Genomic DNA, 288,358 nt, shown 5'->3' with positions numbered 1-288,358 from the left:
GCATAAAATCAGATACAGTTGTAAATGTAGACTAATAAAAGACATTTTATTTTACGCATAGCGGACCATCTCATGGGAGCTGCCATTTTGAGATCACATGACCAGTTGAATACTACTCGCTTTTATCTCTGTAACATCTCTGTTTTTGTTTGTGGTAAAAAAATAGTTGGTGACTGCAAATAGTGCATTTTTTTCAATGGAATTGGCCTCATGCTCTCATGGCAATTTGTAATTATTTTATGTTTTGGTGAATTGGTGGCTAATTCATTCATACAGTCTCCTTCATACACTTTCGTTAAAATCTGCTTACAGAGGTCCACCTTCATGCTTTTTCTAAAAATGAAATAAGTTGTTCATACAAAAACCTCATAAAATAGTTACATTTTCTTATGAGAGCAGGTTGAAATTGGTAACCTAATTGGAAATTTCTTTTGCATGATATTACATCCACACCACTAGGTGTCAGTATAAGTCTAAGATGTATGTCATATTGCTCAGTGCAACAAATACCAAAAAAAAAAAAAAAAAATGCTATCGCCTTAAAGAAAAAGTGCATTTCTGTGAAAGGTCTTCCACAAATATAGAAATGGTCACATACAGCGAGAGATGTTTGAATAAGCAAAGCTTATGATTTGTGAGGAAACCAACAACTTCCGGTCGTAGATCTAGAAGAGATGTAACTTCCATGAGTCCACTGGGAGATGGGCGTCCAGACGTTGCTTTATGTTCAATAAGGCCACAGAACAGTGCGTGCTGATCTGATGAATGGTGGCCGCTGAGCTGTGCAGTCTGGTGGCAGTGGGGGGGATATTCCAACCTTCCAGAATCTTCTCAGGGAAGCCAGATCAATAGAGAGACACACAGATGGCTGGGGTTGTTCCTGCTCAGTGAGATTTGGAAAAAGTCTTGAGGAAGGATTAGAGTTGCTTCTGCTATTCCAGGGAAGGGCCAGACTAAAATCAGGTCAGAGGAGGTAAACAAGGAGACAGGAAAGATTTGTCAAAGTCTAAGAGTGACCTGACCTGTCTACTGGGCTCACACTTTGAGAAGTTCCTCAGGTGCCAACAAATATATAAACTTGGGGATCAGCTGGCATACAGTATTTTGTCAGAATGTCTTACAGATGAATAGTTGATATTAGTTCATAGTTAATACTGCAAATGATGCAACTTAGATTCAAACTTGGCTCTGTTTAGTGAACATTTCTGCAAAACTGTAAAACATACTGTACTGTACATACAATTCACGTAGTTTCCAGTTAAAATTAATACTAGTGGCAATAAAACACAAACAACTTTTATTCCTATTCACACAAATTGATTACAGGGGCATTGATTAATAAAGGCTTATTTTCACATGGTTCCATGCACAATATGTTGCACAACTATGTTATGACCTCAAAACAGTTTTACTATAGTGCGCGATTTATAAACTAATACATTTTGATGTTTGTATCACATATCCAGCTCCATATGTGTGGCTTTTCTAACATAGTAAACTTGCTCAGTAGCTCACCTGGTACAGCACTGCACTTGTGATGTGGAGCGTTTGGGAATGAGTCCCTGTTAGGGTTTAGTGTAGATGGTACGTTATTTTCAAATGCAACAGAGCTTTAAACTTTTAGCGCCACTCACCGGACATTTCACTTTGAAAGTGTTGTGAAACATGCAAGAAGCAATGTAATGATCATTTTGCATTAAGTTCTCCACAGGCACATTTTTGTCAAGTTAGCCTGAATTAAAATAATGCCTACTTGTAACAAGAAACCAACAAGTTAATGCTGCCAATGGAGTTTTCATTTAATCAATACACTATAATATGTTTATAAACACTTTATTATATTATATTATATTATATTATATTATATTATATTATATTATAGTCACAAATTCAACCATGCCATCAGCACCAGACCCTGCAACTCTGCCCACTCATTCACTTTCACCCAAATACTAACCTAGATCAAAAACTAAAATGTACACACTCATTAAAGGGATAGTTCACCCAAAAATGAAAATTATCCCATGATTTACTCAAGCCATCCTAGGTGTATATGACTATCTTCTTTCAGACGATCACAATCTGAGATATATTTAAAAATATCCTTAGTCCTCCAACAAGGTTTATAAGGGTTGTGAATGGGGGGCCGTGTTTTAAAACAACAACAACAACAAAAATGCATCCATCCATAATCAAAGTAATCCATATGACTACAGAGGGTTAATAAAGGCGTTCTGAAGTGAAGAGATGCATATTTGTGAGAAAAATATTCATATTTAAAACTTTATAAATTCAAATAACTTGCTTCTGGCGGACAACCGTACGCATACTTCGCAAGTTGATTTGGGCGGAAGAGTATTCTTTGACCCGACGCAATGACAAACACAGAGGCACAGAGAAAAGAGCAAAACAAAACACCAGTCACGAATTACAAGTCTAAAACGAGAAATTTTAAAGAGAAATGTTGGAAGATTTTGATATAAGAGAAGAGGAGCTCGGGCTTTATTTGTTTGAACCGTGAGGGGCATCTAAACTTACAATCCTCCTACATCCTGTGTCATACATTGCGTAAGGGGGTTACTCATTTGGCGCAAATCGACTTGCGAAGTATGTTTACAGTCATCCGCCAGAAGATACAAAGTTTTAAATATGGATATTTTTTTTACAAAAACGCATCCCTTCTCTTCAGAAGGCCTTTATTATCCCTCTGGAGCTGTATGGATTACTTTGAATTATGGATGGATGCATTTTTGTTGTTTTAAAACGTGGCCCCCCCATTCACAACCATTATAAACCTTGGAGGACTAAGGACATTTTTAAATATATCTCCAATTGTGTTCTTCTGAAAGAAGATAGTGATATACAGTGGGTACGGAAAGTATTCAGACCCCCTTAAATTTTTCACTCTGTTATATTGCAGCCATTTGCTACAATCATTTAAGTTCATTTTTTTTCCTCATTAATGTACACACAGCACCCCATATTGACAGAAAAACACAGAATTGTTGACATTTTTGCAGATTTATTAAAGAAAAACTGAAACATCACATGGTCCTAAGTATTCAGACCCTTTGCTCAGTATTTAGTAGAAGCACCCTTTTGATCTAATACAGCCATGCGTATTTTTGGGAAAGATGCAACAAGTTTTTCACACCTGGATTTGGGGATCCTCTGCCATTCCTCCTTGCAGATCCTCTCCAGTTCTGTCAGGTTGGATGGTAAATGTTGGTGGACAGCCATTTTTAGGTCTCTCCAGAGATGCTCAATTGGGTTTAAGTCAGGTCTCTGGCTGGGCCATTCAAGAACAGTCACGGAGTTGTTGTGAAGCCACTCCTTCGTTATTTTAACTGTGTGCTTAGGGTCATTGTCTTGTTGGAAGGTAAACCTTCGGCCCAGTCTGAGGTCCTGAGCCTTCTGGAGAAGGTTCTCGTCCAGGATATTCCTGTACTTGGCTGCATTCATATTTCCCTCGATTGCAACCAGTCGTCCTGTCCCTGCAGCTGAAAAACACCCCCACAGCATGATGCTGCCACCACCATGCCTCACTATTAGGACTGTATTGGACAGGTGATGAGCAGTGCCTGGTTTTCTCCACACATACCGCTTAGAATTAAGGCCAAAAAGTTTATCTTGGTCTCATCAGACCAGAGAATCTTATTTCTCACCATCTTGGAGTCCTTCTGGTGTTTTTTAGCAAACTCCATGCAGGCTTTCATGTGTCTTGCACTGAGGAGAGGCTTCTGTTCGGCCACTCTGCCATAAAGCCCCGACTGGTGGAGGGCTGCAGTGATGGTTGACTTTCTACAACTTCCTCCCATCTCCCGACTGCATCTCTGGAGCTCAGCCACAGTGATCTTTGGGTTCTTCTTTACCCCTCTCACCAAGGCTCTTCTCCCCCGATAGCTCAGTTTGGCCGGATGGCCAGCTCTAGGAAGGGTTCTGGTCATCCCAAACATCTTCCATTTAAGGATTATGGAGGCCACTGTGCTCTTAGGAACCTTAAGTGCTGCAGACATTTTTTTGTAACCTTGCCCAGATCTGTGCCTTGCCACAATTCTGTCTCTGAGCTCTTCAGGCAGTTCGTTTGACCTCATGATTCTCATTTGCTCTGACATGCACTGTGAGCTGTAAGGTCTTATATAGACAGGTGTGTGGCTTTCCTAATCAAGTCCAATCAGTATAATCAAACACAGCTGGACTCAAATGAAGGTGTAGAACCATCTCAAGGATGATCAGAAGAAATGGACAGCACCTGAGTTAAATATATGAGTGTCACAGCAAAGGGTCTGAATACTTAGGAGCATGTGATATTTCAGTTTTTCTTTTTTAATAAATCTGCAAAAATTTCAACAATTCTGTGTTTTTCTGTCAATATGGGGTGCTGTGTGTACATTAATGAGGAAAAAATGAACTTAAATGAGTTTAGCAAATGGCTGCAATATAACAAAGAGTGAAAAATTTAAGGGGGTCTGAATACTTTCCGTACCCACTGTACACCTAGGATGGCTTGAGGGTGAGTAAATCATGGGATAATTTTCATTTTTGGGTGAACTATCCCATAGTATTCCTCGGTTTGTTTGGTCTCATTATTCACTACCTGTGTATGGACTTTACCTGACTCCCTCTCCATCTGCCTTCATCACGGCATCATCTCCTCAAGTCGTCAGGTACCTGCAATACCAAGAAGTCTGCTATATTGCCTGCTGTCTGCTTGCTCTGTTCAATAAACATCCATTTCCTGCATTCCTGTTGTCTGCCCCTCTGTTACAGGACTATTAATGACGTTATAGGTCAAGTGCTCCAAAGATAGATTTAAACATTTAAATAGCTGGCCTCAAATTTATTGGAAATTACAGCAAAACCTGCTGGTGGAGCATAAACAACCACCATTCTCTAACATGGAAGAATCCATCATATGAAGGAAAATGATTATTGCCAGAGGCCACATAAAGATGCAATAATAATGTTTTTTTACTCAAGAGAGATGCTTTTAGCAGTCTCTTTGCTGTTCTAAAAATTAAGTATAGGGCACTGTGCAAATGACCATCAAGGGAGGTATGAGGAATATAGCATATAGTCTTTTTGTTGTTGTCTTGATACACTATGGTCTAACAGTGGCAGTGTATATTTCCCCTAGGAAGCCTTTCATAGCAAGTCTAGTTCAGCAGCCATCCTATCCCTTCTCCCCAGTGCAATGTTTTGATGCTCAGACTGGTAGAGGTGAGCTCAGGTTAAGTCGCTGCTGTCCAAGTCAGTACGTTATCCTGCGTGGAAAACTGCGTCTCTTCACGCATGCGGTGTGAGAGTCACGGTTGGGGATGTGAACCTTGCTTAGCATCAAGCCTGACCCCTCGTTGAGAATGTCATTGTGTTTCAGAAGTGCTATGGGTTAATGAGTCCTTCAGGCAGGTGGTTCAGTCTGTCTCTTGGATTATGCGCTCTGTTGAGCCCATCACTGACACAAGACCCCTGTGACTGCAGGGGTGGAGGTGGCTTCAGGACAGGAGTGTAGATGAAGCTTCTGGGGTTAATGGACATTAAAGGGTTAAGATCTAATGGAGACATGCATATTATCTGAGGTTCCGATATAAAACATATGTAAGGAATGACTGACAACGGACAGTTGAATTATTAGAAAATAATACACACTCAAGGTTATGCAGCCACAATGCGAAGTGGAAAAATAATGCACACAAGGTATTTTAAAGATTTTGAAGTCATATTTTAAAGATTTTTGCATCATTTATAAAACATTAATAGACATTAGTAAGCCATTTATAAATACAAATGCTTTTTTCTTGATTTATAAGCACATCTATAATGTGTTTAATAATTGTCTTTTCATACTTTATTAATGATCAATTCATCATTTCTAAATTATGTATTACATAATTCTAAATAATAAGATGCATAAATGTACATTTAAATAGTTTATTAATCATTTACTTACACTTTCTAAATGATCTTATGAACCACATACAACTTCTAAATAACTGGTTTGTAAATAATGTAATACATAATTTAGAAATTATAAATTGATTATTAATAAAGTATGAAAATACAATTATTAAACACATTATAGATATGCTCATACATCAAGAACAAAGCATTTATAGGTGTATTGATAAACTGCTTACTAATGTCTTTTAATGCTTTATAAATGATGAATTGACTATTTACTAATGCTTAACTAATGCTTCATAGCGTGCAGTTATTATAAAGTGTTACCAAGTCGTTTTATTATGAGAAAGAATGTCAGGAAAAATGAATTTCATTGATGTCACTCGGAGTAATCAAAATAAAGGGACCATTTTGGAGTCATGTGATCATGTGACAGGATGTGACATCATTCATACACCTGCAAAGGACCACATGGTCATGAAGCAAAGTAACTAACTCTCTTTAACTATTTGAAAAAGTCATGTTTGCACTTGCGCATATGTCCCGAAACATCAGGTCATTCGGTACAACCACTATAAACATGGAAAAATGTTGTAATATTAGTAAATATAAAATGTTTGATTGTCCTTTTGCAGGCCTTCAGCCTATTAGCATTGTTTGAAAATATTGTCATTCGGTATAACCAAAAGTGTCATTCGGTAAAACTGAAACTTTGGTTAAACCAAATGACATTTTTGGTGACATATTTTGTCTATCTTGTAAAAAATGACAAAAACAGTGTTAATTGATTATTAAAAAAAAAAAAAAAACATATAATCTCATTGTTAACACTTTAAAAAAAAATCTTCAAAATTAATTATATCTCCATTGTGATAAACCTTATTCGTCAATGACCCATATAATTCAGTGGCCCGCAGTCAATTATTCAGCTTAAATACGGTTATCATGCCTCAAGAGATTGTTCAGATGTTTCATTTCAAGACGTGTCAGATTATTCTGCTTAAAATGCTCTTGTGTGTAGGACTAATTTCTTATGTAATTTCGTAGGGTAAATCAAGGAAAGAGTTTGTCATTTTTATTCTATTGTTTGTTATATTTATTTGCTTGGTCAGTATCTTTGTGTGTTTTGGTTCCTTTGCCGTATAGGCTGTAAGGACCTTTGAAATAACTGAAATAATATGGCAAAGTGATATGGAACTGTAATGCAGTCAAGACCTGCCTGGAACTACTTTAGCAATGTGTTTACTGTAAAATATGACATGTATTCAACTTGAGGCGGCACTGCGCAGACCAATCAGTGTATGACATCAAAGTACCGCAACAGCGATTTGAAAGCATATGCCGTCTGCTCTCTAATCACTCTTGCGGTATACAGATTGGTCTGCGCTGCGCCGCTTCAAGTTGAAAACAAAACGAATTTAAGTGTCGAACACTTAAAAAATAAGTTCAAGGTTCTTTCTTTGTCACATATGTATTACATACATGTGATGTAATGTAGTGAAATGTTTTTTCTTTGTTCCTCATCCCACAGTGCAACAACAAATAGAACATCATATTATGGACACACCACATAATAAAAAATAGAATATAGAATACAATGAATATAATAAACTCAAACTAACAAAAAATGTGTGAATAAATAGATAAATAAATATAGTAGGGGAAAGAATAGAGCAAAGATTTTTATGAAAAATATACAAAACTATACAATATATACATTTCGTACAGTGTGGAAATTATTATTCCCCCCCCCCCCCCCCCCAATGCATTGTTTGTTCTGTGAGGTAGGAATTTCAATAATAATCTCAATAATAAAATAAAAATACAATTATTTTATTTTTATTTTATTTTTGATTTTAATTTTTTTTATTTATCTGTACTAAAATATCTCCTATATACGGAAGAGGATTAGGGCCAAGCAATAATAAAAAAATAAAGCCATCTCGAGATTAAAGTTGTTAAATTTTGAGAAAAAACGTAATAAAATTTCGAGAAAAAAGTCGAAATAAAATGTTGAGGATAAACTCGTTAAATTACGAGAAAAAAGTTGTTAAATTACGAGAACAAATTCATTAAATTATGAGAAAAATGTCGTAAATTTCGAGAAAAAAGTCGAGATAAAATGTTGAGAATAAACTCATTAAATTATGAGAATAAAGTCATTAAATTACGAGAAAAAAGTTGTTAAATTATGAGAACAAATTCGTAATTTAACGAATTTGTTTTCGTAATTTAACGACTTTTTTCTCATAATTTAATGACTTTATTCTCAACATTTTTTCTCTACTTTTTTTTCTCGAAATTTAACAACTTTAATCTCGAGATGGTTTTATTTTTTTATTATTGCTTGGCCCTAATCCTCTTCCGTACCTATATCTATATCTCCTAAATAATTATTTGTGATTTTTCCTGTTAATTATATTATCATGGAGACACAAATGGTAGAATTTCCCAAAAACGTCTTACACTAGTTGTCTCTGAACAATCAAAATGAGCTCTATTTATAAGCAAAACTCTTCCATCTCTGCCGATAAAAGGAAATGTTTGGTGAACATACAGCCCTGAACTTTCTCTCAAACCAGCATAATGTGTTCAGAGCAGCAGTGGCCAGTCAAAGTCACCAGTGCAAAGGTCAACACCCACATCTCTGCTGTTAGCTCTGGAGCATGACAGTCACCTTTCAGTAGGTATCAAGGTGATGTTTGATGCGCAAACATGACCACAAAACTAAGCTAAAGGTGACAATGAGTCAGAATAGCTTGTTTGGAACTATTTCTAAGAGCTCTTGGAACACACCAGGTCATAACTACAAACTCTTGCTCAAACGTATGAATTAAATGCATACAGAAAAATAATATTAACCTCTGCTGAAGAGCGTAGGTTGATTCCTCTTGTTTGACACATAAACAGCAGTTTGAGAACCTCATTCACTGACTGTTGGTGTCAAGACAAACAACTGTTGTATACACAACTGAAGTGGCTTTTTAAACACTAAATCCTCTGTTATTCCTTTTAAATGTTAAGGTAACCGCTTAAAGTATGACATTTTGCATTAAGCCATTGAATAACATTTAATTCATGCTTGTGCTATATGCTTTAGGGCCCTTTTTTTAACGATCTAAGCTCATGGTCTAAAGCGCATGGCGCAAGTGCACTTAGGGCTTGTCCGGATCCATTTTTGCTAGTTTAACGACAGGAAAAATGGCCGGCGTGCCAAGTGCATGGTCTAAAAGGGTTGTCCCTAAGCCAGTTGTGTTCTTGCCATGGCGGATTCGCTATTTACATGGCAGAATTTGCAAGCGGAAAAACGGAACGCTTCTCTAGCGAGGAAACGGATCTGTTCATGCGCGAGGTTAAAACGCGCTAGCAGACCATCTACGGGACAAGCCGGATTCCATCAAAGCCTTTTTATCGTTATGCACACAATAATAATCTTTTACATTGTAATCCATTTATTTTTAATATTTGGCATGTTTGTGTGCTGTTGCATGACCCTGTGTGTGTAATAAGCAGAGTCTAGGCGCATATTACTAACACGCTCTTTAACGGCATTGACTTCAGACCAGGTTTCAGTTGGTCAATGGTGCAGTCTATTTCAGTTGCCTCAAAATAGCAACACGCCAACAACGCACCCAAAAACACCTCGTTTTCAGACCAGCACGCCCATGGGCTCACAAATGGCCGCAAGTGCATTTTCTATTAAAACAACGTGGCCCAGGACGTGAAAATTATATCTGCGGCAGGCTGAAACTAGCAAAAAAACACTTAGCTGCCTTAATTCTTCTTGACATAGATTCAACAAGGTACTGGAAACATTCCTCAGAGATTTTGATGCATATTGACATGATAGCATCACACAGGTTCTGAAGATTTGTCGGCTGCACATCCATGATGTGAATCTCCCGTTCCACCACATCCCAAAGATGCTCTATTGGATTGAGATTGGGTGACTGTGGAGGCCATTTGAATATAGTGAACTCATTGTCATGATAAAGAAACCAGTTTGAGATCATTTGATCTTTGTGAAATGGGTCATAAAGGGATGGAAATGGTCAGTAATACTCAGGTAGGCTGTGGTGTTTAACGATACTTATTTGGTTCTAAGGAGCCTAAAGTGTGCCAAGAAAATATCCTCCTCACCAGTAGTCTGAACTGATGATACAAGGCAGGATAAATTTGTTTACACCAAATTCTGACCCTACCATCTGAATGTCACAGCAGAAATTGAGACTTATCCACCAGGCAATGTTTTTCCAATCTTCTATTGTTCAATTTTGGTGAGCCAGTTCAACGTATTGTGCATTCAGAGATGCTCTACTGCAGACCTCGATTGTAACAAGTGGTTATTTGAGTTACTGTTGCCTTTCTATCATCTCAAACCAGTCTGGCCATTCTCTGACCTCTGGCATCAACAAGGCATTTTTGCTCACAGAACTGCTGCTAATTGGATATTTTCGGACCATTCTCTGTAAACCCTAGAAATGGTTGTGTGTGAAAATCCCATTAAATCAGCAGTTTCTGAAATACTCAGAGCAGCCTGTCTGGCACCAACAACCATGCCACATTTAAAGTCACTTAAATCACCTTTCTTCCCCATTCTGATGCTCAGTTTGAAATTCATCAGATCATCTTGACCAAGTGAGAGTTTAAACGGTGCCCACTTATTGTATTTTGTAACTTATTTTCTGATATTACTTTCTCAAGAATGCTTGCAAGGATCAGTGAAAGGCACAGCCATTGCCTGGGGTTCACATCTAAAGGTCAGAGGTCTGACATTTCTCCCTGTCCATCACTATCAACAAATGAGTTTCATTATGTTGTGACTCAAATGAGTCACATGTCATCAGCCCAGGGCTGCATTTCTCAAAAGCATAGTGAGTGAAGTTGATAATAGAGACCATTGGTGGGAATGGTTGTCCTTCAGCTTACAATGCTTTTCAGAAATGCAGCCCAGGAAAGTTCAAGAGCTCCTTTAGAGATGCATGTTGAATTTTTCAGTTTGGTTCTACTTAATCTCAGTTTTCAAATCAGGTTCAAGTCAAGTTTCACAGTTACTTGTTGTTGCTACAGCAGTTTATTTATTGGTTTAAATAAAAAAACAGAGATACAGCATTCCATGAATAACAGAATACAAAACAGGCCCTGAAAATGTTTTTCTTTTTCAAGAAATGGTTAAAGAAAACATATTAACTTTCAGAAAATGCTGATTATCAACCTTGGGAGTTCGAATTATATACTGTATTGTATGAGCTGTTTTAGTTTGCCATCCAGTTATCCAAATTTATATACCTGTTTAAAACACAGATTTTTGTACTTTTATTATTTTATAGCAATAAACATGAAAGGGTTAGTTCACCCAAAAACGAAAATTCTGTCATTAATTACTCACCCTCATGTTGTTCCAAACCTGAAAGACCTTCGTTCATCTTCGGGACACAAATTAAGATATTTTTTGATGAAATCCGAGAGGTATATGACTCGTCAGCAATATAACCACTACTGTCAAGGTCCAGAAAGGAACTAAAGACATTGTTAACGTGACTGCAGTGGTTCAACCGTAATGTTATGAAGCGACGAGAACACTTTTTGTGCGCAAGAACGAAACAAAAATTCAACAATATCTTCACTTCTGTTTCATTCTCGTATGCTGTTTACGTTCAGCACTTCCAGGTTCTACGTCAGAACGACGGCTCAGTATCGGCAGATGCTGTTTACGTCAGCAGCACAATGCATGTCGTAGAACATGCGTCTGACGTAGAACCTGGAAGCGCTGGACGTAAACAGCGTAAGAGAATGACATTATATATGAGGGTGAGTAATTAATGACAGAATTTAAATTCAGAAGGTATTTAGGGTTAAGGGTCCAATTCTCACTATTAACTAGTTGCTAATTGGCATGTGTATTACTAGGATTTTGGCTGTTTATTAGTACTTATAAAGCACATATTAATGCTTAATGCCTTATTCTGCATGACCATATTCTACATCCCTTAATCCCGCCCAAAACCTAAACTTAACAACTACTTTACTAACTATTAATAAGCAGTAATTAGGAGTTTATTGAAGCAAAAATTGTAGTTAATAGTTAATAATGAGAATTGGACCCTAATTAAATTAATATTGGATAATAATATAACATATTTTTTATTAAAAATTATATTAAGAAAATAATATCATTTTTATGGATTTATTGGTTCATTTTATGTTACATAATAGTATATCTAAGCTATCTAGAAGTTCTCACACTGCCACCAGCAACAATTAAAAGTAAACATGAGATTTGTGCCTGTAATGCTTAAAAGAAATTTTGAAACATCAAAGTGTGCCGTGTTCATGGAAAGTGCCATCCAATGCACCACTGATAGACCATCGCCTTTGGGTATGTGAATGCTGGTACAAACAGTTTTAGAAACTATTGAGAAATGGGTTTAACACATGGCAGATTTTACATGTGTTCCCGCTGAAGATCATGTCTCAATGAGCTTTAGCAGTGAGTCATGTGTCAGTGTCTCTGTACGGTGTGGCGGTTCTGGCCCTGTCTTCAGTGCTGCAGGGCAAGAACATATTCAGCTGGATTATTCACCAGCACTTCAAACGGCGTTCCATCACTAAGCTCCTGCTTTGTTTAATAAGCTATCTCTGCACTAACAAAATGCTAATTATTTATGCTTTTTCGAAAGCAAGCATATTTTTTCTCTTTTTTGATGGTGGTGGAGGGAGGGAGGGGGGATTACATAAATAAGCTATTTCTAAAAGGTTGACGAATTAGAATTAGTGTTTGGCAGAGCGAGTGAGGCATACCAGCTTGTAGCGTGGACAGGGCTTTGTAGGTGGCCCATCTGAAGTAATGAATTCCAAGCGAGAGGCTTTCAGGTGGCATTACGGTGGTTTGAGGTTTGCCCTGCAGATAGCTGCACAGCATGGCAGAAAATATTCAATTATGCCTCTAATGTTCATGAATGCTTATCAAAAGATGTTTGTCTCAGGTCAAGAGGTGACGAACAGTCAGAATAATTCGTTTCACAACTCATTCTTAATAACGATATTCCCAGCTAACAAAAATATGTTTTAAGAACATTTTACTAATGTTACCATTAAATTATAAAATCATTCTGAATGTTCTCTGAACGTTCAAACCACAAAAGTTTTTTAAATCTTTGAAAGTGTTTTTATACATAGTTCAGTCATGAAACCCTAGAGGGCGCAGGCTGATGGGTCCCTAACGCAAGCTGATGATAATTACAGTGTTAACTACTGGCACAAGATGATTGGTCCATGTCACATCTGCAGCCAATGAGCTTGTTGCTCACATATTTAAATGGCTCTAAAACCCTCCACCTTCCCCAGCTCCACCTGTATAGATCTGCTCAGGGTTATTGATATATGATATTTGTGCAGCAGCAATATGTCTTACTCGCAGCAGCGTATCAGCTTATGTATTGGCAGTAGCAAGTTCCTGTACTTGCTCTGCAGCAGCAGCAATAATCAGCAGCAGCAATAATCTACAACAACAGCAATAATCTACAGCAGCAGCAGCAGCATAGCAGATTTACTCCGCCAAGACCAAATACATTAACATTGTCATAATCCAGCATGTCCTGATATTGCTGAGTTAGATGCGTTAATGGGTCAACATATTTTGTTGATCCTGGAACAACATTCCAGTCAACATTCTTGTCAGTGCCACAGTTCCTCAACAGACTGTCCATACCGGCGTGATGAATACAATCCTCAACTGGACACGACCACAACGCAGCCCTGAAGTATCAGCAGAGATCGAGTCAACTGGATCATCCACTGTGAAGGCCTCATCGACACGACAGCCAGTAGCACAGTTCCTCAACAGACCGTCCATACCGGCGTGATGAATACGATCCTCAACTGGATGGAACCGAAATATATACTTTGATTGTTGCGATCCTATCAGACTTATGATAGCAACCTGATTGTAACAAAGCACTGTTCGCCAGAGGAGAACTGGCCCCCCGACTAAGCCTGGTTTCTCCCAAGGTTTTTTTTTCTCCATTTTAACAACTATCTGCCACTTGTTTGCCACCTGATGTCACCTGATGGAGTTTGGGTTCCTTGCCGCTGTTGCCTTTGGCTTGCTTAGTTGGGGACACTTGACATTTGATATTCAATAGTATTCTTGACATTTATTCAACAGTGCTTTGATCTGCCTGCATTGACACTATTATTTAAGAGCTGCTGTGCAGCCAAATTATGTACCAGTTATCAATGTAAAGCTGCTTTGACACAATCTGCATTGTAAAAAGCGCTATATAAATAAAGGTGACTTGACTTGACTTGACTTGAAAATTTAGTCTTAACCCTATTCCTACCCCTAAACCTAACCCTACCCATAAGTTATCCCAAAAATCAGAGGGAAATGATAGATGAATAAAACTGATGTAGAAGCACCAATTCATGATTTTAAGCCTAAAGTTGACATAATCTGTAAACTTGTCCCTCAAGTCTGATTGGTTGATTTGAATGTTGTTCCAGGATCAACAAAAATGTTGACCCAGGAACATGTTGAACTCAGCAAAATCAGGTTATGCATCATATCCATTACCATTCTAAAAATCTTCCGAGAGTTGTCATGATTGAAATTTAAATTTGGTTATGCAAACGTTAAGAGAATTCCATTTTTTTTATTTTGCAAACATTATGGTAATGTAACTTTTTTAAAATGTTCTCTGTAACAAGTAGTAACATTTAGAAATGATAGACTAATGTCCAAATAAAACATTTCAGGAAAAAAAAAAAGTTTTATGAATTTATAACATATATGCATAAATAATATTTTTATGTTCTGAGAACATTAATAAAGACCAGATAATTCTGATAAATGTTCCTCTATTAAAGTTAAGCTTAAGAGAGTTAAGTTTGAGAACTTTAGCCAAAATTCAAGAATGATCCCTGTTAGCTGGGTTCATGGTATTTACCTGGTACTTCATGGTACATTTTGGTTCATTTTTATTTGTGTTACCTTTCCACAACAAAAAAAGTCAGTTTAAATGTAAATTAGTAACTTTTTCAATGTTTGAACTTTGTTCTTGCAAGTATTTTTCCACTTTTTGAATTTTCAAAATACAAAATGTTTTTAACATTGATAACACCAATGACAAAAATTTAATAGGCAAGTGTTTTTAATTACTATACTACCATAATACTATTTAAAAATATATATCCACACTTGTTAGACCTTGTAACTAAACAAAATGAGCAAATCATGTGGTTGAACCATTTCATATTTAGGCTATAAAATAATGACACTTATATGGAGTTTCTTAATTGATTTTTTTCGTGACTGAAATGTCAAGTGAATTGCTTGTTACTATATTTTGAGAATGACCCACTCACACAAAAGTAAAAAAAAAAAAAAATAAATAAATAAATCCCCATGTAGGGTCAATACTTGATTTTAAATGGCCCATGACAAAACAATAAGTATGGGCCCCAGGTCTCATATGGCGCTTTTCCACTGCATGGTATGGTTTGGTACGGCTCACTTTTTGGCGCTTTTCCACTGCATGGGACGGCTCGGTACAGAACATACTAAACTGCAGTGGAAAAGCAAACCGAAAGTAAGCGAGCCGAGCCATGCGAACCGAGATGAGCCGAGTCGCGCCAATACTCTCACCAGCGTTTAAACATATAATGTGGCCTCCTCAACACAGGTACCGGGACAACATTTCCAGTTTGTCGCCCCTGACAACAGCCTCAAATATAATGTCCATTACAAGGCAACAAAGCATGTCGGTCAAAGTAGTAAAAGGTACATTTTGCACACAGTTCACATACACTCCAGCAGTTTAAGGGGCGAGCGGGATGCGTCTCATTCCACGGCCCCTCAGATCTTCTTAGTGTCAGCGAGAGCACACGCTCAGTGAAATAAATGGGACATCTCGTGACGATTGCACTAATTCTGTGAGATTCCTTTCGCACTAGAAGCCTCTGTGTATCCCTTTGTAGATGAAAGGCTTCTACTTTTTCTGTCAATGGCCTCGAGCGATGTGAATTAAACATTGATTTTATCGGAAGTTTAGTGGCTGCGGCCGTGCGGAGCGCTGATTCACCCGTGCGCTTGAGCAGACGGAATCTGTTGGAGGAATGAGTGGAATGAAGAGATGAGCTAGGAGAGAGCGGAGCGCAGTGTACGGTATTAAAAAAAGAGCAATTAAGAGAGGAAGAGGACAAAGTTGTAGCATTTTTCCTGTAATGTTTGTTCTTGGAGGTTCAGTCAGACTGCAACAAAAGCATTTCCTCTCCCGCTTCTGACATTGGAGCAAAACTGTGGTTATATTTTTGGTTGTGTTGGATTGAGAAATTCCTGCCTCAAAGCATTTATTAGAAAGCCAACATCCTCACTATTTACACTCATATGTAAAGCTCAGGATGCAGTGTATAGTACAGAGAATAATCTGACCTACTTAATCACTTTGAGAAATTCTTAGACTTATTTATATGTAATATAACAATGAGAATAAAGTCAAGGGGATAACTGCTTTGATGCGCATTCTCTTTTGTCCTACCCCATTTTTTTCTCTTGCTCTCTAGAGTTTGTTGTCTGCCCTGAGGATATGAAAGATAAAAGTGTAGAACTCTCAGGGGAATTTGACTGTATATGTGCCCTCTACTTTCCCTTAATGTAACTGTCCAATTCACATAGTCCCTACGCAGTGTACACGGCTCCCTACACACTGAGCAGGGGATATCTGTAGAAGTTCACTTAACAAAATTTGTTTGTGTGCAGTTTCTTCAAACACAGACTTGAAACAGTTGAGCAGATTAGGGGTTTTGTATGGGAAAAAAAAGTAAAAAAAAAAAACATATATGAAAATATGGTGTATATGTTAATGGAAGCAAGCTAGTAAGAGCTGTGTGTGTAAACCTCACTTCCCTGGCCTCAAGAGGCACAGTAGTAACTGATGCTAGAGGCTGCAGTTTTTAGCGTCCTTGTTAGTACGCCCGCCTCCCATGCCAGAGACCCGGGTTCAAGGCCCACACATAGCGGGGCGAGTAGGACCCAAGGGGTTACATTTGGTGCCGTGACCCAGATGGGAGTGAGGTTTAGGGGGTAAGTGAAATGGAAGCAAGCTAGTAAGAGCTGTGCATGTAAACCTCACTTTCCTGGCCTCAAAAGTCATGCTAGAGGTTGCGGCCTTGAGCGCCCTTGTTAGCACGCCCGCTTCCCATGCTGGAGATGCCGGTTCGAATCCCGCTCAGAGTGGGTCGAGTAAGACCAGTTACATATGTATACGGAGCGCATAAAGGGACATGGTTATGGTCAAAAAAATGAGATGATAGGAAAAACAAATCAATCGCTCGCAAATATTTTGTGATGGAAATAACATGACATATTTTAGTGCTTTTGCAAGTGAATGCTACGGAGCCCCTAAAGGGACATGGTGGCGGAAAAAAGTATAAAATGGGAGGTAATATATTAAGTCAATGCCTTTGCGTTCTCTCGCAAATGTTTCCACTGAGAAACACTGCGTTTGCTCGCAATACATTTTGCAAATACACTTTGTGTTAGTTTACAAAACCTTTTGATCTCTTTGTGAAGTTTCTCGGCGGAACACAAACGTTTTTGTGAGGGAATACAAAGTTTCTTGGGGGAACACAAAACATTTGCGAAGGAGAACGAGAGCAAGCAAAAGCATTGACAAATAATTTCATATTTTTTTCCTTCACCACGTCCCTTTAGGGGCTCCGTAGAATACAAAGTTTCTCGGGGGGAAAAGATACTTTTGCTAGAGAAAAAAGTATTGAAATGTATATATGTGTTTTCCTAACTTTTATGTGGTGCATGGTCATGATAATTAAAGATTAAAGATATTTTGAAGAAAAACAGTGCCATTACAAAGTTTGGGGTCAGTAAGATTTTTTTTTTTTTTTTGGAAAGAAATGTATACTATTATTCATTAAGGATGCATTGAATTGATGAAAAGTGACAGTAAAAGCCATTATAATGTAACAAAAGATTTCTATTTCAAATGAATGTTGTTCTTTTAAACTTTCTATTCATCAAAGAACCTTGAAAAAATGTATCACAAAAAAAATGAAGCAGCACAACTGTTTTTAACATTGATAATCAGAAATATTTCTTGAGCAGCATATTAGAATGATTTCTAAAGGATCATGTGACACTGAAGGCTGGAGTAATGATGCAGAAAATTCAGCTTTGATCACAGAAATATATATAAATGTTTGGATTGATTGGTTAGAAGTATAACATGTAAGCTGTTCTTATAAGCAACACTATTAAGTTCTGTCAGTGTTCACTGTGCTAAAACTGACAGGGAATTTAAAGCATAAATAATAAAAATTGAACAGAAAATGTATGTGACTGATAATGGAATCAATCTTGCGGAAGATCAGGACATTTACAGGGCAGAGAAGAGACTGAGAGCTCAGGGTTCCTGTCCTTTCTATTTTTTGCTCGATTTTCACATCGCTCATTCTCTCACTCACTATGGCTTCCCTCATGTTACCCGCTCATAATGTTGGTCTTGTCAGCTGCTGTTTCCTTGTCCCAGAGCAGCCCCCATAAAGGAGCCATCATGCACCTCTGGCCTATGAATAGTGGCAAAAGCCTCATCTGGGTCAGACTCACTCTGCAGAGAGACTAAATAATTAAATCCTTGTTTTCTCTTCTTTTTCCTCTTATTCTCGATCTTTCTCTCTTGCTACCAGATCAACCCTCCCCTCATCTTGTTCTCTTTGTCAAAGGGTAATAACTAAAATGAGTCATGTAATGGAAGAAAAAAACAGAAGCGTAACGTGCCGTTCAAATAGGAAGCTAAGTTTGGAGCTGTTACATAAGCTGTCACTGCTTGGTGTAGACAAATGAGAGAGGCGAGGTAAAGAGAAAGATGGTGAGACATGAGCGGAGGACAAGGAAGAGCTAAGGAAGCTGCTGAATGATGATGAGCGGGGTGTACAAACTATCGCAAAATGCTTCCAACATACTTCACACTTCAGTAGAGTGGTCTGAGACATTATAAGTGGAGGAGATGAGCCACTTGAATGGGAGAAATGGTAATGCTTAATAATGACAACTACATAATTTGTCATGCCTTCCTATTAAAAAAGCCAATTTCCTGTTTGTTTATTATAGAACATGAATGCGCATTAGTTGAACCAGCCTGAAAAATACAGTTTTATTCAACCCCGGCTATTGGGAAAACATACCTGTGGAGCCATTTATGCAAAATGACATTACGTTGCTTCTTACATGTTTCGCGACACATTCAAAGTGAAATGTCCAGTGAGTGATGCCAAAAGTACATTTGGTTTTACCCTAAACAGATGAATGTGAATCCGGTAATGTTTTAATATATTGGTTGTTATAAGTATCAGGGCAGTTCAGAAATTAAATGTCCAGTGAGTGACACTAAAAGTATGTTCATTTGCAGCGTTATATTATGTTAGTATTTGTAAGAATCAGGGCAGTTCAGAAATTAAATGTCCAGTTAAAAGGTTAATGCTTTTAACATTTGAAAATAATGTACCACCTACATTAAAACCTAGCCGGAAGTGTTAACAAAAGTAAATATGACATGAAAAACACATTTGTCGAAGCAACCATGCCAATTTAGCTGCTTCTACATGTTTTTGAGCTCTTTAATCGTGACTCGTGTTTTACAGGACTAGTATTTAAATGCTCCATACTGAGGGTATGTTTACACAACAACAATATGCCAAGTTTTTCCTTCGAGTTTCCTGCGTACAGAAAACACCATTGTCAAAATGATCCATTCAAATGGATCTGTGAAAATGACTAAAAACGCTGTATTCTGCTGGCAGGCCATTAGATGGCGATGAAACACTATAGACCAGGGGTGTCAAACAAACAGCCCGTGGGCCGAATACAGCCCACAAAGGTGTCCAATCCGGCCCGGAGGATGATTTGAACTATAATAATAAAAAAAAATTAAAAAATAGAGATGCATTAGTCCACACTGGTCATAAATCGTTTTTTACTTTTATTTTGGTCGATCTTTATTCCGGGCTTACATTTACTAAGTTTGTAAACAGGACGTTAACACAGGCACACGCTGAATATGGACACAAAGAGGAAAACAGATGCGCCAGCAGAGAATGCAGACCATGCACAAGCTCACTGTTCGCGAAAAATAGGAAGAATAATATAAATATTAAATTGGGGTTGATATAAATGTATCTCTGAAGAGAACTGTCTTCAGAAAAGTTCTGATGGCTATTCCTCTTATCTCCGTATAAAGTAGGCCTAGTATTAGCCTATTTATCGATGCAGTGCTGCTTTGTGTATAGCAGTAACCATGGAAATGTGATATCACTGCTTTTCAATAAACGCCACCTACTGTCAGAGAGTGAACTTGCAATTTTTCTGTATAGGTGCATATTTTTTGAGATGGTCCTCACTGCAGAACTCAAGATCCAGGGGGTGGGGTTCGATCTAGATCCAACTCCTCCCACTTTACATATCCCTAAACCTACCCGTCTCCGCCCTCTGGATCTAAACCTACCCATCTCCACCCCCTGGATCTGGATCCAACACCTCCCAGTTTACATATCCCTAAACCTACCCGTCTCCGCCCCCTGGATCTAAACCTACCCATCTCCACCCCCTGGATCTGGATCCAACTCCTCCCACTTTACATATCCCTAAACCTACCCGTCTCCGCCCCCTGGATCTAAACCTACCCATCTCCACCCCCTGGATCTGGATCTGGATCCAACACCTCCCAGTTTACATATCCCTAAACCTACCCGTCTCTGCCCCCTGGATCTAAACCTACCCATCTCCACCCCCTGGATCTGGATCCAACACCTCCCAGTTTACATATCCCTAAACCTACCTGTCTCCGCCCCCTGGATCTAAACCTACCCATCTCCATCCCCTGGATCTGGATCCAACTCCTCCCACTTTACATATCCCTAAACCTACCCGTCTCCACCCCCTGGATCTAAACCTACCCATCTCCACCCCCTGGATCTGGATCCAACTCCTCCCACTTTACATTTGTATGAAAAGGAATAAAAGCTTGTTGGTGTTTTACTGCCACTAGTGTTCATTTCATTTGGAACCCACAGTGATTTGTATATATAAGTATGTTTTTGGAGCTTTGCCGGAATGTAGGTAGAGATGTTTTCCCTAAAAGCCTACATTGTTGTTGTTGGTTTTTTTTTGCATGATATATGTGTGATGTTATTTAAATGTAATCTTGACCTGCAGTTGTGGTGATTTTGTGTTTTTTGAAAATAGCTGCCTGAGAGCATTATCAATATTGCTGCTGAGTGAATATATTTGCATTAAAGGGACTTTGCCATAGTTCAACTGTTTTCCAAAGAGTGTTTCAGTGAATAGTGATGTGCTGGGAGGGTTTCTTTTTAAAAAGTAGATTATTTAGTTAACTGCTGCTAATTATTAGTATGCTATTATAATTGTACTTAGTTTAAACTTAGCCTATTTGTTGGAGTTTCAAGCTCTAACCCTAATTGAGATTCATTCAAAAACTGTCATTGTTTTTGTACAAGAAAAAGTATGGCTGTGGTTAAATGATATGTATTTTACCATTGTATTTAACAAAAAATGGCTCCTTTCAGTGCAGCTACTTTGTTGAAGCTTGTAATGTAGCTAATTTTTCAAAAGAGTAGCTTGTCTGCAGTTCAACTACTCTAAATTATGAGTAGCTTGTAGTTTGCTACAGCTATAAAGTAGCTTCCCAAACTGTGGATGGGTGGCAGAGAGAATCCACTTTGGAAGAGCTGAGTTTGAAGGGACAAATGGAAAAAGAAGAGAGGGGGAGAGAGAAAGAAAGAGAAAGGGAAAGGCTTACCTTCTCACACAGGGAGGCTTTCATTAAACACAGTCATCTTTGGTAATAAGCACTTGAAGACTGATCTCTCCCATTGCTTCCCTCAGGTGCTGCATTACCATAATGGATTCTCACTGCAGCACGGTATTAAAGCGTGGAGGCATATTCCAAACTCAACGCAAATGCAACTTGTAATGCACATTATCCCAGCTCAACACATTAGATGTCATTACTAGAGCTGGAGCAGACAGCATTTCGTCATTATCTGCTGAAGTGTTCCACAGGGAAGTGGAAAGTGAAGGAAAAGCACAAATAATTCTGGAATAGGCTGTTTTTTCTCCATTCAAAGTTTGTTAATGACTTTGTAAACAAGATGATTATTAATTAATGATAAAGATAGAACTATAATGCTCTCATTTACCTAACTGCACTACAATTAGAAGATGCTCAAATTAAACAAATTATTAAACAAGTTACGTTATTGACTACCACAAACACATAACAGGTGGTTAATTGCAATATTTTACTTGGATAGCCCAATGAAAAATGAAAAAAATAGACACGTCATATATATATATATATATATATATATATATATATATATATATATATATATATATATATATATATATATACTTGCCATTTCTTTGGAATTGTTTGTGGAAATTTACTAGCAATTTCTGAGTGACGCACCCCCACCCCCACCCATTTTTCTCAGTGTGAAAGTATGTTCTTTATTCTTGGTCACTGTAACTAGTGGGAACTAAAATTGCCTGTTCATATACATCAGTAAAATGGTAAAATGGTCAGTAAAATGCAACAGAAAGTTATAGCAGGCAATTGACCCTTCGCCGGGAGTTTGATTGACAAACGATCTAACCAATCAGAAAAAGTGACATCGCCAACTACTGGCCAGGCATGAATAATACAGCATTTTAGTCGTTTTCGCCATTCCTTGTGAACGGGGATTGTTTTGACAAACTTGCGCCACATTGTACACATTGTCGCCTTGAAATGGTGCTCTGGGTTTCTCCACTGGTCAAAAATGTGACCACTGGTATATTTACTGTATATAGTGATCATGATTTATTTAAAAACAGAAAAATACCAAAATGTAAATATTCCAATGTATCAAATACTCAGCTGGAATTAAACAACTCTTGTCATGTGACTGTTTACAAAATGTTCACATGCAAAATGTTAACTTCAAATTCAAAACCAAATTTTGGTCACAAATGTTACCAGTGACATTAAAGGGACAGTTCACCCAAAAATGGAAATTATCCCGTGATTTACTCACCTTCAAGCCATCCTAGGTGTATATGACTATCTCCTTTCAGATGAAAACAATCGAAGATGTATTTAAAAATATCCTTAGTCCTGTGTTTTGAAGCCATAAATAATGCATCCATCCATCATAAAAGTAATCCATACGACTCCAGTGGGTTAATAAAGGTCTTCTGAAGCGAAGTGATGCGTTTAAAACTTTATAAATTCAAATAAATAGCTTCCGGCGGATGACCGTACGCAGAATGCGCAAGTTGATTTGTGGCGGAAGAGTATCCTTTGACCTGACGCACAACGTAATGACGAATGCTTTGGCGCAGAGGATAGAGCAAAACAAATCATCGGTCATGAATCATTAGGCTTGAGGGTGAGTAAATCATTTTTCACTTTTGGGTGAACTACTCCTTTAAATGCATTAATTTACCATCCATCACTGATGAGTTCTGACACATGTAGAAGTTGCAAAGCTATTTGAGCCGCCACTATATGTTGCCAGAGGTCTTTGGGTTGTCATAGCATGAGTAGTCATGTGCGGGTGCGCGTGTTTGTGTGTGTGTGTGTGTGTGTGTGTGTGCATGTACATGACTAAAAATGTTAAGGTTTGCAGAGTTAATTCCCAAGCAGAGCCTTTAAATGACTCATAATGCTGATATAAGGACACTTGCTGTGCTCTTCATGAATAAGAAAAACAATAAAGTGCAGAGAAATGTTCCAGAGAAAGAAAATACAACAAAAAAGCACAAGCTAACTATATATGGATATGAATATTTGATCATTTATCTAAGCATGCAAAAGAAGGCAATCTCTTATTTTAGCAAGGCAGACAGGGTTTCCTAAAGAGAGGAATGGATAATTCATCACATTTAAGAAAATACAGAGAAAGACTCAGAACAGGAGCAGAAAGAAGAACTAAGAGCAAAGAAGGGCTATAGAAAGTCATTTTTCAATATTAACTTGACACTGAAATTGTCATAACACTCATATAGTGACTTGATGTAAAATGTTATTACAGCCAATCTCAATTAACACAACAGACTCAGAGCATCCACCTGCCTCAATAACACACTTTCTACTGGGACTGTGTCGGCACTGGGAATTATGGCTACATCGAGCGCTCCATCTTTCCTGTGACAGTTTTATGAAAGATTCATGACACTGGTAACACAGCGTAAGCTCCTCTTTCAGGCCTTTAGTCCCGAGGCTCCAGCAGTGGAAAGAGGCAGAATTTGTTCTACAACACCAGTGCAAGCAGAACTGCACTGCTGGAAAAAGTAACACGTTGCACAATTTGCATGCCTTATATTTACAATAATGGAATTATTTCATACAATAACATGATTTTATACATCTATATATAAATGTACAGTGCTCTAAAAGCTGAAATATATCATTTATATATTATATATAGCTCAAATAGCTCACAATTATCTTAAAATATCTCCTCCTATTCAAGCTTAATATGTAGAGATGTTCTGGTTTGATTTTTGTAAAGTGTAAGCACTGTTGCTGTGATGCTATCAAAACATTGCTCTGTTTGCCTGAGTGCCTGACACTGTAACAGTGATGTGAGTTTGGGGGCAGGGCTATTTCTTTGTCTGACCAATGGCAGATGGTGGGGGCGTGTTCTGGAAACCTGTTTGAAAACAAATTTTTTTTTTGTTGGCAATACCATTTGGTGACTATTGTCAATAACAAAATGATTATCACATCATGACTGACGATTAATTAATACTTTTTGTTCAACAAGGACGCATTATCAAAAGTGACAGTAAAGAAATGTTTTATATATATATATATATATATATATATATATATATATATATATATATATTATTTACATTATTTAAATATTTACATGGAAACGTTAAGCAGCTCAGTTGTTTTTAACATTGATAATAATAAGAAATGGTTCGTGAAAATTCAGTTTTGCATCACAGGAATAAATTACATTTTAAAGGATATTCAAATAGAGAACTGTTATTTTAAATAATAATTTAATCATTTAATGTAATAATATTTCACAATATTAATGCTTTTACTGTATTTATATATCAAATAAATGAAGCCTTTGTGAGCATATAAATCTTTTAATAGAAAAAATCTTACAGACCCTAAATTTTTGAACTGTAGTGTTTATATATGCTTTTAGAATGATCACTATTTCTTTTAGGGTTTTTAATTTTTTAATAACCTTTCATCCTTTTGTAGATGGCTTAAATGGTGAGTTAATTTGAGGTCAAAACTGCATGTAATCATCAAGGAATTACAATAATTTTCTATAGAAGTGTGTTGTTATGAAATTCTATTAAAGGTGCCCAAGAACGTTCTTTCACAAAATGTAATATAAGTCTATGGTGTCTCCTGAATGTGTCTGAGAAGTTTCAGCTCAAAATACCCCATAGATTTTTTTAAATTAATTTTTTTAACTGCCTATTTTGGGGCATCATTAACAATGCACTGATTTACACTCGGCGCCACCCCCTTAAATCGTGGGCTCCCTGCCACACCAGCTGTCGACTATATTACAGCGCATTTACAAAGTTCACACAGCTAATATAACCCTCAAATGGATCTTTACAAGATGTTCGTCATGCATGCTGCATGCATGCTTCGAATTATGTGAGTAAAGTATTTATTTGGATGTTAAAGTTTTATTCTGAGTGAATTTGAGGCTGTCCTCCGTGGCTAACGGCTATTGCTACACTGTTGGAGAGATTTATAAAGAATGAAGTTGTGTTTATGCATTATACAGACTGCAAGTGTTTAAAAAATGAAAAATAGCGTCGGCTCTTGTCTCCGTGAATACAGTAAGAAACAATGGTAACTTTAACCTCATTTAACAGTACATTAGCAACATGCTAACGAAACTTTTAGAAAGACAATTTACAAATATCAGTAAAAATATCATGCTATCATGGATTATGTCAGTTATTATTGCTCCATCTGCCATTTTTCGCTGTTGTTCTTGCTTACTTAGTCTGATGATTCGGCTGTGTGCAGCTCCAGACGTTAACTGGCTGCCCTTGTGTAATGCCTTTTATAATGTTGGGAACATCATGGGCATGGCATTATGCAAATATTGGGGCGTTCACCCCGACTGTTACGTAACAGTCGGTGTTATGTTGAGATTCGCCTGTTCTTCGGAGGTCATTTAAACAAATGAGATTTATATAAGAAGGAGGAAACAATGGGGTTTGAGACTCACTGTATGTCTTTTCCATGTACTGAACTCTTGTTATTTAACTATGCCAAGGTAAATTCAATTTTTGAATCAAGGGCACCTTTAAATAGTTTTAGATAAGTTTTAAGTAGCATGTGTTGTCACTGATGCCACAAAACGTTAATTAAATGGTTCATCCTGGAGTCAAACCTCAGACCGCAAGCCAAGCCACCTTTATCTCACTCAAGGATTATGAATATTTTTACTTTCTGTCTCCCCGTCCCCAAACAATCGAGCCCTATGCTCTTGATATTAAGAATTCAGTTCAAAATGACTTGGCACCTAAAGTTAAGTGCAGAGAAACGAGTGGAGACAGATGACACATTGAAAAGTTTAATAGAAATCTTTTGAGACATCTTGTTGTTGTTGTCATGCAAATGTACGCCATACTGCTAGTAAATAAAACAGATTGAAGAAAAGCACAAAACAGGAGAATGTGTGCGTGTGCCCATGCCGATGTCCGTAGGCAAGACTCCAGGCAACATGCCCCGTTTGGCGTGATGCAGGAGAACGGCACCGAGACGCGCCCCCTAAGACCTTCTCTCACTTTTTCAAATCTTCAAATTCCTTTCTTTGTGTTTCAATCAGTCATACCATCATCGCTGTACCTGGGAGAGGAGCCACGTTCTTACCTTTTATTGTACCTTTGTGCCTCATCTGTCAAAAAGTATCGCTCTTTCCTTGAGGTTTGAGGAAAGCTGAATCGTGATTTGACAACTATTGTTATGTTTATTTGTTTACTTGTGAATGGAGCGAGCGTTTGCATAGTCGTATTTCTGTTATCTTTTTTAGTTTTTTTTTTTGTTTGTTTATTTCACTTTCTTTTTTTGGTAACCAGCCTACAAGTAACTCAGTTTTGGGTGGATCCGATGTCGAAGAACATTTGACAAGCATTATTTTGTGCGCCAAAGCGTTTATATTTAAATAATGAACATGTGAATGCAACAAATCCACATTTTTGAAAGTTTTTTGACCGGCTCAAGTCGGCAGTATCTGAAACTAATGCTACAATAGTACGAAATGTGAATGCATTATAATCTCAGGCCTGTAACAGGAAATGTGATGGTTAATTGTATATTTCAAAAGCCTTAATTGCTTTAATTCCCTGTAATTAATCAGTAATTGCAGCAGGAGTGCTTTTCACAGCTTAGCTTGAGATGCACAGACCTTTCCAATATGGAAAAGCATGAATATAGATGAGAAGAGGCAGAGAGGCAGACCACAGGAGCTATATGAATATTCTATATTTAGGAGTTTAAAAGCTGAAACTCACCAATATGTGGTCCTATTTATCATTTATGTATTCATTTATGATGCAAATGCATAACTTAATGGTTCAAACTGTGTTGGCCAGGCTGGGTGCCTTGCAGTTAATGTTTTGTTGAGGCTATAAATGAGCTAAACTCTATACCTCCCCAACTTTTTCGCCATTTTTCTCTTGAGACATTCAGTGTGGGGAACACCTGGTAGGTTGGTCCCTGTCCGCCCTCCCATGTTGAAAACCCACAGCTCCTACCTACAGCCCCCTGCTGGGTTCCACGGTATAATTTGAGGTTCCATCACTGTGGCAGATGTTGAGTAATTGCTGTTCTAAAAATGGCAGTAGCGCAGCCCATCTGCCCAGAGGAGACACCTGGAGAAGCGCGGCACGCTTAGCTCCTGAGTGGGAGACTTGAGGACTTGTTGCTGCGAGGAGCGCTGTGTTGATTCCCCAGATTGCCGTCTGTGCAACTTCAGTTTACAAAGGCCAGAAATATACTACTCAAGTGCAGAAAACACACAAATGCAACAAAGTTCACTTTAAAATGAAAATTACCCCATTATTTACTCACCCTCAAGCCATCCTAGGTGTATATGACTTTATTTTTTCAGATGAATACAATCGGAGTTATATTAATAATCACCCTGATGCTCCCAGGCTTTATAATGGCAGTGCATGGAAGCCACCTGTTTGAAACTCTAGAAAGTGCATCAGTCCATCATAAACATACTCCACACGGCTCCAGGGGTTAATAAAGGCCTTCTGAAGCAAAGCGATGCACTTGCGTGAGAAAAATATCCATATTTAACACGTTATAAAGTAAAATAACTAGCTTCCGCCAGACCGCCTTCTGTATTCAACTTATGAAGAAAGTGTAAAGCCTCTCGCATTTCAAAACGCTTACGCTACATCCGTTTCACCGTTTCACTCAAATAATGAAAGTTCATTGTACTTAATAGAAAAAAAGTTGCATGAACTCAAAATTTCATTGTAGTAAGCTGAACTTAATATGATTGAGTTAAGCTGCAGCAGATTTCTAATTCCCAGCATGCTTTGCATCAGACCATATAAATAACTGTTGAAATGAAGTGTTATTTTGTGTGTTTTTGCACAAGATTAACATATGGAGATATAAGTTAATGTTTAATGTTGTGTGTTTTGACTTGGTTTGTGTTTGTGTTTTGACTTGGTTTGTGCCAAATTGGGTGGTATTACCATGCATTTTAAGGTTATGTTGGGATTCAGGGGGGTTCTGTTATGTTAGTTTTGTAGGGTTACCACTGTGGTGAAGAGTAGAGCCTGTGGTTAGGTTGAGGATGAGCTGCAAAACATTTAAGACCACATATGTTGCAAGTATGTAATGACTCTCTGATAATGTCTCTCTGATAGTTATAATAGCATGTGTTATTTGCTATGTAACATTTAACCAAGATCTGAATGTGATGTTTATGTAAATTAACTGTATGTAATTAACATTATGATGAGTTGGGAAAGGGATGCTGGTGACGGGATTGTTAGTGAGAGACACCTGTGCACCACACTGGCCTTGAACTGCTTGTTCCATGGCTCTGAGCCCCGCCCCACTTGTCACAAAATTTTAAGTTCTACCAACTTTAAAAAAACGAGTTAGTTTACTTAAATGTTTTGAGGTAATAAGCTTCCTCAAATGTTTTGAGTATTCTGAACTTATTGGGTTTTACAGTGTTGAATACGGAAGACGGTCTGGCAGAAGCTAGTTATTTTGTTAAATGTGTGTTCAATATGGATATTTTTCTCACACAAATGAATCACTTCACTTCAGAAGGCCTTTATCAACCCCCCAGAGCCATGTGGAGTATGTTTATGATGGATGAATGCACTTTTTTGAGCTTCAAATGTACTTTTTTGGTTTCTGTGCACTGCCATTATAAAGCTTGGGACCATCAGGGTGATTATTAATATAACTCTGATTATGTTCGTCTGAAAGAAGAAAGTCATATACACTTAGGATGGCTTGAGGGTGAGTAAATCATGGGGTAATTTTCATTTTAAAGTGAACCAAATCTTTAAATGCTCAGTGTAACATGCAGAGACAACTATAAGTGAACCATAAAAAAGTAACTATAAGTAAACCATCTCATAAAAAACACAAATGCTGTAGGAGCCATAGGCTTGTGGGCTGCACTCTGACATATGGTGCACCTGAGTGTGACTTCAAGCTGGAGGTCCTTTCCCTATACTCGTCCAGTGTACTGGCCAAATATAATTTGATAAAGTTAAAACTGGTGTTTTCAAAACATTTGTGACCTGTGCTGGCAAAATGAGCAGGAATGCACACGGGCTAATTTCGAGCTACAGGCAAAACAAGTGAAAAATGTAAATTTTGGTTGAAATTGAGGACACAAAATGAGTTCATTAAGCCTTCGCCTAGCGATCCCAATGCTCCAAATAGCAATTAAACATCTTAAAGTATCTTTATTTGTACGCTTTCTGAGAGGAGTACCTTTCCTTTGATCATGAAAAATGCCATTTTTCTCTGCTTGCTTCTGGACGAATGGTGCTTCCCCTCAGCACAAGTTTGGTATCGTTTTAAAGCGCAGCATTCCAACTTTGTAAATATTCATAGAAAATTGTTGATGTTATGAGTCTGAACCAATAAAATGTGATTTTCAAACTCACACTGATGTAAAGAACTCTTACTCACGCTGACTGACAGATCTGAAGTGCGAGCACAAAGATGCCTCAGACAGCGCGCGATCCCGATATAGCCTACACATATACACAGAATTACAGTATTTCAAAAAATCTGTCTTGGTGAGTATTCACGCAAACATTATCTGTTATGTCTTAAGTTAACATTTGGTTGACTGTTGGGGAAAAACTTCTGATGTGTAACAAATTAGATCCGTGTGATACCTTAATATATAGGCTGTCTGTTTCATTAATGTTAATCAAACAATTGTGGAATCATGAAAAAAAAAAAAAAAAAAAATTTTTTCCCTATATATATGGGTTTTGACTTGGTTTGTGCCAAATTTGATGGTATTACCATGGATTTTAAGGCATGGTTGCTAGGTGATTTTGTTTTGGAACCTTCAGAAAACTTTAACTTGATTTCTTGAAATTGACTTTGCTGACTCTATCGACTTCAAACAGACTTTTTTGTCAAATTCCAACAAATCATACATCATTTTGAAGGTTTTTTTTAATAGATAATGTGAGAATAACAATAAATCATTTTTGAAAATTTGCTCATTGCGACTCATTTTGCCATCACGGGTCACATTTCTCTGTTTCACCCAACTAATAGTGTGAGTTGGGCCGGGACTATTTAATTTAAATAATTAATTTAATGAGTCGATACATCATCAGTCCTTCTTCCAAAATGTGTTTTGTCATGCCCTGATTCATAGTCAATGTGATTTCACTAAGTACAACATGTTCCTGGATCAACATTTCAATCAGCCAATTGGATTTGAGCGACAAGTTTACAGTTTGTCAAGTTTAGGCTTACAACCAGGGTTAGGTGCTTCTACATCAGTGTTATTCATCTATTATTTCCCTCTGATTTTAGGGAAAAGTTATGGGTAGGGTTAGGTTTAAGGGTAGGATTAGGACAACATTTTCGGACAGTAATGTTGTTCCAGGATCAACAAAATACATGTCTTATTTGGCAAAATCACATTGACCCCTGATTCATTATAGTAAGCTTATTTTAAGTGTTTATATTTTAGACCTAGCGGGATAGTTTTTGCGGGAAATTGCGTACATATGTCACTCGTCCGTTCATGTCTCATCGTATCGGTAAATAGAGAAAAGTTGCTCCAGCTACTCTGACTCATGTCTGGTGTGGGAGTGGCAGAGGATATTTGTCACAACGAGCGAGAAAGATTGACATGGAGCACGCTAAATCTCCAACCTCCAGGGAATCACCCATTTTAAACAAACGCAGAACAGAGGAGAGTCTGCTGGAAAAAGAGAACACGACAGAGCTTGTAATAAAACCAGAATCAACATTGGCTTGGCTTTTCAGAAATGGTGTTTTTATTACTCAACAGGTGAGTAAGGTATTTTATTGAACAGATAAATTGCCATATGTATATGTATATGTATATGTATATACGAACAGAGTTCATTGTAAAGTGTTTTATATTGTGACGGGTCATTTCATTGTGGTTGTTGTAGTGCTGTGCTGGAATTTATTTTCAAGGAAGTACTGTGTCTATTCATGTGTATAGCTACAGTAACGTCTTCAGCTAGTCAGCTTAAAATCCTTTCCATCTAAAATGGTTATATCTCTAAAGCCTAGTAGTGAATGTTTTATAAGCTTGCTTGATAACCATATTCATCTGCACAGTCACGCAGAGCCAACACACAATCAAAACAACGTTCTTCCGCAAAATGCATGCAGTTATGTATTTAACAGCTAGAGGGGCAAAAGTTACATATTGTACTTTTAAGTCCTATATGCTCACCAAGGCTGCATTGACTTGATAAAAAAAAAATACAGTAAAAAAAAACACATTGTGAATGTACAATTTTGCATTGTAATAATATTTCACAATATTACTTTTTTATACTGCATTTCTGACCAAATAAATGCAGCCTTGGTTAGCATAAAAGACTTTAATTCCAAATCCTAATCATTCCAAACTTTTGACTGGAAGTGTAGATCTTTTCAATATTTCCACCTATTCACATGCACACATTCACATGAATGGTAATCAGATATTTTGACCTTTGAAACAAATGAAAGGTAAAAGCATGAAGCAAATAAATACACTGCCTTTCTTATTTGACATAAAGGTCTATTCCATGGGCATTTCATCAGCATCTGCATTATTCAACGCTTTAGTGCCTAATATGAATTCTCAGTGTACTTCCCAGGGTTTAAAACAGAGATAATGTGCATTAACATTTAGTCAGTTCCTGGTGCTTATACAAGGTAATATTTTGTAAGTTGATAAATGTATATTGCTCAAAGGCTTACGTATGTTTCTAATATCATATAAATATTCAATTACAAGTGTAAAATTAGATTTTTTTTTTGAAAAAAAAAAAGAAAAAAAAAAAAAAAGTCAGTGGTGCTTGACCAAAACCTGCTGCTACAGTGTAGTGCAGTCTACCTTAGGTGTTGCAATGCAGTTGTTAGGGTGTTCTGGCTGGTAGCTAGGATGTTTGCTGGAGTATTCTGGGCAATCGTAAATCTGATCTTTTAGAAAAGTTATAGGACACCTTTCCTCAACGATTTGCAGTATCATTCATGTCCATAGTTAAGACAAATTAGTTTAATACTTCTTGAACAAACCTCTCACCCTAAATGTAAGCTCTAGCGCTCCAGCTTGTCCACGGAAGAACTGCATGTCATTGTGTGTGGCTATCTGTGTGCGGGCTCTAGTTTCCAGGGGGATCCCTGTCCCATTACTTTTCTAACAGGAGAATCCCTCCCACATAAAACACCCCCACTCTCAGCTAATCCAGCATCTTTCCTCCGGAGCTCCATGTTCATCCCTTCATCCAGTGTGCTCTCCTCTCATTAATTCCCTATTAACACCCACCCCTATCCACCCACACTCCTCCAACTTCAGTACCGAATTTCAAGAATACTCTTATTCTGCTTTTCTAAGTTCAGTGATTGTGTAAGACTTGCTTCATTTCGTTGTGTATTCCGCTCCACATGAAAAGACACTCTTTCAATGTCATTTTATCGCAGCTGTCTGTAGTGCGTTAAAAACGATCCTCTTGTGTTAGGCCAACGCTGTCTCTGTCCTTTGTTTCTGGGTTTCCCGTAGCAGCAGGCGCCAAGCAGATTTATATCAAGCACTCGCACATGTGGAAAGCCCTTCTCAAAGGAATGATCTTCCTTGGAATGATCAAATCTGATCCGATGAATTATTAAGCTTATAAAACATCCTGTAAATCTGTTGTAATGAGATCAAAAGCGCAAGCTTCTGTAATCATGCCTCAAGAACACAAAAGCATAATCCGCAACACAACGGGGTCATGTATTTTGTATCCGCCGAGATGCCGTTTAGCCATGAAAGATGCGGCTTGCATGCTTTGCATGTTCTTATGCATGTGTGCATTGTTTGCAAATCTGTGTTCTAATGCTCACTCACGCTAAAGAAATCTCCGGCGAATCAATACAGGGGCACAGTGGCTCCTAGACAGAGGAGAGCTTTAAGGATAATTATGGATTAAGCCTATGAGCCGCTTTCAATATCAAAACTTTTTTTCCCTGCCCTACTTAGAGAACGGCTGTCAGTAATCGAAGTCAGTCAACCAGAGAGCCATTACCAATTCACAAGGGTTGGCGAGAATTGAATTATGCTGTTGAATTGATTCCGCAATCCCTCTGAAAAGAAGCAGTTTGACAACATAACGACAACAAGGTCGTATTTACACCAGAGATCGACATCTTTTAACATCCTGTGACTCTTCGCTCTAGTGCCGTCGATGCGATCTTGCTTTGGCTCAGTATCAGGAAACGGGCATGGTGGCTCGGTTCAGAGTTGGTGAGATGAAGTGGGTATGAAAATCAAGCTTTGTTTTATGCCTCAGCAGCATGAAATGAGCTGCTATTTATACCGCGGCTCAATTGTGCGCTCGCGCTTGCCTGAGACAGGTTGGAAAAGGTCAGATGTGGCAATTATGCAGGTGTGGTTTGAATAGAAGTGCGGGGCTGGTGATTGGAGGCTCGCGCGCTGTTGGGGAGGTTGAAAGCAGAATTTGCAGGAACTGCGAGCGGACGGCGAAATGGCAAACATCTTGAGCGTGATGAATGCTCATATTTTTACACTAGAAGGAGGAGATGTATAAGTGTTTCGTGATTAGGGAAGGGCATTGTATTGTTATGCAGAGAGCTCCGGCACAATGGTATCGATTAGTGTGGAGTAAACTGAGTTTAGAGAAACAAATCACAGTTGCAATCCTCAAACGCTCCATGCACTCTCAAATTACCAGGGCGCGCATACACACACACACTCGCACTACACTGAGCAGGTGATAATGAGCCATGGAATCCTGTGCATGTGTCTGAACACACACACACTAAAAATCACTGTAAAGAATGAATTGTAACTGCTGATAGTCGTGTTTTTTTTTGTTTTGTTTTTTTTGTCTCCATCATTCTATTTGCTCATTTGATGCTAACATTATTAACACTGTAAAAATATATATTGGTGCAACTAGTAAATTTATATTTGTATCTTAAAATATACTGATAACCACCATAGTGTATACAGGTACACAAGTATACAGGTGGTACAATAGAAAGCCACATGATGAATTAGTTCATTGTAAGTGGTCTGTCCATAAAACATGGTCAATAACTATATATAGACGGTGCACAGAGTCACATACGATCTTAAAACATCATCAGAGTAACACGCATAATACTAAAATAATGCAATTAACATTAAATAATAGAAAATAAAACAAACTCCCTAATGTACGTAACTGATAACAAAAATAAGAAGAAAATTATTTATATAAAATATAATCATATATGTCACAGAGGGACTTCTGGGAATGTCCTTTTACGGTTTTTCACTTATATGTTAATTCATAGTTTTTACTTGCAACAATCATAAATTTGACAGTATTTTTCAGTAAAATTACAAATAATGCACAGTTCAGCCATTTACAATTTTTCAGGTATGTTTAACCCTCTACCGCACGCATTTTGATAAATCTATAGAAAAAAATATTTGACTCTTTTTCTTTTCTTAGAATGGCTTAACTTGAAGTGCTGTAAAAAAAAAAAAAAAAAAAAAAAATTGGAAAAAAATATTATTTTAAGGTACTTTATGATATGTTGCCATATGGCAACAACGTACAGTAGTGGAAATAACTTAGAATAAGTGTAAGTATATATAGTCAGTGTTGGGGGTAACGCATTACAAGTAACTTGAGTTCGTAATCAGATTACTTTTTCAAGGAACTAGTAAAGTAACGCATTACTTTTTCAATTTACAACAAAATATCTAAGTTACTTTTTCAAATAAGTAACGCAAGTTACTTTTTCACATTTATTGACTGACATGTTGACCCCATGTTGAGAGGAATACAGTGCAGAGATATTGTGTGTGCTGTGTAAGCAATGATGGTTATTGTAGTTCTAGCTAAATTGAACATGCATTTACTCATCTCACTTGCACGAAATATTCATATTCCTCAAAATATAAAAACAGTGAAATGCAATCTCAGAATTTTGCAAACCTGTAATAATTAACTATATTAAATTACACAAATATACTTTATGTATTTAATCTCAATTATTAACCAATGTCTTTGCTGCTGACCTTCAATTCAACCATACTAATAAGCAAAAAATACTTTAGATTAGATTTAGAAATAAGAACTAGAACTTCCTTCTCCTGAATCTTATTCTTCTTAAATCCAGAACGGCAGCACATCTGAAAGATTTGTTTGAGCTGCGCCCTCTACTGTAAGGTGTAAATATGCTTTTCCTTCAGCCTAAGGCTTATTGATTTCACTTTTGGTGTGAAAGGGCCTTTTTGCCAAAAATAGAATGTTTTTGTTGTTATTAAAAAACAAACAAACAAGCAAGCCCAGCCCTGGTGAGAAAAAGTAACGCAAAAGTAAAGTAACGCATTACTTTTCATAAAAAGTAACGAAGTAACGCAATTAGTTACTTTTTTAGGGAGTAACGCAATATTGTAATGCATTACTTTTAAAAGTAACTTTCCCCAACACTGTATATAGTTAATATTTTTCCTCAGAAACGTTGTTTGTATTGAATCAATTGGTGCTATTATAAGCTTTATAAACAACATATATATATATTATAAGCTAGATAAGACCCTTATTCCTCGTCTGGTATCGTTTAAAGCCCTTTGAAGCTGCACTGAAACTGCAATTTTGACCTTCAACCGTCTGGAGGCCATTGAAGTCGATTATAAGGAGAATAATCCTGGAATGTTTTCATCAAAAACCTTAATTTCTTTTCGACTGACGAAAGAAAGACATGAACATCTTGGATGACATGGGGGTGAGTAAATTACCAGGAACAATTTTATTTAACTTAATCCTTTAAGATGTTTAGCAAGTTTGTGCTCAAGATGGCCACTGATTGACTGCTGTCAGCCACCTCCATGTCATCTCCCATCAGTCTTAATGCTCTACGTGACACCAAAGTCCCATCCCCTTCACTCCTCAAGAGTCCGTACACTTCGGTCTGTCTCGCTAAGCAGCGCTTGTCATCTGACCAGTGAACGAGACAGTCATTCATTGTTCACTAATTACCTCTCCACTTCTGTAACATGTCGCATATGTGCTGTACTATATATAAACTTGCTCACAAGGGGTTCAAGGCAAAATAACTACTTTCGACAATGCTGAATGGCAGTACTGTGGCTTGTCATTCTGCTGTAATAATTCTGATTGTCGGAGTGTGGCACTGATCCACCCATTGTATAGAGGAGCCTGACACTCATAATCACATAGTCTCAGCTAGTATAAAGGCATGACAGGCCCATGATGTCATTGTTTCCAAGGCAACACTTATTTGAAGAGTCCTTAATAAGTCCTAGAAAATGTTAATTAGTCATGGTCATGAACTTGACATAAGATTTTGAAGGCTGATGACTGACTTAACATTGTTGTGAAGCACAACATCAATCCTCTTGAGTCTACATTTACTTGACACTTTTATCCCAAATGTGTTACAGTAGACTTATTACAAGGGGCAGCCTGGGGTTAATTGCCTTGCCCAAGGGCACATTGGTGATAGATCATCAAGATTTGAACCTACAACCTTTCAGTTACCAACCTAGATCTTTATAGTCTACACCAACCCTAAATATTGGTTATTATGAATGATAGGGCCTATTTGGTATTTCATATGTTATAGTTTATTTATTTTACTTTTAACACCTATTCCTTAGCATCAAAAGCCACAAAAGTTATTGGTAAAGGCAAAGTTGATCCCTTATGTATTGTACATTTGTTTTTATCCAAAGTGACTTACATTGCATTCAACTAAGTATTTTTTGTTCAGTTTATCCAATCCCTTGGAATCGAACCCATGACCTTTGCATTATTAGCACTATGTTTAACTGTTTGAGCTACAGGAATCCTACTAGCCTGATGTCGGTGAGATTCTTTCACCCATTTTATAGAAGTTGACTTTTTTGTTGAAGTTGAAGTTTTTGAAAGTGCAACAGCATTTACAGTTTTTCTGGAAATCAGTCTATAGCCCTATTGGGATAGGACTACCCAGAGGACATTAGAGAAATTTGTGTTTCACAGGCATACTTTGTGATTCGAATCCCATCCGAATCTGCCAAGTCTTTGGACTTTTTCACACTTAAGCTCTGTAAAAATTCCAGAGCAGATTACCTCTTGTTTTTTGGCTAACTCACTGGCCCTCTGAGAAATCTAATCCTGTACATAAGCGAATATCTGTGATAGTCGATATTATATTATCACAGTGCTTCTTCTCGTGTTTTTTGACTAACCTGAACATTAATTGTGCTGTATCTTTCAATATGGACTGCATCCCATGAAAAGTAATAGAATAAAATTAATTAAGAAAAGCCAAATCACAGAAACTTCAAAGACTTCTATAAACTCGTGTGAAGTTTATTTAAATACAGAGTCATGAAACTCTGCTGAGCAGCCGGCTGCTTTGGCAAGTCGTTCTGTTTGTTCTATTGACAAACCTATTTATTACCACCGAACCAGCTCAACTCAGTGCAGAGACCATGGGAATTTTCCTAGCCCTCCTCCTTCCCCAGCACCACTTGCCTAGATCAGCTAGGGGGTTCTTCCTACTTTACTTGCAGCAGCTCATGCTCTATTCACTGTATTTATGTGCATGTTTTGGCACTAGCCTTCTCTCATGCCAGCAGATATATTCCGCCAAGACAAAGCGTATGTACATCCCATTCTTATCAATAAAATGCTGTTTAATTCTATTCAGAGAGTTGTCATGATTGTAATAAGGTTTTTAAATAGGGCTGCACAATATATAGATTTAGCATGTGTGCGTCCACGTCTCTGAGAGTATCTTCTTAAACACAGTTGTTTATGGCTTAAGTGAAGGTAAACAATTGATAAAGAAAACCAAACTCCCACCTGTGTAATAAACACATGTTAGTCCCATATGAATTGGTATAAAATCACAGACACTTGGTGATAGGACTTTAGAAATCTAGTTCTGTCTGAATAAGGCTTATGAATGGCTCATTTATAGTCATCTCTGCATATTAAACTGGGATAGGAGAAGGTATATTAACATCGTAAAAAAATTTCACACTTCAGCTTTAAGAATCTGTGAGAGTGATGGGTAATGAGTGATGACGATGGAGGTTTATGGATCTCAGGTGTTGAGGAACACTCAATGCAATTAAGAGGAAAGTTATTGTGCTGCATAAACATTTTCATACCTGCATCCAGAGGCCCTGAATGAGTCACACAAATAAACGCTGAGACGGAGAGAAAAGTGGATGTACATGAGGAAGACTGCCAGTTGACATCACTATGAGGGATTCCTAGACTACTAAACTTAAGTTGGTCAGACAAAGACAATGTGGAAAAATAGAAGAGGAAAATGGACTGGGAGAGGAACATAAAGGTCAGACTGAGAGGAAAGAGGAGGGTGATGTCTATGATGACTGGTCTTGACTTTTAGAGAAGGTAGAAATGATGTTGATGGAACACAGCCAAGACAAAATTACCATGACGTTCCATTAACCGCTACTCCGTCATTATTTACTCACTCTCATGTCGTCCCGAACCTGTATGGTCTTCTTTCTGAAACATAAAAGGAGTTATTTTCTAGAACACCCTGGCTGCTCTTTTCCATACAATGAAATTAAATAGGGACTGATGCAATTGAGATCCAAAAAATAATCACATCACACCAGGTTTGACATCAGTAGCTATGTTTACATGCACATAAATAAGTCGGACTGAAAAACATTTGTGTAAACAGCAATCAATCTGGTTGAGCTTGATCAGACTGGAATTTCGATTGAATTGAAAGGGGTGATGTAGACCTGAAATAATCTGGTCAAGAGGAAAAAAATAAGAATGTGAATGCTTAACTCAGACTTCTCAGTCGGATTAAAAATACCTTGCACACATCCACAATGCTGTGATGTGTATGTTTACATGTGTTTTACATCATACTAACCTGCATATGTTGATTTACATCTCACGTCTTGGACGTGAGTGGAGGAGACTGAATATTTCCTAAATTTTAGTGATGTCCCATGCCGATCTCAAGGATCAGAATCGGGGTCCATTAAGCATTTTTTAAATGATTGGTATCAGCTATCCTAAGCCCAATACTTTATTTTACGTTACCTGTCAAGGTGTTAGTTCTCACATGTCTCATCGCAGTTGTCTTTGACGTTTAACCCTTTGGGCCCTATTTTAATAATCTAAGCGCATGGTCTAAAGTGCACTTAGGGCGTGTCCGAATCCACTTCTGCTAGTTTAACGATGAGAAAAATGGTCTGCGCGCCCGCCGCATGGTCTAAAAGGGTTGTCCTTATTCTCTTAATAAGTAATGGGTGTGTTTTGGGTGTAATGTGCAATAAACCAATCAGAGTCTCAGCTCCCATTCCCTTTAAAAATTATGCTCGCGCCATGGCGGATTCACTATTTATATGTCAGAATTCAACGGACATCTATGGGACAAGCTGGATTCCACCAAAGAATTGTTATCTTTATGCACACAATACTAATCTTTTACATTGTAATCCTTTTATTTTTAATATTTGACGTTTGTGTACTGTTGCGCATCCCTGTGTGTGTAATAAGCAGAGTGTACGTGCATTGTGCACTCACCTATAAATGCATATTACTAACGCGCTCTTTAAGTAACAAAAAATATATATATTGCGGCATTGACTTTAGACTAAGTTTCAGTTGGTCAATGGCGCAGTCTATTTCAGTTGCTTCAAAATAGCAACACGCCAACAATGCGCCTGAACACACTTCATTTTCAGACCAGCATGCCCATGGGCGTGAAATTCGAGCATGCAGCCATTTGACTGCGTCGTTATGTCATATCTGTTTACATGAAGGAGGAGTCCCAGCTAGTAGGCTATATGGCATTTATAGCCTTTTCTCACAGCAGCTGGAATGATTAAACTTATCATTTTGATGGCGGATTGTAATCCAGAAAGGTCAAAATGACAATCATTAGTGACAACTGGAGATTCACCCGTAGTCAAAATCAAAAGACGGCGGACTGCGGAGTGGCTACAGAAATTGAAATCTACAGGTAACGCTAATATAAACTAAATACACATAGTCACGCAATGCTGATGTTATTAACATTAACAGTTTGAGAACAAAGTATAACAATAATAATAATTTGCACTTGGAGATTTAATCTCCATTGGTGGCATGATTTATTGTAATGCTTTTTTTCTCAGTTGGTCAGAACAAAATGGCAGACATATTACTTACTTGTTCAGATGACATTTTCTGGTGAAAATTTTTATTTTGGTCATACTTCCAAGCTGTAGAATCTGTGATTCCGAAGTACATTATCCACACCGGTGTGGTGACTGACAGCAAACATTAGATTCATCCACGCTGAGAAGCCGTGCCGATGCACAACCCAACTAAAGATAAGGTTACACTTTATTTTACAGTGCCGTAGTTACATTGTAATGAGTCAAATAAGTACTGAGAACTATTAATTAACTACATGTACTTACTGTAGGGTAAATTTGGGTTAGGGTTTGATTTAGGGTTAGTTACTTGTAATTATGCATAATTTAATGTTATTACTATAGTAAGTACATGAAGTAACGTGTAACTACGGCACTGTAAAATAAAGTGTTACCAAAGATAATAATTCCGCAAATAACTGCAATTGCAGGTTTCAAACAGAGATGGCGACAAAGAGGCAAAACTTACATAATGCAGCTTTAAATAGAAAAGAAAATCATAATTTTATAGAAAAACTACTTTTTTGGCCATTTTCTATTGTGGTATTGCCATATGGCACCATTTCCCTAAGTACCTCCCCAAAAAATCTTTTTTGATTTGTGTGATTGAAGCTATTTCATGTAATAAAAACTTATTTTTAGTAAATAACAATTTAAATGTTGGCCTTTTTATCACACATAGCTATTGTAGGGCTTAATAAAATTGGATAAATTGGAGTATAGTGCACGACTTGTATTGACACTATTTATGGTGCTTTTTTGTCATTCTTGGAGCTCGACAGCCCCAGTCCCCATTCACTTTCACTGAATGGAAAAGTGGCCAGAAAAACTCCTTTTGAGTTCCATAGAGGAATTTCCTGTGTCCCAACTAGCGTGCATGATACCAAGGTCATGGGTTCAGTTCCCAGGGAATACATGAGCTGGTGTACCTTGTATGCAATACAAGTTTCTTTGGATAAAAGTGTCTGCCAAATGGGTACATTTAGTCTGTCAACATCAGGATGAATAAATGATTCATTTAATCTTTCATTTTCAGTTTTTATTTAATAAGATATTCCTTTAATCTGCTTTTTAAACCCATTTCTTTTGAATACACTATCAAGTAGAATAATTGTAACATCCTCAAAGCAGAAACTGCAGATTAAATAAAGACCAAAGTCTTTGTAATGACATACAGCAGGACCAAAGTGTGATTCATAGTGAATTCACTGACCATATAAACGTTCCCAGTGAATTCTGGCCGTGCACCAGTTTCAGTGAGAGCTTGATGTTTTATTAAGAGAAGTCTGCTGGCTTCCCATGCATACAGCTAATCAACAACATAAGACCTCTCTCTGGCACATATGTCCTCTGCTCTCCCCTGTATGAAGCTGCTGAGGTAAGAAGATCGAGTTTTCCACTTAGTGGAGCACAAGGGCTCCCACCCCTTTTCCCACAGTCATATCAGTGGTGTGTGTGTGTGTGTTTGTGGATGTACCTCTGTGCACCTTTAAAGACGCAGGAGCTAAAAGCACAATTTATAAACAGGTGTTTTATGTGTGTGAGAGAGCATGCAGTCAGCAGCAGCAGTACACATCTACGTGAACAAGTGGTCAGCACAAGGAAATAAGAAATAAATACTAATGTTATTTCCCACCAAATTATTAAATTTGCCTGGTGGGAAGCAGCAGGGGACGGCAAGATGAAACGCAAATGGGCTTCGTTATTTCAAACCAGGCCGATTCTGCCTTGATTTTCAGACCCTGGTGTTTCCTTCTTCAGTAGGCCCTTTGTGAGGATGTCATTTATTTCATACTGGGTTCGGATGGAATAGTTATACGTTTGCTAGCGGCTATACCCTATTAGCATAATTTCTCTTGAAATGGTTCTGAAATTGCAGTGGAAATGACAAGTTGTGCACTCCTTGCTCTTGTATTCGCATTGTCTGCAATGTTGGAAAAAAAAAATGTGTGTGTAACTAAAGGGTACTAATACAGTGAAAATTGTGATTTTGGAACTGTGCTAATGACAGTACTGCGGCGCTCTGATGCCTCGCACACCTAATTCCTTCACAGGACGCAGCGGTTTGCTCAGCCGCCCTGCTCATTATGAAATACCTCCTGGTGCTTCAAACCAGCTTCACAAACTGACACACACATAGTGTCACTTCTCTGATTCTCTCTGTTTAACACAATACTCTGTTAGAACCTTATACAGCGCTGCATTCGCTTTTGTCTATACGGCCTGAATCAGGTGTTTTTGACAGTGAAAAATGGAAGAGGTTTATCTCTCACTGCCGTTGTCTAGTTAGACTAAATGCAAACTTCCTCTATTTCTTGTACTCGGGGTGTCTCACACAGGAAACGTGTTTTAGACTGTGTGTATCTCCTTTCTTTCCTTTGCTTTCATCAGGTGAGATGCTTCCAGCACATCTGACATGAAGCCCGAAGTACTTTTGAATAACTAGAAGAACTCACTTCCTCACTTAAGAATGTTGACAAAGAGGAATCACTTTGACAACGACGACCACTCCTTAAGCAGTGCTGCGCAGTTCAGCCAAAAATGAAAATTCTGTCATCATTTACTCACCCTTATGTTGTTCCAAACCTGTATGAGTTTTTTCTTCTGTTAAACATAAAAGAAGATATTTTGAAGAATGTTGGTAACCAGACGGTATTTTTTTTTTTCTACTATGGAAGTCAATGGCTACCGTCAACTGTGTGATTACCAGCATTCTTCAAAATATCTTTCTTTTAGTTCAACAGAAGAAAAAACTCATACAGGTTTGGAACAACTTGAGGGTGATCCAAGATGTTCATGTCTTTCTTTCTTCAGTCGAAAAGAAATTAAAGGGGGGGTATCACACACAGTTTCTGCCAATCTCATGTTAATCTTGAGTACCTATAGAGTAGTAGTGCATCCATCATATCTCCAAAAAGTCTTTAGTTTTATCATATTTCTAAAAGATACATACGCTGTACCGAGTCTTTCTGAAAACAGCCGAGCGCCTGGAGGCGTGCCGTGTGAGCGGAGCTAAAGAGTGACGAGCTGTCACGAGCATGCACAGCTTTTGCGTAGCGATCGTCTGCAAGCAATCAATGGTCAGCTAAACAAATGTATTTAAACACACACAATACACCATTATCCCTGGATAACTTTTGAATCACTATAATGAATATAGCATATAGTGAATGATGAATTTATGAATTCACTACCTTCATATTGTTTACATTATAAGCACTTAGGCATCTATTGCCAACAAAACAGACATTTGAAGCAGTTTTTTAGTCACCACCTGCGGTTCCAACTCATGAACGGGATCATTATTGCTTTGAGCACTCCATCTTTCAGTTTCAAACGATCTGTAAATCCAGTGTAGAACTGGGCCTTGTTTATTAAACCATAAGCGCCGATCCTGAGGGCTCGAGCAGCCACGGAAAAACACACAATATTCTCCATTCATTTTAACCAATGAAAAAGTGATACTATCAGTTTCTATGGTTATTCTAATAACAAATATCGAGAGCGCATCAATGTAATGCATGAGCACAAAACTCTCAGCTCCACTTAACGCTAGGATCTTTGGGAAGCAAGGTTATCTTTCCCTCACAACCAAAAACACACTTCTTTGGTGACCTGGGCAGCGCTACCGCCGCCGCCAGCCGAACACGCATTGATGGGCGTGCTCTTGCTCTCTCTCTGGTCGACGTGTGTGCGCACGCCCTTCCGGGAGAAGTGCCCGTACAAGGAATTCTGACCTTTATGACGTCACACAGCCCCATACTTGAAAAAAAGGCCACAAAGTTTATGAGTATTTGGAAGAGTATTGCACAGAAATACTCCATCATACATCCAACTCATGTTTTGAAACTTTGGCCAAACTCTTTAACAGTTTAAAGAAGTCAGAATACATGAAATAGCATTATACCCCCCCTTTAAGATTTTCTCCATATAGTGGACTTTAACAGTTACCAACAGGTTGAAGGTCCAAATTGCAGTTTTTATGCAGCTTCAAAGGGCTCTACATGATCCCAGACGACGTTTTCTAAAAAATTATATTCTTTTTAACCACAAATGTTCGTCTTGCACTGCTCTGCGATCCGCCACGTATTATGTAATCACGTTGGAAAGGTGACGCGTGACGTAGGCGGAAGTACCACGGTAGGGCAAATCACTCCATCTAATTTTCTCCTCCAACTTCAAAATTGTCTGACACATTTCAATCAGTCTTTGCACATTTGCTTTGTAGACATTGGATCTGTACACTTTCACCTACGTCACGTGTGACCTTTCCAATGTGATTACATCATGCATGGCGCATCGCATCGCAGTACAAGATGAGCTTTTGTGGTTAAAAAGTATATACAATTTTTTTTTTTTTAAAGAAAATGAACAATCGTTTCTCTAGACAAGACCCTTATTCCTCGGCTGGGATCGTGTAGAGCCCTTTGAAGCTGCATTGAAACTGCAATTTGGAATTTCAACCCGTTGGTAGCTGTTGAAGTCCACTATGGAGAAAAATCCAGGAATGTTTTCCTCAAAAAACGTAATTTCTTTTCGACTGAAGAAAGAAAGACATAAACATCTTAGATAACATGGGGGTGAGGAAAATTTAATTCTGAAGTCAAATAATCCTTTAAGGGAACATTCCATTTCATAATTTTGTAAACATTATGCCAACATTACTTTTGAATGTTCTTTGAAAATTCTGAAACAAGTAGTAACATTTAAAAAATGTTAGATAAATGTCCAACTAAAACATTTCAGAATAAAACTTTAATGAACAAAGTATAAATAACGTTTTTGTGCTAACGTTCTGAGAACATTATGAAAGAACAGATAACTTTGAACAACCATTCCGTTAACATTACTGGAAGAACGTTTTTCCATAACTTTGCCAGAACATTAGCCAAAGTTCCGAGAATGTTCCCTGTCAGCTGGTTACATCTCAGCCCTGTCTTCACGATGAGTCCTTGAATGTCATCAGAACTGTTTAGTCTCAAGAAGTTACTAAAAAGAACAACGTTAACAAGCCTTACGTTCACAGATATTCAGCTGTCCGATGAAACATTGTCCTGTCCACCGATGGCAGGTGCAGATGTGTGGAGCATTTAACGTGTTCTCGCCATTTCTGCCACAATGCCTTCCACTACTGCATTGTTCTCACATCCCTCTATATTTAGGGCAGACTGATCATTTTGGACAACATCTCAAAATGAGTCACCGCAAAATGAGTCTTTATTTATTTTTTTATGTCTTTATTTTTTGTTCCCCCACCCCCTGTCCTCATTATTTCTGCAGACTTTGCACTATCAAAGCAGAACAAAAGAATGTATGCTTCAGTAATCACTTGTCACCCTTTCATTTCCTATCATTCTGTGTCAAGAGTGAGATTTTGAACAAATAAAGAAGTTGGTTTAATCTTCGGGGACCAAGAGAAAACTTTCATTAGAGATATGAGCGCAAAGACTTCTTTTCGTTTTTCATTCTTCCCAAACATTAAAGCAGACAGACATTATAATCCAATTAACCAAAAGGATGGAAAGAAAAAGGCAACATTAGATTCATTAAAGAAAAGAAAATCAACTGTAATCACCGCAGAGCCGTTCCTAACTGATGGCACGCTTGCAGTTTCACAGATCCAATACAAAACTTGCATTTGCCGTAATTAATTTGGAAGCTTTCTGATAAGTGGCATTGACAAGGAGATTATTGGTTCAAATGAGAACAATTTCTGCTCGTGTTCGTGATGCTGGCGCAAAGTTGATGAGGAGGCAAGGGAAATACATTCTTATTTTCAGACTCCTTTGAGAAATGAAATATTGTTTTTTAGCCAACAATAAAGATCATCAGATGAGAGGATAAAGTAATTACTGCTGTTTTAATTCTCCTTTAAATTAAACGGCATTTTCATAACACACTGCCTCAAAGGAGACATTTTTTATAGGCACCGAAGGAAAGGGAAATTAAACGATTCATAATTAGAGTTAAGATGTTTATTTTGCAAGAACAAAACTTTGCCATTATAATTTGCTTGATATTTATTTAGTTGGCTGGAAAGACATGCTCTGAACTTTGCAATCGGTGTTGAACGCGAAAACAGCCAAATACTGACCTTGGTAATGTGACTTCGTACATTAGTCTTTGCAATGTGCCGAAATCTTTTATGACGATGCGCTTACATTAGTATCAGAGCGATTGAATCGTGTCTATTATTGTGAAATGTGGACCGCTCAAGGTCTGTTTAAGCTCTCCAAATCACTCTCATCCTCAACAGCATTAGTGCCATTATTTATAATACTCTTAAACAACTTTAGGCATTGGTGCTTTTTTCCGTAGTGGCCGTAATTTGATTATTTTAATGATCTCATTCCACACTGGGGACTCTTGGTCCCCCGAGGGAAAGTCACGCTCCAATGAGTCGCTCAAATGTTTTATCAGGCCAAAGATAGTCATGTGCTAGATGGTGATGAGTGGCTCTCTGTGGACATTGCCTTATTGTACCCCTTCCCAAAGTGTCTTATAATAACACATTTAAGTTAATTTAATATATTGGCATGAAAACACTTTGTCATCTTGCAAAGCTGCATTATGGTGTCTTATAAGTCAAGAGCCAAAGGGATGATAACTTCTTATGTTGTATGAATTATGATCGTAGAAAGACTTTTGCTTAAAATGAGCTTTGTAGCTCATAAATTATGACTCCTGTATACATTTCTTACAAAACTTACATTTTAATTACTTTTTTTTTTTAAAGGTCCCGTTTTTCGTGGTTTTTTGAAGCTTTGATTGTGTTTATAGTGTGCAATATAACATGTGTTCATGTTTCGCGTGTAAAAAAACACAGTATTGTTCACATAATTTACTTATCTATATACCGCTGTTTCCACTGTCATAAAAACGGGCTGATGACTTCCTTGTTCTATGAAGTCCCTCCTTCAGAAATACGTAACGAGTTCTGATTGTGCCAGCGGTTCCTGTGTTGTGATTCGACAGCAGCTTAGCGAACCTTGCCCGGAAAGGTCACGCCTCTTACCATAACGTGGAGATGCATGCGCTTGTGTTATTGTAAACACGTCTTTAATATTACCCTATCAATTTGAGCCGGAATCAGACCCGGTGATTGGACTGCGGGATGAAAATAACAGCGTTTCGACGACATGGCGACAAACACACTCTACAAACGCAACTCTTGTGTATTCCTGTGGGCGGAGGTTAGTCAAAAAACTGTTTTAGTGACGTCATTAAAGAAGGAAGTAGAGGGATGTAGTCCAAACTGGCCGTTCGATGTAGGCGACTTCTGTTAAATAAAATATCTCGCTTGGCATTGAACTTTGAGCTTTAAAATTTTACAGATTTTATTTATACTCTAACAACAACATTACACACTAACTAATGTTTGAAACATGGGATCACGAAGAACGGGACCTTTAATGGGTGAAATGGAGCATATATTGATGGAAAATCAATCCAGCATAGTGTTATAATATTCAGTGCTCAATAGTAACTGATTTTATGTCATTCGGATTATGTAATTAAATTCCAAAAATTAAGTACTTGGGTCTACTGCTTATATACGTTCAGAAGGTCTTCAGGATTTGTGAAGTCAAATGAAAACTTATTGCTGGATTTACAGAAATCATTTCACTTTTAAGAACTGTTTTCTCAGCATTGCAACATTGCATATCTAATCAGCTCCAGACAAACACATTAATTATTATTTGAATTATCACTCAGTGAGTAATTTAACCGTCTTTGGAAGGCTTTTGTCTTTAATTCACGTCATTTCATATTTACATGCAATGCAGGGATTCCCCAAATTTTTTGTCAGCATAAACTCTTTGCCCTAATATATTTACTTGGAAGAACCCCCTGAGATTTTAAGTTAATAACTCAAGTCAGTAATAAAATGAAGTCAATGAAAATATAAATTAATTAAGTTCACGGTTCTTTCATGTCGATTAATGGTCACATGACATGCAGGTAAACAAATAAAACATTTTTTAAGTGTTTTGTTTTGATTGTTTTTATTTAAAAATTATTTTATGATTTAAATACTTAATAGCTTCATTAAACTCACAAACTCATGCAGTTCCATCACGAACTCTAGTCTGGGAAACCCTGACGTAATTTAATATTTAATGCATTTCATGTTATTGATAACAAAGAATGGAATATATTTTCTTTCTCTTTATATTTTTCAATATCAATATGGTACAAGATTTTCCTATTCAAATCAATGTGATAAATGACTTGTGTCAAAGGTAATCTAAAAGTAGTCAGATTATATTACTTTAAAAGTGTAATGTAATGTTTCGTCATATAAATTGGATGCAATAACTGACTACAATTTGTAAGTAATCTACCCAGCACTAGTTAACTAAAACTAAAACCATAAGACATTTTTGTTACTTGAAATAAAATCATTAACTGAAACTAAATAAAAAATATATATACACTATACTGCCAAAAGTATTGGGACACCTCTCCAAATCATTGAATTCAGGCGTTTCAAGAATCAAGAAAATCAAGCACCTAGGCATGCAGACTGCTTCTGCAAATATTTGTGAAAGAATGGGTTGCACTCAAGAGTTCAGTGAATTCAAGTGTGGTACCGTGATAGGTTGACACCTGTGCAATAAGTCCATTCATGAAATTTCCTCACTACTAAATATTCCACGGTCAACTGTTTATTATAACAAAGTGGAAGCAATTGGGAACAACAGCAACTAAGCCACGAAGTGGTAGGCCACGTAAAATCAAAGAGCGTTGTCAATGCATGCTGAGGCTCACAGTGCGCAGAAGTTGCCAACTTTCTTCAGTCAATAGCTACAGACCTCCAAACTTTGTGTGGCCTTCAGATAAGCTCAAGAACAGTGCGTAGAGAGCTTCATGGAATGGGTTTCCGTGGCCAAGCAGCTGCATCCAAGCCTTACATCACCAAGTGCAATGCAAAGCGTCGGATGCAGTGGTGTAAAGCTCGCTGCCACTGGACTCTAGAGCAGTAGAGACGTGTTCTCTGGATACAATTTAAATGAGACAGCAATACGGTATGACAACATTATGTGAATCTTGAGTTTTGAGGAAAAGCCATGTAATACTTCGGGATGAATCACACCAACTTTATGGTGAATATGAGTTGTTACCATCTGGTCAAAGGTATAGGGTACCGCTATTACAGACTGCCTGTGCACAAAGACCTTTTATATCCTCCAGTATAGCTCTGTTAAATAAATTTGAACAAATTTTGTAATATCACAGTTGTCATTTTATATCTATGGCAGTTGAGAGGGATGTTGTTGTCCGATGTTGGTTGTACTTGAAATGCGTTGTAATCTGTTGATGTTTGTTTGTATTTGTCAACTGTTGTTAGTGATGACTGAAGGGTGCCACAGACACAAAAAGAATTTCTGAAAGGACAATAAACTAAACTAACTTGATAAAACTAAAATAAAATTTAAGAAAAACTATATAGGCATATTTAAAAAGAAATTAATAAAATGACAAAAACACACAACAAAGTTACTAAAACTTTAATTAAAAATGAAAACAGAAATAATAAAAATGAAAACTAATTCAAAATATTAACAACAACAAAAAAATAGGCTCTCCATGATACTAAAATAATACTGCTATGAATCCTTGAACACTGTTTAAAAGAATGCACCTTCCATTTGCCATTTCATAGTTATGGTAAGACTTTGATTCTTTAGTATGGAAAATATTCATACAATGATGTGTCACAACTTTTCAATAGCAGTGTACTTTGGGTTTGAATAGTTAATTATGAATTATTAGACATTGTGAACATGGAGTTACAGTACTGTCTCTGTTAGTTTGATCACCTCAAATTGTAATAATGCAAAAAATTAAAAGAATAATTTGTCCAGTTCTGACCCTATATTATATTATTAAATAAGAGTAGAATTTAAAGTAAATTAGGAATGCATGAATAATGATGAATCCAGGAGGAAACTGCCTTGTGTGGTTGGTCTGTGTTCCTCAGAGAGAGGTTAATGAGGGTGTGAGAAGATGAATTATCTAACATGCGTTTTGCAAGTTGGCTCTACTTGAAAGTGGGTGATGTGTCTCCTGATTTCACCTTCCTCCTTCTCCAGTTGTTTGAAACTTAATAGACAGAAAGATGTGGTTGTCTTTGCCTTCCCACAGATGTTTGACTAGTAACTTCTGTTTGACCTGTGCGCTATAGAGGTTCAGAATCAAATATGACTGCTGTTTTGCTAACTTGGCCAATGAATAATACCATATCTTTTCAACCACACAACCTTCTTCGAAAATAAATATGAACAAACACAGACATTAGAGCTGCATAAAACTTAATGGTAACACTTTAATTTGATGGTCTGCTTTAAACATTCTGTTGACTTTAAATAACTTTGCACCTACATGTTGACTAACTCTCATTATTAGTAGAGTATTAGTAGACTGTCTGCTTAAATATCTGCTAACACTTTATTTTGATGCTCCCCAACAGACATTCTACTGACTATAAGTAACTTTGCAACTACATGTCAACTTATTCTAACACTACCGGGCTACTAATAGACTACTGATACTCTAATGAGAGATAGTTAAAGGGTTATTTACGGTGGCCCAGTAGTGCACAACACAACGAAATTAAAACAGCAAACATAAGTTCACAACACAATGAAATCGAGCCACAACACAACGGAATAAAGCCACAACACAAAGAAATAAAGCCACAACACAACAGAATAAAGCCACAACACAAAGAAATAAAGCCACAACACAACGGAATAAAGCCACAACACAAAGAAATAAAGCCACAACACAACAGAATAAAGCCACAACACAAAGAAATAAAGCCACAACACAACAGAATAAAGCCACAACACAACGAAATAAAGCCACAACACAACGGAATAAAGCCACAACACAACGGAATAAAGCCACAACACAACAGAATAAAGCCACAACACAACGAAATCAAGCCACAACACAACGGAATAAAGCCACAACACAACAGAATAAAGCCACAACACAACGGAATAAAGCCACAACACAACGGAATAAAGCCACAACACAACGGAATAAAGCCACAACACAACGGAATAAAGCCACAACACAACGGAATAAAACCACAACACAACGGAATAAAGCCACAACACAACGAAATAAAGCCACAACACAACGAAATAAAGCCACAACACAAAGAAATAAAGCCACAACACAATGGAATAAAGCCACAACACAACGGAATAAAGCCACAACACAAAGAAATAAAGCCACAACACAACAGAATAAAGCCACAACACAACGGAATAAAGCCACAACACAACGGAAATGCTCCCGACCACTAGGGGGCTCTCAGAGCTCGTTAATATTAGTATTCCTTGTCAATGTTCTATAAAGTCGACAGTCTTACAAAGATATCAATACCATGATTAGTATGTAAACGTTGTATAGCTATCGACATGAAATATTAATTCAAAATCACTTGAGTGCACAATAGCTTCATATTTATACCTGTGAATGATTTGACGCGATACCACGGATGAAGGGAACGTCTGACAATTCCACCAAGTGGTTAAAATGTATAATTTGTATTCATTACAATGACTTTGTTTAACATTTAAAAACAGACATGTTCAGACATGTTCAGCTTGTTACTTCCTGTTGGTAAGACTGACAAGCTTTTTAATTTGAACATGTCTGTTTTAAAATGTTAAAAGTAATTTTAATGAATACAAATTATACATTTTAACCACTTGGTGGAATTGTCAGACGTTCCCTTCATCCGTGGTAGCGCGTCAAATCATTCACAGGTATAAATATGAAACTATTGTGCACTTAAGTGATTTTGAATTAATATTTCATTTCATTTCGATATACAGTGGTTATATACTGTTAAAACTAATCGTGGTATTCATATCACTGGCGACTCTATAAAACATTGGCAAGGAATACTAATATTAACGAGCTCTGAGAGCCCCCTAGTGGTCGGGAGCATTTCCGTTGTGTTGTGGCTTTATTTCGTTGTGTTGTGGCTTTATTCCGTTGTGTTGTGGCTTTATTCCGTTGTGTTGTGGCTTTATTTCGTTGTGTTGTGGCTTTATTCCGTTGTGTTGTGGCTTTATTCCGTTGTGTTGTGGCTTTATTCCGTTGTGTTGTGGCTTTATTTCGTTGTGTTGTGGCTTCATTTCGTTGTGTTGTGGCTTCATTTCGTTGTGTTGTGGCTTCATTTCGTTGTGTTGTGGCTTTATTCCGTTGTGTTGTGGCTTTATTCCGTTGTGTTGTGGCTTTATTCCGTTGTGTTGTGGCTTTATTCGTTGTGTTGTGGCTTTATTCCGTTGTGTTGTGGCTTTATTCCGTTGTGTTGTGGCTTTATTTCGTTGTGTTGTGGCTTTATTCCGTTGTGTTGTGGCTTTATTCCGTTGTGTTGTGGCTTGATTTCGTTGTGTTGTGGCTCGATTTTGTTGTGTTGTGAACTTATGTTTGCTTTTTTAATTTCGTTGTGTTGTGCACTACTGGGCCACCGTAGTTATTTCCCCCAAAAATTAAAATAATGTCATGTATTACTCACCCTGATGTGGTTCTACACCTGTAAGACCTTTGTTCATCTTCGGAACACAAATTAAGATATTTTTTGATGAAATCCGATGGCTCAGTGAGGCCTCTATTGCCAGCAATGTCACTGAATCTCTCAAGATCCAGAAAGGTTCTCAAAACATGTTTTAAACTTTTCAACAATATTTAGTGATGGCATATTCAAAACACTGCTTTGAAGCTTTACGAATGTTTTGTTTCGAATCAGTTATTCGTATCAAACTGCCAAACTGCTGAAATCACGTGACTTTGCAGCTCCGAACCACTGATTCGAAACAAAAGATTCATAAAGCTTCGAAGCAGTCTTTTATAATCGCCCATCACTAGATATTGTTGAAAAGTCATGTTTTTTGTTTTTTTGGTGCACAAAAAGTATTCTCACTTTATAATATTAAGGTAGAACCACTGTAGTCACATGAACTGTTTTAAATATGTTTTTAGCACCTTTCTGGATTTTGAGAGGTTCGGTGACATTGCTGGCAATAGAGGCCTCACTGATCCATCGGATTTCATCAAAAATATCTTAATTTGTTTTCCAAAGATGAACAAAGGTTTTACGGGTGCAGAACAACATGAAGGTGAGTAATAAATGGCATAATTTTCATTTTTGGGTGAACTAACTCTTTAACATGTGGGTGCAATGTTAGAATGTCTAAAGGGAACATCAAAGTAAAGTGTAACCAACTTTAGTTGTCATGACAATCAGTGTGTGATACATTGTTTCCTGTAATTGTAATTAATTAGAAATATATACGCTTCGGTGACCCATTAAACAAGTGTGTAAACACATTGTTTTATAGTATATGCCATTTCAGATGCAGCTTCTCTGCCACCTTTGCACAACCTCGGAAAGAAAGATGTGGTTCTCAGATGCGGCTGGAACACTAGTTAATGTGTCCAAAACAGCAGCAGGAAGCAGTTCTTCGAAACACAGCATCCAGCCCGAGGCTTTCCACACTCAACACAACACTAATGTTTCCCTTCATCCTCATGTCCTCACTTAACACATTCACCCCAGTATCTCAGCTCACCTGATGACTCATTGGTTTCAGAGCCATCAGGCCTTTAAGTCATTTATGAAAACAACATCTTCTGTATTCAGGGTTGCAAAGGTCTCATACAGCACTCCAAAATCCCCACAAAATCACTTTCAGGCCCCATATTCCTTCTGAGATGGTGACAACGCAGTTGATAAACAAACATTTTTCCCTCCAGAACTTTACCTTCATAATCTCATCCATTTACAATGTAATTTACAGCTAAATCTAGTCGGTGAAACAGTAATTGTTTTGTATTGGATTTTAATGAGTGCGAGGTGAACCCAGACACCTCTGTACGCTGTAACCGTCTCTTATGACAGACGACTGAAAGAGAGAGTTATCAGTGCGCATTTCCATTTCACCGCCGATTCAAAGAGCACTATAAAGGGCACGAGCCGTGGCTGACGATACCAGTGTTCATGTCACTGTGTTATTAACTAGTTATCAAAGGCTTTTGCCTCACCTTTCCCGCGGATCAATGACGGTGCAATTAAAAGGTACTTTTCATGAAGCGATCTTAATTATAAGTGCTGCAGCTGAAGTCATAAACTCGCTCTTTGTAACTTTCCTCCTGTTCTCCTGTCACTCCAGGGTGAGCTCTCCTCCTTAAATTATTCATGAGTAGTAGCATGTTAGGATTATACTCGTTAAAAAGTAATGAGGTACCGCGATAATAAAAGGTTGTCTTGTATTGTTTTACTAAGTGTCTTTCACCAGCGGAGGTAGTTGCTCGCCTGCGGCTCTTATGAAAGGGATTTTGACTCTTGGCAGGGAAAGAAAGGAAAACCAGTAGAGTGCCGTGAAAACCCGAAACGTGCATCCCAACAGCTGCAGAGGCACACAGCTGTTGAAACAGAGAAGCTAAAAGCTGTCTTGAGCCGTTTGCCTTTTTTCCTCTTTGAACTGAGAGATGATCTGAGGAGCTTATGCAAAGGCCTGAGAAACTGATGGAAGCGCAGAACGTCTTTGCTTTCGTTATGAAGCGATTTGAGCGCCGATTGCATGTGGAGTTGACGGTGTTGCTTCCTCTCATGTGACCTGTCTTCTAGTGTACTGAGTTACTGTGGTTTCAACAGCAGCAACTTTGAAAGTAACAAAAAAAAAAAAATGTTACCAAAAGGAATTGATGGTGCAAAATGTCTTTTTCATTCCTGTCCATGGCATAGGGTTCCTAGCTACATATTTCACATATCACCTTTAGTTGTCACTTTACCATATATATGAACAAGAACACACTCATAGCCATGCGATATGACTGTATATCAGCACGGCTGTGATTCGGCCGTAGGCACGAGGCCGCAGGTAATCACAGTGTGCTGATATACAGCCATATTGCATGGCTATGAGTGTGATATTGCGTTTATACAACAGTAGTGTGTAAATGAATAAGAACAACAACAGAATGTCTTTAAAAACCCTCTTTTGTGAGGAACTACTTCCTTCCACCACAGATTCAAATCTCAAGTTGACAGTTTAACAGTCGCTTGAGTCGTTTCATTGAAACTCACTGTAATATGTAGAGTATTATGAGAGAGAGATTGCCTGAGCGAGTGTATTACCTGCATCTAACTGATATTCTTCAGTTCAATCTTATATTCATAATCACAAAATCAGTTTGATTGTCTGCTTGTCTTTGTCCTTTTAACATTTAAGACATTCCCATGACAGATCTAGTCAATGCATTTGTCAGTTGCGTCTCGTAAGATGTTGTTTAAAGTAAAAACAACGTCCTTGTTTCCTTGTTTCAATCCATTTCAATATAAAAGTCTTTGCGACTTTACTCACTCACTCATAATGACTGTCTTTGCACTATCTAATGGCATATTAAAGGGATAGTTCACCAAAAAATGAAAATTTGATGTTTATCTGCTTACCCCCAGCGCATCCAAGATGTAGGTGACTTTGTTTCTTCAGTAGAACACAAATAATGATTTTTAACTCCAATCGTTGCCGTCTGTCAATCAAATAATGCTAGTGGATGGGAACTTCTACTATAAGAGTAAATAAAACTTGCATAGACAAGTCCAAATTAAACCCTGCGGATCGTGACGACACACTGATGTCCTAAGGCACGAAATGATCGGTTTGTGCGATAAACCGAACAGTATTTATATCATTTTTTAACTCTAATACAGCACTATGTCCAACCGCGTTCAGCATTCGCTTAGTGATGTCTGATCGCGCTCTGACAGCGGCAGTGATGTCTCGCGCATAGACTTCAATGAGAGCGAGACATCACTGCCGCTGTCAGAGCGTGATCAGACCTTACTAACGAGTGCTGAACGCGGTTGGACAATTTTATTCATTTTCATGACTATTCTAAGCCTGAAAATCATACACATTTCCATACATAGACTGTACTGTTAGGTTGCATTTTCTTGCTTTCTGTGTGCCTTTGTTTCCTATGTTCACGCTTTTCATTTGCTGTCATGGGCTGTGTCCAAAATTGCCCCCTATAGGCTTGAATAGGGCACTATTGGAGGGGACAGCCACTTGTAGTGGTGTCTAAAACCATAGTGGACGTTATCGAGTGCACTTATTCAATCCCATAATGCAATGCAATAACGAGTGTACAACTAATGTACGCTCAATGGCTAAAGAAGATATCTCACCAGAAGATGGCGCCCGCAGCTGAGTCATCCATCTATTCATCCATTTTCCAAACCGTTGGTCCAATGTGGGTATAGCATAATATCAAACAGGTATAAATTCCTTTTCGATTAATACATTGTTTAATTAAGGTTTATACATGCTAGTTTCCATGACAGAGTTAAATCTTTTCATCTTACTACTAGAGATGCCAGTTTGCTAAGTTTCAAATGACTATGTTAGTGGAGAAATGTAGGGAATATTGAATGAGGGTATAGGGGGCGATTTCAAACACGGCTAACTATGGTTACTTGTTAGCTGATTGATTAGCCCCCACAAATGCCGTGTTTTCCTCCTCAGTTACCCTGTGTATTTATAGCTCATAAAAATAATTTTGTTGTTATCATTTAATATATTTAGCTTGATTTACCAATATTAATTTTTATGTTACCATTTTAGGACCATTTTAGATGTTACCATTTTAGGTCAAATTATATTAGTATATTAATCTAAAAATACATTCTCGAATTCTGTTCATTTTTAAAATGAGCTTTTCATTAAATTGTTATACTAATACTATAATTTGCAATGAATTGATGAATAACTGATTTTATATTAAGTTAGAAAGTAAAATAATTCTCACACATTGTGGATTTATTTTATGAGGACCATTGACTGGAAAATGGTTAGAGAGAGGGAGTAGAAGAATAGGTTCAGGACATAACCTAGGTCAGATTCAGGAAAGATTTCAGAAAGTGAGGTTAACTTACCATCACATGTACCTTGAACCCTTGAATAATTAACCCAAACCTTGCTTACCCGGGTATGTCGCATAACCCGCCTTGTGTTGAGACCAGCAGCATATGAAATTTCTACTTGCCGAATAGAGCTTTTAAAGTCTAAAACACACACTTTAATACTGAGTATTCTCTAGAACCATAAATAATGATGTTATTTTTAGATATCCAATCAAAAAAAAAAAAAAAATCTTCACATATGTATCATTCCAATTCCCTAACATTTTCCAAATGTGCCGTGACTCATCTATGATTGCTCTGTCTATTTCGAACATTTCATTTGACTCATCGGATGCTTTGCACATGTAAAATTGGGCACCAAGGAGCTTAGAGTGAATCTAGAGTTGCTTCAATTATGAAATGCAAAAACAGCTTTGTAATAAAGTTTTTTTTTTGATGAAACTGAATCACATCTGAGGTGCTGAAAAGTATGATTCAGTTTTCTTGTGGACACTTCACGTGTTTAAATGTCAGCGAGAGGCTCCGAGGCTGTTTGCGCGTAGTCAGTTTTGGCAGAATGCAGGATATTTTTAGGAGATAGAAGGTGCTCCCAAATGTCCCCCCTAACGAGTATTCAACACCTCACACACTAATTAAGTATTAATTACTCCCAGATGGTACACTTAACCCCCGCTCTATTTCTGGTTCTCTGCGGATGACTAGGGAATACTGTGACGTAGGGGAATTTTCTCGTAATGCTAACCTCTTGCTGTGAAGGGATAACTATAGCAATCAAAAATAGATCGCTCCATTATCTCGCCTGATTAAATCCTGTGGCTGATTGCAAGTCTCTCCATTGTTGTGATATTATACACATTCTAGTTTATGTCAATTTGATTGTATGCAGGCATGACTCTGATAGTAATTTACTGATAATATAGCAGTAATATTACTATGATATCATTACTATCCTAATTTGATATCATTTTGAATTGATTTCATATTCTTATTGCCATTATCCTTTTATGAACCTGAAAATTACATTATAATAAATGCTTTTACCAGTAGTTTGATTCTTAATGTTCTAAATAAATAAATAAATAAATAAAAATAAAATAATCATCTTGTTTTGTCCATAGATGACTCATTATAATTTAGAAAACAATTCAGAAGTCTCAGAAGAATATAAAAAGTCTGGCTTGAAGCATTATCATCCATCCATCCATCCATCCACACACACACACACACACACACACACACACACACACACACACACACACACACACACACACACAAAGGGTGTTGGATGAGATATGCAATCAGATTAGAGTTAATCCTGCTTTAGGATTTATGTATGAGCAATAATATTATTGATGATTGCCTTAACTTGTTTGTCAACCCTCAGAACTGACGCAAAAAAAAAAAAAAACCTAAAACAACTAAATGTAAAACTTGTGAAGCATAAATAATGACAGGTAATCATCCTTCATGTCTGAACATCATGGTTGTCCTTTCATTCTGAGTGTCTGATCAATGTTTTGGCTGAAAATAGATTCATCAAAACCCTCTCTTAATTAAGATCTTACAAGCGATGCTAGTTCTTACTCACTGGCTCTTTCTGTTTGTGCTTATTCAAATTTGTAATTAAAATTATATAGTGAGGCTAATTGGCAGGGGATGAATTTATTGATAGTGTGCACATTTAAAGCGCTGATGTACACTCTTTTGAGAGCTCTGTTTAGCTGCCCTGTTTCTTTAACCTACATGTGATGACAAGGCCACATGGAGAATAGTAGCCTATTGGAATAAAGATTTAAAGTTAACGTAAAATAAAGGCTGCATTCATATTCCTGGATCTCCAGTAATACTGCTTACCACTAGGAAATTAAAACTGCACATTATAATTTTTTTTTTTTTTTTTTGCAACATTATCAGTTGCGAATCAAGTCTCCATAGCACTTGGCTGTTTGTGTGATGCATGGAGTTGCTGCTTATGTACAGCATTCCAAATCAGTCACTTGACAGTTTGGATGCCTTCTTGGAAGCAGCTGCCTATATAGGCAGTAGACCACATTCCACATGTCCACATCCAAACCCACACATGCAGGCAAACACACATGCAAACGCCAACATCTATACATGCACCTGCACTGCAAACTCCCAGTGCTTCAGACCTGTCAACAGGGAGAGTGGAAACTGTTAGACAAGGTTCAATACAAGAAACAACAGGTTTAGACTGAGAGAGATTCCGTAGCACTGGCAGGCTGGACATACAGTAATTGCCTTTAAGTGTCAATAATGGTGTGTATCAGGTAGAGCTCAGACAGCAGTGCAGAGGAAATGGCTTGTGCAAAGTCACATATATGATAGAGAGAAGAGGAAGAAAAAGACTACAATTAAGTAATTGCAAATATTTATTAGAAGTTTATTTTGTTAACTTTCAGGAGCACCAAGCATAGAATGCCTTCAAAGCATCCAAATCATTTTTATTGTGATTTATTACATTGAACTTTCTTTTTAAAGCTTGATTTTATTTTAATTAATTATTTTAATTTAATTAATTTTGTCGTTATTTCATTACAGCAGAGAAAGATGGATGAAATCAGAAATGAAGCATGGCAAATTTGAACTCACATCATCCAGATGAGCACCACAACTCACTCTGTCATAACATGTGGACTAACCGCTAGGCTATGAACTCTCTCAGTGAGGATCATCTTCATCATCATCACCATCGTAATCAACACCACTGTTATCACCAGCATCATTACACTGTCACCATCATGATCGCCATCACTGGTCATCACTGACATAATCAGTATCATCACCACCACTATAATCACCCAAAAAAAAACAAAAAAACACCACCACCAGCATCAACACCACCACCACTCCACTCTCATTACCCACAACTGAGATACCCCTGAGCAAGGCACCTAACTGTAGCAAAAATGGCTATATGTCACGTCAATTTCACTATCATCATATTCACTTTTATTACCATCATAATCACCACCACTGTTTATCATCATCACTATCATGCTCACCACTATCATGAAAGCAGTGGGCTTTGACCAGCTTCGTCATCACCACCACTTCACGTCATCATTATTTTCAACACCAGTGAAAGATGAACAAACTGCCGCATGACCAAATTTGAATTCCAATTATCCACATGAGCACCTTGAATCAAGCATATGGATTAACATCAAAGCAATTTTCCTGTAACACTGATTTGTAAAGTGAGCTTTTCATTTCTTTTCTTCCCCATTAACACACTGAAAAACACTAAACTCTGTAGTACCAACAGAGCCTTTGCTTCTTCTCCTTGATTTTCTCTCTCCCTTCCCTCCCTCTCCCTCTTCTCACTGCACGAAGAATGAACTCGCTCTGCGAGGAAAAGCAGCAGGTTAAGCTGGAGGCTCGCCTTGGGAAAGTGAAAGTATCCTCTCTTTGATGTGAGATTCCCATCTAGTCTATCTCTTTCTCTCTTTTCCCCTTGCCTTCCCTCTTGTATATTTCCTACATTCCATCTGTGATTTACTGTAATATTATTTTTTGCTCACTGAGATTCCTGCTCCAAGATTATACTCGAAGCAGTTTTTTGTTTTAACCGATATTTTAAATATGTATATTCCAGTCTAGATAGATAGATAGATTTAAATTATATTGAATAAATTCATCATAATATACAGTATGTTGCACAAATCAAGATTGGCAGCTGACTATGCTTTGAGACAATACTTCTGATGCCACGAAACAATGAAGATGGAGTTATAGATGAGATGCCTAAAATTAGCTGCTGGAATATTGTCCCTCCATTGTTTCAGTTCTGTCTGCGGCTGTCCACCACTTTCACAGACTGAAGACAGCAAGCTGTCCCAGAGAAATAGACATTGTTCAATGTGTCAGTGAGTTTTCACTGTCTGGTTTTTCAAGGCTTCAGATGATGGGATATGGATGGGACTATTGAAAAGCGGCTTAAAAGTGTTTTGTGTCTGGATGAGTACTTGGTAATTATACCATCTGTTTTATTAAACCCTTGTTAAAGATCTGGTGTTGTTAACAGTGCGTGTTGGGTAGAATGTGTAATACAGCATTGTAATGAATAATGTACTACAGCAGTAGCTGTAGCGACTGATGTGTTAATGTGGGTTTCAGTGTAGTGGAACAGCCTTGGGCCAGCTGTAGTAGGATAGTCAATTCCTACCTTATGACCAATGACATCTAGGCTTTATTTGTGGATCTAGATGGATTTTTTCTCAGCTCTCCTCTTCAAAGAGCGTTAGATCTACTTTATAGTGTGTGTAGTGGTGTAAATTAAAGTGAAGACAATTCATGATAACACACTTTGGAGCATTTTTTTTTTTTTTTTTTACAAAATTAAAGGATTAGTTCAATTTCAAATAAAAATTAGCCCAAGCTTTACTCACCCTCAAGCCATCCTAGGTGTATCTGACTTTCTTCTTTCTGATGAAAATAGTCAGAGAAATATTAATAAATCGCAAGCTTTGAGTATGAGCTGAAGAAAGTGCCTCCATCCACTTCAGCCATCATAAAGGAGTACTCCACACGACACCGGGGGGGTTAATAAAGGCGTTCTAAAGCGAAGCAATACGTTTTTGTAAAAAACAATATCCATCTTTAACAAGTTATGAAGTAAAATATCTAGCTTCCGCCAGACCGCCTTCCATATTCATGTTACGAAGAAAGTGTAAACTGGCATCACGTCAGTTACACTTCTTCCGTAAGTTTAATAGGGAAGGTGTAGGACGTAGCATAAGCTAGAGTCCTGCACGGGTCCATTTTTGGAGACCCGCCCCCCCGCCTATACCCGCAAAGTTCAGCGCCAGATCCGACCCGTCACCCGTGATAATATCAAAATTAAATCCGCACCCACCCAGACCCGTTAATATTTGGCCCGTTACCCGATCCGTGCCCGCGATAAATCACACACGCTAAAATCATTCCAATTAAAGTGCTTTATTTTTTATCTCGCACCTCTCTCAACATCACAACAGCGTCATGAATGGGCTAATGAAACGATTTGTTTTGCGCCATTCAAGTAGCCTACCATCGGCACCTAAATATTAGTGAGAGAAGACGTGAAGACGTGAGCTTAAGAGAAGACGTGCCCAGCTTCCGGCTATCAAACGCCAAAACTTTATGGCATGTTTTGCAAGCCGCAATGCCACTTATGATGTTATTTTCCTGATCTCGTATTACACCACACTTTCTCCACACATCCGATTTTGCCTTTAAAGACTCGTTGTCAACAATTTTATATACTCTACTCGCCAACTTTACTTTTACTTCATCCATAGCTACTCCTGCAACGCTCGCTCCAACTAGGCTTCGAGAAGCATCAACAAAAGTTGCACTGTCGCAGTGGTGGTGCGGTGATGGGTCAAATGTCATATCGTTGTTGCGTATGTGTAATGGTAATTTAGACATATAAATATTGCGTATATTTTTCATCTGCGCTACTACCCGCCCGCAAGAAATTAATTATCCGCCCGCATCCCCGCCCGTGAATTTTAGGACACAATCCACCCGTTTTAGCCACTTTTATGACCCATTGCAGGACTCTAGCGTAAGCTTTGTGAACTGCAAGTGTTTTACACTTTCTTCGTATGTTGAATATGGAAGGTGGTCTGACGGAAGCTAGATATTTTACTTCATAACTTGTTTTAAATATGGATTTTTTTTTTTTTTACACAAATGCATCGCTTCGCTTTAGAAGGACTTTATTATCCCACCAGAGCACACGTTTATGATGGATGGAAGTGGATGGTGGATACTCATTGGTCCCATTCACTGCCATTATAAAGCTTGGATGCATCAGGATATTTATTAATATTTCTCCAATTATGTTCATCAGAAAGAAGAAAGTCATATACACCTAGAATGGCTTGAGGTTGAGTAAAGCTTGGGCTAATTTTCATTTAAAAGTGAACTAATCCTTTAAGTGTTACTTCTGTTCATCAAGGCTGTCACATCATCACAGTCATCATCACTATAGTTTTCAAATCATAATCAACACTGTTATCACAAACATCATCACATTGTCACCATCATGATCACCACTGCTGTTCATCATGTCATCTATAGCATTAATCACCATCATCATCACAATTATCAGCACCAGTCATCTTCACTTTTATTACCATCATATTCACCACTGTTATCACCATAACATCACCATCATGTTCACCACTATCCCTGCTTTGACCAGTTTCGTCTTTATCATCACCAGTTATCATCACCATCACTTCTGTAATCACAATCATCACCACTTTAAAGGTGCCATCGAACGTTTTTTTACAAGATGTAATATAAGTCTAAGGTGTCCCCTGAATGTCTCTGTGAAGTTTCAGTTCAAAATACCCCATAGATTTTTTTTTTTTATTAATTTTTTTAACTGCCTATTTTGGGACATAATTAGAAATGCGCCAATTCAGGTTGCGGCCCCTTTAAATCTCATGCTCCCAGCCCACGGAGCTCGCGCTTGCCTTAAACAGTGCATAAACAAAGTTTACACAGCTAATATAACCCTCAAAATGGATCTTTACAAAGTGTTCGTCATGCATACTGCATGCATGCGTCGGATTATGTGAGTATTGTATTTATTTGGATGTTTACGTTTCATTTTGAATGAATTTGAGGCTGTGATCCGTGGCTAACGGCTAATGCTACACTGTTGGAGAGATTTATAAAGAATGAAGTTGTGTTTATGAATTATACAGATTGCAAGTGTTTAATAATGAAAATAACGACGGCTCTTGTCTCTGTGAATACAATAAGAAACAATGGTAACTTTAACCACATTTAACAGTACGTTAGCAACATGCTAACGAAACATTTAGAAAGACAATTTACAAATATCACTAAAAGTATCATGTTATCATGGATCATGTCAGTTATTATTGCTCCATCTGCCATTTTTCGCTATTGTTCTTGCTTGCTTACCTAGTCTGATGATTCAGCTGTGCACAGATCCTGGCTGCCCTTGTGTAATTCCTCAATCATGGGCTGGCATATGCAAATATTGGGGTCGTACATATTAATGATCCCGACTGTTACGTAACAGTCTGTGTTATGTTGAGATTCGCCTGTTCTTCAGAGGTCTTTTAAACAAATGAGATTTACATAAGAAGGAGGAAACAATGGAGTTTGAGACTCACTGTATGTCATTTCCATGTACTGAACTCTTGTTATTCAACTATGCCAAGATAAATTCAATTTTTAATTCTAGGGCACCTTTAAATCACCACAACTGTTATCAACAACTTTATTTTCATCACCACCATTGCTATCATCATTATCATCACTGTTATGCAGTAACTATCATAATCACCACCACTGCTATCACTAGCTCCATTTTTTCCATCACCATCTTCATCATGGCAGACAGTGAGAAAAGCACAAATCATGTACAAAAAATTAAAAAAGAACTGTTTTAAAGCAGAAAGACAGAAAACATTTCGCCCAGCAGGCTAAGACAATGCAGTGGCTGAGGAAGGCATCTTGGCCTCAGTATGAGTGTGCTGCCGCTCTCTCCACTCTCATTTGGATAAACATCTCCGCAGGGTAGAGGACAGCAGCGCCGGCGCTCATCCCCATCCCTCACGCTCCTCCTGTCGCAATCAGGTTGCATGAGTATCAAACCCCCCTCAGCTCACAGCCATGTTAATGTAATTCCTTCCACCAATCCTCTCCATGGACAGCTCTGTGTGTTTATCCGTGTGTGTGTGTGTGTTTATATGTGTGAGTGATGGGGTGGGGGCAAGACTGTGTGTTTGGTTATAAGTAATGTGACTTGTGCTATCAGACCCTGCTCTCTCTCTTTCTCTCTTTCATATAATTAAATTATGAACCCTGGGGTCTCACCATCTCCCATGACTCCCGTGACTGGAGCCCATGGGACACTGGCAGGGCCATGTCACAGAAAAGTGTATATGTGGAGGGGGGCATAAATTCTCGCTCACTTGCCGCCGTGCTGGGCTGTCACCTCAGATCACTCACTGGCATCTCCCGTGAGTCCATGTGCAACCAGCAACCTGACAACAAGCGCAAAATGTGCAGCTCAAGAGGTAAAGCTTGCTGAAACAGAAACATGGCTGAAGACATTCTGCTGGAAAAGATGGGGGAGATCGGGTAAAAGAGGTGAAACATGGGCTCTGGAAATTGTTCTCTCTTGACTTCAGGAATTAAGGGGTGGGATATGGATTAAAAACCATACAGTTTAACCCTCTCATCATCACAACTTGATCCTGGAAAACCTTCCTCTATATTACTTTGCATAGACTAACATGTTTGGCTCATATCAAAAAAAAATGTGTTTTATATCCTAATACTATAGGAAAACATGCTAAAGTTCCACAAAGAACATTTTATAGTTCTTTAGAAATCCATCTAAATACTGGTACTTTAAACAACCTAGAAAGCACAATGCTGATCTAAAGAATGTATAATGTAAGATCAAGAACTTTTTAAACTCCACAGAACCGTATACAACAAACTCATGAACTCAACCCATACAATAAAAACTTTTCTTGATAAGTTTTTTTTGAAGAAGCTCGTGAAGCTGGTGTAGTGAGTAGCGCTAACAATGGCAAGTCTTGGGTTTAATTCCCAGGAAATGAATGAACTGTTACAATGTACAGTTGAGCTTGAAAGTTCACATACCCCTTGCCGAAGCTGCAAAAATGTTAATTGTTTTAACAAAATAAGAAGGATCATAAAAATTGCATGTTATTTTTTATTTAGTAGTGTCCTGAATAAGCTATTGCACGTAACAGATGTTCACAAATGGTCCACAAGACAAAAAAAAAAAAAAAGAAGCTGAATTTATAAAAATGACTCAGTTCAAAAGTTTACATACCCTTGATTCTTAATACTGTGTGTGGTTACCTATATGATCCATGACTGTTTGTTTGTTTTTGTGATGGTTGTTCATGAGTCCCTTGTTTGTCCTGAGCAGTTAAACTGAGCTCTGTTCTTCAGAAAAATCCTCCAGGTCCTGCAAATTCTTTGATTTTCCAGCATCTTTTTTATATTGCAGTGACTCTGAGGTCCATCTTTTCACACGTTTCACACTTTTCACCATCTTTTTGTCTTCTGGGAAACATGTAAGCATCTTCTGTAGCTTCTGAAGAGCAGAACTAAATGAAAAAATATGATCTTTAAACAAATTAAGAAAAACTTGCACATCATCTTCTTGTTAAAAAGTTTTCACTTCCGACTCTTAATGCATTGTGTTTCCTTCTGGAGCATCAGTGAATGTTTGAACCTTTTTTAATAGTTTTTGAGTGTTTTTAATAGTCTTAGTTGTCATCAGTGTGAAAAGATGGATCTCAAAATCATACAGTCATTGTTGGAAAGGGTTCAAATATGCAGAAAATGCTGGAAAACCAAATAATTTGTAGGACCTGAAGGATTTTTCTGAAGAACAGAGTTCAGTTTAACTGCTCAGGACAAACAAGAGACTCAAGAACAACCATCTCAAAAACAAACAAACAGTTGTGGATCATCCAGGTAATGTCACAGTATTAAGAATCAAGGGTATGTAAACTTTTGAACTGGGTCATTTTTATAAATTCAGCAATTTTTTTATTTTTATTTTTTTGTCTTGTGGACTATATGTGAACATTTGTTATGTGAAATAGCTTATTCAGGACAGTACTAAATAAAAAATAACATGCAATTTTTATGATCCTTCTTATTTTGTTAAAACGATAAACATTTTTGCAGATTATGCAAGGGGCATGTAAACTTTAGCGCTCAACTGTATACTTTGAGTGCAATATACGTGACTTTGAATAATAGACTTACACGTTTAAAAAGGTTCCAAAGGGTTTTTTTGTAACAATGCCATAGAAGATCCAGTTTTGGTTTCTCAAAGAACTGGACAGTTCATAAAAGACTCATATTTTTTCTTAGTATGAAGAATATTTTAATAATCAAAAGAACCTTTTTTCACTATGTAGAACCTTGTGGAAAGATTCTATGGATTCTTCATGGAAGATATGCATGTAAAGTATCTATAAGCCATTACCAGGGCTTGACATTAACTTTTTTTGCTCACCAGCCACAGTTACTAGCCACAATTTTGACATTGATACCATGGGGAGAAACTGCCATATAGATATTTTAAATATTGGCAGCAGGTATATTAGGCTGCTGTCACTTTAAGACCTGACACACGGATCAATTATTATGTTATTATATTATTATTATATTATATATTAATGTATTATGTTAGTACTGAGGTGGCTTTAAAATCTGCGGGAGTGAGTAAAATTATGCCTAATACACGCAATCCCACACTGAAATTCAAGCCTTGTAACAGCAACAATATTCATCCGCAGCAAATGAAACGAGTAAGTGAGGGAACAACTGTGTGTGTCAACTACCTTCGGAGAGATAAGAAAGCGAGAAAGAGCAGGTGGTATTTTGTATCTGTTCTGCGGAAAATGAGTATTGGAAGCATTTCAGATATACTTCAATATCAATATGTATCGAAAAATCTATGTTTTTGACAAAAATGTATACATTACATATACATTTCAACCCACCAAGGTGGATAGTAAGATTGACTGCGTTACACACCACTACTGAAATCCACCCACAAAAAATCTTCAAAAACATCTTAACCCTTAAACAGGAAATATAACATAATCTTTAGTCTCTTTTAGGAGATTTTCACCCAATACTGTAATCATTTATAGTTGGGTCTGTTTTGAGTAGGCTTTGTGGGTCACATGACTTGGTTCAAGTTTTCTGTGATAATTTAGTCAAACTTAACTAAAAACAATGCAGTTGCCTATATAGTACATTCTGACTTTGTGAAAGTAAATAGGTAACACTTTATTTCAATAGTCCACTTGCTAACTACAAGTAAATACTGTACATGTCAACTACCAGTCATCAGAGTATTAGTAGACTATCTGCTTAATATTTGCCAACACTTTATTTTGATGCTCCCCAACAGACATTCTGTTGACTTTGTAACTGTATGTCAACTTTGGCCCTGCCCCAAATGGCACACTTCATAGCACTTTCGGTCTTGTGGACTTGCAATGACTGCCACGTGCGCATGTCCGTTAAGTCCATGAGACTGTAGGGCAGGGATGGGCAACTTCAGTCCTGGAGGGCCACTGCCCAGCAGAGTTTAGCTCCAACCCTAATCAAACACACCTGAACCAGCTAATCAAGGTCTTTAGGATTAGTAGAAAGTTATAGGCAAGTGAGTTTTCATCAGGGATGGAGATAAACTCTGCAGGACACTGACCCTCCAGGACCGGAGTTGCCCATCCCTGCTGTAGGGTGTCCCATTTGTCAATTTTAGGTTTCAGAAGGGTGCTCGCGAGCGCCACCTTTGCGGTCGATATGCGTCCTCGATGCTCACTTTCGCCGAGCCCGCACTGGTGCGAGCTCCACGGCAGACATCTTCCCGACAGTCAAAGCAGCATTACGTCAAGAAAGTGCGAACTCGTAGGAAGACTGCAAGTGTTTAGGGTGCCATTTGGGACAGGGCCTTAGTCTACTAACCCGATCCCTAACACCTAACCTAACAGTCTACCAAAACTCTAATGAGTTGGTTGACATGTACATGTAGTTGCAAATTAATGAGAGTTAGCTGACATGTAGTTGCAAAGTTAGTTGTAGTTAGTAGAATGTCTAAAGTGGACTTTGGACTTTAGCTTGTTAGTGTTCCATTGTACTGCCCCTGGTACACATAGCCTACCTTTCAAAAGAGACCAACACCATGCATATACTCCAAATGGTTCAAGAACAGCATGCAATTTACAATGGGTATGCCTATTTAAGGTGTTTTAGGCAAATTTGACAGGAATGCTAAGGGATTAGTGTAACCATTAAGTGTGCTTGATTAGGGCTGGAGCTAAACTCTGCAGGACGGTAAACCTCAAGAGTAAACCTGAAGATGAGACCGTGTAAAAAGTACAAGGAATTTAGGTTCCTAATTTGTAGGACACTTTGCGACACGTCATACTTGCAACATATTTTACATAGACAGGATAAGAAGTATGGATGGATAAGTCCAGATAATATAAAAAAGTGAAATATTATTTTTTGCAAATCTTGCCTATTTAAGAGTTAAACACACATCTTTTAGCATTTGATCAACTAACGATGGAAAAATTCCTATTACTTTTTCATGGATCGAGTTCAAAGAATGCAGACAACATCATATAAATGCAGAACTAGAGTGCATGATGTAAGATGCCATAATTAATACGCGTCAAAGATACATGCATATTTTAAACCTTAAAGCCGGCATCAGCATAATACCCTGCATGACAAATGAGCACATGCAACATAATGAAGCAACATTTAAGATCATAACAGTCCATATCAGTAAGACCCAACAGCTTCTCCAGCAGGTGAAAAGAAAGTTTAATTGTGTCTGTATAAACCAGACATGAGCAGGAGAACAAAGGTATGAAAAAAAAAGTAGTGCACTCTGTAATTTCTCCTGACATTGTTCCCTCACAAACATGAATAAGGCAATTGAACTCAGGCCTCTAATCTCATACATATTGAGTAACAAGCGCTCTCCGCAGATGCATGTAATTGATGCAGCGATTACGGTAGTTCAGCTGCCCTCGCCTGCACCGCTGAAGCGGAACCGACAGTAGGCTGGGGGAGAGGTTCTGGACGCTTACTGACGGCTCATAAACGCAAGTCTTTTTGTGATGGCATGATAGAGGACAAGTTACAATGAAACTCAAGTATGTGTGCTTTTGTGTTAAATCAATAAAACATGTACGTCTTTCCCTCAAGCTCTACAGAATAACTCCTGGAAAGGATGAAAATTTCAGGGTTTCCATTCACTTCAGTCATGTTGAACATTGTGGTGCCAGAATCTGGAGCTTTTTACTTGAAAAATACCAGTGGGTGACTTATTTCAAGCAAGCCGTGTGCTTTGAAGAGCAAAAGAATAATGGAGCCCATTGAGTTTGTGTTTGGAGGAATGTAATGTGACTGATGATCTTGTGTAGAGCATTCCGACACCAAGTCAATATCGCGCTCCTGTTTCCGTGCCTTGGAGTAGTTACCTCTGGGTTTCCACGGCAACTAAGCGCAAAGGACAGGGAGATGAGACGGGCTTTAGTGAGCCAGTCCCTCAGGACAAAAGGTTCACACAAGAAATGTCTTCATTCCACCCTGACTGCTTTCCATTCAGTCAGTCAAGGAACGGAGAGAGCTGCGAGTGTCGGAATGTAATTCCGCCAAATGTAGATCGTTTTTTTGATCGTCGTCTAACAGAGGTTAATGTTAGCACTACACTTTGAAGTCAAATCAAGTCACTAATGATAAAAGGCTCAACATACTTCCCCTGGCTAGAAATCACAGAGATGTCAAAGAATAAAGGCTCGACGGCAACTTTTTAACAAACAACATAATTAATTCGTACAAAGGCACGTTTACTGTGTTCCCAGCGATCAAGTTATGGTGATTTTTCTAGAGAGGCCACTGCCCCTGAGGTCCAAGCATATTAATTGGGTTATCCTTTGGGTCATATCAGTGCAGAGCATCATTATCGTGCCTGAGAAGAAGAGGAGCTGTGAGCTAAGATAAACATTAACCCCAGCTGCTGGCCCAGCACTAAACGAGATACTACTCTTTACTAATTAAACCATCACAATATATGAGGACACAGCAAGACTATGGAGGTGGTAAGAATGAGAGGATGGATGTCATTGACAGCTCTTGGTCTATTCTATAAATGTCACAGGGATTGTAATCAGATGTAAAATGTTGAATGTGTACATACTTGAACAACTGAAACCTGTACCTGCTTCAACACTGTAAAATATTCTGTTGTGAACTGAAAAAAAACATTTCTGCAAAATGTTGCCATTTTCGCGACACTTTCAAAGTGAAATGTGTGCTAAAAAAGTTTTCAGTTTCATCTGAAATAGATGAACATGAATCTATAAACGTTTTATTAACTTTGATGTTGCGCATCGCAGAAATTCAAAATCAAATGTCAGTGGCGCTAAAAGGTTAATGCTCTATTGCGTTTGAAAATAACGTATCACCTACACTAAACCTTAAACCTACTGATAGTGTTAACAAAGGCCCTGTTTACACCTGGTATTAAGATGCGTTTTTGTCAGACAGATCTCAAGTGGACAACGCTAAATACAGGTGTAAACAGGGTCTAAAACTTTTTGAGCTTGTCCACTTTCAACCACTTCCAGAGGTAGTCAAAAACGCATTAGACCGGATTGCTTTCTTAGTGTAGACACTCATGTGATCGAATGTGTTCGAACCATCAAATTTAAAAAAAAAATGGACGACGCACCTTCGCTCTCTTCAATTAAAGTAAGTGAAGTTGCCAGTGTGCCAATATGCCACTGACATAATAAGTCTCGAGTCATCAGAACATCAAACTTTTAGCCCGAGTCTGTGCAGTAGTGAGTGCGAAGTGGAGCCACAATATCAAGGTCCCACCCACACTTTTGACGTGTAATTTGACTGTTAGTTTGTCTCACGTTCCATTACATTACATAGAGAGGGCGGGGTTTATGACCTATACTGCATCCAGCCACCTGGGGGGCGAACGAGACGCTTTGGCTTCACTTTTAAGGACTCGTGTGGCACGCTTGGTTCGAACAGCCGCAAAAGACCGCATTCTCTCCGCCTACTGACTTAATGCATAAACATTTTGGGAAGCGCGCTTAACCAAATGGGATTTAAACTTTGTCGGCTGAAGACCTAAGTTTGGTTTGAAGACGAAAAACGTACTAAGCTACTGAACAAGTTTACTACATCAGACAAGCCATACATATAGAGCTGGATATGTGATACAAATGTCAAAATTTAGTTTACAAATCATGCACTATGGTAAAACTGTTTTGAGGTCATAACAGTTTTGTGCAACAAACCGTGTGAAAATAAGTCTTTATCAATCGATAATCTGCCTCTGTAATCATAATTTTGTGTGAAAAAAAATAAAAGTTGTTGCTGCCTCTAGTGTGTTCATTTCAGCTGGAAACTGCAGTGAATTTCATGTATTGGTATATGTGTTTTGAGTTTTGCAAAAATGTAGAGGTATATCTTTTTCAATGAGCCTGTGTTGTGAATTACAGATATTTCTTATATTATGCACTATATATTCACAATATAGAGACAAAAATGACAACACATTTTTCCTGTAGCTAGTAGTAGTTCATGGCGTAAGCACCACCAGGCTTGATTCTCAGGGAGTTCATGAACTAATAAAATGTATACCTTGAATGTTATACAAGTTGTGTTGGATAAAAGCATTGGCCAATTGCATAAAAATACAACATAGCCTTGAGGGTTTTGATTTTACAACATATTAAAATAATAATAATAATTTATAAATAGTAATAATTAAAAAAAATATTAAATCTAGTAAATTAAGTCTAATTTTTGCCTATATAGGTGATATAAGAACAGGTGTTTTGCATCATTGCTATTTTAGCACAACTGGACTGCTATGTTAATCAGCATTTAGGAGTATGGCTATGCATTTTATAAGCCTTTTTATATGACATTTAAATGTATTACTGAAGCTAGAAGCATTTATTTCCAGAGCACGCAAAAGCAGCCATGTGCTCTGCTTTATTTAGCACTTACAGGTGTTATCAGTAACATCTGTGAAAGGCTAGTAACACACATGGAGACCCACGTTATTTTATATTATTAAACATGCATCTGGAGACCATCGTGAGGTTCCCCACAATTAGCACACCCACCCAGAAACATGATCAGTTGTATCAGTGCAACACCTGCATTATTGTGATAAAGCAGCTTCTCAAGCAGATATGCTTGGTTACTTTGGTCATTTAATCTCATTGATTTGCTCTGTTAATTTTCCATGGCAAAATGTATTCAGTTATGGCATTGGTGCAACACATTTAGTAGGGATCATTACACCATGAATAGCAATGAACAGTCTAAAATGGCAAATGAAAAACTAAAACTTCAAAACATGCCCTCTTACCAATAGGGGGTGCTCTTTCTACTAACACACAACACAAGGCACTTTACCCTCAATGCAGCACAGGTGGCTTGACATATAATTTAATGCCTAAATCAGAAGATACTGGTATAGAACCATCTTATTTGCCTTTAATTCAAACTATTACATAAGAAACTGGGATTATGGCCTCAGTTTAGAAGTAACAGAAAACTGTGCCCAAAACCAGAGAGGAGAGTCTCACCCAGCATGAGACTTTGTCACTAACACCCAGTCTGTCCAACACAATCCCCGCTTCTGCTTAAACTACACAAGTCATGATTAATTTCACAGCTTGTTACCATGCTCCTAGGGCAGAAATGACATTGTAGAAATTTTACATTGTGCTACAATTAAAGGAAAGACAGAAATAGGACGGAATGAGTAATTTAATAGATCATTGACAGCAGAAAATAAGTCATTAAAAGCATCCAATTTATATAACCTCATAAAAAACACTTTCTGGCTATTAACAGAGATGCTTTGCTTGAGAGCTACCAATCACCATCTGAGTGTTCATCATAACCAGTAGTGCAGGAAAAAAAAGGGGGGGGGATAATGTTTGCACAACCTTGATGCTGACACCACTAACCAAACCAATGACAGACAGACAGATAGATAGATAGATAGATAGATAGATAGATAGATAGATAGATAGATAGATAGATAGATAGATAGATAGATAGATAGATAGATAGATAGATAGATAGACTCAGCAATAGATAGATAGACTCAGCAATAGACAGATAGATAGATAGATAGATAGATAGATAGATAGATAGATAGATAGATAGATAGATAGATAGACTCAGCAATAGACAGATAGATAGATAGACTCAGCAATAGACGAATGGATAGATAGATAGATAGATAGATAGATAGATAGACTCAGCAATAGATAGATAGACTCAGCAATAGACGAATAGATAGATAGATAGATAGATAGATAGATAGATAGATAGATAGATAGATAGACTCAGCAATAGATAGATAGACTCAGCAATTGACGAATAGATAGATAGACTCAGCAACAGACAGATAGATAGATAGATAGACTCAGCAATAGATAGACTCAGCAATAGACGAATAGATAGATAGATAGATAGATAGATAGATAGATAGACTCAGCAATAGATGGATAGATAGATAGATAGATAGATAGATAGACTCAGCAATAGATAGATAGACTCAGCAATAGACGAATAGATAGATAGATAGATAGATAGATAGATAGATAGATAGATAGATAGATAGATAAATAGACTCAGCAATAGATAGATAGACGCAGCAATAGACGAATCGATAGATAGATAGATAGATAGACTCAGCAACAGACAGATAGATAGATAGATAGATAGATAGATAGATAGATAGATAGACTCAGCGATAGATAGATAGATAGATAGATAGATAGATAGATAGACTCAGCGATAGATAGATAGATAGATAGATAGATAGATAGATAGATAGATAGATAGATAGATAGATAGATAGATAGATAGACTCAGCAATAGATGGATAGATAGATAGATAGATAGATAGATAGATAGATAGACTCAGCAACAGATAGATAGATAGATAGATAGATAGATAGATAGATAGATAGATAGATAGATAGATAGATAGATAGATAGACTCAGCTATAGACAGATAGATAGATAGACAGACAGGCAGATGTATATTAAAGTATGTACTCAGCATTTTGAATGTACACTGTCACATTTAACCCACACACTCTCACTATCACAGTATTTTAGGTAATCCATGTACAAACGTACTCAAACTTTCCCCAGGTAGGTGTGTTTTGCCACTTTCCCTCCGCAGTACTGGACTGACAGCTATATGGTACACAAGATTAGCTGTTCATTGTGGGCGACATGTGAATTGTTTGTATACATAAAACCAAAATACACAGCACATTGTTTTAGATGTGGGATTTCTGGTGGACAGTGACTCATGGGTTGACCTTTTCAGAACGATGTGGGACTATGAAACTACAGTGTCGACATGGGGTAAACTCTGCGTGAACGCTAATGACATAGTCTACCGCTGATATATAAATGACTTGCCTGTTGGACGTTTCAATTATTTTTAAAAACATCTTCATTTTATTGCGTATTGTACACATAATGTGAGAAATACCAAGTCCACGACTTTGCTTCATACATCTGTACTTTCCTTAGTCATAGCTCATAAATCTCTCTAACACAAAGTCCCTTTGTATCAAGCTGATGAATTATTGACAACACCGTTTTTTTTTCGCCCGTCTTCTTCTTCTTCAATATTTCAAATGCTATACTCCCTTTTATTTGGCTGTTCTCTGCTCGGTGTTTTTAAATAGGAACAAAGACATGGAGGAGCTCACACTTGCTGGGTTGCTGTTCACGTTCACAGGAAAATGATGCAAAAGAAAGACTTTTATCAGAACCTATCAATCAATAAACCGATAAAAGACAATGATCCATTTATGTGTGAGTGTTTCATTCTTGACGTATAAGGTATAAGGTGTAGTTCTCGTAAGCTTTCTGCTGATAGAGTCTCGGAGATGTGAGGAACATCAATAGTATAGTATAAAAGATGCACCTTGACGTTTTACTTAGAGAGTTGTGTGTGTGCAGATCCAGGAGGAAAATTTATTCCGACAGAAATAAGGCATATCGTCAACTTTCTTTGCAAAACTCATGGCTGTCACGGGTAAGTTCAAAACACACCGCTATTGCTTCTCCCATTTTTCCCCCCTTTAACTTTCAAGATCAGATCTCGTTTGGTATGTATAGCTGCGCTTTTAAACTCGGGTTTGTAACCAATGTGGAACAAGAACCCGAGGCACTAGCTGGTCTTGCTTTTAACAAGTTCCTCAACCATGTCACCTTTCCCCAACTCAAAAAATAATGATGACTTGCGTGTTGCATGTTGCCATTTCATTTTTGTACTTTGCAATATGTAAATCTTCCGTTTCTGCATGACTCACTTTTGTGATATGCACTTGACATTTATTTATTTATAATTAAATATTACATTTTATGCTGATTCCTCCTCCTCATATGTTCCCTGCCCAAAGGTCAACACCTACAAAGTAACTGTGTTAAGGTATAGTGTCACATATCAAAACATCTTCATCTGACATGCTGCAGTATCTGATGTCTGATTCTAAATCTGTATTGAGTTTATAAATGGTATTAGGATCTTCCTGTCAGAAGTTGAGGTGTTAAAGCTTGAGAAGAAAAACAGTCGCTCACCCTTTCCAGAGAAGTCTCTATGAAAACAAATTATGCCCTGCGTGTTTTGTTGCGTTTATCATATTTGGTGTTATAACACCTGAGGTCATACTACAATCTATGTCCGCTATCTGCAAGTTTCCTTGTGTTTCATTTTAATATTACTTCTCGCAGTCCTCTCTTGCTCTTTGTTTTGTCTGAGTTTTAAAGTGAGTCAGATGATGTTTGTCTGCATTAATCTCTCATCCTTTTGTAAACATCAAAAATCCGCTTTGGAGCTTCATCTAACGCGAGTTAGCAGCAAGTAATAGCATGCATTTAAAAAAAAAATCACAGGAGGAGATGAAATAAAAGAGGTCATTTGAAGTGTCTGCCTAACTTCAGCATGAGAAATCAGGTCTCAGAAAAACTGTTCAGTCTGCATCACTTTTGAGCTTCTTTTAAAGAACTTACAAGATTATTTATTTCTTTAAAGGAGAGCAGGGTAAAGCTAAAAAAAAATAATGCATCTGAGTCATGTGGGTCTCAAATACAGCAAGTCAAAACACCACTATTAAGCAGATTAAATATTGAACTTTGATGAATAACTCATCCTGCATGTTTATGCTATGGACATGAATGAGATGTACCAGGGTTCCAGACAAAAACAAAACAAAAAAACAATGAGCCATTGATTCTTGTAAGAAAAAAAAAAAAATAATAATAATAATAATAGGCACCAAATTATTTTTTAAGTGCCACATATGAATGTTTTAAATTTTTCAGTCATCCTGTCATTTTCCCTCCTTTTATATCATCAGAATTTTCATCCATCTTGTGTAGTTCTAGCTGACTAACAGGTTTATAGACATTGAAAGGCTTTTCTGAGGAAACTTTACGATATTGTTTACAAGCTGTTTTACTGGCATCTTTATGCGGTTGAAACACTGAGGCCTTGTCCACACTAATACGTTTTTAAAACACCTCTTCTTCTCTCCGTTTTGGCCTTTCGTCCACACTGAGCGGCTGTTTACACGACACCGTTTTCAACTAAAAACGTAAAACTTTTAATGCGTTTTGGTTGTTTATTTACACAACAGTGGCGTCTTGCAAACGTTTGAAAACGTTTTTCAAAGTGCAAGTTTTTGAAAACGGTTTATGTGTAAACAACAAAAACGCGAAACTTTGGAAACGATGACGTCATGCGCATGCGTATTACATGTTCAGTCTATGGCGTTTCATCGCTAATGCAGAATACAGCTTCTTTAGTCGTTTTCACAGATCCGTGTGAATGGGGATCGTTTTGACAATGGTGTCGTCTGTAAGCAGAAAACTCAAAGGAAAAACTTCTCCTTTTTAAGCATATTGTTGTCTTGTAAACGTACCCTGAGACAGTTTTTTTTTTCAAGGAAAATTTAGCTTTTTAAAAACGCTCTCTAAAGTGGATAAATTTGAAAACGCTGATGTAGTGTGGATGGCGAAAACTGAGGTATTTGAAAACGATGACGCATGTTTAGTAATGTGGCGCATATTGTACCCATAGATATCTATAGTTATACTCAGGGCCGGTTCTAGACATTTGGAGGCCCTAGGCAAACTTTATGTTGGAGGCCCCCTGCTCCACACCCCTCCTAATAAAACAAATATTATTACTCCTTACCTTTTTATTTGACATCTGTTATTAACATTTTTATATTTTTATATAGCTAATATATATACAGCTTTGGAAAAAATTAAGAGACCACTCCAAGTTCAGAAATCAATGTTAAGTGGTCTCTTAATTTTTTCCATAGCTGTATATATATATATATATATATATATATATATATATATATATATATATATATATATATATATATATATAGTTTTATTTACTATATAATATAGTTTTATTTTTTAGGTAATCTCTCTCTTTTTTTTTTTTGGTAGTAATTTGTTCAGTAATTTATTTACAGTAGCCTAACACATGCCTTAATCATTTTTTTGGACAGGATTTTTCCCTCCTTTTGAACCAATTTAAACTATATTATCATATGTATTGCAATGCAATACTTAAAATATGCACTATACACTCTTAAAAATAAAGGTTCCAAAAGGGAGTTTTTACAGTGATGTAGAGCTTAGATTCTCTGTCTGCCCGAGCCCGAGCCCGGACCCGACCCGACCCGCCGGGTCGGGCCGATATTTCACGCCACCGTCCTCGGGCCGGGTCGGGCCCTCTCGTCCACTTGCACTTGCAGTCTCGCACGCGTGACGCATCACACCTGCTGTGCGTGCTGTAGCATACTATTTAGTAGCTTAAATGCAACATGGAGCTTGAAGAAGCAAAGAAAAAATTAAAACAGGAGAATTAACTTTGAGCAAGTTTGGTGGAAAATCGGAGGTATAGAAACATTTTAAACTAGTCGTGGGGAGTGACGACATATGTGTTGGCTTTGTCTCGTGCATTAGCTAAATGCAGCACGCTGCTCGCCTATGACAGCAAAAAAACGGGGACTTCTGAATAAACAAACAACGCAATTTACATGCTTCTTCCTTGTCGTATTATTCATTAAGATAATAATTAATAAATGCACGCACAATTATGAACTTGATAAATGTTACAGATATGTTTTACTATGCACAAACAAATGCCTTTCAACTTACATGTGCAAAATTCAGAATTAAATGAATGTGCTGCAATTTGTACAAAAAGAGAGTCTGTAGTAGCCTACGTATTTTAGCCATTAAATAAGCACATTTAGTTTCAAGTTTGTTAAGGGATTTTTTGAAGAAAGATTTTCTTTAAAGTGAATTTCGTTTAGTATAAATTGTATCTTAATTTTAATACATTTTTTCATTAACCAATTGCCTGGATTTAATACATAAAAAGCAATATAGCAGACAATATAATAATGACATGGAGGCGCCGGCGCACCGCGGTCACACTTACACCATTTGAAACTCGTAACACACGCTGTCACCGAATTTACAAATGCACATCTTGCTTGTTGCTCACACGCATATTATGTTGAAATAAAAATATGTTGAAGTAACATTATTAATAAAAATTAATCTTTAAGAATATTTGATTGAATGCTGAATGTTGTGCTTGTTCAATTTAATAAAATTAAAACTTTAATTATGATAATTAAAATAATTGAATATTTAATATTGAGTGGCCAATTTTTGCTCATTTATTAATAGTATTTATATATAATATACTGCGCAGCTCCCCCCTGTAGCCTTAATGATCTAGCACACCAGCACCTGCGTTAAAAAAAAATCTGGCGCCGCCCCTGGTTATAACGGCCCACATATTAAAAACGGTCGGGTTTAAATCGGGCTCGGGCTCATAATTACAGTGAACGTGTCGGACCGGGCCGGGCTCGGACACAACGTGCTCGGGCTTGGGTAGGGTCGGGCTTGATTTGTTGGGCCCGATCAAAGCTCTACGGTGATGCCATAAAAGAACCACTTTTGGTTCCCCAAAGAACCTTTCAGTTAATGGTAGTGCACTCTAAAAATGCTGGGTTTAAAAAAAAAAAAAGTTGGGTTGAAAAGGGACAAAGCCAGCAATTGGGGTGTTTTTAACTCAACTATTGTTTAAAAATGACTGTATTGCTTGCTTAAAATGAACCCAAAGTATCCTGGAAATTAACAGTTATTTATATGTTTAATAAATGAACATTTATTAAAATATATGTTTAATAAATGAACATTTATTAACAAGTTTAATGAATAATAATTAAACAATAAACATTTTGCTTATTAATAAATGTTCACCTTTTGATTGTTATTGTTGCCTCTAGTAATTATGTCTGATTTTTAATTTCAGACCTATTTTTGGTTCATTTTAAGACAGCCATATAGTCATTTTTAAACAGCTGGGTAAAAAAAAAAAAAAAAAAAAAAAAAAACTGCCCAGCACCTTGGGCAAACATTTAACCCAACCACTAGGTTTGTCCATTTTCAACCCAGCATTTTTTTTTAGAGTGTGGAACCATTTTTTTTTTTTTTACTTAGTGTGAAGAACATTCTAAAACAATGTAATGGAACTTTTTCACAAACCTACACAACCTACACAAATCTACACAAATCAACTATATCGTAAAAGTGAAAGTGACAAACTTAAGCATAAATACTTAATTAGGCCTACTTTATAAAATTGTACGTTGATTTTTCAATAAATATAACAACAATATTTATGTTTTGAAAACTGAAAGTATGTAGCATTGCGGTATAATGTAAACAGCAGAATTTAAAAGGTACAGACAGTTGAGATACTGTTTTCGAACATTAAAAAAGTAGCCTACTCTAGTGCTCTAATAGCATACTCTAGCTCTTTTTTTTTACTTTGAATACGAACTTTGCTTTTACTTAAGTATATATTCCGCTCCTGACTCGATGTCATTCATTACGCACAAATTTAAAGTGTCTGGACGCGTCGACGGCGCTCGCGTTCTTTTAAACTCGGCAAATGATATATCCAGAAATAACGCCGATCGACAGAACACGTTTATTTTTAGAATACATTACAATCAGTCCAAAAGAGATTATGACAACTCGCACACCTGCGAACTGCACTTCTTTGAGTGCCTGTTTAGCCTTTCGCTTTGCACCACATGAAGGATGTTCGTTTCGGCGCAATCATAATTCAATGAATTAAAGCCAGTCAGCTGCAGAAAAGTTGCATTTTCATAACTTTTTTTTTCCATCTATTTAGAAGGTGGGACCCACTTTGATACAGTTACAATAGTTGGTTTCAATACTAAGAGTCACTGAGGTGAGAGTCACTGTGAATTCATTTATATCCAATGGAAAAAGAGCCTAGTATTTTGCTAGGGGGATGTCACGGCAGTGGAGGCAGGAGGCCCCTCCTCCGTGCCCGAGGCCCTAGGCAACTGCCTGCTCTGCCTATAGGTAGCGCCGGCCCTGATACTGGCATTATTGTGCTTGCTATTTACATTAACAGTATTGCTCAAGATAAATGCTCCTTTGTAGAATATTCATATTACATTCCTGCAAAGATGACATTACATTTACTCATGTTTGCGTGGTAAAATATGATGACAATTGCATTTTAAAATATTTTGAGCGTGACCTGGACGCAACAGAGATGCAATATTATACTAATAAAATGATTGTGGCAGAGGATTAGCATGAGATCTTTATTATATCTGCTCTCTCTGCATCATCTGGTGAGCTTTTAGTATGTTTTACGTATGTGCAGTAAGGTGATTTAAGCGTTTTCAGACATTTCAGCGTGAATGAGCAACTTTTGGAAAATGCTTGAAAACGCCAGTGTGGATGAGGAGCTCCTTTAAATGAAAACTCTGTTTTCAAATGTCTCCGGATTAATGTAGACGTAGCCTGAGCAATTTCAGGAGACATAATTCATTTATCTTTCAACATACCTTCTGATGCTCATTCTTGTTTATTTCGTGCTTAGCAAGCAAGAGGAACAGATGATCAGTTCACATGCCGCTTGAACTACAGCGATCTGTCGGGCCAAACACATTATTGTTTGTATTTTGTGATTAAAAACTGACAGAATTTGAAAGCTGAGGCTTTGTTTCTTAAAAGTAACAAAGCTTTTTGTGATTATTGGGTGGCAGATGCGCTACAAATATTGTGAAGTTCACACATTAACAGAAAACAGAATAGACAAGATCTTAAGAATAAGAATCCATATCAGTATCGATTAAAAACGACAATTGTTAACGATATGTTCGCGTCCACACAACTGACTGTTTACCTGTATCCACGGTGTGTGCACAAAACACTGCCTTTTGCTTGGGTGTTCATTCATTGATACAATTCCGCCGATATCAACTGGAGCCTCCTTTTTTGTTAGCAGGTTTGCCGTCAGTGTTGGTGTTCGACAGGGATGAGGACTGTTTGAAAAAGTCTGATATTTTTCATTTTGACACGTTTTTCTGATGCGGAAAGCTAATCCTTGTATTCCCTTTTATTATCCCTCGTATTCCCTGTGCGTATTTTGGCGCTCGAACTCAGTGAGTGAAACGTTTTTTTGTTTTGTTTTTTCCACAGAAACTTTGATGCGTACCGTCTTATTTTATTAAGTCAACACAACAAAAGAAGTGATAAGCTAGCCTACTCATCACAGAACACGCAGGTAAAAAGGCATGCACATTTTTAAATCATAACATGTAGGCTACATTTATATTTTCGACAGTGGCGAGTTAGCAAAAATAGCCTATAGCTCGCAAATAAATCCTATATTTAGTCGCAAATATAGCCTACTGACCTACATAAATTACCAAAATCCGTGTGTAAAATCTAAAATGTATTGATATACTAATAACAGGTGGACCATAAGTGTCCATAAATCATGACCAACACTTCTGGGAATGTCTTTTTACTGTTTGTTGTTGCTTGTTTGATTGTTTGTTTAACCTTAAATTATATGGTGGCTTATATTTATACTCAATTTTGCACAATTTTAAACATAATTTACTGTAAATGTATGTGAATTTTCTTGTTGAATAATATATAGATTTAAATGGTAAATTATATATAATGATTTGTAAAATCTTTCATATATTTTTACTTCCAATTCTTTCTTTTTTTTCTTTTTTTTTTTTTTTTTTACAATATTTAACAGTAAAAATGTATTAATAAAATTATTTATAATTTTTTCACCATAATACCAATTAAAAGGTTTTTACTCATAATATATATATATATATATATATATATATATATATATATATATATATATATATATATATATATACACTGTATATATATTACTTATCTAATTGATCAGACTTGCATTGAAGGTACAACTTGAGAGTAGAGATACACTACTGTTCAAAAACACTGAGTCAATAAGATTTATAAGAAAAGAAGTCTCTTATGCTCACCAAGGCTGTGTTTATTTGATCAATGCAGTACAAACAGTAATATTGTGAAATAGTATTACAATTCAAAATAACAGATTGCACAAGCAGACACTCCCAGTTTCTTTATAAAAGTCTTTTTTCAAGACTTGAGCTTCATGTCTCTTCTCTTAGTTTTCCAGGCAGCATTGAGTAGTAGTGACCTGCGCTGGCAGCCATGATCGTGTGTGTGTGTTTACACGAGGCTGCCGCTGGAACTAAGCAGTAAACACGGCCCTGACGTCCATCCAGCTGCTTTCCTTCCCCTGGGCATCACTGTCTCCTTCTTCGCTATCGGTACCGTGGTCAAGTGTCATCAGAAATACAGCAGCCATATTGAACAGCTCTTGCCAAGAGCAGCGGGAACACTTCACCTGAGCCGAGGTGACCTTACGACCTCCAGCCATACGGAGGCCTGGCTGTGTCGCAGCTGATGCGAGGAGGAACGACTGGTCCCTACTAGGGTGGACAGAGTCCGGAGGGCACACGCTTAGAAGAAAAGAAGCAGATGAAACACCAAAACAACAGCAGCCGCAATGAAAAAGCAGGTAACCTATAATGACCCCGGAGTGAGGAAATGAATAAGAGGTTTGGGACTTGCAAACATTGCCAGCCACACTCTTTCAATGCCTCTCTTTCTTGATATGGAAGCAGCTTTTCTTTGGTCCCCATGGCAACCTTATGGATGCAGACCGTTATAAAGACGTCTAAAGACATCTTATCTTATGTAATGAAATTCACATTTTTTAGTGTGACTGATAGTTTTTGTAGGCACTGTAATGAAACCATGAAAACCGTGACCATGCTAATCAACATGCTAGTCTTCATTGAGCTTCTGTGGATGTAGGAGGCCTGGTTCATCACGAGGATATCCTGACGAAAGAGGTCAGCGGTTAATGAGAGGTGGAACATTTCTGTTGCAGAAACACAAGCTGTTGGAAAGTGTCTTTCCTTTGCCTGGTCTATGAGGATGTGCTCCACTGTTACTTCCTGATTGATTAGACCATATCCTTATATAGACCATATTAACACACACAACTTTTATTTCAGTTTCACTCTGGCTTTTCTTTCTCTGCTTAGAGACACCAAGTCAGCTGATTTTCTTCCTAAAATGGGAAGAGACAAAGAAAATTCATTCCTCTCAAGGTTTTTATCATGGTTTACTATCTCTGATAAACCAGCATGTCTAAATATTCAGTTTCTAACTATTAAAAGCATAGTTTTAAACAGGGCCATAACCATAATAGGCAAGTATTACCCAAAATTTGATATTTGTTAATGCTGATCTCCATTACGCACCACTCTGTTTGTTGTTAGGATGACAGACAGTTCAAAAAGTTACATTTTTAGGCTGGTCTGCCTCAGCTGTCTAACAGGGCTTGTCAATGTCAAAATGATGGCCAATCAGATCAAAGAAGGCGGGGCTTGCTATTCACTGAAAACAAGTGTGAATTTCAATGGGACACTTTTAGTGTTTAGAGTGAAAGAGTGCATGTGCGTGGTAAGAGCTAAATGTTTAATATTTGACAACTGTTTTATGATGGATATGTTTAACGACCCACAGTAACATAGAGTGATGCAAAAATACTCAACTTAATACTCAATGCAATTTCTCCATTTTTTATTAAAAATATGCTATCAAAGTGATGTCATTCATAACTGAATTTGACAAGACTTTTTTTTTTTTTTTACATTTTTGACATATTAGACATACAAAGTGTGAAAGTGTGCATATTTTAAATAAAATATTATTCGCAAAGAGTTTAAATGGGCTTCACAACTGTAGGCTATAATTAGAGGTTGTTGAATGCTCGAATCTGATTGGTTGACCAACATTCTAAGTTCTGTCATGACAACTCTCAGAGTGTTTGGCATGGTAATTCGGTTGTTAAGTCTGACGTCACGTGACAGCACTTCCGGGTCCAAACGCTCTATCTCATACCATAAGAAAACAACAAATGGTCCCAATATACACACATGATGTGGTGTAATACTTCCAAAAAATTATAATCATAACCTTTACCTCCATACCAAAATCCCAGATGGCCAGACAGTGATTCATCTTTTATAAATCATTAATATATTATTGTCTGTGATGCTGAGACTGTTGTGTAGACTGTAAGTATTTTAAATGTTTAACTTTAAAATTTTAAATGTTCATTATGAATAAATAGCGCTCATAAATGGCCGTGGAGATGGCATTCTCAAGTAAAACGAGCCGGGGCTCTGACCCAGAAACGGCGTTCCTTACGTCACGACTTAACAAGCGAATGGGTATGACAATGTTGATACGTTTGGTCTTGGCGTAATAGATCTGCTACGCTGCTGCTGTTAATTATTGCTGCTGCTGCTGCAGAGCAAGTACGGGACTTGCTACTGCCAATACATACATGACACGCTGCTGTGAGCAAGTAAGACATGCTGCTGCTGCTGTACAATATAGCTTACATGAATTACCCGTAGCAGATCTATACAGGTGGAGCTGGGGAAGGTGTAGGGTTTCTGAAGCGCGCTGCACTGCTAGGCAAATGCTACTCATGTATTTGAAGATTGAGCATGTGAGCTCATTGGCTACTAATACAGCAGGAACCAATCATCTGTGTCCTATAGATAATGATGTGATTACAAGCAGGTGAGTTAAAGGACCTATTAGCCTGCCCATTAGAGTTTCATGCCAGAACTTTGTATGTGTGCAATTATTTTCAGGGAAATGCACAGCTAAAATAGTTCTAGGCAGGTCTTGACCGCATTACAGTTCGTGACGCGAAAGCATTACCACCTCGGGTGTGCATTATTTTCGAAGAATTCAACGGCCATCGTCAATTATTCCTTAATATTCCCTTAAATCTCTTTTAATTCTTTAATTATTTAAGACATGGTTATGGCCTAAATTTTAAAATAGTTAATTTACCAGCCATAAATATTTTCCTGACCAAAACATATCTGTGTTTGTATTGATTGATTGATATATTGTTGCGGTTTTAGACTCGGCTTTACTGAAAAAGCATGTTATCGTACCATACGCTAGTATTTAGGGAAATGACAGCTGTCACAAAAAATTCTAGATCCATTGTGATTTTGTTCTTCATATTTGTACTTTTCACTTGGAGTTCTGAAGTTATGACCAAAAAAAAAAAAAAAAAGATAATTTTCTGATAATTATCTTTGCAAAGTGGCATCTGATCATTTCTTTAATATGCTTGTTCAGTAGCAAGGGTCAGCTAACTTATTTTTTAAGGTAAAATTTTGTTTCAAATAAAAGCATACGAATTCTGACAATGAGTGTTTGACCTTGTTTGACGTTTACTCATTGATGACACATTCTGTGACAAGATGAAGCTGCATTGCGTAGATAGTGGCTTATTTATTAAGACAAAAATATCCTGTTATTGCATTCACTGTTTCCTAGCATTTCTTTTAAAACACCTTGAAAAAAACTATTTTTTTTTTTTTTTTTACTTAATTAGGAAATTGTTTTCTCTTGTTTTAAGCATAAAGCTAAAACAAGAGAAAAATAGTGAAGGATTTTTTAGTGAAAAAATCCTTTCTGGTCCCACTTTATATTAAGTTCGTGAACTACTATGTAATTAATTGTTAGGTACAACATACTTATTATGTTGAAGTTGTATTGTAAAACACTTATACTGCTTTGAGGTGAGTAAGGTTAGGGTGGTATGGTAGGTTTAAGAGTGGGATAAGGTTTAAGGGAAAGGTCAAAACAGTGATTATTGATGTATTTTAAAAAAATGAATTAAAGACGTAATTACATGCAGGTATTTTTAAATATATGTAATGTCAAAACATGTTTGTACTCTATATGTGCATTGATGATTCATTGAAATGTTAGTGTTTAGTAGTGTTTAGTAGCCTAGTTAAAAAAAAAAACTGGTCTTGAGCTGCTTTGTAACTGAATCCATTCAAACATTATCTGCCATGTCTTGTTTGATTCGGGCTTTTCATTATAAAAGGGAGTGTACTTTTAAAACCAGATTAAAAAACAAGCGCTGTGTTCAGTTTGTCTGTCTTTTTTTTTTTTTTTTTTTTACTTCCTGCTATCTAGTTTTCCACGCCTCTAACTTGCCCTTTCTGTCTTCTCAGCTGCAGCGTCACTGCGCGTGTGGTTTTCCTCTCCTCGCGACACACAGGAAATGTTGCAGCAAAAACAAATTCAGTCACCTTTTCCATGCTGTTCTGAAGCCACAGTGTCTAAATATAGGGGCTTCAAAAGACTAAAATAAATAGTTCAAACAATGGTGTTTGGGTGTTTTTAACCACTGGAAGTGTAAAACATGTCTTAGATTTGTTTGTTGAGGTTGGGTTTGGCATGTTAGTTAGTCTCTCTGATCACTCTGGGAACTGAAGAGTCTGTAACTATCTACATAGGTGCACTTCAACACATGCAGTATTTTCAACTGATATTTTATCGATCATGTAAAATCATAGAATCAATTATGAAATGGCTTGAATCACAAGAATTGAATCATGCTAAATTTGTAGCAAATGTGTATAGGGGAAGTTGACTCAAGCAATCATGGTTTTGAGTCAAAAGTTCAAATACACAGATGTGCGTTTCCTAGCAGTTTTTTTGTATGTTGATGTAAAAGTTAAAAAATGTACAAAAATATTACATTGAGTCAAACTGTTTTGTGTTTCACTGTTTAAATTGTGCTTTAAATATAAATTTATATACTTTTAAAATTTTAAATAATTTTATTTTATATTTAAAATCCCAAATTAGGGTCAATAAACTGCTCCGCTATGTCAATATGTTACATGAACTGTATCTTTTCTCCTTGGCAGTACCAATGGAAACGTTTAAGGTATGTGACTATATAGAAAATGACTTTAGGTATTACTGTGGTAAACAGTTTAGCCCCAGTCTGCATACATGAAATTATGCACACAGTGTGTTTAAATCAATCTAAAAGTAAATTAGAATTGTAGGAGTTCTGCTGTGGTGTTGCAAACAAAATATTAGACTATTAATTAGCTTCATTATCAAGCTAATTATAGACATCTTTAATGAGATGAGGCTTTACATACTAGACATTTGTTACAGGAGGCAGCAGCTGAGCCACATGGGTATATGTCCACATATTTCACTTTAATTGGGAAAAGGGAAACATATTCAAGATCACTTCTTCCCGTTTACTTATTCCCTTCCTTTTGAACTGTTGTCTATACATGGAAAAAGGCCACTGGGTCAGCGGAGCCTTTAAGAAAGCAGATTAGATATCATTGTCTGTGAGTAAAGAAAGCAAAAGTCATGCTATAAATAGCCAGATGTACACTCCTCTATTTGTGTCTTCAAGCAGCAGTGAGCGGATAGCAGTAATGAACCTGAATGAGGTGACTCTGGTGCCACAATGTTTGAGGCTAATATCAGTACATACTGAATTATCCTTTCAAAGAGCCTTTTGTTATTTTATAAAGGCATAGATCACACAAAAATGATAATTCAGCCATCATTTATGCACCCTTGTGTAGTCCAAATGCGCATTACTTTCTTTTTTATCTGTTGGAACACAAAAAGGAGATATTTTGTGGAGAAAATAGATAGTAAACATGGGCTGTTAAGATAGAAAGGACCAAAAATCACATTAAAAGTAGCATAAATGAAGTCCATATGATTACCGCACTATATTCCAACACTTCTGAAGCAATATGATGGATTTGAGTCAAGAGACAGCCAACATATAAGCTGTTATTCACTGAAAATCTTACACTCTGCCACAGCTCTCATTTGCATATATTCAAACTTGACATGCCTATCTACACTTCAATCAGTCCATAGCATTCAAGCTACATATTTTTCTTAGTTCATACCTTCCCTGCGAATTGAACCCATGATCTTGGTGTTGCTGTCATTTGACTTTAAATATGCAGTGTCCGGCAAGATCCGAATAAATTTCAGTGAATTTTGGGTGAACTCTATCTTGAAAGGGCTTCTAAAATGTCTTTTTATTTTATGTCATACTATGTTACTATTATAGAGACATTTGGAATAGTTGAAGCTCACTTAAAGGGATAAGGTACCTCAAATTCAGCCTAGATTGTTTACTCTGCTATTACACTTGAGAGTCTCCTCATAAACACGTTGTGACAGTGTATCCATCATGTCAACATATTACATATCAATGAAAAATAACCTTGGTTAAAGTAGTCTCTAAACAGCCATTGCAATCTCGAGGCTATTGCCTCACTGCTATAACACACAAATTTTATTAAACACTGTTACCAAATTCAGCCAGCAAAACAGCATACAGCGAAATTACTCCTAGAGCCATTTTAGATTCAATATGGGCTCAGATAGTTATGGTAGTTTCATATTTATAGAGGACTTTAATTTGTTATTGGTCTATGAGGCGGCTGTTTTATGCTGATGAACAGCGTACTGTATAAAATTCCCCGTGCGTTTGCTTGACTGCATCCCAGGCTGAGCTCTGCCATGTGGAGCTGGATTTCCCCTGGATTCACTCCAGTCTCCCCCACCTCCCTCTGACTCTGACTCGCACTCTCATTCTTTCCTGTGCATCTGATTCCTCATATAAATGGCTAGTTGGCCTCCCAAGTCCTCTGGCATTTCTTATTCTTTAACACAAAGTTCACAGCTTTGTATTAACCTCTGACCTTTCATGAAGTGACTGGCTTTGCTTTTCAGAGACACTATAAGCAACTGCCTAACTACCATTGTGTTATGGTGTACCATGATAAAGCCATCCCAGAGGCAAATTGTATTGCTTACAGGCTTACACACTTACAGATCTCAGTCTCAGATGTTCCTCCTAATTCTGTGCAGAAGAAAATAAGTGACAACTGTTGATATACCATAGGACTACATTCATTTGTATAGTAAACATGGGCAGTTAAAGGGATAGTTCACCCAAAAATGAAAATTATCCCATGATTTACTCAACCTCAAGCCATCCTAGGTGTATATGACTATCTCCTTTCAGACGAACACAATCAGTGTTATATTAAAAAATATCCTGGCTCTTCCATGTTTTATAATGGTAGTGAATGGCTCTCCTGATTCCAAAAAAGTGCATCCATCCATCATAAAAGATATCCACACAGCTCCAGGGGGTTAATAAAGGCCTTCTGAAGCAAAGCGATGGGTTTTTGTAAGAAAAATATCCATATTTAAATCTTTATAAACTAAAATATCTAACTTCTGGCAGGCGGCCTACACAAATCGACAAAAGAGTAACCTTTTGAACCACGAGAGGCGTCTAAGTCCTACATCATCGTGTCAGGGGTTACTCTTTTGGCACAAGTTGACTTGCGTAATCCATCTGATGGAAGATAGTTATTATAGTTTATAAAGTTTAATATGGATATTTTTCCTTAAAAAACTCATCACTTCATTTTAGAAGGCCTTTATTAACCCCTTGGAGCCGTGTGGATTACTTCTATGATGGTTGGATGCACTTTTTTGAACTTCAAAATCAGGAGTGCCATTCACTTCCATTATAAAGCTTGGAAGAGCAAGGATATTTTTTTAATATAACTCCGATTGTGTTATACAACTAGGATGGCTTGAGGGTGAGTAAATCATAGGAAAAGGTTCATTTTTGGGTGAACTATGGCTTTAAACTCCAAAAAAATCACCTTAAAAGTAACAGTAAATGTAGTCCATTTTATTCCTGCACTATTCCAACACTTCTGAAGCAATATGTGGATTTGAGTGAAGAGCCAACCAAAACATAAGCTGTTATTGACAATAACAAAAATCTTACACTCTGCCACAGCTCTCATTTGCATATATTCAAACTTGACATTCCATAGTCACTTACAAGCACCAATGATATTCACATTTGGCAGATGCTTGTATCTAAAGCAACTTCCATGGGATCCAAGCTATAATTTTTTCTCAGTTTATGCATTCATTTGTACTTTGGAGAATTTGACGAGAAACATTTGAATTGACATTAATGAACATTTAAATCTCTGTCTTTGGTATAGTAGTGAGATATTGTTAAGATCTCTTCTGACACTCTTGAGGAGAAAAATTTAATATTACAAATCTGAGAAAGAACAAAAAAAGTCTTAATTTGCTCTCCATCTCTCGCATCTCATTGCCATCTTGGAGAAACAATTAAATTTTTAAGATATTAAATCTTTTTTATTATTATTTATAAGATAAACTTTTTTAATTTGATTTTAATTTAATTTACTTTATTTTTTAATAGGATCATTTAAAGTAAATACCATGGCACATTAATATGTTAATAATAGAGTTACTACTTTTTTGTTGGTTCCAATCTCCAAAAATGTTGTTTAATGTTTCTGACCAGAAAATTCCTCAAGCAAATGTAACAACAGCACATCCACGTTTTTTAATCAACAATACTCAGCAAGCATGCTTTCAGGGAATACTAAAACACAGGGTTTTAGATAAAACTTTGTAGTTTCCATCTCAACTGAGCTCCAATTCCCAGCCATCATAAATCTTCTATCTCAGATTATTGCGTAATCAGAGGGGGAAATATGATGCCAATAAAGAGCGTGAGCCAGCGGGATATTATTGGTGGGCGTTTATTCTGCAAGAATTATACAAGGATTTGCCATATAATTCAGAGGGGGCTATAGCTAGGTCTGGTGGGGACATTTATATTCACACCACAGAGATTGACTGATATTGCCCTGCGCTGTGCCGTTTTATTGGCGGTTAAGAGCTTTAGGGTGCGAAACAACTAGTCAGGAGCACGTTGATATGAATCACGCTCAAAAGCAAACGTGTTTTTGTAATTCCTTAACTTTTTAACATTCATGTCCAGCCATTGTAATGTGCTAAAACAGCAGGATATACTACCGTCACCTGCTAGGTTTCGGATTAGCATTTCTCTGTAATAATGAGCCTTTCATTAGACAGCCCTGCTGACATGTAGGACCAGAGAGCATGTAGACACTTGTCCTTCACTTCCCTGCAATCCAATCACAACCAGTCAGACGACTATTACACCTCTGTCACGTCAAATTTTCCATATTCTAAAGCTATTAGTCACCTTGGCCTTTCGTCAAAGAGCTAATGGTATAGCATTTGCAACATTATTTAGCCTAAAGGCATTTCATTGGTACTTTTCAACACAAGCTATATAACGTTTCAATAAGTATTGATAGATACGAGCAGAAACCTTGTTCAGTAAACAGAGACGGAATGAACAGACCGCTCCATTGCAATATGTCTACTTTAGATTATGAATAAAAGCATGATTTTATTGGAGGTGTAACTTTTAAACATGTAAATTGAGTCAGACAAGCACAGACCTATTTCTGTTTCCTGATGAAAAACATTAACCAGCAGTGGTGACAAGAAATCAGAAGCTGTTTTCATCAGATAAGTGCCTTTATCATTTGGTTTGTCTGCTTGTAAGCGAGGTCACATGGCTGTTTTTTAGGATCTGACTTGTTGTGGCATTGTCTGCGAGGCAGAGCTGTTTCCGCTTTCCACGCGTCAGCATTAGATTCTCCATTTCTGGGTTTGTGATATCACGGAGCAGGAAGTGACATCACGTCCTTGTTTGTGAGGCCTTGTGGGCTAGACGACAAATGACAGCTGTGCTGGAAAATGGATACGAGTGCGGTTAGAGGTTAGCCTCATAACCGTGTTGTTTTATTGGCTTCTTTTTGCCTTTTTCTAACAACAGGCTTAAATGCGTCCTGTTTTTCATATGGAGACAAATACAGTCACATGTTCAGTGTTTAAAGGCTTTCATTTTGATTAAATCTACAAGAGCTGCCTTTGGTAACATGTATTGTGGTTAATACAATAAGCAACAACTCAGTTTAACATTTTAAAAGTGAACGGCGTCCTTATAGTTAATTATAGAATATTTATCGTAATCAGGTGAACTGAATTCAGGATGCATGATCGGTTTATGTAAAACAGGTGTGGAACAAACAACAGTCTGTATACAGTACTTTCCACCCCGCTAAGACCACAGGTGCAAACCTCAGTGGAGGGTTTTGCATAGTAAAATGGCCACAGCACTGGGGGGTTAGCATTCACTAATGCAATGTGCACAATGGAAACTGTCACCTACTAGTGATAGTCACGTTTGCCACTTGACGTGTTGACCATCACTGCTGGAAATATATAAAGTGTAATACTGAAAATAATGCTAAAATAATGATAATACTTAAAATCCATGTAAATAAATGAAAGACATAATCTGATATTAGACAAAACTGTATATTTATACATGTATATAAATACTTGAATATAATTAACTGCATGTATATGACTTTTAACTGTTGTGTTATTCAATGTTCAATTTAAACCTATATACTTTAAAGGGTTAGTTCACCCAAAAATGAAAATTGTCATCAATTACTCACCCTTATGTTGTTCCAAAGCCACAAGGCTTTCGTTCATCTTCAGAACACAAATTAAGATATTTTTGATGAAATCTGAGAGATTTCTGTCCCTCATAGACAGCTAAGCAACTACCACCTTGACGCTTCAAAAAGAGATCGTAAAACTAATCCATATGAATTGAACGGTTTAGTCCAAATTTTCTGAAGAAACTCAATTGCTTTATATGATGAACAGATATAAACACTGATCAGCGAACATAAACTGAAGGTCAGCCGTACATGCGAGAACAAACCTCATCGGTTCTTGCGAAGCTCAAACGTGCTGCGTAACACACGAGAATGAACCTCATTGGTTCTCGCATGTCAAGCCAACATGCATGAGCTTCCGTTTACCACAAGTGATGTGTACCGCGATCATTGTTTATATGTGAATTAAAGCCTATTCAATCAGAAAATTTGGACTAAACCTCTCAATTCATATGGATTAGTTTTACAATCCCTTCATGAACTTTTTGAAGCGTCAAAGTGGTAGTTGCATAGCTGTCAATGGAGGGACAGAAATCGCTCAGATTTCATTAAAAAGATCTTCCTTTGTGTTCTGAAGATGAATTACAGATTTACAGGTTTGGAATGATATGAGGGTGAGAAATTAATGACAATTTTCATTTTTAGGTGAACTAACCCTGTGTACTAAATTGCAAGTTCATTGTTATAAATGTGTAATTACAAATATATTTAAATATATGACATACGAGTTTTAATAAAAATGACTTTATACTTTAGTTTACCTTAAATTAGAGGTGCAAAACTCCTGTAGGGCCACAGCCCAGCCGTGTTTAGCTTTAACCCTAATTAAACACACCTGATCCAGCTAATCAAGTCCTTCAGGATTATTTGAAATCTACAGGTATGTGTGGCCCTCCAGAAACTTGAATGCTTGTCAGCACCTGCAGTTTAGCACTATAGCCATCTATTAAAGACAATGTTAATTATTATGAAATTACATTTAAAGGTGTCAGAAAACAGTCTAAAGTAAGGTCATATTTGTGCACTTTGATGCATATAAAATACAACTGTATATTTGCCCATTTTATGGCAAAGTAGACCAGTATCCTCTACAATAAATCATGTTTTCATCTAAATAAAGAAAGCAAAGACAATAGGCCTGGGTACCTTGGAGACCAGTAGGACTTCTTTGCCATGGCAACTGTGTGCTGAGATACCGTACAGTGATGTGGCTTCACCGACACATTCTGTGAAAGAATGCAGAAAGTGTGTTTCAACATATTTTGCATCTCAAAGCATTATATTTGAAAACCTACCTATGAAATAAAAAAAAGAACCTGTTTGATCGAGCAAATGTCCAGTAGCACACCTAAATAAAGTTGTGTTAACATAGTTTGGCACTGTACAGTGTTTAACAAAAGCCGGTTTTTCCTTTTCAGTATATTTCTAAACAGTATGTGTATTATTACAAAATATTATTGTGTGCACTTCTGGGTTTCATCAGTAAACATGGACATGTCAAATCAAGATTTATCACGTACTTTAAATCTAGAGGTCTTGATATCATCAAACGGAATCAGACAGAACTTCAGTTTTTTTCAGTAGATGACGATTCTATTGCTTTTATTCAAGTTCACATATATGTGTAAATGCACATATGTGGGTCTATGTTTGTCTACTCTGCGTCTCTCCCTCACTCATATCCCTCAAATGATGGAATGCAAAGCAAACACACACAGCAGCAGACATGGGGTGAAGAGCATGAGGTACCTACTGTGTGTGGAGAAAGCTTGTGTTAATTTCCTGTGGCAACAGAAAGAAGCTTCTGTATGCACTGCATTTAACAATGAGTTAAAGGGTAACTTGGGTCATGTGACTCAGATGAAGGAAGAAATGCCCTCAGTTATTTTCTTCCTTCACTGTATTTGTGCTATTCATTCGGCATTGCTGACATATTTTGCTCAAGGAAATTGTTGATTGATTTGTTGGAGGCTTAACAAAGAATGACTGATTTGATGATGTGCCAGACGTGATACAAGCTACTGGTAAATCTGAGATGAAACAGTGATCTTGTTCTTCAGTCAGGAACAGACATCATGTCCACATTGCTATTTGTCCCAACTTTGCTTTTGTTTATTAAAATAGAGTTTGTTTGTTTTATAAAAAAACAAAACAAAAAAAACTGTACTTGCAGTTTTTATTAAAAGACTACTTAAATGAGTAGAGTTTCATTCACTGTTTCTTAACACATTTACATACAATTTTTTAGAGTATATTATTTATATAAGTAATATTAAATAACAAAATGCATAATTTACTGTTACACATGTAACATGTGTAAAAAATCTTTTGTTGTGCTTTAAAGAAGTATACTTATTTTGCTGCGTTTACTAACATACTAAACCACATGTAAGTACTTAATTTTAATTTGAACCTGCGTTTAATATTACATTTACACCAAACTGCAATTTCTCAGAATAATTGTGTAATTACATATATAAGTAAATATATGACATTAATGTACATTTTAGCGCCAATACTTGTCAGTATATTCGGCAGTACACTGTAAAAAATATTTCAAAGACAATAGAAGCAATTATAAAATTACATATAAAGATGTACTGCATTTCCAGAAAAAGCACTTTAAGCATTTAATAGAAATCTAAACTATAATACATTTTAATTTGATGGCAAATGACATGCACTTCAATGTTTAAGTATTCAGTTAAAGGGATAGTTCACCCAAAAATGAGTTACTCATCCTCAAGCTATCCTAGGTGCACATGACTATCTTCTTTCAAATAACCACAATCAGAGTTATATTAAAAAATGTCCTTGCTCTTCCAAGCTTTATGACGGTATATGACGCTCACTATTTTGAAGCCCAAAAAAGTGCATCCATCCACAATAAATGTAAACCACACGGCTCCAGGGGTTAATTACATGCCTTCTGAAGCACATCGATGCGTTTTTGTACGAAAAATATTGCGTACAGATGTTTGTCGGTTAATATAGTTTATAAAATGGATATTTTTCTTACAAAAACCCATTGCTTCGCTTCAGAAGGCCTTTATTAACCCCTTGGAGCCGTGTGGATTGCTTTTATGATGACTGAATGCACATTATTGGGCTTCAAAATCGCGAGCGCCATTCAGTCCCATTATAAAGCTTGGAAGAGCCAGGATATTTTTTAATATAACTCTGATTGTGTTTGTCTGAAAGAAGATAGTCATGGCTTGAAGGTGAGTAAATCATGGGATAATTTTCATTTTTGGGTAAACTATTCCTTTAAGTATGTTTTTATTTTTCCCCAAATATTTTATTTCTGTAATAAGAACTCTTTTTAAAAGTATTCTAAAGTGTACTTCACAAGGGTAATCCAGTGACCCACACAGTCTGGAGATCAATGTAAAAGATGAATGAAGGAATGAAGTTATCAAACTAAATAAGTCATGTATAGTTCATTTAACCCCGTCGGCTGATCCCACCGCTTTTTAAACCACGATGACGCCCATGTATAGGTCACCGAAGAGGTGCGCCATAAGAGATGCAATGTGTACGTTCCCGTCTTTCATCAACAGATTTATTTAAAGGAGCTGTTGAGTCTGTGCCCTAGCAAGTCTGGGGTTGCAGCTTTTCAGTGTGCTATCAAAACACAAGTCACGTTCTTTCCATTAACAGAGAATCTAGTTTTATGAGTTCAAAACAAGAGCATATCCTAGAGTAGCTGTTTATGTTTCTTCTAGCCTTCACCTATATGCTTTGTGTATAGAAATTGTCTGAGGGCTGGGTGGTAAATTTCATATGGCAAACAGCATTTGCTAATGCAAAAAATATGAACGTACAGTTTAATATCAAAACCAGAGTGTGTCTCAGCTGTGAAATAGACCTTGATCAATTTTTGGAGCGGTGGATGGTATATGGGCTGGCAGAGGAGAGATATTATTGACATAACCCAAACAGCTGTCTCAAATCTGCATTATGATATATTCCAGCTAGCATCTCGTGAAAACAATACCATCTGTACAAAGGATGAATTTCTGAACATCATACTCAAGGCCAAGACCTCCAATTCACCATTCAATCAATACTAACTGTATTTGTCAATTATTTCTCTGCTTCAACACCTAGAGCTGCCTTCCCAGACAGTATTTGAAGGCGTCATAGACTTGCTCCTAAAGCGAAGGCTGTTCCAAACAGTAGGTAGTGTATAATTATGCTGTCTTCTTGGAAACTGCTCAGCACTATACAAGTCCTTCAAGCATAAAGAAATCCCACAATACATTGCGACAAGCTCTGTGAAAAAAAATCCACAATTCATCAATTTTAAATATAGTCATAGTGAATAATGTGAAGCGCAATCTCAAAATGCACTGCAATAATCTCAGTGAAAAAAATCGAATGTAACCCGAGTCATATCTTTCATGCACTTTGTGTGAGAAACGATATTCATTGTGAGTCTCGTCCATAAAAAGATTAAGGTGTGTTAGATAGTTGGACTTGGGATGTAACTTATATCTTATGAACCGGATGACCTGCAAAGCTTTTCTATATACCATTAGAGACTGTAGAACATTCACCTCAACATTATCTCACTGAACTATAGTGAACCGCTTCACCAACCACCATTGAGATCCAGACTGGAGCTGTTCTGACAGGGCCTTCTGATTTATTCACTCTTTTGCCCAGGTTCACCATCGCTGTTGTGCTGTTTGTCGGGATGATTTCGGGTTCACGTCTACCTCTTGCTTGTCATCGTTCATGACATGCTGTGTTCCAATGGTTATGATTATTGTATGATTCTGGAACACCCCCCATTTCTGGCTGCAGACGCCACTGAGTTACCTGCAGGCAATCCTGAATCGACAAGATCTTGTGGTCTAGCGTTCCAGCCTAACCTCACCTGACACTGTGTCCACTGGGTAGACAGTAACAGGTTGATACACACAATGTATCTTGTGTAAAAGTAAACTTCTAAAGGATTTTTTAAAAACTCTTTGTTGGTTCAAATGTATTCTCATTATTTGGATTTAAATAATAAGGGAAGCATAACTGCAGTATTATAATTGCCCACACTTGGGGTTTAATAACCCAGATTTAATGAAAATATGTGACTCTGGCTACATTTCTGCAAAACTAGAAAAACATCCCTAGACATAGGCCTTTATGTCACAGCTGAATACTAGTGGCAGTAAAACGTCAACAACTTTTCCTCCTTTTCACACAAATTATGATTACCAGGGCACATTTAATACAGTGTTTATCAATGAGTGAGTCGCGGAGTGCCTGAGAAAAATGTGTTGCCCTGATTCAGTATCTGCGGTCAGGTGATATGTTGTCAGGCTATATGTCAGTGTCATTATTCTAACGTTATTTTCATTGCTTGTTATGAAATAAAAAGTCTCTCACCTCAGAAAACCGAATTTTCCTGTCCTGTCTGTCAGACGTTATACTGTGCTCGTATCACGCAGTTTTCAAATGCACGTGCAAATGCGGCGGGACGCGCTGTAGCCTATATCACTTCATACTTATATAAAGCGCATAAGAAACTATGAGCATGTAACGTTACGTTGTCAATTAGTAAGTCATGAAATACAAGTAAAGTACCAATAAATCACATAACTGGTGCGTCGTGTGTTAGCTGGGGAGGATTTATTCAGAAACAGTTTCCATGTTTCATTAACGATTCATGTTAGTATTGTGTATTTGCCATGGTAACTGTTGTTTCTGTAACCCCAAAATGACACTTTACTTTCACTTTGTATTATTTTGTATATTTTTTAATTACTGTGGTGGCTCATGCCAACTTACCAACTTTATTGTATTACAAAAACTAGTTTGTGACTGCTATAGCCTTACCTTATAGGCCTTAAGGGTTAGTTCACTCAAAAATGAAAATTTATTACTCACCCTTATGTCGTTCCACAACCGTAAGACCGTTCATCTTCAGAACACAAATTAAGATATTTTTCATAAAATCCGATGGCTCAGTTTGCCTTTAACACTTTCAATGCGCAAAAAGCTACTAAAGACGTATTTAAAACAGTTCATGTGACTACAGTGGTTCAACCTTAATGTTATAAAGTGACGAGAATACTTTTTGTGCGCCAAAAAACAAAAACAAAAATACAAGCTTTGTTCAACAATATCTATGCGCGATTTCAAAACACTGCTTCATGAAGTTCCGAAGCTTTACGAATTTTTTGTTTCGAATCAGTTTTTCGGAGCGTGAATCAAACTGCCAAAGTTACGTGAACTATTGAAATTTCTAAACACTTATGACATAACGAAGCCTCGTTTACTGAAATCACGTGACTTTCACCGTTTCACGCTCCGAACCGCTGATTCAAAACAAAAGATTTGTAAAGCTTCGAATCACTCGGATACGAATAACATGAAACACAAATCACAATAAAAGAGCTTAAAGACTTGTATAGAAGCAGCTAAAATAGTTCATGCACTCCCTGGGAATCAAATCCATGACCTTGGGGTTGCTAGTGCCATGCTCTACTGTTTGAGCTATAGGTACAGGGTCACAAAACACCATAGGGTGCTTCTGACTTGAAGAAACTACTAAGCAATGCTTTATAGCAACCGACTAGAACACCGTAGCAACCTTATAGCAATGTGCTAACAACCACTCAGAACTCCTTAGCATTCATCTACCACCCACAACACACTAACATCAGGCTGTGAGTTTTGCATGGGAAAGCACCTCACATTTTCTTCAGAATATAGATTTGTATTATTAGAGAACAACATTGATCTCTAAATAGACTATAAAAGGGAAATGTGGTTGCTCATGTTGAACTGAGAACAGTGAAATATGAGCCTAGCAGAAATCTGGAAGTGTCTGTCTTCAAATGAATGTGGAATCACACCCAGTTAAAACTCTCAAATAAAAATCCAGCCGTCCAGTTTTACCATTACACTACACTCCCAGATTACACTCTGTATTACCCGAACACAGATGGAAAGAATATTGCATAAGAGACAACAAGGCAACGATCCATTAGAACTGTACTAAACCATGCAGATCATTCAGTTTCACTTCTCTGTTGATTCACATTAGTTACAAACATACATAGTTAGACATTTATTCCACTGTAATTGGTTATATCTTACTCATACCTTATACGTGTGGCCTAACCATTCATGTTGAAACTGCTCAAGAGTGACTTGATTCCATCTTATTTTAGACTTTTACAACCATTTATGTGTTTCTAGTCTTTTCAAATATCTTTTTTTTTTTTTTAAATTAGCAAACTAAATGTGAAGCAGTTCTTTTCAGGAAGTCCCCTTAAATGTAACAGATAGGCCTCAGGTACTGGTCGTCTGACACATAGCTGAACCTCCTTTTGTTGTACACATCAAACAGAGCACAAAAGCAGGCAATGACTCAGTTGGGGGCAGGTCTCAGAGGCTGGCTTTCTGTCGCTGCCTCGTGGGCTCTGGTAATTGTTTTCCTGTCGCCTGTAACCTTCAGCTGGCTAAAAATCCCAAGAGGGCAGTGGCTTCATGGCATTTTTCATATTAATGACACAAATGTGTGCATCAGATGTCAGGACATACTGTAAGTCGCGCTTTAGGCCCTACATCACAGTCATGACAAACATGCGGTGGTGAGTGGTTGATGTAGATTAGTGTGTAACAATTATCCTCAGGTTAGGTGGGGCAGAATAATTTAACGGACCATATCTAGAACACATACAAATGTAGCATAATATAGCATGCGTCTTTTAAGTTTTCATAAACACACTTTATAGACTTAATGCAACTTTTTTATGTTTTTGAAAGAAGCCTTCATGCTCACCAAGGCTGCATTTATTTGATCAAATATACAGTAAAACAGTAATATTGTGAAATATTAGTACAATTTAAAAGAATGTTTTCTATTTTAATATATTTTAAAATGTAATTTATTCCTGTGATGCAAAGCTGAATTGTCACCATCATTCCTGCAGTCTTCATTGTCACATGATCCTTCGGAAATCATTCTAATATGCTGATTTGATGCTCAATGTTGAAAACAGTGGAAACAGTGAATTTTTTTTTCAGGATTTTTGATGAATAGAAAGTTCAAAAGAACAGTGTTTATTTGAAATAGAAATATTTTGTAACATTATAAATGTCTTTACTGTCACTTTTGATGAAGTTTATGCACTTTCGTCGAATAAAAAAATTTGTAAAATTTAAAGTCAGTAGATATTTCTTTCAAAAAAATTTTTTACTAACACACCCATCCTTTGAACCGTAGTGTACAACAAACACTCAAGCTAAAACTTGTGTTATTCCTAAAGTTAATATGAAATGGCATCCACATTATAATTCCATAATGTGTCGTAATTCCAAATTAAACATGATATTAAGTGAAAAAAAAGAGCTAGATTTGATTTTATCCATCAAGAATTGATGGTTTAAAGGAATAGTTCACCCAAAAATGTTCCCATAATTTAGTCACCCTCAAGCCATCCTAGGTGTATATGACTTTCTTCTTTCAGCTGAACACAATCAGAGTTATATTAAAAATATCCTGGCACTTGCCAGCTTCGTTATGGCACTGAATAGAGTTTTTGAAGCGCCATCATATCCATCCATCATAAAAGTAATCCATACGACTCCAGTGGGTTAATAAAGACCTTCTGAAGCGAAGCGATTGTTTTTTGTAAGAAAAATATCCACATTTAAAACTTTATAAACTATAATCACTGGCTTTTAGCAACGGCCGTATGCGTGTTCATTAGAGAGACGAGTTCCGGCGGAAGGGTGACCTCTGACCCGACGTGGGATGTAGGAAATTCTTCTCTTATATCAAAATCCTCTGACATTTTAATTTAAAACTTCTCATTTTAGACTTCTAATTCTTGATCTGTGTTTTGTTTTGCGTTTCCGTGTTTGTCAATTTTAATTTTTGGGTGAACAATTCCTTTAGGTGTCATTGGGCCCCAAGTTATGGCACCTTGAAAAAAGATTATGTAGACAAACTTTTTTTTTTTTTTGTGAGGGGGATAATAAAGAATCATGCACCATAAGGCCAAAATCATATATTTAGAAAGTATAGAAGTGTAGTGCAGGATCAATTTTGATTTCACGTTGGCTTTCTACACTTCTAAGATTAATTCATAAAAGTTTATAAATAATTAATTCTTATCAGTTTTCTATCCATATTTAAAGCCATACTTTGCTAATTACTCTTTAACTAAAGCCTTTAGTGAGTCACAGCAATAAAGATTTACTCTGCTGTATTGAAAGGCCTAACCAGGCAGAACCCAGATTGAGTAAACCCTGTAAAAGGTTATTGAGCCAGACATATCAATACATTATCTCCTTCTTGCAAACGCATTTATTGCAATTGCTTTTAAGTATATATAGCAAGACGCTACATTAATGGAAGATAAAAACATACAATTTACAGTCTGATTATGAGTAATAGCGACACATTTGCTACTAAATTCTCTTTCTCTGTATGTCTCAACCTTGATCAATATCTAGTCAAACAAGGCCGTAACTATTCACAAGTCACTATCTTTGTCTAATCTAAATCAAACAAGACCATTACTTAATTTTTTTAAGTCTTATCCTATACCACCATCATCTCAAATCCCCTGTACCACCATAACATCCACTTTTCTCCTCAAGCTAGAATTACACACGCTGCTCTTTTGCTCCACTCTCCCTAAATCATGTAATAGACTGTCAAATACTCATATATCAGCCAGTCATCCTGTCTGCTCCTCGGCCACCCCCGACGGGCTCACCTTTATGCTGATGATGGAGATGGCACAGGTTTGGGGGGGGGGGGGGGGGGGGGGGATGGTGTTTGGCAGAGGTGGGTGAAGTAAAGAAAGAAAGAAAGAAAGAGAGATAGAGCATCTCCATCAGGCTGCCAGCCAGAGCCAGTGATTAATTCCAGCAGATGCCTGGTATTTGCCTCTGAACGTGGGGGTGTGAAGCGCTCTTTCTCTCTCTTTCTCTTTCTCTCTCTCTCTCTATCTCTCTCTCTCTGTACCCAGGCTGGCTGGCAGATCTTAATGAAATATTAACCAGCAGGAGATAGACCAAGCGAGCGAGGACAGACACAGGCGTGGGCTTCGGCGTAGGTGCGGGGAGAACCGGCCTTTCATAACAAGGAAAAGGAGAAACCCCCTCCACATGAGCATATATATATACACACACAAGGCAATAACACATCAGGTTATACAAGCTACCCAGGCTGTCCTGGATGTCCCACATCTTCCACCCCCATTCCCTGGTAAGGGAACACCCTCCCACTACTCTTGTTAAACTAAAAAGTGAGTCACCAACTGCCACCCCGTTTCCTCATCTGAGGTTCTAGTTATATAAAGATGTTGATCATTAGAAGGATGACACTTGCCTGCATGTCTCTTCGAGTCACCTGTGCAATTACATCAAAATCTTTCCTATTAGTTTTCTATTCGTGATTTTTTTTAAATCTTTCGTTGTATGCAAGTTTATGGCAAGCCCGGCCAAAATGAAAACGAAATCTAGTGGAGGTTCCTAGTATAACTGTGCACGTTTAAGCACAAAAAAATGTCTGTTTTTGTTATCTTTCATCGTAGGCTAACCTGCTTCACCTGTGAAACGACTTTTCTTTTTGACTGACGTCACAAAACCTTCATAACAAACCGCTTTTTTGTTTAAAAACAGCTCTTAAATAAATAGCATACACTGACTGGCTATTCACTAATCTTATGTCCATCATTTCATTGTTAGTTTAGCCTACTTAAAAAAAAGTTATGTTATTTGCGTAAGTTCATAAACAGTTTTGCAACAGGTAAAACTCTGATTGTTATTGTTATCCATTATATGATTGATGAAAGTAGCCCACTTAACAGGCCTATGCTGTACTGTATAAAGCTCTATTTTTGTGTAGTTTGTGTAATTTTAGACAAAAGTAACACACCCAGTTAATAGTTCTTCCGTTCCTCACAGCCTCGTTTTCTTTCGCGTTAAATTAAAATGGCGTCTGCTCTGACTAAGTCTATTGAGTCAGCAAAGTTACATCGATCTCCCTGCCAAAGCCACGGCGCACTCCTTGCTCTTCTCCTCAATTTACAGAGCATCAGTCCACCACCGGCGTCCGGAGAGCATGCTGCAGCGCTTATTTGCATGGGTGTCGGGAGTTGAGTGACAGAGAGGATCCCTGTGTATCGAGTCCGGGACATCCCCCAATTAAACAGATCTCTTCTCTCCTCTGTCAGCACCCGCCATCCATCAGTGCCAACGCGCTGGCCGTGCACTGAATAGCCAAGTGTCATTTCCTCATCAAAACAAGCAAATGAGTTTAATTTTAATTCAGAATATAAAACTAGAGATTTATAGGAATAGTAGCCTATATACTTAATGGAGTATCACCATAACATATTAGGGCACTTTTCAGCTGTTAGGATGATAGATAGATAGATAGATAGATAGATAGATAGATAGATAGATAGATAGATAGATAGATAGATAGATAGATAGATAGATAGATAGATAGATAGATAGATAGATAGATAGATAGATAGATAGATAATGTTTATTGAAACATATCCATCATATTAAAACGACTTATAATAATAGTTCTGCAGCAGTGTCTAAATTTTCACATTAACGAGTTGCACAAGGCTGCACGTTTTTGCGTTGTATTGCACATAGGACTAGGCTATATTCAGTTCGTAATGAGATCAGTTCGTCGGAGTAAATAAGCCGATCTTGCATGTGTATTTGTTTTCTAGTGATTAGAACTAGCGCAGCTATAGAAAAGGCGAGCTTTATATCGAATCAAAGCGCCTGTGCTAATGTTGAAATAACGTAATATTTATGTGCATTTGTGCACTGAAAGCGCGCTGTTGTTTAAGTTTTGAGGAAAAAGTTGTCTCTCATAAATCTTGGAACGGGCGAGGCAACATAGTGCTGACATTAGTTATTGTGCGGAGCGCTGGACTTCAATTGCACCCAAGCCTCCCTTTCACTGCCAAGCGCCGATCAGCGCTACATCAGGAAACTCCAAATAAGGGCATGGAAACCCACCGGAATCAAGCCTTATGTAGTCACGACCTTATATGGCATGGCGGAGCGGGATCTTCCGGCCAGGGCTCTGCTACAGCGCAGACGGGAAACCCGAACATTTAGCGAGACTTTTTAAGGAGAAAATGTAGACATGCGCTTCTCTTTCTCGCAGCGAAACACTGTGCTTACCAAGCATTGATTTGCTGTGGAGGAGGAACGGGCATCTCCCCTCCATTTAATGCACAGACTTAATGTTTAAGCTCCCCAATCTGCTTTTTTCCTCTAGGCAAACGTCATGTGTCCTCCACTGCAGTGCCTAAATATGGGCTTCCTCCAGTCCAAATATGGACATCTACGTCACGGCAAGAGGGTATATAAAGGAGTAGGGATCCTCTGAGCTGAGAAAGAGCCTAGAGAGCCCAAGCGATTCAGCACTAGTGCAGACAGCTGATAGGCAACACGTTGCGATATATATATATAATAACCAAATACATTTTGACACATTAAATAAATGTGACAAGTCAACTCAAAACAACAACAGAAAAAAAACTGCGACCTACTTTGCTGAAAAAGTGAAAATTTGAAGTAGGGAATGATCAGAAGGGACATTCTGAATCTCAGTTATTTTATCTGAGACAGTGGATTTGTTCTGCATCTTTGGACAAACAAAAAGGAGAAGAGGGAAGACAAACAAGAGGACAAACTGTGAGAGTGAGGAGATCAACCAGAAAGAAGGAGAGTCAGACATCGCAGCATCTTCACATTTGTCGTCCCAGAGGGGTTAGCTGCTGATCTCTCCAGCACACTTCTCTCCTCTCCGAGCACACTCCAGAGAGATGGCTGCAGCCAAGACAGAGATGCTCCTGCCTGCTCTGCAGATCTCCGACCCCCTGAGCTTCCCTCACTCCCCCATGGATAACTACCCCAAGCTGGAGGAGATGATCATGCTGAACTCTGCAGGGACCCCCTTCCTCAATGCCACAGCACCTGAAGGCACAGGATTTGGCTCTGGGGAGCCCGGGGAGCAGTTTGATCACCTTGCTGGAGGTAAGCGCTAAATCCCTCTTGATTAAATTGCATGCTTGTTTCATACAGAGAATTGCTTGCTTGTGCAAAAATGCATTTGTTTGAATAGTTCATAAATGTGTCTTCATGTTTTATCTGGCTTTGTTTAAATGGGAAGTCTTATGTTTTAAGAGTTATTGTAATAAAATAATATGCACTGATGTAAAGTTTAAATTAAAATTTTAACAAAAGCTAGCAGCAATTACAGAGTGGTCACAGTAAAATCAGTTGAATGAATGAGGCATTTACAATTTGCAGAACAGCTTAATTTTAAAACCATTTTATGAGTCATTGAAATTGGAGATTTAATAAATATAAGCTGTGTGCGAGGGGAAGAGAGATCAGGATGACATTAATAAGAAAAAGAGCATTGACTCTGAGAGAAGCGCACATGCAGATGCTTTTAGTCTGCGCTGGCTCTTGTCTCTGAGGGAGATCGGCAAATGTGTGTGTGTGTGTGTGTGTGTTTTGGTTGGGGGGGGGGGATGGCGGTGGTAGTCCTGCACTCCATCAGCACCTGCTGCTCTGTCTGAGATTGTGGGAAAACACAGTTTCGACAGCCAGCAGGACCCCCCAACTAAACCTCTGGGATCATTTATGTGCACACAAATGAGCTCAAGACAATTAAGAGTTAACTAGCAGTGCTATGGTTTTTAATCCATTCTCTCTGTTTTGTGGTTGCTTTTGCAGACACGCTTTCAGAAATTGCCATCGAGAAATCTATGGCAGATCAGACCTACTCCACCCAGCGACTGCCCCCCATCTCTTACACGGGCCGTTTCACCCTCGAACCTGCCACCAACTGCAGTAACAGTCTGTGGGCTGAGCCACTGTTCAGCCTGGTCAGTGGGCTGGTGGGAATCAACCCACCCCCCACCTCCATTCCGTCCTCGACCTCTCAGGCAACTCTCCCCTCTTCCTCTTCTTCGTCTTCCATCCCCTCTTCCTCTTCATCATCCACATCCAGTGCCAGCCTGAGCTGCTCCGTCCACCAGAGCGAGCCCAACCCCATCTACTCAGCGGCTCCCACCTACACCAACTCCAGCCCAGACATCTTCCCTGAGCCTGGCACAAACTTCTCCACCTCAGTGGGCACCTCACTGCAGTACTCATCGACATACCCCAACAGCAAGGCCTGTAGCACCAGCTTCCCTGTGCCAATGATCCCAGACTACCTGTTTCCCCAACAGCAGAGTGAGATCAGTTTGGTGGCCCAAGACCAGAAGCCCTTCCAGACACAAGCTGGACAACAGCCCTCGCTGACGCCGCTGTCCACCATCAAAGCCTTTGCCACCCAAACCGGTTCTCAGGACCTGAAAAGCGTCTACCAGTCTCAGCTCATCAAGCCTAGTCGCATGCGCAAGTACCCTAACCGGCCAAGCAAGACACCTCCACACGAGCGCCCCTACGCATGCCCCGTGGAGACCTGTGACCGTCGCTTCTCGCGCTCAGACGAGCTGACACGCCACATTCGCATCCACACCGGCCAGAAGCCCTTCCAGTGCCGGATCTGCATGCGCAACTTCAGCCGCAGCGACCACCTGACGACCCACATCCGCACACACACTGGCGAGAAGCCCTTCGCCTGCGAGATCTGCGGCCGCAAGTTCGCCCGCAGCGACGAGCGCAAGCGCCACACTAAGATCCACCTGCGGCAGAAGGACAAGAAGGCGGAGAAAGGCGGCATTACAGTGCAGAGCTCAATTGCCAATGTATCCATCTCAGCTTCCTCGCCAGTGTCTAGCTACCCCTCTCCCATCACTTCATACCCCTCACCGGTCTCCTCCTTCCCATCCCCAGTGAACTCCTGCTACTCCTCGCCGGTCCACACCTCCTACCCCTCCCCTTCCATCGCAACCACTTACCCCTCGGCAACCAGCACCTTCCAGACGCAGGTGGCCACCACCTTCCCTACCTCAGTGGCCAGCAACATCTACAGTTCTCCTGTCACCACCCCACTGCCCGACATGCAGGCAACGCTTTCCCCTCGGACAGCCGACATCTGCTGAGACTTTTATCACCCACCCCAGACCTCCAGGCTCTCCCTTGACTCAAAGGAACAGAAAGCATCAGTGACTTCTAAGTCCTCTCTGCAAAAAGCACTTTTCTGCCCATGCTCCCAACATGGCTCAGTTACAAAACAGTCAAGGACTCAGCAAAGACTTTTGAAAACAAAAGGGATTTTTGTGTCGTTCTCTCCCTTCGAATCCTGTCCTTTCAAACGAGGCATATGAGACTTTCAAATGACAAACAAAAGCAACAGGCTTCGGCAAGTTTTCCCTCAGACTATGCGTGCACAGACGTAATTGCGACGCAGAATGGCTAAAGGACGTTATTGGTGTAATCGAAGCCTGTGGGCTTCAGGCTCAGAAGCTTGACTCGACAGGTGTACAGTTACAAAAGACATTTGAATAATATACATAAGCTACAGTATATTGTACATGTGCCATGTTTCCTTTTTGTTTTTACTTTTTAGTACCATTGTTGTGACAATTGATTTGAATATTTGCATTGTATTATTCTTGAGCAGGGCCATATTTTATAAGATACATTCTGTATTAAGTAGTAAAATGCTGTGATGAGTTCTTGACTTTGTTTGACTAGAAGCACTTAAGTATTCTGACGCATGTGGAAGAGTGATGTTAGTTTCTCTTATTTTGTAAATATCATCCACTGGTACTATATTTCTCTTTTTCAAATGTGACAACAAAAACCTGTTAAATGGAGGGGAAAACATCAGAAAAGATTCAACCACAAATCTTCAATTTTTTTGGTGCCTTTTGTGAAGCCTTGCAGATGTTTTGACAGATATCAGCGTGTGGATGCATTGCATCTAGCCTTAAGGTGTAAGGGATTTTGTTTTCTTGTTTCTTTTTTTCTATATTCAGAAAGTCATTTCAAGGAAAGAAGGGAAAGGATATGAGGGCACTGCATTTCTTTGGGATGTAAGCAAAAAAGAAAACTATAAACTATATTTTTGTAATGGAAATGTACATATCTACATCTTGAGGAGTTGGAATGCTGTAGTTACCTACTGAGTAGGCATGGGATTTTTTGTATGTTATTTACATGCGGTCCATTATTTTGTTGTTATTTTTATTTTGTATTTGTGTTTGTTCGAAAAAGTGACTGTTTATGGCTTCTAAACACATTGAATGCGCTTAACTGCCAATGGGATATTTGGTGTACAAGATATCCTTCAAGAACAGAACTATAAATAAAACATAAATATATAAATATATACGTTGAATCCCTGTCTTGCTTTTCATCGCTTAGCAACAGGTCTCGATGAATTTTGCTTTATAGAGTGAACACACACACACCACTGCATATTAAAAAACAATTTACTGTAATACAGTATGTCATTAAAAGCCATTAGTTCATAGTCTCAAGTTACAAAATGTAAATTATTAAGAGATTTTCTCATGCACTGACAGCATAAATTCATAATAAAATGCTGTGATTAAAATGACAGAGTAGCTAATTGCAATGAATAATTTCAGTACCTCAGATTAATAATTATATATATATATTTGTATGTATATATATGCTTAGCTTTGAAAGCATACAAGCATACAAGCTTTCATTTGAAGTCTGGCCTTTCATAAAAATCAAAAAAAATCAAAACCACAATATAACCTAGAGCAAAAAAAGAAAAGAAAAAAAGAGAACAAAATTAATAAATAAAAACTTGACATCAAAAATATATGTACTGATGCGTTCTTTTGTTCAGAAGTTCGGCAAACTGAGAAGCCAATCATGGAGTTGATACGGCAGATCAGATTGTCTCTCTTTATTACTTATCAAAAGAGCTCCTGGGCGTCATGAGAATATGTTATCAAAAGACAGCATGTACGAATGTGACTGGATGCGCTTGGGGCTTAATTATACATAGATAGCAATCTTGTAAAATCAGTCGACACTAATAAGACGCCCTTGTAATGGGCTTCCGTGTCTATTGAGTTTGTCAGGGGGAAAAAAAGTCTCAGTATCGAAGTCGCTTTTAAGAGTAAGGCAGCTTTTGCTCTATTGTATGTTTTACCTTCCTACATGAGTGCCTTTGTAAAAGAAAAATAATAATCTGCTCATACTAATTTCTCTGCCACCAAAAAGATCAAATGAAAAAACTCTCTTTGCATCCTGGAATCCGAACGCACTTTGTTTGCTCGTTACAGCTCGGTTAAACTGTCTTGTCAAGCAAGATACAAGTTAAACAGATTTTATGTGACAGAGGTTGTGGGTGTATACGTAAATGTGTAGCGTGTCTATACATTTTTTTCCTCATTTATCATAGTGAAAAGCCAAAGACCATAAAGGCTGATTATCTTACTACTGTGGATAACATAACATAGCCATATGTGTGAACAGATGAGAAAGAAATTAGAAGGGTTTTTTTTCCATCACATGCTACAACACCACATTGATAGCCAGGCCAATTGAAGCTCAATATGTTAAAATCTCAGACTTTTAGGGTGTGTCAGCAGCTCTGGGATGGAAAAATTGGCTTGTGTTTATGTAGGGGGACTTTCCCAAACTATGAGGCAATATCAGCCCAAAAGATGAAGCCACAGAACAGCACCAGATTCGAACACATCTAAAAGAGGGATAACAACCGTGAGACAGAGCGAGTCGAAGCGAAAGAACAACACAAAGGAAAGTAATTAGGGTAATTGGTCTCATAATCCCAAATTGACTCTCTACAAATGTCTTCAGTGAGACAGACGTCGCCTGAATCAGATGTCAATGAACCTCAATGAAGGAAAGACTGTTTGTTTGTTTGTTTATCATACCTATTATTTTACAGGGTCATTTAAAGGGTCACAGTCTCCTGAGAAAAAAAAAAAAAACATCCCCCGCTAAAAAGACCAGTTTAGACCAGCATGAATTTCCATGCTGGTTCAGTATGTATTTTTTGAAAGCATAGTTAGGCAACTATGGTCGCAAGTTCTATCGTTACCAACATAGTTAAACGATTTGCTATTTCCCGAAACCATAGTTACATTGAACATTCGCAGCAATGCAAAGTTGTGTGGTCAGAGATACAGCTTTTGACTTGTGGTTAGTAGCTAGTTTCTTGTTAGTATGTCATATGGACTTAAAGGTTTAGTTCACTCAAAAAATGAAAATTATGGCATTAATTACTCACCCTCATGTCATTTAAAAACCACAGGACCTTCGTTCATCTTCAGAACACAAATGAAGACATTTGGATGAAATCCGAGAGCTTTTTGACTCAATAGACAGGAATTTAAATACCACTGTCAAGGTCCAGAAAGGTACTAAAGACATTGTTAAAATAGTCAACTTGACTACAGTGGTTCAACCTTATTTTTTTATGAAGCGACAAGAATACTTTTTGTGCACAAAAACAAAACAAAAATCTCTTTTCTCTCCTTACACAGTTGACGCAGTAAGCACAGTGCAGGCTTTCGTGTTTATGTGCGAATGCCGGCTCAGAATTGATTGGTAATTAAATTGCTGTCTATTTAGGAGTCAGAGAGCTCTGGATTTCATCAAAATGTCTTAACTTGTGTTGAACAAAGGTCTTACGGGTTTGGAACGACATGAGGGTGAGTAATTAATGACAGAATTTTAATTTTTGGGTGAACTAACCCTTTTAACATATCATGAGCAAAATCCACAAGCTAACAAGCAGTAAAATTTACAGTATTACTGCTCTGAATTTTAATCTGACATTTATTCTGATCCTGAATCGATTAATTCACAGAAGCTACTACTCCACCACCTGCGTGATACAACAGCCTTATATTGTTGAACAATGGATATGGTTTTGAGAAACAGTCATGACTAACTAGTTAATTTCTCCAAAAATGCATCATATTATGGTAGTTACGGCAAGTTACGTCATTGTACAGGAAACTCACCCTAGTTGTAATGCTGGTGGACAAAAAAAAAATGATGTTCAACCATAATCTTTCCGGTTGACCAAAGAAATCTTGCTGGTTACAAAAATGCAAAAATTCTGGGTACAGATTCAAAAATGGTGCGTCAACATCACTGAAGCCAAAACATAGTTGGTTCTCACATGTGTAACTAATTACTCAACTTGACGTGAACATTTTCTTCTTGCAGGTTTGGAATGACGTGAATGCATAATCATGTTCACTTTTGCATAAACTATGCTTCCAAGCTAGCAAAAATACAGTAAGCAATTAAAGACCTATGTTTTACACAGTTTCATTCCAGTATTATTTTGCTAGGCTTACCTCTATCCATTTCTTCACTATGACTAACTCAAAGCCAGAGCACTCACACGTCGATCTGCTCTGAAGCATCTGTGATAACAAACCCCTATCCCCATATCCGTGGTCATTTCAGAACGGTGTGAGTTTCACATTCAACAGGCATCACACAGAGCTACGCTAGTCAAGCGCTAGCAGCATATGAAGACTCCGTAGGGGAGCGGGAATTCAAAGCGCTGTCCCACAACAAGTTTAAAGCAGACTTTGTGACAATGTGCCCCTCGCACCCAACTTTAGAGCAGAAACGAGCTCTTTCAAGAGCGCTGGATGTGTTGATAATGTTTTCCCTTTGCTGGCTTTCGTAGCGACTTAGTTGCTTTTGCTTATATCAAAGTTGACTGGCTGACACGGAGGCCTCGCTCAGTTTTGGAGAAAGCAAGAATGACAGCCATGGAGACAGAGGAAGCAAGATGATGCATCGCTCTTTTCCCCACTCGTCGACTCACAATAAAGCCACCTCACCAATTCTCCCATGAGCCTCCACTTCAAGGCCTCTGCCTGTTAAAATAAGTGTTTGTTCTCTTATTCTTTTTGGACCTTTTTTAGGGGGGTGTGGGGAGGGGAAAAAATGAGAAAAAAAGGATCTAGTGCTCATTCTCATTGTCTATCCCTCTATCCTTGCGCCCTGTTAAATGGCATATGCTAATTAGCTCCATCCATTTCTGATGCAAGGTCCGTATGCAACTCTTTCCCTCTCTCGTTCTTTTTCTCTCTGTCGTTTTCTCCCTTTCATCCAACTACAAATGCTTTCTTATTGCATCTTTGCCCTCAGGCCTTTTAAGATCCCTTTTTGAAATATGCCGTTTGATAAGCACATCATTGGCTAAGTCCCCACAGTGATTAGGGCTTGACTTTAATGTGCTGGCGACAGAGAGAAAGAGAGTGAGAGAGAAAGAGAGAGAATTGAGAGAATTGATGATGTTGAGGCACGGGGCTTTGCACTTCAACTCTTAAATCTGCTCACCTCTTCATAGATGAAATGCAGGAGGATACTCTTTCACCCCTTAGATCATCTCTCACACCTCTGTGTAACAGCAGTGTTATTAAAATGATTAGGTTTTCTGATTATTTTAGGTATTTTATGGAAATTATTTCCAGGGAGTACAGTGTTTAAGAACTGGTGATTAAACTAGATTTTTACATTGTCTGTAGAATATGTAAGTGGTGCTTGGCAGTGGCAGTGCCATGACATTCTGTGCTGCTACAGGTACTGTTGCTAGGCTGTCTGGGTAGTTGCTAGGTGGTTACTTGGTGTGTTGGGAGTTCACTATGCCATTGCTAAGGTTTTCTGAGTGGTTGCAAGCATGTTGCTATAAAGTTGCTAGAATGTTCTGAATGGTTAATGGTGTTCTGGGTGACTGGCAGAGTGTTGCTGAGTGGTTACTATAGAGTGTATTAGTGCCCACCCACTTTTTCAGTGGAATCGGTTCTGGAAGTATTTTTTCCATTCATTTCTCCCATAGGAATTTCAAAAAAGTCTTTGTTAAAGTGCTATAAGCCAATTCAGCCAGGTACGAGAATCATAACCTTACAAACTTTGATAATCAGACAAAAATACAAAGGTACAAGACTGTGTACGACTTTAGTAAGGGAAAGAACTACAATCCCATGAATCATTGTGGACAGCATAATCTAATTAAAAACAATGGAGAAATATTAAACTACTCATTTAAAAATTTTGATATATATAAACAATATATTTTAAGTTTATTGCAAAATATGAGTGTATAGCGATCGACTCTGGAGCTAAAGTTTTGCTAGTTTCAGCTCTCTGATTGGTGGAATTTCTGCAAAGCATCATGGGTAATGTAGTTTTTCACCTCAAATTCCACTGTTAAAACTAAATTGAAATACTGTGGATTTCCGGCTGTCTTTAAAGGTTTATAAGTTACCATTAAAAATCAATTTCTCTATGAAGAAAATGAATGGAGTTTTTACTTCTGGAACCCCACTATTGCACTCCATACTGTCTGAGTGGTTGCAACCATGTTGCATAACAGTTGCTATGGTGTCATACGGGATCACTAGGGTGTTTGGTTGCTAAGAGGTTCTGGGTGGTTGCAAGTACATTGCTAGTTGCTATAGGGTGTTCTGGACGGTTGCTATGCCATTTCTATGGTGTTCTCTGTGATTTTCAGGGCATAGTTGGTTGCTAGGAGTTGGGTCCCTCCTTCAATGTAAATCTGTCAGTTTTTTCCAATTTAATTGTTGACCAGGTAAAAATAATAAATTTGCTTGCTTTCAAGATTCAAACCACACAGTTTAAGGTATGATTCATGTGATATAAAGGATGTAAGTGATGCGTACATTATAGAGCTGCTCGATTAATTGTTAAAAGATTGCAATTTCGATTCATACACCCACGCAATCTCATTCCAAAATAACGACGATTCGCCTGTGTCTATTAAAGCTTTGACAAAATCATACCAGAATATTAAAATCAGCATTTGCACTGCAGCTGTGCCAGAGAGACCAGTTATCTGTATAAAATGGTGAAACAGTCTTTTTAACCACGCACATTATTATTGTTATAGATTCCAGATGCGATCAAAATAGAGTATGTCTAAATCACCTTTTGAAAGTAACTTGGCACTTCAAATAACATTTGTATCGATTACACCAGGTGGCTGTTAAAAAATGTATTTGTCATTGAATCATTCATTCAAGAGATTCATTTAGGGTACATTTACATGACAACGATATGCTTAAAATGGAGAAGTTTTTCCTTTGAGTTTTCCGCAAACAGACGACACCATTGTCAAAACAATCCCCATTCATATGAATCCGCGAAAATTACTAAAAACGCTGTATTCTTCTGGCAGGCCAGTAGATGGCGATGAAACAAGAATGAACATGTTATGCGCACTGTAAACATGTTGTTTACACTGTTTTTTTTTTTAAACTTGCACTTTGAAACTCGTTTTCAAAAGTTTGCGTTTTCAGGCAACCAAAATGCTGTTGCCATGTAAATGAATGGCCAAAACGCATAAAAAGTTTTCCATTTTTAGTTGAAAATGGTGAAAACGGCCCCTCAAAAATGCTAATTCATCTAGTAATGAAACAAGTGTAGCATTTATGAGTGAGTCATTGAATCATTCACCAAACCCAAGGATTTATTTTTCTGAAACATTTTAAATAGACTGTTATCATTTTATGCGTTAACAATCTATTAACATTTTGCAATTAGCAATTAACATTTTGTCTAATAATTATTTGGTAACACTTTACAATAATGTTCATTAGTTAACATTAACTAATAATGAACAGCTCTTATTAATCTTTGGTAATGTTAATTTCAACATTTACTAATACATTATTAGAATCTTGTTAACATTAGTTAATGCACTATGAACTAACATGAACAAACAATGAACAACTGTATTTTCATTAACTAACCTTAACGAAGATTAGTAAATACAGTAACAAATGTATTGCTCATGGTTAGTTCATGTTAGTTAATACATTAACTAATGTTTAACTAATGAACCTTATTGTAAAGTGTTAACATTTTTTTTTGTCTGTTCAGAATGACCGTGGGAGAATTGTGATCACTGTTTGAAACAAACAAACAAACAAACAAAAAAAATCATGATTCTCAATTTATCTATATTTGTGCAGCTCTTGTGCATTATCAGCATCACTTTTATATATTGGCAGCGTTTATTTACTGGGTTAAGATATGCATACTTGTGTTTATATATCAGTGGGGTTGTCACTGACTTTCTTTCTTTTTTTTATTGTCCATTGTTAAGCACTGATATAATTCTTTCCCTAATGACATACCTCCTAAAATCTTCCAACTGACCTGTTTGAATCTTTGCAACCACCTAACTTGATTACAATCATCAAATATGTCACTATTTGCATCAAAATCTTTGAAACACAAATTTCAAAACCCAAAAGTATACACCTGCTCTGTGACTCATCAATAATGCACATCCTATCTGCCAATGGACCATGAAACACTCACAGCAGTTTCACTATGAGCTGTCCACACTGGACATGACTAATACAAAGCAAAAAGTCATTTTCCTCCTGCAGGGTTTGTATTAAAAAGTAAAGCTATCCATCTGTTATATAAAGGTGCTCCACACAGGGCAACGTTTTGGGCACTAATGTAGTTTTGGGAAACAGGCATCAACTTCAGCAGGAACATTATTACTCAAGTTTATTACTCTCTGCCCCACCCTGACTCCCATTTCTAGACATGCTGCTTGGCGGTATGGACAAAAAGTTGTTTGTACATAAGCAGTTTGATGGGGAAAAAAATATTTAAAAATTCAAAAAAACTACATGGATACTGATCTTGTATGAGCTTCTGCAAAAATTCATTCTGCTGCTCATTGTCAGAACAGATCATTCTTCATTTCTTACAAGCAAACATTCATGAAACATGTGCCTCAACATGCACTTGTGCAATTTATTGCAAGCTGCTTTAGTAGGAAAGCGTATGCTAGAAACTTAAATGTAAATGTTTTAATTGTTTACACATATTAAGCAAATTGGACGGGACGTGATGCGCTCTAAGGCCATTATATGTCAAATTACCAGAGAACTGAGCTGTGCAGATGTGAAATCGCATCTGTGATCGTGATCGCATGCTCTGGGAAACTGCAGTAGCCAGCAGTGACATCATTCAATCTGCTGCACAGGAGGAGCATCAGTCTGGACGCATCACACATCTGCTAGAGACGCAGGGGAAGATCCGGGAGTGAAAGGCTGTTTGTAGTGTCACGGCCCCTTTCCTGCAGAATCCTGTGAAAGAGTAGGAAGCATAAAAAAAGGCTTGCGTATTGACCTAACAGAATTGTCATTACAAAATCTTCTTAAACATGAGCTGAAGCCGTGAATTCCTTGACTATATTTTGTCCTGCTGGTCTGGGCAGAATGTTCCGGCACTTTTCCGCATGTCCTGTGTCATTTACACTTGCTGCGTTCATGCCAGTGATGTCACTTCACTTCAGCCGTAACACACACCACCTGTCAATTACAGTGAGAGCAGCTTCTCGCCATGGTGCTGACACCTGCCCTGACGCACACAGATACACACCACGGCCAACTGTCCATCTGTGTTTCACTCCAAATAACCCTCACTAGATGACCAATACTCAGGCATTTCATTTAGATACTGATTTCAATGATTTATCATGCCATTCAAAAGCTAAAGTCCTCACAGTCATGCTTACAGCTGTAATGGAAGTGTAAAGAAATGCATACACACATGAATGTTGGAATGTCACACACAAGTTTCTCATGGCCTGATCTGATCACATTTAACCATGACAACAGAGAGAGCCGCGGCATCACAAATCCATCACGCCTCTTGTTAGGTAACGCCATCATGTGTGTGTGTGTGTGTGAACTTTAGCTGTGATAAATAATGCAATAAGTGATATGAATGAAACATTCAGTTATGTAACTGAACAATGGCTTTCTTCATGCTAAAGCCACTGACTAATGGCACATGCCAGTAAGGATGATGACCGCTTCATCAATGGATGCCAAATGAGGAAAGCTGATGTCAAAATGAGAAATACATTCCCATGTAATGAAACACATCTCTATCAGCTGTGATGTAAAACAGCCATTAAATGCATCATCATACATTATACAAAGACTTTATGTTATATGGTTTATATTGTGTGTGTGTGTGTGTGTGTGTGTGTGTGTGTGTGTGTGTGTGTGTGTGTGTGTGTGTGTGTGTGTGTGTGTGTGGTCCTGGTAAACCCTGCGTTATGGGGACAAAATGTCCCCACAAAGATGGCAATATACCAAAATAGGTGGAGTTTGGTGCAGGTTATATTAGTGTAGAATGAGTAAAGCTGTTTGTTGTTAGGATGACAAAAAGTTTTAAAAGTTAAGTCCCCCTGTAGTCAATAATTTTATCCCTTAAAATTCATCTTTAACCTCTTTATCTTGTGTATCAGGTAAATGTATCTGTAACTAGTACATTTATACATTTGGTATACCGTACTATTGTTTCCTTTTTGGACCTTTGTTCTGAAAAACAACTGTCATTTAAAAACTATTACTAAATAAAGTTTAAAATAAATAAAAAAAAAATCATCCTTGATCACCAAAAAATTCTTCATGCCTTAAACTAGCTTGAATGTAACTCTAAACCCTTGCCTCATTTAATACGCGGATCAATGAATATGCAAATTAGCCCCACCTCCAATTGCTCACGCAGCTCAGAGATCCACTTGGTCAACTTACCGTGCATTCACACTGCTGCCAGTGAGAGCGTCAAAGTGACAGGAAGTCATTCATTTTCAATGTGAGCCGGCGGCGAGCTCCGGTGAGAGTGTCGAGGAGAGTTGAAGTCAGGTCATCTTTATGGTAATGAGCTATGACGCAGTTCAGCGGCAACCGATCCTCAGAGGTCCTCGCTTGAGAGGATTCCGATTGGTTGCCACAACTTGTCATTTACTTTGATCCTCCTGCCGGCGGCGGTTTGAACGCACAGTACAGCGTTGTTGGCAGGGCAGCCAAGGCGAAATTTGACCTTCTCGCCGGCGGCGGTGTGAACGCACAGTAACTGAGGTATAGGCTGCACAATGTTATCGCTCTTTACAACATCGGACACATAACGGTAATTAATGTGATTATCCTTTTGCTTGACTATGTTATCAAACAGCTAATAATGTGTTGCTAATGCTACACAAACCATGTTCCCATTGGCCATGTCAGAGTCACACAGCTGCCTTCTAACAATCAGTATCCTTTCAAACAGTTTGAAGAACTCAGAACGTCAGTGGAGAAAGGCATATAGTTCATCATAACATATATTATAGACCTGCCATATTGCTAAATCTACACAATTTTTCATATCGACAGAAAAATATACGGGGATAACCTGACTTCTCTCGAGACTAGGTCACCATGATTTTGCCAAGTAAAGCCGAGTTCAGACTGCACGATTTTCAAAGTAGTCGGGTCACTGTTCTTTTCACACTGCATGACTATCTTGGCCAGCATTCTGTCGCTGCTGTGTTCGCACTGCACGATGGACCGGCGACAGAAGGTTTCACACTGCATGACTTTACAATAGGAAGAATCGCCGACAACTCTGTCTGGCACGCAAACTACGTTTCACAACCAAACACACACGAGATGTGACAAGGAAACAACGCAATATCATGCGTGCAAGACCGGAGTTCTCACGTGAGACTGGGATTATTATTATTAAAAATGGTAGCCTGCAAGAAGCTTGCAATACGAATTGTCTGTGCGCTGATTTGCAGCGAAAACAAGAAAAAGAAAAGAAGAATATGGAGGAGGAAATGGTTGGAGAGACGCGAGGAACAAGGATTGCTGATATTGTGGTCTATAACTCCTCCCCAAACTCCCGGCTGCTCTGTATCTTGGTCTCTCATTGGCTGTCGGTCATTGGCGATGTAGTTTTCAGTCAGAACACTTTTCACACAGCAGGATTTTGATTCTCTCAGATCGCGTCTTTGCTCATTCACACCTCGCGATTTGCCTGTGATTTCGGCCATTTGTCGTGATTTCTCAAAACCTGTCAGCGAGCCAAAATCAGGGGCTAAAATCGTGCATTCTGAACTCGGCTTAAAGCGGAACTCAGTAAGATTTGCGAAGCTCCCCCTACAGGTTCCTTCAGTGAATCACACTGTCGTAAATACTCCAAGCACAGCTCTGGACTACAACGCTCACCAGCGCAGTAGTTTTGCAAATACAGTACAAGAAATCTCAATGGAGGTGGGTAATTTTTATTGTTTTTGAATTACCGTAAAGCATTTTGTCACTCTCACATGAGCGTGAACATGAGGCGAGATTGTGTCGGGTCGGTGCAGCTCAACTTGCAAGTGCTGTTTTTTTGGCATAGATGTGCCAGAGGGGGTTAGTGTATGCCTCAAACACACCACTGCAAGTCAATTAACCATTGTAAGGACTTAGAAAACTATTTATGAAGGTAAAAAAAGTTACTTAGTTCTGCTTTAAGACATGTTCCTGGATCACGGTGACCTAATATGCTAATGCCCATCAGCAAGTTGATGTGATTGGTTACAAGGGAGTTTGTGACGTCACAGACACCAGCGATTTCAAACTGCAGGTTTGAGACTGTCTTTTTTCTCTTAAGTTTTAAGGAGTAACCTAAATACTCAGCAATGGTGATATGATTTTGCACATGGTTTGTCTTCAAGCATATTAAAAACACCACATATAGACATATAAACAACATTAAAAACATAATTTTAACTTTAAATTTTTAGGCTGCTTACGTCAGTGGTCTAACGGAGCTCGTCAATGTCCAAATGATCGAGATGGCCAATCAAATCAAAGAAGGCGGGTCTTACTGTCACTGTGACAACGCAACGAGAATTCGTGGAAAGATGGAAATAGATGTAGTAAGTTTTAGACAACTGTTTTACGATAGACATATTCAGCGACCGACAGTAATAGACTACTTAGTGATGCAAATTACTCGACTTTTTATGAAATGTCGTCGTTTTGAATCGAAAATATGCGATAATGATTCATGTAATTCATGAATGATCGTGACGAACGTTTGCGTTTTCGACATATTAGACATACGAATAAAAGTGAATGTGTGCACATTTTGAAATAAAATATTATTTGCAAATAGTTCAACTTGATTACTTCATAACTACAATTAGCTTAGAACTTATTTTACCATTCTTCATCCAGGTTTAGGGGTAAAGGAATGTTTATACCGTATAAAAATCATCATGTCCATATAAAACATGAAAACCCAACGTGTGTGTGTGTGTGTGTGTGTGTGTCAAACACAACCTCATACATTAAACAGAGACTGTATGTTATATGATTTATGTTATATATCCACACACATTATGCTACTCAAAACAACACTAAAGAAGAGCAGAACGTACAGTAGGTTCCTGCAGAAATAACTGTTCTCTTGATTGTATTAGTAGTCTAATATTTTGTATATGCGTGAATATCTAGGGATTATAATTTGTTGCTGTTGTTGTTGTGTCATGCCATAGTTGTTTTCTTTGCCTCTGTTGCCACAGGCATCCTTGCAGGGACGCGAGACTGGGAATTCAAATACTGCTTGGTGACAGTCTTTGTAATAGGCACGGCTACAAGAGAACTGGAATACGAAGTGAATACCGCTGCGGTGTTTACATAGCTGCAAGGCCACGGATTCACACAATGCAAGGTGTACAAACTAAAGGCACCATGGAGCTGAAGAGTAGTTTATCTATTCAAGAGACAGAAAGGACGAGGACCATCATGTGAGTATGTGTTTGTTCAAGTCAAAATGCCTGGCACCTTTCACTTTCCTGTGCCCCCTCTATGGTTGTCTTTGATACAGTGAAAGAAGCTGTGGTATTTTTAGGATCCTTGTGATGAGGTGGAACCAATCTCTCTTCTCTATGGAGGCTGATGTCACCAGGGTGCGTGGGCATGTGGCAGGGAAGCTGGGCTACCTGCTGTGAAAATGTGTAGTCTCTTACCAGCCAGAAATTAGAGCAATACAAATAACATACTAATATAAGCTGTGCAGAACCTGCGTGTAATAGATTGCTGAGCTGCACGCTGACCAGTGAAGATATGTTCTGTGGATTGAATGTTGGCTACATGCTCTCACATTTCTATGGATTTTTTTTTTTAATGTCAACCATTTTAAAATCATGTTAATGTAAAAGATTTTTGTACGGAATTGATTTGGCTTCTTGCGTGAGAATGAGGAGAGTGTTAGACTGGCTTTGTTGTCAACATCCAAATTTCCATATTACATTGTTTAACAAAATTCATGCCATTTTGCAGAACTGATACTGTTAGTGTTCTCGGAAATCTGGAATAGTTTTTGGTTTAGTGCAGTAGTTAGTTCTGGTAAAATTTGTAAGGTGACCAGATTTCAGATTTAGTTAGTGATCAAAATACCACTGAAATCTCACTTGTTTTTATCTAATGTATGAATTAAAAATACATTCTTGTGACAATTATTAATTATTATTAATAATATAGGCTATTATATATTAATAATTATTATGATGCCTGTATTAAAACTCTATCTGGAATTAAAGGGTTAGTTCACCCAAAAATGAAAATTCTGTCATTAATTACTCACCCTCATGTAGTTCCACACCCGTAAGACCTTCGTTAATCTTCAGAACACAAATTAAGATATTTTTGATAAAATCCAATGGCTCAGTGAGGCCTCCATTGCCAGCAAGACTATTAACACATTCAGATGCCCAGAAAGCTACTAAAAACATATTTGAAACAGTTCACGTGACTACAGTGGTTCAACCTTAATGTTATGAAGCAACAAGAATACTTTTTGTGCACCACAAAAAAACAAAATAGCAACTTTATTCAACAATATCTAGTGATGGGCGATTTCAAAACACTGCTTCATGAAGATTTGAAGCTTTACGGATCTTTTGTTTTGAATCAGTGGTTCGGAGCGTGTACCAAACTGCCAAAGTCATGTGATTTCAGTAAACGAGGCTTTGTTACGTCATAAGTGTTTTGAAATTTCAGTGGTTCACCACTGGGGGGTGTGACTTTGGTAGCTTGATACATGCTCTGAACCACTGCTTCAAAACAAAAGATTCATAAAGCTTCGAAGCTTCATGAAGCAGTGTTTTGGAATCGCCCATCACAAGATATTGTTGAATAAAGTCCTTATTTTGTTTTTGTTTTTTTGGCGCACAAAAAGTGTTCTCGTCGCTTCATAACATTAAGGTTCTTGTTGCGAGAAAAAAACACACTGAATTTGATCACATACTACTATTACTATTTCTGCCATAGAAAGGTATGGTAATCATAGTACGGGTAGTGTACTAGTATGCGGTTCAGAATTCAGGATGTGTTTTTTCTCATATCACAATTGCTCAAATTGGGTTTCTCTCACAAAAACGAGATGATGACTAAATAAAAATGCGTTTTTAATTATTATTGTTATTTTGTTTGCACAATAAACTGTATTTCATTTAATTTCTATTTAATTCATAGTAAACTACTGTTTCTGTCACAGGAAGGAAAGACTAAGAACATTATTTGACACATTATTCTATATATTGTAAGGGCTATTATAGTTAACAAAACCTAAAAACCATTAAAAAAAAATAAAAAATCCATAAAAAAATCCATAAAAAAACATAAAAAAATCTTCATTACTTGAAATAAACATTAACTGAAATAAAATAAATATATAAAAAATGTCAACTTATTTTATTTAATCTAGTTTCCAAGCTTTAGCTTAACCTGATGTACTAAAATAACTAAAACAGAAATAATAAAAAAAACTATATAGACAAACTAAAAGACATAAACATAAAAAATTACTAAAACTTTTAACTAAAATTACAATCAAAGCAGAAAAACTAAAAATCGAATATAATCAAAATTTTAAACAAAAACTATATTAGTACCTCAATGATAAGTGTGTCAATCCCTGACAAGTACTGAATTGAGCTCTCTTTTGTGTGTTTTTGCACTTGAACGGTCAAAAACCATCCGCTTTGGCGAGTAAAGTACAGTTGGTTGTCTTAAGTGAACATAAACAATTTAAAGAGTATATCAGATGTATAACCGTGTATTGGATCTGTGTATTGTTAGAGAAATGCTTACTTAATGCATTACAATTCAACTAAATTAGATTTTAGTTGACTAAATCTACTGTGGATTTAGTCGACTAAAATCGTATGATATTTAGTTGACTAAAACTAAAACAATTTCCGATGACTAAAATATGACTAAAACTAAATGGCATTTTAGTCAAAAGACTATGACTAAAACTAAATCAAAATTTGCTGTCAAAATTAACACTACCACTTGAATAGGATGGGAAATTTATATCGCTCCAGACCAGCTATCAATCTGTGCGTTGCTTGGCAACATGCAAAAAAAGCAAATAGTTCTTTTGAAACTATTTGTTGATGGAGAAGAATATACACACTAACTGTTCAAAACTGATCTGAAACCTAAGTTACTCAAAAAGGAAAAGAACTGTTGTCTCACAGTTCCAAACACTCTGACACCGAAGTAATGTCAGTTTTTTTTTTTTTTTTTACATTTTTATATGTATTTTGATATTATGTTGGCTATAGACTATATGTTGTCTGGTTCTGACGTGTACACTGAGGGCAGTCCACATACAAACTGAGCCACATAAAGTGCTAATGTAATACATCTCATGTGCTTTTAACATGTTATTGTCCATTACAGCGACACTCATGGGTATTCACAACCCTAACCTGTAGCTATTCCAGGTTAAACACAAAATCACTAGAGGAAAAAAGGGAAGAAAAATACACTCACTTTCCCTAAAAACCCTGCCGCTCCGACACCCATCCTCATTACAGCGTTAAGCCGTGATTGGATTGCAGACCCAGCCTGTCAAGCAGCCGCAGCGCTATAAATACACAATAACCCCCTCTAACCTCCCCTACTTCTAACCTGCACTATTCTCCGGCTCTAATGTACGTGAAGCCTCAGATAATTGCGTCGGATTACAAAAGAGTACCTCGCAGGTATTTTTTCCCCTCTCCCCCCGTTGGAAATACGGGCTCTGTTAAGTGTTATTCACACCAGCCGGCTGCGGCTCAGCCGTGGACCCTGATGCGCCCTAATAGAACTCCATTGTGAATAATGACCCTCCGATCCGTGCTGTTATTCCATCTGGTTCAACAGGGTAAAAGCTCGAATAAGAATGGAAATGAGCGCTCTGCTTTTACCCGTCGGCTTCAGTTCGCCAGCCATTCTCCTCTGCTTGATATTGGCCTTTAAAGCAGATGTAACTTATCGCTCGTTCATAACGTCCTCGGGAATTTGTTGAAAGGCCTGATTTCAAAAGAGTCTCAGTGATGTGTCACAGAGTCCATAGCAATGACAAATTTTATGTAGCTGAGAGGCGTTTGGTTTATAGCAGGTCAGATGTTTGCATGGCACTGAGAAAGAATCTACACAAGTGTGAAAGATGCTGAATTACAGCACACACTATTTAAAAATATCAGCTCTGAAGCTTGAAATGTGGTTTATATTGTCAGAAGGCAGTTTTCTATGATCAGGCAGAGCACTCCTGCACATGAAAATCGAAATTCTGTTTACTTTAATGGAGAAGTAGAGAACTTCCCTCTCAAGCGCTCATCAAAAGCTTACTGACATTAATGGATGTCAGAAAGCAATTATCAGCGTATGTTGAGGTTGAAGAGGTAAGTGATAAATGCATTTTTTAGACACACACACATATATTCCCACACACTTTTTTCAGTGCACTGTGTCATTTCTGTGCCATTAGCTGCACCAAATGTAATTGCAAGAATAATGACAGTTTCCTGAGTTTTTTTTTCCGCAAACACCACCTGTCTGTCGTTGGTTGGACAAACAGTTAGTCCCAGCTCAACTTACACCATTGGTTGAACCAATGTCAGGCTCAAGGGGGTCTTAGAGGCCGTTTAAACAACATGGTTTTCAACTTAAAAACAGAAAACGTTTTATGTGTTTTGGCCATTTATTTACACAACAATGCCATTTTGGGAGCCTGAAAATGCAAACTTTTGAAAATGCTGACATTTTGAAAATGTCAGACTCAAGGGGGTCTTAGAGGCCGTTTAAACAACATGGTTTTCAACTAAAAACAGAAAACTTTGTATGTGTTTTGGCCATTTATTTACACGACAATGCCATTTTGGGAGCCTGAAAATGAAAACCGCTATCGTCTCCATGTAAACAAAACAACAAAATAAAACAAAAATGCAAATTTGTGAAAACGATGATGCCAAGCGTATGCGTGTTCAGTCTATAGGCTTTGTTTCTTTACAAAGTGACATCGCCAACTACTGGCCTGGCATGAATAATACAGGGTTTTTAATTGTTTTCGTGGATATGTGTGACGTGGTCGTTTTGACAACGTTGTCATCAGTACGTGAAAAATGCAAAGGAAAAACTTTTCCGTTTTTAGTGCATCGTCGTTGTGTACACGTACCCTTAGTACACACAACCATGACAAAATAACATTTTTGAAAACATATATAATATTCAAACCACATATGTACTGCTAACATATTGGCTGCTTATAGTTTAGCTTATGTGTTAACAGTTTCTGACACTAATAGCATGAAATGAACTTGAAATCAACCTCGATGTTGCTGTATATTGAACTGGAATAGGAGGAAGTATTTTAAAACAACAGCTTTAAAGCCGATTTCTTTCAGCTGTACTTTTCTTACTCACTGACATCTGCCAGGTCCAAAAGCACATCCAACAGTGTCCTGTTCTTCAGCTGAACTGCTTCTGCACTTCCACTGGGGAAATCTTATAACAAAATGAATGCAGGGAACACACATTCCTCCAACCAGAGGAACGCTAGCAATGCCACGCATGTGTCCCACACTGTAAAGGCACTTGCCATGACCCTGACAATCTTGCTGAGTGAAGTAACCTCCTATGGGATGCCCATTATTTACTGTCTGACACTGAGCCAAGCCATGTTTGTGTGTGCATGTGCTGGAGTTCATCAAGGCGTGAGTCAGGAAGTCACACGTGCATGGTGGATGGATAAAATTATTAAAAAATCATAAGAAAAATAAATGTCAACTTTAGGGGTCTTTACACAACACAATTTTTTAACTAAAAACCTAAAACTTTTTAGGCATTTTGCCCATTCATTTACACAACAACAAGCGTTTTGGCACCTTTTGCAAGTTTTGCTCCAACCCTAATCAAACACACAAGCTAATCAAGGTTTTCAGGATTACTAGAAAGCTACAAGCAGGTGAGTTTGATCAAGGTTGGAGATAAACTCTGCAGGACAGTGGCCATCCAGGACCAAAGTTGCCCATCATTGCTATAGCAACAACCAAGAAAACCCTGACAACCTTATAGCAACTTATGGCTAAAACCACATCAACATCCTAGTAACCAAACAAAAACACTTATAAATCATTAACTACACAAGAACCACATAGCAATGTGCTAAATACAACTCAAAACATCTTAGAAATTACTTAGCGACACCCTAGCAAAATAAAAATGTGTTAAAACCAAGAACACCTTAGAAACATAGCAACACCCTAGCAACCTTAAAAACACCCTGACAACTACATAGAATGTGCTAAAACCAAAAACATCTTAGAAACATAGCAACACCCTAGCAACCATAAAACACCCTAACAACTACATAGAAATGTGTTAACACCCAGAACACCTTAGAAACATAGCAACACCCTAGCAACCATAAAAACACTCTGGCAACTACATAGAAATTTGTTAAAACCAAGAACACCTTAGAAACATAGCAACACCCTAGCAACTTTAAAAACACCCAGACAACTACATAGAAATGTGCTAAAATCAAGAACATCTTAGAAACATAGCAACACCCTAGCAACCATAAAACACCCTGACAACTACATAGAAATGTGTTAACACCCAGAACACCTTAGAAACATAGCAACACCCTAGCAACCATAAAAACACTCTGGCAACTACATAGAAATTTGTTAAAACCAAGAACACCTTAGAAACATAGCAACACCCTAGCAACTTTAAAAACACCCAGACAACTACATAGAAATGTGCTAAAACCAAAAACATCTTAGAAACATAGCAACACCCTAGCAACCATAAAACACCCTAACAACTACATAGAAATGTGTTAACACCCAGAACACCTTAGAAACATAGCAACACCCTAGCAACCATAAAAACACTCTGGCAACTACATAGAAATTTGTTAAAACCAAGAACACCTTAGAAACATAGCAACACCCTAGCAACTTTAAAAACACCCAGACAACTACATAGAAATGTGCTAAAATCAAGAACACCTTAGAAACATAGCAACACCCTAGCAAACTATTTTTAAAATACCCAACCAACCACTAAGAACACCCTACAAATCACATAAAGGAACATAATTAAAAACACCTCAGAACATCTAATTTCTAATCAACAATCAAAATACATCTTTATAAAACCACTTAAAACATCTTATGAACCACATAGCAACACCCTAGCCATCACCTGACAACACTATAATGTGTTGGTGACTTTTGCTCAGCAAGCACATTTTCTTTAGAAAATGTACAAAATCTTGTTGTCAATAAGTAGCTTACTTCAGGTTTTCAATACATTTTCTTTTTAAGAAGCTAACAGATTTCCAAAGAGAACAAACTGCAGGTGCAAAAATGTCTAATGAGTCAAGACGAACAGTCTCAAAATAATGACAGCACAGGCCACAGCTCAGTGACAGAGACACATCACAGATAGCTGCAACAATACAGCCTCAAAAATTGCAACAGCATTGAATCAGCATGTCAGAGACCAAAACTGTACATTCTGAACTTTAGAAAGCTGGAATTAATGGGACAAGTGCCACTCACAAACTGCTTGTGTTCAAGAACAACATACAAATACATATAACCTAATGTGTGATGAATAGCAGAAACCAGAGGAAGGTAATATGGTCTCATGATTTCATTATATGGTGAACATAATTTTGCCAAGATGGACATGTTGCTTAACATCCTTATTGGTTGATAGGAATTGGGTTTATGTATTTATTCACACACACTGCCATTCATAAGTTTGGGATCTGTAATGTTTTTAATGTTTTAAAAGAAGTCTCCTATGCTCACCAAGGCTGCATTTATTAAGTAATGTTGAAAATAGTTGTGTTTTAGGATTCTTTGATTAATAGAAAGTTCAAAAGAGCATTTATCTGAAATACAAAGCTTTTGTAACATTATACGCCACTGTTCAAAAGTCTGGGGTCACTAAATTAAAGAAAGAAATTAATACTTTTATTCAGCAAGGATGCATTAAATTGATCAAAAGTGACAGTAAAGAAATGTATAATGTTTCAAAAGATTCTGTTTCAAATAAATGCTGTTCTAATAAAGAATATATATAGTTCCATGAATTGCCTTTAACATCCATGGAACCAGTGGAAAAGGGTTCTTAGATTATTAACATGTTTTTTACACTAAGAAAAAATGCTCTTTTAAGCACTGAAAGGTTCTTTGAGGAACCCAAAATAGTTGTGGCACTGCTGCGAAAAACTAGACGATGAATATTTTTTTCTTACAGAGTGGTGCAATATGCAGTGATGCACTTTTCAGGTATGGCAGCATTCCTGGAGGGACTGAAGGTGAAAGGTGGCCCTGCTGCTCTCTAGTGCCATTAATATATTGTTCTGTGTTTACATTATATTGTCCATCACCTGTGTTTTTATGAGAACTTGTTCTATGAATGCACACAATGCGGGTGTGTGAACGTATCTTATGAATTTACAGAATATGGATGTCTGCTTCATTACCTTCTTGTCTGCAGCCCAGCCCATCCCTACAAACACACACACACAGGTTTTTTTTTTTGCTATCAAAGTGAGGACATTCCATTGGCATAATTTTTTTATTCTGTACAAACTGTACATTGTATCCCCCTACACTTCCCCTACCCCTAAACCTACGCATCACAGAAAACATTCTGCATTTTTACATTTTTAATAAAACATTGTTTAGTATGTTTTTAAAGCTATTTTAAATATGAGGACTCATGAAATGTCCTCATATTTTGTGTTTACATTGTAAAATACCAGTGTAATACCCATGTCATTATACAAATTTGTGTCCTCATAAATCACAAAAACGCACATACACACACACACACACACATCAATCTATCATCTTCTCTTTCTAGAGCAGGTGTATGGACTTATACATGTCACATGCAGAGAAGATTTATGAATAACGCACACACAACTCTCTCTTTCTCTGGGTCTGTATTAAAAAAGCTCCTGAAGTCCTAGTATGCATCTGAGCCTCTGTAAGTGTTAAAAAGCAATATTTTTATTATTCAGCAAACATGCACCTGCTATGATTATCTACATATTTTATGTAAATTATTCCAGGAATTATGGAGCTTCTAAACTTTCTTTGAAATTAAACAACGGCTGCTCTGATATATCAACAATAGATTTGTATCTTTCACAAACACTAACATGAATTTCCTACAAGCTTCTCTGCTAACAAAATCATAATTATTACCATTTATTTTCTCAATCATTAATGATTTGTGATGCACCAAAATAATCATGTCGTTACAATGAATCCTTTCAGACAGCAGCAGCTGATGATAATTCAATGAGTGTGAATCGATTTCCGCTCATCATCATGTCAATCATCCCGTAGGACTTGCTATCGATACATCGGCGTGGCTTAAATACTCAAATCTCTGTGATTCTGTTTCATGTCTTCTCTCCCTCTTTTTCAGATTGTCTCTTTCAAGCGTTAACTGCCACAAAGGCTAGAAAATCGACTATTATGTTCTCAGTGCAGTTTAAAAGGTCAGATGCTGTTCTGCACATGAGCTGATAAGGTAAAACAGCCTCATGGAAATCCTGAATGAGAACCTGCACAGTCTGAGCTGTCAGAGGGCTGTGGTTTACCAAAGTGTTTTATAGCTTAGAAATTTCTTAATGATATGATCATTTTTTGCTATATCTTTGCTGTCTGGCGGAAACCCTGTATCTCCATATTTAGTCTTTTTTTTTTTTTTTTTTTCATAAATCATTACTATTGGTCACATCTGTCTGTGGTTTTTGCAAACATTTAACCAATCAAGAGTATTAAAAAGGCTAAACCTCACTCCACTGGATCCTGAAACTGTCAGTCAAACCTCATAACTCCACCCACCTCTATCGTAAATGAAGTGGCGCACACAGTTTGGACTGTCTCTGCTAAATAAAGAATTGGTTCTTTGAATAAGCTTTTCTTTACTCAAGAAACACTATATATATATATATATATATATATATAAAGTTTAAGATAATGTTTTTTGTATTTGAGAAGCAGAGAAGAGTATCTTAGTCGTAGAAAGCCAGTACTGTCTTAAATAGTCTATGCATAGCACTTCATCTTTAATAACATGAGATTTTGGGCAAATGACAGAATAAACTGAGTAACGGAAGGCAGTTATTATAGTTTATAAAGTTATAAATATGGATTTTTTTTAAAAAAAAATTTAACAAAAACTCATCACTTAACTTCAGAAGGTCTTTATCAATCCCCTGGAGCTGTATGGATTACTTTTATGATGGATGATGGATGTGCTTTTTTTTTGCCTTAAAAAAATGGTACCATTTACTCCCATTATAAAGCTTGGAAGAGCCAGGATATTTTTTATTTTTTCAACTCTGATTGTGTTCGGCTGAAAAAAAAAAATAGTCATATACACCTAGGATGGCTTGAGGGTGAGTAAATTATGGGATCATTTTCATTTTTCATTTACATTTTATATCTAAATATACCCCTGTGAAAAGGTACACTTCAGCATTCTTTTAAAAAGATTACTTACTGAAAATATACTTTAATTATACTTATAACCATGAAAAATATACTTAAAGCTGCAGTCCGTAAGTTTTGTCTCTTTGTCGCCATCTCTGTTTGAAACCTGCAATTGCAGGTATTTGCGGAATTATCATCTTTAGTTGGGTTGTGGATCGGCATGACGGCATGTGGATGAATCTAATGTTTGCTGTCAGTCACCGCACCGGTGTGGATACTGTACTTCGGAATCATAGATTCTATGTCTTGGAAGTATGACCAAAATAAGAATTTTCACCGGAAAATGTTGTAACATGTCTGCTACTTTTGTTCTGACCAACTGAGAAAAAAAGCATTACAATAAATCACGCCACCAATGGAGATTAAATCCAACGATCGCTTAGCTCGGATCACGTCAAACCATGCAAATTATTATTGTTATACTTTGTTCTCAAACTGTTAATGTTAACAACATCAGCATTGCGTGACTATGTGTATTTAGTGTGTATTAGCGTTACCTGTAGATTTCAATTTCTGTAGCCACTCCGCAGTCCGCCGTCTTTTGCTTTTGACTATGGGTGAAACTCCAGTTGTCGCTGATGATTGTCATTTGGACCTTTCTTGGATTACAATCCACCATCAAAATGATACATTTAATTACTGCAGCTGCTGTGAGAAAAGGCTATAAATGATCCACTACCAGCAGCATCCTCCACATGCCATATAGCCTACTAGCTGGAACTCCTTCTTTATATAAACAGACGTGACATAATGACGCATAGACAATGGCGGCATGTTCGAATTTCCCACGGAAATCCACCAGTACCACCCGAATTAGAAAACAAGCTTACCGTTGTGAATCGGGCTAAGGTAAGGAGATAGTTTTGAACAATGGCTGGTTATTTACTTGCTCAAAAATTGATTTTGGATTATTTTTAACCAAAAAAAGTTACAGACTGCAGCTTTAAGTGCAAACTGTACTGTTTTCACTTTTCAGACACTTACCCCCAGTTTCACAGACAAGGCTTAAGCTAGTCCCAGACTAAAATGCATGTTTGAGCTGTTTTAACTGAAAACAAATTGCACTGACATATCTTAAAATGTCAGTGCCATTGTTTTGTCTCAAGATGCACACCAGTAATGTTTTTTTTTTAAGGCACATTTATAATAGCTACTTAAATGTCCTTATTGAACTAAGGCCTAATCCTGGCTTAATCTAAGCCATGTCTGTGGAACCAGGCCATTAAGTCTTGTTTTCAGAAAAAAAAAAAAAAAAAAAAAAAAAAGTTTTAAGAAAAGCCAGTAAAAACAATTGCCTATCTTTGTGTTCATTTAAAGTTTTTGTGGTAAATCCAATATTTTATGGTAAATAACAGTGAAAAGTGAAACACTTTGTGATGATAATGATCAATGTCATCCCACAGTTGAGGATGAATTTAATAGATTTTTAGCAATGGAAGAAATACACATAATGATAGATTATAGACTTAATTATGCTCTTTATGCTTAAGCGTCTCAGGTTCAAACCAAGTACGAAAGCAGACTGAATCTTTTGCCGATCCTCATATCTGGCCAGAATCTCATGAGATGTTTTACTCACGTGCAATAAGATAAAACAAATGAGTATTTAATCAAAAAAAGCTGGCCAAAATGGAACTCAAACACAGCTAGCAGTTCTCTATGGCTGTGGGATTTGCTCTTTTTATTTTGTTGAACTTTCCTCATCTAACAAAACAAGTTCGAACAGTTTTGTTTTGTCGTTTATGACATAAAGAAGACGACAAGGAATGTTTGATTACTCGCTAAGCCTGAGTGGTTGTTTGAGGTTTTTATTTTTTTTAAAGCATACATAACCACAGTCTGAGCTGGAAGGATTAGCTTAGCCCAGTCACCGCGAGCTGCGTAACAGAGCGATAGGGCTGGAGTGCAGGAGAGCAGGGAGTGGCTTCAGCGCTGAACACACACATAAACACATGCTGTGGCCCAGGCCCTGAAAACTCTCCTCTCCCGCTGCGTGTCATGTGATCCAGGCTCGGGGAGCCAACCAGCTAAAGAAATGTGGTCTCTCGTGGCCAGCCAGGAAACCTTTGTGACCATACAAGGCACTTCCTTCCCTAACTCTCGTCTTCCTGTTGGCTATGTATGGAGTTTCCTGCCCTTTCACTCCCTCCCTTTCACTCTCTTTTTCTCTTTCTCAGTATTGGCTGTCTGCCCTGGTAAACTGGCTGGGTGAAATCTTTTTTTTCGCTCTCTCTCTTTGGCAGTTGCCTTCTTTCTGTGTGTGGAAAGCAGGCCAGAGGTTTCTGATTACTGATTGCTGGCTGTGTGAAGGAATGGCGGCCATGTGTGTGTGTGTGTGTGTGTGTGTGTGTGTGTGTGTGTGTGTAGGTGTATAAATGCATGTTATCTTAACGCCATGTGAGAACAGGGTGTGGGGGTTTAGGCTCTCAGACATATGTTGATGTACACTACATGTTAAGAACTGAACCTAGAATGGTCTTAAAAGTTTAAGGAAATGTAAAAGTTGAAAAAAATCCAGCATATTAAAAAAGACTCCCCTCAGATTTCCCTTATACCATAATGTAAAAACGATTCAATCCAGTGTTCATCTTGAAATATTACTAACAATATAAAAGTGATTCTTATATTTACTTTATAAAAATCAGTAAAGATTTCACAACTAAATGACATGTGAACCATGACCTGAAGGGGGATGTTTTTTTACAATTACACTAAAAGGCCTTTTCCTTGCAAAAAACAAAACAAAACAAAAAAAAACGTATAAACAATAAATCTGATGGCAAAAGGCATGTAGTAGAGATTGTGTGCAACAGGTTTTCCAGCAAAGTTTTGATTATGTTGATAATTTAAAGGCCTTAGGAATGTACGTATCAAATATGGTACAGTATGTTTTATAGGGCTAAGCTGATTACAGTATTGTATTTGTATTGCATTACAGTATTTTTTTTTTAGATATTTATTTAACTCTGCATAAATGCTGTACAATAAATACCAGTTTTATTTATTATAAACACTTTTAAAATGATGCAGTAAAATAACATCCTAACGCCACATGTCACAATTTCCCTGTTAGAGCAAACCAAATAGGACTATCCTCACGTAGGCCTAATACACACAATTACATCATATGTCCTAACATGCACTTTCCTGCACCAATGGCTGTACTAATCCATTACTATCACAACCCCCATCTGAGCTACTGACATCATGGCCTGCTGAGCTCTGGACCAATGGCGTTCTGAGATTTAACACTGACATCACAAACAGGATGAAACTGATTCCTTTGGCCTTGTGCGAAAACCTCAAGAGCAAAAAAAATAATAAAATTATATATATATATATATATATATATATATATATATATATAATTATATAGCAATTATATAATTATAACTTTCCTATGGGAATGCTTTAAACTGCTATGTGACCACCTGCAGCATATGCAAATAATATAAATATACTTACAGAACCATAATAAAGATATTCAAACTGCAATGATTCCAAATCACATATAGTATAGTATGTATATGTATATATATATATATATATATATATATATATATATATATATATAGCATAATTTAAGGCTACATGCCGTATGCCTTCCCTTAAAGTTCCCTAATACACTCAAAATGTGACAGACGTGGTATGGCTGCATACCTGGCATAACTGCAAATGTGGAGTTTGCCTCAAGGTTGTTTTTTGTTTATTTGACTCATATCAAAGCATTATCTGCAGAGTAGCTAAACACATCGAGGCCATCAAGGAAAGCAGCTACCAACTTTGTTGTTACATTTTAAATCTACCAATAAGATCCCTTAAAACTGCTGTTAATTTAATATTTTAAATGTTAAAAACATGTTGAAAATCATTCAAATCATCGCAAATCATTCACATTTAAAATACCTTTTAGAAATAAGTAAAAATGTGTGATAAACCATTGAATAACTTATAACAAGCTCCCACTAGAGGTTAGAATGTAAAACATCAATTGAGAGCAGAGGTCAAATTTAAATGATTATTAGCAAAATCAACATTCAGTCATAATTTGCTCACCAAAGCTATTATTAGCACCAAAGCTGCATTAGAACACTTGAAATCATATGAAACACTTTCATGGCATATTTATTGTGCTTTTATCCTTGTGGGAGCTTGATGGCCCCTGATCACTATATACATGGGGGCATCCAATCATGATCTTGGAAAGATCCTGTTCTACTCCCCAATTCACCTACTACACCCAAAATGTATGTACTATTTTTGTGAATAAAAATTACATACTTTTAAGTGTGTAGCAGAAGACGCTGTGTTCGAAATCGCATACTGCCATAGAAGGTACTACATTTGAATTTAAAAAACAATACACTCTATATAGTATGAATATGGGTTGAATGAAATTCGGACAAACTACATCCGCCATGTTGTTACGGTGTCACGTGACCTACCCGTGTCAGTTGCATCACTTCACTGCCATCCATAAATCCTCTCCCGTGGCCTCTTGGGATAGTAAAGTTCAGAATCTCACTGGAAGTCGTCACTCAAAAAACAGTTCTTTGGCTGAACGTGATTCAATCATGGACAGTGGTTCCCAAGGGCGTAGATTTGGGGGTGTTGTAACTGATGGCTTTGAATATTGGGGGGGTTACCTCCCCCCCACAAACTACGCCCCTGGTGGTTCCACATGACCACCCATGACCAACCATGAGTTTTCATTCAAATAATGCTTTCTTTATGTTTAGTCTTGTGATTAACATAAACTAAATATAATTTCTGTTTATACGTGTGATGCTTGGTGTTGGCAGCCCAAAAACGATACTGGTTTCACCCAGTGAATTACCATAATGGTAGCTTTATTATTAAAACAACATGATTTTTTTGCTAGCAGGTCCTCAACCCAATCAAAAGCGCCACACTTTACCAAAATGGTAACCCCCAAAACACTAACATAACTGAACATTAACAAGTCTCTCCATTTTCTCATCTTGCTAAAAAAATGCATAAAATAACTCTCTATTTCAACATTTACTTTCCCAATTCAGCCCCTTTGCAAAGCATGATGGGAAGTGAAAGTCCTGTTTGATTGGGTTACTTTATTGAAACATTATTTCAAAATGAAAACATCAAGTTAAGTCAAAGAGTAACCGTTTCAAGTCAATTTAACATGAAGCAATTGCATTTGAAACAGAACCTGATACAATGGTGTTAAATCAAAATAAATTGTTTAAATAAAGTGAACAACATCAAAAAATCTGTTTTTCGAATACAAGAATTTGGACATACTCTTTTGGAGTACTGTTTTTCGCATACTATATAGTGGTGAAGAATTCGATTTCAGACGCAGACTGATCTTCACTTCTAACCCTGCTCCAGCACACTTGTCTGTAATTATCAAGTGTTCCTAAAGATCTTAATTAGCTAGTTCAAGTGCGTTTGATTAGGGTGTGTTTAGGGTGTTTGATTCCTGCTGAACTGTAGTATAGGAACAGGACTCTGCACACTTACTATATACAAAAAAATAAAGAGAAGCATTAACATTCACTTTTATTGATCTTGTTTAAAATGTTTATATGTTAAATTAGTTTTATGGTGGTTAACTCTCACTCAGTGTAGTTTTGACTCTATATGTGATTTTTCAGTGTCTGTTTGTGATGGGATGTGCTCTGGGCTACTGCTGATATGCAGTGTGACCTTCAGGTAAACACCGCGGCTGTCCATGCCAGCACTTCCATAGGAGTCTGGCAATCATCCACACCGCTCCTCTGCCCCCCCCCCCCCCCTCTTTCTCTCTAAAAAACACACACATGCAAATCCACATACAAGCAAAGAGCAGATGTGACCACATAAATTATATATCCAGTGTGCACTTTGTTGTGTGAACCTTTCCAGATCTGCTTAAATGCACATCCAGAACATCTAGTTGTTACACCCAGACCAAAAAGAAGTTATTTCTTTAATGCATATCATCATCAGTTACCCAAACATAAAAATATGCTGTCATTACTTCAAATAGCGTTGGGGGTAATGCATTACAAGTAATGCAAGATACATAATCAGATTACTTTTTTCAAGTAACACAACAAAAAATCTATATAGTTACTTTTTCAAATAAGTAATGCAAGTTAATTTGTTTTCTTATTTATTGGCTGACATGTTGAGAGAAATTAGAAGTTCATGCAGAGGTGTTGTGTGTGCTGTGTAAACATGAAGGTTATTGTAGTTCTAGATTAAATGTGAGCAGGCATTGACTCATCTCACTTGCACAAAAACAGAAAATGAATAAAAACAGTGAAATGCCAACTCAGAATTACTTTTACGCAAACCTGCAATAATTAAATATGTTAAACAATACAAATATACTTTGTGTATTTAATCTCACTTTATTAACCAATGTCTTTGCTGCTGCTTGCTCAATGATCCAATTCAACCATACGAATTAGCAAAAATGTCTTTAGATAAACATCACATTTGTGTTTCATTTTTTGTTTTTATTGCTCAAGTAAGTGTGTTGAACTTTCTTCTTCTGTATCCTATTCTTCTATGATCCAAAACTCCAGCCCAGCTGAAAGGTTTGTTTGAGCTGCGCCCTCTACTGTACAGCCTGAGACATATTAATTTCACTTTTGGTGTGAAAAAGCCTTTTCATTTGCCAAAAAACAAACAAGCAAGCCCAGGCTGGATGGGAAAAAGTAACACAAAAGTAACATAACGTTACTTTCCATAAAAAGGAACTAAGTAACACAATTACTTTTTTTTAGGGAGTAACGCAATATTGTAACAAATTACTTTTGAAAGTAACTTTCCCCAACACTGATTTTAAATGACAGTATAATAACGCACGGTCCTGATATTGCTGAGTTAGATGCGTTCCTGGATCAACATATTTTGTTGACCCTGGAGCAACATTCAAGTCTGAACATTTAGTCTTAACCCTATTCCTACCCCTAAACCTAACCCTACCCATAAATTATCCCAAAAATCAGAGGGAAATGATAGATGAGTAACACTGATGTAGAAGCACCAATTCATGATTTTAAGCCTAAACTTGACATAATCTGTAAACTTGTCCCTCAAATCTGATTGGTTGATTTGAATGTTGACCCAGGAACATGTTGAACTCAGCAATATCAGGTTATGCGTATAATAACAGAGAAAAGATGCTATTGTGAGGAGTTAAAGGATTAGTTCACTTTCAAATGAAAATTAGCCCAAGCTTTACTCACCCTCAAGCCTTTCTAGGTGTATATGACTTTATTCTTTCTGACGAACACAGTCTGAAAAATATTAATAAATATGTTTTTTGTTTTTTTACACAAACACATCACTTCACTTCAGAAGGCCTTTATTAACCCTCCAGAGCCGTGTGGAATATGTTTATGATGGATGGATGTGGATGAAGGCACTTTTTTCAGCTCATACTCTTTGGTAAGGCTTACTGCCATTATAAAGCTCGGATGTGCCAGGATATTTATTAATATTTCACCGACTGTGTTCATCAGAAAGAAGAAAGTCATATGCACCTAGGATAGCTTGAGGGTGAATAAAGCTTTAGGTAATTTTCATTTAAAAGTGAACTAATCCTTTAATGTTTTTGATTAAAGATTACAAAGGCACATGTGTATATGTATGTATACAAAACAATATTGATGTGCACGGATAATTCATTTATAATTACACTGCAATATTCCATAACGAATATTCCATTTTGATTTCACAGTGACTTTAATACTGATCAATATCATCAATTAAGTTTATGAAACTTAAAAACTTAAAACACACTTTGAATGCACACGAGATTAATTTTATGTAACCAAAATTAAGCTTTAGTTCAGCCATTTTATGAAACTATTTACAAATTGCGCATCAAACAAGCTCAAACAGCTCTGTTGCTCGGCTTCCAATCCCTTTGATTTGATGTTTTCTTACACAGATATTGTGAAGTATTACTCCATTAATTCAAGAAAGTGTACACACACACACACACACATGCGCTCGCTCTCTCAGAGAAAGCAGTGAGTTCTCTCATACGGCTGCCTGTCTCACAGCAATTACATGATGTGCGGTAATTGCCGGTCTTTTATGCATCCTCTTCAGACATACTTCAAAGAGATCTGAACACATCCAGAGCCGCAATTAGCGAACACAGCGCAAGCCCCAGAGAAGCAGCACGGCCGCCGCAACGATCCCATTGTTCTCCATCTCCCCTCTCAATACGCACTCACGGTCTGCAGGGGGACACCTGCGCTCCTGCAGTGCCGGTGACAAACATCCTGGTCAGGCACAGCTGAAATCATCTCAACTTTCTCTTTTCTGAACCTACTGAACTAGCGTGCAGTGTTGGGGGAAAGACGTTACATGTAACATGTTAGCCTACACACCGTAACATATTTTAAAACTTGTAAAGCATGTTGTGTAATGCTTTACTCCAACACTCGAGGTAATACATAAAAGTAAATTATTTACTTGTAAAGCATTATTTCTAATTAAAAAGTAGGATGCATTACAAGTAACACATAGGCTACTACATATATTTTTAAAGGGATAGTTCACCTAAAAATGAAAATGATAATGAAAAAAAGTGCATCCATCGTAAAAGTAATCCAAACGGGGTTAATAAAGGCCTTCTGAAGCAAAGCGATGAAAAATATCCATAATTATAACTTTATAAACTGTAATCACTAGCTTCAAGCCTGTAGCTTTAGCCAAAAAAGCGTAACGGCTAATGCTAACGCTCCGCCCCCCGCGGTACGCAGGGAATGAGACCGGAGGCTGTTTTTTGAATGGAAGTCAATAGATGAGAGGCTTCACTATGCTGATTAAACACCTTTTGTGGGGAAATAGTTAATCATTTAATTAATGGACTGCCTGTTTGCCAATCTTCAGAATGTTTTACACTAAACAATACTTTTGTTGGGAACTATATGTAGATTTTAGCTTGATAAAAATTTATTTTTTTAAGAGAAGGTAGACTAGGGAACGTTGCGACTGACATCACTGCCGTTAGCCGTTACGCTTTCTCCAATGGTAAGAGATACAGACCATCTTATCTCCCTATTATATACAATCTCTGGTCTCATTCTGGCGGAAGATTGACCTCTAACTCGACGCATGATGTACTGATGAACGCAGAAGTGCAGAGGATAGAGCAAAACAAAACACTGGTAATGAATTAGAAGTCTAAAACGAGAAATTTTAAGGAGAAATGTCGGAGGAGCTTGAGCTTGTTGCCCAGCCCTATTTGTTTGAACCATGAGAGGCATCTATTCTCACCCAAGCTTACGCTACTCCTACGTATAAGCTGGAACTCAACTCTCTCATGAGCACGTGGACGGACGTTACCGGAAGCTATAGTAATTATAAAGTTATAATTATGGATATTTCAACACTTGCTCATTGGAAAAACATACCTGTGTCAATATTTTTGCAAATGCAAAATACATACCAATACGTTCTAACAGAAATGAACACTAGAGGCAGTAAAACAGCAAGCACTTTTAATCGTTTTCACACACAATTATGATTACAGGGACAGATTACGGATTAATAAAGACTTGTTTTCACATGGCTCCTTGCACAATGATGTTATGACCTCAAAACACTTTTTACCACATAGTGCTTCATTTGTAAACAAATATATTTTGGAGTTTGCATCACTTACCCAGCTCCAGTTGTTCAGTTTCACTGACATAACAAGCTTGCTCGGTAGCTCAGCTTGTACAGAATTGTACTTGTGATGCAAAGAGCTCAGGTACGAATCCTGTGAAAGATGAGTCATGGTAAAAGAGCTCAAAGACGAGTTCAAAAACAAGCTAAAATGCCATGGTTACGATTGCGTTTTTATCTCACATTTAATTTTGTTAACACTATCGGGTATTAAACACAATGGAGCATTAAGCTTTCAGAGCCACTCACCGGACATTTAGATTCAGAACTGCGGTGATACGTACAAACTCAACATAATAAAACATTCCGGAAAAAAACTAAACACGCTTTTAGCGGCACTCACTAGGCATTTCACTTTGAATCTGTCGCAAAATGTGCAGGACGCAACATATTTTGCATTTTGCAAGAATGTTGACATAGGTACGTTTTTCTAATGAGCCTGGGCTGGGATATTTTTTACAAAAATGTATCGCTTTGCATCAGAAGGCCTTTATTGACCCCCTGGAGTCATATGGATTACTTTTATGAAGGATGAGTGAGCTTTTTTGGGCTTAAAAAAAATGCCACCATTCACTCCCATTATAAAGCATGGAAGAGCCAGAAGATTTTTAAATGTAACTCTGATTGTGTTTGGCTGAAAGAAGAAAGTCATGTACACGTAGGATGGATTGAGGGTGAGTAAGTTAACGGATAATTTTCATTTTTGGGTGAACTATCCCTTTAAGTAACAAAAAGGGGTGTAACTATTATGCAAACAATACTTTAAATTTTCTGTCGACACGCATGTTTACTGAATAAATGCAGCATTGTTTTAACCACTGCACATGCAGAACATCCTAGTCATCTTAAAGATAAACAAGCTTTATTTTAAGTGCTTCAAACTCACTTATAACTTATAGTTTAAAGCTTGCCCTCCTGTCAGATGCATGTTGTTTAATGGATTTGAAACTCGTTTTCCTCAGCGCATGACTTAGGCTACATCTTATGGTCATATTCTTATCTGTGTGTTAGAAATTTGTGCTAGTAAAAAAAACTGATCACCTTCCATAAAAAATAACTAATTAACATAATTACATTTCATAGTGAGTAAGGTGCTTTACTAATAGAAGTAATGTTGTCCAACATACCTGGAGTGGAGTTTGTGTGCTGGTTTTAGAGGTTCTGTATACTTTCAAGTCTAGGTTGTCCAATTCACAGTTTAGCTTGATTCAAGGAGTGTAGTCAACATTGAGAATAACGCTTTAAAAGAACTTCAAGTTCTTTATAAAAGCTGAAACATTCAAGAAAACCTTTCTGCCTCTATCCCATTTGTACAGGTTCAAAATGGCACAGCTGAAGGTTAAACAAAGATGATGCTCTGTGTGTGTGTTTGTTGAGCGGTGTTTGTGTATTGCTACAAACACAATGAATCATCACAGACAGAAGCACAAAAGTCTCCACAGCAACTCATATGAAGCTTTCAGCAGGAATATGACTGATAGTTCTGCGTAATAGTTGCACAACATATCATCTCTGCCTTGATATTCTACACTGAACAAACATACACAGTATATCCACAGATGTCCAAATGACTGACAGCTGATGATGGCCCCAGAAAATGACCCGGCTGTCATGACCGCATCTGGCTCAAAGCATCACAGCACCATCAAGACAGACCACATGGTAAAACACTGCTCTGCTGACACCTACAGTAAATGTTAGGGTGAACCTTCAATTCTTCACTCAGTGAGATGCTGCAGTCCTGCATTAAAAGTTATGTGCGAACATGAACTGGTATATATAACTGAGCTGGACTGTAAGATTCATTTGGTCTTCAAAAAAAAAAAAAGAACAATTATTAGTGGCATTTGCAAAGGAAATCACTGTTGTTCGTACTTAAAATTAGTGATCTGAACAAACCCCTGAGCTTTAAAAGGGACCCATTATGCCCCGTTTTACAAGATGTAATGTACGTCTCTGGTGTCCCCAATATGTGTCTGTGATGTTTCAGCTCAAAATACCCCACAGATCATTTATTATACCATGTTGTAAATTCCTATTTTTGAGTGGAAGGAAAAACATGCTGTTTTCGTGTATGTATCTTTAAATGCAAATGAGCTGCTGCTCCCCACCCCACTTTCCAGAAGAGGGCGGAGCCTTTACAGCTAGTGCCTCACGGTGCGTTCACACCAGACGTGAATGAAGCGTTAAGCGCGAGTGATTTACATGTTAAGTCATTGCAAAGACGCGAATAGACATCATGCGGCGTGAATGATGCGGCGCGAATTGAGTGGTTCGGGCGTTTGACGCGCGTAACACGTGATTCGCGCGAAATGCGCAAGTTGAAAAATCTGAACTTTGGCGAAAATTCGCGCCGCGTTAACCAATCAGGAGCTTGCTCTAGTAGTGACGTGACATAGCGAGCTGAGGCAGAAATCCGAAACAACATGGAGGACAAAATCATTGTCGCTGTACATCTTCATACTTTTATAGAAACAGGAATAAAAAGGATCTTGCTTGAAAGAAAGTGAGTGAGGAGGTTGGACAATCTGGCAAGTTGTAAAAAACGGTCTTTACTCAATTTGAGCTATATAAATATACATATTGAGACTATAAGCTTGTTAAAGCCGACCAATTGAGCTTATTCACTGTAATTTACAACTATGCAGAAAGAAGTGGAAGAGTCTTGGACACATAAAGGAGCGGGAGAGCCCCTCTCATGACGCGAATTCGTGTCTGTTGTGAAGTGAATTTCACGCGCGAATGAAGCGAGTAAACTCAAAATGTTCAAGCGTCCAACTACGCGCGAATAGCGTGATTTATTCCCGCAAGTCGTGTCTGGTGTGAACGCACTATTAAGCGTGAGTGATTTACATGTTAAGTCAATGCAAAGACGCGAATAGACATCCTGCGGCGCGATTCGCGCGAATGAGGCATCGCGAATGACGCGCCGCGAATGAGGCGGCACGGATTGAGCGTTTCGGGTGCTTGACGCGCGTAAAGGCAGGAACACACCAAGCTGACGGTCGGGCATTTTTTCTTCGTTGGCCGACTAAGTTTTCTCAGTGTGTTCCTCACCGTCGGCTGAAGTTGGTCCTCACTGGCATTTTTTCGGCCGATTGGAAATGTTGAATCGGCGTCGGACCCTGCAGTCTGCTTTCATCGCCACTAGTTCGTCGGCGTCGGCTTGGTGTGTTCTGGCCTTAACGCATGATTCGCGCAAGTTGAAAAATCTGAACTTTGGCGAAAATTTGCGCCATGTTAACCAATCAGGAGCTTGCTCTAGTAGTGATGGAGGCAGAAATCCGAAACAACAATGGAGGACAGAATCATTGTCGCTGTAAGATACATCTTCATACTTTTATAGAAACAGGAATAAAAATGATCTTGCTTGGAAGAAAGTGAATGAGGAGGTCGGACAATCTGGTAAGTTGTAAAAAACTCAATTTGAGCTATAGGCTATATAAATATTGAGACTACACAAGCTAGCTAAAGCCAGCAAATTGAGCTTATTTGCCGTATTTTACAACTACTTTCCCACTAAAGAGTTGTGTATTTATACAGAGGAAGTGTGTGGAAGAGTCTGGGACACATATTTAAAGAAGGGGGAGCCCCTCTCATGATGCAAATTCACATCTGTTGTGAGGTAAATTTCACACGCGAATGAAGTGAATGTCACGCGCGAATGAAGCGAGTAAACTCAAAATGTTCAAGCTTCCAACTACGCGAGAATAGCGCGATTTATTCGCGCAAATCGCGTCTGGTGTGAACGCACCATCAGAATAATACCCGGCCAAAAACTAAAACATCGTTTTGGCTTTGATTATCATCTCTAAACTTCTGATATACGATTTTCTGAGCGCACATATCCGAAGCACATGCACAGAAAGCTGGATGTCACATGGCACGTCGTGTGAGTATTAAAATAAGTTCTCTTTCATGTCTTATAGCGCTTAAACTGTCAAAAACACACAAAGTTCACGTAAACAGTCGGTTATGTTTGTGAAGTTAAACAGCAAGTAAAGAAATCACATGTGTATACTAGATCAGTGTATTAAAGTGGCGAGGAGATAAACATGGCGGACTGTACCACTCACTCAGGATGGGGTTTATGCTAATAGGGCAGAGCCTGTCAGCAGTCGTGGGCGGGGCCTAAGCATTTGTGACGTCACATGGCATAGAAACTGCAAATGGCTTATTCTGAGGCACTACTTATAATTTATGGCGATTTTTAAAAAAAAAAGGAGTGGGTAGATTTTTTTTTTTACCATTATAGGGTGATTGTGTACACACACTGCCGAATCATATTTATGTTCAAACACCATGTGAAAGTGAATTTTGCATAATAGGTCCCCTTTAAACTTTGATGCATAACCAAATCAGGTCTGACTCTGCCTGAGTTTGGCACAACCCAAGAAAAAAAGGAAAATGCAAAGCAATTTCATGAGAATAATTCAAATAATACATTTGAAATAAGTAGAAATAATATATAAAGTAATATAAATAACAAAAATAATCAGTATTATTATTCAAAAAACTAATATAATATAAAACTAGTTCCATAATAACCTAAATTTATGTAGAACAAAGTGAAATGTTGCCTGAAATGATGTTTGATTAACTTAACAGAAAAATGTGAACTGAACAGAATAGAAAAATGTGAAAAAATGTGAGCAATTTCAAGTGTCAAACATCTCGCTGCAATTTAAAAGACAAACCCTGAGCTCAGCGTCTATTCTTATTGAGACAGAATCTTGATTTTGTCAAAAAACATCATGAATTATTTGAATCACTTGTCAGGAAGGAGAGGAATGACTGCTGAAGAGCTGATTTTGAGAAAGGCGGTGGCAACACAGCAGAGCAGTCAATGGGTTTGCACTTTGATATGAAAATCACTGTACAGTTGGACAGTTGGAGACATGGACTTTGAGAAGTGTTGCTGTGCCCAATGGTGCCCATTTACACACACTCAGTACAAAGTACATGCTCAAAAGCAGTGTGCCACATAAAACAATAAAGACTATCATGATAGCAAATGTTATGAACGCTCCGTCATTAGAAATGGATGGTTTTAAAACACAAGCTAATAGTACAGCAGGTAACAGCGCTTAAAAAGCAGCACCGGGCGAGTGTGTTGTGTGCTATTATAAACCTGTCAATGGGAGCGTGTTATATAAGCCGTGAAGCAGCCATGCAGGCACAGCAACAGTAGCCTTCTGAGAACATCAGAAATGGAGTGTGTAGAGAAACAGACAGAAACGTCTGGCCTCTGTCTATCTGACCACAGTCTAAGCCCAGCCTAAACCAGTAGGCTCCAGGGAGAAGTGAGACAGGATGTGTAAAATAACAAGAGGCTCTTGTAAAGACCAAGGGCTGCAACGCAGTTTTTGGAATATATATAGATGTATTATTTAAATAAGCCGGTTTGTAGTAAAGTGGTATTATTTTCTTGTAGAAGAGGCAGCTTGGAAATACTTCACTTTAAACTTGCCAGAACAGTATGAATTGGTTACATATTTTAGAGAAGAGTCCCTTGTGGAAAAGAAGTGTGCTAATTATATTGAATGTGCACTTCAAATCTATATTTCATAACAGTTACACATGTTACATGCAGTTACACTATAGTAATAACTGTAAATTATGCATAATTACATGCAACTAACCCTAAACCAAACCCTTAACCCTATAGTAAGTACATGTAACTATGTAATGTAACATGTAATGTAATTATACATTTAAGTACTGAGTAATACTCATTAGTATTACACAGTACTTAAATGTATAATTACATTGTAACAAGGACACCTTAAAAAAGTGTAACCATATATATACATTTTTAAAAACTGTACTTACAGATATTATGATATTAATGAAATAAAAGGCCACTTAAGTGTACTTACAGAGACACTTTCATGACTATGTTTCTTAACACACTTAAGTGCATTTTTAAAAGGGACACTTTAAATGAAAAGTTTTAGGTTACACTTTATTTTAATGTGTCTTTGTTATAGTGTAATTATACATTTAAGTACTGAGTAATATTAATTAACTACATGTACTTACTATAGGTTAGGATTAGGGTTAGTTGCATGTAATTATGCATAATATATTACAATACTATCTACATGTAACAAGGACACTAAAATAAAGTGTTACCAAGTTTACCTTTTAAGTACATTTTAAATCATTGTTTTAATAATCTTTTGTTGTGCTTAGAAGTACACTTGTAATGCACACATAAAGTACTTGATTATAATTTTATACTGTAGTGTTATTCAATAATACATTTAGTTAATATATTTTAAATATACTAAATTGCAAATTCATCATTAGAAATGTGTAATTGCAAATATTTTTTAAATACGTGACATGCAAGTTTCAATAGAAATGAGATTGAAGTATAGTTTAGTTTATCATAAATGCTTGTCAGTACATTCAGCAGTACACTTTAACCCTATTTCAAAGACAATATAAGTAATTATAAAAATTACAAGTACCGACTTAAGTGGGTCAGAAAACCACTCTTAAGTTCAACTAATTGCATTTAATATAAATTTAAACTATAAAACATTTTAATTTAATTTTACATTCAATTAAGTGTCCAAAAACAAAAACTTTAAAAGTATAATATTTTGTAATAAGTAGGCTACTCTTTTTAAAAGTTTGCTGAAGTGTACTTTTTTTCCCATGGTAGTGGGGCAAGTTGTCACACAGAAAGTTGCGAGTTTTAGCCAAACATCTAATTACACAAAGTTTTTGGCAGTAATATTGGCAGTGAGGTTTTCCAACATGTTCAAAACTGAATTGAATTAGAATTTTTGTGAATTTTGTCCTTCAAATGTATATTCAAATTATTGTATTTTTGTAAAAGCTGTTGGGTAAACAAGTGAACACATTAAAATCATTGAAGTATGTTGAATCATGGGTCAACTATATTATATTATTAAGTAGGATTTTTGAGCTTACTGTCACAAAAGTATACCTTTACAGAAATTGATTTTTTTTTTTTTTGCTTAACTTACCCTCAAAAAATGACAAAAATGGAGAAATAGTTTTGTTAAGAGTACTACGAAACTGTGACTAATGGGTAATTATATGTTTTGTTTATGAAATAATGATGCAGACACTTCTAAGTAACCATGTTCCCAATGATTAGAATATACACTGTGCCAAAGAATTTCCCAAGAATTCCATGAATTCCCTTCAAAATAAGGCCTATGTTTCCAGACGGATCCTGCATTGCCAGTATTATGATTGACATTCCAGTGAGAGTTAATGGTCATGTGTTTATTTGTCTTCTTCTGTTTCTCTCTCTATCTCGTTCTCTTTACAATCACACACAATTCATCGCCAAAGTAGGGCAGAAGTTTATATGTAACATTTAAATAGATAGATGTACTGTAAAACATACGCGTCTGCTGTCCAAAAGCAATAAATGAGTGCTACAGTCAAAGAAGTCACTCAGAGCACCATAAATATACTGAGATAATCAGCTTGCAGGAAACCAAAATCAATGGTTCCAACTGTGAAAATCTTGGCTTTGCAAATCTGATGTTATTAAGTCTGTCTGTCTGTCTGTCTGAAAAACATGATTTACAAAAAAAGGTTATTGCCTGTAAACTTGTGCAACCGAAAAACAAGTTGTTTTCAAAAGAGACGGCATTATGTAACATGTTTTAACACGTCTTTTATTGTTCTAGACAAGTGTTGTGAAAATGGAGTGAAAAACACAGTTTACATCCTCGATGGCGTGTGTTCGTGTGTGTGCGGGGCAGCGGGTAGATAGTTTAGCTGAGCCAGAGTTTAAGAGGCTGGTAATTATGGTTAACCACACTCACCCCTCACACTCATATTTATAGAGCGCCATCAGCACGGCCCTGTTTTTTACCGCAAGGGGAATTTTCACCAGATTCCTTCAGTTTTTTTCCTCAAAGTGAAACAAAAGTTATTTCAAAAGCTATGTTTGGTGAATTCCATCATTCTGTAAGTAGGGCAGTGCAGTCAAAGAAAACTTCATTGATATGGCTTTATGTGTGATCCATGATATAGCACACATTCAAGATTTGATGCGTATGTTTACATATGCAAGATGTCATTTTCAAATGTAAGATGTTAGAACGACAGATCATTCAATGACATTCCATCATTTAGAATGTATGTGAACTGCCTTGTGGGCTCCGACATATTGCGCAGACATGACTCTTCAGATGATTCCAGTTTGAGTCTTGATTTGAGGTTTTTCTTTTGTTTGTAAGATTTTTTTTTTTAATTAATACTTAAAGGGTTAGTTCATCCAAAAATGAAATTTCTGTCATTTATTACTCACCCTCATGTCGTTCCAAACCCATAAGAACACAAATTAAGATATGTTTGATGAAATCCAAGGGTTCCTGAACTACACATAGACAGCAACGTCATTGCATCTTTTGAGGTCCAGAAAGGTAGTAAAGACATTGTTAAAATAGTCCATGTGACTACAGTGGTACAAAATGAACCCTTTCAAGCGTGAGTTTAAAATATTCTGACTGACCCCCCTAGAGTGAGTTTTTTTAAGGCGACCGTTATTTTAGAACCTTATTGTTTCCATTGCAACACGTCATGCGTGTCACGTACGCTGAACGCAGCCACAATAAAACTGTATGACAGATGGATCGTTATTATTTTGTTTATCCTTTTTATTTAAAATATTCACAAACTTACTTACCATGTCATCAACTATCTGATATTCCGATTCTCAAATATGTGTAAGTGAGTGTGTTTTGTCATTTAAAAACCTTTATACAGTGGGTACGGAAAGTATTCAGACCCCCTTACATTTTTCACTCTTTGTTATATTGCAAAAAATCATTTAAGTTCATTTTTTCCCTCATTAATGTACACACAGCACCCCATATTGACAGAAAAACACAGAATTGTTGACATTTTGCAGATTTATTAAAAAAGAAAAACTGAAATATCACATGCTCCTAAGTATTCAGACCCTTTGCTGTGACACTCATATATTTAACTCAGGTGCTGTCAATTTCTTCTGATCATCCTTGAGATGGTTCTACACCTTAATTTGAGTCCAGCTGTGTTTGATTATACTGATTGGACTTGATTAGGAAAGCCACACACCTGTCTATATAAGACCTTACAGCTCACAGTGCATGTCAGAGCAAATGAGAATCATGAGGTCAAAGGAACTGCCTGAAGAGCTCAGAGACAGAATTGTGGCAAGGCACAGATCTGGCCAAGGTTACAAAAAAATTTCTGCTGCACTTAAGGTTCCTAAGAGCACAGTGGCCTCCATAATCCTTAAATGGAAGACATTTGGGATGACCAGAAACCTTCCTAGAGCTGGCCGTCCGGCCAAACTGAGCTATCGGGGGAGAAGAGCCATGGTGAGAGAGGTAAAGAAGAACCCAAAGATCACTGTGGCTGAGCTCCAGAGATGCAGTCGGGAGATGGGAGAAAGTTGTAGAAAGTCAACCATCAACCATGTGATATTTAAGTTTTTCTTTTTTAATAAATCTGCAAAAATGTCAACAATTCTGTGTTTTTCTGTCAATATCGGGTGCTGTGTGTACATTAATGAGGAAAAAAATGAACTTAAATGGCTGCAATATAACAAAGAGTAAGAAATTTAAGGAGGTCTGAATACTTTCCGTACCCACTGTAAATGTACATATAATAATCCTTTGCTGTTGTTTGGAACTCATCATGATGTATCAGCATTTAAACTACAAATGTGATCACATGTGATTCTCACTACTTCTGAAAGTGGTTTGAGTGAATGAAACACAAACCGTTTAGGACACTGTTTTCACTTATTTTTAGCACTGACCACTTGCAATCATCCGTGCAAATGTGACCTTTAAGATGTTTATCAGATGTTTGTAGATAAATATGACACTTAAAATAGAACATGATGCTTTCCAGATGATGCATTCTTTCACAGATGTATTGGCAATGAATGTCTGCTTACTGGGAAAGACAAGTCCAAGAACAGCAATCAGTGGGTCCAAGTCAAAACTTCAACAAGTGACTCAGGTCATCTTCTGCTCCTTTCCTCACAGCCCCGTTAAAGATTGCGGTTCACATCCTCATTCCTGCCCCCACACCAAGAGACCAAGTCAGTTCACAGCGTAAACAGCTGTGTGACTGAAAGCACGTTGAGGACCAGGGACGTGCCTTGAGGACAGGATCAATTGTCAAGAAGAGTTGGCTGGAGCTAAACCGTACCGACAGGCCTCATCAAAGAAACATGGCCGTCAGAGTGGCTCTAAATCAAAGTATGGGCCAAACTGAAAAAGTGCCAAGGCTGCCCTGCGTCTGTCCACTCGATCCCCAACCTGCCCTCAACACATTCAGTGGAGTGAAAAACCCTCAAAGATCCTTTTTTCTCATTTACCATTTCCAGAAAACAGGTGGAACTGTACAGGAAGTGGACCAACATTTGATTTTTAATGAGCCACTAGAGCTTGTAAAGGCTTCTTAATGGAAGAAACCTGAATATCAGAAACTGCAACATGTGCAGCACAAATGAGGGAAGTGTAAAACATTACGGCAGGATATCCGGATTTGATTGTCATGAGGGGGTGTGGTGGAAGGGGGTCCCCTTAGATGTGGTCCATTCAAGTGACATATGCTGCAACTATTGGCAGCAGATATTATCACATATGGGATTAGATATAGTAAGGGTCTTTTGTTGTCAAAGCGCCCATACCACACCAGTAAATCTGGTGGTCTTGGTACTGAGACCACTAAAAACCACACAAACGTGGCCTTGGCTTGGGGCTTCAAACATAAAGGGTCTCATCCACTAAAAATTTCATACAAATGTTCTTATTAATGTGCACAAAAAAGGCAAAATTCATAATTCATAATAGCAGTGTATCTACATAAATGTATTACTTTGCTTCTAAAGTTGATAAATCGAGATAATTCTAAATGAGAGTGTGCACACAGTTTGTAATTACCAACACATCTATATAAGGGTTTTCCTTTTCCTCTCTTGAACAGCCAGTCATTACTCTGTTCAATGTATATTCTTTCAGACTCAAGTAGTTGACCTCTTTGCACATCCATTTTTGTAGTTTCTTCCGTTGTCTACACTGAAATTTTACATCTTCTTTGAATAGTTCTTTAAAGCAGTGACCCAACTGTGCAGTCAAATTTAGGCACATGCACTTGTAATGGAGGCCAGGTAACTCTCACTGTCCCTGCCACAAGAGACATATTAGTGACTGAAACTAGAACCTGTGGTGTTTAGCATCTTTGCTGATCGATGCTTGTTCAAATCCCACTTGGAGCAGTGCAAGTGCAAAAGTGGTTCAAAAGCACTGTCCCAACTGTGAGTATTGCCACCTAGTGGACCCATCAATTAACACAATAAATTTCAGGCACATGCACTTGTAACGTACGCCTGGTAAACCTCATTCCCCCTGCAAGTACAGCCAGTTACATTGGTGCCGTGACCCGGATGAAAGCAAGATGGGGATGAGTGTCAGCTGGTAGGAGCTGTGCAGGTAAACCTCACCCCTGGCATCAGAGATACACTAGGGAATGGTGTTAGAGGCTGCATCCTTATTAGGGTGCTTAACTCCCTTACTGGTTGACCTGGTAAGCTTCAGAGCATTGTGCCAGTGTAGGACCAGTCGGGAGTGAAGTTTATGGGGTGAGGCCAGCTTGTAAGAGCAGGTAAACTTCTCAATAGGCACACTAGAGCAGTGTTTCTCAACTCCAGTTTTGGGGACCCACCTTCCAGAATGTTTTAAATGTCTCCCTAGAAGCTAATGAGTTGAATCAGGTGTTTTAATTATTGAAACATCTAAAACATTATGGGACTGGGGTTAAGAAAACACTGCACTAGAGCATGTCCAATTTCTCATACCAGCTGATGCTGGTTTGAATCACAAATCACATACTTTTGGATTGGTATTCATCTGGATATTGAGAAGTCTGGACAACTATGTTAGTAGTAAAGTGGCTTTCATATGTAATAATGCAGAGAACCTACAACCAATTTCCGGAAATGTTGAGATGCTTTTTAAATTTGAATAAAATGAAAACTAAAAGACTTTCAAATCACATGAGCCAATATTTTATTCACAATAGAACATAGATAACATAACAAATGTTTAAACTAAGAAATTTTTACAATTTTATGCACAAAATGAACTCATTTCAAATTTGATGCCTGCTAGAGGTCTCAAAATAGTTGGGACGGGGGCATGTTTACCATGGTGTAGCATCTCCTCTTCTTTTCAAAACAGTTTGAAGACGTCTGGGCATCGAGGTTATGAGTATCTGGAGTTTTGGTATTGGAATTTGGCCCCATTCTTGCCTGATATAGGTTTCCAGCTGCTGAGGAGTTCTTGGTCGTCTTTGACGTATTTTTCTCTATAGGTGAAAGACATGCTGTTGTAATAGCTGCAGTATGTGGTTTTACATTGTTCTGCTGAAATACACAAGGCCTTCCCTGAAATAGACATCATCTGGAGGGGAGCATATGTTGCTCTAAAACCTTTATATACCTTTCAGCATTCATAGTGCCTTCCAAAACATGCAAGCTGCCCATATCGTATGCAATTATGCACCCCCATACCATCAGAGATGCTGGCTTTTGAACTGAACGCTAAAATATTGGCTCATGTGATTTGAAAGTCTTTTAGTTTTAATTTTATTCAAATTCGGGTTGTACTTTGATATGTGACACAATTTGATGTACAGTAGTGCTATGACCTTTTCCTCACCTACAACTCTGTATATACTGGCAGTAAGTATATCATATATATGTAAGATGGACTTTACCCTCTCTAACCATCAGCAGAACCACAAAGCCAATTTACAAAAAGCCACTTGCCACTGATGGAAAATTTCCAGTGACAAGCTTAAAAAATGTAAACCAGATGTAGTTTCCCTGGCCTGGTACACCTCTGGAACTCCCAGAAGCTTGATTTCGGGGACTGACCGCCACATGACCACACGACCACCCGTCTCTCATCGACTGCACTAGTGCCCACAGAAAGAGAAAAGTCTCTCACTCCTCCTGATACGACTGCAGCTGAGAGAGGTTTGTAGCACTGTCCAATGAAATATTTGAGGTTAGAAGAGTAAGCATAGATACCACTAACAACAAACAGACAAGAGGCAGTCTGTCTGTGTCAATACAGTGGACACCACACTTCTGAAAGTAAAGGAGAGAGAGAGAGTTCAAACCATGAAAACTATGGTTAGATGGGACGAAAGGAAAAACAGAGGGAAAATAGTCATGAGAAGCACTGATGGAGCCAATTATAAGAATCTGCTGAATCTGCATATATTTTGGTTGTTGTTGTATTATGTTTATTTTTTTAATTGGCAAAAGATAGAAAATACTAAAATATACAATGAAATAATGTTTAATTTATTTTACACTAATTGCATCACCTTTTGGCCATATTCATTTACAGAAACAGAAAAAAACAGAAATGGAAGGAAAGAAAGTCAGGGACGGGATTGGTCAATGATGTGAGCAAAACTTGAACTCGTTACCTAAATGAGCAACATGTTGCAAGCAATAACCACTACGCCAAAGGTCCAACAGTGGTGTCAGTCATTTAAGATGTTCACAGAAAAAAAAAAGACATATTTAGTTATTTCAAAGTGGTAAAATATTTCATAGTATCTCTAAGGTCACAAAAATGTCTGGCATTTTCATTAGAAAAGCCATACATTTTCACAGTTTGTCCTTCTTGTGTCCATTTCACAACTGAGGCAAATATTGACTGAGCTGTCCTCTTGGCTTGCCATAAGTGATGGTGGGTTTTCAATTCTCCTCTTGTTGTTTATTGCAGAAAGCATAAGGTGAAATGGAGCCTGCGGCCGGGCCATGGCTCGCGTCCATATGGAGGTCCATACGTGTGATGACGGGCCCCGTGGATACAGTCTGAGTGGGGGCCAGAAAGGAGGTTCAGCCTGGGTCTCTTGTGTTTGTTGTTCAGGTCTTGGCTCCACGGAGGCTGGCGGTCAGACAGAACCCTGGGTCATACCTGGGCTGTTCTCTGCCAGTGACCGGAGCTGTCTGCCCTGGCACAGAAGCCCCCGAGGGGCTTTTCTTAAGACAGACCTGAAACCACACACATGACTAATAGCTTTGAGCTTTAGGAGGCATTGTGGAACTTTGGTGTGAAGAGCAGTTGACCTCAGGGAGATGGTGAGAGCTGTAGAGGCTTTCTCAATCACTTCCTTTCAGAAAAATCAGACTGACTGTCCCAAAGCAAGACCCCGGAGAGGAACGGGCTCCAAAATGGGCCTCATACACTCTCATTATCTGATAAACCTATTGCTGAAATCCTTATAAAACGCAGAGAATACCACAAGGACACGCACAAGACTACGGCTTACGTTTTGTTCAACTCTGTTGGTTTAAAGGGTCTCTGTGTTTGAAAAAAAGAAAAACATGGAAACAAGACAGTTGAAAAGGTCTGTGTTCCTCTTTTGATCCTCCTGCTCTGCGAGAAGGAAAAGAAAGCGACCACCAGTCAGCCTCGTTTCCAATCCTCACAGATTAGAGTTCCCTGTTTTAAACGTCTTATTATTCCAGTCTCTTTGTCCCAGTCCCCCTTCCCTAATTAGCGCCTGTTCTCTTTCATTCCCAGTCGTGTCTTGTTTCCACCTGTGACATAAAGAAAAAGTGTAAAAAAAAGAGAAAAGAATGGTGGAATGAAGATGAGAAAGGCAAAGCGCTTGGCCCCACAACGCTAGAGCGGAGGGGAGGATGAAGGAGCTTGTCATGTCTCATCTGCGCTTGGATCCAGAGACACGCAGCATGGAAACACACACAGACTTGCGCTTCTGTGCGACGCGGATGCCTTTGAAAGAAGAAAGCGATGTGGAGAAATGAAACAGGGAGGGAGAGAGAAGCACAGGTTTCAATGCAGTGTTGGGTATTTCACTGTGACCCATATTTGTCCCTGCGTATTTATGCGTATCCAAGCACTTTCCAAAGACATGGTAATATAGGATTAAAGCATAATACAACCCGAATCCATCAATCATCGGCATGATTGTGTGAATGACATTACTAAATGGGCCCAGGAATACTTCCAGAAACCACTGTCGGTAAACACAATCCGCCGTACCATCTGCAGATGCCAACTAAAGCTCTATCATGCAAAAAGGAAGCCATATGTGAACATGGTCCAGAAGCGCTGTCGTGTCCTGTGGGCCAAGGCTTATTTAAATTGGACTGTTTCAAAGTGGAAAAGTGTTCTATGGTCAGACGAGTCCAAATTTGACATTCTTGCTGGAAATCACGGGCACTGTCCTCCAGGCTAAAGAGGAGGGAGACCTTCCAGTGTGTTATCAGCATTCAGTTCAAAAGCCAGCATCTCTGATAGTATGGGGGTGCATAAGTACATACGGTATGGGCAGCTTGCATGTTTTTGGAAGGCACTATGAATGCTGAAAGGTATATAAAGGTTTCCAGATGACGTCTATTTAAGGGAAGGTCTTGTGTATTTCAGCAGGACAATGCAAAACCACATACTGCAGCTATTACAACAGCATGGCTTCCTCGTGGAAGAGTCCGGGTGCTGAATTGGCCTGCCTGCAGTCCAGATCTTTCACCTATAGAGAAAATTTGGCACATTATTAAATGAAAAATACGTCAAAGACGACCACAAACTCTTCAGCAGCTGGAAACCTATATCAGGAAAGAATGGGACCAAATTCCAACACCAAAACTCCAGAAACTCATAACCTCGATGCCCAGATGTCTTCAAACTGTTTTGAAAAAAAGAGGAGATGCTACACCATGGTAAACATGTCCCTGTCCCAACTATTTTGAGACCATAGCAGGCATCAAATTTGAAATTTGCTCACGCTGGAAGGTCTTTAGCATATTTGGTTAGCTAATTTGGCTTGCTGTCCACTGAGGAGGGGCTCGATGAAGCAGCTTCAACTCGATCTCTGATATACCCCCCAGTGAATAAATATAGGATATGATTACATAGGGCAAGGTACCTGAGATGAAGGTGGAGTTTGGGGAGGTGGAGGGGTGCTAGAACAGCTGAGACTGAGGGGTAAGCAGCTGCTTATATACTCTGGCTGTTAATTGGAAGATTAGATGGGCTCGCTCCTCCCTAAATTACGTTTAGGAACTTCACTTAAAAAAAGGTCCCAACTTTTCCGTAATTCGGGTTGTGTATAATTTCATATAATCTCTGCCCTCTCCTACGAAGAGGGCAGAGTTTGTGTTAGCAGCGCAGATTACCTCAGACTCACTGAAAATGTCAAAAACTGTTCAGCCTTTTATGTTCAAACCAGAGTTGGACAATGATGGAGAGACTCAAGAAGAAGTGACAACATGTAGAATGCAACAGGACGTTTTTGAATGTTAGTTGATGAATTTATGTAGCTGATATGGAGTTAACTACTTAAAGTTATTGATTGCATATTCTGTCATGATAATCTATAAATCACTCCAGTGGAAACTGTTCTAAGATGCCTACTGAGCCAGAGAATATATGCTGCATGAAGATAGAACAGGTATAGTTTCGTTTAATTAGGGCCCGAGCCCTAATTAAGGTATGAGGACCCTATTGTAATTATTGTAATTGTTCAGTCAATTATTATTCTTCTCCGCAATGAATCGCATTTTTCAGAGCATGAAAAACTCATGAAACTTTGCACACGTGTCTGACGTGGTGAAAATTTATGTCTGATATGGGTTTCAGAAATAGGTGTGGCTAAGTGGCTCGATAGCACCACCTACAAAATTTCAATGAAGCGCCCTTCGCGCTATGTTTCACGTACAGGTATGAAATTTGGTAGAATTGTATACCTACAAAAAAAAAAAAAAACCCTGGGTGCAAAATCCGGGAAGAAGCTCGTTGTAGTCCCTACCAGCCGTTTCTTGTAGTCCTTAAACAGAGAATTCTTTAAAAGAAAATATCTCCCTTTACATTGAACTTTGAGCGTCCTAACTTTGCAGATGTTGTTAATGCTCTAACAGCAACATCACACACTAACTAAAGTTTAAAAAGTGAAATCGCAATGAACCACCCCTTTAATTGTAGACAATAAATTATGAATTATGAATAACTGAAAGTTACACTTATTTCGATAGTCCACTTTAGACATTCTACTGACTATAAATAACTTTGCAACTACATGGCAAATAACTCTCATTAATTTGCATCTGCTTGTCAACTAACTCTGATTAGTGTATTAGTAGACAGTTAGGTTAGAGTTTGAAGAATAAATTGTCATGTACTTGCAAAGTTACTCTAGTCAGTGGAATGTCTGTCGGGAGATTATTAAAATAAAGTGTTAGTACAGTCCACATTTTGGATGTCTCCTTTCTCTGATCTGTTCATTTCAGGTATTGGAGTCTCTAGTAATGAGCTGATGACTTGAATTTGGTGCAGTTGATTAGGAAGAGTTCGAACATGTGACTGCTGGGCTGTATCCAAAATCTCTCTTGAGTTGGTACTTATTTTGAACAAGTAATTACGGTAACACTTTAGAATACTGATCCTTCATTAATGAATAACTACACAGGAACAAATGAATAATGCATTATTAACACTCTAGTAACTATTAACTAACAATAAACTCTGATTAATGAATTAGTAAGTAATAGTGCTTAGTTGTTGGTGGTAGTTCACTATTAACTAATCAGTAACCACTGTTTTTTCATTCCTCCCAGAGAACTACTAAGAACTACAGGTTCATAATTAACATGAATGATGCATAATGTATAATTAATTCTAAAGTAAAGGCCTTGGTAACCCACTAGTAATGACTGAAGTATTACTAAATACTTAAGAAGGAATTACTAATTATTTGGATCAGTATTCTAAAGTGAAAAACACGATAACTCTCTAGTAACTACTGAAGTCTTTGTAAACTTTTGATGTTTTTGTATGTTTTTGTACAGTAATTCCTTAAGATATATTTGGTAACACTTAAGTAATTACTAGTGGGTTATCATGATCTTCACTTTAGAATACTGATCCAAATAATTAGTAGTTCCTTTAGAAGGATGTAGTAACACTTAAGTAATTACTAGTGGGTTACCATGATCTTCACTTTAGAATACTGATCCAAATAATTAGTAGTTCCTGTAGAAGGATGTTGTAACACTTGAGTTATTACTATCCAATACTTTACAAAAACCTCAAAAGTTTACAATGACTACAGTAGTTACTGGATAGTTCATGCTTTTCACTTTAGAATACTGATCCAAATAATTGGTAATTCCTTCTTAAGTATTTGGTAATACTTCAGTCATTACTAGTGTGTTATCAAGACCTTTACTTTAGAATTAATTATACATTATTCATTATTCACATTAATTACGAGCATGTATATAGTAGTTCTCTGGGAGGTATGAAAAAAAGTAGTTACTAATTAGCTAATAGTGAACTACCACCTTTAACTGAGCACTATTACTTACTAATTCATTCATCAGAGTTACTTGTTAGTTAAAGGTGCCGTAGAACGTGTTTTCAAAAGATGTAATATAAGTCTAAGGTGTCCCCTGAATGTGTCTGTGAAGTTTCAGCTCAAAATACCCCATAGATTTTTTTTAATTCATTTTTTTAACTGCCTATTTTGGGGCATCATTAAATATGCGCCAATTCAGGCTGCGGCCCCTTTAAATTCTCGTGCTCCCCACCTCCCGAGCTCACGACTGCCTTAAACAGCATAAACAAAGTTCACACAGCTAATATAACCCTCAAAATGGATCTTTACAAAGTGTTCGTCATGCAGCATGTCTAATCGCGTAAGTATAGTATTTATTTGGATGTTTACATTTGATTCTGAATGAGTTTGATGGTGCTCCGTGGCTAAAGCTAACATTACACACTGTTGGAGAGATTTATAAAGAATGAAGTTGTGTTTATGAATTATACAGACTGCAAGTGTTTAAAAAATGAAAATAACGACAGTCTTGTCTCCGTGAATACAGTAAGAAATGATGGTAACTTTAACCACATTTAACAGTACATTAGCAACATGCTAACGAAACATTTAGAAAGACAATTTACAAATATCACTAAAAATGTCATGATATCATGGATCATGTCAGTTATTATCGCTCCATCTGCCATTTTTCGCTATTGTTCTTGCTTGCTTACCTAGTCTGATGATTCTGCTGTGTACATCCAGACATCCTGCCCTTGTCTAATGCCTTGAACGTGGGCTGGCATATGCAAATATTAGGGGCGTACATATTAATGATCCCAACTGTTACGTAACAGTCGGTGTTATGTTGAGATTCGCCTGTTCTTCGGAGGTCTTTTAAACAAATCAAATTTACATAAGAAGGAGGAAACAATGGTGTTTGAGACTCACTGTATGTCATTTCCATGTACTGAACTCTTGTTATTCAACTATGCTGAGGTAAATTCAATTTTTAATTCTAGGGCACCTTTAATAGTAGTTCCTAGAGTGTCAATAATGCATTACTCATTTGTTCCTGTGTGGTTATTCATTAAGGAAGGATCAGTATTCTAAAGTGTTACCGTAATTACTTCTTGACCACTAAGAAAGTATGTTCTATATAGTGTGAACTATATTCACCATGTTGTCATCATCACATGACCTACCAGTGTCAGTTGTGTCACTTAACTGCCATTCACAAATCCTCTCCCGTGGCCTCATAGGATAGTAAAGTGTCCATCATATGCACACTTCAGAATCTCGCCAGAAGTAGTGGGTTTTCCGAGTACTTTTTTCCTACTCTTTATGAGTACTGTGAATTCTGATATACTTATTTTGTCACATAATGTTTTTCACCTACTATAAAGTAGAGAAGTATTTGATTTTGGATGAAGCCCAAGGTTGGGAAACACTGTGTTAGCAGATATTAAGCCAACAGTCGACTAATACTCTAATGACTGGTAGTTGACATGTTGCAACGTTTATATTTAGTAAAATGTGGACTATCGGAATAAAGTGTTAGCAAATTATTACATGTAATCAGTTGTTATCCAGCACTGTCATTAGTGTAACGATGTATGAAGCACAGCTCACACAGAAGTCATTTTCAAACACTGCAAATTTGCATGACAAACTTGAACATGTTGTGAAATCTGTGTGGGGAAATTTTTCACCCTCATGTGAAATTCCCAGTCTGCACAGAATTTTGTGAACAATGTGACCGGGCCGCATCTTTTTCAGTGCACGTTACTTTTTTTCATACCAGTAAGTGGCGACAAATGACTTGTCTTTATTAACTCTGTTTAAAGTGGACCTATAATGCCCCTTTTACAAGATGTAATATAAGTCTCTGGTGTCCCCAGAATCTGTCTTTGAAGTTTCAGCTCAAAACACCCCACAAATAATTTATTAAAGCTTGTCAAATTTGGCCCTAATAGGGTGTGAGCAAAAACACACCATTTTTGTGTGTGTTCCTAAAAATGCAAATGAGCTGCTGCTCCCAGCCCCCTTTCCAGAAGAGGGTGAAGCTTTAACAGCTCACGCTTTGGTTGCTCAACAACAGCAAAGCTGGAGAATCTCACGCAGCCAAAATTGAGATTGTCAGTAATGATATTCAGCCTTAAATTGTTTAAACTGGAGTCAGACACTGATGGAGAGACTCAGGAAGAAGTTACAACTTTCAGAATACATCTGGATGATTCTGAATGATTAGTGGATACATTTATGTAGTTGCTGTGGAGTTGATTCGATTCATTGACTAGCATGTGCCGTCATGTTAATCTTTTGTGCAAATCCAGCGTTGAATTGACCCTTATTTGTCAAGCAGTTTGGTGTAAAATGATGGAAACAACACTCTACTACAACAACTCTTCTTCTTCTCTAAAGCAGCCTAACATGGCCTCACCCCCTTTGTTGTGTGTTCCCGGGGATAGGGTTTATGTACATTTTTGGGGTTTGTGATGTCACCAACCTGGGAAGAAGCTTGTTTTAGTCCCTACCAGCCATTTGTAGTCCATAAAAGCCATTTCTGTCAAAGAAAATATCTCCCTTTGTATGAGAATGTCCTCCAAAAAAAACCCCAACCCTATAGGTAATTTTTCAAGCACCTTATTACGACCTATATTTACGCTTTGTAGTCATGCGCCCTCTAGTGGGCGTAAAAATAATGACAGTGTCGTGTTACGTCTGTCGTCATGAAATGATGTATGACTGTCGTTACCAATCAAAATGTGTGTTCATTTAAATGCAATGTGTGGACTTTTTATACCATTTCTCCTATTTCCATTTAGCAAAACTCATTTTTTATTAACGACTACACCCACCCCCATCCCTAAACCTAATGTTAGTGATTTATAGACCTTATGTAGCCCCGCCCCTTTTCAGCGTTGCGCTCGTTGTCTTTTGACTTCCGGTTTGTATTTCCACAGCGATATTACATTTATGAATGAACTGCTCGTTTTAAAATCTTCCCGATCTACTGACATTTGTTAAGACATCTGCTTTAAACATAACAATGCTCATGATAACTTTCATTAACTCTACAACAAGTAAATCCACTTAACCATCTAATTATTCTTTGACAGCGATGCCATAGAAATGTACAGAGCTACCGCAAAACGGAAGTTCAAAGACAATTTTATAAAGATGGCGGCGCGCTTGTTTCTCTGGTAAATAAGGTCTATAGTGCACACACACTTTATGAGTACATGCGCTCCCTGGGATCGAACCCACGATCGCATGATCACATGATTGGATATTGTTATTGCAATGTTCTGCCAGTTGAGCTACGTGAAACCTGAAATATGACGCAGATAAAAGGGAACAATGCATTGAAATGTAAGTGTCTTGTTGTCGATAGGGGCGCAACTTTAGCAAACGTTCCTATGTGTCGTATTTCATGAATTAAAACGAAAGTGTCCTGTTGCCGATAGGGGCGCCACTTTAGTAAACGCTCCTATGGGTCATATTTCAGGGAAGTGACAAACGACCTATATGGTCGTATTGATTAGAGAACATGTTGCTTTGTATTGAACTTTGAACATCGTAACTTTGCAGATGTTGTTTATGCTCAAACAGCAACATTACACACTAACTAAAGTTAAAAAAGTGAAATCATAATCAAGGACCCCTTTAATGAAAAATGCTGATTAATTCATAAACGCAACAGCTGACAGTATTTATTAGTGAGTCATTGAATCATTTACCCAATCATTGTTCTCCAACCAATACGACCAATAGTTTTGTATAAAACTATTGATTCATTCAGGAATGTCATTACTGTGTGTAGCAATTATGCTGTGCACACTTGGAACTATTTTCATTGGCTGAGCAAAACGTTAGAAAGAAACTGGCAATACTGTGTATAAAACATACGTTTTCGATATGAACTTTTTGTTAATTGAAATGTTGTATAAAAGCAAGCTCACAATTATGTTTAAAATGTAGTACTTATAAGGTATCTAATTAAATTGTGCAATATAAATTTAGATATGACATAATGTATGACCTCCAAGTCTGGAGGCTGTCCATAGCTTTTTGAACTTTGTAAAAAGCAGACAGGACAGCCACATTAAATAATAATCTCAACGTCTGTACCAAGTCACAGCGCTGGAAGTTACCCTAAAGAGAAAGCTGCATAACCAATTGACTGCGGTTTCATAAACTGTTATTTCAACTCAAATGTTGCTGACTCACAGCATTTATAAACGTTCGTACTACTCATAAGCATGTTGTATAAGCAGATCACAACCTCCTTGTGTCATGCCTTTAAATAAAGTGATTCTGTTTAACACTGACCAGTTTGTGGGCCTTGTGGCAGTGGGCCAGTGTAACTGGGTGTAAAAACCCAGAGAGAGGGAGTCAGGCCGTAGCACTGACATTCCTGGCTGTTTTTGCCAGCTGCTGGCCTGGGGCCAGTGCGTGCGGTCAGGCCATGTTTACATCTGTCTGGGCTTCAAGCAGCCACAGGTCTCAGAACAGCACAGTGGATTGAGACAGGGCAGGGGATGACTCCCAGACAGTAAACATCAACCATACGCTGATGAACGTGTTGAAATCCAGCGGCCATGGACGTTGCTCCTCAACCCTTTTGGTTTATTTTTCCTCTGGTTTATTGATTATTTTTTCTGGTTTGAGCTTGCAAATGGATGCAGAACGAATGTGTAAGATTTGTGTTGATGCATGTCATTTGTTAATACCTGGAATTCAGTTCTCTGTGTGTTCGTTAAACAATGGAAGGGGTGTGACCGGGAAAAAAGGAAAGAGAGGGACAGAAGGAAGGATTATGTGCTATTTGAGTGTTAAAGCAACAGTTCACCCAAAAATGAAAATTCTGCCATTATTTACTCACCCTCATGTTGTTCCAACTCCATAGAGAACACAAAAAAGGAGTTTGAAGAATTTTCCCACAGTCTGTCAAGATTTTAAAAAGCACCATAAAATAGTCCATATGACTATTATTCAAATCAAAATGGTGTCTTTTAATGTCAATGACACCAATATACACCAATGGTTCTTGCATGTTTTGTGATTTTACACAGTATTTGATTTGAGAGCTTTTTGGGAAAGGCTTTTTAGATTTTTATTCTGTTTCACACAGATTTCAGAAGAATAGGAATATAGCACTTGAATCATATGGACTGCTTTTATGATTCTTTTTGGAGATTGACAGACATGGAAAAAAGCTGCATGAAGATTCCTCAAAAATTCTCTTTTTTGTTACAGCATACGGTTTGCTATGAGACTCTCAGGGTTTAGGATAAAAGGGAAAGGCAGGTATAGAATAAAATTAGAATTATTGGAGGTTGAAAAATGATTTAAAAAAAGAGTTTGTTCATCTTATTTCCATAGAGACCTGAGGGAAAGCACAAGAGGAAGCGGAGGGAGGGGGAGGCAGATGACTAAGGCGAGGCGAGGCATCATTTCTTTAGCTTTCAGTGATTCATCTGGGGAAATGATACCACAGCGGATCAGAGGCTAGAGAATGATGGAAGAGTGGCATGAAAGACAAAATAAGCGATTAGAACAAAGCAGGAAAAACAAAAGCAAGACTGTCCAAGATTGTGATTCTCTCTCACACCTTTTAACTTTTATTTCTCACTCCATGTTTTTCATTTCTCACTTCTGTATCACTTGGACTCATTTATTGCACTTAGTTCACTCAATGTTTTTTTAAACAAGAAAAAAAACAACTATATTTTAACACTTTGTGAAGAAAATGTGAGAGGTACTTCTTCATACAAGAGTTGCCAACATGATGCTTGGGTGTTTGTCACAGCATTTTATATTTGGTTGCTATGGTGTTCTGGGTCTATTCTGCTCTTAAAGGCATGATATGTAAGTTTCGCCACTAGAGGTTGCTTATTCAAAACAAAGGTGTAGCTTGATGACACCGTGAATGAGCGGACTCGGGCAGAAATCATGCTCATGGATGAGCAAATGTATTTAAGTTTTATTATCATCACGGTGGTATGAAGCAGGACGTGCTGAAGAGCCGTGGCCCGTGGGAGCAAATGCTAATGAGCGACACCTGCGATTTACACCGCTCTCAAGAACAGCAGAGCTTTTATTATACTGCAGTCGGCCGCTTCCGCTCTTTTCGTTGTGTAACAATCGTACCAAATACATTTGAGTGTGTTGAAAGTTGTGTTAATGTGACTCTGTGCGTGTTCGCTCTGTGGCTGGATGCGACACTTGTTTTGCAATAAGCAAGATCAATATTGGATTGATCCGGTTGCTTTAGGAAAAAGTTTATAAATTAAGTTTAAGTTTATAAATATAGGAGGACTATGTCAGTCATTTGTATTACCCACACTTCCTGCTACCAGCTGGTGGCGATATGACTATAACTAAATTTTGGTGTGTAGATGTCTTCAGGCCAGGGCACTTATCAAACGTGAAGTTTGAGGCAGATTGGACATTGTATGCCAGAGTTACAACAACTTCCAGTTTTATGGCGAAACATCAAATTTTGTAAGGCCACCACGGACACGCCCTCCAGCGAAAACTCAAGACCTTCACAATTTAACATTGCAAATGCCTTTAGATTCGACTGACCAAATATGGTGTTAATCTGATTAAAGCTCTATGAGGAGTTTGTTAAAGTATGTCTGGAAATGTCAAAAACTGCAAAAATTTTGCAAAGAAAATTCTAAATATCTCACTTCCTGTTGGATTTTCAGATTTTGGACCCAGGGACTTTTTTTGTAGATACTGGGCTGTTACATGTGTCTACTGAATTTCATACTTGCATGCGAAACGTAGCGCGAAGGCCGCTTAATAGAAATTTTATTAGGTGGTGCTTTCGAGCCATTTTGCCACACCTAATTCTGAAACCCACATCAGACATAAATTTTGACCACTTCTGAAGCGTGTGCAAAGTTTCATGAGATTTCGAGCATGTTTAGGCCCTCAAAAATGCGATTCATTTCGGAGAAGAAGAATAATAGACCGAGCAATTACAATAAGGTCCTCACACCATCAGTGCTCGGGCCCTAAATATCATATTAATAAAATCTGGATGACTAAATCACTGTTGTTAAATGACATGCAATTAATTTTAAAATGTATGATGGAGAAAGCTCTCTCTGAATATGCTATGTTAGCCACTTGACAAAACAGTGTTGTCGGTTGTAGGTGTGGTAAAACATGGTACTCATGGTGAATCAAAGAAAACAATTCAAAGAAAAAGACTAACCGTGTTGAGATATAACAATGATCAGTTTGTTGATGAATTTATCCAAACAGGTGCTCATCTGCCTAATAAACACAATGTATTTAAAGGATTAGTCCACTTTTAAATAAAAATTTTCCTGATAATTTACTCACCCCCATGTCATCCAAGATGTTCATGTCATTCTTTCATCAGTCGAAAAGAAATTAAGGTTTTTGATGAAAACATTCCAGGATTATTCTCCTTATAGGGGACTTCAATGGCCTCCAAACGGTTGAAGGTCAAAATTGCAGTTTCAGTGCAGCTTCAAAGGGCTTTAAGCGATACCAGACGAGGAATAAGGGTCTAATCTGGCGAAACGATCGGTCATTTTCGGAAAAAAAATACAACTGTATATGTTTTATATAAACAGATTAACATCTTGCACGTGCTTCCGCTTTCCATATTCTTCAAAACATTTACGCTGTATGTCCTACGCCTTCCCTATTCTACTTACGGAAAAAAATGGAACTGGCGCCACGTGCGTAGGACATACAGCGTAAGCGTTTTGAAGAATACGGAAAGCGGAAGCACTTAGAAGGCTATCATCTGTTTAGCCTATATAAAGCATATACAGTTGTATTTTTTTCCAAAATGACCGATTGTTTTGCTAGATAAGACCCTTATTCCTCGTCTGGTATCGCTTAAAGCCCTTTGAAGCTGCACTGAAACTGTAATTTTGACCTTCAACCATCTGGAGGCCATTGAAGTCCAATATAAGGAGAATAATCCTGGAATGTTTTCATCAAAAACCTTAATTTCTTTTTGACTGAAGAAAGAAAGACATAAACATCTTGGATGACATGGGGGTGAGTAAATTACCAGGAAAATTTTATTTGAAAGTGGACTAATCCTTTAAGTGTCTTTGTTGTTTCCATGGTTTCTATGAAAGTAAAACTGGAAATCGATGGTAGCACGGATATGATGTCAGTGACAGGCGACGCAGTTACGTGGTCCATGTCCTGCTTAAAATGGCTGATTTCCCTGGATTTAAACATTTTTCAAAACGTTTGATAACATAAGTACACAAGTCAACAAACTGTATAACATTGTTCTAGTGTTTTTTTGGATATTTTCATCCTTTTTCCGCTATAGACCTTATGAATCAGAGAAACAAGTGTGCAGCCATCTTTAGAATTTTGTTTTTGAACTTCCATTTTATTAGCTCTGTATATTTCTATAGCATTACTATCAGAGTGGATTTACTTATTTACTCATAACAAATGTCAGTAGACCGAAAAGATTTAAAATGAGCGGTTCATTCATAAATCTGTAAGATCTTACCATCACGCTGTGGAAATGCAAACAACGAGCGCATAGGGTGGGCGGGGCTACATACGATGCAATGGAAAGCTGCTTCTTTGACGCATAGATGCCAATAAACAAGAAAATCACTTTTTTTCTCAATAATTTGCACAATTTGATGTATAATTTATGACCTTAGCATAAAAAATAAATAATACTTACTATTGAGGGTTTGCTGAACTCACTAACTCTAAGTAGCCTATGACCAATTGTAATTGTGATGCTTGTCTTACCAGGAATTAATTGCAGTCACTTTCAAGATTAAGACTCTGTAACATCTGTTTAATGTTAAAATCTTTATTTTTTGGCAGATTATTCTTTAAACAGCCTGGCAGGTCAGCCCGAAAACAACTGACATGCACGTAAACTAGCACTAGAGGGCAATATAAGACATACAGTACTAGAGAAAATGTACCTAGCATGCACAACAAAATCAATGTACAGTATTTTCAACATCTTTACTTTGTCAACATAAATAGCATTTTGTAACAATGATTTTGAGGTGAGTTAAAATGTTGATCTTAATGTTTGAGTGCAGATCACAAACAGTGATCAACATTACGGCACAGAGATGATGTTTGTCAAACGTGTGAAACGTTGAGATATTATACAAGCAATTTCACTTCCAACACCAGAGGGCAGTCTGTGTCATTATCCACCAATGCCCCTGTAAGAAAATCACAAGTTCTTAAACTAATCGTCACTTCTTCTGAATGTTTGAGAGGTATGATGGATGTGGGGAAAAAGAAAGGCTCTTCAAATAAAAAAATAACATTCAACAATACCCCCCAAATGACAAAGCACGTTTATTTCTCAGCAATCCACTTCTCTCTGTGGCCCCTTCTGCCTTTCTTCACATTGGCGGGTGAAGAGCGCCTCCTCTGGTGACATCACTCCATTGACAGCTGCACACTATCCGACTGCGGCTGCTGCTGGTCATATTTACGAGCTGGGGAAAAACATACAACAGGGGTTTGAAAAAATCCCGATATTAACCTTACAAAACTACTATGATAACCATGATATTCTCTTCAAGACTGAGGTCATCCTTACATGGGATGCTTAAGACTAAGCTATTAAAAATCTGATTAGTTAAGGATTTTTTTCCCCATATTGACATTTTCTGGCATAGTTCTCATGTAATTTTCACAATTACAACAACAACAAAATGTTATGCAGCATGTAGATCATTTTAGCAGCACAATCATATTTTTACATCAGAACATTCAACAATCAAATCACAGAATTGTATTGAAATGTTTAGCTTTCCATTAAAACACATGTATATTGACTGATAGAAATTATAACAAATATGTCAATGGTAAAGATAACTTTTTAGGAATAAATACAAGATTTTTGATGGAGACTGAGCACCTTTTAAATTGTTTTTAAAACATGGTGGAGATGTGCTAACAGAAGATAAGAGATGATACTGAATATTAATGTAATGAGTGTGTTTGTTGTTGTTAGAAAGAAATTTAAATGTACACTACCGCTCAAAAGTTTGGGATCGGTAAGATTTTTAATGTTTTTAAAAGAAGTTTCGTCTTCTCACCAAGGGTGCATTTACTTAATTAAAAATACAGTAAAAACAGTAATTTTGTGAAATATTATTACAATTTAAAATGACTGTTTTCTATTGGAAAATATTTTAAAATGTAATTTATTCTTGTGTTGAATTTTCAGCATCATTACTCCAGTCTTCAGTGTCACATGATCCTTCAGAAATCATTCTAATATGATGATTGGCTGCTCAAGAAACATTTATTGTTTACAATTGTACAAAATATTTGTGTACAATATTTTTTTTCAGGATTCTTTGATGAATAGAAAGTTCAAAAGAACAGTGTTTATTTGAAATCTAATCTTTTGTAACATTATGAATGTCTTTACTGTAACTTTTCATTGATTTAATGCATCCTTGCTGAATAAAAGTATTCATTTCTTTAATTTCTTTTCAAAAAAATAAAAATAAAAATTCTTACTGACCCCAAACTTTTGAACGGTAGTGTAAAATGTAACAAAAGCTTTGTATTTCAGATAAATGCTGTTCTTTTGAACTTTCTATTCATCAAGGAATCCTGAAAAAAAAGTACACAACTGTTTTCAACATTGATAATAATAACAAATATTTCTTGAGGAACTAATCATCATATTAGAATGATTTCTGAAGGATCATGTGACACTGAAGACTGGAGTAATGATGCTGAAAATTCAGCTTTGCCAACACGAGAATAAATTACTTTGTAAAATATATTCAAATAGAAAACAGTTATTTTAAATTGTAATAATTTTTCACAATATTACTGTTTTTACTTTATTTTTAATTAAATAAATTAAGCCTTAGTGAGCAGACAAAACTTCTTTTAAAAACATTAAAAATCGTACTGATCCCAAACTTTTGAGTGGTAGTGTATATATGTGCAGTTAAAATGTAATACAAATAATGATAATGGAAAAACAAGTGTTTGTGTTGTTACATTAAAATTTAAAGGCGCAGTGTGTAGCGGCATCTAGCGGTGAGGTTGTGTATTGCAATATAGAGAAGCTACGGTGGCCAACACAGGACAAAAATGTCATCATCTGAGACAGAAGAGAGTAGTCAGTCAAGCAAACACGCTCTGTAGAGCAATTTGAGCAGTAGGGCTACTGTAGAAACATGCCGGTGCAAAATGGTGACTTAACATGTAAGGGGACATGCAGTGTATGTACATAGAAATGGCTGATTCTAAGGTAATAACATAACAGTTCATTATGTAAGGTCTTTATACACCACTGAAAACTTAGTTATGTATATTATATTGCATTTCTCTCAATAGAGGGTATGCATAGACGTCACTTTCCAGCCAGAACGCGCTCCCTCAGCTGGACTGAGTGGCAAAAGAACCTGCTGCATGACTGGATTTAATAGGGGAAACTGCAAAAACGTGAGTAAAACAAACGATTAAACTAAAGATTGGGCTTGAAAGTGTTCCTTACAACCTAATCCATGGATATTGACAAGCAGCCAGGAGTCGTGTTTCCTGACATTTATATGTGCCTGATTTCAAAGCCGGGGAAATACAAAGCAAATCTGCCTGTGAACGCTTTATATAAATACAATATAAGTAGGTCTAAATTGGAGTGATCACTTATATCAATGTTATGTATATCGTCCAGCCTTAAAATTTGTATAGTTTTTGTCAGTGTTTATTTAAAAACACCCAATTATGCAGAATATAAGATGGTAAGTATTTAATTGATGAGTTGTCAACATAATATATAACAATTCAATATATAGGCTATGACATCACCTGCATACCCTCTATAGACCCTCCTAAAATTTACACATTGCACCTTTAAATGTACATGTGTGCAGCTAAAATGTAAGATGAAAAAAAAGAATGTACATGATAAATGAAAAATGTAGTGACAACACAGTTGGGTATGGCAAGAAAATGAATGCTGCATTAGCTAAACAGCAAGAGTGAGCTTTTTTTAGACATGGTGTATAATGCATAATATCAACATACTGTATGTATACATTTTAACAATACGTACAGTAAGTGCATTTTGCCAGAAACTATAGTTACCATGGCAACTTTTCGAAAGGACATGACGATGCATTATTATACAGAAAATGAGCCCAACCCACCCAGTGAATACATTTCCAGTTGTTGTCTCAGCCGGACTTTCTGTAGGCTGTCGTAGAAGTTGGGCTCTGGAGAGCTGCCGACTGTTGGTGGCAGCGTGAATATGCGCATAATCTTCCTCTTATTTCTAAAAAAAAAAAAGAAAAGAAAAAAAAGATTTTTCTTATTTTAGAGACGTATAACCACAGTCGTTTTGTGTAACAGATTTCATTGAGACCACTGAGACTGCTTTTGCATGTCACTGTGATCATGTTTACAGGTCAATAGAATTGCATGATCGTGTGATTAATGAATGTAAAATTAAATGGAGACTTACTTTCTGGCGTACATAAGCAGGGCGAAACTGACCAAAATAACCAGCAGGTAAACATTGGTGGCCTCATTCCAGGCTTCATGTACTGAATAATCCAGAGATTCCTCGTCTGCCATCACCCCGTATCCACCCATAATCTGGCGTTTATTAAAATGCGAAAATATATCTGATGTAAAATGGATTATATCTTATCAGAAAACAGCGACTCCAACAATAAACATTCATTTCCGGATACGCACTGAGCAAAGTTCAAAGTAAAAGTCCTTATGCAACTGTTTGACAGGAATTATCACTACCTAATCAAACACTGGTGATCATATTTATAAATGATCAGAGAATATGTCATTGTGACTTCAGTGGTAGTTGGAGAATTAGTAGTTAGTAGTGGCGGATAATTCATTTACATAACTGATTAATAATAATAATAATAATAATAATAATAATAACTATTTTAAGTACACAAATACACTTTTACTTTGACACAGTTTTACTGAGAATCCTCAATTTCTCTTATTATGCTTTGCTTCAGTTCCTTCAGCACGTAAACAGGAAGTAAAATGGAATTCCATAGAATGGCTTCATTGGTCGAACAGCCATGAGGCGTGTCAGAACAAGACTCGCTGATTGGCTCCCGTTTAGAACATATGACGCTGTTCGTCCCCAACATAAACAGAGAGAGCGCCACTGCAGGATAAAGTTTAACAATGTCGTTGCAAGGCATTTTTAAGCTTATTCACCGCTCTAATTTTGGGATAATGGTAAGGTTTTAAAATTAATTAGTTTTCTGAACTGTCATGTAACAAAATATTGTTTTAAAACGTCAGTAATTGCACGCAAAACATACCTGCACCTGTACGTCTTTCTGTAATTGCTTGTAATCATAAACACTTTTATCATTCTGGAATTGCTGAACTTGGAAAATGACTTTGTATGAATTATACAATGGATGTAACAATATTAACCAAGCTCTGTCCTTTGCAGTACTCACTTTCCACAGCAAGCAGAGTTTGTGTGAAAATATCAGCTCCTCACACACGACACAGCAGCAGTTCAGAGGGCATCAGTCGCTATCCAGTGCCAAACAAGAAGAACCTGCCATTTGATATTATGGAATTGATGGAGGAGGTTGAACAGAAGGTTTGGCTCCACATTCACGTTAAAGTGATAGTTCATCCCAAAATGAAAAGTCTGTCATCATTTACTCACCCTTATGTCATTTCAAACCAATATGGCATTACATGAAATACAAAACATGATGAAATTTGTATTTCTTGAGTCACAACTAATAGATGATGTTTAACTACAGGGAGGGTTTTTGCCCAATGTCTTCAAGGTTCTTGCCCATCGTCCTGCTGAATTTCGGGCTTTCTTCTCTTATTATAATGCCCTCATGAACAAGGAAAGTGGTATGACTTTTTATTCATGCTGCATGGTAGCTAGTAACATTTTTTTTATTTTTATTAATTCACATCTATACAGCATATAATATATTTATATTATAATTTTTAAAAAATTGTTTCAAGTGGTGCAAGATCAAATGTGTACTTGATTGATTAGGTTTAGATTTAGGGAAATAATTCTGACATGCATCATCCATCTAAAACTATTTTAAAGGTGCCCTAGAATCAAAAATTTAATTTACCTTGGCATAGTTGAATAACAAGAGTTTAGTACATGGAAATGACATACAGTGAGTTTCAAACACCGTTGTTTCCTCCTTCTTATGTAAAGACCTCTGAAGAACAGGCGAATCTCAACATAACACCGACTGTTACGTAACAGTTGGGATCATTAATATGTACGCCCCCAATATTTGCATATGCCAGCCCATGTTCAAGGCATTACACAAGGGCAGGCAGTATTAACATCTGGATCTGTGCACAGCTGAATCATCAGACTAGGTAAGCAAGCAAGGACAACAGCGAAAAATGGCAGATGGAGCAATAATAACTGACATGATCCATGATAACATGATATTTTTAGTGATTTTTGTAAATTGTCTTTCTAAATGTTTCGTTAGCATGTTGCTAATGTACTGTTAAATGTGGTTAAAGTTACCATCATTTATTACTGTATTCACGGAGACGAGAGCCATCGCTATTTTCATTTTTAAACACTTGCAGTCTGTATAATTAATAAACACAAATTCATTCTTTATAAATCTCTCCAACAGTGTGTAATGTTAGCTTTAGCCACGGAGCACTATCAAACTCATTCAGAATCAAATGTAAACATCCAAATAAATACTATACTCACATGATCCGATGCATGCATGCAGTATGCATGACGAACATTTTGTAAAGATCCATTTGAGGGTTATATTAGCTGTGTGAACTTTGTTTATGCACTGTATTATAATCGAGAACTCGGGGGCGGGGAGCGCGAGATTTAATGGGGCCGCAGCCTGAATCGTGCATAGTTAATGATGCCACAAAATAGGCAGTTAAAAAAATTAATAAAAAAAAAAACAAAAAACTAAGGGGTATTTTGAGCTGAAACTTCACAGACACATTCAGGGGACACCTTAGACTTATATTACATCTTGTGAAAGAACGTTCTAGGGCACCTTTAAACAAGATGTTGGTACTTCTTTTATTAATATAACTGGAAACCACATGGAATAATTGTATGTTAATAATAGTGTCACATCACAAAACTATTTAAAATGAACTAGTGGAGGCCAAAAGGTGATCATTGACCATTCATATGTGATACATGCTTTATTTTACTTTTGTAACAGGTGGTCTGTCCAAAGCAGATCGAGAACTGATCGTTGTTGCGACCAGTGCTCACAATCACTGCTTGTATTGTGTGGTATCCCACAGTGCATTGCACCGAATCTATTCCAAAAAACCCATGCTGGCTGATCAGGTACTTAACATTTTAATAAAAAAAATTTTGGAAAATTCTCCAACCCTCACAAACTCCATTTCCAAGAATCCTATAAATAATGTGAATTAGTAGGTTTATAATTGATTTTTACTGGTACTGTATTTTTGTCTTGACCCACAGGTTGCAGTTAATTACAGGGTTGCCGATCTGACCGCCCGTGAGAAAGCCATGCTGGACTTTGCTCTGACAGTCTGCAGGAGTGAAACAATTACTGAAGAACATTTTAGCACCCTGGAAGCTCACGGTTTTGACCGAGAGGATATTTGGGACATTTCTGCCATTGCTGCCTTCTTTGCCCTTTCCAACCGCATGGCCCATCTGACTGACATGAGACCTAACACTGAGTTTTACAACATGGGTAGAGTGCCGAGAGACAAAGCAAAAGACTCTGATGGACAGGTCAAGGCTGAATAGACTCAAATCAGACTTTGGAACAAAGTTATAATATTTTACATATGTTTTGCAAAATCTCACCCTAAGTGGATTCTCTGACACTTTCACTGATGTATGCACATTTAGATTTAGAATTTTATTGGTTTCATTTGTTTCTCTGTTAGTCCTCAGAATATGGAAGCTTGTTTCCGCCACAGAAATAGAAAATAAAAAGGTAAATGCCAATTTATATCTCAGAATTCTGAGGAAAAAAGTCAGAATTGTGAGACGTAAACTTGCAATTGTAAGATAAACTCAAAATTCTGACTTTTTATATCTCACAATTCAGACTTTGTCTCACAATTGATAAAAGAAAAAAGTCTGAATTGCGTGATTAAAAACTTGTCGCAATTACCTTTTTTATTTTATTTTCCATAGTAGAAACAAGCTTCTATACAATAAAGAAGTCCTTGTTTATTTAAATTTGTTAGGCTTTGGTTAATTGTTTATTAAATGGAGAGACTGAACATTACAGTTTTCTTCTGTGGATGTGAATGGGTTTTCTGAAATGTTCATCCTGGAAGCATCACTTTTTTATGTGGCAGGACTGGTCAAACAAATTTGAATATAAAATGTGAATACTGTTAATCTGTTCTCAAGAGATCACAATTCTAAAGGTTAATAAATAATCCATTTATACCTTGAGTGTTCTCTTCAAACCATTTGTTTGAGTGATACAAACTCGAATATTATACATTTCTCTAAAGTGCACACTGAACACTGTTTGATAGGCTTTTAAATGTTAACTCAGTCTGTAAATGCTGGTGTCAACTAAGAGTTTTTTAACATTTTAAAAAAGAAAGACTAAGTAAAATGTTAGTTTATTTGTGGTTATGTTCATATGTTAAAATCAAATTAAACATTTTGAGGAAAAAAATTCTTAATAAACCAAATGAAAACACAAGATTCATGTGTATTTCTCATCCATATGTCATATGAGGCACATCACCCCTCATATGGCCTTTTAGTATTTGATGTTTCCTTCATTAAAAAAACATTGTTCTCTTCATCTCAGTGGCATGAGATTTTGTGATTTTTGTAATATTATTTAAACAAAACAAAACAAAAAAAAAAACAGGGCTTGATTAAGTTGTTCTGACATTAAGTTGGTATGTAAAAACAAAAAAAGTCACACTCTGGGTCTTTCCCCCCCAGGGGAAAAGTACAACAGTTTTTATAGAATAGGAGCATGGCAAAGGTGACATGATTCATTACATTATTTTTCTCCAGTACACTGGTTCTTCATGAGTATAATTCAGCAAACTCTTCTGTTACTAGGTAAAAACAAATCTGAATTTCTTGATTTCTTCAATTTGTTACTCAAAGTCATGAGTTATATAGTATAAATTTAGTTTCATTTCCCCATTTGTTATATTCATATATGATTCTGACACACATTTGGTCCAAGTGTTGTGGACATTTAGTTTTCAAAAGCATATAAATGTTAATCCTGCAAGGAAAAGAGATGTTAGTTATGATTAATTTAAAAAAAAAAATCCTTCACAGGAGTCATGAGAATATGCTACTGTTTAATGTAAATAATTTACTACACTAGAAATACACCGCAGTCTTGTCTGGCAGCATAAGCTAAAAAAAACCCAGCCAAAGTCACATTTATGTGGTCCCAAGAGGTCTCAAAACCAAGACCACAAAATCAATTCCAGCATTAACTGGGCAAAACGTTACTAGTAATAATAACAAATAACAGTTATGAAAAGTATGTTTTTATCACAGTGTTAAAATGTGTACAATTTTGTTTTGTACTGACCGTTTTTGTATGACACAATGCATTTAAAACATGCATTCACAGTTTTGGTTTTCATGTTATTTATAGAATTGTAATATTACAATTATTTATAAATGATTTACAAATTTATAAACATCATTTTTGGTTTTCCATTCACCATAATTCAATGCCATAAATAGTGTAAACATCCAATATCTCCATTTGTGTCTGAGATCTAGTTCATCATCTGGCCTGTAATAGCAGAACAAACTATCAGATCTGTGCAGTACAGCAATTATGATTAAAGGTGGAGATTATTTATAAATTATTTATAAAAATCATTATACATTTATTTTCTGATTTCATACAGTTAAAGGGTTAGTTCACCCAAAAGTGAAATTTCTGTCATGTCACCCTCATGTAGTTCCACACCCGTAAGACCGTAAGTTCATCTTCGGAACACAAATTAAGATATTTTTTATGAAATCCGAGAGATTTAACCCCAATAGAAAGCTATGTAATTACCACCTTCAAGGTCCAGAAAGTAGTAAAAACATTGTTAAAATAGTCAACGTAGTCAAAGAGAATACTTTCTGTGCACAAAAACAAAACATAAATAACGACTGTATTCAACAATTTCATCTCTTCCCTCTGCTGTTTACGTTTTAGACACTGCTGTTTAAGTTCCACGTCAGAACACGGACTCAGTATTGGCCGACACTGTACATGTGAGCAGCACGACACATGCGTGTGAGGTTGAACCATTAAGGTTGAACCACTGTAGTCACATTGACTATTTTAACGATGTCTTTACTACTTTTCTGGACTTTGAATGTGGTAATTACGTTGCTTTCTATGGGGGATTAAAAAAATCTTGGATTTCATCAAAAATCTCGTAATTTGTGTTCTGAAGAAGAACAAAGGACTTATGGGTGTAGAAAGACATGAGGGTGAGTAATTAATGACAGAATTTCCATTTTTGGCTGAACTAACCCTTTAAGGCCCATTCAGACCAAGGACTATATCTATAATAATAATGATAAATTTATCGTTCTAAAAATGTTGTAAATGTTCTAAATATAACAGAATAGCAGAGACAACAGTGGAAGATGACAAAACTGAAGCACGTGCTTGGTATAAACAGAACGATATCGTGTGTTGGTGTGAACACTTATATATAGTATCTCACAGAAGTGAGTACACCCCTCACATATTTGTAAACATTTTTATTATATCTTTTCATGTGACAACACTGAAGAAATGACACTTTGCTACAATGTAAAGTAGTGAGTGTACAGCTTGTGTAACAGTGTAAATTTGCTGTCCCCTCAAAATAACTCAACACACAGCCATTAATGTCTAAACCGCTGGCCACAAAAATGAGTACACCCCTAAGTGAAAATGTCCAAATTGGGCTCAATTAGCCATTTTCTCTCCCCGGTGTCGTGTGACTCATTAGTGTTACAAGGTCTCAGGTGAGAATGGGGAGCAGGTGTGTTAAATTTGGTGTTATCGCTCTAAGTCTCTCATACTGGTCACTGGAAGTTCAACATGGCACCTCATGGCAAAGAACTCTCTGAGGATCTGAAAAAAATAATTGTTGCTCTACATAAAGATAGCGTAGGCTATAAGAAGATTGCCAAGACCCTGAAACTCAGCTGCAGCACGGTGTCCAAGACAGGTTTAACAGGACAGTTCCACTCAGAACAGGCCTCGCCATGGTCGACCAAAGAAGTTGAGTGCACATGCTCAGCGTCATATCCAAAGGTTGTGTTTGGGAAATAGACATATGAGTGCTGCCAGCATTGCTGCAGAGGTTGAAGGGGTGGGGGGTCAGCCTGTCAGTGCTCAGACCATACGCCGCACACTGCATCAAATTGGTCTGCATGGCTGTTGTCCCAGAAGGAAGCCTCTTCTAAAGATGATGCAAAAGAAAGCCCGCAAACAGTTTGCTGAAGACAAGCAAACTAAGGACATGGATTACTGGAACCATGTCCTGTGGTCTGATGAGACCGAGACAAACTTATTTGGTTCAGATGGTGTCAAGCGTGTGTGGTGGCAACCAGGTGAGGAGTACAAAGACAAGTGTGTCTTGCCTACAGTCAAGCATGGTGGTGGGAGTGTCATGGTCTTGGGCTGCATGAGTGCTGCCGGCACTGGGGAGCTACAGTTAATCGAGGGAACCATGAATGCCAACATGTACTGTGACATACTAAAGCAGAGCCTGATCCCCTCCCTTCGGAGACTGGGCCGCAGGGCAGTATTCCAACATGATAGCGACCCCAAACACACCTCCAAGACGACCACTGCCTTGCTGAAGAAGCTGAGGGTAAAGATGATGACAGCCTGTACCTAACCAGTTTCACATGATCAAAGAGTGCTGGTCTGAATATCAGCACAGAAGAATACCTGGGTGTTTAACTTTGGATGCTACCCCAGGTGAAAAAAAGTACATTTCTATAATATACTTAAAGTGCTCTATTTTCGTGCACAAATTTTGTACTTAATATACTAAAAGTTCTTCTTTAGTACTTCTTAAAGGTGCTACAGAGGATCTTTTCGTCGACTGAGAAACCAAAGACTTGTTATGCTGCGTTCACACCAAACGCGAATAGAGCGTCAAATTCGCGTCTACCGCGTCTAGTTTGCCGCTTGAACATTTTGAATGCATTCGCGCGTCTAGAGCGAAATAGACGCGCGTAAAAAACAAGCGTTTGAAGCGAAATTGACGCGCGTCCGAGGCGAAATCCGCTTCTTGTGGGAGGGGCAAGTGCTAGGCGGTTGCCTGTTTGCAAGATGGCTGATGTTGATCGTGCGTTCATCGAGAGAGCTACCGCTTTGTATTTGCTCTGGAGAGCAGAACAGCGGCGTAGAGGTCAGCGTCGCGGGAAGGCTGCGGGTCGATAAACGTGTACGTGACTCAAAAGTGAAATGTGTATTTACAACTTACCAGGTAGCCCAATCTCCTCACCGACACTCTTCCAAGCGAGGTCCTTTTTATTCCTGTCTGAAGTATGAACTTGTATCATAAATCTCTGGGTGACTGCTCACTGATAATATCAGTCGTTCCTCCATTTTGAATGAGTGACTCCGGGCGGGCCTGCCGCCACAGCAGCAAGCAGGCTCCTGATTGGTTAACGCGGCGCGAATTTACGCCAAAGTTCAAATTTTTCAACTCGGGCGTCAGACGCGAATTCGTGTCAAACGCTAAATGCACAAAAAGCACCATTCGCGCGTATCGCGCGAAACGCTCAATTCGGCGAATTCGCGTCTTCCGCGCCGCGCTAAACGCCTCATTCGCGCCGCGAGACCTCCAGACGCACGTAAACGCATCTTTACATTGACTTAACATTGAAATCATTCGCGCCAGACGCTCTATTCGCGTTTGGTGTGAACACAGCATTAGTGAGTTTTTGAAATGAGCGCATGTGTAAGAACAACCCCCCTCCTTCACAGCTCATTTCGAGGGAACGCCTCCCAAAACTCGTGCACAAGTATTGGAACACGAGTGTTTACCACCGGCATTCGCTGTGTCGTGTTAGTGGATTCATTATGTCGGACTCACCGCAGGTAACTCATAATCTACACTACACACCTCCAAGACGACCACTGCCTTGCTAAAGAAGCTGAGGGTAAAGATGATGGACTGGACAAGCATGTCTCCAGACCTAAACCCTATTGAGCATCTGTGGGGCATCCTCAAATGGAAGGTAGAGGAGCGCAAGGTCTCTAACATCCACCAGCTCTGTGATGCCGTCATGGAGGAGTGGAAGAGGACTCCAGCAACCGGTGAAGCTCTGGTGAACTCCATGCCCAAGAGGGTTAAGGCAGTGCTGGAAAATAATGGTGGCCACACAAAATATTGACACTTTGGGCCCAATTTGGACATTTTCAATTAGGGGTCTACTCACTTTTGTGGCCAGCAGTTTAAACAGCAAATTTACACTGTTATACAAGCTGTACACTCACTATTTTACATTGTAGCAAAGTGTAATTTCTTCAGTGTTGTCACATGAAAAGATATATAAGAAAATATTTACAAAAATGTGAGGGGTGTACTCACTTCTGTGAGATACTGGAGATATTGTTCTTGGTGTGAACGGGCCTTTACTCAAAAATGCTCATAATTACCTCATATGCTGGTGGAGGTGCACTTGGGACTGGACCGTTGTTTGGTAGCAGTGCAGCTGAGATTTGGTCGTAGGTTGGTGGAGGTGTAGCTGGTACTGGACTGTAGTTTGGTGGAGATGCATTGAGGAAGGGACTGCAATTTGGCAGAAGTGCAGATGGAACTTGGCCATCTGCTGCTGGCAGCATGTACAGGATTGAACTAACGGGCTGTGCCATTGCAGAGGCGTCCGACTGGCCCATTAGCACAATATGGTTGACAGGCAAATCTGTGTTCATATAACTGACCGTGACAGGTCTTGGCTAAAAGAGAACCAACATTTTTTGGTTTATTATCCATCTAATTCATCTGATTCGGTTTCTCAAGATGAATGTTTTAAGCTCTTGATGATGTTTACCTTTGGTTCACAACAACAGGAACAGGAGGTTGAGGCAATAGCAATAGAGAAGATGAAGATCAGAATATCACATGATATTAGGACAAAGCAGGGCACACCCTAAGTGAATGATAAAGAAAGTGATTATAAACTAAAATATGAACATGAATCAAAAACCGGTTGCTATATCTAAACAGTACAAAGGGTGGATTAGATTACTGCTATGTAACACTGTTGTAGACTACCAGCGTCACAGTATATAAGCTCTTTCATCTAAGTTTGGAAAAACAAGAATTTAGATTAAATAATTTTGATCTAGACACACACACATACTGTATGTAACCACTTACCCGAGTGAAAAAAAGATGAGAGCGGAGGGCGATAGCAACTACTGCAAAATTGACAAAGCTGAGTATTTGTGAGGATTTTACCTACAACACACACAAAAGAACCCCATAAATATGCCAAATTATGAAAAGTCTTTTTTTCCCCTTAAAAGTATAGCTTCTTCTCAAGGCAGTGAAGTTGACACTAACCAGACACGGTTTACATGTGTGTGCAGCCAATACTGTTATAGCTCCAATTATAATGAACTGCAGAATAGAAATGGAAGAGAATTCAGTATTTGTTCATTGCATAATGTTGTACTGATATTGAAATGATTGACTTACAATAACTGGCGACCAGAGAAGAAAAAAAATATTACTCCAGATTGTTAAACCAAGTCCAAATAAGGCTATCAAGATTTCCAATATCTGTGATACAAAAACACAAGATATAATGGCTGTTAATTCATACACACTAAACACAGGCGAGGCAAGGAGAGCAGATTTGGATAACCAAAAAAACAAAGATTAACACAGGAGAAGGCAAAAAAGCAACAGCTTTACAAACAAACATGAAGACAATAATTGACAGAGAACTGAGGGCATTAAATACAAAGGTAAAGAAGGACTTAAAATGATGATAAGTATGAAAACAAACTAGCAACAGGAACCAGGCAAACAAAGGAAACTGGAACTAAATACAGGAAAATAAGAACATACAAACTAAGATTAACAGGAACAAAAACGCGCACAGAATGTGACAAGTGTGTTTTACCCCCAAAGCCATTGGCTTGATCCTCAGGAACTTGGAGACTTCATACTGCTGCTGGTATATTGCCGTGGTTATCATCACATCAGCGGGTTTTGGCATCTTCAAACGCACAGAGAGAGTATCTTTACACGTCTTCTCTTTCTTATCAGCCAAAGTTTAGTGCCGGGAAATCAAGTGTGACTGCTCACGCTTTCATTCTTAAAGCTAGGAATCAAGATTTACCTGAAGAGTTGCTTACCAACAATGTGGACGTGTTACTATGGAGTTAAAGAATGTTGAGGCGTGCAACATTATTCTGTCAATCACAGTGACAGCCTGTACCTTACCAGTTTCACATGATCAAAGAGTGCTGGTCTGAATATCAGCACAGAAGAATACCTGGGTGTTTAACTTTGGATGCTACCCCAGGTGAAAAAAAGTACATTTCTATAATATACTTAAAGTGCTCTATTTTCGTGGACAAATTTTGTACTTAATATACTAAAAATTCTTCTTTAGTACTTCTTAAAGGTGCTACAGAGGATCTTTTCGTCGACTGAGAAACCAAAGACTTGTTAGTGAGTTTTTGAAATGAGCGCATGTGTAAGAACAACCCCCCTCCTTCACAGCTCGTTTCGAGGGAACGCCTCCCATAACTCGTGCACGAGTATTGGAACACGAGTGTTTACCACCGGCATTCGCTGTGTCGTGTTAGTGAATTCATTATGTTGGACTCACCGTAGGTAACTCATAATCTGCAGGTGTTACTCCTGTCTCCTGACAAAAGCATTGCATGCGGCGCCTGTGGAGTGCGGAAAGTTACTGGAGCGCGCAGCCGCGCACGTCTCTCACAAAGAACGTCTTGGCAGTGATTGACAAGCCAGAGGGCCAATCCGCGTACGTCTCTCACAAGGAACGTAATTGCAGTGATTGACAAGCCAGAGGGCCAATCCTTTACGCGATGATCGCGTAATCGATTGGCTGATGTTTTTAAGGCCCTACCTCATGCACAGATGATGTATATTAATATTATTCCTTTCAGTGCACCTAATAAATAGTCTTTTATCAGTTAGTAAAGACAGTTTCAAGTAATATTGCAAAAATGAATGAAACAAAACATCCTCTGTAGCACCTTTAAGATCATCTTAAGAACATCTAAGCGTACTCAACTGTGCTATTTTGAGACAGCATGAGATATGAATTTACATATTAATATGAATTATTAATATTAATAATTATGAAAAAATATATGTCTTCTAGACGTAAACACACACATTAAATAGATGTCTCCGAGGTGTACGTGTGCTATCAGGGTACGGAAGCCCTGAGGAAATTGATTTTTTCTTTGTTTTCTCGTGATCACCTAATTTTCTCGTGATCTCGACATAACAAAAGTTCTTTTCTCGTTATCAAGACTTAATTTTCTTGTGATCCCGACAAGAAGCTGTTTTGTTCTCTAAATTACACAACTGCGCCAATAGGTGGCAGTATAGAACTGAATATCCACCTTATTACGCGTTTGACAGAACGAAGACCTCGATAGCTATAATTTGTGTTGTTTGCGACAACATAGAGCCCTAAATGTAAAAAGCTTGAATGAATATGATTATTTTGATTGAAAGTGTATGTTATCGTCTTCTAACTGCTAGATGCATGACTCATAACAGTTTCACCGGTGTGATACTGTACTGAACTTATTGCTTATTAAAACTAATGCTGATGTCACTGTATATTCTGTTTGCACATCTTTATTTTTGCATCTCTACGGCGCCTTTACCATTCAACCATTGTTATGCGTCATTAGTTTACCTCACTGTTTCACTCAATAAGAAATGTGATTTATGTTAATAATTTAATTAATATAGTTTTGTGGAAATTTAGAGTGTTGCACCCTCTTTTTAATGGAAGCATAAGTGTAGCCAGTGTAAGCCAGTGTAACGTACGATATCAGTTACAGTCGTGAAACGAGAAAACAATTTTTACTATGTCGAGATCACACGAAAATTAAGTCGTGATAACGTGAAAACAAGATAGAAAGAAAAAAAAATAATCCAAGGCCTTTTAGGACTTCCGTAGTAGCTACGACTCACTTTTTGAGTGATTTCTTCAGGCAAAAAATAAATGACAGGGAAATTAAACCAAAGACTTCCAGTAACAAACTACTTTTTTCAATATAGTTTTAATGTCACATTTGTATTAGTTTACCAAGCGGTAAACAACAATTCTCAGCTCTCTCTTCATTCTATATCGAATCGGTTCATCCTAATCGGACTATATGAAGCATGTCTGATTCATTGTAGTAAATCGGTTCGTTCGACGCTTTGTTGTAAATTAACAGATTACAAAAAGATCCACAGTCTCTACATGGAATTTAAGGTATGTTTTTTTAATCAAACTATCAGTATTTCACAGTTCTGTTATATTTTGTGTAAATGTATCTGTTGAGTCCCTAAACTATTTGCTTATAGCTAACCGCATCAGGCTACTTTGTCTATATCTTGCTTCGAAAACGGTTCTAATCAATGCTGAATGCACTGAATTGACCATTCTGCTCTAAGCAGCAGTGATGTTTTATTCTTGAAAAAAATCAGTATTGTTAAACTAATCACTTGAGCGAATGAATCAGTAACGCTATAAAAAGTTATAAGCTAAAGTGTTGTACCTCACATCTTCCACTGTCAATCCAACATGATCTTAACTAATCTTTTAATATAATAACGTTCAAATATCATTCTATAGCCCCTAAGCAGTAATGGAAACATTTATGAGCAAATTAATCATAATACTGAGAGATTGCATGCTTTACCTACTATTGGCGTCTCTCTCGTCTTTGAGGATCCTATTTTCATTTTCACTTTCATCCAGAAGGTTTATATGTGTGTGAAAAGAGACTCCTCCCTCCAGGCCCTCATGCAGCGAACATGTCTGAACCTGAAAATATAGCCCAGCACAACAAATATGTTTAACATGTTTTTCTGTATGTTTTTTCCCCTCTCAACAATTGCAATATATCAATATGCCGTCAGTACACCACACCATTTCATCTATAGTCATTATAAGGCATTAAAGGATGTAGCAAATGATGTGTCAAAACTGCCCCAAAGACAGAACTCACATGAAGCAGTCTTCAAAAGCTCGTTATTTTACTTTATAAAGTTTTAAATAAGGATATTTGTCTTACACAAATGCATCGATTCACTTCAGAAGGCCTTTATTAACCCCCTGGAGTTGCATGCATTCATTTTTTTATGGATGGGTGCATTTTTTTTTTTTTTTTTTGTCTTCAAAATTTGGGCTGCCATTCACAACCATTATAAACCTGAGAGGACTAAGGATATTTTTAAATATATCTCCGATTGTGTTAGTCTAGGATGGCTTGAGAGTGAGTAAATCATGGGATAATTTTCATTTTTGGGTGAACTATCCCTTTAAGTTATTTTTGATGAAATCCGAAAGGTACTGTATAAGACTTGTCCATAGACAGCAATATAACCACCACTTTCAAGGTCCAGAAAGGTACTAAAGACATTAAAACCATCGATGTGACTGCAGTGGTTCAACCTTAATGTTATGAAGTGACTAGAATACTTTTTGTGCGCAAAAACAAAACAAAAATAGCAACTTTATTCAACAATATCTTCTCTTCTGTCATTCTCATACGTTGTTTACATTCAGCGCTTCCATGGCAGGCTCAGTATTGGCAGAGGCTGTTCACATGAGCAGCACGACGCGTTTGTGTGCTGCTGACACAGGAGTCAGCATTGTGATGTAGAACCTGGAAGGGCTGAATGTAAACAACATAAGAATGACACAGAAGAGAAGATATTGTTGAATAAAGTAATTATTTTTGTTTTGTTTTTGCGCACAAAAAGTATTCTCGTCACTTCATAAAATTAAAGGGTTAGTTCACCCAAAAATGAAAACAATGTCATTTATTACTCATCCTCATGCCGTTCCACACCCGTAAGACCTTCAGTAATCTTCGGAACGCAAATTAAGATATTTTTGTTGAAATCCGATGGTTCAGTGAGGTCTGCATAGCCAGCAATGACATTTCCTCTCTCAAGATCCATAAATGTACTAAAAACATATTTAAATCAGTTCATTTGAGTACAGCGGTTCAATATTAATATTATAAAGCGACGAGAATATTTTTGGTGCACCAAAAAACAAAATAACGACTTATATAGTGATGGCCGATTTCTAAACACTGCTTCAGGAAGCTTCGGAGCATTATGAATCTTTTGTGTCGAATCATGATTCGGATCGCGTGTCAAACCGCCAAACTGCTGAAATCATGTGACTTTGGACTCCGAACCGCTGATTTGACACAAAAGATTCATAATGCTCCGAAGCTTCATAAAGGTCTTACATGTGTGGAACGGCATGAGGGTGAGTAATAAATTACATTATTTTCATTTTTGGGTGAACTAACCCTTTAAGGTTGAACCACTGCAGTCACGTCAACAAAGTCTTTAGTACCTTTCTGAACCTTGAAAGTGGTGGTTATATTGCTGTCTATGGACGAGTCATATACCTCTTAGATTTCATCAAAAATATCTTAATTTGTGTTCCGAAGATGAACGAAGGTCTTAGGGGTGTAGAACGGGTGTGGAACATTAAGTGTAATTAATGACAGAATTTTTATTTTTGTGTAAATTAACCCTTTAATACACTGTTAGAATTTTTTTTTGCAAAAATGGGAACTTTTAGGGGTACAACAACTTGTCATTGAGGCGGTACAAAGTACGACTTTACCCATAAAAGTTCATAGTTGTACATATCTAGTTCAGTCATGAAACTCTAGATGGCACAGATTGATGGGTCATTTACTGGCAATCTGCAAGCAATCACATCATTACCGCATGGTATAAACTGATTGGCCTCTGCTAATCCTGCAGTTAATGAGATTGCTGACTCAACATTTAAATAGTCTGGTTCAGTGTTTGCTGTTAGATTTACTCTAAACCCTCCTCCTTCCCCAGCTCCACCTGCCTAGATCTGCTATGGGATTTATACATGTCTAATCATGCAGCAGCAGAATATCTTACATGCTGTGTATCTGTTAGCAGTAGCAAGTCCATTTCTCTGCAACAGCAGCAGTGTACCAGATCTAGTCTGCCAAGACCAAATACATTAACATTGCCACATGCTATAATTTCAGGAGTTTACATGATTGAAATTTTATAATTAAAATGCTCCTGTTAGAGGTAGATAAGGCACAAAGTTGTCCTTTTAAGAGAACTGTCCTAGTGACAAGCTGTTGTACCCTTAAAGGAACAATTTTTGCACTGACAGTGTATCATGTACACTGTAAAACTTTTCGCTGTAAATTTACAGTAAAATACTGGCAGCTGGGTTGCCAGCAACATACTGTATTTTTTACAGTAGTACTACTGTAAACAGCATTTACAGTACTTTACTGTAATTACAAAATACAGTATCACACTGTTATAAATTGTATTTTTACAGGATTACTACTGTAAACAGCATTTACAGTACTTTACTGTAATTACAAAATACAGTATCACACTGTTATAAATTGTATTTTTACAGGATTACTACTGTAAACAGCATTTACAGTACTTTACTGTAATTACAAAATACAGTATCATACTGTTATAAATTGTATTTTTACAGGATTACTGCTGTAAACAGCATTTACAGTAGTTTACTGTAATTAGCAAATACAGTATCATACTGTTATAAATTGTATTCTTACAGGTAATACTGCTTTTATTACATTTCATAACAAAAGTCACAATAGGAAATGAAAACCAACATTCTCTGGGTTTTAAAACATTTATTTTGGATAAAAGCAAAGACTAGAAAATTGCCTTATGTGAACATATTGGCTAAAATGCCAGCTAAATTTTTTAAACATGTAAAATGCAAGTTTAACACTTGGCAGTCAACACTTGGCACTTATTTAACAATGCAGTAATTTTGTTTACTTTTAACAAATAAAAAGGTTTTTCAGCAATTTAAAGTGACCCAGAAAGTCAGGGGACAAATTAAATGTACAAACTTGCCTTTCATATAAACATGTTGACTGAAATGTCAGTTGTATTTTTATAAATGCAATTAACAATTAACAAACATTAGAACATTAACAATGCTATAATTATATGTATTATATAATTACCATATATTTATGTATGTACTTACTTTCAACAAATGGAAAGGTTCTTCAGAGTTACCCAGAAAGACTCTGAAAAATGGCATCTAAACAAAATCCCATTCAAAGTCTGCAAGTTTTCGCAGAAGTGAGGAAACCTGTGGGTTTACAGTGGTATTCTTTTTTTGCACAACTTGGCCAGTCTTCTTTGAAGTTATTCTTCCTTTCTTTGTTTTTGATCCACGTTCAGGATTGATGTCAAGAAAACGTCTAAAGGCAGAGAAGAAAAAAACAACAATTAAATATTATGGAATGTGTGTATATTGACAGAGAGAAAGACTAATGACTAGGGATGGGCGATATTATCGTTTGCGATAAATACCGTTGAAAATTCTCCTCACGATAAAAATTTGTCTCCTCACGATAATTACGATAAGTCTAGTTGTTGACGTAGTTTCGTGCGCGACCCATTCACTGTTCGTGCGGAGTTAAAACTATGGTTAAAACAAGCACGATGGAAGGCAGACGTGAGGCTGAGGAGCAGCTTGTTGCCAGGAGCTGCTACCTCCACAATTTGGAACTGGTTTGGTTATAGAAAATCAGATGCGGAGCAAACTACCATAATCACTATAAACAAATGTTCAATGAATGAGCCGTATGTCATTCACTCCGTCATCACCCGGGTGTTGATAGCGCGCGAGTGCAGGTGAGACCTGGACATCTCACGCTGCTATCTGTGTTTAAACTAAACTCATTTAAACCTTGCCACTTTAAACATTCAACTGTAAGACGCAAAAGAGAACTTGTGCGCGCTGTGAGGATATTTCTGTGTACTCATCCGAAGCGCGTACACGGAGAGCTGCGTCACAGCTGTATTTTGTAAACTATCTGAAGACAGAGTTGGTTGGGTTACTTTTTGATACAGTTAGAGCTGTTACGGTCGGCATGACAACCGCGCCACCGCGGTCGTTTGATATATATATATATATATATATATCAAACAGAGGTCGTAATAAATGCATAGCCTAGGCCTATTAACTTATCCTGCAAGTTCATGAATAAAAAGGACGAAATCAAAAGCTATTAAATGTCTTATCATTAAAATATAAAAATTAAAATGATGGATAATAATTGATTATGACAGATTTTTTACTGTCCGTCAAAATTATGTATAATTATCGTCATCGGTATCGTTATCGCAATAAATACCTGAAATTATCGTGATAATTTTTTTAGGCCATATCGCCCATCCCTACTAATGACTAACCTCTGAACAAACTCAAGGGTGCATGCTGCCTCTTCCTGGTACTGCAAGTTGAAGTTATAGAAAGAGGCAAACAGCGCTGCCAGGCCAGTGATGAAGCTGGGCTGTGCTCCTTCACACACAACTTGACCTTCTAAACTTAGCATCCAGCGTTGGTTGCTTAGAGATTGACCTGTAAATAAAAATAATAACAAATAAATAAATAAAATTAACTATTGTGGCTTCCACAGTGGTTTTATGTTAAATCAACGCTGAAACACCATTCACAGGGTTCACCCTTTCATTCTATTTTAGTGGTATTTTTGGTTAGGGTAATACTATCATTTCATTTATAGCAATGAGCAATTTCCTAATTAAAGAAATAGTCTCCATGGTGAAATGAAAGTACTAAGTGGTGTTAGAGTTAGTTACAGCTGGACTTCCCAATTAAATTTTATTTTTCTCGTACCATCACCACTCTCTGCCTGCACAGTATTGCGGTCATGTGCTGATGTAGTTGGAAACTTAGAAAGTTAAATTTAAGATCAATAGACTGTCTGATAGTAAAGCACCAAAATTTAGGATTAGGAAATCTATGGCATTTCATGAATGTATTTACTAAACTGTGTTTGCTGCACATCAGGACAGTTTTTTTACAGCATAAGAATGTGCTACAGCATGTTTGTGACAGTAAGCTAAAATTGGTTTTTACTTCAAACATATTGATACTTGCATTGAGCTGAGAGACAGAGATGAACACTCTTAAAGCAGGCAGATAGTAGAGAAGTATTTTTACTTTACTCAAGTAAATTTAAAAATATCTGTACTTTAATTTTTCTTTTGAAAACATTTACTTAACATTCCAAAGCATAATACTGCACTTTTCACTACATTCATATTAAAAAGTATTTAATACTTAAATACATTAGAAATATAGTACTTGTTTACTTTTACTCAAGTAAAAGTAATTCAAAGTTTAACTTCAGTACATTAAAAATGTAGTACTTTCTTGTTTGTACTCAAGTATTAAAAGGTAAAAAAAAACAACTTTTGTTTCTGAAATGTAATGCAGTAAAAAGTATGAAATTATGCTTTGGAATGTAGAAGTAAAAGTTTTCCAAGAAAACATTCTAGAGCACAGTATAGTAAAAGTACTTCTATACTGTTCCCTCTGAAAGTAGGTTACTCATAGTTAGTTAATCTAAAAATTTAATATTACATAATCATGTACTCATCTGGTGTTGTTCTAATGCAGTATACTGTTCTTTCTTTTTTTGGACTACAAAAGAAAAATGTCCAGCTTGCGCTCATTCATATAAAGGCAGTGAATAGGAACCAGCATCAAGGTTTTTAAAAAATATGCTAAATTAAATTCAGACGGGATAGTATGTGAAACATGCTATATATTCCAAAAGTTCTGGGGGTATACAATAGGGGGTAATATTTCATTAGAATCCATTGGTCTTCTGTACTCGACAGATGTAAATGTGAAAACAACAAACACAATAAATATATTATTCTCATAAATAATATGTAATGTACATGGATTGTATTTATATTATGTTTAGTGAATTTCACTATCTCACAACTTCGGCACTATTAGTCTCATAAACATGCTTGCACAGAAAACAATGCAAGCACAGAAAACCAGTCAATGTCTGTATTTTCGTTCAAAAGATAAATAAAATGATGGTTTATTTTTCATCAAACCCTATTGTATACTCGCAGAACACTTAAGGAATCATTCTGTGATACTTTTGCATCTTTTTTGAAATTATGATGCTGGTCACTATTTACTGATATTGTATGGTTGAGTGCAAGCATGAAATTTTTTTGTATTCTTCTTAAATGGTCAGAAAATTAAAAATAAAAAAAACTCAAAAATGTTTTTCTTACTTAGTATTTTTGTCTTATTTCCAACCAAAATATCTATAATTTTTACATCAAGAAGAATTTGTAAGACAATTAAAAAATATTTTCTGAAAAATTAATTATTTTGCTTACAGCACTGGCATCTTATTTTGCTTGTTTTAAGCATAACCTTGCTTAATTTTGACTCTTCCTCCTCAGACGAAATTCTGGCAGTGTCAGAAGATTTGGCGCACAGTCCTCCAGTGTGACTTCTCCTACGACGAACGTCAAATTCTCTTCATTTTTCAAGACAAGCCGTGATCAAAATGAATGATAGAGATGTCGTTGTTAGTCACCAGTTCAGTCCCGTGTGTAATGCAGCTCACAGTCATCGAATGTGTATGTTTTGATGATATAAAACTCCGGACAAGTTTTCATGCGCGCATCCGTTTTTAACGCGTTTTGACTGTCGTGCAGTCTGACATTAATGACAGCTGAGATCCCACAGTGTGACTTGAGGATCATGAACGTACAGTCTGACAAGTAACCATCGTGAAGGACTATTATAAATTGCTCAGTGTGAACCCGGCTTAAATGACGTTTTACTTTTCATTTTAGGGTGAATCTAACACTTTAATGTTTACATACCAAGAAATATAAGGCGTGGACTCTCTGGCAAGTGTAGAGATTGCTGGACATCAGATGCAGTTGCAAATTCCTGAAACAAATTTTAAAAAGGACAGCACAACTATGATTAACAGAACCAAAACATAAAACATCTTACAGATGAATGAGATTAGTTGAATAATCTCTACTTACGTCTGCTTGAAGGATAACATCATCCAACTTCTCTTTGAAGTGTGCAAGGAGTAGCTGTAGGACCATGGCACCCACATCATTGTCACCTCTGGAGAGTATGCTCCGAACGTCATCATTGGTTGGTTTACGCTTGAAAAACTCAATTATGATTTGTCCACATTCCTGAACAGACAATTCTAAAAGTCTGAGCACTTTTTTGTCTGTGAGCTGTTCAAAATGTCCATATATATGCCTCTGTGTGAAGAGATATGGCCATTTGTTTTTTAAGTCTTCAATTGTAGGGGATGGGGTTCCATTTATCATTTGACGTTGGAGCCAATAGGTCTCCTCCATTAGTTTGCACACATCCCCCCTCTCTGCACCAGACATTCCTTCATGAAGGTGTATCTCCTCCATCTTCTGACGTTTCACTTCAAGACTGTCACAACTCTCCCCAGGGGGAAGAGCGGGCTGCCATCTTGTGCAGCCATATGAATCAGTGATGCTGCGTTTTCTAGAAGTAACAGTGTCATTTCTATTGTTCCTACAATGACTAAGAGTACTTGTTCTATTTAGATGCTCTATGCGTACCTTTAGCTGCGAAAGGAGAGATTCGTATCCACCTCCAACCACCTTGTCACAAATCATGTCAGCAAAAGACTTTGGATACTGGCTTACTATTCGTCGAGTCACAGTAAGACACTGTGATCTTGTGGGGGCTTTTTCAACTTTTCTAATTTCATCCGCAAGGATTCTTATCATTTGTCGTCGGTCAGAAGGAGAAGGTCTCTGGCCATTCTCGACAGCGCTCTTAATTCCTGGTGGCATTAAGTCCCAGGGCACTTTGAAATTTTCCAGCCATGAACGTGATGCTGTTGACGCTACACTGCTTGATGTTGGCATTGAGGAGTCTGTTGTCTCTGTTTCAGGGGGAACCAAAGGGATGATTTCGGCAGGCTGCAGTACAACTGTGCAGTTTTGATGTTCTGTGGATTATAATAAATTATTGCGTCACGAATTACACCATAAACAGTACTGAAATGCATTGTAACTAATTTAAGGGTTAGTTTACCCAAAAATTAACGTTTTGTCATTAATTATTCGTACACACGTCATTCCAAACCAGCAAGGCTTTTGTTGAACTTTGGTACACAAATGAAGATCTTTTAAATGAAATCCAAGAGATTTCTGTTCCTCTTTGGACAGTATACACAACTAGTACTTATAGTAAATTAATTCATGTGACTCCAGTGGTTTAACCTAATTTTTATGATGTGATGCGAGTGCACAATAAACATAATGAACTTCAATTACAAAATAACACTCTCCAATGTGCGTTCACACAACAACATCTGCTCTCATGTCAACAACACTCAGCATCGTGGTGATCTAGTGAACATGCCTTGGAGATTCATAATTTAAATAAAGAGGTAAATTGTGGGTTTGTGTGTGTGTGTTTTCATGCACTTGTGTTGCTTCATAAAATTGAGGTTAAACCCGAGTGTCACATGGATAACTATAATGTCTATGGAGTGACAGAAATTCTCAGATTTCATCAAAAATATCTTCATTTGTGTTCTGAAGATGATAGAATGTCTTTCTTGTGTGGAACAACATGAGGATGAGTAATTATTAACAGTTTTCATTTTTTGGATAACTAACCCTTTCAATTATCACAACCTATTTTAGTTTAATTTTAATAAACCTTATGTTTACCTTGATGTTTCCAGGCACTCAATAGTTTTCTGCACTGGATTGGGCGTAAAAATTCCGAAATGTCTTCTTCTTTGACATAAGTCAAGTCATCCAAGCCCTCAACACCTTGGTCCATAAGCTTCTCAACCAGCTGGTTGGTTACATCTGGCGAAAGGCTTGGTAACACCAACAACACAGCATCCTTCAGGGATTCTTTTATTCCAGACATTATTCTAGAATTGGGAAGGAATGATGGAGAACAATTACTGACAATCCACACAAGGGGTATTTGGGCAGAGGATAGTAATCCAGTAGGCTGTCTTGATTTATGCACAAGCAGCCTAGATCTTGTGATGTCAAGTAATGAACTCCCTGGTCTATAAGACAAACAGACTGACATTTCCTTGTGACAAAATACACATTGCAACTGTCATGTACAAGAATTAACTGAATGTTCCCAAATACAATTCCTTCATCATTCTTTTGCAAAACAACATGCATGTTTTTTTTGTAAAGTGTTCCCTTTACAGTCACTTCGTTGCATGCCACTGTATTCCCTGGCTGAAAATTATGACAGGCAACAGATCCTCGAATGTCATCATTGTAGTCAGTAACATGAAACTCCATTCCCTTCTCTGCCACAACATTTTCAGGGAAAGGGCTTCCTGCATTTAGGTAGGCCTGCAGAAGTTGATGTCTTTCTGCCAATGTAGCACTCAGGTTCTTGAAATTGTGCAATTTTCTCGCACACTGTTTAAAGTATGAGTGCTTACTTTCAAAGCGGAGTGTCCAAAGGCGAATAAGTGGACCAAAACGAACAGTAAGCTCAGGATAATGACACAGGTAGTGGTGCTTTGGCTTAAGTGGATGATTTGGAAAAGCCACCTTTCGAGTCTCAATATACTCCTCTATTAGAACTGATAAATAAGCAATCTGACCAAAATTAATAGAAGGAGCACAGATGAGCTCTGCTATCTGTCTGAGTTGAAGAACCAACTGCCATACATTATTTTCAGTTGGACTGACAATCTTTTCCCCAACAAAAAGAGGTAAAAGCCGGAGCAGGCACCAATTCTGAACTGCATGTCCGCTTAATTTTCCAGTACCAGGAGCCACCTCAACTGGTTTATCACGTGCATCATTTCCAAGATACTTAAACTGGTCAATGCGACGATTTAGTTCAGTGTATGTGAACAGTTTCTCCTGATTTACAAGATGATCAATATACAAAGCAAGGTCAAACGACACAATGCCTTCAAATAGGTCATGTCCAAGACAGGGAGGTAATCCTGGCTGGCAAACGTGAAAATATTTCAGGTCATTAAAGGGAGAATTACTTTTGACACCAACTGCAGTTTCAGCTTGACCAGCATCCAAATCCTTAAGATTTTGCTCATACGACTCCACAGTTCTTGTTGCTGCCTTTGTTAGGGGAGCTGAGTTAAATGTATGGCGGTCAATTTCACAAAATCTGCAAAAGTTTTTACTTTTACTGAAATTTTCAACAAAGCCACCAATGTAATGCGATCCAAGGTTATCTCCAGCTATAGCACACAATGTACCTTTGTGCACCTTTCCATCAGCTAATTCAACACCATTTTCCTCAAGGTCTTTAAGGTCTTTTATCAGAGTGGCAAAGACCAAATCTTGTCCGAAAAATTTAAAATCTTGTTCCCTACATAGCAGAACTAGCTGCATATGGTCAATGCCTGACCTACAGTGAGGCAAAAGGTTTGCAAGTGTCATGTAAACGGCAAGAATTTTGTGTTTTTTCTTACCAGACCCAAGTGGATTGGCAACTTCAAAAGCATCTTCATACAAAATTAAAGCCAATGAGTCTGTATCGGCTTTAAACAGCACATTTTCAACAATATTTTTGCCATCCCATACATCAGAGAGGATATCTTTTGCTCTGACTTCAGTTTGTGAATTCTTATGTTGTTCTATCACTGATTTACAGCAGAACAGTGCTTCTAAGCTTTGCTTAATAGGAATATATTGAGCAAAGCTTTCCTTGCCGGATTCATTTTGACCAAGACAGATTGGGACAGGATCCACAAACTTAAAATTGTCTTTATAAAAAGACTTTCTCTTCTTATCAGTGCTAAGTGTATTAATATTAGACCTCCGAAAAAGATCATCAGTTTGCAAGACATCAACAACGGTCTTTACATCAATTTCAGAAATACCAAGCGCAGTCAATTTTTCCCTTAGCTTGTGTAGCAAATGAGACTGGCTAATATCGTGAATGTCCTGCAGCCCATCAATTACAGACTGGATCACAGATGATGGGAGAATATGCTTTGCCTGTAACTTGAGATAAAACAGAGCCATGTTCTTCAAAAAAAGAGATTCATCTGGCATTATCTGGCAATAGCTCAATATCCAACTGCTCTTCGCCATCACCACAATCAAAGAATTCAGACTGTGGATTTGAGTGTTCAGCCACATTGGATACCTCATCATGCGGCCTCTGTACTGAAACATTTGACTGCAGTATATTATGACGCAACCTTTCTGCTGAATAGTTTCGGTGATTCCTAGATAAATGTGAGGTCAATGAAGATGCTACAGAAAAGTTTTTGTTACATTTAAATGGACATGGCACTCTGATGCCTTCTTTGATATGAGATTTTAAGTGTAAAACAAAGTTTTTCAAGTCACTGCACGTTTCTCGACATTCACCAATGTCACAGACTAAAGCATCTATCAACTGCTCCACAGGTTTATTTGAGGGCCTCTTTTTGTGATCCCTAAATATGTGAGCCTTAAAAGCAGTGAACTTTTTAAATGTTCTGGGGCAATCGGGAATACCACATTTGAAAACAGTATTATGAACATGACTATGGATTTTCATGTGCTGGCAAAATGACGACAACGATTCAAAGGCACGATCACAGAACTGACACCATATCATGTTCGTTAACACGGACTATAACACTTATAACACTTAATTTACTTACGTTGGCACTGGATCGTCCTCAGATTACAAAGCCTGAAAAGAAAAGAAAACAAAAAAAAAACATGGGCTATTAATTATTTTAAAAGCTGGTCATCCAAATGCAGGTTAAATGTCGCATATTTTGCGAAATACTGAAATTACTTGGTAAAGAGGCGAGAACAACGTTACTTGTTTGCGTGCAGCAAACTGCGATCTCAAAATCAAACCATTCGTGGAAGCATATCGATATGCGAACAGAAAAAATAAGATTGGCTTACCATATCAGTCGAACAGTTGTCCATCTTCTCAAGCTCAAAACTAGACATTTATTGGGCGCAAGTTAACGTAGATTATTCCGATTCAGATGACAAATCTTCATCCCGTTTTCATGTCACGTTAACGTCTCCTATTTTCTGCTGCGTCACAGCCAACTGTTTGAATGTTTGAAACTCGAACCGAAGCTGACAAAAGCTTGAGAACTGCTCACAGATTCACAGACCACTCGTTTATAACAGGAATATTTATTCTGTTCAACTGTCCCGCTAACAAATAAAGTTTGCCTCTGTCCACCACCGCATCACATTGGATCTAAAATGAGCGCGAAAGAAATCAATCCCACAATGCTATGCCTTTACAGAGTTATACTGTATTATTAATTTAGCGGGCTGAAAACAGAAAAGTGCTGTATATTTACAGATGTTCTGTAAAAGATACAGTATATTACTGTGTTATGCAAATACAGTACAATACTGTAGGAAATCACCTGTAAATTTACAGTGAAGTTTTACAGTGTAAGGTTTCTCACATATTTATGTAACCATTGCAATGCCTCATGTTTCCTCCCAGACTCGTGCTCTGCTCTCACAGACAGATGCGGTTACCAGGCAACCGCTCTTGTAGCTGTATCAGTATGATGCTGTAGTGGGGGGTTGCTGTTCACTGTGATGCTGAGCTGCTCTCCCATTGGCCACAGCTTCCTGACCAGTGGCCTGATTGGATGAGTGCGTGTCACTCAGCATCGTTGTGTCTCCCTCTCAGTGATATGCTTTGGAGGAGGAGTCTATGCAGCAGAATAGGCAGAATGTTTACCCCTCCCTCATTCTTTTGCACAAACATCAGTATGCCTACGCACAAGTCCAGCTGTCATGTGTTTACCTCTGATTTCAGGAAAACCCAACAGGAATGAATTAACCAGAAGGGTCCTCTGGGTGAAGATGCATCCCAACTGAGCCAAGAGATTGTTGTGGTTTTTCTTCAGCGTTTTTTTTGTGGACTTCATATTCTGTAGAGTGTCATCAGTCTCTTTGCATGGACTTACCCCTCTTATACCCCATGACGCTTTGCAGCAGACCTTGATGCTGATGGATGAAAAATGGATGGTGTGCTGCTCATTCATCAAACACACACACACCTTCACAGACACCTTTTGTACACACCAACTCGGCAATGGAACTGAATGAACATATCAGTATCTGAACGCGACTGCTAGCACAGCGATGTGACAGAAGGTAAGAAAAATTAGTGTTTTTCTACGAACGTCTTGTTTCTCATTTGAATTTTCAATCTTGTTTTGCTGTCTGAATGTTTACAAGCAAAAGTGAGCCATGTGATCCTCTTTAAACACTCTAAACTGAGGCCATTTAATGCTTTTAGACCAGATGGAGATGTTTATGTATATGTGTGGTGGGTCTGGGATTTTTCCTCTGATAATCTGATGTTTATATTGATGTAGAACAAGATTACATCAACTAATCTCAAATCTAGGCCTATTTCAGCTCATCAAAAACATTGTGTAGATTTTGGTTTATCTCTGCCCCACGCATGTGACCTGCGTGTTTGAATATCAGCCTCTAGAATTGTTTCATCAGATGAGAGAGTCTCTCTGGCAGACATCTCTGGTAGCATGTTCTAAGCCTTCCACTCACATTTTAACGCTCATCATGAAACTCCGCCTCTTTGCAGGATTGGTAGAGCTGCAGCCCCGCCCTTGGTTCCGTCCCAGAATGCTGAGCCCGGTTCTCTGTTCAGACCTCGCAGCCTTGGAGCCAGAGTACACTGAGGGTACACACACACACACACACCACCATGCACTACACACTCTCATGGATCTACACTACCAGTCAAAAGTTTGAACACACTTGAGCAAAATTATGTTTCTCGTAAAGGCTTTGCTGAAATACTTGAATTAGTTACAAAAATAAATGTCTTTATATAAAGCAGTCAACAAGTGGGAACTACTTCAATACTGTTTTTGAAAGAACGAGTGTGCACAAGTGTTAGTTTAGTATCACTGACATACTATTATAGTTTTAAAGGGGACCTATTATGCCCTTTTCACAAGATGTAATATGCCTCTGGCTTATTATAGCTTGTCAAATTTGCCCCTATTTGGGTGTGTGTCCCTTTAAATGAAAATGAGCTGCTGCTTCCTGCACACTTTCCAAAAGAGGGTGGAGCTTTAACAGCTCACGCTTCTGTTGCTCAACAACAACAAAGCTGGAGAATCTCACGCAGCCAAAATGACGATTGTCAGTAACGTTGTTCAGCCTTTCATTGTTCAAACTTTGCTCAAACTTTTGCCATGGCCTTAGAACTAGTACACCGTTTGCGCTTGCGAAAACAAAATGGTGGTGCCATGGGTGGAAACGTGCAGATTAAGGGGCGGTAATATTATAATAACATCCCCTTCCTACGTCACAAGGGGAGCGTAATCTGAGTTTTTTCACATGCTTGCAGAGAAAGGCTTACCAAAACAAAGTTACTTGGATTTCCTTTTTCCGTTTTCTGTGTTGGTAGATGCACCGGGGACCCGATTATAACACTTAAACACGGGAAAAGTCAGATTTTCATGATATGTCCTCTTTAATAGTTTAAATTAATTTTTATTTTTAGATATTTTGTTTTCATTGTCATTTTAGTTAAAGTTTTAGTCATTTTGTTGTGTTTTTGTCATTTTTATTAGGTTTTTTTTTTTTTTTTTTTTTTTAAATATGTCTTTATAGTTTTTATTCATTTTTATTTCAGTTTTAGGTTTAGTTATTTTAGTACATCAAGTTAAATTAAATGAAAATGAGAAAAGTTTACTTGGCAACTATCTGAAATAAAATAATTCTATGTTTTCTTTTAATATTTTATTTTATTTCAGTTAACATTTATTTCAAGAAACATTTTTTTTCATAATAATGGTTTGCAGAGCAGGAATTACACAAAGAAGCTCAAATATAATAATTTTTATGGTAACACTTTACAATAAGGTTCATTTGTTAACATTAATGTATTAACTAACATGAACTAACCATAAGCAATATATTTGTTACTGTATTTGTTATAGGGATAGTTCACCCAAAAATGAAAATTCTGTCATCATTTAGTCACCCTCAAGTTGTTCTGAACCTGTATGAATTTTTTTGTTCTGCTGAACACAAAGGAAGATATTTTGAAGAAAGTTTGTAACCAGGCCGCTTTGGGGCACCTTTGACTTCCATAGTAGGAAAAAAAAATACTATGGAAGTCAATGGTGTCCCAGAACTGTTCAGTTTCCTACATTCTTCAAAATATCTTCCTTTGTGTTCAGCAGAACAAAGAAATTTATACAGGTTTGGAACAACTTGAGGGTGAGTAAATGATGACAGAATTTTCATTTTTGGGTCAACTATCCCTTTAATCTTTTTAATGTTATAAAATACATCAGTTCATTGTTTGTTCATATTATTGCATTAACTAATGTTAACAAATACAACTCTTGATTTCAATAATGTATTAGTAAATGTTGAAATTAACATGAACAAAGATTAATAAATGCTGTAGAAATGCAGTTCACTATTACTTCATGTTAACGAAATAACTTTATTGTAAAGTATTGTTTTATCATTTTGGTTACTACTTCATTTCCATATTTCCATTTGTGTTATTTCATAGCTTTGATGATTTTCCCAATTTTTTAAAATGTGGAAATTAGTCATAATAAAAAGTGTCCAAACTTTTGATGAGTACTTAAACTAGACGGGGATAATTTTCAACCTTTGCATTGGTGTTCACATAGTGAATGTGCAATAAAATCCGTATTCAAATACAAAAAATTACATTAGTTTTCTTTGGCAAAGCAATATTTGACTCAGGCACATCTGATCTTTAACTTCTGATATTTGACTAAGTAGATCTGCAGTTTTATTGACAGCTCATTACAATAAATAGAGGCCTGTGTATTTTTGTGAAAAAGAATTTTGATTCACCTACAATCTATTTCTTCTTCTATCATGTCTGTGTTTCAGCGGATGTCATCTCTACGGTGGAGTTCAACCAGAGTGGAGAGTTCTTGGCCACGGGTGATAAGGGTGGGAGGGTTGTCATCTTTCAGAGAGAACCACAGGTAGAGATATCTCTGATAAACACACTTTTTATGTTTCCACTTTTGACTAACTTCCTTTTGAAACAGGATGTTGAGATGGGACATTTTGAATCACTAGCTGCATTTTTTTAAGGCAGGTGGTGTTTATAATGTAATGGGAGGAGACATTCTCAGACATTCCTTCTTTAGACATTCTACTAACTATAAGTAACTTTGCAAATACATGTCAATTAGCAATCATTAGAGTATTAGTAGACTGTCTAAATATCTGCTAACTGTTTATTTTAATGGTTCTCCAACAGACATTCTACTGACTATAAGTAACTTTGCAACTACATGTCAACTTATCTATTAACCCGAACCCTAACAGTCTACTACAGTGTACTAATACTCTAATGAGAGTTAGTTGAAATGTAGTTGCAAAGTTACTTATAGTTAGTAGAAACTCTTAAGTGGACCATCGAACAGGTTTGCCAGGTTTTCATAACAAAACCTGCCCAATTGCTAATCAAAAATCGTGTTCCGGGGGGTAAAATCCACTTTTTGTTGGGGTTCCCTCTGGTAAAATTTGCATTCCTGGGGCTAAATATCATGCTATTTGGGGTCACTTCAGCCCGCGGACATGAAAAACAACCCCCGGCAACAGTGTTAAAGTAGCCCAATTCTGCAGGAAAACGGAGGACTTGGCAACACTGCCATCTAAATAAAATGTAACCGTAATTTTTTGTATATTTTTCCGGAAGATGAATTAAACAATGAATAATTCACTCATAAAATCAATTTTACTTATATTAGCAGATTTGAGAGTTTACTTAAGAATGCTTTTATGAATGATTTAAACCAAAATTCATTCCTCTCATGTTTTACAAATGAGGCCCAATAAATTTTAAATATGCATATTTTTCTTTACATTTATTTTGTCAACTTTTCGCATACAGATGACCTAAAAGCTAAACCACAAAGCTTTGATTTAGATTTCATGGGGACTTTTATTATAATTAAATTGTATTATAATAAATAATAATTTGAATATTATAATATTTTCTTAGTTTAAGCTTTTATTATAATGTTTACTCTACTTAGATATCTTAACACAAGGAAATAAGCAGCAAAACTAAGAGCAAAATAATTAATTCATAATTCATTCATGCTAATAACAGTTTGTTATCTTGTCCCATACCTCTCTCTTTTAGGGCGAATATAATGTTTATAGTACATTTCAGAGTCACGAGCCTGAGTTTGATTACCTGAAAAGTTTGGAGATTGAGGAGAAAATTAATAAGATTCGCTGGCTGCCTCCGCATAACCCCGCCCACTTCCTCCTCACGACCAATGGTAACCGCTAAAACGCTTTCTAACTTTATATCACACAATGCCAAAACACTGTGATGAATTATTAACATACCGTTTGTGTTTCTTGTCAGATAAGACCATAAAGCTGTGGAAGGTGAGTGAGAGAGACAAGCGAGCAGAAGGCTATAATCTCAGAGATGAGGAAGGCAGGCTGAAGGACCTTTCAACAATCACCACTCTACAGGTGTGTGCTCTTTCTCCTTCTAGGTTCCTTTCTGTTCGTTCTCATTGCCTGATGTGAGTTTCTGCTGGTGTAGGTCCCTGTCCTGCGGCCGATGGATCTGCTGGTGGAGGCGTCCCCACGCCGTGTTTTTGCTAATGCTCATGCATATCACATCAACTCCATCAGTGTTAACAGCGACTGTGAGACGTACATGTCTGCTGATGACCTGAGAATCAACCTGTGGCATCTCAGCATCACAGACCGCAGCTTCAGTATCCTCATCATCTTACTGTATGAGAGAACTGCACAGAGATAGAGAGATTAGGTTGTGTTATTGTGACATTTAAGCTATACTAGATTTTGAAAATGTGAAGTTAGTGTGTTCTGAGTGGTTAGGGCATTGATATATGCAGCTGCTAAAGTGCTTTGAGTGGCTTTTAGCATGTTGCTGGGCACCAAAATACATGGTGATCAATCTTTTCAGCAGGAGCCAGTTGCCTCAGCTGTGTGTAATTTACTGCATTTTACATCATAACTAAGCTACATTGTAAGTTATAACTTAAGAACTACTAAAAAATGTTTGCGTTGCACCATTAAACTTAGTTGTTATGTAACTATGTATAAGCTAAATATTTACAGAAGCCTCCAACCAAGACTAACAGTTGGAATAAAACAGATTGGCTGAATTACATCACTAAACTCATGTTTTACCTGACAGACTTCAATTAGTTGCATAAGGCAAAAAAGTTAGAGTCAAGGATAAACTGAAATTTACTGCATTTGAACTCACACATTTAAAAGCTGCTATTGGATCATTGGAGAAAAATCTCATTGAGTCTCATTCAGTAAGCATGCGTACGAACAAATTTATGCGTGAAAATCTCATTGAGTCTCATTCAGTAAGCATGCGTACGCACAAATTTGTGCGTGAAATGTGCTTAGGACCGACGATAAGAACAAATAACGATTCACCAAAAATTTCCATACTTAAAGGGTTAGTTCACCCAAAAATGAGAATTCTGTCATTTATTACTTACCCTCATGCCGTTCCACACCTGTAAGAACTTCATTAATCTTCGGAACGCAAATTAAGATACAGTGTCCTCCACAAATATTGGCACTCTGAGTAAATATGAGCAAAGGCGGCTGTGAAAATAAATCTGCATTGTTTATCTTTTTGATCTTTCATTCAAAAAATTCACAAAATTCTAACCTTTCATTGAAGTAAAACAATTGATAATGGGTGGAAAAGCTCATTATGAAATACATGTTTTTCTCTAGTTCATGTTGGCCACAATTATTGGCACCCAATTATTGCAACGTCCTTTTCCCAAGATAACAGCTCTGAGTCTTCTTCTATAATGCCTGATGAGTTTGGAGAACACCTGACAAGAGATCAGAGACCATTCCTTCATACAGAATCTCTCCAGATCCTTCAGATTCCCAGCTCCATGTTGGTGCTTCTTCTCTTCAGTTCACTCCACTCATTTTCTTTAGGGTTCAGGTCAGGGGACTGAGATGGCCATGGCAGAAGCTTCATTTCGTGCTCAGTGACACATTTTTGTGTTGGTTTTGATGTTTGTTTTGGATCATTGTCCTGATGGAAGATCCAACCATGGCCCATTATAAGATTTCTGGCAGAAGTGGTCAGGTTTTGATTTTTTATCTGTTAGTATTTGATAGAATCCATGAAGCCATGTATTTGAACAAGATGTCCAGGACCTCCAGCAGAAAAATAGGCCCACAGTATTAAAGATCCAGCAGTATATTTAACCGTGGGCATGGGGTATTTTTTATCGATGTGTGCACCAAACCCATCTGGTGGGTTTGCTGCCAAAAAGCTCTTTTTTTAGTTTCATCTGACCATAGAAGCCGGTCCCATTTGAAGTTCCAGCCTTGTCTGACTGAATATGCTGGAGATTGTTTCTGGATGAGCAAAGAAGGATTTTTCTTGAAACCCTCCCGAATAACTTGTGGGGATGTAGGTGCTGTTTGGTAATTTTTTTTAGGCTTTCTGAGACTCAAGACTCAACTAATCTCTGCAATTCTCCAGCTGTGATCCTTGAAGAGCCTTTGTCCACTCAAACTTTCCTCCTCACCGTGCATTAGGACGATTTAGAGACACATTCTCTTCCAGGCAGTTTTGTAACATCTTTAGTTGATTGCAACTTCTTAATTATTTCTCTGATGGTGGAAATGGGGATTTTCAATGCGTTAGCTTTTTTCTTATACCCATTTTCTATTTTGTGAAGCTCAACGATCTTTTGCTGCACATCAGAACTATATTATTTGTTTTTTCTCATTGTGATGAACGATTAAGGGGATTTGGCCTTTGTGTTTCCTCATGTTTATACTCCTGTGGAACAGGAAGTCATGGCTGCACAATTTCATGCTCCTAGTCACCCTGGTGTGCTAAAAAATGTAAATATGAATGGGAATATACTTCAGAGATATTTCACTCAGAAGAATTTCTAGGGATGCCAATAATTGTAGCAAACATGTATTGGAGAAAAACATTTATTTCATAATGAGCTTTTTCCCTCATTTTCAATTCTTTTCCTTCAATGAAAGGTTAGAATTTTGTGAATTTTTTGAATGAAAGATCAAAAGGATAAACAATGCAGATTTTTTTTTTCACAGCCACCTTGACGCCTGCATAGGGAGCAATGACATTTCCTCTCTCAAGATCCATTAATGCACTAAAAACATATCTAAATCAGTTCATGTGAGTACAGTGGTTCAATATTAATATTATAAAGCAAAGAGAATATTTTTGGTGTGCCAAAAAAACAAAATAACGACTTATTTAGTGATGGCCGATTTCTAAACACTGCTTCAGGAAGCATCGGAGCATAATGAATCAGTGTGTTGAATCATGATTCGGATCGCGTGTCAAACAGCCAGACTGCTGAAATCACGTGACTTTGGTGCTCCGAACCGCTGATTCGACAAGCTAATTCATTATGCTCTGAAGCTTCCTGCTAGGGCCTGGCAGGGCAGGGTTCTGAATGGGGCGATCTGTGATGTAGGATTTCCAGAAATACATCTCTTTTGTAAGGCTGAACCCGAGCCACACTAAAGCCAGCCTGAATGGCCAGGAATGTCATAAATTGACATTGTCTTCCCGGGGTTGTTCCTCATCCAGGCATCACACGCGCTGTTGATGTGCCTCTTTAGTGGCCCGTAGACAGACCTGTCTAATGGTTGGAGCCAATGTGAGCAGTGGGATGGGAATGACAGCATGATTATGCCATTTTCTTTGGCATAATTGAGTCCATCAATGGACAGATGAGACTTGTGGTTGTCCAAAAATAGTAAACAGTGCTTCTTCTTTGAGCACTTGTATGTTTTTGTGCATGTTATGTGTTTATTTGTCCTGGGGCAAGTTGTCACATGTGACGACTTGCCCCAAAGTCATTGAGACAACTTGCCCCAAACTGACATGTGTGCTAATGCTCAACATAGCAAGTCAGTTAAAGTATCAAAAGACACGTTATTGTCTCCTCTATTTTGTGCAAAATAATAATTTTTAACATTCATACCTAACAAAGTTGTATTGCATAAAATTTAAAGTGCAAATTTTTTACTTTTTAGCAAAAAAATAAGAAAATTGTGCTACCCTCAGATTAGAGCGACTACATGACCACATGTGAACAGGAAGTTGACTATAGAAGAAGAAGTCACACAAAGTAGCTATTTGATTTTTGAGATAGAGCCTGTAGTGTTGGAGTTATGAACAGTGTGACAACTTACCCCGCTCTCCCCTACATTAATGGATCTTGAGAGAGGAAATGTCATTGCTCCCTATGCAGGCGTCACGGAGCCATCGGATTTCAACAAAAATGTCTTAATTTGTGTTCCGAAGATTAACGAAGGTCTTACGGGTGTGGAACAGCATGAGAGTGAGTAATAAATGACAGAATTTTCATTTTTGGGTGAACTAACCCTTTAAAATCAATCTAAATTTACAACTCGTACAAAAAAAGCACTTAATCTGTATGGCCTTATAATCGTGTTAAGAAGTATAAAATGTATATATAAAATAAATAAATAAGAATTTTCATCCTAACAAGACTATAATTATATTAAAGTATGTTACATTAATTGTAATATATAATCATCAATATATAAAATTATATAATAAAGTTATTAAATAATAACATTTTTAATCTTAAATACATTTCATCATATACAGTGAATATGTTCAGTTGCGAAGTTTCTTTGAATAACGCAGATATACGTTTATGTACAGCTGGCTCATGAGAGGTCTGTAATCTGGGTCTCTATGAAAGGTGTTTATTGTGAGAACTGGAGAGAATGGCACGCTTGGCATTGCTTGAGGATCAGGTGAGAGCGCGTCTTTAAACAGCGGCATGTCTGACGAGAGTGACGTAATTTGGCCATGGTTTGGCCATGGTTTATGCAAATGACTAACCTCGGCCGCTCGTTTAGAATACTCCAAATTCACTAAAATAAGAATGAGGTTAAGAACAAATTCATGTGTGTAGTGTACGCACGTGTTGTGCACGAGGCAGAGATTTTTCATGAGAAGTTCTCCTGTTTCGTACAAATACGAAATAATCCACGCGATTATTAGTAAATGAGACCCATTATTTAACTACTGAGAGTTTACGGCCTACAAGCTACATTCTGCCTTAGCATTGGCATGAAACAGAAGTTGTGATCGTCTTTTCTTCCCTATTATGACATCTGATATCTGAAGGAAACGGCTTCTCAAACTAGAAAAAATGTAGGGCGGGACTTGATTTTGACATGGGGAATTGATTGGATGGTTGAGGTTTGCTATTGGTGGATCTGATGCGAGTGACAGGTTGTCCCGCCCTCACACCAGTAAACATGTCATCAGAGATGTCACTGCAAGAGGGAGGGAAGTTATTTTGATTAAAGATTATGATTATTATGAATTTAAAAAAAATGATGTGGGCACAATTAAAGGATTAGTCCACTTTCAGATAAAATTTTCCTGATAATGTACTCACCTCATGTCATCCAAGATGTTCATGTCTTTCTTTCTTCAGTCGAAAAGAAATTAAGGTTTTTGATGAAAACATTCCAGGATTATTCTCCTTATAGTGGACTTCAATGGACTCCAAACGGTTCAAGGTCAAAATTACAGTTTCAGTGCAGCTTCAAAGGGCTTTAAACGATACCAGACGAGGAATAAGGGTCTAATCTGGCGAAACGATCGGTCATTTTTGAAAAAACTGTATATGCTTTATAAACACAAATGATCGCCTTGCACGTGCTTCCACTTTCCGTATTCTTCAAAACGCTTACGCTGTATGTCCTACGCCCCGGTGTTGGGCAAAAATATATCAAAATGTATTTTAAAATAAAATACCAAATACCTTAATTTTAAATGTATCAAAATAAACTACAAATATGTAGGATTTTTAGATTAAAATATCCGAAAAGCACTAGAACAATGTTATATATTTTGTTGACTTGTATACTTATCCCAAAAAAATGTAAAAAATTGTCTAAATCAAGAGAAATAAGCAATTTTAACCATGACACAGGCCGTGTCCGTGCGTCACCTATCAATGACATCATTACCCTCGATTTCTGGTTTTATTTTGTGGAAACCATGGAAACATCAAAGACACTTTAGTATATTATGTGTTTTATTAGAGAGGTGGGCAACTGTTTGGATACATTCATTAACAGAAAACTAATCATGTTATATAGCTCAACACATTAAGTCTTTTGTTTGAATCTTGTTTTCTTGATTTACAGCGAGTACCATGTTTTACCATGCCTAATATCGATCGATCTTACTGCAGTTTGCAACAGTGTCTCATAGCAGCCGCCGAGCGAATGCACGGAGTAGCACTATAACAACTTTCAACACACAAATGTATCTAATATGATAAAACAGCGCTGCATTACCCCACATACGCTTGACCGGAAGAAGCGGAAGCAGCAATTGTGGCATAATAAAAGTCCCGCTGCTCTCGAGGTGTGTGTCGCACTCGTCTCTCACTATCAATCACTCCAGCGGTCTCGTTCAGCTCTAACATCACTCACCCTGCTCTGCTTCATACTACAGTAACATTAATAATCACATCCATGAACATGATTTCTGCCGGCTGTGAGGTGAAGACAACACATCTCATGATTCTGTGAAATCAAGGTGTCATTGAACTACGCCTTTGTTTTGAATGAGCGATCTCTAGGGCGAAAATTAACATATTGTGGCTTTAACAGATCAAATATTAACATATCCCTATGATCTCCTAGATGAAGGTTAGTTTTAAAGTAACCAACAGTTTAGTGTTTGCGAATGATACAATGATGATAATTGTATCTTAATTTAGTTACTTGGTGTTTGGTAACGAAGGGCCTACTTTGCATCAGCAACACTGACTCAATGACAGACAAGTCATTCATAAGAAGACAACTGATGCCACCTGTATTCATAGCAACTAGTTTCTAACTAATTAATGCTTAATTGCTCGGTATAATAGTTTTCAAGAACATTATGTAAATTGGTAAACTATTTAGCCTAGGCTACCAAAACAAACACCAAAACTTAATATGAACTCTTAAAAATTATAGCAATTTACGCAAAAAAAAAAAAAAAAAAAAAAATTGATGGAAAGCTGTCAGCCTGCACGTTTCTTGACAACCTTCTTCCATATGGATCAATTTTCTGTTTTGATCGCAACAAGTCTGGGCAAACCACTAAGCAAGCACCAGAGGCTGCAATTTTATGATGTCATCATGTAGACTTCTTACAAAGTATTTAATACAAAACTAAAGTATTTTGATACAATATACAAAGCCATTTTCATCAACCCTATCAAATACAAATTACAAAATACTTTTTTGTATTTGAAATACATGTATCATAAATACTGCCCATCCCTGCCTACGCCTTCCCTATTCAACTTACGGAATGAACATAGCACCAGTTCCGTTTTTTTTTTTCCATAAGTAGAATAGGGAAGGCATAGGACATACAGCGTAAGCTTTTTGAAGAATACTGAAAGCTGAAGCACGTGCAAGGCGATCATGTGTGTTTATAAAGCATGTTGTATTTTTTTTTCGAAAACGACCGATTGTTTCACTAGATAAGACCCTTATTCCTCGTCTGATATTGTTTAAAGCCCTTTGAAGCTGCACTGAAAGTGTATTTTTAACCTTCAACTGTTTGGGCTCCATTGAAGTCCACTATAAGGAGAATAATCCTGGAATGTTTTCATCAAAAACCTTAATTTCTTTTCGACTTAAGAAAGAAAGACTTGAACATCTTGGATGACTTGGGGGTGAGTACATTATCAGGAAAATTGTATTTGAAAGTGAACTAATCCTTTAAATCATTTATAATAAATACTGCAATATTCCATTAAAAAACAAGTATGTCCATTTTGATTTCATGGTGACTTTAAGGTCTGTTTTTTAACTAACTATCAGTATGTCTCAGTTATATTAATTAGGTAATATTTTATTTTTTTAGTATATTTAGTGTAAATTAATTTTTTTAGTCCTTCAACTAGATATTTGCTGCTTACTTTGCCAGTTGAAAACATTGTAATCAAATCTGAATCAAAGACTGTCTCACAGAATCGATTGTTGCATCTCTAAATAGCACACAGCAGTGGTGTTACGTTCCTGAATACTGTAAATCAGCATTGTTAAACTAATCACTTGAGTGATTCAATAACTCATTTAGAGAGACAGTCACTTGATGCTCTAAAAAAAGGCTTTTTGTATTGTATTGTACCTCACATCTCTAGTACTTCTGCAAACCTTCCACAACCAATTAAATAACAAATCTTGCAACTAAATAAAGTACAGTGGTAGTTACAATCTAGCAAGTAGTTACTTACTAGTAGCTGCCTTCCTGCTATTGGGATTATGATAATTCCCACTTCTGAAGGCGTGATTACGACGATTTTTACCTAGGAAACTCGTATTTACGATAATTATGAGAGCACATGAAGGCAGCATTAGCCTCTAGTGTGGCCTTTACATTCCAAGAACTTGCAAATGGCTAGTGCAACCTTACAGGAATCCAGAAGAAAGCATTTTGCTGAGGGACTTTTTGTTAATAATGTTAGAAATGTTGTTATGAATTAGTGATGATATCCTCAAACCTCAGTTTGTAAGGTTTCCTCAGTGAATTTCTGTCAGATATTGTTGATTTAAAGCCGGAAAACATGGAGGACCTCAGTGAGGTGATCACAGTGGCAGAATTTCACCCTCACCACTGCCACCTGCTGGCCTTCAGCAGCAGCACAGGAACCACACGCCTCTGTGACATGAGAGCTCGCGCGCTCTGCGACCAGCATGCCAAATGTAAGCCACGCATATGCATATAATGCAAGATGATACTGCCAAGGACAACATTTTCCTGGATGTACATATTTTGTTGGTCTTGAAAAAACATTCCTGTCAACCATAACCTGTAACTACCTTTGAAATCAGAGGAAATTCCTTCAGTCCTAAGCCTTAAACCTAACACTTTTTAAATCTTACTGGTTGGTAGTAATGTTGTTCTAAGACTTACAAGGATGTTGATCTGGGAACATAACCACTAAGTCACCCACAATACAAGCCTGTTAAATGTGTGGGTTTTTAGATGAAATCAAATTGAACTCAAGATTGACCTGAAGCACTTACACTTTCAGATCTGAAACTCAGTTTGACATTGTCCATATTTAATGTAAGGTGATATACGTGTTTACACTCAATGGTTAGAGTATTAATGTCATAATACTCTGTCATAACACTATGTGCTCACTCCATTATAGTGTTTGAAGAGGCAGTGGATCCAGCCCGCCGATCGTTCTTCTCAGAGATTGTTTCCTCAGTGTCAGATGTGAAGTTCAGTCACAGCGGCCGCTACCTGCTCACTAGAGATTACCTCACCGCTAAAGTCTGGGACCTCAACATGGAAAATAAACCTGTGGAAACATACCAGGTCTCACACCTACTCACTCACTCAAACATATACACAAACTCACACAGTGTTTTAGCTAGAAGGGATCCAAGCCTCTCAGTGCATATAAAGCTAATGTTTTGGCCTCACTTACACAAAAATAAAAAAGTACCATAGCAATAGTGTTTTTGGATATGTACAATGGTACTAACATGGTACTACCAGTGGTTTTCAATTTTTAAAGAGAGAATGTTGTTTGCAACATTAAACTGACTTTTATATAACCTAGATATTGCACTAAAGCCAAAATACATTAAAATATCTGAAAAAAAAAAAAACTTTGTGTTAAGTTTATCTGTTGTCTACCCTCTATTAAGAGTATATTATTATTAAATATGCATATATAATTAAGAGTAATAATTAAAATATTTTACTGTTGTTTTTGTTAATTAAAACAAACTATTAAAGACTGTTTTCTTTAAATGAAATAAAGCTGAAATAAAAGAAAATATAAATATTAGATGAAAAACTTAAAAAGCTTTTTTAAAAATGAAAATTATAAATATTGCTTTGGCAACTGACTGAAATAAAATTCAATTTAAGTTGAAGTACTAAAATGACTAAAACTAAAACTGAAATAAAACTAAAACTGAATCGGGGAAAAAACTAATAAAAATGAAAAAAGCATAAAATGACTTAAAGGTGCCATCGAACGTTTTTTTACAAGATGTAATATAAGTCTAAGGTGTCCCCTGAATGTGTCTGTGAAGTTTCAGCTCAAAATACCCCATGGATTTTTTTAAATTAATTTTTTTAACTGCCTATTTTGGGGCATCATTAAATATGAGCCGATTTAGGCTGCGGCCCCTTTAAATGCTCACGCTCCCCGCCCACAGAGCTCGCGCTTGCCTTTGACAGCATAAACAAAGTTTACACAGCTAATATAACCCTCAAAATGGATCTTTACAAAGTGTTCGTCATGCAACATGTCTAATCGCGTAAGTATGGTATTTATTTGGATGTTTACATTTGATTCTGAATGAGTTTGATAGTGCTCCGTGGCTAAAGCTAACATTATACACTGTTGGAGAGATTTATAAAGAATGAAGTTGTGTTTATGAATTATACAGACTGCAAGTGTTTAAAAATGAAAATAATGACAGTCTTGTCTCCGTGAATACAGTAAGAAACGATGGTAACTTTAACCACATTTAACAGTACATTAGCAACATGCTAACGAAACATTTAGAAAGACAATTTACAAATATCACTAAAAATATCGTTATCATGGATCATGTCAGTTATTATCGCTCCATCTGCCATTTTTCGCTGTTGTCCTTGCTTGCTTACCTAGTCTGATGATTCAGCTGTGCACATCCAGATGTTCTGCCCTTGTCTAATGCCTTGAACATGGGCTGACATATGCAAATATTGGGGGCGTACACCCCGACTGTTACGTAACAGTCGGTGTTATGTTGAGATTCGCCTGTTCTTCGGAGGTCTTTTAAACAAATGAGATTTATAGAAGAAGGAGGAACCAATGGAGTTTGAGACTCACTGTATGTCATTTCCATGTACTGAACTCTTGTTATTCAACTATGCCAAGGTAAATTCAATTTTCAATTCGATGGCACCTTTAAAAGAACACTGAAAATATAAAAATAAAATCTAATTCAAAATAATAAATACTGTAGTAGTATATAAATAATATTAAAATAACACTGACCTGTGTTATTACTGACTTTTGTATACAACTATATACATATTTGTCTTTAGAAAGCAGAATGAAACAGTAATAATGTAAAATTAAGTAAATTTACCATGAAGGAATAATATAAATACCAAGGCTGTGTCTGAAATCGCTACCTATACCCTCATTCACTATTACCTACATTACTCCACTAATATAGTTCACTTGAAGTAGTAACTGACAATGAGTGAATGAATTCGAAAACTGAGTGTGCCGGAAGGACTGCCGCTTTTGCATAGTTTGTGCTTGCTGTTTAATAATTTAATTTAATTTGAATCTTAGCAACCTGGCAGCTCCAGTACTAAGATGAAAAGATTTATCTTGAACTCTCTCAGGGAAACCTTAATACTCTGTTATGTATAAACCTTAATTAAACAATTTTAATAATCATTTAAAAAGGGATTTATACCTTTATGATATTGCGTTGTTCCCACATTGGATCAGCGGTTTGGAAAATGGATGGATGATTCAGCTGCAGGAGGCATCTTCTGGTCAGACGCTGGAATTCATTCTGCACGCAACTCTTACAGTGCATTATGGGTATTCTCTAGCTGTTGAGCATACATCGGTTGTACATTCATTATTGCGGTGCATTGTGGGATTGAATGAGTGCACTCTCTGGGTGCTTCTCAAACGGAACCTAGTTCAGTCCTTCAGAGGCTTGTAGGCTCGAGTCCTCCTCGGCATTAAAGGGTTAGTTCACCAAAAAATGAAAATTCTGTCATTTATTACTCACCCTCATGTCGTTCCACACCTGTAAGACCTTCATTCATCTTAGGAACACCAATTAAGATATTTTTGATGAAATCCGATGGCTCAGTGATGCCTGCATTAACAAGCAAGACAATTAACACTTTCAGATGCCCAGAAAGCTACTAAAGATGTATTTAAAACAGTTCATGTGACTACAGTGGTTCAACCTTAATGTTATGAAGCGATGAAAATACTTTTTGTGCGCCAAAAAACCCCAAATTAACGACTTTATTCAACAATATCTATTGATGGGTGATTTCAAAACACTGCTTCATGAAGCTTCGAAGCTTTACGAATCTTTTGTTTCGAATCAGTGGTTTGGAGCACGTATCAAACTGCCAAAGTCACGCCCCCCAGTGGTGAACCATTGAAATTTTGAAACACTTATTACGTAACAAAGCCTCGTTTACGTGACTTTGGCAGTTTGATTCGTGCTCCGAACCACTGATTCGAAACAAAAGATTCGTAAAAGCTTCGATACATAGTACAACACAGTGAATCACAACCGTCTCCCAGTGGCTGACATTATTGGCAGTTTAGTGTTAAGTGCGTAATTTTCACCAAAACAAAGATAACATCTATGCTTTCATGTCCGAAAACATTATTTTTCTTACATTTAATAATAAATTCAGACAAGCTCAATACCGACTCATTTTCCATCAGTTTATTTTCGTGAATTGGAATGTGTACAAAGGATTGAGGGTGATTGAAGGTCGCGAAGGATACATCGCATGCATCCTTCAAATTCAGCTGAACGAAGGACACAAAACAAAGGCTGCCTTTCAAGGATCCTTCCGATTGAGATGGCCTTCAGCGACGTTTGATGACGTGGCAGCAGAGATATGCAGCCTTCCGTTTGAGAAGCACCCCATATCGTCCACTATGGTTTTGCACACCACTGCAAATGGCTGTTCCCTCAAATAGTGCCCTATTTAAGGGTATAGAGCGCAATTTCATACACAGCCCAAGTTCTATCATGAAACTGTAGATGGCGCAGGCTGATGCAACTGTGCCATCTAGAGCACCTCAATGGTGAGACCTTTAAAAATGCTTTTAATTCTCTTTTGAAGAAAAGCCAAAACCAAAATGGTTTTCCTTATTAGGGCCAGAGCACCAATGGTGTGAGTGTGAGGACCCTATTGTAATTGCTCAGTCAATTCTTCTTCTTTTCTGAAATGAATTTTCGCATTTTTGAGGGCTGAAACATGCTCGAAAACTCATGAAACTTTGTACACGCATCAGAAGTGGTGTAAATGTACATCTGATGGTTTCATAATTAGGTGTGGCAAAATGGCTCGATAGCGCCACCTACAAAATTTCAATTAAGCGCCATTCGCGCTACATTTCACGTACAGGTATGAAATTCGGTAGACAGATGTAACAGCCCAATACCTACAAAAAAACTGAAACAAATTCTGAAATCCCAACAGGAAGTGATATATTTTGAATTTTCTCTGCAAAATTTTTGCAGTTTTTGCCATTTCCAGACGTTGTACTTTAACAAACTCCTCCTAGAGCTTTAGTCAGATCAAGGTCATATTTGGTCAGTCTAATCTAAAAGCCTTTGTGACGTTAAATTGTGAAGATCTTGATATTTCGCTGAAGGGCGTGTTTGTGGCGGCCTGACAAATTTCGATGTTTCGCCATAAAACAGGAATTTGTTGTAACTCAGGCATGCAGTGTCCGATCTGTCCCAAACTTCACATGTTTGATAATAGTCCTGGCCTGAAGACATCTCATCTCTACATCTCTCCCTTTCATCAGCTTTAATTACAGATTGTTTTTTAACCTATAAAGCAATATTACTGTTATATGGTTATATTTCATGAGGCTTCACTGCATTTATCAGGCAATAAACATGACTAACCATAGCACTTAAAGGTGCCATTGAACGTTTTTTTACAAGATGTAATATAAGTCTAAGGTGTCCCCTGAATGTGTCTGTGAAGTTGCAGCTCAAAATACCCAATAGATTTTTTTAAATACATTTTTTTAACTGCCTATTTTGAGGCATAATTAGAAATGCGCCGATTCAGGCTGCGGCCCCTTTAATTGCTCGCGCTCTCCACCCCCTCCCGAGCTCTCGACTCTATCACTGCATAAACAAAGTTCACACAGCTAATATAACCCTCAAAATGGATCTTTACAAAGTGTTTGTCATGCAGCATGTCTAATCGCGTAAGTATGGTATTTATTTGGATGTTTACATTTGATTCTGAATGAGTTTGATAGTGCTCCGTGGCTAATGGCTAATGCTACACTGTTGGAGAGATTTATAAAGAATGAAGTTGTTTATGAATTATACAGTCTGCAAGTGTTTAATAATGAAAATAACGACAGTCTTGTCTCCGTGAATACAGTAAGAAATGATGGTAACTTTAACCACATTTGACAATACATTAGCAACATGCTAACGAAACATTTAGAAAGACAATTTACAAATATCACTAAAAATATCATGTTATCATGGATCATGTCAGTTATTATTGCTCCATCTGCCATTTTTCGCTGTTTTCCTTGCTTGCTTACCTAGTCTGATGATTCAGCTGTGCACAGATCCAGACGTTAATACTGGCTGCCCTTGTGTAATGCCTCGATCATGGGCTGGCATATGCAAATATTGGGGGCGTACATATTAATGATTCCGACTGTTACGTAACAGTCGGTGTTATGTGGAGATTCGCCTGTTCTTCGGAGGTCTTTTAAACAAATGAGATTTATATAAGAAGGAGGAAACAATGGAGTTTGAGACTCACTGTATGTCATTTCCATGTACTGAACTCTTGTTATTTAACTATGCCGAGGTAAATTCAATTTTCAATTCGATGGCACCTTTAACTTTTGTTTTGTACAGAATTTTCTAGTTCTTTCTAATTTTTGCTTGTGTTTTTAGGTCCACGACTACTTGCGAACCAAATTGTGCTCTTTGTATGAAAGCGATTGTATTTTTGACAAGTTTGAATGTGCTTGGAATGGAACGGACAGGTGAGGCCCTAACTATACAACATCACCTTTGACCTTTAAAATATAACTCAAGCGGATCCAGCTGCTGTGCATCTGTTCTCTCTCAATCCCTCTCTTCCTCTGCAGCGTGATAATGACGGGGGCTTACAACAACTACTTCCGAATGTTTGACCGGGCAAGCCGGCGTGACGTGACTCTGGAGGCCAGTCGGGAGGTGTGTAAGCGACGCGCCGTCCTGCAGCCGCGGCGCGTGTGCGTGGGGAAGAAACGGAAAGAGACGGACGTCAGCGTGGATAGTCTGGACTTCAGGAAAAAAATACTCCATACCGCTTGGCATCCCAAAGAAAACATCATCGCCATCGCTGCCAGCAACAACCTCTACATTTTTCAGGACAGACTGATGGCCAACGGACATCACAACACACCGGAATTACAAAGTGCACCTCCCAAATGACATACGTTTCACGCTCCTGTGGCACAAAACACGTGCTAGATTTGATCCATTCAATTGCCCTTTATTATCACATTTCCCAACTGCATTCAGTGTCGCCAGCATCAGAACAATCTCAAAAACTATTAAGAACATATATAACCCCAACAATTGAATGATAGAAACTATAACTGTGGTCCTGAATGAGAATGTACCGCTCAGATTCAGTGCTATAGCATGGCATGCAGTATGAACACTGGGGTTAGATAATGTTCAGCTACCCTGAAACATACAGATCGCACATGCATGTTTACAAAGCTGTTTGCTCATGAACAGGGCTTATTTATCAACGATGATTGTAAATGAATCAGAGCCTTTATGATGCTTTATAGCGCTCTGCAGTGCTTGTATGTGTCTGTTCTTTCTTCTCAGGCTTGGGTTTTCTTCAGTTTTCTTTGGTTTGACAAACTGCTCAGGGACTCTCTAAGGCCTCTTCCTATGTTCCCACCAAAATGAAATCCAGAACAAGCAGAGGACAGGATGCAGGAATTATGGAGGTCTGCTGAGAGACATTGCTGGAAGGAAAACAGCATGTGCAGGGATCAGTTTCAATGCTGAGTCATCACCACCCCCACCTCAGTGTGTAAAGAACATTCCCAGTTCGACGCTTTTGACCACATACTTACAGGCATTTGCAAGCTAGTGCACTGGTTTGATGATTTTATTTAATATGTTGAAGAAATAGCTCAGCCAAAAATGAAATTCTCACCCTCATGTCATTCCAAATCTGTTTTTTTTTTTTTTTTTCAGTCTGTGGAACACAAAAACAGAAATTCAGCAGGGTGTTCATGCTGCTCTTTTCCACACAATATTTAAAAATATACAGTAACTTCAGTATCTCTCAAGCATCATTGCAATTCTGCGTTTTCAAAATCGGCACAGTTACGAGACATGCAAGTGTAACAGACGTAGGCTAGTAAGAGCTGTGCGTGTAAACCTCACTTCTCTGATCTCAAGAGATGCTCTAGCAACTGACGCTAGAGGTTGCAGCCTTTTTATCCTCCTTGTTATAGCGTCCGACTCCCATGTGGACGGGCCCGCATTCGTGTCCCTTTTGGAGCAGGCAGGTGCGAACTGGAGGGGCTTCATTGGTGCCGTGACCTGAATAGGAGTGAGGTTTAGGGGGGTGAGTGTAACAGAAGTAGGCTAGTAAGAGCTGTGCATGAAAACCTCACTCCCCTGATCTCAAGAGATGCTCTAGCAACTGACACTAAGGGTTGCAGCCTTTAGCCTCCTTGTTATAGCGTCCGACTCCCATGTGGACGGGCCTGTGTTCGTGTCCCGTTTGGAGCGGGCAGGTGCGAACTGGAGGGGCTTCATTGGTGCCGTGACCCGGATGGGAGTGAGGTTTAGGGGGGTGAGTGTAACAGATGTAGGCTAGTAAGAGCTGTGCATGAAAACCTCACTCCCCTGATCTCAAGAGATGCTCTAGCAACTGATGCTAGAGGTTGCAGCCTTTAGCCTCCTTGTTATAGCGTCCGACTCCCATGTGGACGGGCCCGTGTTCGTATCCTGTTTGGAGCGGGCAGGTGCGAACTGGAGGGGCTTCATTGGTGCCGTGACCCGGATGGGAGTGAGGTTTAGGGGGGTGAGTGTAACAGATGTAGGCTAGTAAGAGCTGTGCATGAAAACCTCACTCCCCTGATCTCAAGAGATGCTCTAGCAACTGACACTAGGGGTTGCAGCCTTTAGCCTCCTTGTTAGTGTGTCCGACTCCCATGCGGACGGGCACAGGTTCGCGTCCCACTTGGAGCAGGCAGATTTAAACTAGAGGGGCTACACAAGGACAATATAGTTATTACTGACGTCAAACATAGTAAGCTGGAATATGTGCAAGTGTTTTTTAACGGTAAAATGGAGGGGACCATTTTTAGCCAACTTGAAGGCCACTCCCAGTCGCAGAACCTGATTTTACCAAGTGAATCATGTTTCTGGATCATCGTCTTTGTTGATCCTGGAACAACATTCCAATCAACCAATCAGATTTGAGGACAAGTTTACGGTTTATATCAAGTACAACCAGGGTTACGTACCTCTGCGCCAGTGTTATTCACCTATTATTTCCTTTTGATTTTAGGGATAACTTATGGGTAGGATTAGGTTTAGAGGTAGGGATATTTTAGGATAAAAATATGTTGACCCAGGAACATGTCTAACTCAGCAAGATCAGGGCATGCCTCCCAGACTGCTCTTTTTGAATAGGCTTGACCAGAGCCAAATACTGCCTTGCTTGAGTAGGAAATACTACTTAGCAAACATTTAGACTTGTATTGTTCCTGGGTGCAAGAATTCAAAGAGTAAACGAGTTATTTTCTGATTCCAGTGAAGGATCCAATACATTGTAGTCAATCTAACTGTATGTGGGCAGGGATACAAAAATGCAGAAGTACAATCTCTAGTTTTGCATGAAATTCAGCCCTGGAGCTGTCAGTCAGACTTTTGCTGACAAATACATTTCTCAGTCCAGGTAACACAGAGAAACAGTAAACATTGTTCATTAACATATACTTTGGCATTGTAACAATACAAAGCGACTTGAAAATCAGCTAACTTACACTTTGGTTCGATGCATCGGATGTTTATTGAATGGAGGCAGATCTGAATGCGAGTTTGTGGTTGATTGTAAGAAAGGGGTGGGGTTTAAATGACTAAATGTTTGGAAAGATTCTGTGTATGTCCTCAGAGAAAAGTCGTTTTAACCAGGAAATGGAATTATTTATGAATTACAGAAAATTAAACATATGCATTGATGATTTGATCAAAAACATTTTTTTTTTTAGGGGTCATGACATGGATTTTTAAATTATTTTAATATGTTCCTTTAGGTTCACTTATATTGTTAATAATAGTTTTTTGCATGCACACATACAAATACATATGTGGAAAAAATATTTTCAACCTTCATTCTGACCCTCTGTCTGAAATGATCCATTTTTAAGGGGCGGCTTATTTAAGGCTTGTCAGTAAACAGACACTGTTATGACTGGATAACATCACTGCATATGAAAACAGTATCAACGACCACTCGCTAATGCACGTGAGTAAGTGTTTTGAATACATTGTCCATATAAAACCGTAATTTATAGACAAAGCGTTATGAAATAGTTTACATGCGAAATGGCATCTGTATACTGTATCCAGTGTAGACAGCATCAGTGAGTAATTATATTGGGTTCTGTTTTTTTTTTTTTTTTGATGCAAAGCTCACATCTATAAATGCTTTGTTTATACTGAGGACATTTTAAACTCTGAAACTTGCAGGATGGCCTATTATATGTCAAAATATCAAGGCAAATTTGATTTCTCATGTCATGACCCCTTTAAATTTTGGTCTGTTCCTCACACTACACTAAAACAAATGGTAACACATTTTTTAAGTTCAATAAAACCTTTCTGGAGCTTGGTAAACCCAGGTGAACATTCTTCAAAACTTCTCTTTGAAACGACATGAGGGTGAGTAGATGAAAGAAAAAAATGGCTGAACGAACCCTTTAATACTTCAGAGAAAGCTAAATCACAGCTTTGATGTAAGAATCCAATTCCCCTGTATGAACTATTTTCAGCATGATGCCTTGTTGGTACCTTTAGATCTGCATTATTTATATGACAGAATCAGTGTCCACAAGAGGGCGTTCACAGTGATTGTGTTTATATCCTGAAATGTGTTCAAATACAAAGGAAACCTGAACTGAACCTCCACTATTTCTGTTGTCCTGGCATGAAGTGCGATAAACTCAGAAATGTTGATGTGTCGTTTAACTCGGACTTTTATTTCATTTAAAATAATTCATACAAATGCATACAGTCACAAACATTTCTTTTTGGATTCTGTTTAACAAAAAATATTAATATCTCATAGTATATATAGTATGTATATTGCTAGCCTACCACTTTACCAGGAAGGAAACTATGTAGGCGATGGAGAGCTGCAACTATCCCGGCATCCTCGAAAAACACGGTACAATCAAGTCACACACAAACAGGCAAGCATTACGCCAGCTTTGCACAAGACAAATTTGTTTTGTTTTTTTCTTTTTGTTCAAAATCTGAACATTTTTCTGTTTTCTTTTTTAACCTTTAACACATAAGGTAATACATGCTCCAAAAATAAAAACATACTGAGTGTAGTTCTTTTAAAGTACTGTACTGAATTTTGACTACAAAAAGACAAATGGGTACAAAAACAATGCACTATGTGGTTTAATTTAAAAGGAAGGAAGGAAGGGGGGGAAATAAATTTTCCTGAGAGGGTGTGCAAATCCCGCCTCTTTCGGGGCTTTTTTAAAATAAAACGAGCGAAACTAATATGCTTTTTATCTTATCTTTTATCAGGTGGTGACATGCCTCCTGTAATGCGGTTTCAGTTTTTTTCTCGTCTACAAACCATTAATCATGTCCTAAAAACTGTACACAAACAGGTTACATTCATGTAATAGCTACTGTTGTTTTAACAATGAAACCCATTAGACAGACAAAAAAACAGATAAAAGATCGCCCACTGCACTTGGACAGACTACAATCTAAAACAGCAGGATTTTGCATCAGGGAGAAGTTAACTTTGTTTGAAATCCACACGGTTTTCTCTTTTTTGTTGTTGTTTTTTTCCCACTAGATACTTCAAAGAGCGCAGTCCACCAGCTTCAGTCAAAGAGTTGGCTACTTCGGAGTCGTGGTTGTTTTTAGTGGCTGGTTCTGAGCCCAGGAGCCTGTTTCCGCTCCTCTTCTTTGGGGTAAAGAAGGACCAGGAGAGTTCTATAGTGGTACTGAGAGCCTTTGAAGAGGGGGGCTACAACTGTTCGTTGGGGTGCTGCTCTCTTTCGGGTTCGGGTTTGCCGGTTTGGCCGGGTGACGGGGCGTGTGGAGGGTGGGCTACGGTGGGCAGGCTGTGGGTTATGGGCACGGTACTTGGCATGATGCCCTCCACTGGCGGAGGTAGACCCCCTGAAGCGAGGCTCACTACACCTGGGGGGTACCTGCGGAAGAGAAATGATATTAAACAGCAGTTGTTAGCAACACCTTCAATAGAGCAACTTTCCATGCAGTGAAGCCCTCCATGACTCCACGAAACTACTATGTTAGTGCATAATGGTTGATTACTTTCAACTCTACAATCTGATTGGATGAGCCAAGTGTAAAGGTACATGCATTTAGTGATACCTCATATGCTACGCTCCCGTTAAAAGTTTAGGGTCAGTAAGATCTTTGTTTTTAATTAATAGTTTTATTCAGTAAGGATGCATTAAAGGTGCAGTAGGTGATCTGGGAAATCCTAACATTAGCCTGCTAGCATTGAAAGCATATGGTCCCACCCTACCTGCAAATCTCCGTTCAAAGCCACGCCTCCTCCAAAACACTGAACGCGCACACACACACACAGCTACACTAATGGCGCTTTTCCACTGCATGGTACTGTTCCATTACAATAATAATAATGAATGTAAACAACTTAGAGAGCTTGTGCCTGACTGCTGCAGATTCATTTCGGTGTTGATACTGTTGACGTGGAAACGCATAATTCCGAGTCTGAGGACGTGAACAGCTCCAGTTAGACCGTCACATGTTGCCATCTCTTAATTACAGTAGTTATTGCGTGAATGCAGCATAAGCTCGTGGTTTTGATTTGGTAGGAACTGGAAAAGATGGCTGCTGTTTGTTTGTGGTGCTCCGTGACTGACGTCTGTCTACATAAAATTTGCATAGCATGAAACGCGCTGATGACGAATGATGTCTGCGCAAACAGGGTGCGTGAGGGTATGTAAAAACATACGCTGACAGGTAGGTAGGACATCATATTATTTCATTCGGACCAAATAAAACGATTGGATTTAGATTTTACTGTCCTAAGCCTTCCACAGACGATATATATTTATAAAAGAAAAAATTTCGACTGTTTAACATAATGATTGCTATCAGGATATGAGGAGACTTTCAATCAGTATAACAAAAAAAAAAGTTTCTGTAGGGAATCACCTATTGCACCTTTAAACTGATCAAAAGTCACAGTAAGTACAGTTATAATGTTACAAAAGATTTCTGTTTCAAAAGAATGCTTTGAATTTTCTATTCATCAAAGAATCCTAAAATAAATTCAGCTTTACCATCACAGTTGGATTTTAAAATATATTAAAATAGAAAACAGTTCTTTTAAATTGTAAAAATATTTCACAATAGTAATGTTTTTACTGTATTTTTGATCAAATAAAAGCAGCTTTGGTGAGCATAAGAGACTTCTTTCAAAACCATGAAATAATCTGCACATGCAGCAACTTGAACGCCAACCACAAACAACTTACGGCTAAGCTAGGGAACTACATTATTTAACATTACTACGGAGCCCCACAGAAGTCTGTATATTTTTTTTTATTTTTGTAAAGGTCCCTTTAGGGGCTCTGTATATTACTATATTACAATAAGATTGGATTATTTACTTTAATAATGCTTTTTTATTGAAAATCTGTCATAGGTTTGCTTTTTTTGTTGCTCTATAAAAGCATTAAGCAGCTCCAGGCTCTGTGTGTTGCAGTTCTTTTATAATGTCATGGTAAATCTGAAACTGTAAAATAGTTTTTCTTAAAAACCATGTAAAAGTAATGACAATTTCAGTAGAACATACTTTCTAGTTATACTCTAGTGATGTTTGATTCATGAGCAAATCATTAGTTTGAATCAGCTCTTTTCAAAAAATCAGTCATACAGATTCACATATTGGTATGATTTATTAGCAAATGAGTCTTAATCAAAATTATTTCAACAATCCTAATCCAGTAATCACAAATGACTGAAGAGGTCACAGAAATTCACTGCAAAAAAGTGTGGGAACCCTTTACATACCCTGTCAATCAGTTTTAAAATATAATAACTTTGCCAGTAGATATTAAACAATTTCTTTTCTTTCTTTCTTTTTTTTTCCTTTTTTGTAAAGTATGTGCATTTTATATAAGCAATTCTGTCATTAAATTGTATTATCTATATATCATAATTAATATACTGGCTATTGTTCTCTAGAACATAACAGAAATGAACCCACATCAGTCGACCACTAATTATTCTCCCCACACACTTGGCATAGACGTTTCAGAGGCGGTTACAAGTTATGACAGATTGTGAATACTTTTCTAATAACATGCATTTATGTGCAATAAGACATGTATTAAGAAGTCCAAAACAGTCTATTTTGACATTGTTTATTTTTACCACAGTAAAAGCAATCTTGCATTGCCAGTTGTGGATTATTGGTTTACTATAAGTCCTGGTAGAATAACCAAATAACAGTCTCATCTATAAGCTATATTCAGTTAAGAGGAATGAATTTCTCAATAGTTTGTTGTACCTATAGGTCCCATTGAGTTCTGGATGAACAACAGAGGGGTCCATGCCAGCCCAGTGCGTGGTCTGTGTGAGGAACTCTTTGTTCACGCAGTTCTTCAGGCTGTCTGGAATGCGACCTGGAGGAGGAAAACAGCTTCATTACAGGGAAGCCCTGAGTCATTGATCACAGCACATCAAGCCTGCAGTGCTGCATTTAAAAAAACTGTTTTCACTGGACTGATGAAAGAGATCAAACACCCAGTGCTCTCAAATCATTTGACAATGGTTTTAAAAAGTGTTATTGATAGCGTCATGTGTCAATGTACCGGTAATAGCTCGACGGATCTCCCGCGCCGCCTCCTCCCGCATCTCAATAGAGGCCTGCTCGCTGTACCAGGCCGCGTGAGGGGTGCAGATCAGGTTGGGGGCGTCTTTAAGAGGACCTTGGCTGAAACTGACACACACATGCAGCTGAATGAGTTTGATGCTCCCGTTGAGTGAAAATGATTTCAGTCAGAAGGACATTTTACATGGTGACAAATGAATTTTCCAGCTCTTTGTGATTACTGGATAAGGGAAAAAAATCATTTTATTTAGGTTGCACTTACAATTTGATTCAGGGTTATTTCCATTAACTACAACACTGTTGTTAATTGAAATAAAGCTAAAATATTTAAATACACCACCAGCTTGGTTGTTTTAGCAATGTTTTAATGACCATCCATATTTATTTTTCAGTCTCTTTATTACAATACAAACAGAAAATACAGGAAATATGTACACAAAATGTAAAATATAAAAAATAAATTCTGAACAAAATTGTTTCTTTAAGCAAAAAATCTGTATTTAGTGTGTCATATATATATATATATATATGTGTGTGTGTGTGTGTATATATGTGTGTGTGTAAAAATAAACTAATTGAAAATTAGAAAACTGAAATATGTTTAAGTTGAAGCACCAAAATTACTGACTGGAAATGTTAGAACTAAAACCAAAATAAATTAAACCTAAATAGTAATATTAAAAAAATCCTAAAACAAACAAACAAACAAACAAAAAAACTAATAAAAATGACAAAAAGCATGTAAAAAAACTACTAAAAATTAAACTGAAATTACAATGAAAACTGAAAAAGATAGTAAAAGTTATTTAATAAGTTATATTATAATAATAAGAACTATAAGTAAGCAATAAGGTATTAGAGGCTGTGCTGTATCGTGAATAAGACACGGCTGAAGGGCGTTGTTAGGCACGACACAAAGCACTAGCCTTGAGTACCTTATTGCTTTTATAAAACGGTAACCACACATTACAAATATTAAAACCAAAAATATATATTAATGCAACATTCATGAAGTAAACTTTAACTAAAAGCCTTCCTTCCACCGGAAAAAATAGTCCCTGGCCGTGAACAGCAACAGAAGTTACATTATTACACCATTAGATGGCGGCAAAGACTGTCTTTATGAGTGTGTCAGACAGTAGCGAAGACTTTTACATTGAAAAGACTGAATTGTTGTGAACACGGAACAAGACGCAACTGACAAATGTTTTAACTAGAGCTGTCAGTCACGGGAAAACCCCTTAACTGTTAAAAGGACAAGATAATACATCGGTCGTTTAAATGTCATTTAAATGTTCATATTATTATGAACATAGGACTGATCTGAAGGAAAATGCTAAATCTGAATGCAAGTAATAAACTCGCTCACTCAATCAATCTTTTTCTTACAATACTCTCTTCATAATACAGTAAGCTTCAATGAACAATATCAATTGAGAACAAACAGTTTACATTGCTAAGAGTGGTTGCTAAGGGTGTTGTGTACACTCAAAAAAATGAATTGTTGGATTTACTTAAAAAATAAGTGTCAAGTGGTTCCACGCAACAATATTGAGTAATTTGTACAAAAAACTATTTAGTTGAATGAACAAAAGAAATTCTTTGAGTAAATACACATCCTTTGAATGTCACTGTTACATAACATTTATATGTGCTAAATAATTGTTTACTAAATAATGTTATGTTTATTACGTAAGGTGAACACATTTTTTTTTTTTTGAATAATCATTTAAATAAAAAGAATACAACATATCAGAATGCAGCCCCTCACCCCAAACTGCACTCAAAAAAATAACTAATTAAACAAACTCAATTGAATTGAGAGCAGGAATTTCATCCTATAAGCATCCGTATATGAGTGCGCACAGCCTAAACACAGACGACACTCTTCTGCATGATGGTAACCACAAAATTCAAAAACATTACAGAAACTACTCTAAATGTCCAATATAACTGAACATTAAACACTAACATAAACTAACAACATCTTTCCCTTTACTGAAAAACACATAAAATAACACTTTAATCCCTAAATTTACTCTCCTAATGCAGTCCTTTGCAAAGCATGCTGGGAACTACGGATCCACTGCACAGTTAGTTATGTCAACAATAATGTGTGCGTTTCACACAGCAATGTTAAGTTGACTGAACAAACACTTACTAAGTAAAGCTGACAATACTCAATTTTAGTAGAAACAACGCAGTTAAATTACATTCATGTAGTTACATGAGTTTTTTAAGTAATGTGAACAAGGGAGGTTTGAGTGAAACTAACAACAGTGAAAGTTCATTTTTTTGAGTGTAGTGATACACAGAACCGTTGGGTGAAGCGGTCATAGCCATGTTTTATCTTGAATAAAACACAGCTATTGACCAAATTAGAATCAAGGACAGGAACTAACCATTTTTTAGTAGTATATAAATAATACTAAAATAACACTAGATTTCACAATTGGTATGAAAGCAATTTGACCTCATTTACAAAAGTGTTCCAAATCTAGTTGTCTAATAGACATGGCATTGTATACTACGAATATTGTTTGATTAATTGCTTTTGCTCCTATTTTGTAAGTCACTTTGGATAAAAGTGTTTCTTAAATGCGTAAATGTAAATGTAAAAGTGAACCACTAACAATGCCGTATAAATTCCAGCATTTCTCATTGCTACTTGTCTCCTTAGAAACTGCCTTCGGGAAGCAGCTCGCATTCTTTACATCTCTTGTAATGCCTTTGTAGCAAACAGATTCATGTATCTGTGTGGTTTGGAGCTAAATAATACAATGCAAAAAATACCTGCAGAGTCCAGGGGTGGAATAGGAATGGGGTTTGAATCAAGCAATCGAACCAAAGGTCAAAACAACACAATCCTTCAACATAAAATGTTGTTGTTCACCTGAAGGGCTCTGTTTCATGGACGTCCAGGGCGGCTCCCCGTATTCTCCCCTCTTTCAGAGCCTGGGCCAGAGCTTTCTCATCCACCAGACCACCACGTGCAGTGTTCACTAGGAAGGCGCCTTGACGCATCTGCAGTCAACACAGAACAGTTATCTTACACGAATGTGGCAACAGCGCACATGTGCTCTCGTGTTTGTGAATAGCTGTGGGCGGCACCTGTTTGATGGTGAAGTCGTTGATGAGATGGTGGTTGTGCTCATTGAGGCTGCAGTGTAAGGTGACGCAGTCGCTGTGGAAGAGCAGGTCCTGTAGGGTGTTGACTCTCTGCAGCCCCAGGGCTCGCTCCATCCCGTCAGACAGGTACGGGTCGTAGAAGATCACGTTGAAACCGAATGCTTTGGCCCTCAGCGCCACCGCCTGTCCAACACGACCTGAGAGCAACCATGAATGAAGGAGCCTTCAGTTTTTTTTTTATTACTTTATAATGCCTGACAAAACAGGCTCCATTAAAATGGTGTGTAGTTGTGCTGCTTTCCTACAGTCCACACAGTATGCCAAAAAAAAAGTGTTTAAAAGGTACCAGGCTGATATTATGAGCTAAAGTAAAGTAGTTTTGAATGTTAATTTCCTTTATTCTTAATTTCCAGCAAAAGTGTGTTTAATTGATTCAAATGTGTTTAATTGATTTCATTAATGTAGTTATATCATACCTGTGTTATTTCCACCTTCTTTGAAAAAAGATAAAATACATAAATAACTATACAGCAATATTTTAAAGCAATATACAGTAAAATATTATATCTGTGAAATATTATTACAATTTAAAATAATTGTTTTCTATTGGAATTTAATTTTTTTCCTGTGATGCAAAGCTGAATTACTCCAGTCTTCAGTGTCACGTGATCCTTCAGAATTCATTCAATCATGCTGCTAAGAAAAACATTTATTATTATTATTATTATTAATGTTGACAATTTTAATATTTTACTGCTTATTATTTTTATGGAAACCTTGATCATTTTTTTCAGGATTCTTTGATAAATAGAAAGTTCAAAAGAAAAGCATGTATTTGAAATAGAATCTTTTGTAACATTGTAAATACTGTCATCTTTGATCAATTTAATGGGTCCTGAACGTATTATTATAAAAAAATTAAAAAAAATTAATGATACTAAACTTTTGAACAATAGCATGTGTGTGTATATATATATATATATTCCACATTATTAAGCAAGTCACAGTTCTCATGCAATATGGGGATAAAGAAAGATCACCATTTCCTGCTTTTCATCTTTAGAAAGTTCTTTCTTTCTCCCCATATTACATGAGAACTGTGACTAATAATGTGGAACAACCACTTTAAGTAGGTTTTCCGTTTACCTAAGATCTGGTAAACTACTTAAACCTGTCTGAGACTGATACAGTCCAGTTATCTAAAAAGATACGAGAAATAAAACAAACACTTTCTTTGAAAAACTAAAATCTGAATGTTTATTGTACTAAAATCCTACTGATATCTCACTTGCATAATAATTTGGAACACAGAGGGCCCTATCACACACCTGGCGCAATGCGAGGTGTGCTCAGGCGCATTGTTGGCGTGTTGCTATTTTGAGGTAACTGAAAACGACTGTGTCATTGACCAACAAAAATCTGGTCTAAAGTCAATGGCGCAGTATTATTTTTTTTTTGTTATTTAAAGGGTGCGTTAGTAATATGCGCCTATAGGTGGGTGTGCAATGTGCGTACACTCACAGGGATGCGCAGCAGCACACAAAAGGATTCCTCTCTGGAGAAGCGTTCAGTCTTTCCAAGTGCAACTGGCTTTTAAAGGGATTTGGAGATGAGACTCTGATTGGTTTATTGCACGTTACGCCCAAAACACAAACATGAATCAATAAGGGACTAGGTACAATCCTTTTAGACCATGCGCTTAGATCGTTAAAATAGGACCCAGATTGTGTTTGTGTGTGTAAAATTTTCTAAAATAAACATTTAATGAAAAATTATAAATTGCTAAAAATAAATTTTCTGAACACAACTGGCTCTGACTAGACGCGTTTGATTGTGATCAGTCATAAGTATCAATTTACATTCATAACTGGCCTTACAATCGTTAAGTGTGTGCGTGGCTTTACCGTTCGTTCCTCTGTTATCTTTATAGCTACTGGTGGCGCCTTCATCAGAATTTTGAATTTTCTTTGTCTGCACCAGTCTATTCAGATTTACCCACCCCTACACTGCACATAAAAACAAAACACACCACCGCTGGTTTCTTTATATCTCCTTCAGAAGATCTCTTCCTGTTTCAGTGGGCGTTTCTTGGCCAGAATACACAGCAAAGTGGATCAGACTTCATGCCGAGAGTCAAAGGTCTGGCTATGCGAGACAACACACCTAGGCCAATGATCCCCAGCGTCTCTCCTCTGATCCGGGCCGCCCCAGACGCGACCTCTCGGATTTGTTCCACACTTTGGACCCGCGTGCCCTCCCGGAGAGCCTGGTGCAGCCAGGTGGTGCGTCGGTACAGGTTCAGGATGTGACACATGGTGGAATCTGACGTCTCCTCTACTGAAGCTGCTGGCATGTTGCAGACTGCTATACCTGCAGATGTGGAAGGGTTACGGTCAGACTCTTCATACAGCAAACACACACACACATTGTTGTGCATAGTGTGCAATGTAATGGAAAATCTTCTTAACCATTACCTAAGTCTCCAGCAGACTTTATGTCGATATTATCAAAGCCGCTCCCAATGCGTACAATTATACGAAGTGCTTTGAACTTTTCCAGGTCCTCTCTCATCAGGGTGATGGTGTGGTACATGAGAGCACCCACTGCTTCATTTAACACCTAAGAGAATACACAGAAAATACAGTCAGTCTATGCACAGCAGATACACACAAGTACAACAGCTCTGAAACTGATGGGCAAAAAGTCAAAATGATTTTTCCTAATTAAGAGAAAGTACAGTGTGTAATAATCCTTACTCACAATTACAGGGGTTGGCAACCATTTTGTCATGAAATTAAGTGACTCCCCCACAATGTATAAATACATATAACAGTATTTTAAACATTCATAATGGCTTCACGGAAAGATTAACACGTTTTACAGTTGAATATCAAACATTACTTGATCAATCACAAACTTACTTATTTGATTAGTAACATATAAATAGTGTAGAACCTTAAGGCCTGGTTTCACTGACAGGGCTTAGGTTAAGCCAGGTGTAGGCCTTAGTTTAATTAGAACATTTAAGGGTGCAGTAGGTAATCTGGGAAATGCTAACATTTGCCTGCTAGCATTGAAAGCATACGATCCCACCCTCCCTGCAAATCTCCATCTAAAGCCACAACTCCTCCAAAACACTGAACACACACACACACACAGCTGCTCTTGGCAAAGCTTCACAAGAGAAGGAGGTAAAAATAACAAAACAATATAATAATAATAATAATAATAATAATAATAATGAACGCTTGTACCTGACTGCTGCAGATTCATTTCGGTATTGATACGGTTGAGTCTGAGGACGTAAACAGCTCCGGTTAGAACGTCAAGGGTTGCCATCTCTTAATTATGGTAATTATTGTGTGAATGCAGCAGAAGCGCATTGTTTTTATTTGGTAGGAACTGTAAAAGGTGTCTGTTGTTTGTTTGTGGTGCTCCGTGACTGACATCTGTCTACATAAACTCTGTATAGCATGAAATGCGTTGATGATATATGATGTCTGCATGAACAGGGTGTGCAAGGTTGACGGTAGCCATTGACTTTCATAGTATTTTTTTCCTACTATGGAAGTCAATGGCTACCGTCAACTGTTTGATTACCAACATTCTTCAAAATAACTTATTTTGTGTTTAACAGAAGAAAGAAACTCATACAGGTTTGGAACAACATGAGGGTGAGTATATGATGACAAAATTTAAATTTTTGGGTGAACTATCCCTTTAACTTGTGTGATACATGTACTGTCTTGATGTGTGTCGTGCTTTCAGCAGCTTGTGATGCACAGCAGCCACGCTAATGGTTTGTCAGAGCTCTATGCTTTCATTGACTTGCACAGTTTGATTCTGACACTTTAATAGTATATAGCTCATAACTTAATAAAACAAGCTGTGTTACTATGAGGAATGATTACCTCGAAATGTAGATCTGTATGCAGGTGTGAGGTACTTCATCTGAATGAAATACATGCACCCCTCTCGCTTTTGCTCGCATGCCAGCAATTACCCCTCCGTGCCATAGACTGCCGACCCCCTGCGCTATTTTGTATTTATCAAGAACAATACTTTAATATTTTTGAATGCTCACAATGCAAGTTATTTGAAACTTGAATTAAACTGGCTCCAGTCTGCAACGCCGTGCATATTAATACTCATTATTAACATGCACAGCATTGCAGGCTTGAGCCAATTTCACCCTGGCCAAGAAGATTAAGCTATGAAATGAAATTAATTTCAAACTCCAGGTTCTACACCTTCATCTGGGTAGACATTAAACCAGATAAATTGAGGTCATTACAAAAAAAATCAAAAGAACTGGTTTAAAAACTGGCTGCATTGATATGGCTTTAATCCCAGTCTTACAGAATCACACTCAGACATGAAGATTATTCAACTGCCATTTAAAGATTTAATCACACATAAAACCCCAAAAATTTAAAGAATTATATTATATTATATTATATTATATTATATTATATTATATTATATTATATTATATTATATTATATTATATTACAGTGCACAGCATAAATGAGTACACTCCCTCTGAAAAAATACAAAATATGTATTTTCTTTATGATGATCACTAATACAATTCATGGAAAGATGGCAAAACTAAAACATATACATAATAAAAACTGAGAAAAATATGTCATTAATAGCCATAAAATAATTAGCCAATTTTGTTTAAATTAAGGATTGCAGAAATGAGTACACCCTAGATTGAATTCAACAAATGTATAATATTCTACCACTTAGTATGCCCTCCATAATTTTGAATATACTGCTCTGACCCTTCTTGGCACGGAGTGTACAAGTTCATGACAAATTGTCACATCTGTCCTGTTTAACTCCTGGATGATGAGCTCCTTAAATGCCCTGATCTTTAATGGGGAGTGTTGCTCAACTCTTCTCTACAGAATCCCCCACATGCACTCAAGAGTTTTAAGATTGGATGAAACATGTCCACAGAAGGTTTTTCACCTTGGGAGAATGCATATCCTCATTGTCATGTTGAAAAAATGCCCAACAATGCAGGAAATGAGGAAAGGGTAACATCTTCTGTTTCAAGTTTGTGTATTAAATTACACAGTGGTGTGGGAATTCATGACAGCATTGATAAAGCACAACTCCCTCACACCTTCAGCACTCATACATCTTTATAAGAGCTTTACTACCACTGAACTTTACTGTGGGAACCAGGCACTTCTCATTGTACTCCTCCTCTAGCAACACCATAACATTTTGGATGCTGTTAGATCCAAAATGATTGATTTGATCTCATGAGACCAGAGTATTGATTCCCAGAATCTATATTTTGTAAATATGGGCTTTGGAAATGGCTAACTGGCTTTGGCTACAGTAGGTAGTTCCAGTGAGAACAACAACCATGCATGTAATTTCTGCAGGCTGCATCTAACTCCGAGATAAGCAGTCACTCTTTTCATAGCTTTTGCTGGCTCTGAGACACTCGCTTGGTATTTCTCCTGCTCTCTGTCTAGCAAAAAAATCCCTCATCACTAAATGAAAGCTTAAAACGAAGGCCTGATTATTTCAGGGGCCTTGGTCACAAGTCAATTGTTTTTGAATTTCTGTGTTACTTTTGCTATATTTTCACACTTAAAACAATGATTTGGTAATCCTCTTGTACCAATGTCCTCTTTTGTGCTAAGAAATACGTCTCCTGACAGTTCTCTCCCAAGAGGTTCCATTGTTGTCAGCATTAAGTCTGAGAATGATTCAGTGGTCTATACAACACTTTTAATTGTCAAGAAATTACTTCTCTTTAAATGTTTTGGTTCAACATTCAAAATTTGTATTTTGTTTTATTTAGTAACTTTTAAAAGGGTGTACTCATTTTTGCTACACAACATTTTATCACCTTGATAAGAAAATCTTAATTTCCTGAATAATTTTGACATGTTCCTTTGGTAATTGATTAAGCAGACTTGCTGGAACATTATATCTCTAAAGAACCCTAACATGTCTTATAAGTAATTGAGTAATTGCTGACTTTCAGAAGTTTCAGAGGGGGTTGTACCTATTTATGCTGTGCACTGTATATTATATTATATTATATTATATTATATTATATTATATTATATTATATTATATTATATTATATTATATTATATTATATTATATTATATTATATATTATATTATATTTGAGGCATTTTTATTTGAACACTTCAGAAACAACAATATTTTATTTGAATTGTAGTATTTATTATTAGTGGTATTTATTGTGCTGAATTTAAATCATGCTTATTTTAATCAATAGAAAATAAATAAAATCAGGTGTGTACCATTGCAAAAATTCTACCAAGATGTAAAAATACTTTACAATGAATAAATAAAATGGAAGATGCATAAAATGTGGTTATGAGGTTATAATAATGATATTTTTTATATATATATGGTAATGAGAATGTGAGGATGTTTCATTGTCAGGAGTTAATTTGCACTTCAGCGATCATGTTTTTACATTGTGAATCAGATTAGAAAAACCCGAGGTAGACTCTTTAGAGGACAGTATTATGATATACACTATACGCCTGCAACGTTTCACTGTTAATATGACTCAACAAGATGAGTCGTTTTCTGCTGATGACCAAAAACAAGAGCTTCACTGTACAACTTCACTAACAAAGGGTTATGATGATTTATCAGTTTACTTGAAAACACTTGACATAATCTAATAAACCATCAAGTTCTGGAGTAGCACCCAACATAAGCAGATTTACCACATCATAACTCTGGTAGATGATGAAAAACATCATTTGGTTTGACACCCTTCAAGAAAAATCACTGCAATAAGCAATCAGTGTTTTTTATGAGCTACAACAGAATGAGATTTTTACAGCCTTTTTTTTTTTAGTTTTAGTAGACAGTTTTCATGTCACTTTATCATCTGCTAATAATTTCTCTCCCAGACAGACAATTGATTTTCCATCTTATCAGAAGCTTGTTTCTCTGTGTAAGGAGACTGTACAGTTTCTGTCCATTCAGCAGCGTCCGATTAAATAAGTTAAATAAGGAGGCTCTTTGTAGGTTTGTGGGAAGGGGCAGAAAGGGAGTGCCATCTGTCTGTGCCGGCCTGGGGAGTGTTCTTTGAGAATCAACCTGGCAGCCACCCAGAACCACACAAAACATGCCAAAAGCAATCGGCAGTTCAGCAGAAAAAATATGCGGGCCCTGGCTACATTAAATGTCTGAATGAGCATAAACGCATTCAGAGGGAGTAAATATTTATATGACTTAGAATTAAGTGAATTGTGTTGAGAGGGAATGATTTATGGCTGGTCTTTCGTGCGTAGCCAGGTGAATGAATGGAGCGAATGAGTTTAATTTAGGTTCATGGGTAATGTGAAAGAGAAAACCGTCACTTAATAATACTGACAGTGGTAAATCAGGTTTTCTTCTGTGTACGAACACATTATCAAATGGTGCACTTGCTCTTGTTCCAACCAGTAGTATTCGATATTTTTCAGCATTTATTAATCTAAGTTAATGTCGATTTCTACATGATTTAACATTTCAAGTTGAATATTTTAAAATTAATTTATGTCTTACGACATATGTACAATATAAATATACAATATATTCTAAATATAAACAATAATGTACTAGTGTACACTAGTTTGGGGTGGGTAAGATTTTTTAATATTTTGGAAGAAGTGGCTGCAATTATTTGATAAAAATAAAGTAAAAACAGTAATATTGTGAAATATTTTTACAATTCAAATTAACTCTTTCGATTTTAGTATATTTTAAAATGTAATTTATTCCTGTGATTCAAAGCTGAATTTTCAGCATCATTACTCCAGTCTTCAGTGTCACATGATCCTTCAGAAATCATTCTGATATGATGATTTGGTGCTTTACTATCAGTTGAAAACCGCTGTGCTGCTTCATATTGTGGAAACATGATACTTGTTTTTCAGGATTCTTTGATGAATTGAAAGTTAAAAAAATAAACAGAGTATATTCAAAAATAAAAATCTTTTGTAACATTAAAAATGTATTCACTGTAAATTTGGATCAATTTAATGCATCCTTGCAGAATAAACGTATATTAAAAAAACGTACTGACCACAAACTTTTAAATGGTAGTGTAAGTAGAATTAACATTCCCTATAAATAAATGCTGTAAAAATTGTTGTTCATTGTTAGTTCATGATTGAACCTTATTTTAAAATACTACCAAATTTAATTTATGGTGCATATTTCTTTCAGACACATGACACTGACTGGAGTCAGATAATGTCCGCCATTCATGATGACTGACAAAGAGCAATGTGTTCTTTCACAATGAAACATCATAACATGACAGATCTAGTTATAACAAATGCTAAAGAAAATGATTGATCAATGACTGAGCAAGAGAGAATGAGAATGAAATAAATAAATCACATGAAGTACAGCTGGTAGGATGGCTGTGAGATTTCATCACGTTACCCAGTGAATTCATCTAATGAATCATTCTACTCATTTCTGGCAAAAACGCTCACAGCCTCATAAATATTACCCCATTGTGCAATCTACTTTTTTAGCCTGTGAGATGAAGTGATTTTTCCATGTAACAAAGCCAAAGAGGCTCCATCATGTCGAGCCAGTGGGATCTATGATGAATTGCAGAACCATACTCAAGCATATATTACATGATATATTAATCTGTATGAACCAGTGATGAAAAAATACCACTCCACACAGATGTAATAAATCCACATGAACAGCATTCACAATGCGTTTTACTTCTGTGACGTGAAATATTCCTCAGTGAAATAGTGGGAATTAATGGCCAGGAAGTAGTTTTTTCCATTTGGATTTGATTGGCTGTGATATTGTTGGTTTATGTTATATTTCTCTGCCCATTATTTCAGAAGTGGAGAAAGTTACTTTGTGAAGCAAGCTGCTTTGTTTTGTACAGCGTTCTGCATGAGATACGGACAAAAATATTGTGGCCACGAATAATAGGGTTAATTCTGTCTTTAATTTACTTATCCTCATGTCGTTCTAAACCCGTAAGACATTCATTCATCTTCGGAACACAAATGAATATCTTTTTAATGAAATCTGAGGGCCTTCTGTCCCTCCACTGACAGCCTACGCAACTACCACTTTCAAGCCCCAGAAAGGTAGTAAAGACAACTTTAAAGTACTCCATGTGACTCCAATGGTTTAACCTGATTGATACACGGTCCGAACCACTGATTCGAAACAAAAGATTCATAAAGTTTTGAAAGTGTTTTGAAATCGCCCATCACTAGATATTGTTGAATAAAGTCATTATTTTGTTTTTTTGGCACACAAAAAATATTCTTGTTGCTTGATAACATTAAGGGTGAACCATGAACTGTTTTAAATATGTCTTTAGTACCTTTCTGGGCATCTGAAAGTGTTATTACGATAAGTGTAAAAATATCGTAATTTGTGTTCCAAAGATGAACGAAGGTCTTGCGGGTGTGGAACGACATGAGGGTGAGTAATAAATGACAGAGTTTTCATTTTTGGGTGAACTAACCCTTTAAGCCTTGCAATTTAAGAAAACGTGATTTGAAACCGCTCACGCACAATAATAAAGCTGCTGCCGTCCTTGCCATTCATGTTAATAATCAAACAGTCTCTCGTTGCTCTTAACTAAATCACTTTTGTAAAGATTAGTTTTGTACACCATTTTTGTACATTTAATTACTTTATACAATTTATTTTGTATTTCTATTTCTAGTGCTTGAAGTTTAGTGCTCGAGTGTTGATGGTCAGCGACTATTCAGTACAGCTACATATGTTTTGCATTAAAAGAGGAATAGAAGATCTCCCCAAAATGCAGAAAACTTGACTTTATAAAGAGAATCCCGTCTTACCTACTTAATTAGGATGTAGGAAGGAATGACACAAATACTTGCTGAATAATATTCCTGATCATTTCTGTTTCAGACTACTCATTTTGTTCATTTAGGAGTTGCAGTGTTTCCATTTGGTTTTTGACCTCAGTCACATATTGGACAATGTTTAATTACACCTTATGGGTTGTAATTATGTTCAGTTTACATTAAGTCTTGTAGGCTTTTTAATAAGCCATAGTATCCTAATATGGATATATATTGTTTTTAAAGGCCTATTAAAATATGTTCTCTGTAAAATTAATATTTGTTGCGCTTTGAATTTTGTATTAATTAATCCAAGAGCAAAATTGAACATAGTGCTACCATACCATAGTAAGTGAGATTAAGTGCTACTTGTTCAGTTACCTTCTCGTGGATCTCCTGGGTGGACTGGGCATCACAGAAGGCCACGGTGGCCACGTCCTTCAGGATGGGCATCTCCACCGTACAGTCCCGCCCATCCAGCAGTGCCACCAGAGGACGAGGGTGCATGGGCCCATTCATTATGGGAGGCCTGATGCCTGTAGAGAGAAATAAATCACATATGTTACATGTCTTGAGCTTGTGTTCAGGTGTGTTTAATTTTATCTGCACAGGCAAAGGGAATTTACTGTTCTAGTATCAATCTTTCCAAAAGATTTGGCTCAAGGATTAACACAAATATTGAATGCCAAGTTTCAGATTCTAAAAATAAAGTGACTCATTAACACAGAAAAAGACAACACTGTGTATTAGCAGTCGGCTGATTCCTGCCTTTATTGCTCAATATTAAAAATGATTTTCATGTTTTGCAGTTTTCCATTACAGTAATACGGAGATTGTAGAGGTTTTATATCCACTTGTAAAAGACACATCAAAAGAACTAATGAAAAGATCAAGAACTTTCTTACATATAACTATTCATTACTGGTGGTCAGTGACATTTTTTCCAATGAAATGGTTATATGATAACAGAATTAACTAGACTGTGATAAATATATAATCAACCAGATGCTTGATATCAAACCCTTTATTAGAGCACTGACTGATGACATCATGATGAAATACACAAGTGCTCATGTGAAATCAGCTTTGAGGAAAAACAATGAATGATCTTAAAGTAACTGCAGCTGATGTAACACAGATGATGATGTGTAATAATAATTTTATCCCAGTACCTCAAACTGTGCTTTCATGCTCCTCACATTTACTCATCTAAGACTACCAACATTTTCAGTCCTAAATTATCATTTTACTGTGATAACCCAAAATATGCTGGCCATGCTGGTAGATTTTGAGCCAAATATAAAAGCCACTCCAAAAGTGCTTATCAGCGGTCGGGTGCCCACTCCCATGAATGACTCAATCAAGTCGGTTTTCCTGCACTCTCATACACACTTATATATTTGTATGTATGTTTTTTAATATTTTGGAATAATATAATCAATGACAATTAAATCAATCATTTAATATTAAACCATTGTTTTTTGTTCAATTACAGCATTCTCACTGCTTCATGGGAATGCAGTTCATTCACTCATAAAAAACTTTAAGTACACACTCTTGTCTTTGTATCTGATTTTCGCATATTTTTGCTTTAAGTAAATGTTTGTAATGTTGATTTATCTCAGAGCTGGTTGGTTGGGTCAAATCCCTATGGAGAAAATAAATGGGAAAAACACTTCTAGACCCAAGGCTGCTGAAAAGGTGGGCTGTCACTGTTGCGCTGTATTGACATTGGCGATAAGCCTGCTGCTTGGCTAAGTAGCAGAACTTCTGTCAGTGAAAAAATATCTACCAACAGAACAACAGTCAATGGATAATCAATTTATATATGCATAACACCATTCAAAATGTTGGGGTTGGTCTCTCCTATGCTCACCAAGACCATTTGTCATAAAAAAATATAGTAATATTGTGAAATATTACTACAAATTAAAATAACCGTTTTCTATTGTAATATATTTTAAAATGTCATTTAATCCTGTGATGCAAAGATGAAATTTCAGCATCATTACTACAGTCTTTAGTGTCACATGATCCATTCTAATATGCTGACTTGCTGCTCAAGAGACATTTCTTATTGTTATCAATGTTGAAAACAGTTGAAACAGCATTTATTTTAAATAATAATTATTTGTAATATTATTAATGTCCTTTCTGTCACTTTCGACTGATTTAATGTGTCCTTGCTGAATGAAAGACTTAGGCCTGGTTTTAAAGACAGGGCTTAGATTAAGCCAGGATTAGGCCTTAGTTCAATAGGACATTTAAGTAGCTTTTATAAACGTGCCTTAGAAAAACACATTACTGGTGTGCAACTTGAAACAAAACAATGACACTGATATATTTTAAGATATGTCAGTACAAGCCGCTTTCAGTTAAAACAGCTCAAACACACATTTTAGTCTGAGACTAGGCTTAACCCTTGTCTGTGAAACCAGGGGTTCATTTCTTTCAAAACTCTTAATGACCCCCATCTTTTGAACATAAGTGTATTTGAGAAGCTAACATTTAAATATTTCAAATGCAAATTTGTTAATGATATAGTGTCAAAAGTACAATATGCACACCTGTGACCTCTCCCAGTTTTACCATGTATAGCCTGGCAAGTGCAGACATGGTGTAATCATGCCCAAAAGACACAGACACACCCACCTTTATCAGCCCCACCCACTCCTGCTCTCAGGATAGTCTTTCACACTCTTACACACACACACACACAATACACACGTTTATGCACAAACAAGACCTCTTTTACCTCTGTGAAAAGATTCCTCGCGTTCACGCATCCGTTCCCTCACAGAACCAGCTGTTTTCTCCATTTGTAATGAAGGTGAACTTTTACAACCATAAATTATGTGTTAGTGACATCTAAACTATCTCAGCAGGATCCGGTTATCTTGTAACACAGCCTCTGTTATCTCCTTTTTCTGATTAGGACAAACTGCCAACAATGTGCGATAGATGCTTCCAAGCACACATAAAAGCCCACAGCTCTAGGATCAAATGCTACAATCGAGAAAAGCATGAAATATTTCGCTCATAAGAACAATCTTTGACTCTCTCCGTCTTTGCATGTAAAATCACAGCTAGGTAAATCAAGAATCCTGCGTTGGAAAAAAAAAAACACATGGTAGTTTCTCGCACCACACCGTTCTGTCAAAATCCCTCGGCGCTCTGTTCATATTGCCCTGCCCCGAGGGTGAGCTAGATCTGTTTGAATTAGCTAGCTCATAGCAACAAGAACCAACAGGGTCAGTCGCACATGGCGTCTAAAGACCTCAACTGCCCACGGGCGATAATTCAAGCTGACATCTCCCCCTTTGTTGTCTTGTGGTGAAAATGAAAGCCAATTTCAAATCCCAACCTCTCGTTCACCGTGTGAAAAGAACAAAACCTGTTTTTTAATGGCACTGTTTTGCTTGTCACAGAGTGAGCTGGGGTGAATCTTGTTTTTTTTTTTGTAATTTGTGGAAAGCCAATGTATTGTTCTCATCCAAGATTTCCTGGAAATGTGCACTTGGGAATTTTCAAAAAAGTGGAAAGGGAGTCACTTGAAAATTGTAATAATTTTATCTGTATTTAACTTTCATTAGCCAACATTCTTAATCAATCAACCTAAAAATATGAGCCAAAAAAGTATTTGTACTGTGAGATCAGGAATATTGGGACAGAATTGTTTGTTCTAAGATTAAATAGTTGCCCATTAGCTGTACGTAAAAGAATGGCACAACTATTTCCATGAAATCCTGAAAAAAACTATTCTTCCTAAGGCTAAGTATTGCTGTTTTTGGACTCTTCTAGAATGAGAATTTCCTTCGAAGAGAGCAAAATTAGGAAGTAAGTCAAGGCCGGAACTGGAAGCCACATTTCCACTGCACAATGTGCGGGAGGGCCATAGGAGAGAGAGTCATGTCCTTGCCAACCCCTCAAATTTTCCAGAGGGGATAGTGTGTTTTTTTTATCTTTCGAGCTCGGAAAGATTAATGCAGTTAATAAAGCGAGCCATCAGAGGTCCGTAGCCCCGGCTCTCGGATGAATATTGTCTTCGCACGGGAAACAGAAAGCAGAAAGCAACCAATTGTACGTGGATGAATGGCTGAGATGAAAGATAATAGGAAAGAGGGAAAAGCGGAGCAGAGAGGAGGGGAGGAGGAAAGGAAGAGGGGGAGGGGAAGCCAGAATACTGTACGACAGCCGAACGAACGCTCAAATATTGGCACAGATATCCGTACAACACTTTCACGTGTGGCCCCATGCAGAAGGAAAGGTAAACGTTTACCTATAGGCAAGCCTTTGTTCAGCAAATGTGAGCTTCCCATCTCTTAGGATCCGCCTGAAAAATGAGCGTGTCTCCTCAGCAAGGCATTCACCAAAATCCTCAGCATATGGCGGCTACTTCAATTTTCTTATTCCTTCTTTTCTGTGAGTAGCTAGCTTAAACACACGCGCGCACGCGCTCCCACCCCTCCTTGTCTTTCTCTTTCTCTCCAACTCCCTCTCTCCCCCCCGCTCCCTCACTTTCTATTTCGACTCTCTCACTCGGACAAACACGCATGCACACACAGAATGCAAGTGTCACTGCATTTATGGGAGTGGGAGAGCGAGAGTGAGAGAGAGAAACGAGTGTGTGAGGTGGCTACAAGAAACACTGAAGAGGAATGGGGTGGAGCCTGTTCTCTCACAAAATTGATCTTTTGTTTCCTGAGAGGGGCAAAAGAAAAAAAGATGAATGGAAAATTGCAAAAGAAAAACAACATCAAGGGAAGGAGATTTGACTGTGTATTTTCTATTATTAAAAATGTTATTGTTTATGAATGTATTTTAGAATGTAAAAAATAAAAAATAAAAAATAAAAATTCAAAAATTGATATGTAACATAAAAATAGGGATTTTTTTTTGGTCACTTCTAACTATAGATGAATACTTATACTGAGTGAAAGTTAATTAAACGCCTCTGACAGTGATGGTTCTGGGTTATTTAGCTCTCAGAAAACCAATTACTGAATCCTACAGTCCTGAAGGGCAGCTCTGAGACATCTCCAAAAATAAGTAAGTACGAACAGGGTCACGTTTAGCCTCTCACACAGGACACGCTCTCATTTTAAAAACAGTGTAAAAACAGCAGAATAGAGTGGTGCAGGTACACTGTAAAAAAATATTGATTTGTTATTAATTAAAACATTTTTCTTTTGTCAAATCAACTTCAATAATTAATGTGGTTCAGATAACATAATATTTTAAAATTCTGTTGATTTAGCCAATCGCCTTCATTGTATAAACTCAATTTTTTTATTTCAATGAACTCAAAATTTTAAGGCAACCAGCAAAGTTACTTTTTTTAAGTTAACAATTTTTTTTTTTTTTTTTACAATGTATGATGTCAGAACACGGAACACTAATTCGCCGCTGGTTTAGGGGTGGGCGATACGACCAAATTCTTATTTCACGATATGAGACATTTTATTTCACGATAACGATACATATCACAATATACTTATGTGGCGAGCAGGGCGGGCGAGAGCCGTGAGGGAACGGCGCGAGGCCGGTGACGCGAGAGATAATGAGCTCCACCTGTGAGGAGCACCGGCCTTGAGTAAAAGGAGGAGCGACGACAGTGAAGGACGAGAGAGGACCAGGCCTGGACTTTATTTTATGTTTTATTATGTTTGTGTGGCCGGCAGACGTCCGCGAGGGTTATTACTTTCGTTTTGTATTTGTTTATTTTGAATTAAAGTTATGTTTAACGTTCGCCATTTCCCGCCTCCTTCTTCCTTATCTATGAACTTTGTTACAAGTTCATTTGTGTTATTTTTGTCTCTTTTTTTTTTTTTTTTTTAAAAGAAGAAAAAAGAAGCAAATTGCAAACAATAGCACAAATACAATATAACAAAAATATGAATTAAACAAATGAAGTTTTTCCAGGTACAATAATCAAATGTAAAAATAAAATATTCTTCATAAAATATTATTTAAATATAAATTTATTCTTATTAAAGCTAAACAAAGTAGGGTGCCCATAACGTGTATAGCTCAACTAACGCGATCATTATAAAGGTGCTCATATTTGACAATCGGAATATCAGATATTTTTTATAGTTAACAAATTTGTGAATATTTTGAATAAAAAAGGAAAACTGAAATAAAATTAGATCATCAGTCATACAGCGCTGCGTTGTGTGACATGACAAGCGATGACGCGTCACCATGGAAACAATAAAGTGATACGTTCTAAATAACGTTCGGCAGAATATTTTAAATTTACGTGCGAAAGGGTTATTTTATTTCCCAACTAATGACTCATCCGGGCTTTCCAATAGGTATGCCTGACACGGTATTTTCACAGACTAACACACGTCACGTCTCTGGCATAAACTACAGTATTTAAAATAGCATATATGCATTAGTTATATTCTCAATTTAATTTACAGAGCAATTCCTGCAAAGATTTTAGGTTTACTATAGTCTATAGAGAGTGTGTCGACTCGCAAGACTCGCAGCGGAGCGGGACAGGGGACAGGTGTCTCTCCATCGTGATGTCGGTCAGCCATCACGATGGACGATAATATCGTCCATCGGCACAACCCTAAAACAAAGTTACACATTAATGACAGAGAGCCGCAGGTATATTAGGCTGCTGTCACTATAAGACCAAACGCATGGATACACATCCTGTTTACCCCCATAACATGAATACTCCACCCGATGGGCATTCTGACATAACTGCATGTGTATTCAACCATTCAAGCGCAATAAGACACAAAGGAGAGCTGAATTTGCGTTTGCATGCTGAAAGACGCAGCTTTCTGTGTGCACATTTAAAGGATTAGTTCACTTTCAAATGAAAATTAGCCCAAGCTTTACTCCCCCTTAAGCCACCCTAGGTGTATGACTTTCTTCTTTCTGATAAACACTCTCTGAGATATTTTAATAAATATCCTGACGCATCCGGTCTTTATAATGGCAGTGATATTATAAATATCCATATTTAACAAGTTATGAAGTAAAACATCTTCTGTCAGACCGCCTTCCGTATTCAACGTACAAAGACAGTGGAAAACTCTCGCAGCTCAAAAGGCTTATGCTACAGTACAGTCCAAAAGTTTGGAACCACTAAGATTTTTAATGTTTTTAAAAGAAGTTTCGTCTGCTCACCAAGGCTACATTTATTTAATTAAAAATACAGTAAAAAACAGTAATATTGTGAAATATTATTACAATTTAAAATAACTGTGTACTATTTAAATATATTTGACAAAGTAATTTATTCCTGTGATGCAAAGCTGAATTTTCAGCATCGTTACTCCAGTCTTCAGTGTCACATGATCCTTCAGAAATCATTCTAATATGCTGATTTGCTGCTCAATAAACATTTATGATTATTTTCAATGTTGAAAACAGTTGTGTACTTTTTTTTTTTTTTCAGGATTCCTTGATGAATAGAAAGTTCAAAAGAACAGCATTTATCTGAAATACAAAGCTTCTGTAGCATTATACACTACCGTTCAAAAGTTTGGGGTCAGTAAGAATTTTTATTTTTATTTTTTTGAAAAGAAATTAAAGAAATGAATACTTTTATTCAGCAAGGATGCATTAAATCAATCAAAAGTGGCAGTAAAGACATTTATAATGTTACAAAAGATTAGATTTCAGATAAACACTGTTCTTTTGAACTTTCTATTCATCAAATAATCCTGAAAAAAAATATTGTACACAAATATTTTGTACAATTGTACACATTAAATGTTTCTTGAGCAGCAGATCAGCATATTAGAATGATTTCTGAAGGATCATGTGACACTGAAGACTGGAGTAATGATGCTGAAAATTCAGCTTTGCCATCACAGGAATAAATTACTTTGTGAAATATATTCAAATAGAAAACATTTATTTTAAATTGTAATAATATTTCACAATATTACTGTTTTTTACTGTATTTTTAATTAAATAAATGTAGCCTTGGTGAGCAGACGAAACTTCTTTTAAAAACATTAAAAATCTTAGTGGTTCCAAACTTTTGGACTGTACTGTACATCCTACGCCTTCCCTATTCAACTTATTGAAAAAGTCTAACTGACGCGACGCTAGTTTACACTTTCTTCGTAACTTGAATACGGAAGGGAATCTGGCAGAAGTTACTTCATAACTTGTTGTTTACACAGATGTATTGATTCACTTCAGAAGGCTTTTATTAACCCCTCGGAGCCGTGTGGAGCACACATTTATAATGGATGGATGTGGATGAATGCCCGTTCTTCAGCTCATACTCGTGGGTCCCGTTCACTGCCATAATAAAGCTCGGATGCGTCAGGATATTTATTAAAATATCTCAGAAAGTGTTTATCAGAAAGAAGAAAGTCATATACACCTAGGATGGCTTGAGGGTGAGTAAAGCTTGGGGTAATTTACATTTGAAAGTGAACTTTAAGCTGTGTTAGACAGCACGAGCACCACATTGAGTTCATTCTCACTGCTTACTGTGCTTAATAATACTTTTTAACATCGAGCACGTCCCAAATTCACGATCACATTCTGAGAGAGGCAGCTTTCCGTGCGGACACTTTGGCAGTGTGCCAGTCAGCACGAGCAGCACACCATGTTTCTTTACAGGATATATTGCACATATAACTCTTTTTAACCTCAAGCACGCCCCGCTCTTTATATTCTCATTCATGTGTTTCATCACTCTGAAGTGTCAATAGTGCTGTGGTATGCATTTATGTTGTTTACAAACCGTGATATACACGGTATAGCAAAATTTCTAAGGCTAGACATTTTATACGGTGGTAATGATATATATGTCATACCGCCCAGTCCTACTTCAAGATTTTCCTTTTGGGTTTTATAATGGGTTTTATAAAATCCCATAGGTAACCCTTTTTTAAAATAAAGCCTGTGGTAAACATAACTTGACAATACTTTGACGTTTTGTTATACAACGTACACTGCACACACTCACACCCCAAACTGCCTTATCTAGTTACTTATTAAAAACATAAGTTTTCAAAAATGAACATAACTGACATAACTCTAAAACCCCCATTATAAAACCCCATAGGAAAATCGCCAAGAGAACCTGCGGCAAATTAGCCTTCTGGGTTCTGACATCATACCTGCACCACTCTAGACAAAACGTAGGTGTCTCGAGACATGTTTTTAAAAGTTCATTCAAAATCAGCACAAAACTGTTTGAATGTGTTGTTTTTAATAGCCTTATCACCACTTTTATCATATTTTTAAAAGTCATTCTAACCATTTACTTAATGAGTCATTTGCTTTCAGTGGTATAACAGAATCAATTAAGCGTCTCCTCCAGCTGCAACATGCATCATTTGTCAGCTGATTCATTTAGATAAACTCACAATCCTCATCAAAGCTATGATTAGTTAACACAGGCCACATAACCCATGATCCTACTATGCAAATGTGCTCAACCACAATTTGTCAAAGGATGTTACAGCTTCAATACAGCTTAAGCTCTATAAACACCATTTGCATGCTGCTGATTACCACATACCTCATTTTGTAACAATAAACAAAAACAAAAAAACATTTACAGTAGTGCTGCACTTACAATGGAAGTCTAGATATTCTGGTGGGGGAATTTTTGTTAAAGCACCTACACTACCTTTCCAAAAGTTGTTTTTAACACATATTGATCATAAGTGATAGTAAAGACATTTAAAATGTTACAAAATTTCTATTCCAAATTTTTTTTTGTTTTTTTAACTTTATTCATCAAAGAATCCTGAAAAAAAATGATCATGGTTTCCACAAAAAATATTAAGCAGCACAATTCCAAACAAAGGCGTAGCTTAATGACGGCAAGTTTGAGCGCAGAAACTTAGGACATGTGGTCTTCAACTCAACAGCCAGTGGAAAAGAATTGGAATAGGATTCGGGAAGAAATCATGTTCATGGATGCGATTATTAACGTTACTTTAGAATGAAGTTGAACGAGGCTGCTGGAGCGATTGCGCAACGCGCCGCGAGCAGCGGAGCTTTTATTATGTCACAGTTGCTGGTGCTGCTTCCGCTTTTTTTGGTCATGAGTATGAGTTAACACAGCTCTGTTTATCATATTAGATACATTTGAGTGTGTTGAAAATGTTATATTGTTGTTACACTGCAGATAGATCGATTTTAGAATATCATATTAAATGCTGAATGGCTTATGTTGATGAATGGCATGCAATTAATTTTAAAACGTATTGTATGATGGAGAAAATTCTGTATTACTGTTACTAAAAATAAAGCTGCATCTGATTATGCTATGTTAGTTACTTCACAAAATAGTGTTTTTCTCTGAGGCATGGTAAAACATGGTACTCGCAAAAAATCAAGAAAATTAGATTTAAACAATAAGACTAAACATGTTGAGCTATATAACAATAATTAGTTTTCTGTCTATAAATATATCAAAACAGTTGTTCCCTTGTCTATTAAAACATGTAAATATTAAAGCGTCTTTGGTGTTTCCATGGTTTTTACCAAAAAAAAAAAAAAACGGAAACCGAGGGTAACGCGGGTATGACGCAATTGACAGGCGACTCCTCACACGTCCTGGAGCCTTGGTTAAAATTGCAATTTTCTCACGATTTACAAATAGTTGCAAACATTTGGGATATTGTAAGTACTCAAGTGAACAAAATATATAACACTGGCCTAGTGGTTTTTGGATATTTTACTACAAAGTTCTTACATATTGCACCTTTAAGTGGAGGCCACTTCCTTTCTGGTATCCTTCTGCTATCATGCAAAAGTTAGTGTTAATTTGTTATCTTTTCATGAGATGATGAATGAGGTCATCATGAGATGAAAGATTTCATATAACAGACAATGTCAGAAAGCAATTTTACCACATTAGTCTCATTTTTAAAAGTAACACATAATGCTCAAGTCTTTTGTAGTTGTGGGAGCAATGACAGCATCACTGTAAGGGAAGTTATTTGCTGAAATTCGATCCCAAAACATTCTACATAGTACATAACTATGTAGTAGTTATAACTATGTTAAAGAATATTCAAATTTTAGATATTATGTAGTTATAACTATGTTAAGAATATTCACTTTAGATACTATCATTCATAACTATTAATGAATGATAATCCAGGCAAAAACAGCTTTACATTATGAAGCACTTTAGTCTACCACAAAACAGAAATACATTATATAAATGAGCTGCATTGGAGGCCGTTTTAAATACATTCTGGTGTGACCACTTAACAGTGGAATTCTGAATTAATGTAACAAGTAACGCCGCTGCTCGGCAACCGTAAACATCCATTACATCATTATTACTCTGGAAATGTGTCGCAATTGGAAATGTCTGCCTACACTGGAAGCTTTTGCAGAGCTGATTATATTTTTCTGCTCAGTGTGGGAATTTATTCATTACACTACACATAAACCAGTTGTATGGTACAGCTGAATCTCTATAGTATATAGGGTATATACCACCTGTCCACATGATCCAGCCCTATAGTGGCTATACTAAGTTTGAACGTTATCTCAGATTAATATCTTAGCCCAAAGAGTTCCACTGCAAGTGCATTACTGCACAAAATATTTGATTATTACAAGCTGAAAGTGTCAAAATTATTTCCTGTGATAATCTATCACAGAATCAACCTTAACTATTTGTTCAGTTTCTTAACTGATTCACATAATGGTTTTCCTTAACATAAACTGTTAAAACATACTATCCTATTCTCATACAGTACATTTAAAGAATCACTGGGTTTTTGCAAAAATGTATCCATTTAACTCACACTCCACCTATAAAACCTGAAGGCTATGTATGCACTGTGTGTTGTGTGGCATGTACTGTACTGTATTTTTGCTATCTGCTAGGCCTCTGTTACAGTATGTGAATAACAAGACAGTCTGGGAACACAGACATACTGTATCTTGCGTGTGTGCGCTCCAGTGGAGAAGTCACACAGATTGGCACTCAAGCAGAAGAGCCCCATTCTTTGTGAATTCATTAGCGCTGGTCAGGACCTCAGGGGACGGTTGGTTTTGGCAAGTGAAGCACAAAGTATGCGTCACTTATGCGATCCGAGCACTTCGACCACATTGAATAAGCTGGCTAATCATGCCTGTGCCATAAAACGGCCGCTCACGCATTGATCCAGTAGGAAAATTTATGGAAAATCCATGATTTGATCACGAAAAGTCAGGTTTAACTCGCTTTTATTTGACCATTAAACTTAAGTAACTAGTTTTATTACTTAATATAACATTCCAGACATCAGAAGACAGAAAATGCTATCTAACGAGTTATGACACACCCTAAAATCTGTAATAACAGTTGTCACACCTCACAAACATACAACTTGTTCTCTAAACAATTCTTTCGTTATGATGAAATCTAAATGGACAATTCTTATTTTTTTATAGAATATTGCAGTATTTGTTATAAATGATTTATTCGTGTACATCATTACTTTTTTAATTCATGTGTAAAAAAAAAAACTGTAAAATTAACAAAAATAAATAATAGTTTTTTTCTTAGTTTTATTAAGTGCAAACAATAAGTGCAACCATAATCAAAGTACTCTCTCTCAATATTCAAAGTGCAAACAGAGACCAGAGCAAAGAGGTGGTTACAACTACAATAGGCTAAGATAGGTTTAATATTGGGAGACAAGTTATTGTGTGTAGCCTAATTTGTGCGCATCCGGGAGCTCGCGTTTTACTTTCGCTTTCGAATTCGTGATTGCGCGTACTCTGTGTATAGGGAGGGGCAGTGCTGAGCGAGCATTCTACAAGATAAGGCATTTATCAGACGCTTAAAGGTGAACAGAGGTCTTACGGGTTTGGAACGACATGAGGGTGAGTCATTAATGACATAATTTTCATTTTTGGGTGAACTAACCCTTTAAGCTCTGTTGCGCAATTAATCCTCCTCCACGGTCTTGTCAGTCATCGCGCCTTAAGGCTGATTTATACTTCTGCGTCGAACCTACGCCGGAGCCTCTGCGCTGTAGGCTATGTGTCTGTTTTCATTTATACTTCTGCATCGACGTGCATGCAGACCACTAGTTGGCAGTGTCCGCGATCATGTTGCGTACACTCGACGCAGAAGTATAAATCAGCCTTTACTCTCGTCACGTGATCAGTGAACTGTGATTCCTGTTGGATGAGCAGAGCAGACGTTTATATTACAATAGTTTACAATTGAAGCGACTGTTATCCAACTGAATTAAATGTTTTTTATTTCTATAAAAAAGGCAAAACGACAGTGGAAGAGATGCCACGGTGGGCACCGTAATGTCATGTAAACATAGCAGTGGCATATAACAAGAAATCTCGTCACATTTTAATATCGCGAGATCTTGTGGCACAAGATCTCATCTTCACATCCCTAGCATCTACACTACAATGGCATTCCAGTCAAATGTATTTTCAACAACCTCTTGAAGTGGTCAAAAGTGGACAAAACTTTTTAGACCCCGTTTACACCTGTATTTAGCGTCGTCCACTTGTGATCCAATTGACCAAAACACATCTTAATACCAGGTGTATTCGTCACAATAGGGAAAAAAGACTATCTCAGCTTCCTTTAATGTGATTTAGGAATGTCAAAATCTTCTTAATAAACAGCTGGTCAGTTTTGCCACTGTAAAGTCCTAGTAGGTATATATTTTCTCTAAAACCAACTGGGCATATTTTCTCCTTGTAAAACAGCGCAAGGACATAAGGTGAAAACCATCTCAACACCAAACCGCACATCCACCACAGTCAAATCAATTCTGAGCCACGGTAAGAGGACAGCTGGGAAAAGAGCCTGTCAGTGGACACAATCTATGATGAATGAGGAATACCGCAACTGGCACCGGTGAAAACCTCAAAAAAGACAATAAAAGAGGGAAAAATAGAAGTGGGAAGAGGCAGAGAGCATAAGAAAGATGCCCCTGAGAAAGATTACACTGCCTCAGACACACATTGCTGCTGCCGCCTCCCTGCCAGCACACACACACACACACACTGCAGCGTGGCGAATGGGTAAACTCCCTCACATTGCCTATCTTGAAGGGAAGAGGGTGCATGGATAACATTTCCCTAAATAAATTCAGTGTGACTGAACGCATCATATTAAACTTGGCTGCAATCGGGGAGTGCAGAAGCAAGAAAATTTCATTAAAACACCCACTGAGACCTATCAGTCCATCATTAGATCAAAGTCCATTAACAGATTGTATCTATGGAATATCTACATGGTGAATGCCAGAGAACAGGCAGTGATTCAATCAAGATTATTCTATCTTGGAGTCTTGGCGCAGCTCGTGCTGTGATTTCAGTCAACCATGTTCTCAACAACAGACAAAATTCTACAGGATCCTATGAAAGCACTCAATGTTGTGCTCTGCAACTACAGACAAAACAGACACAAAAATATGACCAAAGTAGGCTGCACACATCATAACCCGTTAGTAAATAAAAATTATACATAAACATATGACAATAAATCAATACTAATTAAACACACTTAAAACTGACTAGCAATAGAATAAGACTACTGGCACTTACTGAAGGGCAGGTGACATTAAATACTTTGAGGTGTAACAAGCTAAAATTCCTCTACAACTACTGTAAAAAGATTTTTTAAATTCTTGTATAATTATTACTCATGTCGATTTTATGACCTCATATTAATTGAGATTATATGGAATATTTGTAATTTAAAAAATTCATTTGTCACAGGGTGGTAAAAAATAGAATGACTAAAAGTTTTGAAAAACATTACAGTGCGAAATTATACATACATATCATTTTTTTAATAAAGGTTCATTACTTGTTAACTACACAAAGCCTTTGAGTATTGAGGCATTTTTGTCTGAACCGAACAATATTCATGAAAAAAAAAATATTAATGAATTTATGAAAATAAATAAGGAGAAACTAACTATTACTAATAGGTAATGAAAATGAATGAGCTGCAGTTTAGACATTAAAGGTGCAATATGTAAGATTTTCTGTCCGCTAGAAGTCGCTAGAGGCCTATTCAAAACAAAGGCGTAGCTTGATGACGCCAAGTTTGAGCGCGGAATCTTGGGACGTGGTCTTCACCTAAATAATCAGGATAGGACTCGGGCAGAAATCATGTTCATGGATGCGATTACTAACGTTACTGTAGTATGAAGCAGAGCAGGACTGAGTGTTGTGGGAGCTGAACGAGGCCGCTGGAGCGATTGCGCAACACACGCCGCGAGCCGCAGAACTTTTATTATGACACAGTCGCCGGCGCTGCTTCCGCTTTTCCGGTCATGAGTATGAGGTAACACAGCTCTGTTCATCATATTAGATACATTTGAGTGTGTAGAAAATTATCTTATAACTTTACTCTGTGCGTTCGCTCGGCGGCTGCTGTGAGACACTGTTACACACTGCAGTAAGATAGATTGATTTTAGAATATCATATTAAATGCTGGATTGTGTTGATGAATGGCATGCAATTAATTTTAAAACGTATTGTATGATGGAGAAAATGCTGTATTACTGTTACTAAAAATAAAGCTGCATCTGATTATGCTATGTTAGTTACTTCACAAATTGTTTTTCTCTGAGGCATGGTAAAACAATGGTACTTGCAAAAAATCAAGACAATTAGATTTAAACAATAAGATTAAACATGTTGAGCTATATAACAATAATTAGTTTTCTGTCTATAAATATATCAAAACAGTTGTTCCCTTGTCTATTAAAGGTCCCGTTTTTCGTGGTTTTTTGAAGCTTTGATTGTGTTTATAGTGTGCAATATAACGTGTTCATGTTTCGCGTGTAAAAAAACACAGTATTTTTCACATAATTTACTTATCTGTATACCGCTGTTTCCACTGTCAAAAAAACGGGCTGATGACTTCCTTGTTCTATGAAGTCCCTCCTTCAGAAATACGTAACGAGTTCTGATTGTGCCAGCGGTTCCTGTGTTGTGATTCGACAGCTCTGAGCGCACCGTGCCCAGAAAGGTCACGCCTCTTACCATAACGTGGAGATGCACGCGCTCAGTGTTATTGTAAACATGTCTTTAATTTTACCCTATCAATCTGAGCCGGAATCAGACCCGGTGATTGGACTGCGGGATGAAAATAACAGCGTTACGACGACATGGCGACAAACACACTCTACAAACGCAACTCTTGTGTATTCCTGTGGGCGGAGGTTAGTCAAAAAACTGTTTTAGTGACGTCATTAAAGAAGGAAGTAGAGGGATGTAGTCCAAACTGGCCGTTCGATGTAGGCGACTTCTGTTAAATAAAATATCTCGCTTGGCATTGAACTTTGAGCTTTAAAATTTTACAGATTTTATTTATACTCTAACAACAACATTACACACTAACTAAAGTTTGAAACATGGGATCACGAAGAACGGGACCTTTAAAACATGTAAATATTAAAGCGTCTTTGGTGTTTCCATGGTTTCTACAAAATAAAACTGGAAACCGAGGGTAACGCGGGTATGACGCAATTGACAGGCGACTCCTCACACGTCCCGGAGCCTTGGTTAAAAGTGCAATTTTCTCACTATTTAGAAATAGTTTCAAACATTTGGGATATTGGAAGTACTCAAGTGAACAAAATATATAACACTGGCCTAGTGGTTTTTTGATATTTTACTGCAAAATTCTTACATATTGCACCTTTAAGGAAATGTCAAGCACATCCACAGCCCAATTCGATTTTATATATTAACTTGCAGAGATAATCTTCAATCCTTTAAGTTAAAAAAGAGATTCAATTTCAGGATCAATCATCATATATTCATTCAGTTCACATATTTAATGCATGACTGGATTCCTGCATTTTGTACATCTCCACCACTAAATTTCTTATAAAACCTTTAAACTTTTATAGATATTATTGGCTTTTTATATATCGTGCCCTAATGCCAGCTTCAGTATGTCACTTGTTGCCGCTATTTAAAGGAATAACGATTCATTTAAAATATCAAGTGACTGAACACACTTACTCAAAGTAACCCGAACTCTGCCACAGTGTTGACAACTAAGTGCCCTTAAATGCAAGTGTGTTAGCTAAGAAAGCAGCCCCTCCAAAGCCAGTCCACAGCCGCCTTTATCTGCCTGACAGAAATAAAAAGCGCAAATGAAATCAGGGCTCTATCAGCGCGGTTTGGCCTCTTCTGACAAGCACACACCAGCTCAAAGAGAAAAGCAAAACAATCACAAACCTTGCATCACCCGCTTTGAAGGCTAAGGTCCCTGAATGTGCCCGGGATTCGGGTAAAACATGCAACGAAATGTGGCCAATCAGAGCCCTGTGACCGGTGAGGCAGCCAATCAGAGCAGGCTGCGCTTGGACGAGAGCCAATCATATCAAGACTTATTGCTCCAGCGGACGCAGAGGGGTGGGGGAGGGTTTACTCGCATGCTCGTGCAGGAAAGAGAAATGTGAGCGCGATGTGGGGTGAAAGTGTGAGGGCGGAGGAGGTAAAGGGTAAGAGAGCGGTAAAAAACTTTATTTTTTAGTAGCGTATCGAACTGAAATAAATGATTACTGATATAATAAGCAAAACACGACCCACAACTTTACCTACCATTAGTTTATAAGATATAGCAACATTTCCATTTTGAAAAAAAGGAAGGGCTCCACCACGTAAGTGATAATTTAATTGATATATAGCTTATATTATATTATCACTTAGATGTATTTCTAAAACCCAGCTGTCCTCAGACCATAACTCAATAATTAATATATAATAAAATAAATATTAAACTTAAATTTTTTAATGTTTTATTAGATTTACATATGTGCATACATTGTGTCTATTTAAAAAATTAAAGAAACTGGAAAAAAACTGCAAAATTAAAAGCTATCCTTTATCTTGAATGTCTGGACAACTCACTTACAATGAGGTCAGTAAGGTCACACACACTGCTGGTGAGTTTTATAGTGATAAAGAGAGATTTTCATGCTTATATTTTCTCTGTCAGAAAACCTTATTTTCTTCTGTGACATGTTTGTCCTCGGTTTTAAAGTCGGCAGGAAACGGAAGTTTGGATAATCTTTTATTTCCTATTGTGTTCCTATTGTCAAGTGACTTCTCGAACAAGAACAAATGTTGGGCAGGGCTTGATTTTGTCCATGGGGAATTGATTGGATGGTTGAGGTTTGCTATTGGTGGATCTGATGTGAGTGACAGGTTGTCCTGCCCTCGCAGCAGTAAACACATCATCCGAGAAGAGAGAGGATAAGTTATTTTGATTAATGATTACAAGGGTACATGAATTAAATAATATTAATAATAATGTGCATGGATAAATCATTTTTAATAAATATTAAATATAGTAAGTTTTGGTTTTATGGTGACTTTATCAGTGAGGTGTTTCAGCTTGATGTTTGTTCTCACACCAATATTTCAAACATTCAAAAAAAATTTAGATGAATATTAAAAAGATCTAAACTCCAATGTAATTCTGCAGCTTGGTTGTGCTAATAATATATATTTGGCATTCACCTGAAATCTGAAATATCAACTATTTCATTATGACAATCTCTGGTGAAGTCTTCAGTTAGATTCAAATACACAGTATAAAGAATCAGACCTCATATAATCAGAATAAGAAGCCTGTGGCAGTCCTCTGTGTCACTTCTCAAGTGAGCTTCAGAACGTACTGACATTTACACCAAGCATGAACTCAAGAACATGCATATCACGGTCGTATGGAAGCCATGGTTTATAGTTAGATAAGTTTGATGAATTAGTTGGCTATTGGCTTGTTTCCACCGAGCGGTACGGTACAGTACAGTACGGTACGCAATTTTTGCCATTTCCATTGTCAGAAGTTGTGAATGGTACCCTAATTCCAAACCTTACCATACCTTTTTTTTGGGACCCTTCCGTTGGGGTAACTAACACAATAGTACCAATAGTAACGGTACCAAAGGTGGAGCTACACTCACTGCTGAACGTTGGTTGACAGAGAATCATCACTTACATGTGCAAGGTGAATGACAACACAATACCATTGCAACACAATGCGTGTTTTTGGCTGTTTTTCCTTGCAGCCTTCAGCCTTATGCTCATATAAAGCTGCTGTATGTCCTCCATTGCTGTTTACTGTCACTGTTTACTGTCGATCGCTACTTTCCTACTAGGGTACTGTTGGCGGTGGAAACACAAGCCGAATCAGGGTTTACCATCCCCAGTCGTACTGTACTGTACTGAACTGAACCGTACCGCCATATTTGTTTCACTTATTATTTCGCTTCAGAAGACATTGATTCATCCAGTGGGGTTATGTTCAGGGTGCGAATTACGGGGGGGTTGGTTGGGGTCTGACCCCCCTAAAGAAGGCTTGAACCCCCCCTGAAGGACAAAAAAATAAGATGCTGGGGGGTCAAAGAAAGTAGCCTACCCGTAATATGAAACGTTACCTATAAATATGAAAAAATTACGGCATTACATTTACAGTAGATTTGTTCATGTTACATCATATTTTTAGTCATTTTCTTTTACTCATGTAGTTTGCAGTGTTGAGCATTATAACCCAGTAGTTCTCAAACCTGTCCTGGGGACCCCCCACCACTGCACATTTTGAATGTCTCCCTCATCTAACACCCAATTCAGCTCTTGCAATCTCTGCTAATTAGCTGATGACTTGAATCAGGTGTGTTAGATGAGGGTGACATGCAAAATGCGCAGTGGTGGGGGGTCCCCAGGACAGGTTTGAGAACCACTGTTATAACCAATCACACACATTTAGGTGAGTTTTGGAATGCAATGTCCAATCAGAGGCGTTGTGATTAGTCACCACGCAAATGCCGGTGACTATTGAGGGTTGCACGCGCTCACTGACTGAATTCTGAATCTGAACTCACGCAAATTCTCTTTTATCATCACAAACAACAAAATGCAGAAAAGATGCATAAGAGATTCATTTTGCAGTATAGAGAGTTTCAGAGGTTATATCGGGAGTTTTTGCGAAAGTGCATGACTCACATTAGGCTGAAGTCATGGACTGCATCAGAGCTTAATGTAATGGCTATAATTCTAATTTGTAAATTTTTTTTTTTTTTTTAGGCTACCGAAATAATCAATGTTATGTCTTCTTTTACTAATCCGTAAAAAAGAAATAAACAAACTCATTACGGTACTTGGCTCGTATTGTTTGTAGCCAGAATATGATGCTTCTTCCCCACCAAGAAACTTTGCAACTGGTTAAAAAGGTACTTAAACAACAGATACGCAGATTCAAGTAGATTTTAATAAGGTCATTATGAAAACTGACCACTACAAAAGGAAAAAAAGTGTATATATGTAATATATGTAAAAAAAAAAGGACATTGTGTAATTCACACCCTGCTTATGTTACCTTCATGATTGCTTTGCGTAGTTTTTGAACGGTCAACTTTTGGGTTACTATCCAGCATATGCACTCACATAGTAGATCGTTCTCATTTTTTGGGTGGATATTCTGTCATCAATTACTCACTCTCATGTCGTTACAAACCAATAACACTTCCATTCATCTTGGAAACACAAATTAAGATTTTTTTAAGCATGTTGGAGCTTCCGTTTACCTTATTTGAGGCTATGCTCTATGTATGTGCATTGGTCAATGTTTATATGTGAATATAAATAATATATATAAAAAATTTATAAATATAAAAAAATTTAATCATATAAAGCTATTGTGTCTCTTCAGAAGACTTCGGAATAAAGAGCTTGACTCATGTGGATTTATTTTACGATCGCTACAAGTTTTGGGTGATTAGACTGGCAGGGACAGAAATCCCTCAGCTATCTTCATTTGTGTCCCTTATGGGTTTAGAACGACATGAGTGTGAGGAAATAATGACAGAATTTTGATTTTTGGGTGAAGTAACCCTTTCAGAATACATCCATGCACCGCCACACTGGGAGGCAGTAATGTCCAGTCTAGCTTCATTGCCGCAGTGAAGACCAACGCCGAGAAGAAGACGAACAAACGCTCCACAGTTTCCCCAAAGCAAGATGGCGGTGCAGGAGACAGCAGCTCAACTCTCTATGGCCCTAAAGGTTCAAGAATACCCAACTTTAAAGGTCTGTCAAGCCTTTCCTTTCAATACTCTAAACGTGCAACTGAACAGATTCCGTATGCGCTATACGACCTTCATAACAGACCATCAAACTGAAATGATCGATCAGATGGGAAGTATGTGACTGCATTTAACTGTTAACTGGTTAGCTCTAGGGCTAGGTAACTTAGCAAAACAAGTCCCACACAAACACATCTTACCGAAGTGAGCGCAAACTGTCGAGCAGTGACATCAGCTGTACAGTTATAAGCCGACAAAGCTATAAAACAGAGCAGTTTGTTGCTCAATGTCGTTGTGCTCCTTGTCACTCTTGCGTTCCGACAGTCTTGTGTTATTAGGCGCTGTTTTATCCCATCACAGGTTTGTCCACTAGTGTAACCAGCGAGCAATGCAGTTTAAGGCAGATTGACGAGAATCATTAGCGAGGTGGATAGTGACACGAATCGTATCGGTTGTATAGCTACTGTATAATCGAGTACTGATCAGTCTCGTATACATTTGATTTCGATTTGAACGCTGTCGTCTGAAAATGTGTTCCAGACAGCATGATATTCGTCTCTAACGTTAGATAAATGCTGGAGGATAAATAGACATGCCAATGGTGACCAGAGCTCGGTATGCAAGCGATTTGTGCACCATATTAGGATCTTATTACATCATGTTATGTTGATCAGTGGCAGCTTTGTAGCTCAGGTGAAGATACTTGGTGAGGGGGCTTATTATTTAATGGTTGGCATACAGCACCTTTGTTCTCTGCGTCACAGATTTTCCCCGGTTGATAGCGTCGATTTGTCTGCGTTAACCGATTCCTTTGATTGTTTGATGAGTTCAATGCTTTGTAACGTGATTTAGTTCATTGATCTCCTGTAAATTGACGCCTGTTTATGTACACGCACACTGAATGTCAATAATATATGGTCTTCACTGCTGTTTCAAGGGCATGTTGCATCTGAGCTTGTCTTGCAGCATTGGGAATGATTTCCAGTACCTTCTTAATCATTGCATCATGATCTAACCATGTAAACTAGTCCCTGTTTTTTTGTGCAAAATCTTAAGACACATTGGGTGAGGGATTATAAAGAAAATGTATGAACCAGCTCTTTTTGTAAGGCATTGATTCTTGTAATATTTTAGAGTGTGTGTGTGCCATAAATCATTAAAATGAACATATTCAAGCAAATTGTCTAACATTGTAGCGCTAAATGGATACATTTCTCTTTTTGACAGTTGTAATGTAAGTTTTTAATTATGAGTTTGTTATAGGCATGAATGAACAGTGATTTATTTCATTATCAAACTAGTATCTTAAAATTGTTAACTGGAATGATTCTGTATGATTGTTTTTAGCTTAGTTGTGTGCTGATTTATGCATCATTGCATTTTTTTTCAGTAGTTTGCATGAATTTTGGCCTGCATTGAGGTCCTTTCACTTCTCACTGCCAAAATTAGGTTGCACCTTGTAATCCAACAAAGGTTATAGCTTCAGTAATAGCATTGACTGATGTAGGGGAGTTTATCTACTCTAAAACATCTGTATGTGAATAGAGCATTGCAAATGTTGATACTACTTATCTGCCCTGGTTGTAAGGTGACAGATGGCCTGATCAAAATAAACTGGCGGATCCTGAGAGATAAGATTGAAGGTTTATGCATCTCTGCCTCTTCCACAGCTGTGGTAGAGCCGTTCATCCTGGTCTAATGACCACGTCCATCTTTATGACCTTTCTCTTAAATGGACAACTAAAAGAACACAGACATCTGGAAACATTGTCCACCGCAATGTTTCCCTGTAGACATCGCCCAACCCTAATTCTAATTTAATATAATCTTGTCGGTTAACAAGCTTCGTCAGTTGGGGGGGAAAACTAAATGAACATCCCTAGCACACGATAAATTAAGTTATTGTCTCCTAAGAGAAAGAACTGATTTTGAGCTGCTTGAAACAAGTCATCAGTAATTCCAATTTTATGCCCTGCCCAAATACCCACACTTGCAGTATTTGCACTTGTCTACTTACATGACACATTTCCTGTATTTGGCTCAAGTGTTCAAGTAGGCGTGAAGACTGCAAGCGTGTATAGAACTTTTTATTACCTGATGGGACTTTGCATTAAAATTGCATTTTAAAATACACTTCTAAATGTCTGTTCATTGGTCGCTATGTAACTAAAAGAAGACACAATTTTAAAATTGTGATAAAAAGCCGTTGCAAATGATGTACAAAATACACATAGCCTACTCATCATTGCATCAATAAAATGTGCAACATTTTATATTTTACTACCAAATTATATGTAATATATAATTAATTTAACTTACAGTCGAATGTTTTCCTTGACATTCCACGATTTCGGGGCATGTGAGTTCCCGAACATAATGCATGATGGGATACACTTAGCCTCGAATACCGCTCCAAAGATAGTTTTGTTTTAGTGTGCATTAAGGGCACTGCATTTGGGCATTTTTAAGACATGGGACAGTCTTGCGCACATACTTCCTGTCCTGTGCATGCGCTTTCAAGTGGCCAAGACCGCAAGTGTGGGTATTTGGACAGGGCATTACTTCCTGCTCAAACCTCCCTAGGTTTGTAAAAAACCTATGACGCCATTGTTACTGTTCGTATTCAAGTGCTGAGGAAGCCTTCGGAGCTGAAATTCATATATGTAATGGCCGTTTTGTTTCTGTCATGTGCTGTAAGCGGTTGATCAATCACAGCAGACTGGGCCATCTGACCAATCAGAGCATTGTAGACCAATCACAACAAACTGGGCTGTGTGACCAATCAGAGCAGAGTAGACCAGTCACAACAGACTGGGGTATCTGACGAATCATAGCAGAGTAGGCTCTCTGAAAGGAGGGGTTTAGAGAGACCAAATCCTTTATCAAACTGTTTCAGACACTGAGAAAAGAATTGATGCTACAATTTATATTATGATGAAATTGAAGTGTTTTTTGACCTTGGAATGGATGCATGTAAACCCATTGTAGGAGACCTTCTTCAAAGGAGACCTTCTTCAAAATAGTATAATAGGGTCATTTTAAAGGGATAGTTTACCCAGAAAGGAAAATTCAGTCATTTACTTACCCTTATGTTGTTCCAAACCCATAAAACTTTTGTCTTTAGGACACAAATGAAGTTATTTATAATATTCGGTCATCCTTTTTGTCCATCCAACCAAAACTTTCATGCATTAATCAAGCAATTTGAATCAAGCAGTTTAATCCAAGTCTTTTGAAGAGACATGATCGCTTGATCTAATGTAGGCTAAACATTGATCAATGCACTTTCATAACAGAATTTTCATTTTTTGGGTGAACTAAACCTTTAGTGAGAGAGAATGCAATGATGGATGAGGTGCTTTATGAACTCTTGTCGTGAAGAATATTACTAAGCAGTAAGCAACACAACATTTTTGTTGTATTAGTTATTAGCTAGCTGAAATTGTGCCTAGTAATGAAATTCTGTTGTTTACTACCTCAACAGGTTCCTTATGAAACCTTGAACAAGCGCTTCCGAGCAGCTCAAAAGAATATAGACCGGGAGACCAGTCACGTGACAATGGTGGTGGCAGAGCTGGAGAAAACACTCAGTAGCTTTCCAGTGGTGGATACTGTAGTCTCTCTCCTGGATGGGGTGGTTGAGAAGCTCAGCGCCCTCAAGAGAAAGGTATGCTGAGCCATCATGTTGAATTAATTCAATTTTACTACATTTGTTCTATTCACACTAAAGAGTGAAAGGGTTTTTTTTTATCTGATAGGCAGCTGAGTCTATCCAAGCAGAAGATGAGAGTGCCAAGTTATGTAAGCGACGCATAGAGCACCTGAAGGAACATAGCAGTGACCAGCCGGCCAGCGCCAACGTTTGGAAGAAGAAGCGCATGGACCGCATGATGGTGGAACACTTACTACGATGTGGCTATTACAACACCGCAGTCAAGCTAGCCAGACAAAGTGGGATTGAGGTGCGTCTCCACTTTTCCTGTGCAGCGGGTAAGAGGCTTGCGCTGGTTCTTCTCATATGGCTATGTTTTGTCTTTGTAGGATTTGGTCAACATAGAAATGTTTCTTACTGCAAAAGAGGTTGAAGAATCTCTTGAACGTCAGGAAACGGCCACCTGTCTGGCTTGGTGCCACGATAACAAGTCTCGCTTACGGAAAATGAAAGTAAGATGTTGGGTTCAACTGGGGTTTTTTTCTCCCAATTGTTGTATTCAAACATTTACTTTTGCGTTTTAACCGTCATTATGAAGCCACAGTTTGTTTGTGGTTATATTCCTTGCAGTCTGTTTTCATTTCAGAGATGATTTGTCACGTAGCCTGAAGACAATTTGAAAGGTAAAGTTTATTCAGTTTTATTGAAATATGTCCCTGTTCCCAGAGCTGTTTGGAGTTCAGTTTAAGGATCCAGGAATTTATTGAACTCATTCGACAAAACAAACGAATGGACGCAGTAAGGTATGAGATAAGGTTATCTGAATTATTGTATTTATTGTTAAACGTGAATATAGATCATAAGTCATATTTGGTATTATTAAATTAAATGAATCTCTTTTAGACATGCACGCAAACACTTCAGCCAAGCAGAAGGAGGGCAGTTGGATGAGGTACGGCAAGTGATGGGCATGCTGGCGTTTCCCTCAGACACGCACATCTCACCATATAAGGTAAATTACATATCTTCTTTTATATTATTTGAAATGTATCTTTAACTCAAAAGAGTAGTTTTGAATATGCCACCATAGCAGGTACAAGATCAGTGGTCCGCAACATTTTTTTTTTGTCTTCCCTCCCAGGATCTTTTGGATCCAGCTCGCTGGAAAATGCTGATCCAGCAATTCAGATATGACAACTACAGATTACACCAGCTGGGGAACAACTCCGTGTTTACAATTACCCTGCAGGCAGGGCTGTCTGCCATCAAAACCCCGTATCCTCTCTGCAGTAACATTCATCATCCTTAAGGTTTTCAGGTTGCATGTCCAGCAGATCATTTATTCAACTGATTCTGAGTAATAGGTGATTTTAACTAGGGCTGCCCCCTAATAGTCGACCAAAATTGTATTAGTCGCAGAGTGGAATCCAATCCACAGGAAGTGGCAAAGTCCCGGAGTCTGTGAGGGACAGATAGTTAACAGCTGGTCTATGTGGTAATTAAAGTACATCGGGCAGAGCATCCAAGCGCTCGCCTTTCATTCATCGACCTCAAATATGGCTTATCATCTGAAACACTTTACATGGCCGCTCGCTTTGACGTCAATCTAGAAAAATGCAGTGGTGTAATGTAACGAAGTAATAATACTTATTTTTTGGGAGAATCTGTACTTTACTTGAGTTTTTATATTTCTGTCAACTTTTACTCCACTACATTTCCTAAATAAAATGTATACTTTTACTCAGATACATTTTCCCAAAGCATTTTCGTTACTTACTACAAAATAAAGTAGGAAGAACACAGACTGCAAGCAAGCATGTGCAAACAAGTACTTGCACAACCATGATTGATTTCAATTTCCGGGTTGCGTCCGTTCCTGGAGCGGCTGAGAACAGTACGCTGTCATTATACAGTATGAAAGCGACCTCTAGAGGTGAAATAAAAACTGTCACTGATGCCTCGTAGAGTTTGTTTTGACACGTGACGTGAGGCTGCGTGCTGCACAGAGCGGGACACTTCAAAAACGGATTTAAAACATACAACAAAATGGTATGTTATACAGTGTACACTACAGTACATGTTTTCATATCATTATAAAGTAATTACTGCATTAGTGAAGAACAGTAGTATGTTTGCTGTCGAGGCTGAGAGGATGCGAACATTAGTACCTCAAGCGGTTAAAACAATGTGACAAAAACACCATTCATTTGCATTAGTTTATATCCATTTATTCGCTGTTATGCATTCGTTATCCAGCAAAGTTGCATATTTAAACTGTATTCTCATCATGCAGCAACAAACATAACAAATCAGAAATGCATTCAATTTCAGTTCTTTTTTATCGGCACTGTACCACATTTTGTTTAGATAATCATCAAGTTTTCTAAAATAGTGGCAAATAATGTGTGAAAGTATAATAGACCTATGCTATGCCTTTGTGTGTAAAGATGGCAATTTTTAAGCATGACTGTTTGGACTTATTTGAAATGGTAAAACTTTACCATAAGAGTCCATTTGTAACATTAAATAAGGTTAATAAAAGTATCCGGTTGTTAAGTCTGACGTCACGCGGCAGCGCTTCCGGGTCCTAACGCTCTATCTCATACCACAAGAAAACAACAAATGGTGCTAATATACATACACGATGTGGTGTAATACTACAAAAAAATATATAATTATAACCTTTATCTCCATACCAAAATTCCAGATGGCCAGACAATGATTCATCTTTTATAAATCGTTAAAATATTAATATCTGTGACGCTGTGAGCACGGAGACTGTTGTGTAGACTGTAAGTATTTAAAATGTTTAAATTTTTAAAATGATTGATGTTTAATATGAATAAATAGCGCTCATAAACGGCCGTCGATGGCATTCTCAAGTGAAACGAGTCGAGGCTTGGACCCGGAAACGGCGTTCCTTACGTCACGACTTAACAAGCGGATAGTTCATTGTTAATTTACATTTTAACATTTTAAAGTTGTCTCTTTCTTATATTAGTTATAATGCACTATGGATTAACATGAATGGTCAATTTATAATTAATATATTAGTATTAGTTTTATATTTAAAAATTACAATAAACATTTTGGCATTTTTTTTTTATTCAAAGAAAACAAAATGAAAGTTAAAACTGAACACAATCTTGCTGCTCAAACTGTGTATAGAACCATTTTTAATATTTTTTTGCTCCTTTTGTATTGTACATTTACTTGTACTTTTACTTTCAATACTTAAGTACGTTTAATATACAAAAAATACTTTTCATACTTAAGTACAAAAAATATCACATACTTTAAAACTTTTACTCAAGTAATATTCTAAACAATGAATTTAACTTCTACTAAAGTCATTTTCTGGTAAGATATCTATACTTTTACTCAAGTATGGCTTTCAAGTACTTTATCCACCACGGGAAAAATATGGGCTATTCATTGTTTGTGTAGAGTGTGCAAGCTGAATAGTAGCACGCTTACTGCTTGACAGCTAACATGAAGGCGCCAGCGCGATCACTTGCACTTAAAATACTCCATTTTTGGTCATTCAGATAAGATTAATACATCTTTTGAATCTGTGAAGAGTCTACTTTTATTTGTGTGCATTCACAATAAACGCTGTGCTTCTGTAAAATAATGAAAGCAAACAGTGCGCTTTCTGCCGTCTCTTGAGCGCGCCAAAAAAAAAAGAACCGAACTCCATGTAAACTTTCCTCACAGACATGAAAAATATATATATATATAGAAAGCGAAATGAACCAATTCAAACGGAAAACAAATATTCTTTGGTTGGTAATCCGCATGAAACGGGCGTATAGTCCACTACTGCGGAGATGACGAGTCATCACTGCAACCGAAAATACAGAAAACACTTGTTTATCTATTAATTACTAAAATGTTAAAGCAGTCTTCTTGCTGTTTTTCCCCCAACGCATTCATAATCATTACTTTTGCCGGTGCTCTCTGGCAAGCTTTATGCTTGCGCTTGAACACTGCTGAGGCTATGTAGGCATTAATGGCTCTTTATTATGATTTATATGGAACGATTACTAGTGGACCAGAAAAATCTTTAGTCGAGGGCAGCCCTAATTTTAACATAGTATTTTTGCTTGATGACAGTAGAAGGGTCATTGTTTTAAGTGACTGTAAATGGTCCTTTTAAAGAAAGAAAACTCTGTTGGTTTATTAGTCTAACTGAATACTTGTTGACCTTAATTCCAAGTTTACAGCCAGTGTTATAAAGAGGATGGCACTTCCAAAAATCCAGACTGCCCTGTCTGCAGTAAGTCGCTGAACAAATTGGCTCAACCTCTTCCCATGGCCCACTGTGCAAACTCAAGGCTGGTGTGCAAAATCTCTGGCGAGGTCATGAACGAGAACAACCCACCCATGATGCTGCCTAATGGCTATGTTTATGGATACAATGTGAGTTTTGAAGCTAGTTTTGTGTTCTGTGAGCAGTGGTGTCATTTTCCTATTCAGAGTATATATGCTATAAATGTTCTATGCCAGGGCTGCCAGTGAATCCAAATAAAAATGACGATATGGCTTAGTGCGATTTATCAAATTTCAAAGGCTGTGATTTAATTAAATGCGTGTTTCAGAGTGAAGCGCGGCACTGTTTTTACATGTTGGCAGCTTCTTTTCTGCCGGTGTTTGCAGTATCTCAGGGCGGATTGGTTCACAGTAATTGCTGCTCCACGGAAAATTCATCTCTGCATCTGCTCTGAGTTTGGGTTGCTTAAAGCATTTATTCATTTGGGAACACAATATGTGTCAGTCATCTTCCCACACTTGAAATGAGAAGCACTCATCAGCAGAAGAGAAGCTTAAAGGCCTTTCTGCGTTTTTGTCAAATAAAATTTTGTTGGTTTAACATTTCAAAATGAAGAAATTAAGAAAACTATAAATATTAGTATTGTAATTTTACAGTTGTAATATAAAATTAAATATTATTATTTATATAATTTTGTATTTTATGCTGAAATATTAATATTATACATTTCTTACATTTACATTTTTGTAGTAATAATAATTATTAGCCATTTAAATACCAATTTTGCAGCCCTACAAACAAGCACCTGTTTTTAATCAATTCAATTTTTTCCCACCAATTCTGTTATACCAATGCTTTATATTTCCTGTGTATATATATAGCGATTAACATTTCCTTGCCTCTGGTTTTCAGTCTCTCTTGTCCATTCGTCAAGATGACAAGGTGGTATGCCCCAGGACCAAAGAGGTTTTCAACTTTTCCCAGGCCGAGAAGGTTTATATTATGTGATGCGAGCTCCACAAAACTTCTGGAACTTTGCGGCACCATCATAGGCTGGGTGAATCTCATGTTGGCATCATTTGTCCAAGGGGGTCAATCCTTCAGCTCTTGTTCCATGCAAGTGAAATTCATTGACAATATGCCCTTGCCCTCAGCCGGCCTACAAGACCTTCACTGAACTGAACAGTTGTTCTGCGTGAAATGGACTATTTTGACGAGGGAGTTTTTTTTTTGGTGGTGTTTTTAAAAGGGTTGATAGTTTGCCGTTTAACTGTTTTCTTTTCAGTAGTGTAAAACAAACCAACACGACTCCATATCAATTTATCACAAAGGAGCTTCTGCCTTGTAGTGTTAACAAAATGAATTATTCATTGTTGGTTTTTGAACAAGGGCACCCATTTAGGTCATTATTTTTAGATAGATTGTGAGTAGGTAGTTGTAGAGAACAGTCTATGATGCCTTGCTTTTGCACCTGTGAAATCTGTGACAACATGCATTTATGTTAATATGATGTTTTGGCTGACATCCTCAGTTTATAAAACGCTGTAGCATTTATAGCAATACTGCTCTGCTCTGATGTACAGACTACAAAGACATGACAGTGTTCTTTTGTGTCAGGCTTTTGTTAAAGAATCACATTAGTTTACACTTAAACAGTACATACTAAATGGACTCATGAACCTCTTATATCATCATTCATCAAATAAAACTTTGTTTGACCAAAGTCCTTTCAGGACAAGTATGCAAGATTGAATTCTGATGGATATGCATACATTTGAAGGAGTTTTTTTTTTTTAATTTTAATTTAATTTTTTTATATAACTAATGGTATGTTGTTTTATACAAAACAATATCATATGTTATTAACTTCATGCTGCATTTAGTGCCGTTTTGTGACTAAAAGTTCAATTGTAAAATAGTAAAGCAGTTTTTGGTGTTTTGGATCTCAGGGTAGATTCAAATCTTGCACAGTTTATTACCTGGACTGAAGGTTTTTTTTTTTTTCGTTTTTTTTTTCCCCCCATCAATATTTACAGTCTATCCAGCTTTGATACCCTCATTTGTGATGTAAATGTCTTGTGTGAGGTTTTTTCTGCTGCAAAACTTAATATGGATCTTTTCAAGTATGTAGGCTAGTTTTACAATTGTCTTACAGTAGAATCTCCAAATTCATTGTAAGTAAAGTGTGTGTACAGTCATTTTGAGCACAATTTCCAAAGCAGGTTATTGGTTAAAGAGGGTTTTGATAATGTTCCCCATGCACACAACCCAAGAAAGTCTCAGGTTTCACAGGATCAACAGCAGGTAACCAATGGAGGGACGAGGAGGGGGCTGTCAATGAAAGGCCCTCTGGTATTTTAGTTTCACTTTAATGTGCACCGACATCCCTTCCTGTTGGAAATGATTCTCCGTGTTTAACTGTAATTGTGGAAAGACTTGCTTAGAAACTGCGCATGCATGTGTATTTTGGTAGGATAGATGGGTTGTTCGTGTCGAATTGCCAATAAAGATTGATTTGATTATATATTGTCATTGTCTACATTGTCTTAAAAACAAGGTTGAATTCCCAATGGGGAAAACAGAGATTTCCTTTAAGTTCACAATAAAGTCAAAGAGTAGCACAGCTATTACTTGTCACATATCAAAAATAGTAATATAAAAATATATAGAGTAAAATATACTTTTTTTGAGCTTCTAAATTTTAAGCAGATATGTTGTATAACAAGTCTGATCTTTTATTTTTTATTTTTAAAAAACACTTTTTTCCCTACGCAGTTTGGAAAAGTGGAAAAAAGAAAGCAGAGTGTGGAAGAATGTTTGCATTTCCAGACTGTTGCCCCTGTTTATGTTTCTATAATAGAAAATAATTTAATGAAAATAAATTTATCATACAAGAAGTGTGTTTTCTTGGCAGCTGAATTGTGATTGTCAAACGTGACAATGAATTCAAGGTGTACTTTTTCATTATGCATATATGCATGTTATAAGCATTTTGGGTTTCTTCTCATGATATTCTTAGCACCGTATTACATAGCCTCTAAAAGGACCTTTGTAAAAATAAAAAATATACAGACTTTCCTGTGAGCATGAGAAACCATTAAACTAAGCATATAGGACAATGCACACCTATTGTGTCATCAGCCCATTTCGCAGTGTGGTTTCTTGGCCGCCACAGAGTATGCGTTAAAGCAGAGCTAAGACTTGAAATATGACTTAGAGCCTTAACGAAAGCCAAATTTGAAACACCCTTGAACTTGACAAATAGGACAATCCACACTGCCTTATTGTGCCATCAGCCTAAATTGAACATTAGGCCGTGATATTAAAGGATTCGTAGCCTGTCTCCATGTTTTAACACAATTATTCTTACTGGTTCTGATGGGTATTGTGTGCACCTCCCCTAAGCTGCAGAAAATACCTGATACCTGATAAAATACCTGAATCTGTTGAAGAAAACTGTCAAAGATTTTGTAATGGGAAAGAGCACTAACCAGAGTGCATGAGTCGATTCTCAATGATGGGTAAGATTTTGGCCAAGTGGAGGGCAACCTAAAGCAGGGGGTTAAGGCACCGCCACTGGGCACCTACCCAAGTGTGATATGTGAGATGGGTGTAAGAGTTGAGCAGATGCTTGTTAGGCCAAAAGCATTGTTAATGGGGAAGAAGTTACAGCAATCTGCCTCAAAAACGTGAGCTCCTCTATACCCGATCACCAGCAATAACATTACTTGGATGGCTTGACTTCATTGTGAGTGTGCAACTATGAAGCTCTCTCTTCTTCTTCTTCTCTATTAGAATTATCGCAGTGTAGACACTGCTAAGTGCATTACTGCCCTCCACAGGTCAAAGTTTGAACTAAATGTTATATACTTGCACTAGCATATTGTCATATATTCTATTAGAGAAGGAGAAGAAGAAGAAGAAGAAGAGAGCTAGTTCAAGATAAGCATTTATGGTTAAAAACGTATATAATTTTAATTTTTTTTTAGAAAATGAGTGATGGTTTCTCTAGATAAGACTCTTATTCCTCGCCTGGGATTGCGTAGAATGCTTTGAAGCTGCACTGAAACTGTAATTTTGACCTTAAACCGTTTGGAGGCCATTGAAGTCCACTATATGGAGAAAAATCCTGGAATGTTTTCATCAAAAACCTTAATTTCTTTTCGACTGAAGAAAGAAAGACATGAACATCTTGGATGACATGGGGGTGAGTAAATTATCAGGAAATTTTCATTTGAAAGTGAACTAATCCTTTAATATATGCTGTTTCTATAGATTACATTAATAGTTTAATAACTTTTCGCACTTGTTAAATAGAGAAAAAACTTTTTACATTTAGCCTAAGTAACTTTTAGGGTATTCTTAACCTTGGACCTCACAGAAACACAAAATAAGCAATACTGATTCCCTCTGTGATATGAAAAATATTGCATCATTTTGTTCTAATTTTAAAGTGCCATTTTAGCATTTAATTCTAGAAAAAAAAAAGATACTCAACTGCAGACACTGAAATTACATACACTATGTCTATGCGGTACAAAAATTACAACAATATTCCACAAAACAAACAAACAAACAAGCCAAGAATTGTTCATTTTGATAGTGACTTTAAGTTTTAATTTTCTTAACTTCTTCCAGTTGCTAACTATGTACTAATAAAACACAATTATTATCTAACACTTATTACATAGCTCTCTTGATTCTGTTTGGGCAGTCATGACCCCACTAATGATGAACGCTGTGTAACGACCGCGCATCCGGGTATTGATCGCTTCTTTCATGTCTCTCGTATCTCGCATCATATGCTCTCTTTCTCGATTCATTCAAACCATCTTGCGCACCTCGGTAGATATCTCAAAATAGAGCCATTCAGATACAATTTGTACCCTGATCAACCTGTCGGGGTTTACTTTGAAGTAACGTTAGGCCTACTAAATTACTCAGATTTCAGAATTAGCGCTTTGACATTTAAAGTTACAGTATGTTGAGAGGTGGCGGCCGCCGATGATGCTCGCTATTAAAGAAGATAATCCGCTTACTATTTTAATTAAGCAAGGAATATTTACATGCTCATAAAGTTTTCATTGTAACGGAAAAGTTAGATATAAAACGCAGACTGGCTGAGGAATATTTACTCTTCCCCGGTTGCTATGGCAACTCTGCCTTGGTGCTATATAAATGAGACGCTGACAGCAGCTATGGAACGTTCAATTATGACGTCACGGTGGAGGCTATATAAGACCTGAGCTTTCGAACATTATTTCATAATCGTTTGCTAGGACTAAACGCATTCAAGGCAAGAGTTAACTGCGAGAAATATCAGTGAACAGTGAGTGAATTTCTGTCTGAACGAGTACGACAATTCGGTTGAATCATAATTCTCATAAAAGACCAGAAATTCAGTTTGACACAACCAAACAGCTCACGAGAGATCTGTAAACACTCGCAGAACTTTGCGAACAAGAATTGTACAAAGTCTTAGTACTTTGTTGAATCTGAATAGTTCTCATAAACGATCAGATATGTCTTTTCACAAGAACACATCATCATCATCATCATCATCCGATATGGAGGAAAGCACCTGTAGCGTAGACAGTCCCTCCCCGGAATCATTTGATGAGGACGATTTCACCTCTAAATTAAAATGGTTTATGAAGCGTGAACTGCTGCTCAACAAAATCTCGGACCTTGAGCGCAGAGCCCGAGAGCGCCAGGAGGAGTGCCAATCACTGCTGGAGCGATTCAGAAATATACGTGAGTAATCTTTATTTATGTATTCATTTATTAAGTCTTTTACTTAATGTTAAGAAACAGCGTAAGGTACGTCTCAAGCAGCCCCCTAGTTCGAAAGTCACACTGAATAACCTCCGAAAACTAGCATTTCCGATTAATAAACACTTTAGACACTTTATAAGCATTTATTGGTATTAAATCATTTAAATGTACGTAGTACATTCTGATTAAATGGGACGCACCCATGGAGGTCAAAATTACTCAAAATGAAATAATTAAATAAATAATGAATTCAATAAAACAATTTAATTGAACAGTTTATTCTGAAATAATTAACTAATTAATTTATTTAATTATTAATTAAATTATTAAATAAACCAATAAAAATGTATCTATTTATTTTGTAAAATTCCATGAAAACACAACATTTATTATTTAATATATTTCACAATATCCTCTTTCACACACTATTATTGTGTTCATAATATTTTTTTTCAAAATTTAATGTGCTTTTTCAAAAAGCTGTTTTTCGTAATAATATGCTGCATTTTTTAAGAATGACACCTATTTGACGAATCGTGCATTTTCAAAGCACGATTTTCCCAAATATTCTTTTCATAATAATAGAGGACATTTCACAAATGCCAATCAACAGGCAGTGGGCGGTGTTTGGCACTAATTGGCTAATTGGCTAATCCTTTTGGATGAATTACTTAGGTCTGGCGTGGTGAACTGAACTGAATAATATGGAGCCTTCTGTGATTTTTTTTTTTCTCACAAAATTGCAATTGTATTTTAAAATGCAATGAAAACATAATCCATGTTTGTTATGCTTCTTTGTAGAGCTGCACAATTTGGCCAAAATGTTGTGATTATATCAATATGGTTATACAATAATAATTAAAAAAATATCTATCTATCTATCTATCTATCTATCTATCTATCTATCTATCTATCTATCTATCAACCAAAATTTTACATATATACATACAGTCAAACCAAAATGTGTTTTAATACAGTTTATTCACTATAGTTTGAAAGGAAAAGTGGTAAGACCTATTGAGAATTGGAGAACCACTCTGAGAAGCTGCAAACACTGGCGGATAATGAGCTGCTCCCATATAAAAGAACTAGAAAAACAGTGCTGCACTTTATTCTGAAACATCCAGCGCATATATTTATTTCATTAAATAGCAGCCTTTGAGATTTGTTAATCGCACTAAGCCATTTCAATTAATCATGCCATCCTGGCCCATATACTGATGTAATTTTTCATTTCATTTTATTGAACATATGTTAACGATTCATATGTTATACTCCTTACAGAGAAATCGCTAGAATGGGAAATAGAGAAAGTGCAAAACTCTATGGTCAGCATGGAGCAGCTGAAGAACTTGCAGAAGACTTTCGACGAGTTCCAGGCTGAAATGAAGCACAACGTGAGCCGCTTACAGGACAACTTTGAGAAAATGCGAGGTGTTGCTGCTAAACATCGTGCAAACATGAATGCACAAGGTAAGTTAATGCACACACCATCATTAATTAAAAAGCATATTTGAATCGCCTTGGTTGCAGTGTGATTTAGGATAATCTAAAATTTTGTATCAGGGTAGCTTACAGTGTAAAATGTGTTTGTTTTCAGATAAACCAAGGAAAGAGGATCTGGATCCCAAAGTGGTTCAAAGCATCCAGTCTCTGAAGTGCTGTCCCACAGTACCAAAAATGAAGGCGAATTCAGATGCTGTCTCAGAGTATTCATCAAACCTGATCGGTGTGTTGAATAACATCGCCAAATCAAACACCTGCAGTCCAGCCATGAGCAGGGCATTAACAATAACAACAGCGACCATTGAAAACCTCAACAAGGCTTTTCAAGATCACTGCAAAGAGGTAAAGGCTCTCAAGGCTAGTCCAAAGCAACAGAGAAAGGTGGCTGAAGAAGTGGACAGAGACATCTACGGTTCATCTTGGCAGGAAAATGGCTCTATAGCACAGCAGCAGATGCCAAAATTGCTTGCCAATCCTGAGAGGCCAAAGACTGATCCTGTGAGCAAGCCGATTACTCTCCCTCAGGTCAGGAAGCCTGTGCAGGGGGCAAAAAATAAAGTGTTGCAGCTGGAAAGACCAGTAACAGCATTACAAAAGACTCCAAACGACCTCAAGAGTCCATCTGCTGATGACATGTTTCCTCCGGCCTCTGTCAGATCTTTTGCTCTTTCCAACATTACACAATCTGTAGAGAACACAAAAGTTAGCATGGAGTCAAAGGAAGAAACAAGAGAGGTCACATCATTTAACAAGATGGCTCAAGAAGAACTGCAGAGCCCTGCTCCTCTTGGCATCTATCATCCTTCCCCTCTCAAATCTTTTGATCTCCCTCAGATCTCGCAGTCTGTAGAGGAGACAAAAGTTTATGAAGGGTCAATGTTGAGAACAGGGACCCCATTTGAAGGGATGGCTCAGAAAGACCTCCAGAGTCCATCTACTCTTAAGATCCATCGTCCTTCCCCTGTCGAATCTTTTGATCTCCCTCAGATCTCGCAGTCTGTAGAGGAGACAAAAGTTTATGAAGGGTCAATGTTGAGAACAGGGACCCCATTTGAAGGGATGGCTCAGAAAGACCTCCAGAGTCCATCTACTCTTAAGATCCATCGTCCTTCCCCTGTCAAATCTTTTGATCTCCCTCAGATCTCACATGCCGTAGAGGAGACTAAAGTTGATGTGGTGCCAGTGGAAGATCTCCAGAGTCCGTCTCCTGTCCACACCCATCCTTCCTCAATCATGAAACGGCCTCAAATTCAGACTGAAGTAAAGCCATCACTTCAGAAACCTGACAAGCCAGAGACAAACAAATATGTTTCAGCAGTCTCAGGTAACAATGAAGAGGATGATGACAAACTTCTTCCTGAAAGGATGAAAGGTCAAACATTTGTAATTGACATCGAAGCTCAAGAAAGCAACCTCAAACATCTGGATCAAGCTTTTCAAAACAACAACATCTCCTCTGAAATGTACAACCTGTGCAGAGGAAACATCAGTCAAACGCTTCAAAGTGTTGATCTGCGACTTGGATGTCTTTTACGGAGATACATCAGACACGTCCAATTGAAGCAATTAAGGTAAGAAAAAGGACGAGCAATGGCAGACAATTTGTTTGATTGTAATTTTTTGTTTTGATAAATCATCTTTACAATGTGCCATAACAAAAAAATAAAAATAAAAACTCAAACATTTCTGAATGTTTTCTGTTATTCAGGAAGAGGCTCGATGAAAATTTCAAGCTTACCAGAAATTTAAAGGATGGACTGGCATTCAAAAAAGTTCATTCTCAGCTCTGTAAATTCGACCATTTCCAACAGAGTGTGAGAAAAGTCTGGGACGCCAAGCAAGCTTCCACGGACGAGACACGCAAATGGTGCATCGCACGGATGGCCCATTTATACCAGCAGGTCAGTAAGAATTAGACAAAATCTAATAATATAAGTCTAGTCTAGTTTTTTGGTAGTGATGTAAAAAAACATTTATGAAGAAAAACATATCAATAATTTAATCATTTTCTATTTTTATCTTACCAACAGATGAATTCGATCCATGGCCTACCTCTGACAGGCATATCATGTGTCCAGAGGCACGTACCAGTGCCTCTGCTGACTGTGACACCTGTGAGGTTCAGCACACATCTATGCCCGTCTCCTCCTCAGCACCCACAAACTGCTCCCAGCAGAGCCAGTCCGGCTCGTCTTCCTCGAAACAACCTGAGACTTCTTTACAGCACGAATGCAACCAGGAATATATCAGGCAGTTTCTTGAAGATCAGTTGCATCCGCCAATGTGAACTCGCTTCTGGAACATCTCATGTGTAAAAGAACCCAAGAGCAGTGTGGGAAGGAGGATGAGGCTGAGGGCCGTGAGAAAGAGGCCGGTGGCATGATTGCTAATGAGCATCACCTGCGCGCTGCACCGGTCTCGTATCTCACGGAGGAGCTCGGAAGCATAAAGGGGGAATGCTGACAGTGAAGGACGAGAGAGGACCAGTTCCCGCCTCCTTCTTCCCTAATCCACTAACCTTGCTACATTGGTGCCGAAACCCAGGAGGAAGGAGGGACACACTGTCGGAGAGTCCTCGCTGCTGAGAGGGAATGTGGTGCTGAGGAGGTTGGGCAGCATTGCCAGCCCCATGGAGGTGGAGGAGTGTTGGGCCGTCCTCCATCGCATGGCACCGCGAGTGAGAGCCTCTCGGCTGGTTGAGGGCTGAGAGCCAGTGTGTCTGGGAACTGGACCAAGAATGTTTTCCTCTCTCCCCTCTGTACCTCTTTATTTTTCCGTCTCCTTTTCTCTCACCTTGTCTGTCCTTACCCCCAGGTGCTACTACTCACATGCTATCAGCAACTTTTAACCTGTGTGAAATAAATGTGAAATAAATCTAATAAAACACCACACAAATTTGCTCGCAAATTCTTTGCTTTCAGAGTAAATATATGAAAATTCTTTAATTTGCTGGTATGAGGTACAGGAATTTATCTTGTTTAAAACTTTTGCTCAAAAGCATTACAATATCCATATCATTTTTCTCAAATTTGGAGCACTGGTAATACAGAAAAAGTGAATATCTGGATCAGGGTGATTTACTCAGTGATAACTCATGCGATGGAGTAATCTCCGGTCTCCTTAAAATTTATTTTAATGGTTTTATATAATGATAAAAAACAAAGTGAAAAGCGTACATTTTACACTCTAAATAAACTCTACATTGTTTCTAAAGATTTTTGGCACTTTCATAATAACTTTTATGGTAAATATACTTTAAAAATATATTCAAAAAATCATACAAATTTGAAACAATATGATGGTGAAAATAATGAGCAAAAAATAGTAGTTTAGGTTATAACATTTTGTCTTACCTCTTTGTTTAAATTCCATCATTAGTTTTCACATTCTGGAAAAAAAATTTTTTTTTACAGTCTATGCTCAACACCCACCACAAAACAAAGGCCAATTCTGGGAGAATTATTTTAATGTCTTCTTGAATCACCTTTTTTGCTTAAAAAAAGAACAGAGTGAGTGATATAATGGCACCACCGTTTTAACACATGTATGAAACTTTTAGTTGGCAATTTGCAGAACTTGCATCTTGTGGCTAATGTTGTCGAACCAATAAAAATGAACAAAGCAAGTTTAGTGGTCAATTAATAGTAAATTAATTTATACGAGGAAAAAAAGTGTTAGCCTACCAAGGCATGTTAGTTGGATGCCATTATGAGTTTGTGAGGCTAAAAAAAATGAAAACGCCATAACTGACTGAAGCAGCACACGCAACGTGAACAAACTCTGACTGCCTTAAAAGTGGTGTTTGTCTTTTCTTTTCTTTTCTTTTCTTTTCTTCTTAATGTTCAAATGCATTCTCTTAGCCCAGTATATTATCCACTGACTACATTGACAGCGTTCCTCTCAGATCCGTCATGAGTTGGGGTCGTGGGGACTATAAAGCGAACTATGGTCGCAAGATTCCGTCGTTACCAATAGAGTTCAATGGGACTTACGTCCATAGTTGGATAACGATGCTTTCGGGAAACACACCCCAGTCTAGTGTTTCAGAACAGCATAATTGAATTTAAAATGAGGACAAATATAAAACTAAAAGCTACTCGTATTTAACACTGTTGCAGGTCCAAGTCTCCTCTCCATTTTGACTGGGCTTGTACAGCAGGGGTGTCAAATTCAGTTCCTGTACATAGCACTCAAGCGCACGCATAAAGAGAGAAAATGCAAATTTCATTCGGATTATATAATCGGAGAGTAGCCTATTTCATTTCGTTTAAAAGTAGACATTTCAAGCTTTCTCATGTCTGTGAGGCAAGCAGCCTATACGAGTTTCAGTTCATTTAGCCTATAAGACGCGCTCCAGTTCACGTGCAAGTGATCGCGCCGGCGCCTCCATGTCATGATTATATTTTCTGCTATATTTGCTTCTTATTTATTAAATCCAGGCAATCGGTTGATGAAACATTGATTTAAATTAAGATACAATTTTTACAAAATGAAATTCAGTTTAAAGAAAGGCTTTCTACAAAACAAAACTTAATGAAGTGGTCAAAATCATGTACGATCCACTCCATGTCTCCCGATATATTGTGCATCTTATGATGTATCCTATCTTACTCATGTTGTTCACTTTTCAAATAGATGAATTTAAAACATAACATAGGACTACTTAAACAAATAATAAATTTTTTTAGACTTATATTTAATATTGGGGGCATCCAAGTTAATTGACATTTAAGTAACGCAATAGTTACTTTCCCTAGTAGTTACTTTTATAATGATGTAACTCAGTTACTAACTCAGTTACTATTTGTGAGAAGTAAATAGTAACTATAATTACTTTTTTAAAGTAACGTGCCCAACACTGGCAGTCAGTACTTCAACTTTTATCTGTACTTCTACTTGAGTGAACCATGTGTGTACTTTTGCCATCTTTGAAGCTCAGGGCTGGATTTCCCGATAACGTTGTCTCTTAGCGCGCTACGAACTCTAAAGGTAGACCTTAACTGAAGATACCATTTCTAGGCGTGTTCCCCGAACTATCCCAAGGTATATCTTCCTAAGTGCGATATTACCAGGTGCCGTCCATGGCGGCTGTGCTGAATTGTTTGATATCGATGGCACGAGAATCGATAATTCACTCTATACAGGGGCTGCTTCACTGCATTATGTGAGAAATGTTCTTTATAAGAAGAAGCACTTCAGAAGTAGAAATTGCATTTATCAGGACTCATGGGATGTTATAAAAGTAATCCAAATTGCACACTAAATCTATACTGTAATTTATCTATATTCTGAGTTTGAGTTTAAGGCGACCGTTATTTTAGAACAAAGTTTTAATTCCTTGGAGACTTGTCATGCAGCTGACAGACATGTTGCGTTTATATCGTTTTTTCATTTTTTTATTCAAAATATTCACAAACCTGTTAACTATAGCCTATCATGAATTTTATGATATATTCCGATTGTAAAATATGTGGAAGTGAATATGTTTTGTCGCGCGATGAATTTGCACGGCAAATCAGATTCATGCACAATGTGTATCTGATATGAATAAAACACTTCGTCAAATTATATATAATTGAAAGGGTTATTATTGCAGCTTCCATAAACATCAGTGTATATGGAATTTAACAAACTATAAATACTTTTTTATGCAGTAGCCTACTTAATTCAAATATGTGTCATGAATCCTGTCAGTTCCGGAATACACTTCCCATAATCCTCCCTGCCAGTCACATGCACACTCCACACCAATCACCCGTTGCCACATACAGCTTAGCACATTATCTGGTCTATTTAAGACTCACTCACACGCCACCTCTTTGTGAAGTCTTGATTCACCCTTGTGTTCAATTCCGAGCGTTTTCCTGTGTTTATTGTCTGCCTGTCTTCGAACCTGTACCGTTTATGATCCTCTGCTGCCAGCCTTTGGACTTTGCATTGTTTCCTGACCTGTGAATGATATCTGCCTGTCCTGACCATCGCCTGTATCCTGACCACGATTCTGCCTAGCCCTTGCTGTTCCTGTTTGCCCCTGCTTAGACCCTGCCTGTACGACCACGCTTACTTTTAATAAAGCTTGCAAATGGATCTCTGCCTGAGTCCCGCCTCGTTACAGTATGTGTATGGCTGAAACCTAAAATAAACCTGATGAGGTTAAAAACACCGAATAGTTGTGTCTGGAGACATACGCGCGCTCCGCTCCGCGCTTGTCATTTAACACAACTATTCTGTGTTTTTTAACCTCACCGAGGTTAAAACGAAAGTATGACTTACAGAAGGTACACTTAACTAAGAACGTTTCGGGAAACAAGTATTAACCTTAAAGTACAGCTTAAGGTATAATTTAAGAATGACGTAGAGTTAAGAAGATTTCGGGAAATCCAGCCCAGGCTTCTCCAAGAGTTTGCGAAAAGAAAAGAGGAAGGATGGACAGACAGAAAAGACCAAGACCATCTTTTTGGGACTGAATGGACGATTTTGATTATGATTTTTAGACTCCATCCCCCATAGGCTAATTCATTGTAAGAACTTGAAAAGGGACTTGTTTGAAAAGATGAAGAAGTGGTGGGACTAGATTCCCGACAAAAAAACCTACAAAACAATATTGGCGGTTATAGCCTACTTTTACATTTCGGATATGGCAAAGAGGTGGCCAGTAAGAAGTCTGAATGAAGATATTGATGTGGGCCATCTGCTTCTGCTGCTGCTGATGATGAAAAAGAATATTTCTCAGCAGATGAGTGAAAAGCTCAGCACCTCCGATGAGAAAGAGCAGCGGTGATGAAACAAACCGCACATAAACTAAAATATGTCAGCTCCATTGTTTTGTCTCAAGAACAGTCAATGATTATATACTAAGTACAAACGAATAATATTAATTTAATAATAGTTGTTGTTTTATGTAAGATGTTTTTTTTTTCTTACCCTGGACACCGCCCCTCAAAAATTGGCAGATGCGCCTAAACCAAAAAGCTACGGAAGATTAGGGCCAAGCAATAATAAAAAAATAAAACCATCTCGAGATTAAAGTTGTGAAATTTCTAGAAAAAACTCGTTAAATTTCGAGAAAAAAGTTGAGATAAAATGTTGAGAATAAAGTCATTAAATTACGAGAAAAAAAGTTGTTAAATTACGAGAACAAATTCGTTAAATTATGAGAAAAAAAGTTGTTAAATTACGAGAACAAATTCGTTAAATTATGAGAAAAAAAGTCGTTAAATTACGAGAAAAAAGTCGTTAAATTATGAGAACAAATTCGTTAAATTATGAGAAAAAAAATTTTAAATTTCGAGAAAAAAAGTCAAGATAAAATGTTGAGAATAAAGTCATTAAATTACATTATTGTAATTATTACATTATATAACATTATTATTACATTATATAACATTATTATTACATTATATAACATTATTGTGGCCCGAATTTGGAATATAAAGTTTTTAATGCTTTTTAAAAAAATGTCTCTTATGGTAACCAAGGCTGTAATAATGTGATCAAAAATTCAAATATTACTATTTAAAATAATGGTTTTCTATTTTAATATAGGCTATTTATACATACATACATACATATATAGCTATATAATGCACATCTAAATCTAAATTTTTTGTCATATTATTAAAATTGTCATTTTTGGTTAAATAGGCTACATCCTTGCTTAATGAAAGTACAAATCTACCTTACCTCAAACATTTGAACCAAAAATATTTAAAATGTTTATCAGCACAATAATAAACTAATAGGCATGTGACAAGATCTCGCAATATTTAAAACGTGCTGATATTTCTCGTCATGGTGAACAGCAGTCTTGTGATCTCAGCGTAACAGAGCTGAGTTTGTGGCTACACATGCTTGCATTATATTGTTCTAAGAAAGTTTCATTAGGCTAATACAAAAAATATCATAATTATGAGCAAGTCATAATGAGAAAGTATGACAAACTAAAGGGAAAGTTTCTCATTAAAAGAAAGTTTTTCAGAAAATTCTACCGCTTTTCTCAGTCACTTTGGTACATTTCTTTCATTACATCATCCTTAAAATTTGCAAACCAAGTCTATTTCTCAAAACAATCTGTACAAACAGCACCACACAATGGATTATCTGTAAAGCCTGGAACTTACTCAAAATGGACAGATCAGTGGCATCAGAATGACAAGTTCTTGTGTCATTGTTCACAAACAAGAAAAATGCTTAGTCATGTTGTCAATACAGATGTAAACTACCTAGATTTCGATGACAATGATTGAAAATTCACAAGACTGCTTTTTCTTTATCTGCTTTATGGCATATGCCTATAGAAATTTCAACAGTCTGAGTGAATTCACACATTACTTACTCTGTGGGATACTGAGTGCAAGAGACTGGGCAGGATTCACAGTTACACTTTTACTGTTGTGAAAAATGAAAAATCATTACCAATGCTGTAGAATGATACATATCCTCCTTACACCCAAGCATAGACTTGTTGTGGACATATTTCAGCAAATTTCTCTGACACCATATGTGTCATAGTTTGTCACAGTCTGGATGTCCTGTAAAGAGCAGATTCAGGGCTTTTCAAAGGTACCAAATGTTTGAAGTTTTCACCATGACAACTCCCTCTGACATTGATTGAATTATCACATTTAGCACTCTTATGGAAATATATTTTGTAATTATCATTTAAATCTGACTAATTTTCACACTGGCATGTTATGTGGTTTCAAATCAGAATATGACTTTCTGTTATAAAACAGGACAGAATTTCATACGTCCATTGTACCAGGACTTCAAGCATCAGGCATTTAGGGAGACACAACAAGTAAATGGGAAAGAATTATATATCAATATTCCTATAAAATATTAGATATTCTTATAAAATGTTGACAATTATTACTCGAATTATTAAGTTTTTCATTACATGTTGCCCCAAGAACCCTTATGCAAATTAGGTACAATGTATAGATGCAAGGTATAGAATGGGACTACCCATTTATGGCCATTTTACACATATATTGCATAAAGTAAAAATTAAAATAGTATATCAAATCATTCTGTTATATCTTTCATAACATAGACGAGAATCATCTTTATACAATGTTTGGTTAAAGAAAATTCTGAAACCTGAAAATTGATTAGTGAATGAAAAAAAAAAAAAAAAAAATGTTTTTTGCCTATGTCTTTTCGTGCCTTGTTATTTTTTGAATAACTGAGTCCTGATGTCCACTAACATAGCATAACATATGAATAATTTTTTTTTTTTTCCCCAAAAAAATGTCTGGCCCCATTTGGATCTTATGCTCCAAACAATGTAATGACAAAACTAAATTCATAAAACTTTTTTCCCTGGTTATATAACGTTTTACTATTATGTTATAAATACAAAAAAAAGCAGGTCATATCTTAAATTTTGAGGATTTTTATTATTTATTTATTTTATTTTGGTGGCATTTCCGATGCTGCAGTCTCCAGACCATTTTTTCAAACCGGGAATAAAATCTGACATAAACTGTACGTCCATAAATGTTGATTGCTACGCTCAAATAGGGTTTAAAAACTTATATTAATTTGGTCAGGCAAATGCGCATGTGCAATCCTGAGCGCGTGTCTCGGTCTCAGGATAGGGCTGTTCGATTCCGGATTTTTTGGAATCGATTCCGATTCCAATTCCTGTTTCTGGAATCGAAAGAATCGATTCCAAGAATCGATTCCTCACTGTTGTTTTCGATTTTTTTTTTTTTATAAATGCCAACACCGTGTCTAACATTGTTGCGTCTTACCGTGCCACACAGCAAGTAACTCGACACCGGGCGTGCAAAGCGAACGTTGCAAATCCATTTGTCCTTCCTATTAGACATATTGCGACTGCTGCTTGGTCATAATTAGAACGAGGCATTTACTTCGGGGATTTGTCACGTAGTGCTTCCTGCGTCAGGTGTAGACAGTAAACACAGTGTAAAGACTAAGAATATGTTCACCATATACATATAGGTAGATTCTATTTACATACATACAGGGTGCGATTTGTGGGGGGAAAAAACAGAAAAAAAAAACAGAGGGGGGATGTTTTTAAAAGTTTACTTTTTTTTTATTTAATTTATTAAAAACCACAGTGGCGCTATATACTATTTTTGGCAGCTGTTACAGAAACATTTTTACAAAATGATTTAACCTTGAGATTTTAAGTATTAGATAGCTTAGATATTTGCAACACTAGTGTCATTGTAGTGTTGCAAATATCTAAGCTATCTAATAAATTAATATAATTCTTAATGACTTTCTGATAGAAATGCAATATCAATCGGTATTAGTAATAGAATAACGATACACAAACCTTTACATTCAATCGCGTTTGGTCCCATTTATTTTTGATCACACTGCATACACAAATTTTTATTCCAAAAGTGCGCACATTTGGAGAAATGCACGTTTACCTCATATTTCATTAGATATAAGCTGGCCAGGGTTTCATAATTACCGAGGACAGAAAATGTAGTTTGCCAGGGGGGTACGGGGGCATGCTCCCCCGAAAATTGTACATAGGCCTATATGAATGCTTAAGATGTTTTAATGCCAACAAATTGGATAACAATAAAACCATGTCAACAAATAGGCCTACATGCATGCACAGTTTTGAGGCAGCTTTAATCGCATGTTTGGTAATTTCATGACTTAACTTACAACAGAACAACGACGGTCATTGCTCGTAGTTTCTTTTGCGCTTTATTTAAGCTATAATAAAGTAATTATGCAGCGCGCGCCGGCGCATTTGCGCATGCAATTCTTTAGTGCGCGCCTCGAGCACAGTATAACGGCTGATTGGACAGTCGTGTTAATTTTTCTGAGTTACCGACATAGCCTGACAACATCTCATCATATTTAGCGGCTCTGATCTGACCGCAGTTCACTGTTGTTCAACTGAAGCTCCCTCGTCGTCACCTTTTCCGCGCTCGTTTGACTTGCGCCTGGCGCTGAGGCGAAGCCAGATATTTTATTTATTCCCACCGGGATAAAGGGGATAAAAATAATTCAGCAGAGGCAGGGATATATAGACCAGAAGGGGGAAAATCCTAGGCCTTTACACATATAAACTTTTTTAGGGCCTTTACACATTCTTCGCGTGAGTGTGATTGATTGTTGTCGATTGATTTATTCTTCTTGTCCTAAACTACAACGAGTAAGATCAAACCCGGCCCAGCAACCGATTCTAAAGATTTCATTGGGTCAGTCATTGGCAATTTCATGACTTAACTTACAACAGAACAACGACCATCATTGCTCGTAAAAAACAGTTTCTTTTGCGCTTTATTTAAGCTATAATAAAGTCATTATGCAGCGCGCGCCGGCGCATTTGCGCATGCAATTCTTGAGTGCGCTCCACAAGCACAGTATAGCGGCTGATAGGACAGTCATGTTCATTTTTCTGAGTTTTACAGACATAGCCTGACAAAATCTCATCTGACCGCAATTCACTGTTGTTCAACTGAAGCTCCCTCGTCGTCACCTGCACCTTTTCCGCTCTCGTTTGACTTGAGCCTGGCACTGAGACGAAGTCGGAATGCGCGTCTGAAAAGTGTCCTGTTTGTTGTGGTGGTAAAGAGACAGTTCTATAGGCTAAACGCAGCGTTTTACTTGGCGATGTTTTAAAAAAAGATTTTTATTTTTGGTATTTTATATGCTCTGTTGGTGGTTTGTGGAATAGCATCACCCGGGGGATATTTTTTATCCCCACCGGGGATAAAAATATTTCAGCAGAGGGAGGGATACATAGACCAGAAGGGGGGAAATTCCCCCCATCCCCTCATACAAATCGCACCCTGTGTATATATATATATATATATATATATATATATATATATATATATATATATATATATATATATATATATATATATAAACTAAATACGACCTCACGTTTTATACGTTTGCAGCCTCTGAAACTTCCGTCCGTCATAAAAATTAATTCGGATGGTTCGATTTTCTGCATTTTTCGCATCCATAGCAAATATTTTGAGGGGTTTTTGACAATCGATCCACCAAATGACGAATATGAAAAAACGAATACG

At 37.4% G+C, this 288,358-nt stretch overlaps 9 protein-coding genes and 3 long non-coding RNA genes across 19 annotated transcripts; 6 read left to right on the top strand and 6 right to left on the bottom strand.

Moving 5' to 3' along the window:
* Positions 1-83,897: 83,897 nt before the first annotated feature.
* On the bottom strand, positions 83,898-101,664 carry LOC125259389. The gene is made up of 3 exons (XR_007182786.1): positions 101,380-101,664; positions 95,416-95,495; positions 83,898-85,028 (listed from the first exon to the last, which is right to left on the bottom strand). It is a non-coding gene; the product is annotated as an uncharacterized LOC125259389 (long non-coding RNA).
* A 4,981-nt stretch (positions 101,665-106,645) lies between these two features.
* egr1 (early growth response 1) lies at positions 106,646-110,566 on the top strand. Its single transcript, XM_048176229.1, has 2 exons — positions 106,646-107,307; positions 108,016-110,566. Exons 1-2 carry the CDS (start codon positions 107,097-107,099, stop codon positions 109,332-109,334), a joined length of 1,530 nt encoding a protein of 509 aa, XP_048032186.1. The 5' UTR covers positions 106,646-107,096; the 3' UTR covers positions 109,335-110,566.
* An 11,329-nt stretch (positions 110,567-121,895) lies between these two features.
* LOC125259423 lies at positions 121,896-123,630 on the top strand. The gene is made up of 3 exons (XR_007182801.1): positions 121,896-121,957; positions 122,606-122,830; positions 122,935-123,630. It is a non-coding gene; the product is annotated as an uncharacterized LOC125259423 (long non-coding RNA).
* A 16,931-nt stretch (positions 123,631-140,561) lies between these two features.
* On the bottom strand, positions 140,562-144,293 carry LOC125259397. The gene is made up of 3 exons (XR_007182788.1): positions 143,683-144,293; positions 142,551-142,649; positions 140,562-141,139 (listed from the first exon to the last, which is right to left on the bottom strand). It is a non-coding gene; the product is annotated as an uncharacterized LOC125259397 (long non-coding RNA).
* A 25,454-nt stretch (positions 144,294-169,747) lies between these two features.
* On the bottom strand, positions 169,748-173,666 carry smim19 (small integral membrane protein 19). Its single transcript, XM_048176166.1, has 3 exons — positions 173,415-173,666; positions 173,101-173,225; positions 169,748-170,415 (listed from the first exon to the last, which is right to left on the bottom strand). Exons 1-3 carry the CDS (start codon positions 173,543-173,545, stop codon positions 170,357-170,359), a joined length of 315 nt encoding a protein of 104 aa, XP_048032123.1. The 5' UTR covers positions 173,546-173,666; the 3' UTR covers positions 169,748-170,356.
* A 342-nt stretch (positions 173,667-174,008) lies between these two features.
* Positions 174,009-177,639, top strand: si:ch211-175m2.5 (uncharacterized protein LOC568697 homolog). Its single transcript, XM_048176165.1, has 5 exons — positions 174,009-174,169; positions 174,393-174,548; positions 174,718-174,817; positions 176,152-176,282; positions 176,424-177,639. The coding sequence occupies exons 1-5, from the start codon at positions 174,116-174,118 to the stop codon at positions 176,715-176,717; spliced, it is 735 nt and encodes a 244-aa protein (XP_048032122.1). The 5' UTR covers positions 174,009-174,115; the 3' UTR covers positions 176,718-177,639.
* Positions 177,640-178,244: 605 nt separating this feature from the next.
* si:ch211-175m2.4 lies at positions 178,245-187,000 on the bottom strand. Of its 2 annotated transcripts, none has more exons than XM_048176163.1 (8): positions 186,850-187,000; positions 184,068-184,163; positions 183,638-183,721; positions 183,503-183,559; positions 183,317-183,397; positions 182,988-183,086; positions 182,593-182,892; positions 178,245-178,713 (listed from the first exon to the last, which is right to left on the bottom strand). In XM_048176163.1, the coding sequence occupies exons 2-8, from the start codon at positions 184,161-184,163 to the stop codon at positions 178,705-178,707; spliced, it is 726 nt and encodes a 241-aa protein (XP_048032120.1). In that variant the 5' UTR covers positions 186,850-187,000; the 3' UTR covers positions 178,245-178,704. The 2 variants fall into 2 exon arrangements, with proteins under 2 accessions (XP_048032120.1, XP_048032119.1); XM_048176162.1 differs by having other exon boundaries at positions 186,854-186,976.
* ppp2r2cb (protein phosphatase 2, regulatory subunit B, gamma b) lies at positions 186,306-223,108 on the top strand. The gene is made up of 11 exons (XM_048176159.1): positions 186,306-186,419; positions 199,536-200,197; positions 200,652-200,750; positions 202,961-203,058; positions 204,231-204,372; positions 204,462-204,574; positions 204,648-204,825; positions 212,711-212,875; positions 213,331-213,500; positions 218,855-218,946; positions 219,052-223,108. Exons 3-11 carry the CDS (start codon positions 200,693-200,695, stop codon positions 219,377-219,379), a joined length of 1,344 nt encoding a protein of 447 aa, XP_048032116.1. The 5' UTR covers positions 186,306-186,419; positions 199,536-200,197; positions 200,652-200,692; the 3' UTR covers positions 219,380-223,108.
* On the bottom strand, positions 189,832-199,448 carry LOC125258922. 3 transcript variants are annotated; one of them, XM_048176151.1, is made up of 7 exons: positions 198,968-199,435; positions 198,712-198,743; positions 195,770-195,981; positions 194,075-195,039; positions 193,904-193,973; positions 191,429-191,597; positions 189,832-190,431 (listed from the first exon to the last, which is right to left on the bottom strand). In XM_048176151.1, the coding sequence occupies exons 3-7, from the start codon at positions 195,975-195,977 to the stop codon at positions 190,269-190,271; spliced, it is 1,575 nt and encodes a 524-aa protein (XP_048032108.1). In that variant the 5' UTR covers positions 195,978-195,981; positions 198,712-198,743; positions 198,968-199,435; the 3' UTR covers positions 189,832-190,268. The 3 variants fall into 3 exon arrangements, with proteins under 3 accessions (XP_048032108.1, XP_048032110.1, XP_048032109.1); XM_048176152.1 differs by lacking the exon at positions 189,832-190,431 and adding an exon at positions 193,470-193,551 and having other exon boundaries at positions 191,464-191,597; positions 198,968-199,448; XM_048176153.1 differs by lacking the exon at positions 191,429-191,597 and having other exon boundaries at positions 190,350-190,431; positions 198,968-199,444.
* A 56-nt stretch (positions 223,109-223,164) lies between the features above and the next one.
* On the bottom strand, positions 223,165-257,374 carry LOC125258923 (C-terminal binding protein 1). Of its 4 annotated transcripts, none has more exons than XM_048176157.1 (9): positions 257,258-257,374; positions 240,448-240,602; positions 232,673-232,817; positions 232,362-232,568; positions 230,181-230,395; positions 229,963-230,093; positions 227,050-227,177; positions 226,746-226,860; positions 223,165-224,388 (listed from the first exon to the last, which is right to left on the bottom strand). In XM_048176157.1, the coding sequence occupies exons 1-9, from the start codon at positions 257,262-257,264 to the stop codon at positions 224,202-224,204; spliced, it is 1,290 nt and encodes a 429-aa protein (XP_048032114.1). In that variant the 5' UTR covers positions 257,265-257,374; the 3' UTR covers positions 223,165-224,201. The 4 variants fall into 4 exon arrangements, with proteins under 4 accessions (XP_048032114.1, XP_048032115.1, XP_048032113.1 ...); XM_048176158.1 differs by lacking the exon at positions 257,258-257,374 and adding an exon at positions 257,039-257,195; XM_048176156.1 differs by lacking the exon at positions 257,258-257,374 and adding an exon at positions 244,346-244,691.
* A 3,529-nt stretch (positions 257,375-260,903) lies between these two features.
* Positions 260,904-271,557, top strand: maea (macrophage erythroblast attacher, E3 ubiquitin ligase). Of its 2 annotated transcripts, none has more exons than XM_048176160.1 (9): positions 260,904-261,112; positions 264,593-264,775; positions 264,867-265,070; positions 265,150-265,272; positions 265,487-265,563; positions 265,664-265,772; positions 265,902-266,035; positions 268,987-269,182; positions 269,946-271,557. In XM_048176160.1, the coding sequence occupies exons 1-9, from the start codon at positions 261,044-261,046 to the stop codon at positions 270,039-270,041; spliced, it is 1,191 nt and encodes a 396-aa protein (XP_048032117.1). In that variant the 5' UTR covers positions 260,904-261,043; the 3' UTR covers positions 270,042-271,557. The 2 variants fall into 2 exon arrangements, with proteins under 2 accessions (XP_048032117.1, XP_048032118.1); XM_048176161.1 differs by lacking the exon at positions 260,904-261,112 and adding an exon at positions 261,241-261,723.
* A 2,053-nt stretch (positions 271,558-273,610) lies between these two features.
* Positions 273,611-279,197, top strand: LOC125259135. The gene is made up of 5 exons (XM_048176537.1): positions 273,611-274,787; positions 276,093-276,281; positions 276,409-277,885; positions 278,023-278,215; positions 278,345-279,197. Exons 1-5 carry the CDS (start codon positions 274,556-274,558, stop codon positions 278,627-278,629), a joined length of 2,376 nt encoding a protein of 791 aa, XP_048032494.1. The 5' UTR covers positions 273,611-274,555; the 3' UTR covers positions 278,630-279,197.
* Positions 279,198-288,358: the final 9,161 nt, after the last annotated feature.

Source organism: Megalobrama amblycephala, linkage group LG23 (genome assembly GCF_018812025.1).
Source record: "Megalobrama amblycephala isolate DHTTF-2021 linkage group LG23, ASM1881202v1, whole genome shotgun sequence".
NCBI lineage: Eukaryota > Metazoa > Chordata > Actinopteri > Cypriniformes > Xenocyprididae > Megalobrama > Megalobrama amblycephala.
This window is presented reverse-complemented; position numbering and strand designations above follow the sequence as displayed.

Coding starts and splice junctions, on each gene's coding strand:
- LOC125258922 (XM_048176151.1), bottom strand. CDS start 195,977: ATGTCTGGAATAAAAGAATCCCTGAAGGATGCTGTGTTGTTGGTGTTA. Junction 191,598..193,903: donor TCCACGCCTTATATTTCTTG/GTATGTAAACAT, acceptor TTTTATTTACAG/GTCAATCTCTAAGCAACCAA. Junction 190,432..191,428: donor ACCCTTGAGTTTGTTCAGAG/GTTAGTCATTAG, acceptor CTCTGCCTTTAG/ACGTTTTCTTGACATCAATC.
- LOC125259135 (XM_048176537.1), top strand. CDS start 274,556: ATGTCTTTTCACAAGAACACATCATCATCATCATCATCATCCGATATG. Junction 276,282..276,408: donor TGCAAACATGAATGCACAAG/GTAAGTTAATGC, acceptor GTTTGTTTTCAG/ATAAACCAAGGAAAGAGGAT. Junction 278,216..278,344: donor TGGCCCATTTATACCAGCAG/GTCAGTAAGAAT, acceptor TCTTACCAACAG/ATGAATTCGATCCATGGCCT.
- ppp2r2cb (XM_048176159.1), top strand. CDS start 200,693: ATGCTGAGCCCGGTTCTCTGTTCAGACCTCGCAGCCTTGGAGCCAGAG. Junction 200,751..202,960: donor GGAGCCAGAGTACACTGAGG/GTACACACACAC, acceptor TCTGTGTTTCAG/CGGATGTCATCTCTACGGTG. Junction 213,501..218,854: donor AACCTGTGGAAACATACCAG/GTCTCACACCTA, acceptor TTGTGTTTTTAG/GTCCACGACTACTTGCGAAC.
- maea (XM_048176160.1), top strand. CDS start 261,044: ATGGCGGTGCAGGAGACAGCAGCTCAACTCTCTATGGCCCTAAAGGTT. Junction 261,113..264,592: donor AAGAATACCCAACTTTAAAG/GTCTGTCAAGCC, acceptor CTACCTCAACAG/GTTCCTTATGAAACCTTGAA. Junction 269,183..269,945: donor GCTATGTTTATGGATACAAT/GTGAGTTTTGAA, acceptor TCTGGTTTTCAG/TCTCTCTTGTCCATTCGTCA.
- egr1 (XM_048176229.1), top strand. CDS start 107,097: ATGGCTGCAGCCAAGACAGAGATGCTCCTGCCTGCTCTGCAGATCTCC. Junction 107,308..108,015: donor GTTTGATCACCTTGCTGGAG/GTAAGCGCTAAA, acceptor TTGCTTTTGCAG/ACACGCTTTCAGAAATTGCC.
- smim19 (XM_048176166.1), bottom strand. CDS start 173,545: ATGGGTGGATACGGGGTGATGGCAGACGAGGAATCTCTGGATTATTCA. Junction 173,226..173,414: donor CTGCTTATGTACGCCAGAAA/GTAAGTCTCCAT, acceptor TTTTTTTTTTAG/AAATAAGAGGAAGATTATGC. Junction 170,416..173,100: donor ACTGGAAATGTATTCACTGG/GTGGGTTGGGCT, acceptor GTTTTTCCCCAG/CTCGTAAATATGACCAGCAG.
- si:ch211-175m2.4 (XM_048176162.1), bottom strand. CDS start 186,904: ATGAAAGTGAAAATGAAAATAGGATCCTCAAAGACGAGAGAGACGCCA. Junction 183,087..183,316: donor CTCATCTTTTTTTCACTCGG/GTAAGTGGTTAC, acceptor TCATTCACTTAG/GGTGTGCCCTGCTTTGTCCT. Junction 182,893..182,987: donor CCTGTTGTTGTGAACCAAAG/GTAAACATCATC, acceptor GTTCTCTTTTAG/CCAAGACCTGTCACGGTCAG.
- LOC125258923 (XM_048176154.1), bottom strand. CDS start 242,885: ATGGAGAAAACAGCTGGTTCTGTGAGGGAACGGATGCGTGAACGCGAG. Junction 240,603..242,821: donor CGAGGAATCTTTTCACAGAG/GTAAAAGAGGTC, acceptor TTCTCTCTACAG/GCATCAGGCCTCCCATAATG. Junction 232,569..232,672: donor AAAGTCTGCTGGAGACTTAG/GTAATGGTTAAG, acceptor CCACATCTGCAG/GTATAGCAGTCTGCAACATG.
- si:ch211-175m2.5 (XM_048176165.1), top strand. CDS start 174,116: ATGTCGTTGCAAGGCATTTTTAAGCTTATTCACCGCTCTAATTTTGGG. Junction 174,170..174,392: donor GCTCTAATTTTGGGATAATG/GTAAGGTTTTAA, acceptor TGTCCTTTGCAG/TACTCACTTTCCACAGCAAG. Junction 174,549..174,717: donor TGGAGGAGGTTGAACAGAAG/GTTTGGCTCCAC, acceptor GTTTAACTACAG/GGAGGGTTTTTGCCCAATGT.